Source organism: Trachurus trachurus, assembly GCF_905171665.1.
Source record: "Trachurus trachurus genome assembly, chromosome: 9".
Taxonomy (NCBI): Eukaryota; Metazoa; Chordata; class Actinopteri; order Carangiformes; family Carangidae; genus Trachurus; species Trachurus trachurus.
In genome coordinates, this window is record NC_139895.1 from 26,517,986 (window position 1) to 26,801,134 (window position 283,149).

Sequence of the window (283,149 nt, forward strand, 5' to 3'; positions counted from 1 at the left end):
TCTGCACCGTCAGTTTATCTGAACAATATTCTCAGCTCTCACATCGCTCACATGACACATCGAGGACAAGGGCACAGTTCAAATTGCTTTTCTCTCTCCCTCTATTTTAGGCTAAGTTAGGCTATCAGTCTAACAATAATCAACGTAGTATTAAGAGACTCAATGCACTTATCAATATATTTCCAGGTGTGATTCAGGGTCAACCCAGAGTTTAGATTTTAACTCAGAGTTTGTTAACCCTGCTTTCTGAAACGGGGCCCAGTAACCCTTGGGTGTTGTGTGTGAATTACTGAGTAGAGTCTTTTAAATGGCTGTTTTGCTGTACATGCTTGATATCTGTTCCTGAAAGGCTTTGCGGATGTCGGCACGTCTACTCTTCAGAGTTGGTGTGAGGAGGCCGTTGGCAACACTGAACATCTCTGGGTGCAGGCGAATGTCCTTCACCTGAGAGGAGACAAGTATGACACAAAACCACAATAAGAGTCAGTATCAGTGTGTTTGTCCCCTCTGAATTGTAACTGTCTGCATAGACTGCTCACTTGTTCAAAAGACTTCAGCCCTGCTTCCTTTCCCACAGCTGTCAGGTCTTCTAATACCGCTTTCTTTACGTCCTGTTGGGAAACAGATAATACATGTAGTAGAATCCATAGAGTACTATAAAGTAGTGAGATGTTTCAAAATTTGGAGATATGACTTACTGGATTCTGGCAGAGCTCCTCATAGGAACCAACAATTCCCTGCTCTTTAGCCCAGTCAACAAACACCTCAGGGTCAGGCACAACTATGCCTATGAGATAAGACTGATACCAAGAGAAAATCTAATATTAAACTTGTATTCTGCAAATGGTTTTTATAGAGAGCAGGAATTACATCATATTAGCACTATACCTGTAAACTATCTCCATGTACGAACACCTGGAGCACAGGTACACAACGCATGTAGACGTTTTCTATCTTCTCGGGAGCGATGTACTCTCCCTGGGACAACTTGAAGATGTGCTTCTTCCTGTCAATGATGCGTAGAGTCCCATTCTAGCAGAGAAGAAACAAAAATGCACATTCGCTCGTTTACAAGAGAACTGGAAGTGCAGAGTATTGTGCTTCACGCACAGGCTGATTATCCTGTCTCATCTTACAGGAAGCCACTGGCCCACATCCCCACTGTGCAGCCAGCCGTCACCGTCCAAGGCCTCAGCTGTCTTCTCTGGGTCCTTCAAGTAGCCCCTGAACACACTGGGGCCACGGATGCAGATCTAATGCAGGGCAAAGGCGTGACGAGTGTCAGCAGGCAGCACATTGTCTGTGAATATGTTGAGCATGATCACACGTTTGAACTCACCTCTCCCTCTCCGTTCTTGGCAAAGTAGTTCATGTCAGGAATGTCAACCACCTTCACCATGGCGCAGGGTAAAGGAGCACCAACGTGACCTAATATACACACACAGGGGGAACCAGCATGGGCACAAAAGCACAAACAGCTGAGAGGGAAAACAATTTTTACCTGCCTTTTCCTGATGTTTTGTTACCTGCGCTCCAGTCTCCTGGCATAGAGAAAGTGCAGCCTGCAGTGCACTCTGTCTGACCATAACCCTCAAATATCAGACAGCCCAGAGTGGCTCTGAGGAAGGACAGCACTGTGGGGGAGATGGGTGCTGAAGCGGTCAGAGCAAACCGCAGATTACCTCCTAAACTGGCCTGAAACAGAGATAGTACAGACAGTATTTTGTGGAAAATAGCTCAAACACTATCATATTGTGCTAATTTCCATTTTAACCATTCTCAACCTTGGTCATATTTCCCATCTGCATTGACAATACTGAGCCAGAATCTCTCAGCTCTTGTTTGCCTGTGAGCACACTTCTCCAATACACTCCCACAGGGCCAATATGCTCCGCGTGATTTTGGCACCCATTGCTGGAATAGTTGTGCTTCTCTTGTAAAGTTTGGATACAAATTTGTTCTCTGTTTGAAGGGTTGCCGGTACCACTGTGTTATCAACTACAAAACATAAATAGTAAAGACCTGGATTAACAGGAAAAACTGGTCAATTCAGATTGAAAACCAGTGTGCAGTAGTCTTTGGGCAGCTAAGTACTGTAGGAATGTTCAAGATTCAAGATTCAAAGATTTTTATTGTCAATGTCTACATAGGACAACACAGTTTAACAGAAATAGAAGAACTGACAGAAAATGTAGCTTGTAGTGACTGACCTGAATCCTGTTGAACACCAGTTTGTCCCACAGGCTATTGTTACGTACAACTCCACTGCTGAGCTCCGCCTGCTTTCTCCTCACGGCATAGTGAAGCAAAGCCCGCCGCAACGGAGATGTCACAGACCCAAGGATCTTTACAGGGACGTAAAGATGAAGCCAAGTTTAAACCATCACCCGCCAAGAGTTATGTCTCCAAAAATGCCTTGTGAAGGGCAACAAGTGGGTTTATTCACTGACCTTGTCATAGATGCGATTAAGTAATCGAGGCACAACAGGAAAGAAGGTGGGTTTCAGGGTTTTAATGTCATCCATAAGAAGAGAAATGTCCCCTTGGTAGAACCCTACTCTGGCCCCGTGGCAGAACATAGAGACCTGTGACAGAAATAGACTTAATTTAGGGTTTACACACAAAAACACAAACATCTGTGAAGATCAACTACCTGAATCATCCTCTCAAACATGTGGGCAAGCGGCAGGTACGAGATCGACACATCCTCTTGTTGGATCACAAACGAACCCTGAGAGAAAACGAGACATAAAAATGAGCAAAGCACCAGGGAGAGATAAAGTTCAGGCAGCAGCATACGGTGAAGCATTGCAGGCAATCAAACATGCTGTATGGCTTTTTCAACAGCAGTTAAGATAGCTGAATCTTTATACCGGGGCAATTAGTTAAAGTACCTTGCAGCGACAGGGGCAATCAAACACCCAATTAATCATACCATTAGACACAGCAGGGAGAGGGACAGCTTTGAGATACAGAGACACAAGCAGATGGGAAGTGATGCAAGCTATGAGGCTGTTCTCAATTAGACAAGGAGGTGGAAGTGTAGACAGACCTCCAGGATCTTAATGACAGAGGAAGTGTTGGAGGCGATGTTGCCGTGGGTGATCATGGCTCCCTTGGGCTTCCCTGGATAAATAAACAAGACATTATTGCAGTGCTCTGCATAGCATAGGAAACTATAGCGGTGCCACAATGAGAGGTTGTTAGTGGGCACTGAAGGACACTCCTCTAATGATGTGAGTGAAGGATAATTACGGAGAGACTTATGAGATCAGACGATACCTGTGGTTCCACTGGTGAAGCAAACCACGGCCAGATCCTGGGGCTGGGGCGGCTACAGCAGGCAGCAATAAAATATGAGAATATGACAACGGGCTTCCTCCACTCTTAATTTAAGCCCTGTTTACAAGTGAGTGTTAATGATATCTTATGGGACAGGAGCAACAATAAAACTGTCAACCTAGTATTTAGAGGGGGATCAGGTATATACTGGAACCAGTTTGATGCGGTGACACAGCAGCTGAGAGACGATAAACTCACCACAGGATCTTTGAGGTTCTGCCTTCCCAGGTCCTACGATGTGAACAAAGATGACTCATTCATATCAATTTACACATCAGCATTGATTAAAGGGGAGACGTTTCAATGAGTCTGCATTATAGGGATTCATTGTTTCCACCCTGCTTACCATGAGCTGCTCCAGTTTCAAAACCTCCACCTCGCTGGCCTTCGCCCTCTCCACGAAGGCTTCACTGAAGTCGGTAAAGAGAACCAGGCAGGAGAGCTTCGGAGTCACGCCTTTCTCCTTGTTCTCCAGCAGTGATGCTGCCTTCTCCTCGCGGTCACAGATCACCAGAGAGATCTCCGCTAAGAATCCACCACCACACACAGACACCATGAACTTTACTCACCTCATGCAGGAAAACTCCAGTGTCACTCCATCACAAGTACAAGATCTAATACATACATAGCACTAAACAATTCCAATGACATATACATTATTAAATGCCTAAATGCTATGTGCAGTATTTAGTTAAGATTTATACTCATACTAAGTATCAATTTCTGCTCATAAATTTCTACTCCAATCTGATACGGTGTCTCTGACAGCCATGCAAATATTTGTAGCTTTGTAGACTTGAAACGGAAAAAAGAGATAAATTACCATACAATGTTCAAGATTAAAAAAAAAGGGGTTCTGGCTGAAAGAGCTTTTGGTATTTATTCCCTTAGAAAGGGGTCAAACAGGAGTTGAACTTTGAGACCAATGTAATATACTTAATAAAACTAATAAAAAAGAAAGAAACAGATTAGAGAGAAATTGAAAAGATTTTTTTTTTTTTTACTCAACCAGCACATTTACAATACCTCTGTACCTTTATTTAAGAAGAGTTGAGATCAGGACTTTCATTTGAAAGCAAATAAATTGAAAGCACCTTACTACTATTCCCACGGCTGTTTCAAACACAACTATTTCTATAATTTCTTAGATGATTTATTTTCTATATTAATCACAGATACAGTACAAGTCAAATGTTTGGACTCATTTTCACTTAAGCATGTCCAAACCTTTTGACTGGTGCTGTATGTTAATGGTCTCCAAAACAACATTGTAGGAGAATGGGCAGTTGGGCACTATGCATTACTCATCACACTGGTCAATCTGATTGGATATGGGACACTCGCAGACACATTATTCATAACCATGTTCATGTTTGGGAGTTTGCTTACCCAGGTTGAGGATGTGCACCATGGCCTCAAGCCCCAGAGTGTCATACAGAGGCACCACAGCCATGGAGTAAGTGTAGCAGGCCAGTTCAGAGATGATCCACTGTCACCAGCAGAGGGAGACAGAGCAGCACTGTTAGACTCACTCACTAGTTGTGTACTTGTTGAGTCAGATATCTAAACATTACATGCATTTCATATTTGCACTACAAGAGAAAAAACACCACCTAGTGTGCAGACCGGTCTGATAAAGATCAAACTGTTTCACACTCGGTCAACACAGGAGGGACAAAATGGCTGTGCCTGATGGAAATGGTATGAGTTTTGGGAGCAGACATGTTTCCAATATTAGCTGCCCTAGAGACCCACTTTCACCAGCAGTGCTTTGCTCACAATATGAATGGAGGAAAAACACACATTTAGGATGCACACAAATACAAATCACATTTTAAATCTGAGAAACTCATAAAAAGGGCTCCAAAGAACCCTCTATGGAGGTGTGTGAATGAGAATTTGTAAAATTTGATTTAGGTGAAATATTATTTTGAATTGCAGAGCTGTGGGGAATTTTGAGGATCAACAATCTTGTGCAGAGCCAAGATGAGTTTTCATCTTAGAAGTTATCTGACCTAAAGCTCAGAGATGATCGACCAGTGTGGGAGAACTTTTCCCGCTACGAGACAGTGAAGAGTTCGTACCTCTGGTCTGTTTTGTGCAAATATCCCAACAAACTGCTGGGGGTTGGGCTGGCAGCCTTTGGCCAACAGCCCAGAGCCCAGCACCTGCGCCTGCTCGGCCACCTGAAGGACAGGACAGACACACAGAGTCATGTAACAGAAAACTGTGACGACCGGAGGATCAAAATAATAAAACATGTCCGACCTCGGTGTAGGAGATCCACTGGTAGGGCTGGCCCGGCTTCCTGAAGCCAAGGCAGGCGCCGTCTCCTGAGGACACAGGACAGGAGCGTCACAACAGTGTATGATTTACAGCTTGCTGTCTGTGAATGCTTTGTCTTACTACAACAGTAAATCACCTTTAACCCTAGAACACTAACGTTGGGTGATTTTCACCCACACAATTCGTGTGTTGCTGCTGTCTGAGTTGCATGGGTCCTTGGGTAGCTTCAGGCTGCTCATTGATGTCATTAATGGTATGTTTGTTTCCCTCCTCCCATCTATGGATTTTTCAAGAAGCATGCGTTTGGGTGATTTTCACCCGACGTTAGTGATAGAGAGTAACATCTCTCCCACAGTTGTCAGTGATGCAGGAAGACTGTGCCTTCACCAGACAAGGCTCACATGTCCCAGGAACGGGTAGACCGAAGAACAAGTTCCCAGCTCCATTATTTTTTTTTGTTTGGAAATTTCTCGTTAAGGATTACCTGATTTTTCAATAATTTTGCTGCCTTTTTATAGGGTAACTTCTTAATTTTATGTGGTATTATATATTGGGAAATTAAAGAAGAGTACTACAATTTGGCATACAGTGTTGTACTTTTACATAAATTGATGAAAACTATATTTTATCCGGAATATTATATCGGGTAAAATATACCTGAAGTTAGTGATGGTGTTACTAATTTTAACTTTAGTGTTCTATTAATTATAGAGATAAAATTTCCTTGGAACCTTACTTAAATGTGAGCTCTGATTACACAATACAATTTAGGTTAAAGTTCAATGAAATGTGTTGTGGAACACCTGAGATCTTCAGGCCTCTCTGGAACATGTCATAAGCCGTCCTGGTATCATCATAGTAAAACTCCAGCAGTGAGTCATCTTTCAGAAGAGCCGATCGCCTGCAGCTGGGATCTCCCTGTGAGGGACACCATCATTAAAATAGTGAGTCGTTCACACACTTAAACCCTAAACGTGATGATGCAAACAGTGGCCGTGATCAACTCACGTTGATGGCTACAGACTGGGCTTGTAGATCACAGGGGGGACGCATGGGTCGAGGTCGGGTCACCAGCCAGTACGCAGTGAGAGAGGCCAGGGCTCCCAAACCCAGCAGAGAGGAGGGCGACAGAGACAGGGAGGACAGGGAGAAGGAGGACAGAGGCAGAGATGGCAACAGGCTCCACAAATCCTCTGATTCAGACCCTTTGAGACCCGTGCTGGAGCGGAGTGACCTTAACCACTCCTGGAAATGCATATCTGAGAGAGAAGGACAGGGAGAAAAAAAACCCTGTGAAACAGAAGGAAATTACATGGTGCATTCACATCACAAGCATTTCTTTGTGTAGCACCTCCTGCAGGAAGCAGCACAACAATAAACACGTAACAAGCAGCAGAGTCAGTGTCCAAGTCACTTTTTAAAATACCTCTCAACTGCTGAAGAATGTTTTTATCTTTTCTAATGCAAGCACTTTTTGTACTATTTATCTGATAAATGTATTATTTTGTGCTCTTTGCATTATTCGTATAATTTTCTACTTCCTTTACTTGGATGCAACTTTCTTGAACAGCAGTAGCTCTGAGAGTGATAGATATTAATCGTGTATCTATCTTTTCATTTCAATTCATTTATTTATTTTATTTATTTATTAAATCTTTATTTCAGACCCAAGGGGATCCATATCACCATAAAAGCAGAATAAGATAATAAAAACAAAGACAGAATAAAAAAACAAAACACAAAATACAAAGTACAGAGCCTTCCCCACTATTCAGTGTAGGCTTGCATACAAACATGTTCTAAAATGGTTCCACAGTCTGGACGAAAATCTTACAGAACTGCGTACAGGATTAACCAACACATTAATAAATTCATTCTCTGATTCTGACGCCCTACACATAAATCTGTGCATCAGATTGCGCAGAACAGCAGAGCAGGTGGGTACCCCGACACTAACAAACATATGGCTTGCACTGGAGCTTCTTGGGGCTCTCAACAGTAACCTCATGCTGTCATTATAAGCTACTCTGTGAGCTTTCTTATACTACCTTGTTTGTAGCGGCACCACAGGTGGGCTGTGTACAAAGGTGTGCAATATGCTTTAAACAATGCAATTTTTACAGATACAGAGCACATGCTAAACTTTCGACACAGCATGTTTGCTTGTGCATAGAGCTTACGACGCTGCCTGTACATATCTTTATCATCAGACAAGTCATTAACAATAATATGCCCCAAATACTTAATATCTTCTCTGCTTCTAATAATCATAACTTTACTCTTACCAGCATTGTACTTTATGTCAAAGTCAGCGCCATACTGTGTGCATGTTCTCAATAGCTGTTGGAGACCAGCACTGTAAGGGCTGAAGATGACCAGGTCGTCTGCATACATAAAGTGATTAATTAGTAGATCACCAACTCTACAACTTGATTATTTAGCCTGAGAAAAGAAACAAAGCCTGATTGAACATCTTTGAATGACTTGTTTTTCTCCATCCAACAGTCCAAATTGCAAATTGTCACATTTTATAAGCTGGAACCAGCAAATTCACTTTCACTTGATAAATGACTAACTGATCAAAATGGAAGCCTATTTATTTCTGTGAATTAGAATCAAAATTCATGACTTGACTTTTCATTTGAGAATTTTAAAAAGTATTTAGATAATATATATCCAAGAAGCAGCTTTCATTTAATGCATTTGAGGACAATGAAGGAATGAAAGATTTAATTTAATTACTTAAGTTAGGCTACTTCATTGTAAATGTAGGATTTTCTCCTTTTCTACTCAATTAAATATCCTCACTAAAACTGTTTAAAAACTCTATAAAGGTTTCCATTGCTTGACTTTAAAGTTTAAACCACTTTCCCCCACAGTCAACTCTGTTAATACACCACAAACTACCTTAAACACACAGCAGGAACATTTCAAACAAAAACATCATTCCACTTGTGGAAGTCCAAAGAGTCTGAATCACTCTGGATCACCAGCTTGGTACCACACACAGAGGGAGAGGGAGAGGGAGAGAGAGAGGGAGAGGGAGAGGGAGAGGGAGAGAGAGAGAGAGAGAATAAAAGGCTGTGCAGGGGAGGATGGGGGGTGGAGAGACACCAGGAAGTAATAATGATTGGCTTAACAGAAACAGGCAGCGAGGTTACTCTGAGGCATGTTGTGCCACTCTTTCATCCAACAGGGAGCAAGAGAGTCGGGGTGCGTACAGTAGCGGGGGGCTGGTGGGGAGATAGGGTGAGGGGGAGGACCAGCTAAGTCCACCCCCACCATCCAGTGCCAGAGACTTGATTGTTCATATCAAAACTGAATGGAACCGGGACAAACAGGGAGGAGAAAGGCAACTCGAGAGCGACGTCTCGCCCCCAAACACACTCTGTCAGTGTTTGCTCACGTGCAAACTGTAAAAGCTACACTTCTCCCTAAAACTGCTCATTTCACATCGTTAAACAAAACCACTTCATCCTCCACCAAAGGAGGAATTCACCTCACTCCTTTCCAACATCCATTCCCCTCCCCAAACACCCCTCAACCTCTCACCCACTTTCTCCCCCCGGTGCCCAATAGGAGTGGGATAAAGAGTGATATCATACCCCTCCCTCCTCTTTAACGGGGCTGATCCTGAGCTGCCTCCCCTTCCTGCATGGGCAAAGCGATGCCACACTTGCCTTCAGACGATTTATAATCTACTTTAAGCTTCAATTTATGTGAATTAAAGCTGCTCAGTTGCCACTTTTCACCTTGGGGAGTAGCAAAGCAGCTGGTGATCCCCTTGAGTCGTTTCAATAAGTAAATAAATGGAAAGCAAAGGGCTTTATGAAATGTGACACATCAAAAAAAAAAAAAAAAATGATGACAGCGGGCTGTGAAGAGGCTTCCTGTAGCCCCTTTCTGTCTCTCTCTCCCTGCTCCCTCCTCTCTCACTGCCATTCATAATGGCTATTGTCAAAGCCCAGACAGAGACCATTGTGCTCCCAGCTTTTACTCCCTGGAAGACATGAGACAAAAGAAAATGGCACACACACGTGAAAATAGACTGAGTAGAATCAAATGCACCTTCACAGCCTGCGCCTATCCAGCTGGGAGAAAGAAATCTGCCTGTTCCTGCAGTTCACACCTGAATTTCTATTAACTGGGATGACGACTGCAGAGCAGGATGCACATGACACATGATCAAATGAAGTGGATTAAATTCATGTTTGGCGCTAATGATGTAAATATGGAAATAAACTGACATCCTGCCACGGAGTGAGCAGAAAAAAGCCATAAAACAACAGAGTTCAGGTTCACAGGGAGGCAGGAGACATGTAAGCGTTAGCCTGAGGCAGTCTGCACGTCTGTACACATTTACTGCTGTTGACAAGCAGAGACAGAGCTGAGAGCACTGACACTATTCAGTCGGTGTGTGATAAAAACAAGACAGAAACAGTAACTCACAAATACAGAGACCAGAAACTGGTTTAGTCATTGGTGAGAAATCCAAGTGTCAAAACATTAATTGTGCTCTGAACATGCAGTACGACAGGTGAGGAGTGAGAAGATGAGAGTCAATGAAATTAACAACATGTTTACAATCATATTTTTTAAATTGCTGACGATAATAAAAGAAGAAGGTTGTCTAAGGTGAATCTGGGCTTAAATATAGGCTTGCTATAGATGATGTTGTTGCATTATAATTGTTTGGTATAGTTCAAGTGTGTCACTTGTCACTGGAGTATATTTTGGCAACATCAGCAGCACTGTCAGATAAAGTCTACTTTTAACAACCCTGACAAATCAAAAGGAGCCAGTGCAGGGACTTTCAAAGTGGAGGAAAGTGAACTCAATTTCTTGCTCTATTTAAAGCTCTGGCTGCCAGACTGTTCATGTTTTACATTACTTTAAATGGTTTTTGCTCAAACCTGGCAGCATCAAAGAGCAGACAATGCTGCTTTTAAATAGAAACAGAAAGTTTTTCTCTTCACTGCCAGACAGAACACAGGGTTAACATTGATGTTATTTGAATGAAAGAGTGGGGCCATTTTTGACATCATCCTCTTATAATAAATGCGGAATAGGCTATATTAATTGTCTTGTAGCAAAGCAAAGATTCTGCACAGAACAAATGCCCGAATGACAAGTAGCTGTGTACAGTAGACTATAGGGCTTCTGTTGATGGGAGTGATGCTGGGGAATGCTTCCCCCTGACCCAGAAAACTACAGGAGGTGACACAGAAGAGGAGGAGGGGTGACAGGGTTTTGTACCCACACCAGCAGCAGCAGCAGCAGCAACAGCAGCAGCAATGAACTCTGCACACTTTCCATGTGCCCAGAGTAGTGAATGGTCTGATCAAGGGGAGATGAGGAGAGAGTTACAGGGAGGACACGTGAGGCTGGCCGGGCAGCGGGGGGAAACCAGCAGAAGAGAAAGAATGAGACTCAGGGGTGTTTTCCGGCTGTGATTCCCAAATGAAGCGTGAAGAACACAGACACACACTTGGTCACAATGACGTTTTTCTTGTTGAGGAGGAAGGACGTGAATGAATGAATGAAAGAATAAATGAATGAATGAATGAGAAGGACCACGCAATCTGTGCGTAAAAACCAACACTCACCATCTACATCTGCCCTTGTCTAAAATTCACTTGAAATCAGTAACTGACAATGTAATAATAGTGTGTTTGTTTTTTCACTCACCCCTTAGGTTTTTAGTTTCATGTAACCACAACAAGCTCCAAACTTCACTCTGCTGAGGTAATCCTCCAATGTTTAGCAGAGCACCACACCTCACAGGTCACTTTTGAATCAGTGAGTGTTTTTGTGCACTAGGGCGGATCTTCTAACCCTGCACAGTGCACAGCTGGGTGCAAGAGCCTCAGCTGCCATACCATACTCTGAAACTGTCACACACACACACACACACACACTTATAGAAGATACCACAGAACTGGCATGTGGCCATGTGGACAACTTCAAGCATGCATGGCCCAAAATATCCAGACGTTGAAAAAAAAGAAAAGAAAAAAAAAGCTTGGACCTGGATCAACATACCACAGCACTGTAGGATTAACTGACAGTTACACATAAGTTTGAAAAAATACTGCAAACAAACTGACAAACAAAACATTTAGTAGCTATACTTTGAGCAGCCTTAGTATACTTTGAGTAGCCTATGTGCATCATGGAGTGATTCTGCAAACAATGCAGGAGTAGCCTATAGAAAAGCACCATGAGGCCAGTGTCACTTACAGCTGCAGTTCAGTTTTGGTAATACATCAGTTGTTATTGAGAATAATTGATTGTCTGCGTCTCATCGGTGGATCAATGAAAACTCCGTGCAACAGTTTGTGAACAGGTTGATTGTCCTTCACTTTGCTCCTCAGACTTTCACCGTCTCACTCACAGCTCGGCAGCCTGAGAGCCTGAGCCTCAGCGAGCTGCTGCTGCTGCTGCTGGGAAACTTTTCTTCTTCTCAGATCTGAGCCTGGAGTCTCCGCAGATGAGCGGATCAAACTCAATTCGAGCAAACAAATAAAGAGAGAAACTCCAACATAAACTTACCTCAGAAAAACGCCGGTCTGTAGTTTTTTTTTTTCTTACACTGCGCTGGAGTCACTACTTCATCAGCAGATCCATCGAAATCCGTTCACACGTCAAGCCAGAGACAATACATGACCATATCCTGTAAAAACCTTCACAGTAAAGGCGCGACTGATGGCAGCACCGCGCACCTTCGATTGAAACTTGACGTTGAGTTATCAGCAGAAATGTTTATCTAATAGTTTGAGGAGGGGAATAATTATGTATTATAAAGCCTATATAAAACTAGGCCTATAGGCTATAGAATAAAATTACTACTCAACATGCAACGTCATGCAGTAACCTAAAGTAAAAAGTGGAGAAGAGGGAAACAGAACTGACAGATTGAAATAAAAACTTTCTGCATGTCTCTTCTGGCTTATACACTCTCATCATTATTTACTGTAGTTGTAATTTGTCTATCTGAGGTAAAACTGATCTATGATAGAGCTTTACAGCAGCACACATTTTCATCATTATTTTTTAATGCCAGTATATTAGGACGAGTCATTCTGCTCTGTTCTTCTCAACAGGTTAACATTTCAACATTTTAAAAATAATTACACTCTTTTTTTTTATTACTTTATTTTGAAGGTAGTGTCACCAAACATCCTGTATTTGTTTTTCTCCCTCTCTGTGGCTTGATGCTGTTCTGCATGACTCTGACGTCACTTCTTAATTACATGCATGCATTTGGAAGAGAGTATAAAGTAATGCCAGATTAACGGCACAGTCCCAGAGGAGTGAAAGTCACAGCTGTAGGCTGCGGTTCGAGGGGGACAACAGTCTGATGCAGCTTTTAAAGTGTTTATTGACTTACATTCACCTGCAGTGACATTACTGAACTCCTATGATTATAAATCTATAGAGGTTCTACATAAAAAACAGTCAGTCAGCTCAACACAGTAGGCAGCGTGGTTCATTTATCAAACAATATGTGCAGTTACTGATACAGTGGAAAATAGTTCTTGTGTGAAAATATAATTGATTCTTGATGGCAGTGAGACTGAGAGCAGTGAATTATTTATGAGGGCTAAACCTGAAAGTGATAAAGTATTGTCTGACAGGCTTTTCCCCCACGAGCTCGCAGCTGATTGCATCAGAAATCATCCCAGTTTGTGCACAGCTCCACTGAGTCCTCAGTATAATGACCACATGTGCCGCCGTCCAATGAATGCTTCACCTGAAAGACAGTGTAATGTAAAAGTAAGTAAGTAAAATATCTTCTCATTGAGTCCTCACAAAACAAAACAAAAATGAGCCTTGTATTAATATGAATGCTATGCAGAACTCAAAGTGTCTTACTTTGGGAATAACAGGTGGGTTTAATGTTCGCTTACAGAGCCCATCCCAGTTGAATCCTTCAAACCATCTGATGAAAACAGAGCATCACAACCTGTAAAACTGTGTTTTGCAGCACACAGGGCTGAGTGTTTTTTTCCACTGTGATAAATCTGTCCCCTTACTTATGCTTCTGAATGTCCTTGGCCCCATTTCTCAGAGTGCCCAGTCTCTCCGAGGGATTGCTCCTTGGTGAGGGAGAGCGAAAGAACACACAAATAAACTATGAATCAATAATAGGATTCTGTAATTCAAAAGGCGGCATCAGAGCACAGGTCAGAGTCCAAAACACCTGCAGTATCAATCGTGTGTTGGAGGAAAAGAGGTAATGTATCACACAAAGGTGCGTGGATGGAGAATGGTTTTTATCTCCCAAGAAGTGCTCCAAAAGAACTAGAAAATGCCATTAACTTGCACATAATAATTCACGAAGTCTAGTGAGTCATATTTACAATACCTGCACAGTTTCTTTATGAGACTGGAGGCACTTTTGCTGATGTTTTTCGGGAACTCAATCTGATCGATGCCACGAATGGTTGCAGTTAGAATCTTCAGCGGGTCAGAGCCAGTAAATGGGAGTCTGCAGAGGAAAAGCATTACCTATCATCATCACTTGAATCTAAAAGTCAATATTTGAGCCTCCAAAGATCTTCTGGGCTGAACGGGACTGTAACAGTTACCCTCCACTGAGTAGTTCATACACGAAGATGCCCAACGACCAGAAGTCTGTAGATATGCTGTGGCCTTTGTTCAAGATGATCTCAGGTGCCATGTAGCCAGGTGTACCACAGAAAGTCCAGGTTTTCTTACCCACCTCAACTTTCTTAAGACATCTGGAGCCAATCTACAAAAATCAGGAAACATTACATTTACAGTTACTTTTAGTAAAAAAAAAAAAAAAGAATAAATCAAGCTCATACTGAAAATGACCAATTTGTGACCAATGTCCAATACCAGTTTGGTATAACCATTCTCATCCAGAACGACATTCTCGGGTTTGATGTCTCTATAGATGACTCCTCTGCAGTGAAGAAAGGTCAGTGCCTCAACAACACAAGCTATGTAGAACCTGCTGCTGCATTCATCCAAATAACCTCTGAAACAGTATGAGAAGTGCTGAATTAAACATCCCTGCAAACAAAACTAATGTATAATGAAAAACATCAGATGTGAAACATCAGACAACGGTCAGTCTTAAAACTGAACTGTGATGAAAGCTCGGCTCAAACCACAGTGGTATGATTATAAATATTTAATCAGTATAATGACAAATCATGAATCTTAATATCCTTTCGTCAAAAAACCCTTACTTATCTTTAAGCAGACTGCATAAATCACCACCAAGACAAGCCTCTGTCAAAATGTACAGGCACTCAGGGTCTCTGAAGGTTTTATGTAGCCTGTGATGAAGGGAAAAAAAAGTCAGAAACATGGAAAAGATCAATCACATATAATGAAATCAAACAAATCCTAATCAGATAACTGTTGAGGAACGGACACCTGACTATGAATGGACAGCAAGCCTCCATTAGGATGCGCCCTTCTCTTACGACATGCTCTCGTTGACCGTTATTGAGGATCAGCTTCTTCTCGAGGACCCTCATGGCATAAAGACATTTGATGTTGCTCTTCAGTTGTACCTGACAGAGGTGAAAATCAATACATTGCATTACAGAAACATGGAATCTCAAGTAGGCCACAGCACAGGAATCACAGGGTAATATCAACCCTTACCAGATCTACGTGACCAAACTCCCCAACTGCCAGAGAGCAAATAATGTGGAAATCACTTAAGGTGGAAGATGAGAGGACGGCACAATCCTTGTCTGACCTACTCACAAGAAAAACAAGTGAGATTATATCTTGTGTTTTCTACAAGTGCAAATACAAACGATTCTTGTAAAACTTTGTATCTTGATGGGCCTCACTCGACTTTGGATTCATGGCTTTGCTGCACCTCATGACTGCAGTCAAACACAAACCCATCAATGATGTCTTTGAAGGTCCTGAAACACAGAGGCATGAGATTCTCCATATCTCTGAATAAGCACAACATCTTAGCAGCAAATTATTACAGCAACTGAAACAGCCACATTCTCTATGCCACTGATCTTATCAACACAGAATATCCACTTACTGTCTGTCTATTACCAAGCATGCAACTGCACCGGCAGCAACCACATTTACTGTCCGAACATCCTCTCTACAGAAAGAGTCAAGAAAAAGTCATGAGGGAAGACTGTCATCTTTCATAAAGACCACTACAAACTCTGCATTGTCTTCTTTGTAACATCTTGTGAATGTGCATTAGTGTCTTCCTCTTACCCCCACAGAGCTTTTTCTCCAAACCAGTGTCTCTCGGTGAGCTTAGAGAGGACTATCTCCTCATGCCCTGGCTTCTTTTCTGTCACTTTCACCTGGAAAAATCCATAAGAGGAGTAATGAAAAAGAGGCAGCTTTACAGTGGAGAGCAATGTAGGAAACCGCCAATGTCAATTATCGTCATCATAAAGCAATTTCTAAGGCTGTGCTGACATTTTGTCCTCCACACTCGTAATCTTTTACTTTGAAAGCCTCGTTTCATCTATGCAGCAAACAAGGAGCACAAGACTTCACCTGGCCTTTGCTAATGATATAAAAGGTGTCTCCTGTGGCCCCTTGTCGAATGATGTAATCTCCTTCCCTGTAGCGTGTCTACAGAAAACAAAGGGACACAAAGAGGAGCAAACAAAGGAAGAGGATGAAAAGAGAGCAAGAAAAAAAGAAACCAGCTCTCTTACAGACATAAAGATGAAAATAGAAAATGCAGAGGGACCGCCAGTAAACAACCATGTTTACACGCATTCCATCTGTGTGCAAACATAATCTACTCTGGCTGGTTTCTGTTTGAAGGATGAGTGATGTTTACACAAAACTGCGCCTCAGATTTTAAGAACTTAATCTGTACCTCCTCCATGAGATCAGACATTTTCATGATGGCATCCTCTGGCAATGACTGCAGAAAGGGAACACTACAGACACACAGGTGCAAAGGAGAGAAAGGTTATGATATCATCTACAAAGACAGGTTTTCTAAGGGGCTGACTTAATTTTTTACATTAGATCAAAATATGACAGTGCATGTTGACATTACACAAGATCTTAAAGGCTAATGCTGCCTACAAGCAGCATCACGGTGACTTGCAAACAGCATGACCCTGTTGACGACATTAGAATACAGAGCAGCTTTCTGGGCCTGTTCCATGTCAAATCGAGTGTACCGGTCTGCTGTTCACCTGCTAAGAAGCTCCATTGAATGAGAAAGGCTGTTGAGACCACTCTGCATAAGTACGGTCTGGTAGCTCCTGCTGTCAATAACCCACAGCTTGCTGTCTGTTTGTGCTGCAGATCAAACAGACAGAGAGAGAGAGAGTGTCAAAGGTTGTGTCGGTGACACTGGAGCTCAGGTGGAGGCATAATCAAGAGGCAGGTATCCAAAACAGCTCTAAGTGATGTGTGTAGTGTGATGGATGTGGATGAACAATGCAGTTTCATCAGCTGCAGTCAGAACTGAAATGCTTACCAGGTAACATGAAAGCAAGTGTGAACACTTATGCTCTCTACAAGAGAATTTTAATGTAATCTGGTTTCCTTAGCTGTAATTAGCCTTTTTCTCAATAATAGAGCTTAAAAAAAGTTATTATAAATTAATAATGACCCATATTGATTGGTTCACTGAAGCTTCCTGCAAACGGAAGTAAATGTCCTCTAGACAGTCTAATTAGATCCACCATCTGATAATGTGGTGCAGCCTTTATACATCAGTTCCCCATTTGGATATACCCCATCAGTTTCCACTTGAACACCACATGACACTCCATTCATCATCATGCCTTTTTTATGTGCTTCTGAATCCTGTACAGACTATTTTAAAAAATTAGATTCTAGTCTCAGAGGAGGACTCTCTGACATCTTCAGTACGGCATATCCTTTGCCACCATGAACTTCCATGAACTGATGATGACACCTTGTTTTCACCTGCACCTTTATCACTGTCACAGTGAGAGAGACCACACGATGAGGAAAAGCCTTATTGATGGTCTCAGATGGCAACAATGGAAAAAAAGTAATTTCAGGTCAGGAGGGAGATAAACACAGTGGGTCCTGAGCAGAGCCAAAGGAAAGGGCTGACAGAAGCTGACAGAAATGGAGATGAAACAAAAGACAACAGACTGCCGACATGAGTTGTGTGAGACATATAGTGTAAAACAGCGCATTGGAAAGGCTGTCTGTTTGCAAGATAAAAAAAAGCAGCATAAACACAATGAGATGCTTCGAGAACAAACACAGCAAATAGACAGATTTTTCAATTTAAACTGATTCTGGCTGTTTCCACAGAGTATTCATTTGTGAAACCAGGTCAGATTCATGTGGCGATGGCTGTGAAAGTTTTCCCACAGGACTCTGTGATCAGATGCTGGAAGGAAATGATGGCAGGCATTCTATTTTCTGAGGAATATCACAATCTCTAGCACCATAAATGAAAATTTGACAGGTTATGAACCAACCAAATGAGAAGAGTGAGGTGAATGCAAATAATTTCTGAAAACATTATTTGTAAATATTTGTGGAAAATCTAGTTCATGCATGCTGGATTTCAGGGATGAGGATGTGGCAGTGAGAAAGAAAAATGTTTTAAATTCCCCACATCTCCGAGAAAACCGTTTGAAGCTTTGGTGTGTGTTGTCTAAGATTTCAAAAGGTCTTTGATTTTAAATTCAACAGATGTCTTCTGTCTAAGACCACTGCCAGAAATCCGCCCGCTTGTGACAGTCTCTAAAACAAGATATTTTTTTATATGCCCACCAAAATCAAAAGGAATCAAAGTAAAACTCCATCAGTGTTTTGGTGTGACAGTTATATGCAAACATAAAAGTGAGAACTGGGCACAGTGCTTTGATACCTGAGACAGAGTAGGTGTGCCTGCAGTTATAGAGGAGAGCCAGCTCTCCAAACATGTCCTCTGGCTCCAGTGTAAGCAGCTTTCGTCCATCTTTTGTCACCTCCAGCCTCCCCTCTGTTAATCAGCACACAGTCAATGAGGAAATTTAGCATGTGCAATACACAGAAGTGTTTGGTGCATGTGTCCTTGTGTCAGAAAACAAAGAAGGATTGTCAAGAATCAGCCACATTCATCCAAACAGGAGGCAGGTGCCCTCTGTTAGCTGTCACATTAAAAATGCAACCAAAATTCCTGAGGACAATCGAGGATGAACTGATGAACTCTGCAACCAAAGAAAAGCAGAGGCCTTTTTTTCTGTGTTTCCTCAGGCTTAAGTTGACATTTAAACACAAAACATCAATGTAGGTCACTTGTTATTCCCCAAAGTGCCTCCTCTTTTCTTTCTCTACCATGCAATTGTCTCATCAATGTGCTGGAAAGCAGCATCAGATTATCTAATCAAATTGTGAGGCAAGAGTAGGAAAACTGATAGGCCAAGATGTGATAAAATCTATCATTTCATCTGACCGTCCTTAAGCACCTGCCATCTCAAGGAAGTGCTAATAAATATCCTCTCAAGTATGATTAATGTTAGCAGATGTAAGAAGAAAATGATTTACCCTCTAGAACATAAGCCTGAGTCCCGCTGGTCCCCTCCTGAATAACATAGCAGCCTTGGTTGATGGTGGAGGGATACATGCAGGCTATGATGGCTCTGATTTCTCCTTCATCGTGGTTCTTCAACAATTCGTTTGTCAAAAACGCTGCCTGGATCAACGTCTGAGACCTAAGGGCATTAGACAGGAAAGTTGATGTAACATTTAAAGGTAGGTTGTCAAAGGCCATGAATGAAATGTCATGGACTGAAGTGCTTGTAAATGGTGCTTGTAATTGGAAATATTAATTGATTCTGCATCATTCAGAAAGCTGTTTGAGGAAGCTTGAACATTTGAGAGACTCATTTTGTCAGTTAGAGCAGGTGGGAGCTGAGGGTACACTGTGTGCTCTTACTCGCAGCTTTTGTCACAGCTTTTTTGTGAAACCATGGCGAGAGTCACTGGGTCCAGACAGAAGGGCTCAGAAATGACTGTCCTCCTTTTGCCTCTCTGTTTGTCTTCAAACTGAGCTGAGCAAGCTACAGGACATAAAAAAATAAACACACATAAACAGCTGAAATTTTAGATTTTTTTTTTTTTTTTTTTAGGTTTAAGGTTTGTGTTCTGAACTCTAAACCATAACGGTTCTCTACCTGCACTGACTGCAGAGGTTCCTGGGAGAGAGACCGTGGCTCTGTAGCGATCCAGTTCTTCCTGCAGTCTCCGAATTAGTTCATCTTTTGTATCCAACTCCAGCTCTAACTCATCTATTAGTGTGTCCCTCTGGCGAAGCTCTTCAATCTTTAGTTGCAGGGCAAATTGGAGGTCCCTAAGTGTACCCATTGCCTGCAAATGCCATTTGTCAAAACAGCAAAACTCATCATTGTAAACACATAAACACATGGGTGTTTACTAGTGGCCCATCAGCATTTCTATATTCAAAACATAAACATGCACATGACAAACAACACTGTATATAGTGAGAGAGGGTCAAACTACAACTAGATTTGCCTGAGTCTCCTTTTGCAGCTCAGCTGACTCAAGGATTGACAGTTCCACCGTAATGAATGTGTATGTTTTCCTGTCATGAATTGCTATATTGATACTGAAAATATTAATAATGAAACTGAGAAATAAAAAATATAAGGTCTACTGAATTCTATTTGGATTCATATTCAATCAGACACAAAAGAGATATGCTTCTGCATACACCCCCCCCAAAACAGCTTTAGATAGATAGATAGATAGATAGATAGATAGATAGATAGATAGATAGATAGATAGATAGATAGATAGATAGATAGATAGATAGATAGATAGATAGATAGATAGATAGATAGATAGCAGTCCTTGCAGGTGTTGGTTTGATTTACAAGGTAAGCAGAGGTTACATGTATTTTGTGATTGCATTATAGTAAGAGTATTTATGGGGTCTTTGTATTTGTCCCTTCGTCTTCATCTCTCACATCTTAATAAAAAGAAAAAAATAGAATTCAAGGGCACTTGGCAAATTTACAAGAAAATAAAGGACAAGAAAGTAGAGGTACTATTATGGTCACACAAGAGATAAAAATCAGATCAAAAAAGGTCACTACCAACTCTGCATTGAATCACACACAGTTCCAACAGAAATGAAATAGGCTACAGATGTTTTTATTTCAGGGTCACAGACGCGCCCGCAGCCACGCGCACTGGTAAATAGCCTTTGTGGTGCATGAATGAATTGGTAAAAACTGGCAACAGCGTGTAATATCATGCATCTGTATTTACAAACAGTGAATAAGTCCTGCAAAATACAAAGCTGCACTGTACTTTACATCACATCACACACAGAGATCACTCACCACATGCAGGCTGTGGAGCGCTGTGGAGGTCCTCCTCACTTGTCCTGATTAGGTTTGCTCCTGCTTGACAGCAAACAGCCCATTCGACAGGTGCAGCTCTCACCTCCCTCCCCAGTGAAAGATGCGCCTCTAACGCTCGGGGCTGACCAGGGCTGGGCGTAGACAGCAGGCAATCACATGACCGAGGCAGTGGAGACCATCAGGGAGGGTGTAATGAGGAAATGCATGGACTGGATCCCAACTGGGTCACAGGGTATGTAGAGTATTCCCGAGCCCTGGGGAAATAGGTGGGTCTCTGGCAAACTGAGCGGTGGTGAACATTAATCATTTTGCCCCCGAGTGTCTGGAACGTGAAAGAGATGAAAGTCTGACTGTGTGGGGTCTGTGCTGGTTAACAGCTGTGTAGCCTACATAGAATGATCAATAGACGACTGCCACGATTATATGTAGCCTATCAAATGAAGCAACTAGTGCAAAATAATATATTCCGCCTGGACAACAATTATTGTGTTTTAACATTAAATCATTTTGAAAATAGATGTTAGTCTAGTTATGTATATAGCTGATTCTAGTTGTATTTGCAAACTACAGTCACAGTGGCTGATGTGGAAGAAAATTGTTATATAAAATTAGTGTCTGTCTTTGTTCATCATGAAATAAACACTCAGTTACAAAGACAGACATTAAGACTAGCTATGTAGCACCAAATGAAAAACAAAATAGGCTATAAAAGCAATGACCTGATGACATTACAAATCTAGGCTATTAGGCTAGTTATATCTTTTCAACTTTTCAGCATTAAAGGAGAATTTCGGTCATTTTTGACCCCTAAATCGTTTCATCCAGTGTTGGGGGGAGCAAATTCACCTGCCCAGGGACTACGGATGGAATGGCTAGTAAGCTAAATCCGGTACAAGGCATCTCTTCTCATTTCGAGACTAATGTTATTTTGTACATTGTCCCTGATACAAATAAACCTATTAAACTAAACTCAACTAAATTGATGCAGGCAAACCAGTTACACCATGGCTAGACAGCGCCAGGGATAGCGACAACGCTAACGTATGGGGGCGATTTTTTCAACCACAACAAACACTCAAAAACAATCAAATATCTATGGTACATGGCTTGAATACTTACCTCATATAGTGTAGGCTACAGTATAAACAGTATAAACTTTGTGTTTTTGCATGTAATCACTCACCTCAGATAGCCGAACTCTGAAACATCCTGGAAAGACATTAATATCCGATCGCAGAGCGCCTGCTCTCCCCGCCACAGAAACAAACACTTTTTCCTTGTTGTGATGATTTCTTTACAAAAATAAACGGTCGGAGATATTTTGGACATTACCACTGCACTTCTCGAATGTTTATTTTTGTAAAGAAATCATCACAACAAGGAAAAAAGTGTTTCTGTGGCGGGGAGAGCAGGCGCTCTGCGATCGTATAGTAATGTCTTTCCAAGATGTTTAGGCGGTCTGAGGTGAGTGACTACCATGGTGACTACATGCAAAAACACAAAGTTTATACTGTTTATACTGTACACTATGTGAGTTCAGTGGTGTGGCATAAGGATAAGAGCCATGTACCATAGATCCCAGATAGCAAAAGATGTTAGATCAACATTGAATTTCGGTCAGAAAGGTTGCAGAAAGGTTGATTGTTGGTTAAAGGTGTACAGAAAAGAAAATTGAATTTGAACCCACTTTGGGTCATAAAATTAATGTGATAACTCATCTTTCAGACGTTGTAGGCCAAACTTTGTGCAAAATTCTATTTTTGAGTAAATCCGGGATGAAAGTGTGTATTTTTTTTTCCGCATTGGATAATGCAGGCGCACGGATTATACGTCAGCCTGTACACGATTCACCAGCCACTGATATTGGATCCGTCATCCGTCATTCAAACGTCTGAGACACGCACACACACACCGAGCTCGGTCTCGCCCCAAGCTTTGAATGTCCCGCACGCTCGATAACGACCAATCAAATTCGTTTTCCTCACTCGGGTAAACTCGTGTTGCAGCTCGTGACAACACGGCGCGACAAACAGGACAAACGGCCATTTCTGTACACCTTTAAGGTTGACAAATCAATGGTTGATCAACGTTCTAAAAATGTAATGTTGAAAATATGTCATTAATCAACATTGAAGGGTGGTTGAAACTGTAAATTGAAATGCCAATGTAGCCGATGATCGTATCTGGCCCTCTGTGTTGTGTTTCTCACGGCCTGCCCTAGGTGGGGTTCGAACCATAGACTGTAAACCATAGAACCATAGACTGGTTCGAACTCTGGTCTCTTGCACGGCAGGCGACGATGCTAACCGCTTCGCCAAGAGGTTCACAACCGCTTGGCAAGTTGGTTAGCACATCCTTTATGGGTGAGTGAGTGCACCTCCGTTACACTCACCCCCGCCACCCAGGTCACCCGGTTCACGGCACCACCAAAGATAAACCGTCTTTGGCACCACTGTAGCCGACGATCGTATCTGGCTCTCTGTGTTGGGTTTCTCACAGCTTGCCCTAGGTGGGGTTCGAACCCTAGACTCCTGCACGGCAGGTGACGATGCTAACCGCTTCGCCAAGAGGTTGACAACCGCTTGGGTTCACATATCGGTGAACATATATGTGATTATATAGTTGCACATATAGGTGACCATATAGGTGAACATATATGTGATTATATAGGTGAACATATAGGTGATTATATAGGTGACCATATAGGTGATTATATAGTTGTACATATAGGTGATCATATAGGTGAACATATAGGTGATTATATAGGTGAACATATAGGTGATTATATAGGTGAACATATAGGTGAACATATATGTGCATATATAGGTGATTATATAGGTGAACATATAGGTGATTATGTAGGTGCACAATATAGGTGACCATATATGTGCACATATAGGTGCTTATATAGGTGATTATATAGGTGCATATAGGTGACCATATACTGTAGGTGAACATATATGTGCACATATATGTGCACATATAGGTGAACATATATGTGATTATATAGGTGCACATATAAGTGAACATATAGGTGATTATATAGGTGCACATAATCGTTGGTACTCACGGCTTTGTGCCGTCAGTACGGAATGGATTTACATCACCACATCAGCGGCCCCACCCCTCAGTTGCGTCGTCCGTTTTTACAGGGAGACAATTTGTCGTCACGCAGTGAGGATGATTTTGTGGTCCTCTCACTTGTCGAGAAATAAAAAGAGAAAAATAAAATGTTTGGTCCATCCAACCCTGAAAGGATGTCAAGAGCAAAGAGACCTGCTTGTAGGCCTAAATGCGCTGCAGAATAATTATCATCACTTAAAGGTGTACAGAAAAGAAAATTGAATTTCAGCCCACTCTGGATCATAACATTAATGTAATAACTCATATTTCAGACGATGTAGGCCAAACTTTGTGCAAAATTCTATTTTTGAGTAAATCCGGGATGAAAGTGTGTTTTCTTTCCCCGCATTGGATAATAGTCCAGTGACAATGCCCCCCAAAAATTGAGATACCCCTACCGGAGGTAGAACAAAACCTAACAATGTTTTTCCTCATCTCCAAGGTCTCCCATATATGAAATGGATTCTTAGGTTAAAATATTTTACTGCAAACATTGTTAAATTGATACATATTGTCATACACCCCAAACTTAAAAAAGAACAAAAATACAGCCTGGCCGTCTGGGAGTTAAGACACATAAACTCATGTAGATTAATAACACAAGCTCTGACAGCTTTGAAACTTGACATAATTGTGGCCAGGAAGTTCCTTTACCTATTAGAAAAAACTGGATGTGAATATCTTGATGTGTGTAACATATAGAGACCTATAAACACTTGCCTTAAATAAGCGGACATGCAAAAAAAGAATATCTATGCAGAATATTCTCATTTACTTTGTAGTTGCTCAGCCAGGGATTGTCATAGAAACACATATGATGGCTTGTTTGAAAGATGGAGTTGTGCAGAATCCAGTGATACCAAATATGTGAATATAGCATGCATAGTCAGCATAATACATCACCAAATGTATGAGGTGTCCCAAATGAAAGAAAGTGAAACATTAACATAATCAAGTCTCCACAGCCCATTATCAATGGTGACAAGAATGTTGACCAGTTCAATCTTACTGCAACCTAAGCAAGTAACTTTGGGTAAGTGCTACTCTTTTTTATAATACATTAAATAATAGCATATATCATGATGACACTTTATATAGTTCATATGGAAACAAATATCCAGTAGAATCAGTTTAAATTGAAATAGAACACCTCAAAAATAGGCCCACTTGAATTTATTTTTGGTCAAGTCATTACTGCATAATGGAAAATAATTCTGATGTTGACCCTAAATTTTGTAAGAGCCGCCCATTGCCATTTGCCATGAAGTCAAGAGTGGATGCTGAATTAGATCGACTCGAGAAGGCTGGTATGGTGAGTGGGCTGCGCCAGTGGTGCCTGTAGTGAAAAGAGACAACATAATTCGGCTGTGTGCCGATTATAAATTAACAGTAAATCAGGCTGCCACCACAGAGACCTATCCCTTGCCCCGAATTGAGGAGCTGATGGCGGGACTGTGTTTTCAAAGATCGATCTTGCCTCACCATATCAGCAGGTCCTTCTAGAGGATGAGACAAAGAAACTACTGACCATCAATACACATCAAGGGTTATTTGTGTACAACAGACTGGCTTTGGTGTTGGTTCAGCACCTTCCATTTTCCAAAGGATTATGGAAAATCTAATGAAAGATCTGGATGTTGTTGTCTATTGGGATGATTTGTTAGTTACAGGAAAAACTGAACAAGATCATCTGAAAAAGCTGCAAAAGGTGCTACAGAGACTCCAAGAGAGAGGCTTGAGAGTCAAGAAAACCAAATGTGAGTTTGGTAAATGCAGATTGAATACTTGGGACATGTTTTGAACAGCCAGGGCATTCATCCATCTTCAGACAAGATAAAAGCAATCAAGGACAAGATATGAACATTCATGCATGTTCTATGAACTGAACATTTGATGCAAGTGCCAGTGTATGCTGATCAAGTTGCACGTGCCACAAGCACAGACTGTGTGCTAGCCAAGGTTCTGAAATACATTACGAATGGTTGGCCTGATGATGTGGACAATAGTCTGAAACCCTTCCACACACGCAGATATGAACTGTCAGCTGAACGTGGATGTGTACTCTGGTGCACCAGGGTGGTTTTGTCTGAGAAGCTCAGAAAAGTTGTGTTGAAAGAGTTGCATTCTGGTCATCAAGGAGTTGTGAAAAGCTCTGGCATGCAAATATGTATGGTGGCCATAGACTGTAAAAAGAATGGACGTAGCGTCCGTGACGTCACCCATTGGTTTGGGGGAGTCTGTTTTGTGCCTCTACTACGGGGGTTTGAGCCGCGCCATGTTGGATTCTACTTGCCATATTTGGAGCGGTGCGGCCGTTGGCCGGCCGAGAGCCCGCCCACTGGCCTCGTAGCAGCGGTCGCCGGACCTGTCACTCAACGGTTCTGCGCCCTGATTGGCCAGAACTTTAACCCTAATAATAGTAAAACGGTAGAGTTTAAAAAAAATTCACCCCCCTCAGAGTGTGTGCGGGGGTAGAAACTATCGATTGAGACCAAAAAAATAAAATGTACCAGGCTGTAAATATGTTTTTTTAAGCTGTAAAATCGGCTATTTTAACATGGGGCTCGATTGGAGTTGCTCCCTTCTGGAGCCAGCCCCCAGCGACAGCCGAGGGGATTGCAGCTTTTTGAACGCAGAAGTGAGCTTCACTTCTCAGACCAACAACTGCCCCCTTGATGGTGGCCTAAGATTGACACGGATGTAGAGCAGGTCTGCAAAGCCTGTGAATCTTGCCAGATGGAACAACGGATGCCTCGGCAGGTGCCTTTACATCCTTGGGAGTTTCCAGGCCAGAGCTGGAAAAGATTACACGTGGACTTTGCAGGCCCCTTCTTACTGTAGGTCACACCTTCATGATTGTCGTAGATGCCTACTCCAAGTGGCTAGAAGTATTCGGAATGCCCAGCACCTCATCACAAGACTAAGGAGACTGTTTGCAGCATACGGTCATCCGGAGCATGTTGTAACTGACAACGGAACGCAGTTCACGTCTGCAGAGTTCAAGAACTTCATGCATCAGAATGGAATTCTGCACTCTACAAGCACCCCTGGCCATCCTGCTTCTAATGGTCTCGCAGAGCGATATGTGCAGACATTTAAGAGTGGAATTAAGAAGCTTTCTCAGACTACACTCGACATTGAGGACAAGATCTCTGTGTTTCTGATGCAGTATTGCTGTACCCCAAACTGCACCACTGGTCAGTCGCCTGCGGACTTGGTTCTAAACAGACATATGCATACTCGCCTGGACCTGATGCATTCTGACACTGCAGTCACAGTTTGCAAAAAGCAGTACATGCAGAAGTTCTATCATGACCAGCGGGCAGTGAGCAGATCTTTCTCTTTGCAAAATACGGCAGGGGGGGGAGAGAAGTGGATTCCTGGAGTGATAGAGCACCAAACAGGACCTGTAAATGACCTTTAATATGAGCATAGTATTTTTATAAATGTGTTTTTATGTTTACTTAGTAACATTCTTTAAAGCCAGGCTTTTATTTTGTATACATTAAGCAGACGGATATTCAGTGCTTTTATTTTGAAAGCGTCTCGCCGAGACCTCGTACACATCCGGTGCTTCGGAGTTTACCGGCAGAAGGAAAAGTATGTCTGCAAGGCTAATGTGTCTTCAATGCTAAAAGCAAGCAAAGTGTGCCTAACCCACATGAAACGCCCTAGCACCTGGCTAATAAGGGGCACAAGGTTTGTTTTGTTACCATTTCATGCTATATTTATGTCCGGCTCGAGTTTGGTTGCCGTGGATATTTTCATGCATAAAACGTATTGTGGTTAGCGGTAGCTACTATTAGCATCGGCGAGCTGCCGTGTCGATCTGTATTGAAGTGAGATGAAGCTATAAGCTAACTCGTAGGTTGTTTTGGTAATGCAACAGGATGTATTTTGTCTGTTTTATATAAGGTCTGCTAAGGTTAAAAACTGTTTATTGGGTTAAAAACGAACGGTTAAAAATGCTAATGTCATGTTAAATACTGTTTTATATTGCACTCTATGTGAGGTTGTCTTTCAGTTAAAATGTGAATTTTCCCTCATGACTGTAACATCAATCGTAGCAGTTAAAATATATATTTAAATTCATGGAGTAAAACCTGTGAGTCTACAATAAGTTTATTAGATAAAGGGTCAACTTACATGATTGTGATAAAGGTAGTTAAAGGTAATTTCAAGTAAGAGTAAAGGTAACTGTATTTTGTTTTCTTCTTTTCATAGCTCTTACGGTGTGTTTGCATTGAATACGGTCCAAGGAATAAAACATTGTGAACCATCAGTTTGAGAGTCCGACCATCATTTAGCCGGGGATGCTACAGTAAGAGCTTCACCTCATCCGTCACATCACGCCGCTGACCAAGGACAACTGTAGAGGGACCTGATGTGATGGTCAAGGATTGTGGTACCTGCTCACAACATGGAAGCATCAGTAAAGACGCCTCCAGACGACAGAGACTCCGAACAGATGAAGGATAAGGATACTGAAGAGGAGGATCTCCGTCGCTCTGGTCGCCTACGGAATCCCACGGAAAAGATGCTTGCATTTCATGAGGAGGAGGCCCACAAAAAGGAGAAAAGGTTGACTCACATTTATGAACAATGGAAGATCCAGGCACGTAAGGCTAGAAAACAGTTAAAGTTTGACATTCCTGAAAGTGACATTGCAACTCTTATAGACACACTAGAAGAAGGAAAAAACTGTGTTATAAACCTGTACATAGACATCAGAGCTCACCTCACTCCATCTAATGAGACAAGACGTCGTATTGATGCCTGTGAGGCAGTTACAAGGGACATTGTTAAAATTGCTCTTGAAAGGATATCAGGCATAGATGAAGAATTTGATAGTGAAGCAGTAAAGCAGCGTCTTCATGAGCTTCTTAACAGAGACTATGCTCACTCCATCTACGGATCCACAGCTTCACCTCCAAGTCAACACTCAAGTAAAGGTTCAAGTCAACACTCTGTTATAGCAGCAAAAAGAGCAGACGCTGCAGCAGAATTAGCAGCAAAGGAAGCAGAGTATGAAGTGTTATTGAAGGAGGAGAAACAAAAAGAAAAGATTCAAGTCTTAGAGGAGAAACAAAAAGAAAAGATTCAAGTCTTAGAGGAGAAACAAAAAGAAAAGATTCGACTCCTAGAGGGACAACAAAGGAAAGAACTTGAAGCTCAAAAACGTGAGTTGGAAAGATTAAAGGCAGAGAAGGACATTAAAGCTGCACGAGCTAGGTTCACAACTTATGATCAGGAAGTAATGCAGGAAGCAAGTGTTCATTCTGTAGATCAGATGAGAACGAGAGAACATCAGTTTGTGTGTCCTCCTTCAGCTCTCATCCAGCAGCCCACTGATATCACAGTGACAGCATCACCTGCAAGGACAGATGTAAGTTATCTGGCTCAGGCAGTCCAAGATAGCATAGCTCTGAACAGGCTCCCAATGCCAGAACCGTCTGTATTTACTGGTGACCCTATCCAGTTCATTGAGTGGAAGGCTTCCTTCACATCCCTCATAGACAAAAAGAACATTGCTTCAGCTGACAAATTACATTATTTGAAAAAATATGTAGGAGGTCCAGCTCGAAAGACACTTGATGGCATATTTTATAGAAATGATGATGAAGCCTACAAAGATGGATGGAACCGTCTCAACCACAGGTATGGTCAGCCGTTTGTTATACAAAAAGCATTCAGGGAAAAACTAACAAACTGGCCAAAGGTCCATCCAAGAGATGCTGAGGGACTTAGAGCATTCGCTGATTTCTTACACTCATGTCTGGAAGCCATGCCTTATGTCAAAGGTCTGGACATTTTGAACGATTGTGAAGAAAACCAGAAATTGGTCCAAAAGCTACCTGATTGGGCAGCATCACAGTGGAACCGCAAGGTCACTCAAGTCATGAGAGTTGACCAGGAGTTTCCCAGCTTCCAGGAGTTTGTCTTCTTCATTGTAACGGAGGCAGAAATTGCATGTAATCCTATTACTTCATTCCACGCTCTCCACTCATCAGAGGCTAACTCATCACGTCATCTGAAAGAAAAGAAATGTAAATCCAGTGTTTATCACACACAGACAGTTACAGAGAATGAAACACAAGGACAGTTAAGAACAGGTTTAAAGCCACCATGTGTGTTTTGCCAAGACAGTAAACATCAACTTCATCGCTGTCCTGAGTTTAAAGGGAAAGCTCTGGAGGAACGACGGAAATATGTGAAAGAAAAGAAGCTTTGCTATGGCTGCTTGAGGACGGGCCATAACGCCAAGGACTGCCGCAATAGACATTCATGCGACAAATGTAAAGCAAGACATCCTACGCTTCTCCATGATGACACCTACACCAAGGCCAAGCCTACGTCAGTCTCAAATCAAAGTAACACAGAGGAAACAGCAACCACATTGGCTCTCAGTGTGGCAACTAAGGAGCCATCTACCAACACTTCAATGATAGTGCCAGTGTGGGTTTCTTCTGTCAGCAATCCAGGTACGGAAAGACTTGTTTATGCGCTGCTTGATACCCAAAGCGATACAGTCTTCATTGACCAAGAAGTCAGCAATAGTTTACAGACTGAAACTCATCCTGTAAGACTGAAACTAACAACCATGACAGGAAAGGATGCATTAATGCATAGTCAAAGAGTGTCAGGTTTGAGAGTGAGAGGTTACTGCTCTGCTATCCACATTGATCTCCCCCCTGCTTACACCAAGGACTGTATACCAGTGAATCGAACACACATTCCTACCTGTGACACGGCACGGAACTGGAATCATCTCATCAAAATAGCAGATGAAATCCCACCACAGCTGGAATGTGAAGTCGGTCTGCTGATCGGCTACAATTGCTCAAGGGCACTGGCACCACGGCAGGTAATCCTTGGAGGAGATAGCGAACCATATGCAGTTCAGACGGATTTGGGGTGGAGTATCGTAGGCTGTTCACCTCACCACAACTCACCAAGCATCACCAACATGTGTCACAGAGTTTCAGTCAGAGAGCTTCCTCCAGTGACCCCAGCTGAGGCACTCAGGGTTCTCGAGTCTGACTTTAAAGATGCCAATAAGGACGGAAAGACTGTGTCTCAGGATGACATCCGCTTCCTGGATGTGTTAAAGGAAGGGATCAAGAGGAACATTCATGGACATTACGAGATGCCACTCCCCTTTAAAGAGAGACCCTATCTCCCTGACAACAAACAACTGGCGATGGTACGGCTCAGTCACCTTAAAAGAAAGCTGGCGAAGGATGACAAGTACAAAGAACATTATGTGAAGTTTATGAATGAAATCATTGAAAAGGGTGAGGCAGAGGAAGTTCAGGATCAAGGGAAGGAAGGAGAGAAGTGGTACATTCCTCACCACGGAGTGTATCACTCGAAAAAACCTGATAACCCCGCAGACATAGCATCTAGGGGATCAAGCGCAAGTGAGATTCTCACATCAAGCTGGTTCAAAGGACCTCAGTTTCTATGGGAGAAAGAGATACCTCTAGCTACAGATGTTAGCACAGAAATACAGATTGGAGATCCTGAAGTCAAGAGGATTCAGACTCTAAACACACAGACACGGGAACAGCTGAGTCTCTCAGACCGCCTGTCAAAGTTTTCTTCGTGGTCAAAAGCAACTCAGGCTGTCGCTCGTCTCATTCGTCGTGTCAGACATGATAAGTCAACAGACCACAGCACCGTCCAAGAACGAGAAGACGCACGCTGCATCATCATAAGAGACTTACAGAGACACGCATATCCAGAAGAGTTAAAGTTGCTCAGTAAGGTAACTCAACTTCCCTCTCAGAGTAAACTGTTTCAGATGGATGCTTTTCTTGATCAGGATGGACTCCTCAAGGTGGGAGGAAGACTGAAAAATGCATCACTCCCTACCTCACTGAAGCATCCAGTGATCATACCAAAGAGTCATCCCATCACCAAGGCAATAATTGCTCACTGTCACGAGAAAGTCCAACATCAAGGAAAAGGCTTGACTATTAATGAGATCAGATCAAATGGATTCTGGATTCCAGGAATCAACAGAGCTGTGGCAACGCATCTGCATCAATGTGTTACATGTCGAAAACTCAGAAGATTCACAGAGGAGCAGCGAATGGCAGATTTGCCATCTGAGCGTGTGGATCCATCACCACCTTTCACCTATTGTGGAATGGACTGTTTCGGTCCGTTTTTCACCAAACAAGGACGCAAGGTACAAAAGAGATACGGACTGCTTTTCACCTGCCTTTGCTGTCGAGCTATCCACATTGAAATGTTAGACGACATGTCGACAGATGCTTTCATAAATGGACTTCGTTGTTTCATTGCAATAAGAGGAGCAGTACGTGACATAAAATGTGACCAAGGAACGAACTTCGTTGGAGCTAAAAATGAACTGAATGAAGCTCTCAAGCAATTGGATGCTGATCGTCTGACTACGTTTTTGGCTGAGAAGCAGTGTGACTTCAGCATGAACGCTCCGCATGCAAGCCATGCTGGAGGCGTATGGGAGAGACAGATCCGAACGGTGAGGAATGTTCTTCGTTTAACTCTTTCACCCTCATCAGGCAGGCTGGACGATGCCTCTCTACGGACATTCTTTTATGAGACAGCAGCTATTGTGAACAGTCGTCCACTCACTGTTGACAACTTAAATGATCCAGATAGTCCAGAGCCGCTAACGCCCAATCACCTACTCACCATGAAACCCACTGCAGTCTTACCACCTCCTGGCAGATTCATCAGAGAGGATATGTATGCTCGTAAGAGGTGGCGCCGTGTTCAGTACCTTGCAGAGCAGTTCTGGGGCCGGTGGAGAAGAGAGTATGTGTACAACATCGCCACCAGACAACGCTGGCATACTCCAAGGAGAAACCTCAAAGTCGGTGACATTGTGATGGAAAAGACAGAAGATCAACCTCGCAACGAGTGGAAATTGGCTAAAGTTGTAGAGACAGTGACTGATAAAGATGGACTAGTGAGGAGAGTGAAGATTCGTGTTGGAGACCAGAAGATGGGAAAGGAGGGACAGCGTTCTGGCAAGCCATCCATCGTTGAACGTCCAGTGCAGAAGCTGATCCTGCTCCTAGAGACTGTTTAATCACCCCCTTCACTCCACAACCTATCCTTTACAGTATGAAGAGTTTATGGACATTTTTGACTCAAGCACTAAAGGTTAAAGGTCACATGGTTTAGAAATCATTCATGCTTTACATCTAATAAGGGGATGAAAAACCAGTAATGATTTGGTGGGAGTGTAAATGACCTTTAATATGAGCATAGTATTTTTATAAATGTGTTTTTATGTTTACTTAGTAACATTCTTTAAAGCCAGGCTTTTATTTTGTATACATTAAGCAGACGGATATTCAGTGCTTTTATTTTGAAAGCGTCTCGCCGAGACCTCGTACACATCCGGTGCTTCGGAGTTTACCGGCAGAAGGAAAAGTATGTCTGCAAGGCTAATGTGTCTTCAATGCTAAAAGCAAGCAAAGTGTGCCTAACCCACATGAAACGCCCTAGCACCTGGCTAATAAGGGGCACAAGGTTTGTTTTGTTACCATTTCATGCTATATTTATGTCCGGCTCGAGTTTGGTTGCCGTGGATATTTTCATGCATAAAACGTATTGTGGTTAGCGGTAGCTACTATTAGCATCGGCGAGCTGCCGTGTCGATCTGTATTGAAGTGAGATGAAGCTATAAGCTAACTCGTAGGTTGTTTTGGTAATGCAACAGGATGTATTTTGTCTGTTTTATATAAGGTCTGCTAAGGTTAAAAACTGTTTATTGGGTTAAAAACGAACGGTTAAAAATGCTAATGTCATGTTAAATACTGTTTTATATTGCACTCTATGTGAGGTTGTCTTTCAGTTAAAATGTGAATTTTCCCTCATGACTGTAACATCAATCGTAGCAGTTAAAATATATATTTAAATTCATGGAGTAAAACCTGTGAGTCTACAATAAGTTTATTAGATAAAGGGTCAACTTACATGATTGTGATAAAGGTAGTTAAAGGTAATTTCAAGTAAGAGTAAAGGTAACTGTATTTTGTTTTCTTCTTTTCATAGCTCTTACGGTGTGTTTGCATTGAATACGGTCCAAGGAATAAAACATTGTGAACCATCAGTTTGAGAGTCCGACCATCATTTAGCCGGGGATGCTACAGGACCAGTGTCCTACAAAGTGCAAGAGACAAACACAGACATAACATACAGGAGACATGGGGATCAGTTGAGATCCCGTGTCACAACTGATGGACTCATTTTGGATACTGACTGTACAACCTCTAATACTGACACGTCCACACAGCCAAGTGTGCTCCAAGACAACGTGTCAGCCGGTGCTGATCTTCTGCATATGGACAGTGCAGAGGTGCCAGCAGCATCTCCAATGCTGCGCCACTCAGCCAGAGAAAGGAAGCTGCCTGAGCGCTATGACCGTTAATGTGCAGATTGATTGTTCTTTACAAGCAGGTTGACACTTGGACTAAGTTGGTCAATATAATAATAATGTAACTACTGTTTTCAGTTCAGTATAGCTTTGTTACATTATGCCTGTCTTAAAGCAAGACTAGGGAGTTTGTTAAATTAACTTAGAGACATTTGTATGAGTTTGTATGGTAATACAAGGCACTGATATTTCAAGTCATGGTGTAACAAAAGTGTACTTTCATTTAAAAGGGGGGGGGGGGGGGGGGGGGGTTACTTATCACAACTCACTACTGTGATGTATCAGATTTTGAGTTTTGTATTCTGTGTGACCGTTGTGCCGTTGTTATCAGTGTACCAAGGAATGCTGGGATATGTATGTGAAGTTCCGGTTTTGCACGAGCTGAGTAAAGGTGCCATGTGCAGTAGGAGTCACTGCGTCCTGTGCGTTATTAGGGAAATACACAACACTAACACTATTATTTTCCATTATGCAGTAATGACTTGACCAAAAATAAATTCAAGTGGGTGTATACAGTATATATTTAAGGTGTTCTATTTCAATTTAAACTGATTCTACTGGATATTTGTTTCCATATGAACTATATAAAGTGGCATCATGATATATGCTATTATTTAATGTATTATAAAAAAGAGTAGCACTTACCCAAAGTTACTTGCTTAGGTTGCAGTAAGATTGAACTGGTCAACATTCTTGTCACCATTGATAATGGGCTGTGGAGACTTGATTATGTTAATGTTTCACTTTCTTTCATTTGGGACACCTCATACATTTGGTGATGTATTATGCTGACTATGCATGCTATATTCACATATTTGGTATCACTGGATTCTGCACAACTCCATCTTTCAAACAAGCCATCATATGTGTTTCTATGACAATCCCTGGCTGAGCAACTACAAAGTAAATGAGAATATTCTGCATAGATATTCTTTTTTTGTATGTCCGCTTATTTAAGGCAAGTGTTTATAGGTCTCTATATGTTACACACATCAAGATATTCACATCCAGTTTTTTCTAATAGGTAAAGGAACTTCCTGGCCACAATTATGTCAAGTTTCAAAGCTGTCAGAGCTTGTGTTATTAATCTACATGAGTTTATGTGTCTTAACTCCCAGACGGCCAGGCTGTATTTTTGTTCTTTTTTAAGTTTGGGGTGTATGACAATATGTATCAATTTAACAATGTTTGCAGTAAAATATTTTAACCTAAGAATCCATTTCATATGTGGGAGACCTTGGAGATGAGGAAAAACATTGTTAGGTTTTGTTCTACCTCCGGTAGGGGTATCTCAAAAACTAAAGCCCTTTTTGACAGTTTGTCACTAGCCTATAATGCAGGCGCACGGATTACACGTCAGCCTGTACACGATTCACCAGCCACTGATATTGGATCCGTCATCCGTCATTCAAATGTCTGAGACACGCACACACACGGAGCTCAGTCTCGCCCCAAGCTTTGAATATCCCGCCCGCTCGATAATGACCAATCAAATTCGTTTTGCTTACTCGGGTAAACTCGTGTTGCATTCCTGTAGAAACAGATCCATGGTTAATTTGATGTATTAGATCCATGAGCCAATCATGCTCATTTTTCTGAGACAAAACGCATGAACGTCACTCCTGACTTAGAATAGAGCGCTGGAATAAGAGTGCGTTCACACCGGGTGCGAGTAAAATACAGTATTCGCCTCGCTCTACTCGCTGGAGTTTGCCCATTGTAATAGCCTATTTGTTTTTACTTGCAGCATCCGCGTGAATATTTCGCTTGAGTTCAATATTTTGAACTTGCGCGAAAACAGGCGAATTTGATTGGTCGTTATCGAGAGGGCGGGGTATTCAAAGCTTGGGTCCAGACCTCTTTTTACAGTCTATGGGTGAGACCAAGCTCGGTGTGTGTGTGTGTGTGTGTGTGTGTGTGTGTGTGTGTGTGTGTGTGTGTGTGTGTGTGTGTCTCAGACGTTTGATTGACTAATGACAGATCCAATATCAGTGGCTGATGAATCGTGAGCAGGCTGACGTATAATCCGTGCGCCTGCATTATCCAATGCGGGGAAAAAAACACTTTCATCCCGGATTTAATCAAAAATAGATTTTTGCACAAAGTTTGGGCTCCATCGTCTGATAGATGAGTTATCACACTAATGTTAAGACCCACAGTGGGCTCAAATTCAATTTTCTTTTCTGTACAGCTTTAAGGAAATTCTAGATCACCCTTGGCATCATTGTGGACCCCTTACAGATAAATATTATATTTAAAAAATCACACAAAAAAAACAGTTGTCTACATTATGTTACAATCTACATTTTGAAATATAACCTAATATGACAAGACACCTAAAAACAAAAACACGGCCGTTTTCATCAATTTACAAGCAAGTGGGCAACACACATAATTGTATTGAATCTGGGCACTTTTGCAATACCCATATGGGGCGCATACGGCTTACAACGGGACCCAATGGAAGTTATTGTTTAGAAAGGCATGGATTGGCTGGAAACGTGTCACATGGGAACAGACGCCTTCAGGGTTCACAAAAAAACTCAGATAGTTGTGGCAGGCTGATGACAACCACGCATTCACAAAATGGTCAAATTATCGTAGCCTACATTTGGCCCTTTTTGGAATTATTGATTGTATATCGTACAGAGGTCCAAATTATCGTACAAACTTAATTATTATACACCGTATGGCAACACATGACTCCACATTCCATCTCTAGTTTCTTCTCGCTTTAAAAAACGACTCCCTCAATCTTAGGGCTTCATATTTTGATATTCATCCTGATCAATCATGCATAAAGTAGTCCCATACACTGGGAGAAAAGGGAGGCGCGACCAAGACCCTTAAAATTATGATTAAAGTCTACTAATATAACAATTAAGTGTGATACGGGCTGTTGGTCTAGGTCTAGGACAAATAAACAAGAAATTGGTAATAGTGATTCCCTGTGCAGTAGGATTTTTTTTTTTTTTAATGATATGGGCCTCTACAAAGTTGTGATTTATGGTGGCAATCCTGACATCGGATCTGCATCTCTGGGAGACTTTCTTACATAACAGTGAATGAAAGTCGTTAGCCTTTTATTTCCCGTTGGTAGATTTCTTCTCCACAGCGACGGCGGTCCTCAGTAGCTGTACCAGCCGCCGAGCACCAGGTGGCGGTAGCTCCCTCTGAGCGCCGCGGCAGGCCGCCCCGGCCCCGGAGCTGCAGGTGAAGAAGATGGGCCGTTGACAAGAGAAGAACCCCTGTGGCTATCTGGAGCTAGCAAAGTTACGTCGCCTGGCTGGAGTTTGAGGTTAAATCCTAAACGTATCGGTGTGTTTTTTTTTCCTGTTTTGTTCGAGGCCCTCGTCGAAAATGATCCTCACCGTGAAACCTCTTCAGGGTAAAGAGTGCAGCGTACAGGTGAGTGAAGCACCACGGAGCCAGCTAACTGCTAACTGTTAGCCCCCTTACGCTAGCTGCAACGCTAGCCTTTGGGAACTGGTCCTGTCACATGCTGAGTTACCTGTACGGTCAATATTTAATATATTCTGTTGAATGTATGTGTGCTTGGGTATCTTGTTAACTCCTCTCAGTGTACGTGAAATTGAGCACATCATCGTCTTGGTATGAATTGATGTGACTGTCTCGCTGATACCTCTAACAATGCAGTCTTTTTGTGGTGGCTCCCTCTTTTCATCTGTGATCACTTTCACACACAGGCTGACTGGGGCTCTGTAGGTCCTTATTTGGTAGTACTTGTAGGGGGAGTGGAAGTAGATGAGTCTGGAAAGCACCGGGTTTAGACAAAGGTGTTTGACTAGACCGGCACATCAGTATAATTTATTATCTTACATATTACCACCATGAATTGTCCTGCTTTCAACAGTCTGTAGCATCGTTTCCTCACAGTAACGTTTGACTAGTAGCCGTAGCCCCTGTTTGTGCCTCGCGTTTGGATGTGATAACGTTACTGTGAGGGGCACCAGTTGGGGCCATAACAGGTCGGCTATACGTAGAAACGCTCCTACTGCCCGTGCTCTTAACAAAGACCGGTGCTGATGTCGAGCACATGCAGTGACAGTGACAGGCAGTTACCTTTATATTTCAGTAGATGACAAGTTCCTCTAAAAGCTTATTTTAGGATGTGTCAATGACTGAGATCCTGCCCACATGTGTTGGGGTATTTCTGTAGAGTTTATCGCACTAATACTACCACTGCAACTGCAGGGTGCCAAGTAGTTGTATGTGTGTTGAATGTATAGATCATTTGTCATGGTAGAGGTTGATTTGGTGTGTGTGTGTGTTTGAGTGTGAGAGAGTACTAGTAAGAAAGAGAGAGAGTTTCCCATTCATCGTTGGATTTATGCAAATGTAATACAAATTAAAAACTTCAGACTGGCTACATGCTGCGAGCTAAACTCAGTGAGAGACCGCCAGTTGTATTCTGATCATGTCCTGTTGCTACATCATCATGTTGATGGTCTTCCAGGTGACTGAAGATGAAAAGGTCTCCACAGTGAAGGAACTTGTGTCTGAACGTCTCAACATACCAGCAAACCAGCAGCGGTTGCTCTATAAAGGGAAAGCCCTCGCAGGTAGATTTGCCTATCATCAAATGTTTCATAACATCTGTGTATAACTGTTGCTCAACCCGTCTATTTTCCACATTAATCTACTGTTACAATGTTTGATGATGGTATTTTATTTTGCATATCTTAGATGAACACAGACTGAGTGATTACTCCATCGGGCCAGAGGCTAAATTGAATCTGGTAATCCGTCCACTGGGGGAGAGGACTGGAGCTTCAGGAACAGCTGGCAGCAGCAGCAGCACACAAGGAGGAGTGTGGCAGACTGTTTCCACTATACTTGCCAGACACTTTAGTCCAGCAGATGCAGCAAAAGTCCATGAACAGCTTATTAAGGTATTTTGATGCACCATGTTTGCTCCATCACTTTATATGATCAAAGTTAAACTTATGCCTGTCCAATTTGAGATGCGGATATATACACTCACTGAACAGCAACAACTAGTGGAAGCTGGAATCTAAAATTATTAATGACAAATACATCAAATGTAGCTTTAAAGAGCTCAGATCTCTCTACGCATGTTTAATGAATGTGGGGGCAAGATGGTAATTTGATATTTATTGGAAATTTGAAAATATTAATATTTGTAGTGTTTTCCAATGTAGATCTGATCTATTTTCCCTCTTGTTTTGCTTTTATAATGTACCGCCTTAATTTCAAGACTGCATCCTCATTTTCAGACGTTATACATCACGCATCAGCTTGCTTCATTTCATTTCTCATCTAAACATGAACAAGATGTGCAGTCCTATATGTTCAAATTTAGTGGAAACCCAAAATTTTAAAACTGTCAGACAGTCCAATGTGTAGTGGTCATTTGTTCAAGAGAGTGTTCAGGTGAGCCTCATCAGATCATAACAATTGGAACCAGCATGTGACAGTCTCTTTTTTTTTTAACCACATATTTCAGTTGCAGATGCATCACTGACTGGATTAGACTAGACCAGAGCAAGAACATCATGATATTGTAGAAACCACTGAAGGTTAGAAATGAACGAAGCTGCTAGCCAACATGAAATTTTCTCTTGTGCTAGTACTTTCTACAGACGCTGAGAAGTTACAAGGATATAATCTTACATTGACAGTTGTACATGATGTATTGAAATGTAACGCAACAGCTCTTACTTTTCCCTACAAAGTTGCTTAGATCTTCAAATTATTGAAATACTTATCTTGTGTCGGCCTTTGTAGCTGCCATTGTGTAAAATTGCCTGATTGAGCTTCAGGTCTGCATTTACTTTCGACTAGCCGGTGGAATGTGTTTCTAACCCAATTCTTAATATTTTTTTACTTTGTTTTTCTTCAAGGACTATGAGCGTTCACTTCGACAGCTTAGCCTAGATGACATTGAGCGCTTAGCGGGAAGACTCCTTCACCCAGACGGCGAGGGCATGGACACCTCATACATGGACTAAGAAAAAGCCAAGCAGGAGGCGTGGAGTTGCTTTTTGTGATTGTCTCTCAAGAGGTGCTCAGTGTTCTAGATGCATACAGTGTTTAGAGGGTGAGGGTCGGAGAATACAGTGTGTGCCTATCGGTAATCAGTGGCTGAGTGAACACGGATAACACCGACTGTCTCATCAACAGGGCTTTCTTATCCATGACCAAAGGACTTGGATAAGAAAACTGACACTTTGAGTTTGTCCTTGTGATCGATGTTGCAGTCATAACACAAGACCTGATCACATATTTGTATACAAAGGAATCCATTTATGCTGTTTGTTTCACATGATCTCTGGCTGCTACAACTCCCAGGAGACACTAACTTCTACTGGAGGGTATTTATTAGTAATGTCTATGTTGGATGATGATGATGATGATGATGATGATGATGATGATGATGATGATGATGACTGGGTGCTTTCTGTTAATCATCTGTGTGAAGGTAATACATGTTTTATCCCATAAATAACTGATGGTCATTGTATGATTTGTAAATATGTTTATATATTCAAACATTAAAAACACAGACAAAAAGGCTTTGTTTCTTCTTGTGCTGGTAGATATATGATACTTTTAATCAGTTTGAAATAAGTGATTGATTGTTGACAGGGAGTTTCTTTTTCTTTTTTTCATTTAGTTAACCATGATGAGTAAGTATATGTGGTTACTAGATGGGGAACTGAAGAGGGGTGTTGGTTTCCAGAAGAGCGACTCAACGGGGTGGGACCAAACAATGCCTCGTTTACGCGTCGACCAATCAGGTGACGAGGGCGCTGACGAGTCGTATTTTACAACCAATCAGATGGACGGAGAATAGTGCGGGCACCGCCTATGTGGCAAACTGACGGCTATCTCTTGCTGCTAATTTTGGATCGCTATTCGGGTTAAAAATGCGATATTTTTGACGCTTGCCCGCTCGTCTGCAGAGTATGAGAGACGGATACTTCGGATAAGGAGGAATATTTTGTGGTGAACGTCGGTAAGGTCACAGAGGAGTCACGGTCGCTCAAGCCGCTTAGCTAGTGTTAGCACAAAGCTAGCACACCACTCACTTCCTGCCTCTACCAACTAGCTACAGCTGGATAACATCTGATAATACTGAGCATTTCGGCCTGTGCCGCTACATCATTTGTTGCCATGTAACTTAACGGTGGGTCAGTGTAGCTGATGGACAATCTCCAACCCGAGACCCATACATTAGCATCACTGGTCGCCTCACCGATGCTTGGGCGTTACACCCCCTCTCATCAGGACCACTTTCCCATTTGACAAAGCAATAACTTACTGTCTTCTCCCGGGGAATTACTTTACCTCATTTATTTTTTATACTCGTCAACTGGAGCCACAGTTACTCAACTCAGAGTCATATTTTCATCAGCGTAGCTCGCAGCCAACTTCACCCCCATTGGGTTTTTAGAAAATATCATTGTGTTTAGACAGCCTTACTTCTCTATAGTGTTGTTCTTGTTTCATAGTGGTTCAGTATCATGTGATTTACTTCTCTTTACCTTCTCCTCATTCTCTCCATTCCTGTTTGTTTTGTTCTGTCAATTCAGTGAGTGTGCCTGCTTTACTGGAAGGATGGAAACTCTGATCCCCACCATCAACCGGCTGCAGGAGGTTTTTCTCACAGTGGGTGCAGAGATCATACAGCTGCCTCAGATAGTCGTGGTTGGATCTCAGGTCAGCCAAGGAAACAACAACACACACAAGAAAAGCTTCATTGTGAAATTGGGCATGTGTAACTCTGTGTTGAACTTAACTAAAACTATAAAGTCTTTGAGTTTTTGATTGGATCGGAAATTGAGGATGTAATGTTCATGTGTTTGCAATGCACGCAACCTAGGATGTGACAGCATGAGAGCTGAGTTGTAAACATCACTGACTTGGTCTAATTTTTTCTCAACAGAGCAGTGGAAAGAGCTCTGTGTTGGAGAGCCTGGTTGGACGGGATTTCTTGCCTCGGGGATCGGGAATAGTCACAAGACGACCCCTGGTGTTGCAGCTTGTTAATGTTTCCCCCCTGCAGGAGAGACTCAAGATTGAGAATGGTACCAAACACAAACATGTCTTCTTATTTCTGTTCAATTAAGTTGCTTTAAACTTAATATTAAACAAGTTTTAGAATCTGCAGAATATCAGCAGATTACAGTCTGGCAGCAGGTTTGTTATTTCTGTCGAGACACAATGTCTGCTTGCAGTAGCTGATGTGTGATTAGCACCCAGGCATGGCACTTCGCTCACAGTTTGAACTGCTCGCTGCTCTTGGTCTGTCTGTGCTAACATTCAATCTTTCTTCCTCCTCTTCTTCGCTACTTTTTCAGGAAATGGGGTAAAACAAAATGCCCAAATCAGCTACCCAGGTCTCTGTATATTTGATCTGCATGGACTCATCTTTGTTTGGCCTAATCATTTCTTTTGTGAACTCTTTGTTTGCTCTTATCTTCATTTGTCCAGCTTGATATAACTCATGTTGTAATCTTTTCAGTCTTCATTTCCCCCCCACACCCTCATTTTATTGGTGTTCTACATTGTGGACACAGCCACTGTAAAATTACTTACACTGCCTCTTGTTTGTTCAGGTGTCAAAGCTGAAGAATGGGGTACATTCCTGCACTGCAAGAACCAGGTAACTGTTTCTAAGATATCCAAATGGCATGTTTTCTCACTTTGTCCTGTGTTATGTGCAGTGTTTAGTTAATGCACCATTTTCTTTTTTTGACAGACCTTCACAGATTTTCAGGAGATCCGTCGGGAAATTGAAGCAGAGACTGATCGCAGTTCAGGCGACAACAAAGTGAGAAGAAGGCGTTGGTGTAAAATTAGTGATGCCTCGAATTTAGCTTTACACTGCATTCATGAATTCTTTCCTCTTTTTGCACCCCTTCCTAGGGAATCAGTCCTGAGCCAATATATTTGAAGATCTTCTCCCCCAAAGTCCTCAATCTCACTCTGGTTGATTTACCAGGAATTACCAAGGTAAACTCAGCCACTTGACAGGGTTGTTTATTTTGTATTTGTTTCATGTTTGCAAACACAGAGACACTAGATGATAATTAATGCTGTTTACATTCCTTATCTCTAATCATCACAGATTCATAGAAGCATTACATCTGTGCTGCACTGACTATAACATTGGCTACTTACCGTTGTTGTCTCAGGTTCCTGTTGGGGACCAGCCAGAGGACATTGAGGCTCAAGTGCAAGAGATGATCTTGTCCTTCATCTCCAATCCAAACTCCCTCATCCTCTCAGTGTCCCCTGCCAATTCTGACTTGGCCACCTCAGATGCACTGAAATTGGCACGTGAGGTTGATCCAGATGGTAGGACATTTTGTACACAAACTCTTCTACTCCTTTAGATTTCATTTTAATTTTCTCGCCTCTCCAGTGGTGTGTATTGCGTAACATGCTTCAAGTAAAGTGCATTTTGAATTATTAAATGTGCAGAAAGAAAACATTATACTGAAGTCATTTCAGGCAATTGGACTTGTCAGTCTTTATTATTAACAGCACCCGGGCAGTTAACAGTTGCTTAGAAAATTAATGTTGCTACCATCCAACTCTGCTCTGATGCACTCTGAGGAGTGGATTGATCAATAATGAGAATCTGCCTGTGGTAATTATCAGGGATGTTGGCAGTATGGCCTAGTTATGCCTGTTGTGCACAGTTGATGAATAGCAGGATATCTGTATCTGAGCCCATATTTTCCCCAGCTTGCCTCAAATTCTGTCTTATCTTTAGTCTTGTTTCCTGTTTCTCTTCTCTTCTGTTCCAGTGTAAGATTCTCTGTTGGCTCTGTCACAGTAAATGATGACTAAACTAGGGGGTTTGTTTACTGTCCCCCAGAAAAGCAAGGGAATGATCTCATGCTGTGTCTGTTTGTCCGTCAGGCCGTCGAACACTGCTGGTCGTCAGTAAGCTGGACCTGATGGATGCTGGGACAGATGCTCTGGAGGTCCTTCTGGGTCGAGTCATCCCAGTCAGGCTCGGGATCATCGGGGTGGTTAACAGGTGTGAATCGATAGTGAATCTCCTTTTTTATGCCTGGTGGTCAAATCCTAGTTCTCTTTGATCATAAAGTAAGGTTTTATCTTTTTAATTCCCTTGTAATCCTAAAGATCTTACTACACTCTCTAATTGGTGTTCCTCATAGGAGCCAGCATGACATCAATACCCAGAAGAGCCTGGAGGACTCAATGAGGGATGAGCAGACCTTCCTGCAGCGCCACTACCCCTCGCTAGCCTCCCGCGCTGGCTCCCAGTACCTGGCCAAAACTCTCAGCAGACTTCTCATGCACCACATCCGGGACTGCCTGCCTGATCTCAAAACCCGAGTGACTGTGCTGAGTGCCCAGTACCAGGCGAGGCTCAACAGCTATGGGCAGCCAGTGGAGGACCACAGCGCCACTCTCCTGCAGATTGTCACCAAATTTGCCAGTGATTACTGCAACACCATTGAGGGAACAGGCAGGCACATCCAAACCTCAGAGCTGTGAGTTTGACCCCTCTGCAGCAGCAGGAACTTTAAATAGTAAATGCCTTTGTTGCACGGCATAATGAGTTGTCTCTAATTTTCTCAGGCTGTCGTCTAATTTAGTACTTGTGCTGCGCTTCTGCAACTCAGCATTTACTTACAGCGGTTCACGATGTATGTCATGAGGCTAATGTCCTTGGGATAATGTAATCGTAAATTAAAGTGGTATCAGCATCTTCTTTTGGCACCTTCATCTCCACAGCTCTCTCTCCACAAGGCGATTAATTCATGGAAATATGTAGGGAGCAAATATTGACCTTTTTTTGGTTGACTGCGTTCAATTTTGGCACAATTAACATTGCTGACACACAGCACTGAGAAACAACGTTGATATGACAGCTGTACCCATCTCTGCTGCAGCTGTGGGGGCGCTCGGATCTGTTACATATTCCATGAGACCTTTGGACGCACTTTGCAATCCATCGACCCACTTGGGGGACTGACTGAGCTCGACATCCTCACTGCCATCCGCAATGCTACGGTAAACTTCTCCTGACTTCTATTATTGTAATTTGTTTCATCCAAATTCTGGTCAAGCTCTCTTGTTTAGAGGACTAGTAGGTGAATAGTAAAGCTGGTGTGATTTGCCCCGCAGGGTCCACGGCCAGCACTTTTTGTGCCTGAGGTGTCCTTTGAGTTGCTGGTGAAGCGGCAAATTAAGCGGCTGGAGGATCCCAGCCTTCGCTGTGTGGAGCTTGTTCACGAGGAGCTGCAGAGGATCATCCAACACTGCTCCTCCTACAGCACACAGGTTAGCCGAGAGGCGGTGATGTGCTTCACACATGAATACATTCCTAAAACGGCACTGCAATAATTATGACAGCACCATGTTAAAACGTATTTCTTTTTCTTTGCAAGGAGCTTCTGCGATTTCCTAAACTGCATGACTCCATTGTGGAAGTAGTGACTGGATTACTAAGGAAGCGCCTACCAGTTACTAATGAAATGGTAATTCACAGCTTGGCTAAGATGATCTTTCAAGCTCTTTAATAATAACCAACATTCAAGTCATATTAACTCTGGGAATTTGGGCATTTTTTTGCCTGCTTTTTTCCCTTTAGGTACACAGTTTAATAGCAATAGAGCTCGCCTACATCAACACAAAGCATCCTGACTTCACAGACGCTGCGCAGGTCTCGGCATCTGTCAACAGTCAGCAGGTAGTTATTTGTCCCTTACAGCAGCTTCTTGCATTGATCATTTATTGTTCTAGAGTAAACAGCTGAAGAGGTGTTCTGTAAAGCCCTAACCACTAGGTTTCACATCCAAACATTATAATCCATCTCGTAGTTTGTAGTGGAATTCCAGGCACAGACAAAATTGCTTTGACCCTCTGACTCATACCGATTTCTCGCTGTCAGGCAGAAGCCCTTGATGGAGGAAAGCGCTGGAAGAACGAGAAGGTTACGGAAGAAAGAGCCCCGCCTGCAGGCTTTGGCAGCCCCAGCAAAGGCCAGGCCATTAACCTCCTCGACACAGTGAGTGGTGGGATTAGCAGTGGGACAAAACACTTAGTAGTGAATACATTGTGGACTGTCAACATTTTGCTTTGCCTCTTTTTGCCAGGCAGTGCCTGCATCCCGCAAGCTGAGTACGAGGGAGCAGAGGGACTGTGAGGTCATCCAGCGCCTCATCAAGTGCTACTTCCTCATCGTCCGCAAAACGATCCAAGACAGGTTTGACTGGAACAAATCCAGAGCTCCTTGGGGCTCGCCCCCCCCCTATTTCCCCTACTATTTCCACTCATGAGCTCAGTTGTTGTTATTGATGCTGATTTTCTAACTCGGGGCTGTCTGTCCGCAGTGTGCCCAAGACAGTGATGCACTTCCTGGTGAACTTTGTGAAAGAGCATCTGCAGAGTGAGCTGGTGGGTCAGCTTTATAAACAGCCACTGCTGCGGGAGCTGCTCATTGAGTCACAGGACACGGCACAGCAGCGGACCGAGGTTGCTCAAATGCTCGAGGTAAAATTGGCTGACACTTTTGTTCTCTGAGTAGGTTCTGAGCATCGAGAACAGCAAGTACTTTCTCGTTTTCTTTTATCTGCTAATTTAGGGCAAAGGATATAACTACCATCTTCACTTATTTCTCTCTCAGGCACTCAAAAAAGCCAGCAACATCATCTCCGAGATCCGAGAGACTCATCTGTGGTAGCCAGAGGACACGAACAAATTCCCTTGTCAAAGGACAGCTTTGAGAGTATGAGAGTGTATGTGAGTTTACAGTACAGTGTGTGTGTGTGTGTGTGTGTGTGCGTGCGTTAGTGCGTATGTGTGTCTAAATGCGTGGCAGTACTTCTCTTTTGAAAAAACAAACGATGTCCGCACAACTGCTATAATCGAGCTCCCAAGAATTTATTATAAGGACAACGTTTCGACCACTTGGGTCTTCATCAGGTCATCTGATGTGTAGGGGGGTGGGGCACATAAATAGGGGGAGGATGCCAGTAATTAGTATCACCTGTTGCCCTCCCAGCATAATCAAAGTAATTACATCAACTCATGTTTACATAACAATCCATATACAGGTCACTGTTCAAAATATCAGGCCTGAAACAATCAAAAGACAAATCATGGATTGTGTACATCGAAAATCCGTGCAATTACAAAACACATAATGAAATGAGACCCACATATAGTCTACACAACCACAATATTATCAGATACTAAACACGAGGCAATCAGTAACAAGAGATACAGAAAATATATGTACGCTAATATAGAGAAGATCAATAGAAAAAATATATATGTAGAAAGATATAGAAAAATATATATTTTATAAAAAAATATATATTTTATAAAAAACTATTTCGACATTATAGAAGAACAGTTACAGTAATCAAAATGTTACCAGAGAATAGCTATCAAAACCCATTCAAAGGAATGGTTTAATGTCAAACTCTTCGTTTAAGCCATTAGGCGACAGAGTATTTAAAGCATAGATGTGATAAGCCTCTCGTTGCAGAAGCAAGCGCTCGTGGTTGCCACCTCTGGGTGGTTTCTCCACTCGTTCGATGCCCACATAACGAAGAGAACTAATGTTGTGGCCAGCTTTTTTGAAATGAGCTGCCACTGGGTTGCGCTCATCCCCACATCTGATATTACTTCTATGCTCACTAATGCGGGTACGTAGGGGTCTGTTGGATTTCCCCACATATGATAACCCGCAGGGACATTTGATTATATAAACAATAAATGGCGTGTTACATGTTATAACCCCACGGATTTTTATTTGTTTACCCGTGTGGGGATGTGTATAAGTTTTACATTTATTAGTGTACCCACATTGAGCACACTTGCCACACTTATAATTGCCTTCAGGGATATCATTTAAGAATGTATGTTTACTTAATGGTGTATAAGACCTCACAAGTTGATCCCTGAGGATAGGTGGGCGCTTGAAAACCACAGTAGGGGGGTCCTTGAAGACCGTCTTAAGTTTTGGGTCTGTCTCAATTACATGCCAATGCTTTCGAATAATTTTTTTCAATTCAAACCCCATGGGCGAATATCTGGTAACACAAAAAATAGAATCACCTTTGTTCATTTTCGTTTTAGAAACAAGACATTCTTCTTGTGTGGTTGAGCTAAAACGTTCGACAGCAGTGTCCACCCACTCTTTCTTGTAACCTCTCTCAAGAAATCTATTAGACAAAACAGAGACTTGATTTTTGTAAGCATCTTCAGTGCTGCAGATTCTCCTTGCACGATGAAATTGGCTGATGGGTAGGCTTTTAACAAGGTGCGTAGGGTGGAAGCTATCACCTCTGAGCAAAGTATTCCTATCAGTGGGCTTACGATATAGATCTGTGTTTAACAAATTGCCATCTTTTGTAATTTGGACATCCAAAAAATGAATTTGTGTAGGATCAAAGTCAATACTAAATTTCAGATGCTGGCTAATGGAATTTATATACTGATGAAACAGTTGTAAAGATTCAGAAGTGCCTGTCCAAATTATGAACAGGTCATCAATATATCGTTGGTACATGAAAATATGGTGATAATATGGGTTATTGTGCGAGTTCAAAATGAACTCGTTTTCAAAATAACCCATATATAGATTTGCGTAGTTAGGGGCCATGTTACTGCCCATCGCTGTACCATTAATCTGTAAATAATATTCATTTTTAAACAAAAAATAATTAGTGGTTAATACCAACTCAGTCAGATCACTGATACACGCAGCACTGGGTTTAATGGTAGGTGCCCGCTGATTTAGAAAAAAATTGACAGCCTCAATACCTCCTTTATGAGGGATGTTGGTGTAGAGACTTGTAACATCAAGCGTGACAAGGAGAGATTCTGTAGCAGGTAAATCAATAGATTTCAATTTACCGATGAAATCATTAGTATCTCTGATATACGACGTGAGGGAGGAAACAAATGGTTTTAAATGGTGATCAACAAAACAAGACACATTGTTAGTTAATGATCCTCTACTGCTGACTATAGGTCTACCAGGGAGAGGCGTGATCTGTGACTTGTGCACCTTAGGCAGAGTATATATGACTGGAGTCACAGGATGGTCATTCGTCATAAATTCAAAGTCGTTTTTACTCAATTCACCATTATCAAACCAAAAACACAATTTTTCATGTACAAGAGTTTTAAATTGACCAGTGGGATCAGAATGTAGTTTTTTATAAAAAGTATCATCACTTAATTGTTTCCTAATCTCCATGTCAACATCTGTCAGGTTCTGAATAATAATCGCACCGCCTTTATCTGCCGGGCGGACTACTAACGAGGCATCATCGCGAAGTGACACTAGAGCCTCTCTTTCAGAGCGTGACATGTTATTAAACACCTTGTACTCTTTCTTATCTCTACCGGCATCTCCGGAGAAAATTGTTGTGAATGAGGCTGAAATTATGAATGAACCGGGGTCTCCTCCCACCACTGCTTCGAACATGGGAAGACCTATCACTCCGTTCAGAAAAAAGTCGACATATATTCCTCCAAGATACAGAAACGCATCCCTGGATACTTATTGTCGATTGGTTGAGCATGATGTACAATCTGCCCTTAAGAATAAGAAAGAGTACAAGGTGTTTAATAACATGTCACGCTCTGAAAGAGAGGCTCTAGTGTCACTTCGCGATGATGCCTCGTTAGTAGTCCGCCCGGCAGATAAAGGCGGTGCGATTATTATTCAGAACCTGACAGATGTTGACATGGAGATTAGGAAACAATTAAGTGATGATACTTTTTATAAAAAACTACATTCTGATCCCACTGGTCAATTTAAAACTCTTGTACATGAAAAATTGTGTTTTTGGTTTGATAATGGTGAATTGAGTAAAAACGACTTTGAATTTATGACGAATGACCATCCTGTGACTCCAGTCATATATACTCTGCCTAAGGTGCACAAGTCACAGATCACGCCTCTCCCTGGTAGACCTATAGTCAGCAGTAGAGGATCATTAACTAACAATGTGTCTTGTTTTGTTGATCACCATTTAAAACCATTTGTTTCCTCCCTCACGTCGTATATCAGAGATACTAATGATTTCATCGGTAAATTGAAATCTATTGATTTACCTGCTACAGAATCTCTCCTTGTCACGCTTGATGTTACAAGTCTCTACACCAACATCCCTCATAAAGGAGGTATTGAGGCTGTCAATTTTTTTCTAAATCAGCGGGCACCTACCATTAAACCCAGTGCTGCGTGTATCAGTGATCTGACTGAGTTGGTATTAACCACTAATTATTTTTTGTTTAAAAATGAATATTATTTACAGATTAATGGTACAGCGATGGGCAGTAACATGGCCCCTAACTACGCAAATCTATATATGGGTTATTTTGAAAACGAGTTCATTTTGAACTCGCACAATAACCCATATTATCACCATATTTTCATGTACCAACGATATATTGATGACCTGTTCATAATTTGGACAGGCACTTCTGAATCTTTACAACTGTTTCATCAGTATATAAATTCCATTAGCCAGCATCTGAAATTTAGTATTGACTTTGATCCTACACAAATTCATTTTTTGGATGTCCAAATTACAAAAGATGGCAATTTGTTAAACACAGATCTATATCGTAAGCCCACTGATAGGAATACTTTGCTCAGAGGTGATAGCTTCCACCCTACGCACCTTGTTAAAAGCCTACCCATCAGCCAATTTCATCGTGCAAGGAGAATCTGCAGCACTGAAGATTCTTACAAAAATCAAGTCTCTGTTTTGTCTAATAGATTTCTTGAGAGAGGTTACAAGAAAGAGTGGGTGGACACTGCTGTCGAACGTTTTAGCTCAACCACACAAGAAGAATGTCTTGTTTCTAAAACGAAAATGAACAAAGGTGATTCTATTTTTTGTGTTACCAGATATTCGCCCATGGGGTTTGAATTGAAAAAAATTATTCGAAAGCATTGGCATGTAATTGAGACAGACCCAAAACTTAAGACGGTCTTCAAGGACCCCCCTACTGTGGTTTTCAAGCGCCCACCTATCCTCAGGGATCAACTTGTGAGGTCTTATACACCATTAAGTAAACATACATTCTTAAATGATATCCCTGAAGGCAATTATAAGTGTGGCAAGTGTGCTCAATGTGGGTACACTAATAAATGTAAAACTTATACACATCCCCACACGGGTAAACAAATAAAAATCCGTGGGGTTATAACATGTAACACGCCATTTATTGTTTATATAATCAAATGTCCCTGCGGGTTATCATATGTGGGGAAATCCAACAGACCCCTACGTACCCGCATTAGTGAGCATAGAAGTAATATCAGATGTGGGGATGAGCGCAACCCAGTGGCAGCTCATTTCAAAAAAGCTGGCCACAACATTAGTTCTCTTCGTTATGTGGGCATCGAACGAGTGGAGAAACCACCCAGAGGTGGCAACCACGAGCGCTTGCTTCTGCAACGAGAGGCTTATCACATCTATGCTTTAAATACTCTGTCGCCTAATGGCTTAAACGAAGAGTTTGACATTAAACCATTCCTTTGAATGGGTTTTGATAGCTATTCTCTGGTAACATTTTGATTACTGTAACTGTTCTTCTATAATGTCGAAATAGTTTTTTATAAAATATATATTTTTTTATAAAATATATATTTTTCTATATCTTTCTACATATATATTTTTTCTATTGATCTTCTCTATATTAGCGTACATATATTTTCTGTATCTCTTGTTACTGATTGCCTCGTGTTTAGTATCTGATAATATTGTGGTTGTGTAGACTATATGTGGGTCTCATTTCATTATGTGTTTTGTAATTGCACGGATTTTCGATGTACACAATCCATGATTTGTCTTTTGATTGTTTCAGGCCTGATATTTTGAACAGTGACCTGTATATGGATTGTTATGTAAACATGAGTTGATGTAATTACTTTGATTATGCTGGGAGGGCAACAGGTGATACTAATTACTGGCATCCTCCCCCTATTTATGTGCCCCACCCCCCTACACATCAGATGACCTGATGAAGACCCAAGTGGTCGAAACGTTGTCCTTATAATAAATTCTTGGGAGCTCGATTATAGCAGTTGTGCGGACATCGTTTGTTTTTTCTACTTGTCAGTTTTTGTCCTGCACCTGCCTGCACTGTCTTGGATGTGCGTGCACTGTCCTTCCTTAGTACTTCTCTTTTCTCATGGACCAATGACCATAGCACATTTAGATCTGAAGCAGTACATTGGGGCTGTTGCTTTTCACTGTGAACGTGGCGTAGTGATGGAAATTCATTTAACACTCAGGCCGAAAGTGTAGTTTCAAGGTTGAAATGTGAAGGATACAGCTGCAAACAAACTTTTTATGCATCATTTTTTTGTGACAAAATGTTTGTCGGGTCGTATGATTGTTGCTGTAAATGTGAAATGTAAATTATAAATGGAGTACTTAAGTTGTTCTCTGACCTATATGTGTTCACACACTGTATAGTTCCACACTGTCCAAAAGCTGGGCTTCCTCTGAGCCCCTTCAACAGGTGCTAAAAACTTTGTGAGATAAGACATGTTCCAACTTTAATCCCCTTCCCTGGATCCTTCGCCAGAGATAGAAATTAAACAGAAATCAAACTCATCCCATGCTGACTGCTGTGCAATACTGCAGTCACACATGGTTGTTTGCAGAAATTACAGAATGAATGGAAATTTGTTTTTGTAGCTCTGCAGTGAAAATCAACATAAGCTTAATTTTCAGGATTACATTTACATATCTGTGCATTTAATGTTAGCTGTTTACGTGAGGTTTTTAGAAGACACCTACATAAATGCAGGCAGCTATAGTATATAGTGCATACAGTAGATAAGTGAATTCTTAAATTCATTTTTTTTTTACATGTCAGGAGATAATGTGGTGAGATAATGAGGTTAGATGGTTTAAATGTTCTGTAGCTTCCCCATAAGAATGGCCCACCGGTTTTCCATAAGCTTGTTCTACATTAGTAAACCCTCCAAACATACAGACTTACTGCCTGCAGGAGACTCAGCACGCTTATACCCGCATCATCATTTTAGTTGCAAACTGTGAACTTTCTTCTCAAGTTAGACAGAGCTATTCAATTGTGTAATAATGTTTGTTGCGTAAAATTATCCATCTTTTTTTCCATCTGCTGATTCTAACATAGATTGACGCTCAAATAGATTCTTTCCCAAGTATATAAATCTTTTCCATTAGCCTAAAGAAATAGATCTAACAATTAGGTTTTTCAGTAAGACCTGCCTTAACGGCCCTATCAAACAGTAACTCTGTGTGATTGTGAGCGAATGCAACATCCAGTCAGCCTGTCTGTTCCTGAAAACCCTTTGCATGTGTGTGTTCAGTATGCATGTGTGGCTATATGAATGACTGGTTTGTGTATATCTTGTATTATTTAAATGTATATTGTTATCATGTGTCAACTGCCTCTGAGTTCTTGCCTGCCAATATGTGTGATATATGTTTACCGAATGAAGTCTGTTCAGATTGGAGGGACTCATTAAATCTTAACAGAGGACACTGTACAGATTTTGCCTTGGTGTTATTGATGACATGCAGTGCTAACAATTGATCATTTTTCATTAGATCTGTTTGTTTGTCTCCCACTGTGCTGCAAGAATAGATGTGATTATACCCACACTGCTTCTCTCTTCACTTTATTGATCTCAAGTGACTAAAAGAAGTCTGTTTGTTCAGATGGGTCTATCGCAGCAGCACCGATGGGATAAAGACAAAGTGTGCTGATGGGTGCCAGCGCCACACACATGCTTGCGGTGTTTCCAAAACCTTGTTTCCTAGATGTTTGACTCTTCTCTGCACCAGCTACATGAAGTGAAATTTCACTTCAGAGCGATCCTCTCCCATTTAGATGATGGATTATTGCCTTTTGATGTCAGGGCAATCCAAGTTAAACCTGAACAGAGGCTGAGAAGTGAGGTGATGGATGAGTTGAATGTGCTAGTACGAATAGAGTGTCTGTCATAAATGTTAGATGAGAGTGAGTGAAGGCCCTACAGCTCAGGAGAAAGGACTATTGGCACCAGGAGGCAAACATGACAAGTCAAATCAACCCCACTATTAGCGGTGCGGTACACACAGGACTCAAACCGCATGTACAGCAGAGAGCAGATGGAGGCACCGAGCTCCAAAATGAAAATGAACCACAAGATAATAAACTCTTACTTCAAGTGATTATTTTAAATTGCCTGCACTTGGTCTCACAGTGTAGCCAGTTATTCTGATCACCCTCTTATAACACACCCCACCTCCCCACCAACTGAGACTAGACTAGACCATACCAACTCTGACAGGGTGGGAGGGGGCTCGACGGCAGCATCGTGACAAACTGCATCGTTCTGCTTTCATAGAAGTAGCTGAATTAAAGTGGAGCCACCCTAGGACACGCTTTGACTCATTTATAAAATCCCTTTATGCTTTCTCGCTTTCCATCAGAGGTGCGCGTGAGGTTTGGGGCTGCACTCCCCTCCTCATCTCTCCTCCGCCGGTGAGCCAGTCAGCAGAGCAGGCTGAACAAAGCCATGGGAGAGAGAGAGGGAGAGAGGAGCTTCTGGGAAGAAATGTCTCTCACTGACTCTGTCGCCTGGACAACCGGGTAAGAGAGGAGGGGAGGGAGCACGGGAGAGAAAGGACCAGGCAGCATAAAAGGAGAGGAAAACAACACATTATTAACTGCTGAGATTAGAGGATTCCAGTAGAGAGGGAGAGAGTGTGTCTGGGGGGTTGATTTTTTGTGTGTCCTCTTGTGAGGAGTCCCTTGGTGTCTCTTTCTCCTGATGAGTTATTAAGTATGACAATAAAGCAGTAAATGATTTTTTTCCCCACACCAGAGCTTGGAGGAGATGAAATTGCAGAGCACAAGTTCAGCACATTACAAGTGGACCCAGTAGGCCTGAAATCTCCACCTGTAATTGTCTAATCAGCCGCAGGTAAGTCTCCCCTCAATTTTGCAGCCTTTTTGCTTTGATATTTTGTTTTTTGCCTAATTACATGTATTGTAACAAAGATTAATGATTGTTGTCTGTATTATATAGAAAAGACAGGAAAGTCGAGAAATTGTTTTTGAATCAATAAGAGCTCATCCAGTGTGCTTGCAGGGAGCCTCGGGAGCAAGCATTGTTCCAGAGTAACTCTGAAGCAGATAAGTTTTGGAAAACAGGCTTCATTATCTGTTTGATTGACTGTTTTCACACTCTGTATTACACGGCCAGAGAGAAACTACCTTCAGCATAGTGTGAGGCTTGTTTATTCCATTCTTGTTCGGCAGAGTGAGAGAAATTGCACGGAATATCCCCAGGATGCTTCAGGCAGCGTGCACAGAGAGGAGAGAGGTTTGCGCGTCCCTTCGGTCTGAGTAGAAATTCATCTACAATAAGAAAATTAAAAATGTTGCTGGGCGCAAATGGATCTCGAGAGTTTGACTCAAACCGAGGACTCCAGCTTCACAGTGCGTGAAGAATAGAAGGCACGTCTGCTATAAACACACTGCCGGGCGCTCATGCATAAGGAATATATTCATAGAGCAGTAGTGGTGAAATCAATGCCCCTTCAAATGAGCTAGTATGCTGCCGGAGTTTACACCAGGCTGAATATGTGTGGGGCAAGAGGCAGCATGTGATATCCATATTGGATGAGATGGAGACTAGATAAACTGAGGAGAATGGAGGGGTGGGGGGGTTGGGGGTTATTTTTAGCTGCTGTCAGTAATGAAGGTTACAAATTTCTCACCTTTGCGAACAAGACGGAGATGCCGAGGAAAAGCGGCAAGATTGATGTGAGAGAAAGGGCAGGAGATGGAGGGATAGAGAGAGAAAGGAGGGTCGAGAGAGATGATGAAAGGTGAGGGGTTCAGGCTCACAGCATGCTGGGATTGCTCAGAGCTCCCACTTCACCTACCTGGCACAATCCTGAAATGTAGTGGAGGGTAAAAACGCTGACACTCGTCTTACCTGCGTATTTATTGGAGAAAAAAACACAAAGAGGGAAATTCTGTCCAGCTGAGTTTACAATACACCCTCCTATTTGCCCACAAATCGCTGAACAGGGCACATGAGACGGCTCAGAACACAGCTCTGTGCTGCACAACACAGTCCAACAAATAACGAGCAGGCAGGTGTGGCATGACCACCTGGGCTGCACTTGTTTTGAAGAAAAATAATAAATTGAAAGCGACTACAAATTCCAAGGTTATTCAATACGCAGTCACACAGAATCCATAAAACAAGAGCAGGTTCATCTTTTCAAGCGATTAATGCAAGATTTCATACCTCACAACCTGCAAAATAGATTTTTCTTTGATGGTTTGTATCAGGCTCTCAGTGCATTTTTCTTTTTCAACTTTGAGTCCAAAAAACTACGTTACAGACAAAAGACACACACAGCCTCGCTGTTAAGAAAGGCATACCTTTAATACAGACTGAGCCATATGGGAGACAGATTTTATTCCAATTTATACAGAAAGCACGATGCCAAATTACACTCTATTTTTAATCCACACCTGCGCAGGGTTTAAATGCACTGTGTTCTCCTAATCTTTGCAGAAAAATAGCAGTGTTGAACAATTCTGGCAGCTTGTAAACACATTAGTTATACCAGGCGCTGCACCGCTCGCAGTGCTTTGCAGATGTAGACCGCTCATAATTACTGTACATGGGGTGCAATGTTCTTGGAGGCGAAGAAGCGTCAGACTCATCAAGACGAGAGAAGAGGATGTGTCCCTGAGGCCGTGCATCACTGTGGTTATCTCTCCTCCGCTGTACCTGTGTGCTGTCTGTTGCAAAGTACACAGTAGGTGAATAGAGGTGTAGCATGAAGAACAGAGCTCTGCCTCAGTGTCTTTAAAGCACTGTGCCTGTCAGTTGTCAGTCTCTAATGAGTTCTGCACCAGTAATCAGCCTGTTTTGATGTTGAAATAGACACAGAAATTAAGCTGTGGAGATGTGCTGATAGCCCTCTCATTTAGATTTTCTTCTATGAATATTAAACAGCACAATTTTTCTTTTCACAGATGTTTAAGGTGCTGGTCGTTTGTTTGAAGGCTGACGGCTCTGGCGTGTGTCTTCAGTCGTTCAGGCTTTTTCTTGAATTCTTTCCCTCCACTTCTCTCCTCTCGTCATATTTCCATGCCTGTCTGCATGCCTCCTCTCATCTTCTGTTGATGAGAGTGCCATCATCAAAACAAGCTGGAGAAGCCTGGATGAAATGTAACAGGATTACAATGATCTAATTACCAAAATTAGCAGCTGAGTTTCCATTTCCGTTAAATGCATGATTATATCGCACACATTTCTTAAAGATTGGTCACATAATTGGTCATGCTGCTTCGACACAAATATTTGTCAAGAAGAAAGGCGACTTGCATTACAGCATTATGGAGAGCAACATAATAGTGCTCATTTTAAATAACAGGCCTGTGATGGGTAAAGATAACCTGCAATACTCTTCAAACGATGCCTGCAAATTGGAACAAATGATTCCCCTTGTTATTTCAGAGAGGGACAGCACTGTAATTCAAAGGCAGACCAAAAATAATTAGATGATTTTGTTGAGATTGTATATTGTGCTCTCTCTCTTCACATTTTCGCAACAGCATTAATGAATTTGTCCTCCAAAAGAGCAGAAAGTTCACATTCACACTGCGTGGGCAGATGCTGGTCAAGCCGATCTCCCTTTAAAAGGTGCACTGGTGTCCTTGTCTGTGCAGTCAGATGACATGGTAATTAATAAACCCAAGTGTAGTGCAGATTAAAAATCGGCCTCCCTTTCACAGAATATTAGACACAGTGTGGAGTTCCCGGTTTTCAGCTCAACCAGCTTCATCTCTTTTATTAAAGGAAAGAAAATCCAGCATAAAACTGGATTAGCATATATAAGTCCTGTGGACATTAAAAACGGTCTCTGAGAAAGTGAGACACTGTAGAGTTTAGGCTGTTAATGATGTGACCATGAAACACATCCATGAGCCGCTCCATTATCAGTGAAATGGAGAATGACTTTGTGGGCGCAGTGACCGCACATGAGGTGATTCTCTGCAGCTGAGATGAGCAAATTTTCTGCTTTAACACGTTTCATGAAATAAAGTTTATTCAGGTGCAAAAGCACAAACAAAAATCTCATAAATCAACAAGGCCCCCAGTTCATTTGTAGCTTCAGGGTCCCTCTCTCTAGAGTCCTTCTCCTCTGCTTTCCTACTCCTGCAACCTTAATCATTTTTACAAATATTGATTAAACGGTATAATTTATGAATTCTCTTTCATGATGGATTTTCGCTTCAGCTACAGAGCTGAGCGCAGCTATCTTTTGTCTTACCTGGCTGACCTTGTTCTAAAGAGAACAGATAAATTGCTGCAGTTAGCAGGCTCGCTGCCACTTGAATGCAAACTGTCTGCAGTATACTGTGTGTAGAGGAATGTGACACCCATTGACACTATTAGTCAAAGGGTGCCCATCACAGGAGATAAACCCTCTCTTATTCCACAACTCTGTCTAATATCTCACTCACTCCTCTTGTCAGTAATTAGAGAAGTGGGGTGATTTACTTTGCTGCTGAGCAGACACGGCTACGTCGAGTGCTGATATGTAGAAAGCCACGAGGAGACTCACTCTGAGTGATAACGGCTCGTGCTTGCTGATGGAGAGGAGAATTTTGAATCAGCTTCTAGTCTGTCTCACCCTCAAGCTCTTGTGATCGGCATCTTAAAGCAGGACCCGGCAAACCGTTTTTCTCTTGTAAGCCCTTGGGCGAAAAAAGGCCCCCACCCCCCTTCTAATTTCCTCCATGTGAGCTGAGCTGCCACTGGAAGCCCCTCGTCGACAGCTGCTTCAGGATTGACTTAATTCTCGAGTCCTTGCTCGCTGAGCAAAAACTTTGGAAGTTACCTTGTCCTTCATTTTGCCAGATGCTTATGTCAGCTGCTGGCCGTTCAAACATCCATCGCGTGCTTCTGTTCACCTGCTCAAGGAGAGAGAGAGAGAGAGAGAGAGAGAGGGGTGATACTTTTAAGTGAGTGATGATGAAGTGGTGTGATGTGTCCCTGACAGGTGCCAGCATGGAGGTGGAGGATGAGCCGCTGCTGTTTCAAACCAGCTGGGGAGGTGAGGAGGAGGTGGGGGCGGAGGCGGAGGAGGAGGAGCAGGAGGAGGAGGAAGAGGATGGGGAAGCCCACGCTGCAGGGCAGAGCTGTTTGGTTGGGGATGCTGGGATGTGTGGGGTTTGGGGGGTGGTGGGGTGGGTTTACACACAGCCCTTGGCTAGTGGAGTCCTCTTAGGGGTAGTTGTCCTGCTACCCTGTGCCCTGTTTGCCTACATGCTTCTCTACTGCCCTCCTCTGGACATAGACCTCTCCTACAGTGCCTTCGAAGTTCACAGTCACTTCTCTGCCGAGCGCTTTGACGCCCTCACCATTGCTATAAAGACTCAGCTGGGGTCCTGGGACAGACGTAGGCGAGACTTAGATGACGGCGAGTCTGAGGCCCTGCGGGAGCTTCTTCTGGAGAAGCTTGGCAGACAGGGAGTATTCAACAGGACAGATAATGAGGGCGTAAGGTCCTCCACTCCTCAGAATGACCGTTTCCAGGCAGGAGATGATCAGAAGGGAGATTCTGCAGTGCACAGAGATAAAAGGACAGTGCCTGATTTGGGCCAGGGAGAAAAGAACTCAAATTACACAGCGACGGAGGAAGAGGGGAGATCATGGGGAGGAAATTCCACTTTGTCGCTCATTAGAAAGCGCAGGTTTGCTCCTAATTACTACTTGCAGAGCCAGGCTCTGTGGAGGATTGAGCTGGTGTTTGTAGCCCAGGGGGAGGGGGATCGCAACATCTTCACACCAGAACGTCTGCAGACGATTCACCATGTGGAGCGCCGGCTGATGCAGCACCCACAGTTTCACCAGTTCTGCTGGAAGCCACTGGAGGTGCTGAGGGATCTGCCTCTGGGACCGTCCTACTGCTCCCCTCCCAGCTCGCTCCTGTCTTACCTCTACCCCAGCGAGAAAGGGGGGAAGATATACTACGATGGCATGGGCCCGGACCTGGCTGATATTCAAGGTGAGTCCACAGTCCACAATATTCAAGGATCAAGAACTACCTTCAAGAGTTCACCTAAATGTGCTGATTTTCATTGTGTGTATTGTTTTCTAGGTTCTCTGAGTCTGGCCATCACCCACCCACAGTTCTACTGGTACGTGGATGAGAGTCTGTCCCCTGAGCATCTCTCCTCCTCTCTCTTACGCAGTGAGATCCACTTCGGTGCTCCTCTGCCATCCTACTACTCCCTACAGGACCGAGCAGACGAGCAGAGAACACGCTTCAAAAACTTTGTGGTTCAGTATGCAGACATCTTGTCGAAGCAATCCACCAGGTCAGGAAAATAATGCTGCAATGTTGGCCATTTGTCACAGCACGAAAAAGAGCTCCAATGCAAAAATAGATTTATTTACATGACGTTTCGAGCGCACAGGCTCTTCCTCAGATGTCACATACATCTGAGATGTTGCATACATCTGAGGAAAAGCCTGTGCGCTCGAAACGTCATGTAAATAAATCTATTTTTGCATTGGAGCTCTTTTCGGTGTTGCAGACTTTTTTTTCACCTTCATTTTATGTTTTTTGGTCCGGCACCCTCCCAACATTGGGCTACGAGGATGTGTGTGCTTTTTTTCCCACTTCTATTCATTTGTCACAGCACGCCATCATTCATTCCCTGTGTTTGGTTTGCTGCATCATTTGCGAGACATTGCAGATGTGACTCTGTATCTGCTCTCCTTGTTCCAGCCAGGTGAAGGTGCTGTATGGGGGGACTGAGCTGTTTGATGATGAGGTGAGGCACACCTTCCACAATGACATGATGCTGGCTGTCATCAGTGGTGCCTGCATCACTGTGCTCGTCTATGTCCTTACCTCCTTTTCAGGTACAGCATGACTATACAGTATAATCCAAGTGTATTCATCTGTGCTTATCTCATAGAGTTGTTGCTTTGTTACAGTTTACATGCTTTCTGATGGGCTCCTTGTTGTTTCCTTGTCTCCCTGTAGTCTTTCTGACTTTCTTTGGACTGGCCAGCATTGGACTGAGCTGCTTGATGGCTCTTTTCTTATACCATGTCGTCTTTGGTGTGAGGTACCTGGGTATTCTCAATGGAGTGGCAGCGTTTGTTATTATCGGAATTGGTAAGGGGAAAAAATATTTTGTAATTAAAGGCATAGAAACAAAATTGTACTCTATTTTCAGGTTTTTTTTTATTATTAGGTTGATATCACTGTCATGTTTGCATGTCAAATGTGAAGCTAAAGCCAGCAGTTAGTTATCTTATTGTAGCTGTAAGACAGGAAACAAGTAGAAACAGCCAGCGTGGCAACAAAATCCGCCTAAATCTACCAACATCTCTTAAACTCCCAGATCAACAGATTTTATCCTGTGTGATTAATCTGTAGGAAAAACCAAAATATAGAAACAACATGTTGTGGGGTTTTATGATAAAATACTTATACTTACCTTCCTCAAGTTATGTCATCAATATGAAGCAACCAGTGGGAACTCTAAGGAGGCCAAGAAATAGTCCATCACATAAAGCTAAGCTAATTTATGTAAATCTCCCAGCTGCTGGCTGCAGCTTCGTTTTTCCTATACAGACATGAGAAAACCCTTTTTACACTGCAATTATCGTACTATATAATTATACAGTTCTTTTGTTTCTCTCAGGGGTGGATGATGTATTTGTGTTCATCAGCACCTTCAGACAGGCGTCTCATCTGCGCCAGCCGCAGCAGCGAATGATCTACACAATTAAAACAGCTGGCCGTGCTACTTTCCTCACCTCCTTCACAACTGCAGCTGCCTATGCTGCGAACACTTTCTCTCAGGTAATCATAGAAGAAAAATTCAGCGTTTAATAGGATCTGTACGGGAAGTATAGATGACTCCCCTGCTATGGATGAATAGAAGTGCCTCTGTCAGCAGACAGCTATTTTCATGTGATAAGCGCAAATTGAATGTTTCAAGGTCCTTTACACCGTGCTTTATTTAAATGACACTCAGATCCCGGCTGTACATGACTTCGGCCTATTCATGGCCCTCATTGTCAGCTGCTGCTGGCTGTTGGTCTCCATCCTGATGCCAGCCGCCCTGTGTATCTGGAGTCAGTGGGTGGAGCCGCGGGAACATGCTTGGATGAATTGGTGAGGCGCTATTTTCTGTGAGATATTATTTGTGAATGCTTTGCGACACCTCTGCTGAGTTGTAATCCCTTCAGTTGTCTCTCTCCCTAAACTTCCCCCTCCCTCTGAAGCTGGAAGTTGTTTTCGGGCCTGTCAGCGAGCCACAGTCCTTTGTCAGATGAGGACGATGATGTGGCGCTACTGTTGGTGGACACGGAGCCAGGTGAGATTATTATCGCCCTCCAACCAGCATAGGGTGAATGACGGAGGGAGAATGGGATAGAGAATGAGTCCAGGTTGTATAACGCTGCTGTCCAGCTCCAGTAAAGTCTCTTTGTTTGTCTTGGTCAGACTCATGCGACACAGACGGTGATGCAGCCATTTTGTCCCTGTCAGTGGGGACACCTCTGTCCCCTCCAGGACAACAGCATGTGGGTGTGGTGAGCACGAACCTCCAGTGGGTCCTCAACCATTTAGTGGCAAAACCAGCCGTGGAGCAACGAAAGGCCGTTCTAGGTGAGAGTTTCTATAACTGTGATGAAAACTCACAAGGATTCTGACGACGGCTCGACTCAATTTTCACCTTAAGAAGATCAATGTGGAATTCTATAATTTGGTTTTCTCAGATATCGTCTGCTGCGCCTTTGATGTATGATGTAGAGTACAGATGATTGAGTAACCTCAATCTTAAATAAAACCTATTGAAGGGATGCAGCTCTCTCTGTCTGTCTCGGGGGGATTGAGGCTGTCAGAGGAAGAGCAGGCTCTCATGAAGTATTCATCCGCCCTCTTCAGAAGTGACTGTAATTGATCCTTGATCCCACTCCATCAGACCATCCTCTCTGCTATTGTTTACCACTGTCTCTCTGCCTGCCCAGGTGTCTTCCTCCTGATTCTGCTATTGTCTGCTGGCTGCTGCTGCCTCCTCAGACCGGCCACTCACGCCCCCTTGCTGTTTCGCCCGGACACAAACATCCAGACTCTGCTGGCTCTGAGGAGCAACCTCAGTGGTCAAGGCATCTCCTGCCCAATGTGCTCAGGTGAGAATGTGGCTGTGATGAAAAAACACTTGTCACTTACCCTCAAAGGGTCCATAAAAAAAAAATCTAAAATGTTTGATGTGTCCTGCAGGTGTGTTCATGGAGAAGCCACACTCTCTGTACACCCACACCTCACTATCATCCTTTAAGTTTTCTACACGTCAGCAGCAGACCCCGAGCTCAGCCGCTGCTTCTCCTCGGAACTTAGTAAAACCAAATTCAGGCACCAACCAAACAGGTGAAAGGTCCATCTCATAAAAAAAATCCTCCTCATCTTTATCTAAAGCTTTTTTCCACAACTTTGAAATATTGCACTGTGACGCTGTTTCCAGGCTCGATGCTGACAGTCTACATATCAAAGCTGGACCCTGGAACCTCGACAGCGCTTTACCGTTTCTCCCTTAACACCAGCACTCCCTCCCCATGGAAACTATGCAGCAAGCAGCATGAAGAGGTGTCATCATTTCAGGTTTGAGAACAGAAAAAAAGTTGGTATACTTGATGATTTTTTTTGTAATTAGCTGTCGAGTTTTGTCTCTGATCAGTGCCAACTAAAGCGCCTCATAACTAATCTTGTTTTATCTGAATAGGCCTATAATCAGCCCCACAACAATTACACCACCAGAATGACAGTGTGTGTTTCCCATGTGTACCACCCGTACCCCAGCTGGATGATCACATCTGGCTCATGTGAGGCCCGTCACGGCTGGACGCCTGAGTTTTCCTTTTATGTGACATCATCTCCACAGCAGCAGAACAGCAGGTCAAAGCACAAAAAAGGAAGAGAAATCAAAGCGCAGTTTAGATGGACTGTCACCTCGTTTGTTATCTGTCGCTGAAGCTCCGCTCTCTCCTCTCAGGAGGCTGTACTTTGCACAGCACCGCCTGAAACCTCATCCCAGCCGAGTGTGCGTCCATCCCCCCGGCTGTGGCATCGGTTCTGGCCGTGATGGACCCACACAGGGAGCCTTTTATGCTCCTTTTCCCAGTGGTGAGTGAGGAAGCATCGCAGTGTCAGAAAGCGTCATTAACATGGAGATGGTTTGTTAGACCACCAGGAAAATTAATTTCCATTTAATTGCATGCCGTCTCCTCAAATGTCTTCTCCATTTAATTAATACGCATGTTGAGTCTTAAAACGATGCAGGTGTATAATGCTTTTCTTTTCTTAAATATCACTTTTTTAAAGTTTCAGTCTCTGAACCCACATGAGGGTTTTCCCACAGTATACCAGTTGTGCAGATATTTTTACACTGTATAAATAAATGCCTTAGAGAGATTTCTCTGTGTTCTATTTTCAAAGATCCCTCATCTGCTGCCAAAACGAAACCATCCAAAACGTTTGGATTCAACCCGTGCAGTGGCGGTGTGTGTGGCCACCCAGCGGTGCGTCCACTGGTCGACACCGGGGCCATGGTATTTCTTGTGTTTGGGATCCTGGGAGTCAACCGAACTGAACACAAAGACAACCATGTTATTGGCGATATGGTGAGGGTCACACTTATGTCATCGTCATCAGGTCTTTACAATCAACAGAAAAGTTTACATGTTGTTTAATTCTCTCCAAAGGGCAACATTATATTGGATCCAGACTTTGATATTTTCCAGGAGATGGGACATCTTTGCACAATCTGTAAAGCTGTTAGTGCAAACAAACAACTTGTGAAGCCAGGGGGAGCACAGTGCCTGCCCTCAGGTAACACCCACACACAAATCGGCATGAAATCCTATCACAAGTAATAATATGAACCAATATGGCAGTTCACTGACTCTGGAAGGAACATCTCCAGATTTTATTATTCTTTTAAACAGTACATTTTTTGTGTATGTTTTTCTCATGACACCCAATGGTGCCATTTTGCGTTTTGGGAAATTGTGTTTTCCTCTATTTTCTGATGTATACTGTATACCAATATGAAGATAGTTGTGGCAGATTAATTCACAATGACCATAATCAGTAGTTACAGACACAAAATTGCACTGTAATAACTGTGTAAAATTAAATTTTTAACAACAACAACAACAAAAACTAGTAAAGGAGATAAATGCATAAAAGTCTAACCAAAAAAGAAATCATACAAAGAGGATGAAAGTGCTTTAACAGTTGTGTTCTTTCTCCTGTTTCTCATTCAGGCAACAAGCTGTCTTCTATTTTGCCACTGCTCCATCCTGAGTGTCACTCTCTCCCTGAACCCAACCTCCTCCCGGGGCAGTTATCCCATGGAGCAGTGGGAATGCATGGAGGCAAGGTCCGCTGGCTGTCCATGGCCTTTGAGTCTGTAAGCCTCTTCATCTTTCTGCTTTTCATCTTCACACATCAAAGAGCTGCACGTCTCAGTGTTGGTACCATCTCTAATGCTCTACCTCTGCTCTCTCCAGACCACATACAAGGGGAAATCCTCCTTTCAGACCTATTCTGACTTCCTTCAGTGGGAGAACTTCATCCAAGAGCAACTCTCCAGCCTCCCGCAGACCTCTGCTCTGCAGCGAGGTTTCCAGACCTGCGAGCACTGGAAACAAATCTTCATGGAAATCATAGGCGAGTGTCATTTTCTATAAAAGAGATGTGTGTTTTTCCAGCAAATTGAAGGGGGTGAAAGGTCTGATAAACCAGTGCTCTCTGTACTGTTTGTAGGTGTGGAGAGTGCCCTCTGGAGTCTGCTGCTGTCTCTGGCCATCTGTGTGGCAGCTGTGTCTGTGTTTACTGCTCATCTTCTGCTGCTGCTGCCAGTGCTCATAACCATTCTAGGTAAGAGATGGAGCTGTGTATTCAGGTGGGGAAGGGACATGACTTTAAAATACATATTTTTTAAATGGAATATTGAGGTCTGTGTTGGGATGATGTGTATAATAACTATGTGTTTTTGGCCTTTGACAGGAGTGATCTGTCTGGTGGTGGCAGTCATGTACTGGCTGGGCTGGGAGATGGGAGCAGTGGAGGCGATCTCGCTGTCTATACTCGTGGGCTCTTCAGTGGATTACTGTCTGCACCTGGTGGAGGGATACCTGCTGGCAGGGGAGACCTTGCCCTCTATGCCTGATCATAACTTGGTATGGGAGTGTACATTTGTTTTACAGCTCTAATCTTTTTAATGTTTTCTGTTTACACACATGCTAAAACAAGTTAATGACTAACACTCTGGGCTTAATAAGGCGAGAAGCGCTCTGCAGGCTGATGAATAAAGAGAAGTGGCTCATCCCATTAATCTGCGTTTGGTTTTCAGCAGCCTCCGGCTGAGAGGCGGAGGCGGACCCTGGAGGCAGTGAACCATGTGGGCGTTGCCATAGTGTCCAGTGCAGTCACCACGGTGATCTCCACAGTCCCTCTCTTCTTCTGTGTCATTGTGCCTTTCGCTAAGTTCGGCCAGATAGTGGCCATTAACACAGCAGTCTCCATTTTGTTCACCCTGACCGTGACTGTGGCCATGTTGGCGTGCATGGGTCCCGCCTGCTTCAGCAGACCCCCCGTCGCCGTGCTGAAGGCCAGCCTGGCCGTGATGGCGGCCGCAGCCTTGGGAGCAGCTGTGTGCTGGGTGGGAGGGCAGCTGGGGGCGTCGGCATGGCAATCAGTCAGCACATAATCAACACAACAGTCCCTCAATCACACTGATGTCAGGTAGAGGAGTTCCTCTGAATGCAAAATAATGAGAACTATAAGCCGTGTATTTTTCCTCCGTGTTCAGGAGGAATATCAGATCAGTGAGTGATCTTTAAACTTTACAGCACAAAGATGTCAGAATCAACTCCAGCAGTTTGTCATCACACAAGACCTTTATTTTTTCACATGTATTGATCAGTATTAGAAAGAAAAAAAAAATCCTTACCCACTGGGTATGTCTTCTGAAATATAGTGTAACTGACTGTGACTCAAAGTAGTGGGGCGACCTTTTTTGGGTCGATTCTATGATTCAGTTTGAAGTTGTTTTTTTTTTTTTTAATCTGCTATCGCCCTCAGCATAGAGGTGGAGATGAGTGACTAACAGTTGGGAAACACTGGCTGAGTCACAGTTTTCATCAGAGTAACTTGTGCAGTTGTGAGGAGCCACTGACTGTTCTGTGACCTGTCCATGTGAGCAGCAACGGGACGCTGCGTTATGACGTCTGTGAAGATTAGTGTTCACATGATTCATGGCTATCTTGTGAAACATCACATTTGTGATTTCATTTAATTTCTTAAGTTTTTTTAATTGCGCATTGAATGTGATTTTCTCAGCCACATTTGAAACAGAAGTTATGATGTCCTGCTGTGGCTGGATTTAAAGTTGTCTAAGCCAAATTTATACTGTGCACAGATTTGTTAAATGTAAAATGTGATGTAAATGTCTCAGTATGCTGCTCTCTTACACTCTGAAATGAACTCTCGATGCTGCCAGCACACACTTGTTCTGAGGAGCTGTGTATGCCAATACTTAACACATGCTCTCGTCCTCTTTTCTGACTCTTATGTTTATATCTCAGATCTCAATCTGCTTCTATGTCTTTTTGTCATCAGCACCAATTGAAAGAGACCTCTTGTCAGCTCCTCAGGTGTACCCTCTGCATGCCCTCCATCACACTTGTAGGCACTCAGTGTAACCCATTCTGCTCTCGCAGTTTAAGAGCACCACTCAAACACCCATCAGCCCTGGCTCCGCTCTGCCCCACTGTGAAGGTGAGGGCCATTTGTCAAACCACGTAACACAATAATGGTTAGGGAGAGGGGATCGACTCAATCGCGGTAAGAGCAGTAAATTTCTGTTTTATGTGTGCGTGTTACTTTGGAATGTCAAATAAAGCAGGTGCAGAAAGCCTCGGGTCTTTTCTTTTGTGAAAGCACAGCACTGTTTCCTTCTGCATTGTTATGTAACAGAGCAGCGGAGTGGGATGAAGTCCTGTCACTGTTTGCTTACAATCACATAATTACTGGGAGAGCTGCAGTAGACAGTGTCACATGTCTGCGTGACTGCCATTAATTATTCATATGGAACGGCTCAGATTTAACATTGAATTGCAGCGCATCAATGTTTCATGCTGGTTAATAAACACTGTCATTATGGAAACAGAGGTATGAAGACACTGACAAATATTTTGAGTTAGAGCAGAAAAACCTCGGTAGACTTATTATGGGTTCTGTTCATTATTTTACTGAAGCAGCAGAACCACATTTATCATGTTGCAATAAAAAAAAAAAAAAAAATAGCATTTTGCCCTTTGCTGGAGCATTTTCCCTGTCAGTGGAGGGACTTCTATAAAGTATGAATGTCAGTGTTTCTTTTACATTGTTTATATGTGAAGATGTTTTTACAGAGCCTATTCAGAGCAATACTCATTTTATAGGGTAAAATGTTATGTCTCCTAGTGAAATACAGTCTGACCTCAGTGGAACCGAGACACTCCCTTTACTTTCATCATAACTCTGATGGATGGTTTGTGCATTAACATTGTTATTTCTGTTCATGTCTAAACAGCAGTGAGAGTTTCCGATCAGATTACACAAATCTCAAATACACTGAATAACCTAAACTCTACTTAGTACCTGCACCATGTCTTGGTCCTTTTGAAGTGTGTTTACCCAAACTGTTTGTCACCCAGACTGCAGTGTTGTTACATCTCCATGTATATGGTAGTTCTCTTTGTCAGGTTAAGTAGGGTGAGGGCCCCGCTTTTAGTTCTGCCACGTTGGCGGTTTTCGGCGCAGTGGTATTACAACACTCCTAGTGTTTTTTATGAAGAAACACAACAGGGTAGTGATGGAATAATTATTAAGGGAGAGCAAGGTCACATGCAAGGGAGTGAGTATGTACTGTAGCAAGGTGGAAAAAGAAACACTTTCCTACTGTAAATTTGAAACCACAAGCTGCATCTATAAATAGTAAATCACAGATAAGACGAATGGTGGATATTTATATTTAGCTCATGTAGTTGTTCTTAGTGTTTGATGGGTGCCAGCAAACATCTCAAACACAGACCAGTGTGCAATTGAAGTCCACGGCTCTATTACTCCTAGTCAATGCAGCACATGGTTCAACTTAAATGGCACAAAACAGGTTTACTGTAATCCGTTAATATTGTGAACAAAGGTCAGACATCAAACAGATGTGTCAGACTGCTGCAGTGTCACACAACATTATTCCCATTGTATTGGATTAGAAATAAATGGAGAAAAGGAATGAGTGAGCAACATAGTATATTCAACATAGACCAATGGCTATACATTAGAAGGCAATTATAGGGCTAATTTCAACAGTACCTTTCCACCTTTACATCATATAGTATGTAATTACTTAAACAATAAATACCCAGGCTCATTTGGTTCTTGAGAAATACTTCATTGTACCAAGAAAAGGCATTTTCTCTGGAGAGAAATTATTTTACATCAGATCTGTAAATCAACACTGAAACATAAGTCATATCTTTATTACCCCATGTTACAGGGCACACACAATGTTCAAGTATGCCTGAGGAACTAAATGGAGCAATTAAAAAAACAGAAAACAAAAAAACAATGAAGAATAAGAGAGATAAAATGCATTTAAAAATAAGTGAACTGGCATTGCATTTCACAAAAATTCATAAGCTCATGATTTTGGAACAATTCACTGTAAAGTGCTAACTGGTTCGAGCTGAGAAAAGCACATGTTCCCTTTGAAAGATCATACACATTACTTTATACATGGAGGTACAGTAATAGCCAGTCATCAGGCAAGCAATTACCAACCAGAAGACATGGACCACATTTCATGTATTAGTCCTTTAATAAGATAACTGCTTCCTTAATTTCCTTGTTAATGGTAACAACGAGAATCTTGCCACTGATTGCCAGGACAATGCCAATTACAAATGCTGGTGTTGTCACTGTACAATTTTCCTTCTTTCCTTGTAATTACATGCAATTGACTGACATACAGTATCAAAATCTCAAGTCAAGTCTTTCTAATCCTCTTACGGATTGGAATCCTTGAACCAAAGGGATGAGAGCATAAGGAGAGAAGAGCAATTATTGAGGAGTGCAGGAGACCTTCCCATACTCCTCCTCCTCTTCCTCTCCTCTCCCCTGGATGTGGTGGGCTGGCCCGACAAAAGCAGGGATCTGTCCAGCTGATGCCTGCCTTCCTGCAGGTCCTGAGAATCCACTGTTTTCCTTTGTGCCTCTCATTAGGAGGCATGTTTTTAAAAAAAAAGAAACAAATGAAAAAAATATCTGGAGGGGACTGGGTCAATAATTTTTCCCCTACTGTCCACCTAAAGCGGACATTCACCCTCCCACCCCAATCCTAACCATAAAAAGGTAAAAACAAGGTGTACTGCAGAATGGCTTTACTCCTCACAGTCTGTGGGGGGAGCTAGAGCCCCTAGGAGCTGAGGTGCGGTTGGTGGTCTTGCGGTTGTTCTGTCGTGTCTGATTCATCTTGGTGGCCGAAGGTTTCCGAGCGTCAGGCTGGCGCCTCCCCTGGGGGCCCCTTCGTTTGCCCCTTTGCCCTGCACGGCCCCTTCCGGCCCCCGCTGGTCACTTGCGTGAGTGCAGTGTGTCCTGGAACTTGGTGCTGGTGTAGCGGACGTGAAATCCTTTTTTGTTGATGGTATCGTCAGAGCGGAACTTGATCACAATGGAGTCGCCAGCTGAGTAGATCTCCTCTGGAGGCTGTCAGGACGGACAAAACCAACAGATTCATTTGTGGCTGTCACTTTCTGGTTCTTTGACTGCACTTCAATTAAAACTAAAGACTTCTCACATGCTGAAACCGGAGTCAAATCAGTGACCATGAGGAATGGTTTCTAACTACAAAGGACAGCTAGCTCTTGTAACAGCCAGGGGCCACGTAAGGGTCCGTGACCAGGACCGGCCCTCTCCAGCTTCATTCTGATTCAGGCTTTGGCTGCTATTGAAGAGGGGATAAAATATACTCTGATGATTAGTGCCAGGTGCACCACTGCAGAGAGAGCGCTGAACGAAACCATCTACTGCACGGCGCTTCACATATTTCTACTGTCTTGAGTATCAAGTCAGCCAAACTGTCTCCAGTGAAACGAATGAGGAGTTAACTGTAGTGTGTGAGCGCAGAAAATATGCAATGCTTGACCTGGCTGTTAGTCAGAATAGTAGTGTCACATGAATATTAATTCAGAACATCATACTGAAAAATAATTAGTTGGTTGAGGTACTCTGGCGGGTGCCCTGTGGCTACGACAAAGACAAGCACTGCACCGTCAAAGCAGCCAACGCTTGTGCAACCAAGTGTAAAAACACCAGACTGTTGATTAAAGCTGCCATTCATTACGTGAATAATATATCTACAATAGCCCATACGTCGTCTCGGTTTATTGGCAAAGGGATTCGAAACACAAGGAGAAAGTGGCCTGCAAATTTTATTGTAGAGCCAGCAAAACGTAGTCTACTATTTAACTGAGAAAAGCCCTTGGGCTAAAAGTAAGTCTCCCCGCACTATAATGAGTTTTCACCCTACTTCAGACTGAATTGTGTCAGTTTATTTCGACCTGTTTTATAAAAGGAAACTTGATTGAGGAGCCGGTCCCCAGGGTTCTGAGGGTGTTATGTCCCCTCCAGCGAATGATTCATTGGAACAGGCGTGAGTAAAAGGCCAGAGCTTATTACTGAAGTGTGCAAATGAAATCAAGCTGTTCTCTGACCTGAGGAAACTTGTGTTTCTATTCCCTGCTGCTCTCATTGTTCCAGACTTCAGCTGCAGCCTCAGCATTGGCTGATTAACTTGGAGTTACAACCCAATGCCAGAGATTCTGACAGTCTAGGGAGTGACGGCTTGTGTCGACCTACAGCTGCCTCCACAGCAACACTCCCAAACACGTCAACTTTAACAAAGCGATTAGAGTGTGAGTATGGACCGGAATCAAACGCCCCAGGACAGTTCACAAAGTCACCCCATTACAAACTGCTGGCAAAGGTTGCTCAACAGCAGCACTAATTCCCAAACTATTGTCTCGACACTCCTGCTGTTATACTGTAGAATTGAAAAAAAAGTGCTGTGACAAGCCAGTTGCAGCTGTCAAAAAGAATACTGGTTTCTCTAGAAAGATTCTCACCCCTGAGCCACAGTAACGTCCCAGCCGTGGAGACTTGGTGTCGTCTCCGTCAAAGAGCTCCATGTAGTCGTAGCCGCAGTCGGCCTCTTCCTCGATCTCAAAGGTCTGGAAGATGAGCTCCACGCCGTAGCCCTTCTCTGCTGAGATCACCCATTCACAGTCGGAGGCTCCGGGGTAGTTATTGTCCCCAAACTGGGCATGGGAGAACAGGTCCTTGGTTTTGACTTCAGCCTTAAGATGACCTCCACATTCTGTAGATAGAAAAGTTGCGAGCTGAGTTGCGTTTTTTGCAAACAGGAGGCAGAGTTCAGAGGGAACAGGACCAGATGTTGTACTTGCTGGTCTGTGGCTCATTTGTGGTTTTACAGTCATCCATATACAAAGGATTCTTTAACGCACTGTGTAGTTATATATGAGTCATAATCATTCTCAGACAGGGTGGTGAATTGTGCGCAAAACTAAATCAACTAAGTACAATATTCCAAGCAAAGGTTTATGAGGTTTAACGTGATTAACTGACTTAAAATTAACTTGTTTCCCCCCAAAACAGGAGGGTTTAGAAATTTTACTCAAATCTCTTCAAGCTGTTATTCTGGTTTTATTTAACAGGAGCAGAAACGAAGCACTGTTACAATAGTATCTATCCTTACCTGCAGTGTGGGAGGCCTCGAAGCCTTTCTTCTGCACAGAATTGTCGGAGAAAAAGCGAATGAACATCTTGTTGCCACTAGACATGATGGGCTGAGGCTTCTTGGTGCCACAGAAACGACCTAGAGTTGGCGCTTTTCCATCACGCCCGTCGTAAATCTCAATGTGGTCATAGGTACACTCCAAGTGGGCCTCCACGTCAAGCTCATTGAAGGCCTGTGAAAAAACAAAACGGTGAGTGAATAATCTTTTTTTTTTTTTTTATTAGAGATCATAGGTTTCTTGTAGTAGGCTTTTTCTTTCTTTCTTAATGAAATGACATCAGCTTGACTCTCTTGGTGCACAGAGACATTAGAATTTAACAGGAGATATCTGACTAAATTACATCCTCCAATTTTTACATTGCACTTTAAAAACAGAGGAATGCATGACATGTTTTGATATCATAAATTGGCACTAATTTTCTTTAAAATAATCTACTGTTTATTACAGAAATGTGGATAATAACAGAAGGGGGAGCCACACATCGTTGTTAGGAAGGAGGCCCTTAACAGTTCCTGACATCAGCACTGTAAACACAGATGTCCTTGATAGCAATTAAATTACTCAAATGAGCAACATGAGCACAAATAATTTAAACAAGAAGACTGACACATGAAATTACACAGAGGGCAGGAGGACGTGGCACGTACGATTTTTATGCGGTGGCCTGGAGTGGTGGTGAGTGCCCAGGTGCACGCCTTCTTGCTGGGGTATTTATCCGGCCAATTGGGGCTGGTGATGATGCCACTCACACTATTCACAGTGTGATCGCAGCCAGCTGCAAAAAAGACATCACTGATTCAACACAGACCTATGTACCATCCTAAAACTGAAGAGTCGAGCGAACACATCAAGTTAAAGGCTGGACGGATCACACAACATTAAAGCCCCTGTACAGACTTTTCATTTAGTGTTGATTTTGGCGGCCCCTGTGGACGAAAGCAGCGGAATGAAGACTGCATTTCCTAGTCTGTCATGAAGACGTTTTTCTGGCCGGCGCGTGTAAATTTGTTTTGGAAATGTTGGAAAGAAGACGGGACTTGATTTTTTTTTTTTTTTTTGCAGCGTAATGTATCTATTCGTATTGTTTCGTCAGTGGTCCCGACCACGCCTTCCAGAGGTATAGAATTAGACTACTTAGAAATAGCGTATCTTCACACTGATGGGCTCATTTGCTGTTGTAGGTAACAGAGACACATCAGCAGAAACCAGAGACTTTTGCGTATCCAGTTAAAAGCTCCGTACAGGGGCTTTAAGTCAAGAACAGACATAATTACGCCATCATCATCAAGGAGACAAACATTTGAGGTGAAATACCTTCTTTACAGTCGTGTTTGTTCTCATGCAGCACAAAGCCACTCCTGCACTGACAGCTGTAGCTCCCAAAGGTGTTGACACACTCATGTTGACAGCCACCATTCTCCTTAGAGCACTCGTCTTTGTCTGCAGAGAAAAAGGACACAACTTTGGTGACTTTGGTTCCCTTTGAGAGGCTTATAGTTCAGTGACCGAGTGGAAACAAATTGAGATATTGGGATTTTATTCTACCAGAGGACTCACCTGAGAAGAACTGTGCTTTAAAGCCCTTTTTGGACACTGTGTTGTCCGATTTGAATTCAATCCGCATGTTGTTGTACTGAGAGGTAATAGCTTCTGGTTTCTCCGCCCCACAGAACTTCCCATGCAGTCTTGAATCTGCTGAAAGCCCGCTGCGCACCTCCACAAAGTCATACTTGCAAACCTGGGCAGAGGAGCAAAACATGCAAAGAAATTGAGTGAAACTTATTTGGTTTAAATTATGAAACACAAAAGAGAGGAGGTTTGGTGTGGAAGTAGAAAGATGTGGTGCAGTGACAGAGAAGAGAGAGAGAGAGAGAGAGCACAGAACAAACCCACCCCGTGCCGATTCATAATAACCCCAATGCTCACGTCATTGCCCTCAGTCTCAAAGACGTCAAAGAGCAGAGTGATGCGGTACTGCGTGGGGGCGACCAGCTGCCAGATGCAGTTCTTGTTTGGCGGGTACTCTCTGGGCCAACCCGGGCTGGTGATTGACCCATTCAGCTTGGTGATGAAGCCTCCGCAGGCAGCTGCACAGGGAAACACAATATGGCAAGAGATAAGGACAAATAGTTAGCTTGATACAGATGCAAATGTGCAGAGAGGATATAAATTATATCACCACATGTTTCAACAAGATCCAAATGTTATGTGGCAAACCATACAGCTGAAATGAGAGCTCTCTGAAATACCCTTTCTGTGTCCTGAATAAGCCTGATTACTGCCGACCTGCCTAAGAGGGCTATGGCATGCTTTCTATCAGTTACGCAACTCACAACATGTTTGAACAACTGGTGGTACCCATTCCCTCACCTGACTATGCTAAAATGAATGTGCAGTGTTGATCCCTGCAGCTACTAAAAACTGTTCAATCATCAGATGTGCACATTGCAGTGGTAAATGTTACAATATTTAACAATACAGATGTGAGGCACTGGGTGGTTAGCCATCTCACAAAAAAAGAGGAAAGTAAATACAGCTCTAATGAACAAAAAACAATACAACAATCTTTGTTGTTTTGATGTGCTATATCTTTACTTTCTTTACAGTTACACTGTTGTGTGGGAGTAGAGCTGATTATGTCGGTGGTGAGAATCTTACACAGATGCATCCTGTTTAAGTACCTACAGGATTATTTATGTGAGAGCCTTTACCGTCAAATTTGTCGAAAGCCTATCTTATCTGAGCTTGCATTATTTCAATGTGACCTGCTTGTCTTTCACTTTTACAGTTCTTTGGTTTCTACAGCACATTCGTATTGACAGGGCTGTAGTGATAGCTGACTTCCTCTAGGGCGGACAGTGGTGACACGGTCAACCTGATATTGTACAGCTTGTAGTTGGATCTTAAACAACAACAACATATAATTTGAGATAAAAATACTTACATTGTTGTGACTCAAATCTTTCAAAGACAGTGCCCTGCCAGCATAAGCATTACAGTATCCTTTTCTGGCTTTTAGGAATGACTGTACTTATTGTATTTGGGTGGCTAACCGTGTTAAGGGCTTTAGCATGTAAATTACATGGTGAGGAGGGCCGGTAACTTTTCTCCCTGTACTTACCCTCACAGCTGCGCTTGTCAGCAGCCAGCTCATAGCCTGGGTCACAGGCACACTTGTAGCTGCCTAGTGTGTTGACACAGCGTTGCTCACAGCGACCGTTGTCCGGCTTGGAGCACTCATCCATCTCTGAAAACACAAAGATATGTTGGGACCCTGTTAGCTGGCCCCCCTGGCCCAGTGGCTTACAAGAGAAACCCTCCCGAACAACAGCAGAGAAAAGCAAAGAGGGTCGCAGGGAATCCAAAGGTGCAATCGGAGGAAAAATATCTGGGATGAACTGCTGGACCACTTTAACCATCATGACAGGTGGAGCGATTACTGGAGCCTTCTCTCCAAAGAGTTTACAACCCCTAACCCCTAACCTTTGAAGAAGTTGGCAGCAAAGCCGGCCTTGTTGACAGAGCCATCTGAAACAAATTTCATCCACAGGTGGTTGGAGCTGGTTTTGATGTCATCTGGCTTGTCGTAGCCACAGAAGCGGCCCAGCAGAGGGCTGTTTTCAGAGTTCCCATCTCGCACCTCCAAGTAGTCATAGGCACAACTATCGTGTCTCTCAATCTGAGGCAAGGTAGAGAGTTTGAGGTTAATTTTACAAAAAATACAAAAAAATAAATTTTTATTTGATTTATTAGAAAATTGAGTACTGGGCCTTACCTCAAAAGACTGGAAGGTAAGGCCTACGTGATAGCCCTGAGCCACAGAAATCTTCCAGACGCACACTTTGTTGGGCCTGTAATCATCAGGATAGTTGGGAGACTGGATCTGGCCGTTGTCCTTCTTCACCTCCCCACCACAGATGGCTGCATGTGACAGTAAAAACAATAAAAACAACACTGAGCTCCCTTGATAGCAATATAATCGGTGCATGCCTCTGAAAAAAAAAGAAAACTCACTGTTCTGATTTACGCAATGTGGATTAACTGAAATGCCTCCACCACCCGCTCCCACACACACAAACACACATCATCTTTTTGCATGGTCTGGAAACAATGGAGCTGAATGTGAAGACCGGCCAAAATCTGATTAATGCAGTGTAAAGTGCCTGACACATCAGCAGTAGGGGAGCCAAAAAACTGTGGATATTAATGCAGCTCCTAGGCACATTGTTGGATGTGTGACTGGCCATGCGTTCAGTGCTGGGATGGAGAGCAGCAAGGTCATGGAATGGGTGCTTACCCTCATAAACAGCGGAGAAACCTTTTCCCACCCAGTTACTGCTGCTGCGGAACTCAATCCACAGACGGCTGTCGGTAGAGATGATTGGCTCAGGCAGCTTGTCACCACAGAAACGACCTGGGTCATAGGTGGAGGCGCACACACACACAGACCAAGATTTGATCAATTACAGTGAAGATAAGAGAGAGAAAAATGAGAGAAAGTATTAAAAGGAGCTTAACTTACAGTTAGCTTCTTTATTTTATCATTTAACCTTTGGCAAATCCATATACTGAATGTCCTGGGTCTGACTAGCTGAAACTAAAGTACTGCTCTAAATTTGTCCAGAAACAAATTCACCAATAAACTATTATTTTATAAATCATTCATTTTCTTTTGTGAGTATAAATATACAATGAAATGAATCATTCCCGCTGTCCTGTTCAGTTATAATTTACCTTTGAGTGGTGCCTTCCTCCAGTATCCATCTCGGATCTCCACATGGTCATACCAACACAGGTGACTCCTGTACAGATCCATGGAGGTGAAGTTCAGAATGATCTTAAAAACAAAGAGGATGATTATTGACAAAGTATGGGTCAAAAGTCGCACACTGTTCATGCTCAGACAAATAGGAAGTGACAGAGGCCGTGCCCTGTCCTGGCACTGACATCTGTCTTAGGCGATCTAATCACAAGTGGACAGCTCTATGTTCAGGGCTGAACGCATCCAAGACGCATTGAGAGCACATTTCAGATCAGATCACTCAGCCTATATTTGGAGAGGGTCTGGGCCACATGTGTCCACATACTTTTAGCAGTGTGAATGCAAATGTGTCCTCGGCCATAATGAGGGACCAACTACTCTATTGACATCTTCTGCCACTTATTAGTCCCTACACAGTTTTATAATGACCCTAAAACTGTCATTATGAGCTGCATATACTGTATATTCTGGTTAAAACCTTATTTCCTTTTGGAGCTGTGAGCGATACATTGTTTTGCTCAACTCCTCTTTGCCCTGCTCTCTCTGACACATCTGTAGTCGTCATATAATAACAACAATGTTTGTATGCATTTTATTTGTGTGCAGGAGAGTGAGGTCTGATGACAGACAAGCACTCTGAGGCTCATGTAAAGACACATTCAAATGCCCAGCAAGAACAATAGAGACAATAGTTAGAGCTGACCACTTGTGCAGACCTGAAGATGCATATTAACGCCAGATATGAACAGGGCCAGAGTCACCAGAGATACATCGGTATGCAGTCACGAGTGTTTGTTTTGGGTCGTCTCAAAATCGATCTGGCACTTTCCATAAGCTCATACCTTTTCTCCTGGTGTGACTGATATTCTCCAGATGCAGTGCATGTAGGCTGAGTATCCATTGGGGAAGCCAGGAGAGGAAAAGTTCCCACTGCTGTCCTGCAGACTGTCCCCACATCCTGTGAACAGAAACAAACAAACACAAACCTGCATGTGAGGGGTGAACCATGAGGCTACACTAATTAGTCTCTATACAGATATATAAACATCAGCTCTGAAATCAAATACCAGAGATCCACTGCTGAGACAAAAACTTGATTCTGGACTTATAACATCGAATGTGAAGTAAAGGGCAGCTCTTTCATGTTCCAGGGCACATCTGCTGATGATATTCACCCACAGCCCTGCGACTCACCCCTCCCCTCCCCCACCTACTCCAGATGATGATCACACAAAGGAATAGAGAGTGTGAGACACTTTCTCCGAGCATCCTCTGAAAATAAACCTGGCCCACTATAAATAAAACAGCCCTCTGGAGGATGTGATGCATTATGTACGTGTTGCCAGCACAGAGCCACCCTCAGTTTGACTGGCAAAAGTGTGCAAGTGTGCAACGACTTGAGTCCAAACACAATATACAGCCACACGGAACATCTGAGGGAGGCTCCTGCCAAGTGGGGGAGAGATAAGTTTAATTAAGACTGAGAGGAAATGATAGAGATTCATCGTGGGAACTGTGCACGCATTCATTATTACCTCTGTGTTATCTTTACCTTGGGCTGCATTTAGCAAGAGTAAGGAAAACATCTCCCCCAACTGTTTGCGTTCATTGCTCCCCTCGAGGATGGTGTGTAAGCAATAAAAAACGAGAAGCCCTGAGCTACGAGTTGTGTGTAATAATGCTTGGCAAAGGCTCTGCCAATACTAACCCATTAACAAGCACTCAGGCACACACAAGTGTGACAAACACTCCCAGGAATGCTGCATGAATGGAAGATCCGTGGCTCTTTAAGGATTTCTTTTTCCAAGAACACGTGGAGACTCACTACCTCATCCCCCACAATGTGCGCCACATCATCCAGTCTTCGGCACGAGACGGAGACTGCCGCGAAGATTGAGACAGATCGTTTTCACAGACACATATAGATAGATCCATTTAAGGTTAAAACTTCCAGCTCTACTCTAAAACCACACTGGCTGGTCCATCCCTGGTGATCCATCTCCATGTTTATTCATTGCGCTTTAATGTGAGGCTGACAGCTCAGCTATCCTGGCCTGACCTACAATTAACTGTCTGACATCAAATCTATTCAGCAGAAGGCTGCACTCAATGTACATCTGTTAATGTTATAAATTCTGTTTACTTGGACAGCATGAAATCCTCCCTCCCCTCTCTGGAAGCATAAACAAAGTGAGGGCTCCTGAAATGTGCCAGGCTTATATAACTCTCCTTAGCTGTGCATTTACCATTGCGCATGATAAGAGGTGTATGTTGGTTCACAACAATCATTTTAGTCATTGTCCTCTCCCAACCAGCTGTTCTTTTGCTTCTATCTGGGAAAGAGTGATGACAAACTTCCTGTCCCTGGGTAGTGTTTACACTCCACCCAGCTTGGGACTCTTGGACGCTGTAGTCAAGGAACCACACCACATCAATAGTAGATGCTTGGCTGTTTCTGCACAGTGTGAGCTGCATCTGGGGAAGGCAGGAGGAGCTGCAGACCTCTCTCTCAGGGCTATGTTGCACACACATGCAAAAATAGACAGGAAAAACCCATAGCAGACAGGATCTGTCATTTGGACTTACTGGAGCATTTGTAGAGTTTGCGTGCCTGTGCGATATCCCCTTTGCTCAGTCTGGTTCTCTGGCCAATGGGTGGTCGCACTCCGTTCACATCGTAGCGTGGCAGGATGGTGTCCAGGAAGATGCCTCTGCAATTCAGTCAGAGAGACTGATGTTAATGTTGCATGAAGCACAGATGAACAGAGTCCGGCAACTAGTCCAACATGCATGCACATCACAAAACGTTTGCTCGGGGATTAAGTGACTTACCGTCCATCAGTGCAATTCAATCACTGTCAACATTATTATTAATTGTTTCTGATGGATTGAGACCTCTAAATATCATGATGAAAATGAGTACTGCCAGCCTTGACTAAGCCAAACAAAATGTGGTTCAATAAAAAAAAGAAAATACAGTAAATTTGACTGCCAGGCAAGAGGAGCATGGGAGGCTCACATTCAATTTGGATTAGCATTTAAAAAGATGTAGACGTGGTGATTCAGAACACTAACATAAAACACTAATGTACATCTGTATAACACACACAGGAGACTTCTTTTAAACACACACATCTTATAAATATTTCCACCGACCAAACAAGGTAATGCTTTTAACAAGACTGCTTGTAATGCGCCAGTTAAAATCAGACAGCGTGAAGCCTTCTACCTGCTGTCAACCCCAGCATGAGTCTGCACACCCATGTAGACACAAGAGTATTATCATTTAAGATAAACACCCACAGGCTTGTACTCTTACACATAATAGATCATGAAAACCACTTCTCTAACAAACCTCTTATCTCTGAATAAACCCTCTCATAATAAGTAACCATTTGAGATGTAGTTGACACGTTGTTACATCCGACCTATCCATCTTTTTCTAATGAGCTACATATAAATTGTGACGTTATTTAAAAAATGGACAGTCATTACTAAATAATTTACTTTCTCTGTCAAAGGTAAGTCATTTGCCATTTCCACAACACAACATCTAGTGATAGAGCAGCATGAGTATGTGAAGGTTGCGAAGGTATTCATGGTTTCCGTTGTTAAAAAGTCATTCATTTTTATACTTTGATCCCTCTACGTTGACTTTTCTCTGACTGAAATTCAACACATGGTCAGCTGCGGTCATTTTCAGGTCGGGGTCACACGGTCCGTTTCTGAGGTTAACACTGAAATCATTCTTTGCATGCGTCTGCCTTACAGATGGACCAAAACTTAAGACTTTCTGCAGAGTCACAGAGCGTTCAAAATAAATTGCACAAGCTGTGAAAGTAGGATCACGAACAGCCACATGTCTTGTTTGACTTCAAAGTCCAAAGACAAAAAAACAATCAGGTAAGCATCGACACAGTTTAAAAAAAAAAAAAAAAAAGGCACAACACAACAGTTTGCCCAGTAATACTCTCTCCACACTGCTGCTTCACTTAACACTTTGCTAGTTTATCATCTCCATTTTTCTCTAAGTACTGGCGAGCAACGGCCTGGCTCCCTTTCTGTTCCCATGGTGACATGCCTATCAACGCCAGGCATGTGCAAACAGAGCAAACTGAGCTAACAGTTTAGACTCTGCCTGCCTGTCTGTCTCTGAGCTTCCAGGAGCCCGTATGCTGGCTGCCGTGAAAAACGCCACTCCAGTCGGTGTCAGACCAGACAAAGGGCACACTGGCAGGTCTCTATTTGAGTTGGCACAGCTCCATGCACCGGTCTTGAAAAATATCTCTGGTGTAAAGGAGGGGGGCAAGCTGAGTTGTGGGTTGGATAACACACCCCAGACAAAAAGCATGGGGGATCAGCCCTGTTTGTCCCCAGGAGACACAGCAAAACATCAAGACAAGCCATGAAATCTTCCAAACAACACCCGCAGCAAAGGCCCTGGCTTCCCACGGTGATTTACTGTAAAACACCGAGCAAACACACTAATAATGGGGTAACACAGAGGGACACAGCCAATCAGATCTCAAGAAAAAGTGCTTGGAATGACTTGTGAAAAGCTAACAGGAGCCCCCGTCCACTAATACAAATCTGTGAAACATTCCCCAGCAGTGGCAGCAATTTCTCTCTCATGTCTAAACAGTCCTATTGATCAACACAGCTCCACGAATTAAGACAGCAGCAGAGTAAGAGCAAAAACAGAGCCGGGCAGATTACCCGACATAAACATACTTTGGCTGCTCCATTGTGCTGCAACCGTGCACTACATACCACAAATTTACGAGATCATGAGCTTGTGTCTAAATCAAGACGTCAGAATGATAGCTAAATGCAGCATTCATCCGACAACTTAAAAAAAAGCAAACAAAATCAGTTGCGATCTTAAGATCCTGTAACCTGAAAGGAAAGGTTGTTGTTTCTGTGACGGTAAAATAAGTTTCTTGTTCTATTTCATACCAGATGTTATCTGTGCCTCTCTGTTCCCTCAGGTTGCTGTTTTCCTTTGTACAGTATTCAACACTAGAACCAAACAAAATCAAATTCTACAAATAAACACCCTGTTTTCAGCTTTATTCTGTCAGTGCATTCTTGACCTAAAGTTTGGATGCAGCCAGACAGGCATTTCTGTACGTTGGCCTACACCCAGTCACAGCCTCCGTTTAGACAAAGATTCCCTCTCTGCTTCCCAGAATCTGTTTGCCGCATGGCAGTTGATTTGTGAAGAGGCCCATACACTGAGAGAGTAACAGCATATGGGAGAGCTGGTGAAGGTGGGGGGAAAAAAATCCATATACAGCTGACATCGGAGGCTAAGTAAGAACAAAAGGACAGCCAACAGCTGGTTCTCATATAAAGAAGTAGTGATGATCATAGTCTGGGATCACTTGTTTTTTTGCTTTGAATTACGTGTGCAGTTAGATCACATTACATCCACTCTGAATTGCTGAGGGCTGACAAAACTATTCCTGCTGTAGGTATAACGCAGCATATTTCAAGACGCTGTTCCTGCAGCTGTCCCAAAGGTTCCTCCTTATTGTTTATCTATGCAATAGAGACAAGGGTCAAACTTGCAGTATTCAAACCCAAAACTGAAGTCCTGTCCTGTACACAGCAGGGGGATGTAACCATAACATTTACACAACTTAATGTAAAGCCTGGTTGTGGCAGCTTATAAATAATATAACATATATGGACAGATTGTCAAGAAGCCACTTTGCAATGAGTGTAGTGATGCTTTTGTGATTACAAAGATGACTCAGAAGCTGAATCTGAGTCAACTCCTCCCAAGAGACCTATTTTGGCTTTGCCAGTTTTACACAGCTGATAAACAGCACTTCATATTAACCACAGCCTAAGAGGACTAGAGTAAGGGACTGATCAGTGTTTATTTGGCCTTTTTCTAGTTAGGTTGTCACACTGTTGCTGTAATATCCCTGGATGATGTTGCGCTGAATGTCAGCACATCTGGGAGGGTTTCCTCTGGCAAACAACAGGAAGAAACAAATGAGGTCAACCCGCGACAAATCTCTATTACAAACAGAAGTTTATCTCTACAACATGTTTCCAGTTTCTCCTACAATTTCAACACCAAAGTTGTTTTCAGTCAGGCCTCCAAAGTTTGGCTATTAATGCTCATAAACATATTAATAGTACTGTGGTACTTTTTTTTTTTTACTGAGGCTGGGACGCATTAGCAGGTAAGCAAAACTTTCCTTTAAGGGGAACATTTCTAAGCATATGTAGGGGATTATTAAGGCTTGACCTAAATTATGCCCCGAGTACAGAAAACATTTAGTGGAAAGACTTCTATAGTAACACCTATGGAAACACCTTGGAAATTATTCTACAAGTCCCTGCTGTGGCCCGGGGTAAATATCACGCGACTAATCATGAAAGCCTCTTCAAAGAGCCTTTAGGAGCATAATGAGGTGGTTCACAACTTTTACAAGAAGCTTCACGCTGCCTTGAAAGTGGCACACAGAATTGTTGTTGTGATGAAGAAGGACGGCTGTTGCTGGTCGAGCTCAGTACCAGGACCGGGGCTGCTTCACTGGGGTCTCTACTACAAAAGCAGCAAGGAATCAAGGAGAGGAGCCTTAACTTGAACAGGCAGTGGGAAGGAGCTGGAATATCTTAGAAAACACTCTCACTATGGCGACAAAGACTTGGCCTTCATGTTAAAGACCAAACCTATAGAATATTAATCTATTTTTACGTTTTTTAACAATTTTTTAAAAACACTGCATAAAGTGCATAAGTGTAAAATGTAGATGATACTGTTCTGGATGTCAGAACAGGCAAAACCTATAGTATTAAGCAACAACTCAGCAGAACATGAAATAGACGTACTCTGATCCACTCTGGGTCCTAAAGGGAGAGGCTAACTGGAACTAAACACGTCAGATTTCTTCCTTCAAGTTACTTCATTCAGCAAGGGTATTATGATTTGATCCTCAGTGGTCCCAATACAGCAATAAGCAACTCAAGCTTAAAAATTACATAACTTACATTGATACTCTTCCAGTCTCCCAGACGCCCCACGCCCAATAGTTATTGATTGTTCAAAAAAAAAAAAAAATTAAGTCGAGCCAAAACAAACGTAGACAGGCCCTCATTTCAAAATACAAGCTTTTGAAGGAGCTACTTTATAAAAGATCCACTGAGGACACACTTTTTTCTCAAGAAACCAATGTCTATAGAAAGAAAACTTTTCAGATCCAAGATAGACATTCAAGCGACAGTCAGGCTCTTTGAAACTTGATGTCCTCAGGCTACATGTTAGTTTTCTAGTGATTTGTTACAAGGGAGAACAAGTGTTTCATTCTTTCTTCTTCTTCCAAAGCTTCGGGAATTAAGAAAAATTCCTCAGCGGCAGCAGCTGGTGTATCATAGATCTATACAGTCATAAAACACTCTGAGCAGAAATGGAAAATAAGACGATGGGTTAAAAGGTCACAGCAGGGTGGAAAACACTCTGTCCTGACGTGATCTATAGCTAGTCTTCATGCCTAGGACATGTGTAACTGAACTTGGTTTGGCTCTTACCTGGAGAATGTATTCCTGGCATAGTGCATGATACTGTCAAAGTCATAGACTTCTCCTAAAGAGTCCACCTCCCCTGGCTCCATCTTCAAGAAGTTATACTCCTGTCCTGTGAACGGAAAAGGGGGAAAGCTGAATTATGAATCATGAAGCTGAGTCAGATTGTGAACCAAGTTGTATATATGTCAAGGGTGAATACAGAGATACTCTGTCTGAAAACTGCATCAAACAGCAGCACAACTGATACAGATGAACCACTTGTGTTAGTGCCAGACAGAAATGGCCTGGCATGCATTTAACTCCTAATATTTTACGCCTGTTACAATCTATTACACCAAAAGAAATAAACTAAGCTGTCCTGCTGACTGATTGTCACGAGTAGCCACGTTTTTATGTGGTTTAGCAGATCTAAAAATACCATTTCACCGAAATCTGTAGGGCCTACTAGTGTGTTTTTGAGTTTTTACAATCTTAGCCCAGTCCACTCTGTGTGTGCAGAAATATGTGGCTTTTATTATTTTCTCTCCCGCTGTGTCTCTCTAACATTATTGTTGAGGGATTGTAGTGAGTCCTGTGCTCCTACCTGGTTGGATGTTGTCCCTGATAATGCTGACATGTTCGTCGCGATCAGGTCGTGTGTGTTCGTGCCAGAAGCCAATCACATGACCCAACTCATGCACCACGATGCCAAACTTGTCACAGTTTTTCCCAATGGATATGGCCTGAGGGCCTCCTCCACGGCGACCCACATAGGAACAGCACCTATGAATCAGCAGCCAGACATGGAAACATAGAGAAACAGTGTCACCAAAGCCAAAATATAGTGACTACTAGGCTTATGTTTTTATAAGTGAAAAAAAAGACTAACAAGTGAGTGGAAACTAGAGAGGGAGGCCAACAGAAGTCATGTTTCCGAGGGGAGAAGTAGAAGGAATGTGTCTGTGGCTCTATAAAATCGACCAGCTCCCATTGGGCAACGTGCTCTGGATGTATAGAACGGAGCTTGTGACATTATCTCCACAAGGTCTGGTCTGTTTCACCGGACATTTGCACAGGGCGACCGGCCATCCACACCTACAGCAGTGACATTCATTCATCCATCTGCCAATGCAAATGCTGAGAGTGACGGTGGAAGCTGGCTGACTGCAGCGCTCCGTCTCAGCGTGACATGAAAGGTTCAGTGTGGGAGTCTGAGGACGGGCACACACATCACAGCCCTGTGGACCAGACAGCCACTCTCTAATTACTGCCGGCCCGGCCAGGCTCTCCTGAGACACGCCTTGAACTTTGCACAGGACAGATGGGGGCCTGCTGAATATGCAGCAGAGTCAAGCGTTCCCACTGCTAACCGCTGCCGCCTGTGTGGATAATGTCATCCCTGTTGCTCCAGAGGCCAGTTACCCGGGCTAAAAATGGCTATCAACAGTTGGCTGGAAAAAGTTGTGTTTCATGAGTCGCTTCCTCTTTCTGTTAAGTTGTTTGTGTTGAACGATCATATCAGTGGGAGAGGTACATTGTGTGTAATGACATAATGTTTCCAGCTTGTGGTCTGAGTCTGTGTGAGGTTAAAACATGGAAACGGGGAACATTTTAGGTTTGTGCGCCTCCTGGGATTCACTCTAATACCTCCCCAAACATCTCTGACCTCCTTTTCTCAAAATCCTAAATTAATAGGTTGGAGTGGTTTGCGTTCCCAAAAGCAGCGAGTGATTTAATTTAAAAATATTTAATCATCAAATAAAAAAGCCATGCACGTTCAAACAGGTTGTCAATAGTCGCTTAGCAACAACAAGAGCCACAACCAGCACTTCCCCTGTGTTTAAGGAGAAGTGCTGAGTGGACACAGAGCATAACTTCAGTGGAGTGCAGTAAACAGAGTTATGGAGAGGCTGAGAAAGTCTCTCCCTTGGGTGCAGTTCTGTACACCATGTACGACACAAGAGCTCAAATAAAGTGATGCAGTGTGGTGATGAGGCACAGGAAGCATTCCTGGCCACTGAATGGCCGTCTCTTACAGGACTGGTAGGGGGCTGAAATAACAACTCACACAGAGGCTGTGAGAACAGAGAGGATGAACAATGGTGGAAGGGTGCTGAGACGGAGGCAAGGAAAACTACTAAGGCGCAAAATAATTAGCTGTAGATAACGAGGGCTCATCAGAGAGTGGCCATTGTTTAGTTCCTTCACGTGGGAGCTAAAAACCCCACTGACTCACCCACATGGACGGTAGGTGAAGACAATGTAGCTCTCCTCCTGTGTCCTCTCAATAAAGGTCACACAGGTGTGCTTCTCCCAGTGCCGCATGGCTTGGCGGAATATAGCCCGCTGGCTGCCTGAATGGGATGACAGAGAGGGTAAGATCAGTGGAGCTGACAAAAACACACTCAAACACACAGCACTTTGAAGAAAAAAAGGGAGATGAATAGAAAAGCAGACAGCTGGCGACAGCTCGAAGATGTTTCAGTTGGATAGAGCGCTACCGCAAATAAAGACGAGCAGAAGATGAAAAAATCTATTTCACCTGGTTAACCATCTTCACATACACATTTTTAAATAATGATATTCATGACACCTTCATCTTATCAGATGAAAACTGCAGTGGAACAAGTCCCATGATACATTTTTAGATTATGTGACTTAGAAACTTATGTGAAATTAGAAATTAGTCAAAGATGATGCCTCAGCATTTTATTTCCTTACTAAATATCTCACTTAAACAGTAGTCAGACACAATCATGTTGTATTCTTACAAGTTTAACCACATCCAGGAATAATGTTTGATACTAAGCTAGAGCTGAAAGGATATAAATTGAAACTTTTCACGACATATGCTACATTAAATCACATATATATCAAATATATCAAATCATTGATACTTACCACTAAAGTTTCCACTGATGACATAAGGGATAACACCTTCAGGCCAAACGCGCTCGGGTCTGGAGGTGGCAGCCCTTTTCCTGCGATGTGAGCCTTGCCTATTTTGGCTACTCTGATTGGTTGATCCTGGGCATTTCAAATCAAGACAACAAAAACAACAGCATGAATAATGTATTACATTTCTGGGTCTGACAGAACAGATGTCTCTCCATATTTAACATAAAGCGCAAATATGCCGTACCCCTGGATACTCACTCAAATGACAAATGAGGACATTATTCAAGGTTCGGTGCCATTCAGAAACTCTAATAATCATTTTCTCATTTAGGAAATTACATTTACTTCCTCAAAGACTGATTTGTTCAAACGGCATTGTTCTTCCTTTTTCATACAAATGGGTTTTATTGAAGCGGTATTCTTTCTTCCTTCAAATTAATTTCATTAATGTCAATCAAACAGACACAGATGCAGAGTAACCATGGAGACTAAGCTTCCGCCTAACTCTGGTGATTATAATGAGACTCCTTCATATGTGAACCACATATAGCACAGTCACTCTGCTGTGCTTCATTATGTTGCAGATCAAGTGTGACTTAAAACTTATGCAAACTGCATCTGGTATCAGCAACTCTTACACACGAACCCATTTTAATGGAAACATTTGAAAAAGTGAACAATAGGAGTCCAGTGAAAGTATTACTCTGCATTGTCATCATTAGGAGAACAATTACATAAAAGAATCATCTATCAAAGCTAAAATATTTAATAAACATTTAGATTTTAAATCTAGACAATGCAATTATGGATTGTGTTGCATCTGGAAATAAAGTGATTCCATTTGTTTTCTGCAGCAAAATCCCCTTTCACAAAGGGAATATGGCGACCTAGTGAAGTGCTGTATTTGATTACATATGCTATGTTACAACATAATACAAAAATATGTCCTTTGTTAAAAAGCTGAAGTGAATCTTTTCCTTATGAGGAAGGATCAGTCAAGCAGCAGGGGAGAAAGCTTTGGCAGTCATGAGTCAGACTGAGTAATGCTGAGAAAGACCTTTACATTTCTGCAGTGTATGAACGTGATGGTGAGGTAGATCACATCATGATTTTGACAAACTCATACGATTACATTTTTTATATTAAAAGACAACACACTGTTAATCCTTTATATTGCTTCTCCCTCTATTTTTTTTCATTTGGCCAAATTGAGAGAGAGAAAACTTTGATATACTGTTAGAGGGCTGGAAAACTTAAGGTTTTCTTTACAGACATGGCTGCCAACAGCTGATTTCACTCATTTCTCATTTTTGGATGAAAGATTTTGACTTAAATGAAATTTTGAAGAATCCCCATGGTACGCTGCTGCGTATTTTTGATTTAGGATTTATTTAAAAAAGACTGTTTCATCGAGTCTGAATAGTTCAAAGCTCCGGTGTCTACACTTATAGTGTACAGCTAGTGTCACAATAAAATTGATCTTTACACTACAAGTATCATTGTATAAGCAAAAGTACATCTGGTTTCACAACATCCTGCGCATTGTTTGTTGCTCCACAATAACAGCTGTACGACTACAAACCCTCATCTCTACTCAGTAAATTCAATTTACAGTTTGTAGCAAGTTTTTTTAGTTAGTTTACTGGAACAATGTGTTCTGTTGAATTTCAGGCTGCAGGAGTAAATCTTCGCAGCCTGGTGAGATCAATTAGCACGTACACTTGTGCATGTGTAGAGGAAAAGTCTGATAACAGCCAAATCTGCTCAGTTAACTGATAAGGAGTGCTGGGGAGACAAAACTTGTGGAAGATGTGTTAATTACAATATGATTAAATCTACCATCTTCATTTGTAGTTGAATAGGGAAGGTTTTTTAGGCTTAAAGGTTTAATAATCATTTGTTATTTGGATCGTGTTATATATTTAACCAAATGTCCCTCCACTTACACTGTATGTAAGCATACGAGTTTACAGTCAGAGAGATGAGGAAACCGATTGTTGAGAAACATTGAGAAATCTTTTGGATCCACAAATTGAATTCTTTAGCAACTTAATGAAAATTGTGATTTGAAATGTGGACAACCCATTTAATAATCAACACAATATTGATAACTAATGAAAAAGCGGAGGGCAAACACCAAAAAATGATTATTTTACTGCACTTGGTTGATTTATAGTAAAATAATTTAGACATTTAACTGGTCTGTGTGCTTCAGACATTAATTATAGTACAGCAAAAACAAAAATGTGTTAAGGTTTATCTCAAATAATAAGGAGCCACAGTTGTAGGAGGAAACATGAGAGAAAATCCCTACTGAAAATAAATGCTGCTCCCATGGTTGATGAGTTTTTAAAGATGAGATCTTATGTAGTACCACTATATCGATAGTGTTTTTTTCCATTTGAAAAAGAGCCTTTAGCTGTGCAACAATGACACGTGTTGTGACTAATCTGCTCAAGTGGAGAAATGGATATTCAGAGATGAGTGTTCAAATTCCAGTCTCAGCTTCACTCTCTGCCTCAGAGGTCACTATTTAGTCTGACAATCAATCCTGCCTGGTGGATATTTTAAGAGCATTTGAAACGTTTTTTAATCCTGCAGTAGAACATTTCTTTTCCACAACATGCTCATTAACTCAAGTGGAAAACAGCTACTGATTCCACTCAAGCGCAGACAGCAACATGCGGGTACTTGTTGGGTCATGCTCACCTATAGTTTATGGGATTGCAAAGCCTATCGGTCCCTGCTGACTCACAGCTGCCGCTTAAATACTGCTCTTCATTTTAAGAACAACGTTCATCCTGACAAAGCCCAGCAATTACTGGGGAACATGGTGATACAGGTGTAGCGATGTGCTGTGATAACATGATTGTGGTTGTATACATAAACATTTAAAGAGGGGTCATGAACAACACAGCGCTGATGTACGACAGGTGCTGCTGCTGCAGCTACTCAGATTGAGGAGCACAGAGAGTAAAATGTTCTTGAATGTAATTTTTCCCAAATGAGAAGCAAAACATGGGAATTGTTGATTTCAGATACTCTGTAATGTGACTATGACTATGTGATCCAAATTTTTTTTTTCTAATTTCTCTAAATGATTAATTTTTTCCTGAAATTATAACATTTGTAGTGTTGGTTTCTGTTGTCATTACCTGCATCTGTGTGATTGACAATGTGGACAGTTCTCTGAGCCAGATCTATTATTCTGTCTACTTTAAACGACCGCAGATCCTCCTCATCCAGAGCGATGTCTCCCAGAAAGGCAACTGAAAGAGACAAAGAGAGATGGCACATGTCAGACGAGATGTAAGGCAATTCCACTATATGGAGCATCAGTCTGCACCTCCCCGTAGCCTCGAGCTTTTCCTGCAGCTCAGACTGAGTCGGATGCATGGAGGCCCAGTCAAAGAACTTCAGGAAGAGTGTGTGTCTCAAAAACACACATACACACACACACACACACACACACACAAAACACAAATGAATACTTCATTCCTTTCTGGACTCTCTTCTGTTTACCTTTTCCTTGCAGTGAAATAGAAATACAGTTGTGAAACAGCAGTATATCTGTTTGGATAACAGGAAGGTCACTTTGTCTCTACTCTAAACTACAGGATGTTAATGTAAGCAACATATTGCGTATGGTTCATTCAGTGAGGAGGGATTATGAACTCAGAAACCTGACTGTTGGATTTGATTCATTGAGCCACATTTGGTCCAGATGTTGCAAAACAGCAAAACTCACACTGTGCTGCGGCGCCCTTGGATGGTTAATGAGAGCTATCAGATATGATACAGTGAGACACTGACACTGGCTCAATGGAGTAATATGGGGCACCTTGAACGCGTAATAGTTCTTTAATGAGGCCAAGGAGAAGGAAAAATAACCAAACAGTCCCACTTTATGAGGAATGTGCTTTATGGGATTCCTTACTAAATGCCCCATTTTTGCGGAGGATAAGATGGGAGTCCTCTCCGCAGAGACAGAGCTCTCAGTTTTACAGGCTTTTAACACCAGCACGTTTCCAGAATTTATTGCCCGGCTTGTGTGCAGGAGTTTGGGGGGTGGGGGTGGGGGGGGGGGGGGGTGCTGGGGGTGATGAGGGGGTTTGGAAGAAGCAGAGGTGGGAGAGAGAGCAACGCGGTGGTGCAGGGACCCGTGTCTCAACAGAAGATGACAAAAAGACAGGAAGGGAAGAGAGGAAGAAGGCATATCCCCTCTGCCCACACCGCAACTCTGAATAGGGAAGACAGCTGTGGAGCAGGGAGAAAATGACAGCCCTCTGGATGTGTGTTCAGAGGTTAGTGCGGTGAAGGGGAGACCAACTCTGAAGCATAAAAAGCTGGGAGAACCCCTAAAGTATAGAATTAATGGGAGTGACTTACAGTGGTTGTGTTTGTCGGCAGTTTGAATCTGTAAATCTTCAACGTGTCACCCTGATACTATGCTACCCTCCCTTACTGTAAACTAACCAAGAAAAATAATTCTCCGTAGTTGGTTTTGGGACAGCGCATACATAGCTTTGTTCCTTTTAGCTCACAACAAAAACATACATAAGTCTTTTATCTCCTGCACTTGTATTAAAAGTTCAGCAGAGGACTGAGACAAGAGAAACACAGATAAAAAACACTTGGCTCATGTCCTCATTCACCAGAGGAGTATTATTGAAACAATCTGGAGTTGGATTTAGTGGATGCAGGCCAGTCTTCCACCCTGCAGGTCGTTGAGGATACACAGCAGAATGACTGTGTGTTTGGGTTTAGAGGCTAATGACAGCAATAAGGAAAGATGTAGATCACTGCTGGCAAGACCAGGCATGCACAGAGGACAGGTTTGAATTCCAGAGGTCAAAGGGATCCTCTAATTTGTGCCCACAAAAAAACACTAATTCACTCCCACGAAATCCACGGGACACAAAACAGACTATTCACAATCAGCAGTCAAACTTACAGTCACTGCCAAAAACACCATTGATATGGGGAAGCTACCAGATGTCGTATAGAACGAATGGGCTGACTAGAAAAACATTTTTCTCTTTTATCGTCTCTTTTTCTTCTTCTTTTTATTCCCAGAACTGGTGGGAGCACTGGAAAAACAAACAAAGAGTGCTTAAACAATCAATTACAAGTTTCTGTCACATCAAAACATATTCAAACAATTCTCAAAACTGTCTTCGCAAACAATAATTGGAGGACGATTCTTTACACATGTAGTGTCAATTTGCAGCATATTAGCAGTGTTATGTGCAGGCCGTGACTGAATAACGAGGTGCAGATCCCCCCCCCTCTACCACCCCCCTTCCCCCTGTTGTTCACAGTGGGCTGCTCTCTCTACCCATGGCTGAGTCCCAATCATCCACCACTGTGCTGGAGACAGGCCGGTTAATCCGCAGTGTCATTGTTCTCAGACAGCAGTGGAGATTGAAGTGAGCAAATGCACAGCCCGGCAGCATTAGGACTCATTTCCCCCGGGCGCAGTAGTTGTCCTGGAGACGCTGTTGCAGGTTTATGGAAAGACTCGCAGGGATTGTGAATTAATCCCCTTGTCTCCTGGCTTTAATTATCCACAGACACATGGTTTTAGGAATCTTTTGTACACAACTCTGGCCTGGGATTGAGGAAAGGTTATGGAGAAAGGTGATAAACTCATCTAGATACCAAGTGCTGTAATGATATTAGCCCAAACACAGAGACACGGGTGTGTTGTGCTGTAGATTAAAGCCCACTGAATGTGGCAGATGGCAAGTGATCACCATAGAGTACAGTGCTGCATCTCTTTCCAAACATTATTCATTACCTAAATGAAAACAACTGCAGTGATAATATTAATATCTAGAATAGTTAGGTAATCGTAGCAGGGTTAGGGTTTAGTTGTTCTCACTCACGTGTCCCGTTTTATCCCAAAAAACAACAACAAAGCAAAAGGATAGAACTGAGTTTAAATGAAATTTGATGTGAGAATATTCCACACACCAATATGAGTAATCTGAAATATACAGGAGAGAGGCTGAATAAAATGCTGGATAGAAAAAATCTCACTAATAACGTCCAATCTCTCCCCACCATTGAATTTTTTTTTTTAGTTAATCTAAACCAACATAATCCTTCTCATCTCAGACTGTCCCCCCATCAATCAGTGTATCCAGTCAGATTACACATGAGATCTCAATCAAATTAATCCCATTGATTTGTGTAATGCCCTAGTCTCGACCTCTGCAGTGTCAAATACTCCACGACTATTCCCATAAATCTCCTTCCGCGGATACCAGACCACGACATCTGCCACTGAAACATGCACAAACATCAATACTAAGCCTATACGGACTCTTAACAGCAGCCTATATTTAGCAGGACAACTCTACTGTTAGGCCGGTGTACTCCTCACTCTGCTTACAGACATTTTAACAGTCTTTACCCATACAAGACCTAATGATGTGGGATGAGAAAGCCTGGCCAATATGTAAGCCTGGATTGCATCACAATAAACTGGCACCGCCTTTCACAGCCTGTGTTTGGTAACAAACGCTGCATTTGAATTCCAATGGAGGCCAATAGTGTATTGCGTTAAGGTGATTACTATCTGATGACAGTGTAAGCATCACTTTTCAAGTTTCGCTCTGTACCAGCCCTCTCTGCCAAATGCTGGCTGCAGCCATTGTCTGTCCAGACACTGTGTGCTTGAAACAGCATTGAAAAAAGTAGAGAAGGAGCAAAGCCAGTGCAACACGAATATTGAAACAAACAGTTTCTTAGAAGACAAAAATGCATAATCCTACCAAAGGAATGAGGAATTGTATTATTCGGGCCTCTTGTCATGTAAATATTGTACCTTTCTCCTCTGTAAAAACAACACCAGCTGTTTCTTCAGCAAATGCTTACCTTGACATTTCCTAAGACTGCAATTTGAGCCCAAGGCAAGAGAGAGGGGGGAAAAAAACAGCTTATCTGCTCATTTGCAAAAAGGTAACTAAGGTATAATTAGAAACAAGGTCTGGCAAAGTCTCCAGCTACAACCTGAAATTTGAGTAATTATTTTCCAATAAGAGCCTGATGTCTCAGCAGCCATGACTGATCAAGGCCAAGTTACTGTCACCACATTACAGTTTCAATCTTATTGACAAGATGAGAGCAGTTTCATCTGCAAAGGGCACACAGCAAGAGACTGACGCCCCTTTAGCATTTCACACTCCATCAAGCCCATTAGCAGATTGGATTTCCCAGCTCATCCCTGCCACCGATTACTGATATACCCTACTGCCAGTCTAACCACCTCTAATGACTCATCAGCTCACTCGCAATTTGTCTTTTTTAATGTCAACAGCACGCACACGCAATGTTTGAGCTCCTCACATAGCTGAATAATTTTTTTGCCACATTGCAGGGATTTTCACCTTTGACAAAACTTATTTTGGGCATCCAGACTTTATATTTTTGGGTCAGACAGCAGAGTAACACATACTCACAGAGTCTGGCGTGAGGAAACAGCAGGTTTTCTCAGAACAGATGTCCAAAGCAAAGTTTAAATGGGTTTGTGGATGAACTAAATCTGGAAGAGATTCAACCCTCCACACTTTCCATAAATAATAGCTATCTGCCGCTGAAGAACACACCGTACGTATTCACTACAGGTGGAGGGAGCAGAGAAATGGCTCCTCCAGATGAGCACTGCACTGATTCATTATTTAGAAAAACCATCAGTTAATCACCAACAAGTGACTGTTAAGACGCTCGGTATTGCAGGCTAATTGGCCATCCTTTGAGTCATTCAAATGAGCTCTCTCCCAATGCATTTGCTGTCATTTAGGCTGCGAACTCAGACTTGGTATTAATGTAATGCAAGATTAGTTATTACTTAGCTCTGACAACAAACTTATTGTTCAAACTAATGCACATAGATCAGGCCAATAGATCAGCTCTCTAATCACCCGAACCCCGCAGAGAGAGAAATGGCAGGGGTCCTGTAATTAAAAAAACAACAATGTGGGTTCAGCTATGCAGCCTGGATTCCATGATAAAAGAAAAGCATCTGTTTAAGTGTTGCTTGAAGGCCCAATCATGAAATTCAACAGGCCCGTCCATCACGTTGCCAGAGCGGGGACTGAGGGATGAAGCTGTGTAACAATCATTTGTTTTGAGCTGCTGTGAACAAACCACAAAGACACAAATAAACCCAAAATTTAAAATTTGGTAAGAGGGGGGAATTTACAAAGAACCTGGTTTGGGTCAACTTGACTGGACATGACTGTTTAATGAGTAATTATAATGTAGTAGGTAACGGAAGCTTTTCTAAATTACTGTTATCAAAAATAATCCAGCTGTTGAATTTTACATGACCAAATCAAAGTCAAGGTCCGACAGAGATGCAAGAGGATTCACAGAAGTCTCTTTCGACAGCAACAAATTCTTCAGAGGCAGCGAGCAGACTCAGGATAACCCACCAAGCCCCCTCATGAATGGCCTGCACTCACCTCACCTGGGCTGGTGTGGCACAGAGTGACTGGCCTGTGCTCCACCTTGCAGCCGTGCTTTCCCCTTGGCACGAGGTGAATGACCTACAGTCTGCGAGAAGTGCTTGAGCCAGTCAGAGGAGAGAGCTGGGGGGCCCAGGGAGATGAGAAAACCACTTGCAGAAGAGGGGACAAGACATGAAGGGTGTGTTCGGGTTGCCCTGTCTGCAGCAGAGGTCATGGCAGCACAGGGGCTCCAATGCAGATTCATGTATTTTAAACCTGAACGTGCTCATCCGCCTGACAGACAATGCTGTCACAGGAGTCTGTAGCAGATAAAGATGCCCACTTCATGAATTAATGTATACGAACACATCAAACCGGTGACTTCCCCCGTGATTATAATTCAAGCAGAGAAGACAATGAGCGTGACTGGTTCTCATCCATTTTTCATTTTGAAAACGAGTGGATCTAATCTCAGTGGGTTGTTACAGTCTTAAATGACTTCCTGGGATGCTGCCAAGTTTAGAGTTCTGCAAACTAAGGAATTTTCCACTGGTTAACTTCCTAAATAGATGGCATTGCTTCAGTGTTATTGCACTGCTCAGTCCAATCAATGCACATTTCTTTCATGTCTGGTATAGCGATGAGTTATTTAATCCCCTGTAAATGTGAATATTTTTTGAAGGATGTGTCTTCTTGTGGTTAAACTAGGGAGGAGTAGCAGACATGAGTTGTGGTAGGAAATGAAGAACTCCCTGAGTGCATTTTAAAAGCAGAGTACTGAGGAAATGAAATGAAACGGTCACCACTTGGACAATTAGCCAACTGATTACCCATCACAAATTAGCTGAGTATGAAAACAATATTCTCCAGTTATCTTGTTATCCTCAAGCACCTCAATGGGAGTCATTACATTCACTTTCAAGAGACCATCAGAAAAACAATTTCACACATGCATCCCCTTATCAATGAAAAAAAAAACCCTGCTAAACAGTGTTAAGCAAGGACAGCTCTACAGAGGACAAACCTGAAATGCACTCCTCACAGAGCTCCTCTATTGCATTAGAAACTCCACACGGCCGTAAGCATTTTCCTGAGCGGAAGCGACGTGACACTAAAATGCTGATCTCAAGGCCACAGAAAGCGATCAAATGGAGAAAATCAATGCCCCACGAAACATCAACTCTTTACCTGGGTCTACTGACGCTAGCATGGAGTTGACTATAGTGGAAAATGTAGTCTCTGGTGTATCAACTGAGTGAGGAGGAGTGAGGAGTTAAAGGGAGAATGGAGAGATCTTGGACATTTTGCTGCTTAGTAGGAAGGAGAAAAGCAGGTGGGTGTTGGAAGAGCTGGAGACTGGGAGGGTTAAGAGAGTGGGAGTTTGTACTTGTGACCGTCTCCCAACCACCTGTCTGCAGACGTGCCCAGAGGAAACCATAAACAGAACTATTCTCTACTCAAAAGACGCTCAGAACTGGATTCTGCATCCTCACAAGACAAACGACGCACTAATTATGACGTGGGATTAGAGTGGGAATGTCCCTGCTGAGACATTTCCGCTAATATCAACAATTTCTTGAAAACAGCACAAGACTTATATAAACACAACATCATCGACCCTTCATCAGTTTACCTCTCAGTCTAAGGAGTCATCCCAACACCACGTCAGTGTCCCGTAAATTCACGCAAGTGATGTTGAACAATCTAGTATGACCACTTGAATGACTCAATGTAAACAGTGAAGCAAAAACAGGAAGCAACATCTTCTCTGACTTGTACTGGGACGTGGTTCATCTGCCGCCTGACCTCTGTCATGTTTATGTAAAACCCACTACACTCCTAAAGAACCATATTTACATCTCCCTTGACACTTCTCTACTCACTTCTCAGGTGAATGGTGAAGAAAACAGATAGTCGGGCAGCTGAGAGCTAAAGAGCTGAGCTGTGCTTTATAATCGGCTGCCACATCAGAATTTGTCAAATGCCAAATCAGACCGTACTTCCAGGACTGTGGAGGTCATTTTGACTCAAGCCAACTCTCTGTATCTGTAACCTGAATACTTTCACCAGATGGAAAACACAATCTGTTCAAACTCCCCCAAAGGGATTTGGCAAGACAGTGAGTTCACAGTACAGAAAAAAAAAAAAGATTACAATGACAAGTCTGATATGCTTTGGCCAAAAACTGGGAAAATATGCAGGTCCCTCCACAGCAGAAAGAAGCAGACACATTTTTACTTTGAGCCATAAAACAACAGGCAATTGAATAATGTGTGCATAATTTCTCCACTCTCCAAGCTTCACTGTACTCTTCTTCCCTCTCCCCTCCTCCACTTTGTTTTAGTGGCCTGTGAACAGCCGGTGGAAAAAAAAAAGACTATTTGTGCAGTGACATAAAGCAACCAGAAAGGGAGCAGAAGTCTTAAAAATCAAGGTGTAGAAATCCTTTGTTTTCCCTGCAGCTCAGACCTTTTCTTTAATAACAGTTACAGTGGAGACAGCCGGCAGGAACTATGATCACGTTTTAGAGAATTAAAAGTGAATTTACCGCAAACAGAAGGCTGTAACTTTTCAACAAGCTCACAAGCCCAAACTTTTTTATGTGTCTGTAAATGGATTCAGAATCATCTCTTTTCATTTTCATGCCCACAGTTCTTGCAGCCACTCTCTGATCTGGCTTATACTGGGCGAGTGTGTGCTTTAAATACTTTAAACTGCAGAAACTATGTCACTCAGTACGAAACAAATGCACATTATGTTCCCTCAAGCCTTTTAAAAACTACATCTACTACTGTCATCTCTCTAAAAAGCGTTCCTGTGGCTGATCGGAGCAAGCTCCACAAACAGAGTCGTGGCATGTTTTTACCTCCACATAAATAAGGCACAGTGTAGGCTACTACAAAAAGAGGGGGGAAATCTCACCAGCTTTACAGGGATCCTTATAGTCGATCACCTCTGATGTGGCAGTGGGCTCCACATAGTAGCCTGGATCAATCGCCTCCAAATCGATCGCCAATATCACGCCGAGACAGGACAGAAGGAGCAAACATCTCGCCGTGAGATCCATGATTGTGGTGGGGGAAACGGCGAAAAGCGAGGGATAAAGGTGAAGGAAGAGAGAGGGACGAGAGAGGGACAGAGGGAAAGAGAGAGAGAGAAGAGTGAGTGAGTGAGTGAGAAAGAAAGAGAGAGAGAGAGAGAAAAAATGGGAGGGTTTTTTTTGGGGGGGGGGGAAACGAGATCCCTCCGGAGGGCGGGTTTTAAATCCAGCCTCTCTCCGGTGTCTTCTTGGCTCTGGGGGCAGTGATTTCTCTCTCCCAGCCGGAGCTCCGGGCTGCTGCAAGTACTGGCCGAGAAACTTTGATGATATGGCAGCAGCTCCACACAGGCGGTGAAAATGTCCCTTTACTCCTCGGCGGTGATGCCCGTGTGCATGTTTACTGCGCTCTCGTCGGTCCGTCACGGGTCCACGAAGAGCCTCGGTGGACCAGTTTGGTTGAATGTCTGTGTGGGGAGTGAAAACTGAAGTGATGTGTCCCCTGGTCTGTCCCCACTGTCCCCCTCTGTACACCAACAGTCCATATTTAATATGACGGGAGTAGAGATATGATAAATATTTATTTGACTTTTTTTTTTTTGGTAGGCACACTGTAACCTTGTTTTGAAAGGTGTTCTACAAATAAAATGATTATTATTATAGTATTTATTTTCCCAGGGAAGAAAAATGACCCGTCCGTGACTCTCACTGTTTAAAAAAGTAGGCCTCGCCAAAAAATCAAAATAAGCTTAATAAACTGCAGTTCCATGACAATCTACTGTGAAATTATTTCCGTATCTTTTTACACTCAACATCTAAACACCATCCTGCACTGTAGTCCCCTACTTTCTTTCTTTCTTTCTTTCTGCCATCTCTCTTTCGCTACGTTAAACACACTCGAGCGTACGAGATCGCGCACTTGCGCTCCATCCATTCTCTCGCGCTATCACCAGCACGCGCGAGCAAAAAAACAAAACAAACAAACACACCGACTGCTTGACCTTTGTGAAAGCTTTATCCACATCCAAGGAGTCTCGGGCCAGTTGAAGTCATTACAGCGCCACCTGTTGGCAATTTACCAAATTTACGCAGAGACTGGAAATCCAAAAGTAGGCTACATTAACTTAAAAGATTTGTTTGATTTAATTTTCTGGCAGTGATAGGCTACTTAAGGTTCTCATACACTGCCCACCTGCGGTGTCTACATGTATTCATGATATTAATTATATATAATAGCTGACGCATTTATTTTACATTTACTTTATTTTTTGCTTTTATTTAACACATATAAATGAAAATAACCAGTGTCAATAAACACAAGAATATTTTTTTATCAACTGTATAAACATTCAAAGTAGTTAGCTCTAGTTTAAAGTACATAGGCAAACCTGCACATCTGACTCATCTCATATCAATGTAAATTATATTACTGGTATAAATGTCCACTATATCGATAGGTGTGGTCCTACTTTAAGGCTCTCCATTATAGACTAGTCGTGGTCTGTATTCAGATTTAGACATCATAGTGGTGTTGTCAGATGCAGAGACCATTCTGTGCTTCAGGGTTTATTGATGTGACACAATATCTCACCTCACAAAGCTGATATACCCTTCTCAGTATCACCAGACTCCATGCACATGAAACCTATTTCTGAGTGACAAAAAATGAGCAGCAAAGGAGACTGGATGGTGAGCTCAAATGTAATGCCTAAATATCCACTGGTGCTGGTTATGCCAGCAGCTCTGTTGTTCTCTGTGTGACAGGCATCAGTTATCCTTTCCCTGCCTTTTACAAATAGGTTCTCACTTACAAGAGGAAAGTGACACACTCCCTCCTCTATCTTATCAGACTTCTGCGTATGTGAGGAATTCAGGACATTTAGACAGGATGTCTGTTGAGATGAGTGGGCTGTATTTATGCTGCTGCTGTAAACACAGCAGTACAACTATCATCTCCTTCATTATATTTTAAATAAGAGGAGTCTTTCTGCTCGCTCTCCGCAACAAGGTTTGAACACACAGAACCAAATATTTAGATAAGCAACAAGGGACAAAGTTGACTGACTTCTGGCAAATAAGTTTTTCTTACTGTGGCAGTGTCAGACAAAAAATCCTTATACAGTCAAGTATGGGACAGCTTTTAGACTATGAAATATGATGTTATCGAGGAAATGTAACAAAAACTATTTATCACAAATACTACAGACATGTTTTTCTGCTTTGTGCGTGCATACAACATGTTCAAAGTGATCATTGCACAGGTGCACAGTTAACAGGAGGTATCCATGACAATATACTGTGGCTGTGTATTCACATGCTTATGACCAATGTTGACTTTTAAGTAACTCTGAAATGCAGTTGTTGCTCCGCCTTGTTTCAGACATATGATTAAAGAGAGCTAAAAGAGAAATGACATACAAAACAACTATGATGATTAACTATTATAATATAATATTAAAGCAATGACTAACACTTAAACTCAATTTCCCCACAAATATGGGATATTCAGAAATATCAGGCAGTGGCAAAATGCTGGACACATATTCATGTTAATAATACAGTTATCATATCACAGATGATTAGAAGGGGATTGCACACAGAAAAGCTCAAAGCTGTTGTGATACTGTAGGTGTATTATCAGCAACAAGAGTTGCACATCAGTCCTTTTACAGTTGGACTATCACAGCCAAGCCAAGCTGCATTTTATCCTCACATGTTATAATTTCTTCCCTAAGGGGTGATGTGATCATTCTGCTGTCAACATCCGTTTATTTATTTGAGTAAAAAAAGGAGTGCACAGCTCATAGCATGAAGTCCACAGTAGCTGCATCAACAGTGCTACACAGAGGTTAGGCATGGTAGCGGCTAAGTCACAACTGACAGTGTCTCCGAGGCTTTTTCCAACCATTTCAAACAGGAGAGTCCTCTGGAGGATGTGGGGCAGGTGTTCTGCTCATTTTGGTGGCGTGGTGGACACAACATTACAGGGAGAGTAGTTTCATCAGCAGGCTGTGGCTCCCAGATGCCTCTGGCACAGCACCAGTTCATATCAGGTGTATCACCACACGGCGACTGTGAGCTGAGATTTTCACTGCAGCAAAAGGGCAAAGTAAAATAAATTAACTCAAACCTATTTATAATAAAGTTATAAAGACAAAGAATGCTTGACATTTACTGTATGATACATCTGTGCTTGTAGAACAGTGTATGGTGTGTTCAAGAAAAGTGTAGGTATATTTTTAACCAGATTGGATGAACATTTTCAGAGTAGTAGCCTCCTTTTGTATTAAGCTTCTTATTTAGGTGGATTAAGATAATACTTCACAGAGAAAATCACTTTTACTCTGCAGTCATGTCAGTTTTTATTTAAACTCCTCTTATTTGATTTCAAAATATGAAAAAAGACTACTTAACCATGTCTGTTCTGCCCAAATACCTGTCACTTTAAAATAAGTGGGCATTTGAGAGGACAGCTGCAACAAAACCCCCTCTTGGACCAAACTTAAATCAGTGTCATTTTAAATAACAATTAAATCAGAATTTGTTTACACACTCATAATCCAGTGTTTGCATTAATAGCGTATTTGAGGGTTTAACTTAGAATGCACATTACAAGTGTTTGGAGAATCTTCTTTGTTATTCTTTATCCAATAAAATGACAGGTATCGTCATGTTCACAGACAGTAGCAAGTAAGAAAATTAGAAGATCCAGTAAATTCATTAAGACACACCTTGGGCTCATGGGTACGAGCTGGCGTCACAACCTCACCAACTTGGCTGAGAGATCCCACTCTACCCGGCTGTGCCCCTCGAAGTGTCACCGTTATAGAAGTGGGGGCTTTCTGCCCAACTGACAACACACAGACAGAACTGCTCATCAGCTAGACATGCTAATCTGCAAAATACACAGAGATGGACTTTGCCACAAAAGCTGTGATGGACAAGTCATCTATTTTGCTTTGTGGTAAGACAAGCAACATAAAAAAAAATAGCAGGGTGTTGGACAATCGACACAATGAGAAATAAAATAAATTTTGGAGGTTTAGTTGAGTGAGGGTGGGGTGAGAAATACAACTGATTGACACCAAAAGAACGAAAATACAGGAGCAATGAAAACATGTGTTTGATTCCAGTCTTTATTTTAACAACAATAACAGAGCTCCGGTAAGGCCATACTACCTAATACTGTTATTGCTTTCCATCACTCCTCTGTAAGACGTGAGCATTCATATTTATGGATATTATAAGCAGGTGATTGAATGGAAGGATTTGCAAAATGTTACCACTTGAAGAGGCAAACAAAAATCAACACAAACATGAAATGACAGATTGGTATTGACTTGATTCCCAATGCTTCTGTAATGCTTCTGTATCCAACATATATATTTTACATTTGCATCCATTCCTACATAAACATTATGTATCAAATAAAAGCAGTGAACTAACCCATAAAGTTGACCTTATGTCTCCCATAAGGTTATATTTACACATGAACACAATACACGTTGTATGCTGCTGGTCTGCCCAAGGATGTTGTATAGCTGCACTTCTGACTCTGCGAGTGTTACAACAGTCAGGCTCTCCCAGGGAAACTATCTACATACAAGTCGACAGAGCTGTCCTCTACGATCCTCTACGATCCTCTACTGCGACAATCCTCCCTGGCCTACACACATCCTAATCTACTGTTTCCAAAACGAAGGATGAATGAACTCTGGGCATTCAACGTGGCCGTCGTGTTTTGGCAGTTCGAGACATACCAGCAGTCTGATTGGTGATGTGCGCCAAGCCAGGCAAGCTGCTGGCAAGTTTGGCCAGCCCGCCATTGGTGAGCAGCTGGTGGATAGCAGTGGTTTTAGCCACTCCTCCTGTGGTGACCACAGGCACCGCCCGGAGCAGAGTACTGCTACTGGTACCGACGGAGCTCAGGACCTGACCCTGGGGCTTCCCACAAACCGCCTAGGGATGGAGGAGAAGACAAACAAATAGTTCAAGGTTTCCTCATGGGGATGGATTTTTCCTCCCATCAGTGAGTTTTTATAACCAAGTCTGCACATTTTCTGTTGAGCGTACAATTGAGTTGGTCTTTTTTTTTTTTTTTTTTTTTTTTTTAGGGACACCAAGATGAAACTCTTGGTTACATCTAATCAACCCTTATTGATCTAAATAGTGGACAAACTATCTGAAACCACTTTGAGTCTAATATTTAAAAGCACAAGCTTCACAAAGTACAGCTGGATCACAGTTTTTCTCTTTCATGGAGGTAGGGTTTATTGTAGGACAGCGGGATTACTTTAAGCTAGGTGAACAGACTGAATGGGCAAGCACGTCTACAACATCTGCACCTGTGTCCAAACAGAGACATCAGAGGTAATAGATGTATCTGCTGCCTTTGCTGTTGCAATGTTCATTTTCTGAAACACACTATTTACAGTCTCAAACTAATGTTTCTCTGTGTTTTAATATGAATGTAAAAGGTAAAACCTTTACTATGGTCCCGAGACGTACCTGGGTGCTGCCTGTGTTGGCGGCTGTGCAGGGCAGGCTAGGAGGTTTGGTGATAATCTCCTGAAGACTGAAACTTAGGCCTTGTAGCAGACTGCTGGCGGAAGGCGCTGTACACAAACACAGAGGCAATCAATCGAGCTGAAATTCAGGTGAACTCAGTACCAAAGAAGTACAAACACAACAAATACTGCTTGTGTGAAATTGTCCCACCCAATCCCCCCACAGGCCTAATCTAGATGGACACACACACACGCACAAACACACCATGAGTCATGTCCAAAGGGTAAGGTTTGGGACAGCAAAAGACAGCAATGGCGCAAGAGGTGATCAATGATAATGTTTGCTTAATTATGTTGTCCTCACACAGTGTTCTCATCCAGTGCTCAAATCTTTGATCTCACTACAAAGCGGTTAGAACTGCACTGTGTTTGAGAGCGACTGCGCTGAGATTAGCTGCACAGTGGAGAGCGCAAACAGGCGTGCAGGGCAGGACAGGACAGAGATACCTTGGGCAGTAGCCGGAGCTTGCACCTGGACTGGTGTGGAGGACCCTGACACCATGCAAGGCTGCACGCTGGTGAAGGAGCTGGAGCCTGGGGACAGGGCACCAGACACCTCTGAGAGACTACCAGACCTGCAGTGACACACATAACCACCAATCTACTCAGGAGCTGCCCCAGCAAGTGCTGTTTGGCCATCACTCAGCTCCCAAACTCTTGAGTACACCACTCATCAATCCAGGGCGTAAAATTAACTTTTTACCTCATCGGCCATTGGCTAGTGAGCTCCAAGAATTTACTAGCCAAACATATTTTTCAACAGCCAAATGAAAAAATCATGCCTTGTTTGACTAAAAGTAATTGCCTTATGTTTTTAGTATAAAAATCCAACTTAAGCAACATTTAAAAAGCTACACATCCTGGCAGCTGAGAAAATTACTGTCAGGTATAGTCCCTCCTCTGTTAAATATAAAAGGAGGCTGAAAATCACAGGACACGTCTGTTCTGTCCTGAAATGTGTGTTTCTCTTCTATAATAGACATTCTATATCTCGGAGGCGACGTCTTTCCACATACGAGCTTCCTTCACCTTTCAAACGGGGTAGAGCTCTGTGGGAAACAGTAGGAGACACACAACCTGAGGGAGCAGGTCTTTGGAGCTGTGCACTGTGGACATGCACGGAAAAAAAGAACAAGCACGCCGCATCAAATGCGCACCGCTACACATGTAAGTGCATACAGGTTTTCATCGCCGGTGATCAGCTGTTGCTATGTGCGCAGATTTAGGCTTGTTCAACCGCTGCCGGCAATTTATAATTAGCGGGATGACGAGCAATACACCCAGACAAGATGGACAGAACAGAACCCTAACGGTTCGCATCTGGGTTTTGTTCATCCTGTTGCATCCCTATAGGGGCTAGCTATAGAAATAAACTCTGTGGCAAAGGAACTGCAGTTCAAAATGTTCCATCGGCCACTGGTGGGTGTGTGTTTTTGTTTTACGCGACAAACTCATTTTTTACCCGCCATTAGCGCTTGGCGGGTGTTAATTTTACACCCTGCATCAATCCCTCTGCACCAGACACACGTTTGTCCAATAGGGTGGGAGTGGGTGTGGGTTAGGGGTTTAAGCACACTCTACACTGAATATGCCTGTGTGTTATCAAGGCTGCCTTTCTTACCGCTGGCCTGTGAGAAGTCCAGAGAGTTCCTTGGCTCCAGGCACGGTCTGTCCCATTGTCACTGTCAAGGGCTTTCCAGAGACACCCACTGCTTGGGAAGAGGAGAATACCAGTTGTCAGTTATTTCTCATGGGAAGAAGATAGTTCAAGTGATTGTCTTAGGCAGATAGTCATGTGTTACAGGTATCATACTTTTCCCAGGAGTTTGAGGTTTTGAAAGGTCTTTCATTTTACATCGAAAACCACACAAAAACACATCGCTCTCATTATCATTCCACAGATAGAGATCTGCATGTAGGTGAGCTGCTCAGAAAATCAGACTTTTCTTGTCTGGCCTCTACTGATTTTATCAAACCACAAGTCAAAAAAAGTAGGACAGACTGGGACAGTACTGACTGTTTACTCAAACCACCCAAAAAAATATAACAGGGACGTTTTCTCAATGTTTAATCCACCTAGTCCACAAATCAGAATTATTCCCCCAGAGTATGTATCAAACTACAACTTATATAGTTTCATATAGAAGTAATAAATGAGAATACCAGGTTTTGTACCTTCCTGTGCAGCAGGGCTGATGGCGCCCCCTGCTGATTCGCTTTGGGAAACAATGGTCACCTTTATCTTGGCTCTCTTGGAGGCTTTGCTTGGCGTGGGACTGGGTGTCTGCCTCCTCTTGCCATGGGACCTCAGTTCATCTCTGTCAAGACCCTCCATCTGATCACTGGTCACTGGCACTGCAGACAAACACACAAACACAGTTGTTGAACAGACCGCTGAGGTGACATAAACAATGCAGGGCTTGTCCTTGTGTAATGCCAACATTCATTTTAAGTTACATATTCCACAACTGTCTGTAATGGACATCTGTTTTGAAATGAGCTCCGCAATATAAACTTTACTATTCTGAGTTTATAAAATGTAAAATTGCGAGCATGACACTGGGTGTTTTAGTGCAGTGCAGTATTTTAGTAAGTGACATTCATATAAAATTAGAGAAATGGAATCAAGGAAAGGAGTGAAAAGAGACAGAGGAAAGAGAAAGGAAGAGGGATAGACACTTACCAAAAATACAAGGAGGGGTGCCAGGAGGAAGATTTTTCCTCACAAGCATGTTTTGTTTCATAAAAGCAGCAAACTGAGCTGGAACGAATTGGAAAAAAGCCGGAAAGGAAAGTTGAAGGAAGAGAAGAGACAAGAGGATGAGAGGAGAGTATTTCAGTCACGTTCCATCTTGCCCCATCAGATGTCGTGACGTGATAATCTCTTTTTTTAAAATGTCTTTACAATCATTTTTCACATCTCACACACACACCACCCCTGTCGGCTCAGCTTGCAAAGCTTTTGCTAAATTCAGCAGAAGTTGAGGTCAATGACTCACTTTCCACAGTTTACATAAACAAGCGGGGCAAATGTGATTGCTGTGTACACACAGGTACGAAGGCCACTGCGCACATGTCTGCTCTCAATGAATACACAGTTGTGGTAGTGAACTAACCTTGAGCCTGTTTATGAGTGAGAACTGTGCCAGAGCGCTGCATGTGCGTCTTGAGGAGCTGTGTAGCTGTGATCAGACTGGACTTCTGTGCAGGGGACAGACCAGACGTCTTGGGTTTGGGACTAGATGTGGGACTGCTGCAGACACTAGACAGATCCTGTGGACACAGTTAAGAGGAAGAACAACACTTGAGTGATGATTTAGTAGTGTCACACACGCAACATGTACACAACAGAAACTTAAAGCTAAATTGAATGTATATATTACAATTATATATGAAAACTGAAGGATGTGACAATTTTGCATAACTGTGCAGTGAATCAAAGATATAAAAGGAAAGACATAATTAAAAAGAAAAATCGATTCCAATTTTATAACATAATTTTTAATAACGCTTTTGAGAACTTCCTAGTGTTACAAAGTTGGCGTGGCAGAGATATATTAAGGGGCACTCAGTCAAAAAGCCCTGCAGACTTTAATCCACAAATGACACTGCTGTCATGCAGATGACAGTTTTATATTATCTAGCAGATGAGGCTTTGTACGTGTTCGGGAAAAATTCTAATTTTGCAAAGCAAGTTGAAAAGCTACAATGTTGCTCTTTTTCCTAGTGTTCCTATATCAATAATCAGATGTAACCCTGGTGGTTCATCTAAATGCTATAAATAAGTGACATTTCCAACCCCTATGAAACTGCTTAGTTATTACTGACCTCTGACCCTGACGGTGAGATAGGAACTCTAAGTGCTGGTGAGGATGGTCGCCCCCTCTCCATGTCGAAGGGAAGCTCTCGTCGAGGCCTTTTCTTCTTCTCTGTGTCCAGATCCCTCATCTCCCCCGAGCCATGGCTGTGGCCCTCTGCCCTTGTGAGGACACCTGACAAGAAGTCAGATATTTCATCCTGCAAATCAAAGAGGAAAGAAGAGAAAAGCGTTTGTTATCAACATCATAGTTTTTGTATTTTCTAAAAAAAAAAGGTGCCACAAAAGGATGAGAAACACTCCATAGAAAATGATGTAAATGTGCTCAAGGATTAACCTGAATGCAGCGGTCCACCATGGTCTGTGTCAGTCCCTCTGACTTCATCTTTGCTGAATTGATTCTGTGAAAGGATACCATTTAGTGTTATCACTGAATGACCATGAAATCTTTATACTCTACAAGAAAGAATACAATATTACTGACCTGAGGTTGTCGTCAGCTCCTCCAACTACCACCATGCTGTTATCTGCCCGCAGTTTCTCTCTGAACTCCTCCATGCCTTCAATACTGCACTGCAGGGCATTCTGGCCAACCACAAACAACACTGGGGTCTTCATGTCCAGCAGTGGATCATCCACATCCTGCAAGCCAGTAGCACATCAACAAGTCCAGCATTTGTTGAAGAAACAAATTCAAAGTTTTGACGGAAATGAAAGTTGTAAATCAGCATAGGATGAGGCTTTCAGTCTTACCCCTCTTGGCCCATTGACTGTTAGCAGGGGAAAGCCAAGACATACTACAGCAGTCAGATACTCCATTAGGGACACCTGTAATCAAACAATATTAAATAAACAAATGAAAACATTTTGGGAACAACAGCAGCATATTTAGTAAGTTATAAGAAGTCTTACGTGACAAGCAATAAGAGCACCAGCGCTCCAGCCAACCAGGATAATGGGTTTATGGGGGAAGTGACTGTGAACCTGGTGGTTAAAATGATAAGAAATCACATGTAAAATCATAATCACGTAATACACACAATATGAACATGATAAAACAGCGTATCTGTGTCTGAGAATCTCCACTTGGCTCTATTCTGCTTTCCAGACAAGATGGGGGAATTCTTCAAAAAATCTTCTGACACAAGATCAAGATCATTTTGTAATGAATGTAATTAGCATGAATGCAGAAAGAACGGCGCCTTTCAACTGTTTGACCAGTTGTCACGGTTATCTTAAAGTTTACTCAAAGCGATGTTAGTTAACGATTACGTCACGGCATACGTATGTCAATATCGCTAAGTGACTGTTGTTTACATGTGGTTGCAGAGAACGAACGAACCCGAAAACATAGAGCGTTATGCGGATGCGTGACCAAGTGTACCGTGCTCAAGCACACCTCTTCCAACCGTACCGGGCCAGGGAAGTGTACCAGCCTCAAGCACGATACACTTGCACTCACACTAGCCAAATAATCCAGATTTTAGGGGGCAAACGGCACAGTATAATTGCCTAGTGTGAGTGCGCCCTAAGAAAATTCAAACGAGTGAAGAAAGAGAATGTAGTATTACACATCAGTGGCTTTATTCTTAGCCCAACCTGATCAAAGCAAATGTTGCTGTCTAGTGAGGCAACAGCATTCAGTTGTCATCTTTGTAAAATTATTAATCTGAGTTTTCACATCTAAGCAAGAGTCTCTTACTAGTTTAACCAGTTTTTGGCTGTCAACAAATAAAAGCCAATAAAAGCCACTTTCGATGTGCACATTAAAAACAAATCAATTGCATTCACTCACATGAATTTCAGACAAACCATCACAACCACACTGCAGCTACAGACACATGTTTACCAAATAAAAACATTACAGCCTACCTCCATGACCTTGGCCCTGACGGTGCCCAACATGTGCTCGAGACACTGGGTGATCCCGATGTTGGCGCTGCTGTTTACATGCGTGTGCACTGGTATGACCTGACAGAAACAGCTGTTAAAGGGACTTATCTGAGAAAAAAAAACACACCATATTCCTGGTAACCCAGAGAAATTCAAATGAGTGACTCCTCAAACCTTTCCCAAACAGGAGAGCTGCGACTGCCAGAATCTCATTCGTCGAGAGGTAGAGAGGGCTGGATTGGTTGGGCTTGATGGTGCAATAAGGATGAGTGGCGATCCAGGAAGCTTGCTCTGAAACATGTTAGAAAACAGACAGCAATCTGGTCCGTAAGTCTCACAGGTCATGCTGCTAGAGTGCAAACGGTGTAGCCAAAGAGTGCTTGGTTTACCGGTTTGTTCTGAGACAGAACTCCAACAGCTGGGTCCCACGGCCGTTTCAGCAGCAGCGACAGAGCCTCTGCACTTGGAGCTCCAGTCTTTGCTGATGGCAGCAGCATCCTGTCAATCAGCGAGGGCAACTTGCCATGCACAGAGGGAAACAAGTGAATCAAGAATCCCAGAGCTTGTATACATGCTGCAGTAAATATCTGATGCAGAACACCAAGCCTTACTCTTCATTTAATGAGGGGTGCAATACCTTGCTTTTGAGAGTCTGCAGCACATCCAGGTAAGCAGCAAGCATGGCGAGGCTTAAGGATTCAATCATGGTAGTGTGCAGCCACTGCGTCAGTTTGGTGTCCCAGTTCACACTGGCTAACGCATGCCGCACCTTCCTGGCACACTTGTCCACGGCTATCCTCCGCAAAATTGGCTCATTGGAAGCCTAAGGGAAACAAGATCACACAAGACACTCAGGAATATTTCAATAATTATGAATTAAATAATTAAAAGATTATTCACAGGCATGCTGTAATTTAATCTATAAAACCCTAAATTGAGTACTGTCATGCCAACAACGCCAATTTACGAATGGTTTTAGAGACATATCGTTTCACAGGATGAAGCTACAATATAAAAATAACCCAGGAGGATTTAATTAGATTTAATGCTGCTGCAAATTCACATTGCAGAACAGCCCGTACTGTCATCCAGCTTGAAAGTCTCTTTAGGCAACAGAACCATCTGATTGGACTGGCAGGTTTCTGCTTTGTGTCTGTGCACTGATGTTCACAAAAGCATTTGACAGAAAGACACTGTCCTTTTTTCTACACATGCACAAATTTCACTCTCTTTGGCAGATTTATCGTATAGGTTTGCAGAATATTCAAATAGTAAAAATACTTCATTTATATATAATGCCACATTTTAAAATCATGCACGTTTCCACACGCAGACATGAGAGGGTGAGAACAAGACCTAACAGTTGACTTGTGATAAATAAACAAATATTCAAGTGTCTCCACCACTGCCTGTCTCTGTGTGTGTGTGTGTGTGTGTGTGTGTGTGTGTGTGTGTGTGTGTGTGTGTGTGTGTGTGTGCATCATAAAGGCATTATGAGCTACATCTTGTATGCAAAGTTCTCCATAAATGAAGTTTATTATCAATGGTTACAAAAGCTGCAGAAGATCTCGGACAATTTCTAAAAATTTAAGCTCTTGGTCATATTTAGATAAAACGAGTACAACTTACATTTTCATTAGCCATACGGGCAAGTCTTTCAGCTTGTAGAGCTTTCAGGACTTTATTGAATAGCTTGTTCTGGGCCACTGACCATCCAGTCCTGAAAAAGATTGATGATCATGTTAAGACACAGCAGAGGTACTTTCAATTATATCATCTTAAGCAACTTTGAGTATGAAAAACGCTATAAAAATAAAATGTATTATTATTTTTATCATTGTTATCTATACTTGATTATGAGTCTGAATCGTCACAGTCGAGAGCAAATTAAGTAGAGCAAATGAGATGATTGGTCCAGATGTTTGATTACTTGTTTAGATGTTCCTCCCAGTCATCAGGGGGTGGAGGGCTCTCTGCAACAGTGCGAGCAAACAGGACATGTCGTTCACACTCCTTCATTACACTAAGAGCTTTCTGGTTATCATATAGAGGAACAGGAGTTGGTGTGACCGTCTCCACGTCAATTACAGAATCAGAGTCTCTGCAGACAAAAAGAAAAAAGGTCAGGTTATAACAAAGCAAAACAACACTGCCACTATCAAACTGACTTACTACTAGATCTTATTAGGAAACCGAGTGAAAAGCTGATGAAAATCCCAACTTGTATCCAAATATCTCAGTCACAGCTTATGACGAAGAGCTTTCTGACTCACGACAAGCTTTCAGGCTGACGACGAGGTGTAACAAAGAGTGTCCTTGTGGGCCGAGCACTGCTGGCATCTGGGTGGGCATTCCACGGCTTGGCATAGCTGTGGTCCAAAAACACCAAATCCAACTCCCTCTCATGAGCCGACAGCTGGAAAAGCAAGGATGTGCCCATCTTTCGTGCTGATATTTGGAAGTCCTTATCCCCGCCGCGATGCATCCTCTTCCTGGGCCCTCCAGGGCCCTGGGAAGGGTTCAATAACCTGTGTGGATTCAGACCAATCTGGTGGGGAAGAGGATGTGAAATTAGTTCATTTTGAGTTGTGGAAAAAACAAACACTTTTCTTTCCCACCCTATGAAGATCAGTTTATTCATCAAAACATTAAGGATGCAAATAAGAAATCACCAATTCAATCACCAAACCGTTTTACAAATCATTCATTAGATATTTAAACTCTGTGTTTGTGTTCACCACAAACCTCAGAAATATCGTATATAATAATAGATATATGATCAGGAGATTGGAGAAGCTGAAGCCATCACAGACGTGACCCTTTGCTTTAAAATGGCTAAGACATCAAATGTAAACAAAGGTGCGATTTAATCTTGTTTTGACTAATCGATCAACTGTTCCACCTTCAAACACATGGATAATGTTGAGTATTAGTGTCCATAATAGCGAGGTGACTTTTTTTTAACGTCGTTACTGATTTGTGTATTATTCGTACTGATCAGACACAACAGACACTCCCTTAACGTTACTGTTGTGGCTAGTCGATGTATAGTACTGTAAAGCCACAAACTCCGAGGTTAACTTACACACCTTCTGTTGGTCAAAATATGGCGCTTGGAGTCAGGAAAACCACGTACACCAATTATCATTTTCAGAACTTTCTAGACTAACGACTTAATCTATTTATCGAGCAAGAAAGCAGCAATTTAATCGATAAGGAAAGTAATCGTTAGACTGACGCTCAACCCTGCAGGTGCTTTGTCCAGAGAGCACCACCCACTGCTGTCGTGCATTGACTATTATCGTATAGCAAACTACAATACTTTCCCTGTTAGGGGTCGATTGTACGTTTTAACCATATATTAACACAAAGGCTACGTAGAAAGACCCTCAAGGATAACGTATCTCTTTAATTTTGTGTGAAGCGACTGACCAGTGGCCTACAATGCTAACATTAGCATAGCAAGCTAACCGACTAGCGCTATTGCGGAGTTCCTGCTACTTACCTTTTTGTTCTGTTATTCCATCTTCGTTGCGATAGTTTAAAGTCTTCTCTTAAGGAAAACACACCGAAAATATACGTATCGCTCCGTAAATATGATCAATTTAAAACGCAAACATTTAATGCGTGTGTGCCTCACTTCCTTTTGTTATGTGTTTCGTTGCCATATAGTGCTCCACATCCCCCATTTCTGGCCAGTTGAAGACAAGTACGACAGTCAGCGACGCAATTCAACCAAACTGGCAACCTCGTTTGTGGCGCGTCAATGAGTGAGTGGCGTAAAACCTGGAGTGACTTTCACCAGAGTGGATCTGGATCTGGATTTACTCAATTGACCTGATAGTACAGTTGAATTTATTTTCGTCCTCACATACGATTCCCATTTACAATGTTTACTATTGCTAAAACTAAAACTCATTTCTTTACCCTCCAGCTGTAAACTCAAACTTCTGGCTCTTCTTACAAAACACAACACACCTCTATTGACCAGTAGATTACCAGACACTATTTTATTTGTGTCAAAAAATTATGTTTTCAGATCATACATAAGCTGTAAATAAGTCTTACATTTTAAATGTAAGACTTATTTACACATTAGAGTAGGCCTAGTTACTGAGGAACTACTGATTAATTAACTAGCCTATTAGTTAATGGTCAGTTCTTCAGGAACCCCTGATCAAATTTCAGAGTAGTTAATGAGGAACTATGATCAGTTCTTCATTAACTCATGATCAAATTTCATAGAAAGTTAACCACAACTTGATGATTAGTGAACTAGTTACTTTATCAGTACAGAATCATTACTCAATAACATGTCCAGTAGTTAACCTTTATGACCTAAAGTGACACATAATGAGTGGTTTTTCATTTCCTTTAAAAAAAAATCACAGACAGCAGGATTCTTGAGAAGATTTTATTCATTAAAGCAGAAGTAAGCGATCCGGTCGTTTTGGCTAACTTCCTGTCAGCTGATGGAGTTAGCAGTCCCCGCCCTCGTCCCTACATCACCACATTCACGCGCATCCCTTGGCTGCACACACAGAGAGGACCGCCCCTTTATGCCGTTCTCTCTCCTCATTGGATAAAGGTTGTAGGATACAAGGAAAGTTTTCTCCTCGGCTCAGAGCAGAGCAGAGTGACTGACAGACCCGTGTTACAGACCAAACACTCTATGTAAGTGATTGCTGTCGGAAGATATAACTATTTAAGACTTATATTAACACAAATAGTCTGCTTACTTCTGCTTTAATTTCAGACCACATACACATCAATATGACCATTCATGTTGCCTTCGAAATAAATATGATAGTTTGTCACATGTTTGGTAGGCTAAATGAATGTATCATGGGGCTGTGTGTAAAGTAGCCTACATTGTTGCAATTACGTTTTGGTCCGGTCTGTGTTCACACTGTCCCTTGTCAAAACGCACCTTTTTTGTAAACAAATGACACAGGTCGTTCAGCTATTGGTCAGAAAATTTGTGAGGGAAAATCACTTTCTGTCATTTTTTTCCTATTCATCAACAATGGGGAGCAGCAGCTTTGACAGTTCTCCTTTGCAAGGAGACTGTGGCAGGCTTTCTCTCTCTCTCTCTCTCTCTCTCTCTCTCTCTCTCTCTCTCTCTCTCTCTCTCTCTCTCTCTCTCTCTCTGTGTGTGTGTGTGTGTGTGTGTGTGTGTGTGTGTGTGTGTGTGTGTGTGTGTGTGTGTATGAACGGCAATAACGGAGAAAGAGCGCTATGAATGAAACGATATTGCGTTGGTCGAGCCAAAAGCCGAAAAATCTATTTGTGGTTGACGTACCTAATTATTATGGGAAACCAGGGCTAAGGGCGCCGTCCATCCAGGGGGCGCCAGCGCCACAAATGGAAAAGAAAAAAAAGTGTAACTTTCACTATTTTTACAATTAGTTGGTAGCCTACTATTATTTCCTAATACAAAAAATAATCCCACGTTAATTTAAATGCAAAGCAATACCTATTAAAAGGTAATAATATAATATGTTACAACATTAGGCTACTTACTAAGTCGCCCCCCCCCCTCTCACCCACATGCCCATTGGTACTGCCCTCCGCTCTCCCCGCAGTCACAGAGTCACACACACAACAGAGGTAGCTACCTGTCTGCAGCAGGAATGCTTTCAAGCCGTTTTCTTGTTAGAAATGCCACATTTTTAATTAGATGTGTGGATACTTGGTTGCATTAATCCTCAAAGTCGTCGCAAATGCCAGCTCGTTTGCGCGACCGTCTCGATGTTTTTGTTTAGTATATTTCGGTCATTTTACGCCGCCCGACGACCTGTCAATCAAAACAACAGCTGTGAAGCGCTTCCAACCCGCAGAATCGTTAGGAGAGAGAGAAGCAGTGAGGAGGGGTTGGGTTGGAGGAGGATGACGGCGCTTCAGAGGCTGAAAGTTTTGACTCATTAATGAGGAAGATAGAAAAAAGAAGAGAGAGTTGAGCCTGGGAGTAATCTCGCCTATAGGCACCAAAATGGCTAGAGCCTGTGGGAAACACTGCTGTTTTGGTTTGCGTCCTGTATTTGGTCCTATTAAAAGTCCGATTACTTCTCACCTGAAGCGAACCGGACCGAGTCCTGACTTTTTTGGGGGACCATGGTCCGCTTGTTTGGTCCGACAAAAGTCCTTACCGTGGTCCGGGGGAGTGTTCACACCTGAAATTTTGGTTCGGACCAATCCTAAAGTCCGGACCAAACGAGGCTACGAAAATATTTATTTCATGGCCTAATAGCCTACATCACTCCATTTGGATATTGTCTTTGATTAAAATATAAAAAGGGAGTCAACTTACATGATTGTTTATGTGATAAAAGCAGTTAAAAATAATTTAATTTAGCCTAAGTAAAAGGAAAGGTAACTGTATTTTATTTTGTTCTTCTCATAGCTCTTACGGTGTGTCTGAAACTGAATACGGTCCACGGAATAAAGGAATGTGAACCATCAGTTTCATCATTTGTGACCATCATTTAGCTGGGGACGCTACACACTTGTTATTTTTTATTAGGCTATTATTAAAACAAGAAAGCTACAAAGGTTTTTCTTTTTCTCTCTCTCTCTCTCTCTCTCTTTTTTTTTTTACATTCTATGTCATTTTCTTGTGTGTGGACATAAAACATTTTTTTATTTTGCTGTACCTGTGCAGGTAAAATCGTATGTTGGTGCCTGTGAAGACAAAAGTTATTTTGGTGCACATGGAGGCAAATTATTATTTTGGTTCCTCATTAGTTCATCAGTAGCCTAACTACTGTAGGCTAATGTTTGTGTACCTTACACAAAAATAGTAACTAATGAGTAGGTAATGATTCAGTACCTAGGCTACTCATTACCTACTCATATTGATGTCTCACTTTACGATAAGGTAGCCTACACAAAAAGGGTAACTAATGATTAAGTAATGATTCAGTACTCATTACCTACTCATTTTGATGTCTCACTTTACCTTAAGGTACACAAAAAGGGTAACTAATGATTAAGTAATAGTTAGTTCCTCAGTAATTTGATTAGGAGTTACTGAAGAACTCGCCATTAACTAATATTGAGTTCCTCATTCATTCCAAATTTGTTTCATAGTAAATAAGAGACACACCTTTCTTGGTTAAAAACTGGGTTACAGACTGACATCCTTTCCTTTGTCTTTCATCTCTCTCTTTTCTCTCTTTCCGTTTTTGAAAACCAGATTTTGTGACTTTGTGAACACTAGCTCCGGCGCGTCTACTGACTGCAACTAAACACGTCACTGATAAGTGCGCTCAGGCAGGACCAAACCAATTCATGCAGATACAGGGGGGTGGTCGTCAATATGGATGGTTACTTTTTGATCAATGGGGATATTTAACTTTCACTGCCAAAAACAAGTAAAAACAAAGAGATCATTAATTTTATTATTATATTTCAACTATATATACTCAATGATAATGGTTTAATAATGTTATATTAGTGTTTACCTATTTTTGGGGGGCCCTGTCAGTCATGGGCCCTTGGAATTGTCCTAACTTTTCCCCCATACGGCCCCGCGCCCCCTATATAATACCAAAGCTTTCTGCACAAGCTTTGAACGAAAACGTAGTCTATCCTGAGCTCAACTATCACTACAATCTGACGAGTCTGTTATCACCATGGTGAGTTTTATTTTTTATTATTATTTTTTTTAATTGTTGTCAAGAAATATGAGGCCTTAGCCTATTGTTGGTAGCTGCTGTGTCTGAATTCACATGGCCATTTCAAATTAATGTGTAAATGCATTTTGCTCCAAAAAGCAGATGTTTATTCATTTATTTGAGTTGAGTTGAGTTAAGATTACTTTATTTATCCCATATGGCAATTCTATTTCTACAACTGACTGCCACACCACAATCACATAGCTACACAAGCATACATAGGCTACATACAATTTCATTGAGACTTCATCATCAATTAACATTATTGATAGATGATCCTGTAAGAGATGTTTCTTCATGAATGTTCCTTCTTCCCCTCCTCTTCTACTAAATCACCTCAGAAGAAATCCACAGATACTTGTCTGTTCATTTTAACCTCTCACAACAACAGTTTGGTTAAAATGCTGATTCCTGTTTCAAATGTGTTTGATATTTGTCTCATTGTGTCAGTATCATGTGTGATTGATCATACAATCTGGCTCATTGTTTCATTGTGGGAAGCAATGCTAAGACTCCCTAAACAGTCCAGTATAGATCAATAACTCATATCTTACACTTGTATCACATTAGATTTCTTTCTGACATGAGGAGGTCTCTATAGAGGAATTATTTGCAGTAATAAATAACTATCTCATGCAGGGATTTGAGTATTTCTAAAGTTTAAAATGTGATGTTCTTTGTTCCTCTGAAGAAATCCTTGGTTCTGGTGTTGCTGCTCTTCACTCTGCCCTCACTGTCAGATGCTTTTTGTACGGTCATGCCTCAGACCTTTGGTAAGAGAAAACAAAAAAAGGAAAATAACACACACAACCTTAAATACAATGTGTTCATTATGTTAATATCAAAAAGGATGTGATTCCACATTATGACAACATGGAAAAATATTCACCCACTCCGTACCACCCATAGGCATGACACATTGTCAGGATTATGCAGATAAAACATGGCATGCCGTGGGATCTTCATGGAGAAACAGTCAATGTATGGACTGCACTTGTGAAAGTTGTTGTTCTGCGTAAGTATATCACAACATTTCAGTGTTTAAATGCAAAGAAAAATCATCTGTGTATTTAGACATTTACTGTGGACTGTTTTCCACACAGATATTCCATCCCAAGGCAGTTCCCTGACGACTGTGTGTCAGTGTTTGACTCCAAGGAGTGTGTTTACAGAGTGCACAAGAGGGACGACCCAACAGTAGAGTGCCCCATTTATGGTGCAGTGGGGAAGTGATGCACTAATTGTCCATGGTCTGAAGATTAAATGAGGGAGGTCTGCAAAACCAAATGCTGTCTGTTTTGATGGTTTTGTTGTTTTGTAACTGTTGTGTACTTACATTAGATACTCATCAATAAAAGTTCCAATAAATAAATCATTCATTTCTTACTGACTGTATGAGAAAGAAGAGGATTTATAAACCAGAAAAACACAAAGCACATGGGCAGGAACACAGGAACAGACAGGTCAGTTCCTCATCACAGGTTGTAGGCTACTACTCTTACAAACCAATTGATAATGCCTTATAAGACAAGGTAAATAAGTAGAGCTTCAAAGATTGACATTTCAAAACATTTTAAGTGCACTACGTTCACACAGAGGCATGATGAGTTCACAATGATCACAACAGAATCCTTTGGTTTAGACAGAACTGAATTTGTCATGTGTTACACTTTTAATTGTTTGTTTTGTTTGTTCTTTTAACTTATATCTTTGTACCTCTGACTGTGTTTTCTTCCCTACATGGGGTTTGGAGTGTGGCACATGGACAGGGCCGTTGTATAGGGGAGAAAGGTGATGATAATTCTAGGGGCCCAACACCGAGTAGGGTCCACAAAAAACCCCAGTAGTCTAATCTTTGTATGAATTATTCTGCATAAGGCCCTGATTAGTAATGCTGCATTAGTATCAAAACAAAGTAGGCTAAATAAAAAATGATAATACATATGTAGTCGAAGAAAAAAAGTGGATAAGTCAGGGGCCCACTTTAGTATTCTTTCAGGGGCCCAGAATTCCTAGCAACGGCCCTGCACATGGATATCCAGTTTGTCGATCACAATTTTGCATCTCGTCTATAAACAGTTTGCCTCATGTCTTACTCCACTTTGATTCTGATTAAGTGGCAGCACTTCTGACATTCTTCACTAAAAACTACAAACATCCACCAGATGGTGGTGCCATATAAAAGTCAGGAGCCATGAATATTCTAACCATAACTTCATGACAATCCATTCATAAGATGTTGGTGTATTTCACTGGATAAATGCATGTTTTGATCTGCTGCTGGCAGTTAAATATCTTTCAGATTCATCTATTAGGGGCTCTGGATGTCTGCACAAAATTTCCTGGTTGCCACAAAAATTGTTGACCTGTTTCATTTCAGAGAAATGAATTGCACCAGCTTTGTGTTTCATTTAACATGCCAAATCAAACATGTAAACTGACAGTCAGTCCTCAGATAACCTAAAGTGACCTTTGCCATCCTAACTTACTGGAAGTTACAAATAGGGCTGACCCCCCCTCACTCCTATATAATACCAACGCTTTCTGCACAAGCTTTGAACAAAAACGTAGTCTATTCTGAGCTCAAGTATCACTACAATCAGACGAGTCTGTTATCACCATGGTGAGTTTTTTTTTTATTGTTGTCAAGAAATATGAGGCTAAATTGTTGGTAGCTGCTTTGTTTGAATTCATATAGGGCCGTTTCAAATTAATGTGTAATTGCATTTTGCTCCAAAAAGCAGATGTTTAATTCATTTATTTCATTGAGACTTCATCATCAATGAACATATTGATAGATGATCCTATAAGAGATGTTTCTTCATGAATGCTCCTTCTCCTTCTCCTCTAAATCACCTCAGAAGAAATCCGCAGATACTTATCTGTTCATTTTAACCTCTCACAACAACAGTTAAACAGTTAACATGCTGATTCCTGGTTCAAATGTGTTTGATATTTGTCTCATTGTGTCAGTATCATGTGTGATTGATCATACAATCTGGCTCATTTGTTTCATTGTGGGAAGCAATGCTAAGACTCCCTGTGATCAAGAAACAGTCCAGTATACTGTATGATCAATAACTCATATCTTACATTTGTATCACATTAGATTTCTTTCTGACATGAGGAGGTCTCTATAGAGGAATTATTTGCAATAATAAATAACTATCTCATGCAGGGATTTGAGTATTTCTAAAGTTTAAAATGTGATGTTCTTTGTTCCTCTGAAGAAATCCTTGGTTCTGGTGTTGCTGCTCTTCACTCTTCCCTCACTGTCAGATGCTTTTTGTTCGTACATGCCTGGTGCGTAGAGAAAACAAAAAAGGAAAATAACACACACAACCTTAAATACAATGTGTTCATTATGTTAATATCAAAAATGATGTGATTCCACATTATGACAACATGGAAAAATATTCACCCACTCCGTACCACCCATAGGCATGACACGTTGTCAGGATTATGCAGATAAAACATGGCATGCCGTGGGATCTTCATGGAGAAACAGTCGATGTCTGGACTGCACTTGTGAAAGTTCAAGCATATGTTGTACTGGGTAAGTATATCACAACATACACACAAAATCATAGTCTATGTGTATTTAGACATTTACTGTGGACTGTTTTCCACACAGAGTCTTCAAGCCAACGCAGTTCCCTGACGACTGTGTGTCAGTGTTTGACTCCAAGGAGTGTGTTTACAGAGTGCACAAGAGGGACGACCCAACAGTAGAGTGCCCAGTTTATGGTGGAAATGGTTGAAAAGTGGTTGAAAAGTAAAAAACTGGAAATTAAAAAATCAAGTTACTGAACAAATTAAGCTTTCATTTAGTTGCCCTTTGCTGCATATCATCTCTCTCTCTCTCTCTCTCTCTCTCTGCTATTGTCAATAATGATACACACGAGCAGCCACTTTGTTTGATTGTTAACAAATGAAACAGCATGACTATTGTAATTTTTTGCCATAAGAGGATGCTTTTTTGTTTAAACACTTCTGGACTCTTTTGTGTTGGACCTCTTAGACTTCTTCTGTAGACACTATGTTTGTTAGGATTTGATTTGTTTCCTAGATTAATTTAAGATCACTTCCTTTATGTGCTTCATGCAACTTTACTTGTCTCTTTATCGCCCTCCTGGTTAATTGTTGCCCTGCCATGATGTGTCTACCTCTGTTCAGTTTGTTACCCTTGCCTCCCTTGTGTGTATTACTTAAGTGTCTCTCCTTCGTCCCTCTCTTTTTTCTGTCCTGCACTGTTTCATAATAATTAGATTATCTGTTTTTACTTACTTGAGTTTATCAATGATGTCTCGCTGGTTAATAAATTACCAAATTGCCAGCTCAGTTTTTTGTGTTTGGTTTGTACTTGGGTCCAAACTCTAACATAAAAGCTGATAAGACTACAACTGTCTGCCCAAACACTCTTTGAAACATTTGATACATGTACTTGTCATAAGTCATGCCCAGTTTTATCATTCATTTCCCAATTTCACTAGTATGTCCAGTGATACCAGAAGTTTTATTTTTCAATTGAAAAGGTTCAGAACAGTGTACATAATATGAACATTTCAAATAGTTCAACAGAGTAATCGTTTACATGAACAGAAAAACAATTATGTAGCTTATAAAATATTACATATTACATGGGAATCTTTTTCCTCGTAATTGTACGCTGTTTGTTTGTGTTTGTATGGAAAGCACTTTGTGCTTTGCTTGAAAAGTGATTTATAAATAAAATTATTATTAAATCATTATATTAGCTGCAAAACATGCTCTGTTTGTCTTCCATCCACATCTATACAAAATGTGATCCTGTCATCCAAGTCAATAGGTGGCAGTGTAATACTGTAAAAACAGCACTGAACTGCAGCCTCTGGGTCTGCTGAAAAACCTACTCCCGATTTGGACCAGTGCTGTATTGACACGGAGCCACCTGCAGGGGAAGCTAGCAGAAAGAAGTCTCACTGTTCTGGGTGAGATGAGGAGCTGGGAGGGAGGAGAAGAAGTGAAATGTGGAGGACAGGAGAGCAGAAACAGCTAAGGGAGGGGGGGAGGGGGACTCAAGAAAATGAATGAAAGAGAAAAGTAACTATGTGGAAAAAAAAAATATTTTACAATGCCCACCTTTGTGATAATTTCACATTTTGAGCACAGCCATGTTGTTGTCAATAGTGATACACACATAAAGGAGCAGCTAGCCTACTTTGTTTGCTTGTTAACAAATGTGCCATTTCTCAAAACTGCAAGTGGGCCTACTCTGTGTCCATTTACTAATAGTTAACATCTTCCTGTATTGGCAGGGCTGTGATGCTGTGTCTCTCAGCAGTGATGTTATTTCAGGGCACTTCAGGGAATGACACACATAAATCACATCAGACCAAACGGCTAAAAAGACAGTAATCAGATTTCAGTTTCCAATTCAGTTCCTCATGTCTGCACATCGGCTTGGTGGGATCTGTCAGCATTATGCCAACACAACACCACAACAAGCCAACAGCCTGAATACTAGTCAACACCTCTTTAAAATATCAACGTTAACAATACCAACAATTCCACAAGTGTGCTGGGTCATGGAGTTCATACTTTTCATGATGCACTGGTTTATAATCAACTAGTGGTCCTGTAAAGCCACTAGGTGGCAGGACGACCCAGTGTATGCTGGTGTTTCCACCGTATTGTTCTCATCACCTCTCCCTCTCTGGAGAGAGAGAGAGAGAGAGGAGAGGGAGAGAGAGAGAGAGAGAGAGAGAGACTTGAAAATACAAGAAGAGTTTTGCAAAGACTCTCGGAGTTAGACATCTATGGTCTGGGGGATTTCTGTGTTGCATGGCCTTATCATTCACAAAAAGCAGCATCTCTTTCTGCAAGCTGTGTTGTACCCAGTGATGAGAGGGTCCCAGTAACAACAGTGAGACCCACAACACTCATGCTTTCTATTTCCTCTCCATTTCAACGGTTGAGTTACTCTCACTGTTTTGCTATGGATTATTATATTTTTTAATGCTGACAACGCGTGTGAAGGATTGAAAGAAGAATCTGCAAGGATTACCTTCTTTTACAAACATTTTGTTTTTGAAATAAAGGTGGTTTGTTCACCATCTCATCTGAGATTTTCTTCAGCTGGAATAATGCCTTCATTCTGGAGTAGAAACTCCTGGTTTGCAGCGGTGCTTGGTTCTGTGCTGGTTGTTCTTATTGCGGGAAATGCTGGACCAAACCAGGACAGAAGGCAGGCTGGATCATCCTCGTGCTTTGGAGGCTTTGATCTCTACTTTGTTTTGGACAAGTGAGTTGCCTGACACACATTTTTTTGTTGACAAGTGAAAGCCATTTATACTTCATGTCTTTGAGTGGCATTAGTTAATACATTGGGTAGGATGAATAAGAATTGTGTTATGTTTTCATTTGGAACTCGGTAATTCTGCGTTATATTCATGTCCAGTGAATGAACCTGACTTGAATAGTCCACCCACCTGCTGACAACCCTAACAAGGAACCACAATGTAATATGCATTGTCATGAATGCATGTTAATGCATGGAGAAAATAAGCAGTGCTATGTCATAGTTGTGCTTCTCCCAGTTAAAAAAGTTTGTCTGCCAAATATTTTCATGATGTCATTACCATTTCAGTTACCATGACGCCCCCTGGTGTCATGTCATGCAGGGACATGATGGATTGACTGGTACTCTGATAAGCCTGGATCTACATTTTTAGTCTGGCATAGGTCCAAAGCTGTTGATGGTTATTGGTGTTTTATGTAGTCCCCCATTCATTAGTCTGTTGCACGCTGCACAGATTTTAAGCACTATTGTTGTCTGGTGTTTGGTGTTCATTCACTTTAAATAACAGAGATCATGTGGGCAGGTCTTACACAGAACTGCTGGTCAGTAAGTGCAGAGATCATCTGCATCACTATGTTTCCTCATCTTTGTGAGTTTTAATATGGTAGTCTGTGTGTCTCAAGTAGGACACAGGATGTTTGGCTGTCATTTGGATACACTGTTTCCATGTTTATCTAACCCTGATTTGGTGATCTTGCCTTTTCCCTTTAGTCATGCAACATGAACCAACTTAAGGATATCAGTGATCTGTGAATTAAATTAATTATATTTTTGATAGGCATGATATTGCCTGATATTGTGTTTTCATCACAGGAAGTGGGCAATCTCATCAGCAAAGTCAGTCAAATAAAAACAGCTCTCTAAAATATCAAGTGTGACACGTGACTGTTTACCTGTGTTTTCCTGTCTGGGAAAGTGCGTTATACTTGACATATGCACACAGCTGCTCTGGCACCGACAATTAACTTACCCAGACTGTTGCCTTTGGCCTGTGACAGAGTATTTACCTTATGAAATCGTTTTTTTGTAGACCTGGTTTAAAACAGCTTGTTTTTATTCCCTTTTTTTTGCCATAAGCCAAAAATGTTTTCCAACTAGGTCAACAACAATTTCAACATCCAAGTCAGACTTTTTGTTATCTGGAAGATGGAGCTGGTGGATTGTAATCTGCCATGCCCCTCTCTTAGCTCCATGGTTTAGAGAGTCACTACCTCCAGTAATGATGATGGATTTTCCAGTTGTCCTACAGTTACATATCAATGCCAACTGCACGCCACTGCTCTTTCTCTGTCGGGGAAATTACAGAGAGTAATTGTTAGCATGAGCCATGTTTTTATGACACACTTTCACATTACATTTGTGAACTTACAGCAGCAGTTTACTGTCTTTTTATCCAGGTGGGAACATGTCCTCCACCTTCCCTCACTGTCCTTGTGCAGTGTCTGCCTGATCCCTCCTCTCTTCTTCTCTCTCTTCTCCATGTCTGCTCTGCCCTTTCTCCATTAGCTCCAGATGTTCCAGTGTTTCAGCCTGTTGACCGGGCTGTTTGTGCTGGGACTTGTGTCATAGTTAACACACTGGGAAAATAGGTGTTGTTTTGAGAAATGTCTCAGTGGGGTGTGGGGTTACAAAAACACAGATTAAATGAAAGGCATCAACACTGATACAAACTCAAACCGGTCTTTATTAACCAGAATTGTATATTTCCATCCACTGATAACTTTATAAGTAGATGAAATGACAGACCATAAAGCTTCAATCCTAGCTCCTCACCATAACAGAACAGTACAGTGGACTTTGTGGTCATTGCTAGAAAGTCCAAATGTGAAAAGCAATAGCTTAGTGCAAGTGCAAGTGCAAGATAATTAACATGCACATCCTTGTGCTCACAGAGCTGTTGCGTGAAAGTTTAATGAAGGTTCAATCATCTGAAACGTCAAACTGATATAATTGCAGGTGCTTTATAAATACTGTAGCCTATAGGATTCTGCAAAGTACAACATCACTGCTCCTTCTCTGAGTAAACCAGCTGTGTTACTTTGATTATTCCTCAATGCAGAACTATTCTGAAGGCTATTTCTGTTCCCTTAAGAAACAGTCTGTACAAACCCAGGGTCCAAAAGAGTCAGGGGGCAAAGAGATACATCATTTCTATTCATTTTCTGTTTCTTCCAGTCAGAGAGTGTTTTTTTTTTTTTTTTTTTTTAATGTTGGTGCCCATTATATCATGATCTGTTCATGGTCTATTTTTAATTTGACAGCAGATAAACAGAAGCACAGAGAAGAGGTCACACAGTTTTCATACACAGCAGGAGTGGAAATCGATCCTCACAATAATTGTGTCTTTTCTCCTCTCGCTCTCAGATCTGGGAGTGTGCAGAATCACTGGGCTGAAATCTACCACTTTGTTGAACATCTAGCTCATAAATTCATAAGGTAAAAAAAATGATTGTGTCATCACTCGTCTGTGGGAAAACATGTAAGAAGAAATGATTACAAATCTAACAGAGTATATTTTTCTCTTCTCCTCACCCCAGTCCACAGTTGCGGATGTCCTTCATTGTGTTTTCCACTGAGGGAAGGATCTTAATGAGCTTGACAGAAGACAGGTGGGTGCAGATCCCCTCAAAATTACTTTTAATCCTTAACTTTTCTATCATCCAGCTGAAAGGACTGAGCGTAATACCAGATTTGGACAGTCACACACAGTTATGATCCCTCTGCATTTTTATGATCAAGAGATTCCAGACAGATACTTTCCCTCGCTGTGATCTGTCTATAGTGTCGTCCGTCTGGTCAACTACTTCATCATGTGATTTTCGACACATTGTGGGCAGTTTATGTGTCTAATCTTTCCTCAGCAGAGAGTCTCGGCAGCCACAGATTTTGTTTTCACTGTTTCCCTCATATATTATTCTACAAAGAGCTCATTTCCTGTCTATCTGCATGACAGTTTCTCAAGCCATCACACACCAATTCTGTCTTTAGTTTATTTATTGTGTTACACATTTCTGGTATTTTCTGCAAATGCCGTCTTTATGGAAACTGTTTTCTATTACCTCCTGTCTGGTTTCAGTCAAAATGATGTTCACAAATGAATATGACAAAACAAATATTTTCATTATCAGCATTGTAGATTAACTTGTCTTCTGTATATTTGCACAGGGAGCGCATTCGCAAAGGTCTGGAGGAGCTCCAGAGGGTTCTCCCAGGGGGAGACACCTTCATGCATGAAGGCATCCTGAGGGTGAGTGGCTTCCTCATGTCCGACAGCAAATTGGCATCTGTTTTAGATTCAGAATCTAAAACACTGTTCAGTCCACAGCTCTGTTGTTTTGGAGCAGAGGGGAGGGTTTTTTCATTTGCTGCATGTAACCACATCGTCAGATCATCAACTGTTTCAACCCTGGTTTTCTTTTTTTCACAGGCCAGTGAGCAGATATTCTATGGGAACACTGAAGGTAACACATTTACACCACAAGAAGTTGTGTGTTTATCCCTTCAGGCCTCTCTCTCTCTCTCTCTCTCTCTCTCTCTCTCTCTCTCTCTCTCTCTCTCTCTCTCTCTCTCTCTCTCTCTCTCTCTCTCTCTCATATATATATATATATATATATATATATATATATATATATATATATATATATATATATATATATATATATATATATATATATATATATATGTGTATATATGTGTGTATATATACGTGTATATATATACACATATATATATATATATGTGTGTATATATATATATATATATATGTGTGTGTGTATATATATATATATTTATATATATATATATACAGTATATATATATATATACAGTATATATATATATATATACATATATGTGTGTGTGTAATCACATCAAATCACCTAACAAACGTTTCAGTTCCTGCAGCTCATTGAAAAACACTCAACCACCACTTTCTTAGGGACGCCTGTGCAATCTATTCCAAATGCATAAGTCCTGCCAAAAAATTACTGAGTATTTCAGATATACTGGTATACTATGCAAGTTTTTTTTTTATTGAAATCTAACAAACATCTCTTGATGCAATACACAGTTTCATCAATCTCAGTCTCAACAACAGACATCATCAAAGCTAATTTTGTAAGAGTTGCATTGGAGTGCTTCTGATTGCACCAAGTGTACGTTACCTTGAATGACTTGGCTTTGCATTGTCAAACATGATTCAGTTAACCTCAGTAATGCCACAGGGTGATCTGCAAATGATAAGAGATACAATAAAGTGATCAGGAGAGATCAAATTGTTTCTGTTTTTAGGTTACCGCACCGCCAGTGTTATCATAGCTCTGACAGATGGAGAGCTGCATGATGATCTTTTCTTCTACGCTGAGACAGAGGTGAGAAACTTAAACAAAGGTTAAATGGGTCACACAAATCATAACCATGTGACTGCACATGTGATGGATCAGATCAAACACTGCCGTCCTATACATCACCACTTTGATCCTCTTTAGTTGGGGGAAAAAATGGGGTCATAGCGTCTGTCAGATTTATACATCTGAGCTCAGCCGTCTTCCTCACATCTGCACGGTTCAGGCAGTGCAGGTGAAGGGATACGAAATAACATACAGTAGCTGTGGGAGGTCCTTGGTGTCATTCAGTGTCAACACCACAAATATCTTTACTGAGAGAATGAAATTGTTCCATCAGTGCTCTGTTTGGTACTCAGGCATTTGTGTGACATTTCTATTGTCAGATGATGTTTCAATAACATTATTGAACAGGGACATGGTGTTGTGTAACTTCTTAGAGGTCAGACAAACACATGACTATTTTCCCCCATGTTTTGGATGTTGTTGTGAAATGCTGGGGTGTAATTGAACCCAGGTGTTGAAGCTTCTTCCTGTTTATGCTGTGAATCTGTGTGCATACCTGACAGGCCAACCGTTCCCGAAGTCTGGGTGCCTCAGTTTACTGCGTGGGGGTGAAGGACTTCAATGAGACACAGGTGTGTTATTTCACTGACTTTCATCTTTAACTTCATGTCTTATAACATCTGGGCCTCGGGGCGTGAAACGGATAGGCTGTAAGGTTGTAAATTTAAAGCTTTTGTAAATCAAAACTGTATTTTGAAAACACAGGAACTAATGCTTTAAGTAGCTCAAGTAGTAAGGTACCGTCCATCCCAATTTAAATATTATGTCATTTCCTGATTTAAGTTTAAACTGTTTATACAAACATCACACACACAGGTCAACTGTCAGACACCCAACTCTGAGAGATTGAGTGTTTCAACAAGGATAGGATATATACTGTATCTCAAATGTCTATAATCAATAGGCTACATACACAGATACAAGTAGTTGTCAACCAAAGTGTTGCAAAATGGGTCAAGAAAGTTATTATTTGTCCCTAAAACAAGAAAGTTAGGTCATTTTTATCAAGTGACCCAGTTTAATTAAATCCTGATCAGACATTTTGACATCTGGGCAAACAGACAGTGACTGAGAAAAGTCTTGGATGATTAAGTGTAACTGTGACTTGTGAATTTAACGACTTGTTTCTTTTGTAGCTGGCAAAGATTGCTGATAGCAAAGATCATGTCTTCCCTGTCAATGATGGATTTGAGGCTTTGCAAGGAGTCATTGATTCGGTAAGAACCATTTCAGTTCTGCCCACAAATGTTCAAATAGTTTCTTTCAAGTATAACTCATATAGAACTGAGGAAATGTATTATCTTGTTGTTTTTTCTTGTCTCCCGTTGCCTCTCTTTTAATCTGGTGAACACACAGAAAACAAGACAAAATAGGTTTAAAGCCCAATAAGTTATTCCTTCCATGGAGTCCGGCCAGGGACAGAATTCCAGGAAAACACGCTGTGACTCTGACTTTCCTGCTTTTAGTCAACATGTTTAGCTACACCTGATGAAAATGTGTGCTGTATCTCTTAAGACCCATATCCATGGTGTGGACATAAATTTTTGTGTCTGCTAGCTTGAGAATTGTAAAAACAGTTTGTCGTGGAGGGAGCTGTCGTCACTGGGATACAAAGTTTGTAGAGAGGAGTTAAAGCTTGAGCAGCTGACTGTCATCTGGAGCAAATTAACAGCAAACAGAGAGCTGTGGCTGAGTTTTTTTCATGTGAGTGGGGCAGTGGGTCATGAATCAGTCCTCCTCATCACCAGGTTTATAATGGACATGTTCCTGAGAAGTAGAGATTTATCAACAGCTGAGAATAAATGGAAACTCCCAGTGGCATATAAAAGTCATGGCTTTGGCTGAAAGCAGTTGTTCAGTTTAGAGGAGATTAGGAGACTACAATCTGAGATAAACAATCCACCAAATAACTACAAAATATTATCCTTAAATGGTAAGGAAGCCTCAGACAGAGTTTTGCTTTTAAAAGTCTCATTGTGTTCTTAAGGACACTACAAAATCTGAGATATGCAAGCTGGCTGATAGAAAGTGCTCCCACAATAACGACCTTCTGCTCTTCTGCTCAGATCCTGAAGAAGTCATGTATCGAGATTCTGGCAGCAGAGCCCTCCAGTATCTGTGCAGGAGGTATGAAAAGAAACTTTTTCATCCCCTCATGCTTCATAGAAACCACTAACAAGCTGTCTTGTTAGGGCCCATGCAACACACGCCACACACAGCATCATCACCGGTCCAAAATGTTTTAAACCACTCTGTATGCCACTGTCACTCAGTTACACTGCACTTTGACACAAGCTATATCCTCGTTTTCCAGTGCTACTCAGTCAAAATACATTGGTTTCTGCCTTGAAATGCCTTCAGAGACAGGAGAGAATTTGGTGCTGGAAAGACTTGAACAGTTGACATACAGTATAATGATGTTCCTGTGAAACCAATACCACAAACCCAGCACACATATTGAAACGTCTTTACCATGAGGAAAATGGTGTCCTCTGTAAAACACAGTGACATGGAAATTGTGGTTGTTAGGGGTTCCACATTTGAGTAATAAGGAGTTTGTGTATCACCTTATCCTAATTTTAAGTTTATTTTGCTGACGTGACATGTCCGCTTCTCCTCTCCTCAACCAGAGTCCTTCCAGGTGGTGGTGAGAGGAAATGGATTCCTCCATGCCCGAAATGTTGATAAAGTCCTGTGCAGCTTCCGAATCAACGACACCCTGACGAGAAGTGAGTGACTGAACATGACTGAAGTGTTGACAACTTTACATTCTCTGTTTCTCAATACAGGAATGTTTTAACCGAGAACACACTGACTCGAAGACAATCACTCTGTTTACAATAAAAACAGCTGGCACAGTTCAGTGAGCAGGCCATTATAAAATTCATCAGAATGCCAAACAGCTGGAATACTCTTTGATTAAACACGGTGTTACTGCTATCATGGCTTTTAAACAACACATTGTGCAATTTAACAACAAGGGGGGGAGAAAGCAGAAACAGTACCACACACAAGGCAGGGCAAAGGAAAAGACCTCAAGGATACAAACAGCTTCCCCTCTGCTCTTTACCAGTAGCTCACTGTAATAGTTGTTAAAACCACTTCCGAGCATGCCTACCACAGGAGGTGCTGCTTTAATTACAACGTCAGGCACGCATTCAGTGCCGAGGCATGAAACAAAGTATCTGGTCTTCTTGATGTCGAAGTAATGAACAGACATCAGGCGTCTCATTAAATCAAATTTGAATAAATACATCAATGAACTTTTTATCCACACTCAGTGACGGAAACATTTGGTGGCCTCAGGTGGCTACGGTCTGGTCATCCCATCATATTTTGGGGCATTCCTTTTTTTCTTCTGTGGTATCATTTCTTGTCAGCTGTGTTAAGGTGGGATTTAATAATGTGAATGTTGTCGAGGAAGATGAGTAAAAGTCGTATGATTGTGCAGAGGCAGTTCATTCTGACTCCTGTGCTCCTGTTTATGGCTGGTTAGTTGTTATATGGACTAATACTTGAGGTTGTATGGTTCGATGATGACGTCACTTTGATGCTGTTACTCATAATTAATTTGATACAGGGTAGAGAAATATTTTTATATTCTAGAATTAATAGAAAAGAACTTAAATTGCACCATAGCATGCAGAAAAAACCTTTTACATATGTCAGTTTTTTTTTTATGTCAACTCCCTTTGATGGTCTCTTTTGATGGAGCACCATGGTCTACCATCTCCTCTACTTTCATGTGTTTTTTAAACCTCATCCGTGCATACTGTATATTGCATGTATGTACTGTATACATTTTACAATGCCACACATGCAGTATTCATTACTTACCCACAGCGAATGTTTTCTTCACTTGGGTGAGGCTGTCAACATGCAACACAGGCATCTTGCTCTTTAAATCTAATTCTGCTATAAAGTAAAAATGTCTTCTCAGCATTAATCACATGTCAACAATCCCTCTGAATTATTTCTTTTTGTAATGACACAAGACATGACTTCCTGCAGACAAACAGTGGACATGGAACCAATTTGAGTAAAATTATCTCCTCATGTGAATCCCGTGCATGTGCACTCCTCCTCCAGATTCATTCACTTCTCTAAAATGTTTACGCACATCTATCTGGAACTTGTTTACTTCACATCAAGGGTAAACTTTAAATTAAAATAATTCGGCCATAGTTAGCTCGCCTGGAGATAAAGTCTATTGCCTATAAAAAAACACATTTCTCTTACAATGCATCTTTGCTTGCACTGGTTGATTCCCCTGCTCCAGCTCTGGGTCGTCTCTGAAACAGCAATGTGTCCTTTACACGTGTAGAGCAGATGAACCAGTGTTTGAGTTTGTGTCGCCAGGAAAAAGTACATTCAGGCATGCTGGGATCTGGCAGGTCCAGTCCTGAGCTGACCATTGTTTGGGTGTCAGACCCTGCAGTGGACAAGTCACAAGACCTAAAGGAAGAGGTGCTCTACTAAACTTTTCAGAAGTAAGATGAGAAGATGCATAAACCATATACCTCTCACCATGTCTGTGTGATAGGTATGAAGCTTCAGGCTATCTAATCCTAATTTAGCACTAGTAAATTTAGATTAGACAGGGGGAACAGGGGGAATTGGCTTGACTCTGCTACAAGAGGTTACAAAATCCATCTTCATTGGTTACAAATTAACATGTCGTATTATGTTGGCCTGAAACTGACATTTGTGTCTTTGCTGGGAAGTGTCAACTCTTACTCTAACACATAACACAAATTGTAACACATAAAATCAAAATTGGCCTTTTAGTGCGATTAAATAATGTAAGCCTTGATGATTTCTCATGCTGTCAGGCAGATTTTTTGCTTTGGCAAGAATGTGCCCCTTGTTACATGTGTTCATGCTAAGCTAAGCTAACTCCCCTCTGACTCAGGCTTAATGATTTACTGTACAGACTTCTATTCTTAAGCAACACAGTTAGTTTCCTAAATAATTGAATTAGTGTTTAAAATGTCAGTCATGTCTGATGAGTTTAAGACAATTGAGAATCCGTCCAAATGAATTTGACTGAATGCCATAGTAAACAATACAAATAATTGACTGGTTAAAGTTGAACTCTGGATAACTGTCTGCCCATTAAAACATGACCTCTCCCCACTTTTGTTTAATTGTCCAATGAAACATTGTGATATGGACCAGGGCTATCTGCTGGAATCTTTCTCCTCATGGGATTTAAACTGGGAGAATCTACAGACTTCAGAGACTGACTTCCCATCTGCTCTTTCTTCAGGAGGTTAGGGTTGGGAGATGGTTAGTTTAGTCATTTTTGTCCTACTTTCATAGTGTGACGCCACTGACTCTGAGGTGGATGCAGAGATGAACTGAGTGTGACCATATCTGGCCCAATTTGCATTGACGTTGAGCTGTTCCTCCTGCATGGTGTTTCACCGGGAGAGCAGTGACGACCTATGCGACTGATTGTGTTGATTTGCTCAGCTCTGGGGTATGCAGCTTGCCCCTTGCCAGGATAAACAGACAGACTTGGGCGACGACGATTGTTGGAGGCACTTTTCTAAAAAACAGCTGGATGAGAGGAAGGCCTAGATTTTGCCTGAAAAACAAAAGCTATGTTGAAACAGTTTGTAGTGTTGTATCTTGGGAGGATACAGATGTCTTCAGACAGCAGACAACAAAGCAGTTTTCTTTTCTTTTTTTCCAGAGACTCTCATTTCAGATGGTTTGTTAATCGAGTGAAAGATGTGACATCAACAGCTGTGAACGTAGATGGCCTCCCTTCTCTTCTTGCCCAGCAGTTATTGAATTTAAAATGAAGTCATGGGGCGTTAATCTGTCAATAAAGTTATCTTTCTACAATCAGGATAAACAATGACATAATGTGAAAAGGTGATTCAGGTCGTGATTTGTGGGTCAAACTCCTGCTGCGGGAGCTTTGTATGTCACTGACTACTACTGACTGTTATGAGACAACACTGCAGTCTTTGGCTCATTCTTACACTTTTTCTTAAAATGATCTCTTTGCTGCAGTGGTGAAGCCACTGATTGTGGAGGATACATATCTACTCTGCCCTGCACCAGTGCTTCAAGATGAGGGGATGTAAGTCCTTGTATTTATCAAAATAAATGTGAGATTTAATCTGTTTTTCTAAGACACCACATTAAATAAATGTCAGCTGAGACATATTTCCTTTTCTTTTCCAGGGCAGCAAACCTTTATGTCAGTATGAATGAAGGTCTCAGTTTCATTTCCAGTTCGGTCACCATTACCACCGTGGGCTGTGTAAGTGCAACACCAGCATTAAGCTTTACACTTGGATTGTTCTGAGGTCATCTTGCAATGCAGTAGGGGAAAGAAAGACTAACAACACATAACAAAAGCAATCCAGACACTAAAACGAATCCAAACAATGCAATACAAACTTGGTAAGATGATGTCTGAATGATGGTTGCAAATCAACTAGGGATTGCACTCATTGCAGGATTAAGTATTGATTCCATGGAAGATAACAACAAAAGAGTTTCTTTTGCACAAACCACTGAGCCTAGAGAAGTGGTTTACACGGATTTATTGCGCTACATATTCAGACCGTCTGTGTTGACGTGTCTGTCTCTGTTACAGTCTGATGGGACCATCCTGGCCATAGCTCTGCTCATCCTCATGCTGCTCCTGGTCTTGGCTCTCCTCTGGTGGTTCTGGCCTCTCTGCTGCACTGTGGTGAGTTTTCTAAAACACTAATGCAATAATAACATGCACACGTATAGCCACCTCTCTACTCTTCTTCAAATTTTAGATGGTTTCAAAGATTTTTGGAAAGTATCGATGTTTCTTTCGGACAATTATAACATAGAGAAACATCTTTTCCAGCTCTATCTTTTCTGGCTAACACCCCCTGAGGCAACTTATTAACCAAAGTAACACTCACATGGGGAGAGGGTTGAAATATGTGAGTCAATAAGGATGTATGGCTCCTTTGAATCCCTGCAGCTGAATTTAGCCCACAACCAGAGGAGGTCAAGGCTACTGGGTGAGCGAGCGTGTGTTAAAGTAATTATGCTGCTGTTGAAATAATCTGTGCGCCAAAAGGTCAGAGCAGGTGACCTTTGAGTCTCACCTCTCAATGCTCCCTCAGTGTTTTTTAGAGGACTTGACAAATTCCTCCACCAATTATGGCTCTGAATAATTTACATTTCCAGCTAGTGATGAGGCTGCAAAAAAACCCACAATGTTTTGGTTCGATGTCTTTGTTACTATGAGATCTTTAGAGGCAAGATAACTAACCAGAAATAGAAAATGTTACTTAAAAGTGTTTTAAAATGTGTTTTTTTTATGACCGTCATTTGCTCTGGATACAGTAAAAAGGGGAAATATGTCTGGAAAAAAACATATCTATGCCACTGACAGTGGTCAAATTGCCAGCATCACAATACTTCAAAAAACTCTCTTGTTACCAGCTGCTCTCTCTCATAATCTGTATTTCTCCTTTCAAATGAAAAATGGAGAGTCTCTTCAAAATCCACTCCAATGTTTCCAGAGCTGGAAACAGGAAAGCTGAGAATTTGCCAGAGAGAGATGTCAGCTTTTACAACATGGCTGTACCTCCCTTTACTTTTTCTGTTCTTGTCCATTAAGTTGCATATTCAAGTCAGTGCAGCGAGTCTGTTTAGGAAAGCTGTCCTCGGTTACCATGGGGAATCATTTCATGTTCCAGGGTTTGGAGAAGCATCGAGGAAAAATCTCAAATAAGATTCAGGAATTCTTAATTTGCCAAGTGCATTTAATGTAGAAGAACACTGCTGAAAAACACACTGACAGATCACTGGGTGACATGCAATTGGGCAAAAGGGTACCAGGGTATGGCACAGACTAAACTGTACAGGGCTATTAACACACATATCCTGTCCATGTGCAGTGATGCAAAGTTTCAGCTGTATGACATACTGTAAAATTGGGACTAATCGCATTAGGACTAAAACACAGATAAACAGAAGAAGAAAAACTATACAATTTCATTATATTTCTCAGTACAGAAAATAAGAGCAGTATTCATGAGCCAGTTACTTCTCTCTTTTCTTAATCAACAACCTCTGGCCAAAAAAATCTGGATAGCAGATTTCTAGGTCAGTGCATTGCTCTGGTAGAAGGAAAAAAACAATTCCTCAGCTCTGTGTTGTTGTGTAACCATGTTGTTGCACACAGTTGACACAGTTACACACATCGCTCTGACATATCGATTTAAAATAAAAACACTTTTGATACATGTGTTTATGTCTTCTGTCATCTTCTCATCTCATCGTCATTATTTCTGCTCTCTCACATGTCTATGTTTTCTCTCTCCCCGTAGATCATCCATGAACCCCCACCACCAGTTGTGGAGGAGAGCTCGGTAAGAGCTGCACTGCCGTCGCCTGATCTGACTCAAAAAACAAACAAAAAGAGCTCTTTATTTAAGATCGACGCAGCTGCCAGTGTTTAGGTTGTGTAATTACTAAGTTCACTCTGACAATTTAAACCTCAGTCAGCATCGCTCACTCACTCCCTGGCATAAAACTCTGATTTCACCCGTCTAGCGATTCATCAAAAGTGATGTGAGTTAACGCCCTCTTAGAATAACAACAGAATCCTGACTTTTATTGCTCCGACTTTTTTCCCCCTCTGTCTTGTTTTAATAAAGGACTGTCTTGTAATCAGGACTTTAATTCATGTTTTTCAAACTTATCCTGCAGCGGTTTGGATCTTTATGGACTAATTTAAATGTAACCGATTAACATTATTTTACATGAACTTCATTTTATTAAAATACTGCCCAAACACTCAATAGTGCAGTCACAGTGAGCTTGCATGCAACTGTGGAGCATATCAGGCTGCATTTATTTGCATCAATTAAACTGAAAATTAGGTTTAACTAGAGAATTTATTTCAGAAACAGACTCCTGCCATGGCCGCAAAGACAATTTTTAGACTTCATTATGGTTTCCTCTATGACATCCTGGTAGATTATGAGTCAGACAGGGTGTATTAAAGAGCATGATGAAACATCACAAGTTTGGCCAGTGGGCTTTGTAATTTCCTCTGATCTGACAGGAGGGGACAGAGATGAGTGCTCAGGTCAGAGTGGGGAGGGCAGACAGAGACAACTACCTGGTGACCTAGTTGCTTATTCTGCAAAATCATATGAAATAAAAACGTGAAAAAGGGTACAAAAACACAAATGGAGGTTAATTTACCTATTTGTTGTGCTTTAGTTGAAGCTCAGTGGTGGAATGTGACCAACTACATTTACTCAAATACTTGGGTACAAATTTGAGGTACTTGATCTTTACCTCAGTGGCTCCATGTTATGTCACATCCAGAAGCAAATATTTTAGTTTTTACTGCACTACATTTGTTTGGCATATGTAGTTTTCCCACTGACAACCATGCATCTCCAAAATGTGTTAATTTTAAATTAGATGTTCCTTTTTGGGTCAAGAAAATCTTCCTATTTATTAAAACCTGAAAATGCATCTTCACAAAGCTGACATGAAAAAGAAAACTGGGCTTTTCTAAGCTTGTGAAAAGCTGACCTTTAAGAAATACATGATTCTCACAGGACATCAACATTACAAAAAAGCTAGTAGCAATTAGCTCGCCCAGTGCTCAACACTGACAGCTGCAAAACAAACACACAAGTGACAAATAATAGTAAAGCAGGGGCTGTTTTACTGTTACTGTACGACATACGTAAAAGGACATTCTGGTAATGATACTCACATTCCATAAGTCAACAATATCATAACTAACACCTACTTCTCTGTCAATTGCACATAGGATGATGAGGACTTTGAAACCCCTAAGAAGAAATGGCCAACCGTAGACGCCTCCTACTATGGAGGAAGAGGAGTAGGGGGAATCAAAAGGATGGAGGTGAGATCTAGTAAATCTCATGTGATCTAACCCGCGATGATTCACATCTGCCTGCCGAGGACCACAACAATCAATCTGATCATATTTTTCCATGTAAAATGTTAAAAGTCATGTGTGGCATTGCCATAAATCTTTGACTCTCCATCACCAGGTACGCTGGGGTGAGAAAGGCTCCACGGAAGAAGGGGCAAAGTTGGAAAAGGCCAAAAATGCCAAAGTGAAGATGCCAGAGCAGGAGTACGTGCTGCCCCCCACACGGGTCCTCAACAATGGCATGCACAAACCCCCAGGGCCACGCAAGTGGTACTCACCGATCAAGGTACCAGAGCCAGGAGCAGGAGAAAACTGTCTAAGGAGCACGTTTGGTTTGCAGATGCTCGTTCAAATCTCATTTTTGATGACAACTAAAATGGCAGCTATATAGGAATTATGACTTTCATCTGTTTGACATAAAACATGACAAATGCTTGAGGACTTTTGAGACATTTGTTCCAGAAATCAGTGACTATAGATCAGCTTATATTTATTATTATTAAAAAAGTCATGATTGTTTAACAGACAATTTATTTTTCAGCCATACTATATAAAGTAGGACATCTGTTACACATTATCTGGCTAAGGATACATAAGTAATAGCATTATTAAACTGATAGTGAAAGTAGCCTGAGATGTGTTAAGGTAATAATAACGCTTAGGTGACTATTGGCACACAGTCCCTTTTCTCTAGTGCCAGCATGGGGTTAAAAGAGTCATTCTGAAGCCTTCTCAGTCAGCGGGGGATTGCTAATAGAAACCAGACTCCTGTTGGACTGACCTCCGGGGAGTATGGCTGCACAGCCAGCACTTTTGTGAGGAAAAACAGCTGCATTTTCTGCTCTTATCCTCAAAGTATTTGCTGTTTAAAACTATGAAGAGAGAGTTCACAATGAACTGAAACTATTTCAGCTTGACACTTTGAAATGGATGCAGAAATCGGATAATAATGGTCAATTACCAGAGCTGGAGTTTGAGGGGTTGATACCAGGAACCTGATCATGTTTTTTTGTCAATAGAAAGAAGCAGATCTCTGTAACTGTAATGTTTTTATTTCCTCTCTGTGTCCATAGAGCAAACTGGATGCACTGTGGGTACTTTTGAGGAAAGGCTATGACCGTGTGTCTGTAATGAGACCTCATCCAGGTGACAAGGTAAGAACGAATGCATTGAAACATGCATCATTAATCGGTGCATATTTTATCACATGACGTAAACTCTTGGCTGTGAGTTTGCATTTGGCAACTCAGCAGATTCTTTTCTATCTGACAATGTTGAGAAAATGGACCAGCTGTGAGCGATGAAGTGTGCTCAGACAGACTCATGGGAAAACTTGTGGTGAGTTGGGGTTTAGTCCTTGGTGCGCTGCAATGTAAAGACGTCTGGCAAAGTCATTATCAAAGGCAAATATAATTCCTTAAAGACCAGCTGTAGTCTGGGAGGTGTGTGTGTGCGCATGTGTGTGCGTCTGTGTGGAGGGAGGTAACGGTGTGTTGACCTCTGCTGTTGGCAGCTCACATCTAGTCTGACTGTGGGATATTCAAGTGTTGAAAAAGGCAATCAGAGGGAATTCTGTATATAACAATCCCTCCCCCACAAGAGTTTATGTAATATTTGATTTTTCCATGAGTAAGAAAGAAAACTGTGTCACCTAAAAGCAGCCACTCCCCTCTTTCTTTATCTTTAGAGATTTGTAAATTTATTTTAAACATGCAACATAATTATATAGTCAACATTACTTCACTGTTTATGTGTAATCTAAACTATATTTAATATAAATTTAAGTTGTGAATGTACAAACGACTGTGAGAATTAGGTCTTTTATGTTAGGGCTTTTATACAGAGTCTGGGGAACAGCTGTTTCTATTATTTTCACAAAGCTGTATAGGGTGGCCCACAGCTGTGTTGACACTTAAGTCCTGGCTGTTTCGAACCACAGTAACATGAGTAGAAAAGGAAGGCCTAGGTAAAATGTAATTTATTTACTGTATATTAAACTACTGGTGTTGAAATGTAGGGACTCATGCAAAAAATGATATTTTCACCTGATGTAATGGTGCAGCCATTAAATTGCGATTACCGGTATTTCATATCAAAAGGCATCAAATAGCTGCCCGTGGTGTGTGACACTGGATGGTGCAGCAAACTCAGAATGAATTTGGTCATGGAAGATTTTGAGGTTTTACAATTCAAGTACGTCACCACCAGAGCCTTCATATGTCTATTAATCTTCCGATTCTGTCAGACTGTCAAGTAAACAAATGTGTTCAGTGATTTTTTCTATTACTTTCACAGTTATGCAACTTTGATGAAAGAAGAACAAGCAGATATTACTGCATGGAAATGTCAAACAGTCTTAGCTGAAGGTAGATGTGGGGGCTGGAGGAGCTTAGTTTTTATTAATTTCTCATACATACAATTTTTTAGACTGTAAAAGCCGTCACCCTCAGTTGATAAAATACTACCTACAAAGACTGAAGTTTCTTTTTCCCTGCACATGAAGACAATATAAGCTTTCAGGACATTTAGATGCACATATTGACATTGATTTGTTTATAAGAAGATAGAACCTGTAATCCTTCTGAGAAGAGTAAAGAAAAAAAAGACATTTTTATACGCCCCTTTTGGTCACAAATCACTTAGTTTGCTAAATAGTGTGAAAATGATTGTTCATAGTAATAACATGATCACCTCTCATCTGCAGCCTTTTCCTCTGAGGTCTACGAATGCCTCCAGGAAGCCTGTTAGAGCTTGCAATAACAAAATGAAGTCTTCTGCAGAAACAACCAGGCCCTGTGTCGAAATAATGAGACCTTAATACAACACAGTGAGTCTCTACCAGAGCACTGCAGAACCAGAGAGAAGAGAGAAAACAAAGCACTCCGTAGAGACTGAGAGATCCCTCAGGCACAGTTCAGTGACTGTAAAAATAATACCAACCTTTTCCACAATGAGCAGAGCTGGAGGCCTGGGAGCAAGCATGAGAATAGGGGATGTAAACGTCATACCCACGGCAAGGATGCCTCTTAAAAAGAAATACCCAAGTCTAATTTCAAGTGTGTGAAAGAGACAAAAGATGCTGATGAGCAGAGATGGAAATAAGGTTGATCTTATTTCAACACAGCAGGTGTGTGGGATGTAATACAAAGTGAGGAGGACAAAATGAAAGGAAAGGCTTGGATGGTCATTTGGTGCAGAATGGAGATGGAGTTGAGACTTGAGACATCAAAGAACATTACTAGCAATGACTTACTGTAAGCTTTGGTATATTTCACCAGACTAATCTAATGAACTGTTCCTCATTTGTCAGTCAGTCAGTCAGTAAGGCCAGTTGAAGCTGCCATAAGGTAACATGCAGTGCAGCTTGATACTGAGGAGATTATGCAGTAACAGATCAGCACTGTGTTGCATGGGGAGCTCTACAAGGGCACACTGACCAGTATTTAAGGTAGACTAACTCCCTTTACTGCAATCACAGTCACTGAATTATATTCAGTGGGTTACCTTGCTTGTTTTCCAGTACAGTAACTAACACACCGCTCTGTAATTAGGAGTGTGTGAGGGAGTCGTCCTCACTATAAAGCTGTTCATTAGTGTACTGGGAAAAAAAAGTTTGTGTCTCGTATCCTTGATGATTTACAGTAAACAAGCTTGCTCTGCTTGCAATTATGACTCTCTTGTCAAAGCCTTGCTTTTATAACTTCCCCTAAATGAATGCAGCAGCGGGCGGGAGGCAGCCAGTTGATCCTTCTGCCTGAGAGACATTCAAGTGAGGTTCCTCTAATGTCTCATATTTCTGAGCCTCTAGAGACTGATGAGTGCCTAGTAATTAGTAAAGAAACCAAACACAGAGCACAACAGTGGGTAAAAAAACTCTTAAAATCTCTTAAAAGACTTTTCTATCACACATATTTTCTCCATTGCTGACTTTTCTGTAGCTGTAATCTTGAGACAGTGCAGGAGTCCAAGACACATAAAGATCAATGGCATTCAGTGTCCCACAGGCACTCACGAAATAAAAAATATTGGGCGGGTTACTTTTTCCATCCTTGTTGAATGTTTAGCCTGCAACATTTTGCCTGGTTTTATTTCAGGGGTCATTTCGCCCCGGTGGTATGAGAGCAGAGCTGTCATTGCTTATCAGTCCAGTGCAACTCCTTGATCCCTTTCTGCAGCTGCTCCAGGGGTGTAGCTCTTTTCTGGAATTTGATAGTCCCACTTGCATGACCTCACTTTGGTTTGGATCAGGGAGAGTGATGGCAGGTTAACTTGTTCAGCCGAATACGGCAAACATGTAATTGCCTATAAGTAAAACAGATGTAATTGAATTACATTGTATGCAGGTTGAGGCTCAAATGCAGTCATGTCGCTGTGTGTTGACAACAGGCAAGACTACAGTAAGTGAGAGACCCGGCTGTCTGCTCTTATCATCAGTCTGTTTGATTGGTAACAGAAAGCAGCAAGGGACATTTTTATATCTCAGAATAATGTATCTGTCAGAACAGGAAAAGTATGTGTATTTGTCAAAGACATGAGATTTAGAAAAGCAAAGGCCCACAAGGAAGCATGGTATTTTCCAAACTCCAAAGTTTCATTACATGTACGACCAACCCATTAGATATCTTATCTGTGAAGAGGTGGGGGCTTATAGCTGATACAGAACAAGAGCGGGTCACACCCCGGACAGGTCGCCAGTCTGTCACAGGGCCGACATGTAAAGACAAACAACTTGACACACTCACACTCACACCTACAGGCAATTTAGAGTAGAGAGAACATGCAAACTCGACACAGGAAGTTCCCAGGCCTTACTGCTGTGAGGCTACAGCACTAGATTTCATCACAGGCATAATGAAAAATAGAACAAACAAATATCTATAAACATTTATTCTACAACATCAGTGAAACTGACCAAATCTAGTTCATGAAACAAGTCAAAAATATGAGTAACTGGAGAAATAAATAATATTTTGAAAGTGAGCACAAATAGAAATGCACACCTTGAAGCTGTTGCCAAAAAACAAAGCTTTTTTCCTTTTTCTTTTTTGACAGTTTAAATTAGAATTGCATTATCTATTCTGAATTTTTCAATTCAGCACTTCACACATTTGCTGCTTATTTGTACGTGTCTGAAGCTCCAACAGTATTAGCTTGTTAGTGTCAGCATGTCAGATAAAATGCAGCTACTTTTACAAGAGTTTATTAATGCTACAGCAGTATGCTTTACAGTACTCTTACTGTAATATTGTGTGCACGGGACCTTAATTCATAAAGTCAGTTAGTTACAGCTACATGGGGGTATAACCCATAAAAGGTTGTGCTCAGTGCACTAAGCGACTGAGCTCTGTCTGACTGCTGTTTTAAACTCCACAGAGTGGGTCAAAAAAGTAGTTCCTGCCCATAATCCTGCAACACAGACAAAAAATGACAAACGACGTGAGTTACAGTTTTCCATGTCCAATATCTGGATTTCCTGCCCTCTATGGAGGAAACCACTGAGTGTCCATTAGGGACTCAGTGAATGAAAGAGGGAGTGCTTTTCAGACTCAGCAACAGCAACAGTATGGACATGTCCATCTCATTGTATATGCATTATTAGGATTTATAGTGGCAAGGGAAATGAGAAATGCTGGGTGGGGAAAACCTAGGTGAGATCATGTTAAGTGAAACAGCAGGACGTTTGAACTGTTGAGCATATAATGTTGTTTATGGTTTATGTCCTTTTTTTTTTTTATTTCAGGGCAGATGCATGAACTTCACCCGCATGAAGTCTCCCCCTCCTCGCTACCCACACTACAACCACCAGCTGTCTCCTATCTACAATCCCCCCAGCAAGAGTCCACCACCACCGCAAGGGACCCTCCCACCGACCCCCAACAGCCCTCCATCTTCTCCGTCTTTCTCCACTTCCACTCTCCCTCCGCTGCCCCCAACACCTCCTCCCACCTCTGACACTCCCTCTCCTCCCGTCACTCCTCCACCTTACACGCCCCCCCCAAACCGGGCTCTTCCCCCAACCACCCTGCACATACCTGCCTCGCCAGCGCTCCCACCCACCCCTCCGCCCTCCGCCTCCCCGACTGGATCTCTGCCTCCTCCCCCACAGGGACCGCCTCCGGGGCGCGCCCCTCCACCTGCGCGCCCACCGCCTCGCCCTGGCCTGTGAAAGCTCTGAGAGGAGGCAAGAGAAGAGTCCCACAAGTTTGAAAGAGCCCCACCAGCGATCAGCACATGACCATCCTTGATTGTACCTGCGAGCCAGGACACATGAGCGCCTCGTGCCACGCTCGGCAGGCTGCGGCCTTTCTGCCTTGTGAAGTGGAGGAGCGAGGAATCGTTTTCAGCTATTTGTCTACAGTGACTTTTGTACACATCTAGCCCAACAGTGCAATTGCTCTGATGCTTGAATTACACAGACATTCCCTAAAAACATGGTCGTGGTACAGGTCAGCTGAAAAACATTCGCCTCCATGGTTCTCCGAGCTGCTTCAGACCCTGCTGAGCCCTCCATGAGGAAGATTGGATGGAACCTAACCAGCTCTGTACAAAGGCCCTCAACAAGGAGCACAGTCATGTTCAGAATGATCATAACTCCAAAACATGTGCCTTCATAACATTACTATCTTTCCCGATAAGAGATAAATGATGTTTTACAGGAATTTGAACATCCCTGATTTTGTATCCTTGAATGTTGAGCAATTGCATGCAATAGTATTTGAGTCACTTTTGTTCTTTTGATAACACTTCTACCTTGTTTTATACAACATCAACACAGTTTTTATTTGTACTTTTTTTGTTGAATACATCACATTTCCTGATTTTGAAAAACAATCATTGCTGATAAACACATGTACAGTTATCATATTGAACCAGCAATGCCAGTCTAATGTGAGTCACAGCTAGCCTATTTTTTGACCCTGAACTAGCTCTATTACTATAAGCAAGATGACTGTAATCACTGCTATAGCTATAGCATATGCTCTGTCTATCAAAATGTGGACAAAATACAACGGAATCAGGGAAAAGCTTTGCACATCGTCTTGCTCATCCAGCCATTTGCAACAGCTGGGTTTTATGTAAATAATCATTTTGATACCGTCATAATCGTGTGTTCAGATATCTGTGCATGTGTGTGTGTGTGTGTGTGTGTCTGTGTGAGAGAGAAACTAGTGTACTTTACATTTGTGATAGTCAGTCCCATAGTTGCCAGTTTCATCACCTTTAACAAGAGTTTCTTTTGCACAAGGTGCTTTCAGTTCTTCAAAGCTCGGATCATGATAAAAGCATGCTGTTTCATGGGTCATATTAAGTTCAGTGTAGATCAAATTAGAGGTCGATGTGAGGCTGTTCTTTGATGGTGATCAGAGGGGTCTAAGCAGAATTCAAAGTGGATTGCAAGGGTATCTTTCGCAATCCAAAGGACAGAAACTCTATCAACACAGTATGTAGACACCTACTGTATGTCTATTCCTTTGAAAATGAAAGTAAACAATCTTCAGTGTATGAATTGGTCTCTGTTTTTCTGTATTTTTCTTCGAATACAGTTGCTTGTAGTTACTAACTTGTAAGTCTTTGTGAAAACAGCCACCTAACATTAGTTTCTTCTCCAAGCTTTCATACAAGACTTTATGGGTTTACTCCCATATTTCCTTCAGTCACTCCTTCTCCCCAACTCTGCAGAATGTCTCCTTCATCCCAGTTATTCTAGGACATGTTAAGATATCGACATATTCTGTTACTAAGATTGAATATACAGCTATTATTCAATCCTCTTTGATTTCACAGTAGGTTGGACAACAGATACTGCCATGGGATCATTGAGGTCACCCAGTGCAGAGCGGCTGAATGCAAAAAGCACAGAGCACCTCAGTCGCTCCCTGTGATAGGGGGGAAAAAAGAAGAAAAAGAAAGAATATGCAGAGCATGGCTAACCGATTCCAGATGTTCATATGTTGCATTATGTCACATGCACGAATGGAGTGAGCTATCTTGGAAAATATTAGACACCATCTAATCCTCAGGAAATGTGGACAGGCCGCAGGAAAGGCGTGCTGGTGCTAATCGTTCACGACATTATTTGGGGACAGGGCAGAGTGAAATAATAAGCTATACAGTAGCTTTTGAATGAAATGACTTTGATTAAAATTTGAAGTTTTCTCTTGTCGTTTATAGCTGACCAGATGTGAGGACATTTAATATTCTGGCTGTTTACAGTGAATTTTCCCCCCGTCAGATTTCTCGAGCAGGTTGCCAGCTTTTGGTTCCACTTTGCCTAAACCACAGCACAGATGTCTAAGATATGCATATATAAACATTACATCACAGACTCTATGTAACTGTTACACCTACATCTCCCATATTATATTAAAAAAAAGTCAACAATGGGCACAATGAAACTTGGAGATCAGAGATAATTTGTGAGTGACAGATTATATATTCTTGAGTGTCTGTGTCAGCAATATAAGTGAATACAGCTTTATCATGAACCAACATTCACCTTTGTGTCCTCATACATTAAATCATCTAACTGGGCGCAGAATAGATGAGTATTCAACTAGAAATTATACAAGGTCTTAAAAATGATTTCAGCTGCTGGTGGGATTTTGATTTAACTACTAAACGGTGTTTCTCATAAGTCTTTAGCCTATCATTCTGCAATTAGGATGTCACAATATTTACTTCAGCCAATTACCTGTTTTGTACATTGTCCATAGACAAATGTTTTTCTCATTAGTTGTCTCAAGCTGGCAACCTCAAGGGCTGAAAGATGATACTAACAAGGGAAATCTCCTCTTTCAATGGCCACAGAAACTAGATGCCACATGGGGGACAGCAGATGAAAAATAGCAACAATGTTAACTCCAGTGCATTTGTAGCCACATTTTTTTTTTAACGCTGATGTTATTAATGTGCGATGTCTTGTTTTAAATAAATAAATGCCCATTGCCAAACAGAAAATAAGTACATATCTGCAGCTTGACACAAAAAAGGTTTTGGTTGCTTTAGCTAATTTTCCCTCACCATAATCAACTGTCATAGCAGGTTTGTTTCAACTCTGTGCTGAGGGCTCAGTGTTACAGTATGCATTATTGTAAGGTGAGCACTGTCCTAGGTGTCACCTCTCTCTGCCAAGTTTGTGATGTTGGTAGGCTACTCCCGTTGTTGAAGGTGAATGGACTTCTCACAAAAAGATCACGGTAAAATTTATTTAAAATTCTTTTAATTGAATAATTTGTGAATGGACACAACGTTGGTGCACAAAAAGAATCAGGGACCAGCACGCCTTTGTTTGTTTCAAGTCACTGTTAACATTTGTTGTTAGAAAGTCAACTACAAAAGAGTGACACAAATTGATTGGAAAAAGACACAAAGTGACCAGAAATATGCAAAGGGTCTGTATTGTGGTAAAAAAAGTGGATTTATTTATCATTTACTTGTAAATGACAAACAGCTGTTTGTCAGAAATTCTAGAGGCCAAGCTCATAAGAGCATGGCTTTGCAAGAGCAGTCACATTTAAACCCATAATTAATATCCACTGAATATCTCAAAGTTTATGTAGGTTACCACTCACTGACTGCAGGTTATCAACATGTTCATTCTTGACAAAATTGGATTATTAGTCGGGGAGCCACAGGCTCAAAAGCTCAAGGAAATGGGTTGAACCTGACATCGTCCGTTATACTTTTTATTTGTGTTTTTTCTGTTAACTTTGACACTAAGGAACAATAATTGAGGGGTCTGCTCTGCTGGAAATATCGCGAAAAAAAATTGTGGCCATTTCACTGTATGCACCCTTTATTTTTCGACAGGAAATTGTAAAAAAATGTTTTTTTTCTTCAAATCCTCAGTAGCCTGGGTAGGCTGTCAATGAATGCATTTCAGATACACAGAACACATGTGGCGACAACATCCACTGAAAAAATAACTCTTAAAACACATTTCTACATGATTTTGTATCAATTTTATGGAAAAAAATTAGGCGTTTTCTCACTTTTTCCCAATATTTTCATCTTTACTTCATTGGCAATCAACTATGGGTCCAGGTTATGACATCAGTCAATGTGTCATCATTTTCAGCAAACAGTATACTCATTCCAGTGAAAAAATTATAAAAATCCAACCAAAATCATTGGTTCTATGATAATTTCACTACAAGTTGGCGATCAACAGGCTCAGAGCCTCAATAGAATTTTAGGCTAGGCCTACTCTCGAAATTCCAAAAGACAAACTGGATGTTTAGCATCATGGTACACTCACAAACACCAGCTTAGTATTTGAATGAGTTTGAAACAACAAACAGTTACCAGTGTTTCTAGTTTAGCTGTTAGTTGAAATTCAACTCCCGTGGGAAACCCCCTAAAAAAAGTAGTTGGGGTACCTGTAACCAGACTTTCAAAAATTCCGAAATTTTTAATTTGGCCTTAAGTAAGTTGTGAGGGGTCAAACTAGGGGTTTTTCATGATTCTGAGTTGATTGCAAGCATTAGCTTTTCATCCAAAACACTCCTTGGTGTAAAAAAAAACAGCCACACCCACTTTTCCTGTTCATCGGAAAGGAACAACCCCCTCCCCCCACCAATAGAATGTATTAGAAGTTATTCCTCAGCATGACACAGGTTGTCTGTCACATATACTCAATACAATATAACTTACATTCTACCCCTTTTTCTTGGTAGGACCCTCCAGGATTTTACAATGTTTTAATTGCAACTATTAACGCAAATTCAACCAGTCCTCATGTATTCTCATCCGCCACGCAATTTGTCACCACAACCTCTCTGCAAATTTGCTATCATAGACCGCTGTGGCTAGTTATGGTCACAGGAATTAATGATGTCAATAGCTGTGATTTTTTTTTTTTTAATTAATAATAATTTTTAATTATTGTTTTCATATATTAAACTATTATGCGGATTGGGAGTGTGAGAGAGAAAAAAAACACTGGGTGCACACCAGATTTCACAAACCAGTAAAAGCTGAAATGCACACACACACACACACACCCTTCTCACTGCTGGGTATAGCCTACATGTAAATTAAAAAGTTGCTTTATTGGTTTCTTTTTTTATTATTTGCCATGGTAAATAGGCCTAAATGTTGCTTAGTGGTAGTTAGTTGGTTGACAATATACAACTTTTTACATCTGATACATTAATATTATCTACATCTTTTTTGAAGAACTTGACGTTTTTCATGCCACTACATTGATAACATGCATTGTCAACTTAGCTTAATTGTTAGTTGGCTAACAGTAAATATCATGGCTCATTAGCCAACCCTATGTATGTGTTACACACCCCAAACTGCATCTGATGATCATTTCATTTTCTTAAATGCTCGCTGACTGCCCCAATAGCTATCTAGCTATGACTAAGGCCTATGCATGGTCTTAGAGAGGATGTGTGCAGTTGATTGATTGATTCTTTTTAATGACCACACAGCCAGGCTGGTGGATTTTGCTTCCAGTACAGCTCATTGGTACAGGTTCCTTCCAAACATTTAACTCATTGAGTGCCAACCACGTAATTTTACGTTTTTCGTTCCCATGTGTTGTGTGCCAAAAACCTAATTTTACGTGCCCTCTAGGAGCCAAAACGCGTTCTCAAGTGCCCTCATGGGAGCCAAAACGTGTGCTAAAGTGCCCTCATGGCAGCCAGAACATGTGCTAAAGTGCTCTCTAGGAGCCAAAACGTGTGCTAAAGTGCCCTCTTGGGAGCCAAAAACGCACACTTAAGTGCCCTCTAGGAGCCAAAACGTGTGCTAAAGTGCCCTCTAGGAGCCAAAACGTGTGCTTAAGTGCCCTCATGGGAGCCAAAACGCGTGCTTAAGTGCCCTCTAGGAGCCAAAACATGTGCTAAAGTGCCCACTAGGAGCCAAAACGTGTGCTAAAGTGCCCTCATGGGGGGCAAAACGTGTGCTAAAGTGCCCTCTAGGAGCCAAAATGTGTGCTAAAGTGCCCTCATGGGGGGCAAAACGTGTGCTAAAGTGCCCTCTAGGAGCCAAAACGTGTGCTAAAGTGCCCTCATGGGGGGCAAAACGTGTGCTAAAGTGCCCTCTAGGAGCCAAAACGTGTGCTAAAGTGCCCTCATGGGGGGCAAAACGTGTGCTAAAGTGCCCACTAGGAGCCAAAACGTGTGCTAAAGTGCCCACTAGGAGCCAAAACGTGTGCTAAAGTGCCATCTAGGAGCCAAAACATGTGCTAAAGTGCCCACTAGGAGCCAAAACGTGTGCTAAAGTGTCCTCATGGGGGCCAAAACGTGTGCTAAAGTGCCCTCTAGGAGCCAAAACGTGTGCTAAAGTGCCCTCAAGGGGGGCAAAACGTGTGCTAAAGTGCCCTCTAGGAGCCAAAACGTGTGCTAAAGTGCCCTCATGGGGGCCAAAACGTGTGCTAAAGTGCCCTCTAGGAGCCAAAACGTGTGCTAAAGTGCCCTCATGGGGGGCAAAACGTGTGCTAAAGTGCCCACTAGGAGCCAAAACGTGTGCTAAAGTGCCCTCTAGGAGCCAAAACATGTGCTAAAGTGCCCACTAGGAGCCAAAACGTGTGCTAAAGTGCCCTCATGGGGGCCAAAACGTGTGCTAAAGTGCCCTCTAGGAGCCAAAACGTGTGCTAAAGTGCCCTCATGGGGGGCAAAACGTGTGCTAAAGTGCCCTCTAGGAGCCAAAATGTGTGCTAAAGTGCCTTCTTCAGTGGTGAGGATGCGCTATTATGTGCCCTTTTTTTTCCTTTTCACCCCTGCTCTTCAAAAAGTCTGTGCACGCCACTGCTCCAGCAGCTCGGAGCCGAAACAGGAAGCTCTCAGCCGAGAGTCCTGCCCGGTCTTCATCTGGACCAACACCGTGTCCTCCCGCGGTAAAATGTGATGGTCTCTGGGCCAAAGCAGGCCGGCACCGACCCGTACCACAGAAGGACCGTGACCACCGGTGGGGCCGGTGTTCCCGACCTGCTGTGGCCGAGAGACCATCACATTCCACGGCGAGAGGCTGTGACACGGCACGGTGCGTCTGTGTTATTGTTGTTTATTTTTAACACCATTTTAACATCACCTTATTTTAATAATAATATCTTTTTCTGGAACCACAATAAGGTTTCATCAGCTTTATCATATCTGATATATTCTCATTTTGCTTGAAGGCATCATTAATGAAAGAACGTAGTTAATATTATTTTCATTCATTATATTCATATTTTATTTTTATTGAGAAGATTGTATGCTAGCTGTTCAAAATCATATTCCTGTTCTGGACATGTGTGCTGCTCATATGTCAGGAGTCAATGTTGCTCTTTACTGGATTGCCAGCCCCAGGTGTTTTACAGTTGTTCTACCTGGCATGTCACTGTTTACATTACAAAATAAAGTTTGTGTAGTGCCTGCATGGAGCTGACCTGCTGACAGATGTGTAGCTGACAGTGACTTTCCTCATCACTAAATCTATTCCACTTTCTGATCCTCCCTTACTCACACCAATGGGACTGGACAAATTTTGGATGAATTCCAATTCCTCTCTTTTTTTAACCCTCAATCTTAACCCTCAATCTCAAAAATGTGCGCCCCTGCTAGTGCCAGTGCTGTCCTGATTCTCAGAAAAATTAAGTGCAAGTTTAAGGGCTGTATAGCCCTCAATATTGAGATTTTCCGACACCACCCTTGGGAGCAAGGGCTATCCAGAATGCAGTATTTTCTTTGTTAATAGAGATATGAATATTACGAAAACCATTGTATTATCTAAGTCTAGGGCCATTTTATGGAGTATTTACCTCATTGTTACATAACATTTATTTTCTTATTTTAGGGGTATCGGCATTTAAGGGGTGTCCCATTTCTAAGTCACAAAATAGCCCTTAAAGCTGTACAGAAAAGAAAAATGAATTTGAGCCCACTGTGGGTCTTAACATTAGTGTAATAACTCATCTATCAGACGATGTAGCCCAAACTTTGTGCAAAATTCTATTTACGAGTAAATCTGGGATGAAAGTGTGGTAGTTTTTTTCCGCATTGGATAATGCAGACGCACGGGTTATGCGTCACGCTGCTCACGATTCATCAGCCAATGCTATTGGATCCATTATCCGTCAATCAAACGTCTGAGACAACACACACACACCGAGCTCGGTCTCGCCCCAAACATTGAATATCCCGCCCGCTCAATAACGACCAATCAAATTTGTTTTCCTGGCTCGGGTAAACTCGTGTGGCAACTTGTGGAAAATCGTAGAAGGAGGCGACAAACAGGACAAACACAAGCTTGAGGGTTGAGGTTGAGGGTCCTGGAGATATCTGTACAGTGCTCAACATACATCAGCACACATGTTATGAGTTTTTAACTCATAACATTAAAGTAAGGTTAATAATATTACTTAGATTACAAAATCTTTAGCACTCTATTAGTTGATGCAAAGATGTATACAGCCCACAACAAAAGCTGGTACCTGACAGCACTATGTGTTTTTTGTGTCCTCTCTTCATTTCTAGCAAACTTGTGTCAGTTTTTGCTGGTATGTGAAATCCGGTGCATGTCCAGTGTCTTTTCTCTTTCGTTCACTTTTGCTCCCGATCCATGTAATAAATTACATTTAGCCTATTGTAATTTTTTAAGAAATTTTGCGACATTGCAAAATCTTGGAGGGTCTGTATAATGTCCTACAAAGAAAAAAGGGTAGAATATAAGTTATATTGTATTGAGTATTTAGTAGTGATATGTGACAGACAACCTGTGTCATGCTAAGGAATAACTTCTAATACATTCTATTGGTGGGGGGAGGGGGTTGTTCCTTTCCGATGAACAGGAAAAGTGGGTGTGGCTGTTTTTTTTTACACCAAGGAGTGTTTTGAATGAAAAGCTAATGCTTGCAATCAACTCAGAATCATGAAAAACCCCTAGTTTGACCCCTCACAACTTACTTAAGGCCAAATTAAAAATTTCGGAATTTTTGAAAGTCTGGTTACAGGTACCCCAACTACTTTTTTTAGTGGGTTTCCCACGGGAGTTGAATTTCAACTAACAGCTAAACTAGAAACACTGGTAACTGTTTGTTGTTTCAAACTCATTCAAATACTAAGCTCGTGTTTGTGAGTGTACCATGATGCTAAACATCCAGTTTGTCTTTTGGAATTTCGAGAGTAGGCCTAGCCTAAAATTCTATTGAGGCTCTGAGCCTGTTGATCGCCAGCTAGTAGTGAAATTATCATAGAACCAATGATTTTGGTTGGATTTTTATAATTTTTTCACTGGAATGAGTATACTGTTTGCTGAAAATGATGACACATTGACTGATGTCATAACCTGGACCCATAGTTGATTGCCAATGAAGTAAAGATGAAAATATTGGGAAAAAGTGAGAAAACGCCTAATTTTTTTCCATAAAATTGATACAAAATCATGTAGAAATGTGTTTTAAGAGTTATTTTTTCAGTGGATGTTGTCGCCACATGTGTTCTGTGTATCTGAAATGCATTCATTGACAGCCTACCCAGGCTACTGAGGATTTGAAGAAAAAAAACATTTTTTTACAATTTCCTGTCGAAAAATAAAGGGTGCATACAGTGAAATGGCCACAATTTTTTTTCGCGATATTTCCGGCAGAGCAGACCCCTCAATTATTGTTCCTTAGTGTCAAAGTTAACAGAAAAAACACAAATAAAAAGTATAACGGACGATGTCAGGTTCAACCCATTTTTGAGCCTGTGGCTCCCTGACTATATATAGAAATGTAATTGAAATCACAATACTCAAGGGAGCTGGAGTTAAATTTGATGAAGGTAAAAATGTGTCACACTGTTGAACATTGTTACAACAAGCATTGCATTGGCGCATAGACACCCAGGCCTACAAGCCATATTCTCCAGGTGTGAGAGGAAACATCTGGTGCATGGCCTGACATTTGGCAAAAAAAAAAAAAAGTATTTACCTGGCTCTGTGGTGGATCTCTGACAGAGTTTTCCTTGAGGACAGTGCACCTGAAGCCTGTAGTATGTGAAGAGATACAGAATTTACAGACAATGAATCCAGTCTCTTCTGAACAGGTCATGGATTGGTTAACAGAGCTATGTTCACATCATAATAGCACAACCAATTAAAGGGATAGTTCACCCAAAATTCAAATTTCACTCATTATCTACTCACCCTCATGTCGACTAAGGGCTGTGAGAAGTTTCAGAGTCCTCCATTCCTTCTCTGAGTTACGGGGGGGTCCGTGCAGCAGTATTTGTCCATATAATGGTTGTCAATGGATACCAACTTTCTTCGTCCAAAAAGACACACCAAAAAACATCCAAATACCTCCATAGTGCTCGTCTGTAATGTCCGTCTTGTAGCCTATTGAAGCCCCGACATGAGAAATTGTTCAGAAAAAAATTAAATACGTCTATATTTTAAGCTTGTTTGTAGCGGAAGCTCCCAGGGTCTCAGTTCACTGCTCGTCCTGTGTCAGTGCAAGTCTTGCGTGATTTGCACTGACCGGCGGAACAATTTCTCATGTCGGGGCTTCAACACAAGAGAGACATTACAGACGAGCAGTATGGAGGTATTTGGATGTTTTTTGGTGTGTCTTTTTGGATGAAGAAAGTTGGTATCCATTGACAACCATTATATGGACAAATACTGCTGCGCGGACCCCCCGTAACTCAGAGAAGGCACGGAGGACTCTGAAACTTCTCACAGCTCTTAGTTGACATGAGGTTGAGTAGATAATGAGTGAAATTTGAATTTTGGGTGAACTATCCCTTTAAGCACCACGTGTTAACAATTATGCAATCAGAGCCCAGCCCAGACACCTTGATTAAAACCACTGTGGTTCAGGTTAAGGACTGAGGTCCTGCTACTGCAACACAGAGGATTTTACTCGAAATGCTTCACGTGACGCTCTTTTAACCCTCTTTTAGGTGAATTATTTACTCCCCACAATGTTTCCCATGATTGGAGAATGGCGACTTTCTTTGTCAAAAGCCATCACTGCGTTGCGTAATTACCCCAGAGCTGCGTGTGAAGTCCTACTCGTGGTGACTGAATGGAGTGAAATCCTTCTGAAAACTGCGCTCGTGTGCACCAGCGGCTTGACTTTGTACCTGTCGACTATGCTGAAGCTGAACGTGCTCCTCAGGCTGATGGTGGCAGGTGTGCTCTCCACGCGAGAGGAGCTGGACCAACATGACAACTTTGGCTGCCCCACCTGGTCCTCAAGAGACGGAGGAGGGAGATCTGCGAGGTGGTGGAGGACCGTGCTGTCGGTGCTGCGTGTCGTGTCTGCGCTCTGCCACCGTTCAACGTCTGTTTGCGTGACCACGTTAGACCTGCTTCACGTGGCGTCATCGGCTCTGAGCAGGAGCTTCAGCCTCACTGTCTGCACCATTATGACTTTATGTGGATGCATCAGGCCAGTACTGCTCACCTTACAGACTGTGACTGGGTACTCCACACAAGCAATTAACATTGTTTGGGATCTGTGAAACCAACCAAAAGTGATTCTTAGGGTCATCATTTTAAATGCAAGTCAAGGACATGTAAATCTGTATTGCCTGTTTTTATATCAATAAAATGTTAATCATTTGAATCAAGCACAATATTTAGCATCATTATCAATTTTGAAATATATGGAGCCTTCTCATTCAATGACCTCAGACACATAAAATGACAAGTACTTGACACTTTATTGCATCAGTTTCACTAATAAATAGTGTCCCACTCCCTCAGTAACCCAAGAGCTTCCAACAGACGTCGCAAGGATTCAGTGCAGCACTGCTGTCATCAGTGCCTCCAGTCAAGAAATCAAATCCTGCTTATGAATGTGAGTTACAAAAAAAAAATCCTGTCACAACATTGTCCAGTTTTCAAACCCTTCTACCTGGCTCAGGAAAGGCTCAATGTTGAAGAATGAAAATGCAAAAAAAGAACAAAACAAAAATCCAAGTTAAGGCTTGATTGCAAAAGCAAGATAAACATGTTTAAACCTAAAATATTTGATGACCAAAATAGAAAAAGAAAAAGGAGCTCCTATTTCTTCACTATACGACTGTGTGAGTACAACATCACTCTTTCCTTGGCTTTTGAAACTGACATTTGGGATAAGACGTGCGTACAGTACACACACACAGCCAGCATCTGACTTTCTACTAAATAAACACCTAAAGGACTGCCATGTAACCGTGTATATGCCCCCTTTAGGCCTCTAAGTGTCTTCTCACCACACAATCTACCAACATTAGTACATGTTTGGCTAGGAAAACAACATAAGATGAACATACAAAATATATGTTTTGGTTTACAATTGCCAAAGCCATTGTACAGATTTTTGGTTTGACAGGACATTTCAATGACTGTAACATTCATATTTAAAATAAAAGATTAACAATAATACAAAACTATTTTTGGAGAAAATGAAAAAAATAAAAGAATCAAGCAATAACTACAAATGGTCCCATATTGCAGCATGGTGGTAGGGTGTGGGCTGGCAACTGGGTGTTACTTCTACTACTTCTCAGATTAACTTCATCTCACTGGAATCACATTAGTTTTAAAATTGTGTGCAAACCGTAGACCAGAAATTGGCAACAAGGTACCTTTTGAGCAGTTGAGCAACATAAGAATCAAACACTAAATTGTGCACAGAGAGCTTTACGGTATGAGTATCATGTATAGAAAATAGTGAGAGCAGAAATAGTGAATGGTAACAAAACAAAAACCTCACTCTGGTGAAGGTGGCTCAGTAATTAAAGTTTTTTTTTCACTAAATGAGCAGACCAAAACCAGAGAGTAAAAATCAGAAACACAAGGTCTATGCAAAGGACAAGCGTTTGTAACCTACACAAGAAGATTTTTTACACAGTAGTGTATTCACAAACTTTTCTGTGATCAGACTTATGATGCCGTTCCTACAGACAGTTGTGCGACCTCAGAAGACGGTCCAAGAGAGAGTCGAAACTGGCAAACTGCACTGTAATTACGAAGAGGCGATGACCTGTGGCTTGGAATGACTCGAGACTGTCGTTTACTTCAACTGTGGAGTATAGACACTTCAAATGATTAGCTGCCAAAGAAAAATATCCCAACTAAACTACAAATCATTGCACTAAAGAAAAAATAAGCCAGTGAAGGTCTTTGAAACCTAACTTCTGTCAGTCAGCAGCTTTAACATCAGCTCCCAGAGGGACCAATCAGGGGAAATAAACTTGGAGGGCTTGCTCACATGTTTTCAGCATTAATGTGAACAAACCCAAATTGTCACTGTCAGTTGCTACAGGTTCACAGAAAAACCAAAAAGAGTGATGACAATATGCCAGTGCCAGCCCAGGCCCTGCCACCATGGATGAAAGATAACTTCTCTACCAATAATATGACAACGACGACAAAAGTTTCAGAGAAAACAGACAGTGAGATACAGATAATATGCAACAGTGAGATACACAACTGTTGAGAAGAATTTGCATTAAAAAGAGCTGAGACATGTAAACGGGACATTGTCTTCTTGTAGTTTCTGCATACAGCTCCCTCGTCGTCTCTGCTCGAATGTGTGTCCGCCATGCTCTTGTTGTTGGGTGATGGATGGTGCAGTTTACTCTACTGTCACAGACTTGGCCAGGTTTCTTGGACAATCCACCTGTTGCCAAGCAGAAGAGGTCAATTACAATATGATAAACAACTGCCATGTATATGGACAATGGGTGATCAAGGGCTTCTGCTACTGTCAGGCTTTAAACAGAAACACACTTTAATGTGTGAGTCAGTGATATGACAGCTTGATAACACTGCTAAAAAAAAAGCGCAGTGGGAGTGGGAGCTGTGTGCACATAAATGTTTACTTCTCTGTCAGAACAGCTCAGTTTCTATGTCAGTGCTCGTTGACATAAAAACTAAACTAACTGGGCTGCACTGTCAGGACATCCCTCTGATGTGAAGTGCTTTAAAAGCTGCGTCAACAATGGCTATATTTACACGCTGCACTTCACTTAAGTTGTTTACTTTGACCATTTGACCTCCTGCGATACAGCAAAGTCAGTGAAATATACAAAGAAGCAGCAGCCAGACCAAACCTGTGTAAACAGTAAGCTGCCTTTCAGACTGGAGAAAGAGAGAGTAAAACCAATAACACTAATAACAGTAATACCTGCTGGTCTTTGCCAACATGGTTGTTTGTAACCGTTTCAAATAAACCCATGAATTTGTGCACAGACAGATATTTACATGTGCTTGTAATCCTCTCAGTGTGTCAGCCAAAACTCGCTGTCAGTATCACCCTCACCGCAGCGTGCTGGTGTAGGGAGTTTACAAGCTTCAGCTCTGAATTAGGTTACTTGTTAAAGTAAGTTAGGAATACGATGACCTGCTCGTGTAAACCCTGCATGTTGTTGGTTTCCGGTGATGGGTTTCAGTGCACTTGTTCACACTGAAATCCAGGTATGCCGCCAGATAATCAGGTCTTTTTTTAATGTATTTATTTATTTATTTATTTTACAAAAAATCTCCTTGAAAATGGAAGTGCAGCATCTTTATTCTCATTTGTGTGCCCTTATTTCAACCTTATTTTGCTTAACATGGGCATTTTGGTAATATTGAAGGTTTTACTGCAGGTGAAAACGGTGGAGGAGTGGGACTGATAACAAACGTTTTAGTGCTGCAGTACTCATTTACCGTTGAGCCTGCAGGGACGGTACTTACGTCGTAACCTCGGAGGACAGCCAGGTGGAAGGACAGCAGCTGCAGCGGGATGACGCTCAGGATGCCCTGTAGGCAGTCCACACAGTGAGGCACTTTGATGGTGCGGCTGGAGTTCTTGATGGTCTCGTAATCATCTTTGTCACAGATAACAATAGGACGGCCCTGTAAAAAAAAAAAAGGGAAAACATTGTTACTAAAATGTCAAGTACATTGTCTATTAGTGTGATGATCCTTAAATAAGAAAAAAAGCCAGCTATGAAAACACTTACTTTCACCCTCATCACACTTTAGTTTCACACCTCTTAAACCAACATCTGCTGCAGATTACTGACAGCAATGATGTCACACTCAACCCCTCCCTTGTTTTTACTGAGGTGAAGGATCAGAGGTGTGGCACAGACAGGCCTGTGAAAATTAACCTAACATGTAAAATATGCTGTGGCTGCCCAGTGTTCATGTGTTGTGCTTGAATGAACCTTACATGTTCTGGTTCACAGCACTAAAAAACCTAAGCATTTGAACGAGTAAATATACAGTCTACATGGTTGATCGCTTTTTTTTTTTTTTCTAAAACAGGACATTTAAAACTATGATTGGATTGTAGTGTGTGAGTTTATAGAGCTCACCTGGCGGGCGACCACTTGTTGCAGGGCGTTCTGACATTTGATGTAGGTGTGGTCTCTCATGATGATCATAATGACCGGCATGAGTTTATCCACCAGAGCCAGCGGACCGTGTTTCAGCTCTCCGGCCAGGATGCCCTCCGAATGCATGTACGTGATCTCCTTGATTTTCTACACAGGTTTACAAAACACCCACTTGTTAAGAAAATCCAAGCTTATGATGGAGTCATCTGTTTTGCATCTCAAATTATAAATCCTCAGTAAACCACGTAGGTTGTACTTGCTCACCAGTGCTCCTTCCAGGCAGGTGGCGTAATGGTAACCTCTACCCATGATCAGTACGCTCTTCTGCTGGTACAGCTCTGTTGCCAGCTTCTGGATCTCATCATCCAAACTGAGGACCTCCTTGATCAGATCTGACACAGACAGAACAGAGACGCAGATATGACTGAGCCTTAAAACAACTGTGTGTAATCTTGAATCAAGCACTGTGTAAACATGCAGCTGATGTCAAATGCTAGAATCTGGGCCGAACTGGGTCATAACGTTGTGCAGGGAGTGGCCAGACATTCTTCATTAGTTCCCCATTAGTGACATGCCATCATATGTTTTAGATCCAGAGTAGCGTGTGAGGGCTCACAGCCAATAGATAGTCTCCCTCCACGTCTTGCTCTTTCTTCTCTTGATCCCACTCTCATCACTGAGCTTCCTCTTCCGAGAGGATCGTTTGAACAAAAAAAAATCAAACATCAAAAATGAACCGGGCTTTGGATGCACTTGATCTTTTCTAAGAGGGCTGTTTTTTGGATCCCCATACATTTCAATCTCTCATGTGATCAGGATATCCCTGGCTGAGGCGCAATACTCCTGGCTTGATTTACCTGGAAGCACTCTCAGGCCCTGGATTATCTCACGCCGTCTGGGCTGCATGGAAATCCTGTCATCGCACATCAAGAGGGCAAACATGATCAGGGCCACAAACTGGCTGGTGTAGGCCTGCAGAGCAAAATGGCAGAAGCAGAAGCAGAATGCATGAGTTAAATCAGCACAAAAAATATGTAGAGAGCTGTGCAGTTTATGAGTGAACTTTTGAAATTTTATTGTTTTTCTTTCTGTCTGATTTATAAAGAAAACAGCTGTACGATGATGCGTGCACACATGTAGAAATGGTCACAAACTCCCCCTTGGACATGGCAGCATTGCTTGTAGTGACCCATTAATGAAAGGTAAAGTAGTTTTCCAGTTTTAGAGAGCTGAAACCAAATCACAGCAACCCGATCCGAACTTTAGTCTTCCTTTTAGCAAAGATTGTGGAGCCTTGTGCTTCTTGTCTCCCAGTTTTGATAGTGAACTTTGTCTCCAGTTAATAATCTGCACCAGATGAGAAATGGAAGGAGAGGCAGATTCTAGTACACGCCAAAGCATTAAAATGCATGCAGTTGAGCTCAGTCAAGCTTCATCCTGGAAAACTTGATGAACACACAGACATCCACCACATCACACCAGAGAGCCTCCTCTCGGATCGTCCTGGAAATGTCACCGTTCAAAACCATCGCACATCTAACACTGGATGCCTGTCATCATTATCAACTCCCGCTCTGCGTGTTCCTTCATCTCAGAGCACGTTTGGAGGCCTTCCATGCCTATTTGGGAGATTTAATCAGTGTTAAAGTGAAGCCAAGTCATTTCACGGGACCCTCTAGACTCAGAAATGCCAGTGTCGGAGGCCAAGAAAATAGCTGTAAAACCTTTACAGTGTGTTTTTTTTTTCTCCCGACAGCACGCTAACCACAGTCCCACAGAACTCTGACAGTCTGCGCCGGTAAACTAGATGTGGCAACATATTTAATCAACATTGTAAACTGCGTGTTTCTATCGTCGTTTTGTGTCGTCAACTGTTACCCTACAATGATGACCAACACACAGCCGAAACAGCTGGAATATGAACAAGCTTCCTTTGAACTGAAACAGTTGTGGATCAGAAAAAAGCTCTGTATCCCTTTAAAGTCCCAGAGGATTCTCTTCTTGTCAAATTCAAGCAGGCGTCTTCCATCTACCATCATTTGATGTGCCTGCAGGATTTGCCTTTTGATTGCATCAAAGTATTTCGGCTCAAGTCTCATATTATTCCATAAATCTTGAATTTGACCAAACAAACTGGAGATTGTTGTTTTTTTTCTTTCTTTTTCTCTTTTCCTTTCAATAAAAAAAACACATCAGTATGAAACAAAAAAAATGGGTCAAGTGGATGAATTTGCAGTCATGTAGCAGTTGGGTGCCATGCATGTGCTCTATTGATTTGATGAGCTAGGTTGTGCAGCATTTGGTTGAGCTGGGTGTGGGTGTGTGGCCCAGCTAGCCAAGCAGTAAATAATGGCGTCGCTGAGACGAGCTCTGGGGCTTTGGAGCAGCGCAAGAGTCGCTGAGCCAAGCCCACGGGCTGGGCCAGGGAGGGACCTGCTCCTCTCTCTCTCTCTCCATACTCACTAGCTGCAGCCTGGGCTTCACTAATTCTCTGCTCTGAGTCCAAACTGGCAAATCCTTTTGGTTTTTGAGGAAGGGTTAGAGGTGGGGGGAGGGAAGGGAAGGGATGAAAACTAAGGATCCTGACTTAACATGAGCTGAGATGAGAATATCAGGCTTCTTCAACTCCCTGCGGTATCAGAGTGGAGGAAAATATCAGCTTCTAAGAGGCGGGACCAAACTCACAATGAAGTTTTCATCTGGGTTTCATTCGGTGTCAGTGGGCGTTGAGTTCGCTTTTTGAGATGATGCAACAAACTGGTGTATTGTTGCTTCAAGCTCAGTGTCAGCAGGTCAGTTCCACCGGAAACAAACAACATTCAGGTTTCTCAGGTGGACAAATATGATGAGGGAAAAATGGACACGTCTTTTGTTTGAGCTGAGCAATGTGCTATGCATTGGCTTGGTGTGCTGTAACATCCAGATTTCTACCAGCTGCTCACCCTCACTTGAATTGTTACCAAATGGTCCGTCTGGTCCAATTGGCAACTGGCAGTAATACATAAATTAATACTAGAGTTGAAACGGAAAATGTATATCCTAGTCAGAAAATGCACATTAAAATGTGTGCAAACAAACACTCCTGTTAACAAGCCGTTGTACAGACCAATACAGTGTCTGTCCTGGTGGCTCAAGTCTGTCACAACGAAAAATAAAAAAAAGCTCATGGGACCTGAACAGCCCTGTAGTTTGGCTACTGACACAGTGATGCTATAAAGTAAATACGCCAGATGAGAAGAAAGTTATGAGCAGGTGCACCGCTGCCGTCACTCCAGCTGTATGAGACGTTGTGGGATGGCTGCACTTTGTGGTAAAAACAACTTCCACTGGACTCGAGAGCTGGGAGAGCTGCCACAGTTTACCTTGGTGCTGGCCACTCCGATCTCAGGCCCAGCGTTGATGTGCACTCCACAGTCAGTCTCCCTGGAGATGGAGCTGCCCACTGTGTTGGTGACGCCCACAGTCAGAGCCCCTCTCTCCTTACAGTAGCGCAGGGCCATGAGGCTGTCAGCAGTCTCCCCTGGAGAATTGGCAGAAATGGAAAACATCACGGTTTGTGCAACGTAATAGTTCTGATAATAAAATTAAGTTGATTTATTTATTTGCAGGGTAATTGATTTTGCCTCATACAGGGCTCAGATTTGAAACAGCTCCACAGAAAAACCACAAGGTCCACCACTAACATCACACTGAGCAAAGCATGCTGCAAAATCACACACTCCCAAAGCTGAAGCAGAGAGTTCAAGTACAGAAAACCCAAACGTAAAACTTAGCTAAAACTCAAGAAGTGCACAAAGGAGAGAGATGAATCAAAGTGGCTCCGCTAGATGGAAACTAGAAGACAAATGGGGAATGTGCACTAGATCAAGTCCAGATGGCACTGGTCTCCCCACCTGACTGGCTGATAAAGAAGCAGACATCGTCCCGGAAGACGGGTGTGTTCCTGTCCAGGAAGTCGCTGGCCAGCTCCACCATGACAGGTAGCTCGGTCAGCTCCTCCAGGACCTGCCGGGTCTGGGAAAGTAAGAGAGGAGTGCTCAGCACCATGTCCAAAGACAAACTAGTTGAGCAAATGTGCAAGCTTACACATCTGTGTCAGTGATACAGAAATCACATTTGCTATGTATAGGATGGACTTAAGGGAGCTCAACTCAACAATGTGAAGTTACACGACGGAAGAAAAGAAAAAGGTAAATGGCTACTCACTGCTACTCCGGCATGGTAGCTGGTCCCACAGGCGATGAGAATAAGTCGCCGACACCTCTGGATCTCTTTGATGTGGTCCTTCAGTCCACCCAGTGTCACTGGAGAGGTAACCAAACAACTAGTCCATCATTTCAACCCACTGCTGCCCACCTTATTTAACAAGAGCCATAAAGTCCATGCCAGTGTGGAGATACACAACAGATTTTTATATTTTACATTTACAGTATGTGGCTGCTTAAATTTATTCATGAAGTAAACTTTTTTAATTTTAAAAAACATGTAGAAGCATGGAGGGAACAGAAGTAAATCTGTGTGTTCTTGTGTGCTTTCCTGAACTACAGACATCTGTGCATGTGTTGAAGCAAAAGATTCATGAAGGAAAAGTGACCGTTTGTACTTTTAGTGACTATTCAATTTTTTTGTTGTCCAAGAGTTATAAACTGTGAAGAAAGAAAAATGGGGACAAAGTGGAAAAATAGTGCATGTGTGTTATTACATCAATGCTCCACCGAGACAATTAATAAGACACCAAGTAACCTGTGTTGTTATCGAAGTTGACCCTCCCTCTCATAGTGTTGACCACAGACTCTGGCTGCTCAAAGATCTCCTTCTGCATGAAAGAGCTGTAGTTGCCTGTGGAAGGAGGAGAAGAAATCACTAGTTTAAAAAACAGAAAAGGCTGCCTGGAAGATGTCTTGTTGACACATGTAAAACTCCTGAACCACAGTCTTGTGAGGGAACAAGAAATATCTTGTTTGATGATGTTGGTGTTGTTTTCTCAATATTAAAAAACCCATCCTCAATGTTAGGTCACACCTTTAATGAGGCAAAACAAGGATGAGACGTCAGGAAGATAGTGTTTTTCCACCCATTACAAACTGTGACAGTGAGATATTCAAGAGTTATTTCTCCTGCCCCTGACAGTGATTTGGGTAATGAAAATTAGGTTATTCAGCAGAAAGGCTCCAGAAACTGAGACAGAGGACAGAGGCTGAGTAATGACAGGACCACAAAGGAATGTTGGATGCAGCCAGCATCAGTTTACCACTGCCCTCTGCTGGAGTACTGAGGAAGAGTCCCAAAAACATTTAGAGACTTGTAATCAATAAATTGTTGTGACTGATAAATGTTTTCATTGCATTGGCTTCTGGTCCATCATGTTGCATTTGAAATAAAATGGAAGTAGTGATGTTGAAGTGTTGACTTTTAGCTTTAAGGGTTTCTCACATCAACATTAAGCTCGCAGCACGCCATCGTTTTTGGAATTAGTTTTCCAATTCATGGAGGTATTTATCATAATAATGCAAACTGCAAGATGCAAGAATCAGTCAGTCAATCCACCAGTTGATCAAAACATAATTAACAATTATTCTGATCATCAATTGTTAGTTTCAGTCATTTTTGTCAAGTTGATTCCAGTTTCTTGAAAATGAGGTTGTTTTTATCCCATGTGACGGCAAATGAAATATTTTTGGGATCACTGGTTGCTTATGTTTCATAGACTATCAGGAATACAACTATAGTCTGGCTTTATGGCATATGCTTTTATTCACTCTCTTGACCAGAGTTACATGAGAAGACTGATACCACTTTCATGTCTGTTTGAAAAATATGAATTGTATAGCCAGTATAGTATTTGTTGGGCTTAGTGAAGACATTGGAAACGGGGAAATAGTTAGTCAGGCTTGGTTCAAAAGTAACAAAATCCACATACTACCCTATACTACAGGGGGAATAATTAAAGTGTTATGTCTCCTTTCATTAATCTGGACAAGAACTAAAATTCTGCGCTTTATTGGGAAACAACCCCCTGTCAATTCACTCAATAGATCAGGGGATCTGCATGTAAATATACTCTAATTGAAGACTGAATTAAAGAAGACAACAAATAAAAGCAGTCCAGTAACATACTGAGTATAGTGTATGTCAACTCATGCACTGAGAGAGAAGGTGAAGGGGATGAAGTTTGGGGTCTCATATTATAGACAGTTATTTGCCTTGGGGTGCAACTGATCTGACAGGGGCTATAACTATGATAACAAGGGTAGCCTGAGGCCTGGGTGTTAAAAGCCTGTTCAGCAAGTCTTAACTTAGACAATAATAATAGGGTAGAGGACAAAATTACAAGGTAGGGTACAAATGATGTATTTCCTCATATGACCTGGAGCAATTTATGTGGATGAAGTGAACACAACAAAGGCTGACCCTGCGCTCACCCTTCATGATTTGCTGAAGCTCCATCTGCAAGGTCTGGATGGCACGGGCTGAGTAGTCTCCCACCTTGCGCTTTATCCTGTGGATGGACAGCCGGCCCTCCATCACGGCGGCCACATCGTCATCCTCCAGGAAGATCACTCGGTTTGTGTGTTCGATCACTGCACTGTAGTGACAAGACAGACACAGACAAAAAAAAACAAAACACATCAGACAAACGTTGATTTACACTCAACAGACATAGTTGAGACAAACTGGGTTGCGTGTTTCAAGGAGAATTTGGTGTTGTTAAAAGTTGGATACAAAGACACAGCCATCTGCTTACCTTGCATCTGAAGCAAAGTAGTACTCCACAGCTTTCTCATCCACAGGGAACAGGCAGGTGTCCTGGTCAGTCCTGGGTAGGGCACCGCAGCTCTTCTTGTCTTTTGTAGCTGAGAAAAAAAGAAAGAAAGTGGGCCCCAGTCACACTAACGCAGTCACATGAGGAAAAATTAGAAACAGACATTCCACACATTCATGGATAGAAAAATAAACTCACAGGAGCGGTAGAGGACAGGAATGTGATCTGTGGATAGCTTGTGATCACTCCGGACTCCAATCAGCAAAGGGCTTCCCCTCCTGCACAGCGACATTTTAATGAGCCAACAATGCTTAAAACTGTAATAACAAATAGTTTCACAGCATCAGTAGTGGCAGGGTTTCCGCTATTGTGGCGGCTCGCCACTCCTTAATTATCGCCGCCACTGGGTCGGAGCAGATACACAATAATAATCTACTGGTTACCGTTACTTTGTAAACTTCCTCAAGTGTCTCGAACTGCTGGATGGCGCTCGGTTTATCAATAAACAACGTCAACGAGGTTATTATATTATATATTATTATTATTATAGCCCATAAGTATTTCATTTTATCTTATTAGGGATTATACAATACATGGGCAAACTAAGGACTGAACAACACAAAACACTAGCCCATAAGTTAAACGCCACATGTCCGTTTCTGTTTTTAATCTCCTCTCTTCAGTACTGACGTTCTCACTACACGCTGGTCTGTTGACAATATCACGTGACGGTGGCAACCGACGCTGCACGTTAAATTATCTGACGTTTCATCAAGGTGTTTTCTTATTACTCGGAAGTTGGTGTGTGTGTGTGTGTGTTGGGGGGGTACTGGTAGTGGTGTACCTTGTGCCAACTGCCTCTCCAGGGTAGTGGACACTCTTGAAGACCAGGGCGAAGGCTCCCTCCTGGCAGGTGGAAGAGCAAACAGATCAGACAGGCTCTTTCATCTCACAAGGAGCGGTGGGACGCGTAAGCAAGTCCTTACCAGCTGTTGGGTCACCCGTTCCACCAGCGTGGTAAAACTGATGTCGTCGCTCTCCCGGTTGTCAAACATATACTTCACCAGCTTGGCGATGGTCTCAGTGTCGGTCTCCGACTCAAACTCGTAGCCTTTGCTCTCCTGTGGAAAGGTGGGGTGGGGGGGGGTTAAGTGCCATCTATAAGTAACAGGTGTTAAGAGCAGCTCATGAAAGACATCTGCTCACCAGGAATTTCCTCAGGTCTTTGTAGTTGGTGATGATCCCATTGTGAATGACAATGAACTCTGTAAACCAGAGAGATGAACATAAACCAGGATATCAAAATATCTTCATCCAGAATATAAAAGAAGTAGCTGTTATGGAAAGCAAGGCAAAACCTCCAACTGTGTAGAGTGAGTTAGTTTTCTGTCTGTAACACAACTGACCGTTGGTCTTGTCTGATCTATGTGGATGGCTGTTGACTGGGCTGGGCGCACCATGGGTGGCCCAGCGGGTGTGAGCAATGCCGAGGTGAACATCAAACTCCACATCCAGGTCAATATCCTCCTGTTCTAAAGGCCAAACAAACACAAGCTGACAGTTAATATTTAGTGTCCCAACTTTACTGCACAATGACAAATAAAGTTTAATGACTCATTCTAGGGGAGTGAGGAACTTAATTTCAGCTTACTGTGGATCTCTTCGTCCAGAGCCTTCACTTTTCCGCGTTGCTTGATCAGTTGGATAGACTTGGCGTTGGACTCCCAATCTTTGCCATTCCCTCCATCAATTCCCACACCTACCAAAACCAGCAAATGAGAAATAGTTTAAGATTACAATGCTCTTAATTATCAACAGGTTACTAAACTATTACGGTGCTATTACCGCTTCCATCAGTCATGTCCTGTTTCTGATCTCAGAACTGAACTTCAATATACAGTGGTGCTACACTCATTGAACGCAAATGCAAAAAAGCTCAAGGTCTGACTGGAAAGCAAATGCACTATAATAAATTAGCTCCATTAGTGGTAGATCAGCTCATTGGAGCAAATTATGCAATACATTTATCACTGATGCTTTGTTCAACACTATCCTCTGTGGCAACATCAGCCAGACACTGTGGGGACTAAGAAGGAAACGGGCCTGATAAACAGGCAAGAGCATGTTGGTGATATGAGCTTTTTCCATCACTCACCAGCTGAGTCATAACCTCTGTACTCCAGACGTCGCAGACCTTTCAGGAGAATTTCAAGGATCTCACGGCGAGTCCTCGGCACATGGTAGTTGAGATAGGCAAATATTCCTGGGGACAGGGGGGAAGAAAAGGGTTCAAGCTGTGATTTCTATATAAAGAGTTTTGGTCTGCCGATTCTCTCTAATTCTAATTCTAAAAAGTGCTCTAAATCCCGACCTAAGATGTAAGATTGATAACTCAGTCTGACAATTGTGGCATTGCAACTTATAAGTGCTGCTTATGGCTCTGGTTAATGTCTGTCAGACTGATTCAACTGCACACATATCAACCAAATCTGTTATAATGCAACCAAATATGATACCACAGTATGTCAGGCTTGAAATCAATATCATAGTATTAATAAGAATATTTTGTTCAGAATATATGATTCTTAAATATGTGTGAACAATCTGTGTTGCTTTCATTGCTAATTATATCAGAAAAAATAAGGGTGAAGAAGAATGTAATTCAATTCCTGAGAAACATGGGACACATATCACTCAGTAGTGCATACCTCTATTACTGGCGGACAATGAATGAGAAACCCGTTTCACAGGTATAGAGTTACCAAGAAAACAAAAACAAATATTGTTCTCAGTTACAGCAGCCTGACCTGCTTGGATGCAGTGGGGTGTATCTATAAACCTGGTGTTTCACAAGCTGGTATCTGCTATTCTGGAGAAGGGTGGGGTGGGAGTTACTGTCATGAGAGAAATCTCAGCCAAGATGTTGATTTCAAGTAATAATCATGAATCATGCATAACCATTTGAGATGTTTGTTAAGACCAACATTTTAACAACATACATTGTGGTACAATGATTGGCCCACAAATTATGATGAAAATTTGGTTTATTAAACTGACACATTTCTGCTATAACCAGCAGTCCTCCAGGGCCAGGCAAACGAGTGGCTTCTACAGCCAGTCTACTATCCTACATAGACTGAAAGGAGTGTAACCTTTAACTGGCTGAAGGAAGTCATGAAATACAGCCCAGCTTACACAGCTGAGCACTGAGAAGTAAATGCAAATGTGGAGCCCAAGGAACGACTGGTTCAACAGAGCATTCATTGATAACAGCAAAGGGATGGAGTGAGGGGCAATTCGCCAGGGAAAAGTGGTGCAGCAAGGGGGTGAAAATCCCATCACCCAGCGGGAAATGCACAGCTTAACAGGAGTGCGTATTAACCCGAGCATGGTGGTATCTTATCGTCAGGGTAGATGTGACAAACAGGTCTATTTGGTCCGATTGGTGCACTTAAAGAGATAGTAGTGACAGCTGATGGGAGACAGAGGCATCACTTATCAGTCACAAGTGCGACACGAGAGGAGACAGGAGACAGTGACCGATAGTAGCAGAACATCTCCAGTAGATTTCCCAAACTGATCGTGACCAATAAACATCCCTTTTCCGGGTCTCTATCAGTGTGAGTTAAACATTAGTGCAGTAGGACCGCGACACATCAGTGTTACACACACACAACACGCCTTCAAGGACAAGAAGTACCAATTAGATTCCTACTAAAACACAACAGCAATATTAACTCACATCCTGTCCAAACATTTGGACCAACAAACCACAGACAAGGTTTAGTGGAAAGTTGCGCGATTTGCATAAAATCACCGAGAACCACGTTATGTTTTATCTGGAGTTGGCAGGAAGAAAGCAGCTCATCGTTTTCACGTTACGTCCAGGTGTCGACTTCCTGTTTGACACTAATAATCACCATTCACCTGGATAACATGTAGGTAACATGTAAACATTTACTGGTTTATATTTAGCCAACCGACAGCATCAGCAACATCAGCTCATGTTCGCTAACACAGGTTAGCCACCCATGGCTAATTTCAAATGAACTGTGTCGTCAGCCTTGACTGCCGACACCAGCAGTGACTCACTTCTCTTGTACGTGCCGTTTTGCTAAACATGTAATAATATAAACCTCCTACTGAATAAAATAAATGTCGGATATACAGGGGACTCACCACACATGTCTTCAGTTGGGCTGCCAGTTACAGCTACTCCGGTAGCTGGGAACGCCTGTCAAATAGGTTCTCGCCCCCCTCCGCTCTCATCCAATCACAACCAACCGCTTCTTTCCTTGGCGCCCTCTGATTGGTAGACTGGCCTGTCAGTCCAGCTGCATCAACCTACGTAGGCACTCCTGACGTGGCATCAGGATGCAGATCCGTGGGCTGGACCGACAACAGATCCTGCTGCTGCTAACCAGCAGTTTAAACCAACATCACCGCACAATGGCAGGTCTCTCTACCACCACAGCACAGGACTAGTCTGTCACCAATGAATCATTAATGCTCAGATTATTCCATGATTCATTTTAGTCAACAGAGGACAAATAGGGTGCACATGGCTAGGATTACATTTTATCTTCTACATTTCTGTATAAATTGCATATGAATATAATTGATATAATTCTAGTTACATTTAATAGTTAAAATGTGATATGAATAAAACATCAACAACATAATTTTCATCATATCTGGGACCCCTTCATTTACTATGTATTGTATTGTAACAGATTTGTCACATGTGATCATGAAAGAGCCTGGGGACGGGTGAACAGTGGCACTTTGCGGAGCATAATATGTTTCTTCTTTTTTCCCCTTATACAATAAAATGGACTAACTCACTAACCCGATCCCGAACCAAGAATTGAAATAATTTGGGGGGTGGGGCATTTTTGTTCAGTGCATGTAATTGTATGTGTTGTGAAAACAATAAAAACAATGGACAAACTCATCTTCACGTCACTGACCTTAGTGCTCTCATTCCCAACCTCAGTTACTGTATAACTTCAAAACCTTTATCTCAGTCTGTCAAATGTGGCATTTAGATTGTAGAGATAATCCACAGCTAAACATGATCAAACAAAATGTTGAAAATCAAATTTAATAAAGCAAAAACTAGTATACTTTTACTCTAATGTATTGTGCACTGATGGACGCTTGTAATAAAGAATATTTCTACAGTATAAATGAACATACAAAAATGAATGAAAAAGGGGGAAAGAGAAAAGAAAACAGAAGCCAGGGTACAATTATAAAATATTTCAATAATCTTTATTTACAAACATACAGCTCTGTATATATTTGAAACCTACAGGCTGATTTGGCTAGTGACTGATTGAGGAAATGTGTAACAGTGTGAAATAATAAGCTGAATTCATTTCGGCTCTACAGTCAGGCTGTGCTCTTCTGTTCTATATATATTTTTTAAATACTTCAAACTGCTACCAAAATCAGCTGTCACATCTGTGAGCTACATGATGATGATGACAATGATGATGATGTCTTTCACACAGCTATGTCATACAACAGCTCATTTTCTTGCAAGTAAAGCAGGTCAACGGGAGAGAGGGGAATGTGTAAATGTGGTTCTGGTGTCAGTGCAGTTCAAGCTTGAGCATTCATCTCCTCTTCCTCATCCTTCACCTGTGGACAAACACATAATGCTTAGTTTTAGTTAAGAGATTGAAATATTAGTACTGCACTTAAATTAGGAAACCTATTAAAACACAAAATATGTTTTACAGTTTATTTGAACACTCCCTTAGTTATCAGGTAATGGCAACAGATTGTTCATGCAATAACGCTGTTCAGAGTGATAAACTAAACCTGTTGCAATGCCTATCACTTTTAATGTTTTTATGTCATATACAGTAGCTACTATAGATACTGTTCACCTCTATAAAGGACTAGATCAGTTCACTGAGCAGGTATGTACACAATATCAGTGATGAAATAAGGTGAATATGTGTTACTAAATTAAGCAGAAAGTAAACAGAGTATCATCCTGCAGGAGAACAAACCTGTTCCACTGATTCAACTTCAGGGACGTAAAACTGCAGCATGTTTTGGATTCCACTCTTCAAAGTAACAATGGAACTGGGACAACTCGTACAAGAGCCCTGCAGCTTCAGTTTAACAATGCCGTCCTCAAACCCCCGATACACAACATCACCTCCATCCTCCTGCACCGTTGGTCTGACAAACAAAACACCAGGATTTGTGAGAAGGAGCTGCAGTGACATGGAACCAATATTAACGTCAAAGCACATCATAATAAGCAGCTACCTTATTCGAGTATCCAGCAGCTCTTTGATCATGGCAACTACTTCATCATCGTCATCTGATATTGCTGAAAAGAGAGGTGGAGCTTTGTTCACAAAAGAAAACCTTTCCTATTGGTTCAATTTCAGGGTTTTCCCAACACTGATGGATGAAATTTTTACCTGTGTCGACATTGGGTTTGCTGTCCTCACTGACAACTGGTAGTCCAGAGGTGAAAAAGTCCATAATGGCAGCAAATACATCAGGTTTTATCACTTTCCATTCCATGTTTCCATCAGCCTAAGTGGACAGAACAAAGAAAATGTTTTACTACAGGTATTAACATTACATAATGCAACACTATGAGGTGCACATTAACTGCCGCTGGTTTCACCCTTGTTATGGTGATGAAGTCACTCCCGAAGAAGACACTCTTGACTCCATCAATCCTAAACAGCTGTCTGTAAACAATACAGAGCATTACTGAGGTTTTTTTTTTTTTTTTTTTTACATTTGAATAGTTTATTTTACAGTTAGTGTAGTAAAGAAATTAAACTGCTCATGGGTTTTATGCTTAAACACTAACAACCGTGCCTTATACATATAGCAGTTCATATTATACATTCACATAAACATTTGTACAAAAAGTCATGTACCTGGCCAAAGGAGAGCAGAATGCATCACGAGGTCCAGCAAAATTCATAGTTCCTTCTTCAAGAACTGTACGACCTGGCAGAAACTTAAGACTGTTCGGGTTTGGTGTGTCCTGTGTCTGCACAAACATGGTCCTTCCTTTAAACAGATAAAACACCAAGAGTGTAACATCTGTCATAGAGTTGTCTACATATTAAGAAAACCACAGGAATGCTGCATGAATACAAACCCGGAACAATCCATTGGGGGTTTTGTGGCTTTATGTTTGTGACCCTATGGTTGTGTGAAGGCCAGTGTAATCCGGCGCTTTGATATCCACAGGCTGCAACACTGAGACAGCACATGAAAAAAAAGATACAAAAAGTTACTACAGTGACAATTACATTTACAGATTCCACATGATGAGAAGTTTAACAACCCTCTGTGCACAGTCACAAATACACGCAAATCATTAGTGAATGAAATAATACAGCTTTTTACGTTGGCAAAGAGGCCCTACAATAGCCAGTGAAGCACAAACTCTATATTAGAGTCAGTGTTTGTCTAATCCTGGCCATGGCGAACAATACATTTCACATCTGTATTTGAATTTGTAATGTAGCTCAACTTTTGCGTTTTGGTAATTCTACCCTGTAAAATGCAGAATTTTGCTATTATTGGGGTTAAATCACATACCAAAACACACAATATAAATGAACATTATGTTACACAAGCATGATGCAAGACAGAGAAACACAACAGTGCCCCTTCATTTTGTAATGTCAATCACAGTGCTTTGCTTTCTTCATAAGCCACACCTTCAGAAATTAAGATACACAATCTTTACCAAAATCACAAACAATATGATGTCAGTTTCATGTCAAAGTAAATCAATGTCTGGTGCAGCCTTTGCATACTGTCATTTGGAGAAGAGCAATTATTATAGTTCATTTAATATAGGCTATCTGAGACAGGATTTATGGTAAAAGCCACATAGCAAATAAATCCACAAGAGATTTAGAGAAAAGCACAGATTTGGTAAGTAAAATTTCTAAGTAATTTAATGTCCCTCAGAATTAAATTAAGTTCAGGTATAAAAACTGCAAGAAATTAACTGCTGTAAATGTATTATTTTGAGATGTGTACACGGTTAAATCTATGTATTTAAAAAAAAAAAAGCTAAAATCAAACAGTAAGTTGCAAGACGATTACATTTCCAACAAGACAGAAACCTTAGCCGTGTAATGTGTGTCAGGCCACATTTGCAGTTTTGAAAAGAAAAGAAAAGAACCTGAATTATTTATTTCAGTGTCTAAATATCCATGTGGAGTCTGAGGAGACTCAGACTGTACCTTGAATGGGATGCAAAATTCATGAACTAAAGTTAGATAGATTTGTGAAGACATTAACACATAACATCAGCAGGTAATTTTTGAAAGGGGTCAATAAGCTTTTTAATAGTATAAGTGACTGTGACTAGAAGAGTCAAAGCTCTTCAACACGATACTGAGAAGTAATCTGCCTGCGTCACACACTGATTCAGCTAGCTAGTTAGCCGCTAGTACTTAACGTCAGTCACATGTTGGTTGTTAAGAGGCCAGTGCATTCAAACAAGCATCTAAAATATAAACGACGGGGTATCTCATCACGACAACTGACAAACAAGTAAACTTACGGACGCGTAAGTCTTGCTGAAATAGCCAACAACCTGCCGACCTGCATGTAAGTCGCCATGTTTGTTATGGTTACCTAAAGGGACCGGAAGTGCAGTTCCTCCTTCCGGAAGTGACGCAATATTATTGTGCGCCCGTTGAAGTCTTCTCCACTTAGCTATCTGCTACCGAGTTTTTTCGTGGGCAAAGAAATAACGTTGAATATCATCAAAATGCCGTGTGGCAAAAACTTTAGGAGGCGAAGAGGCTCATCAGACGCAGAGGAGGAAGAGACAACTGAAGCAGTCAGGTAAAGTGCTTCATTTAAACCAAGTGAACAAAAACACCGCCTAACTTACTGTAACGTTTGAGTTAACGTGGTCGACGGCTTCATGTATCAAAAAAACATTGTATTCGACTTCACTTTGTATTTCTAAGACAATATATTGCAATGGGATTCAATTTATATGTATTTCCTGTTGGTTTAGATCCAAAGTAGAAGAGGCTAAAGAGCTTCAGAGTTTGCGGAAACGACAGACCGGAGTCAGGTAACGTGAATGTAATGCTCTGTTGTTCGTCTCTGAAGTGTATTAAAACACATATGAGATGAAATTGTTATTCCTGGTTTCCTTTCGTTTAGTGTAACTGCCCTGTTGGTTGGAGAGAAACTGCCACCAGAGGCTGAAATTGATGTAAGTGGATTACTATTTATGTCTTATTAATTATTAGTGTTTAAGTGGCTTATGATTCAATGTGATTATAATAATGAAAAAATCTTACAGAATGACCCATTCAAACTCAAGACTGGAGGTGTTGTTGACATGAAGAAAGTCAAAGACAGGAACAGGGACATGTAAGTAAATCCACGACTGTTTTTAATTATCCTGATGCAGTGTTAAATGTACTATTACTGTATGCCACAACAACATGACCTGAGCATACTTGATTTGACCCAAGAGGACATTTGTTTCTCATACAGGACAGAGGAGGAGACAGACCTCAACCTGGGCACCTCATTCTCGGCTGAAACTAACAGAAGGGACGAGGACGCAGACATGTATGTATACTTGCTCCAAAAGTGTTAATTCAAAAATTAATCATGCGTAGAGTCTGGAAACGTTGTTGTCAGACTTCAGTTAGTTGATCACATTAATCTATATTCAAAACCTGAACCAAGTGATTTGTCCGTGTACATGTTGAACAATAATATTCAACACCAGCTTTATCTCAATGTGAAGGGCCAGCATGTTTGAGTTAGAAAATTCAATTTAGTTAAAAAAGATCAGATTTATGTTTTAGGTGCAGACAGAAGATCTAACACAACATGCATGTTGTAATCACCACTAGGAAGCAATTATGGATATTTACTCAGATGACTCATAGAAATGCATGTCACCCCACAGGATGAAATATATTGAGACAGAGCTGAAAAAGAGGAAGGGCTTGGTGGAGGCAGAGGAACAGAAAATTAAGGTGAAGAATGCAGAGGACCACCTGTATGAGCTGCCTGAGAACATCCGCGTCAACTCTGCCAAGAAGACCGAGGAGATGTTATCCAATCAGATGCTGAGTGGGATCCCTGAAGTCGACCTTGGCATTGAGTGCGTATTGAAAAGTTTTTAAATGATCCTTTAGATCTAACCTCGAAAAGAGAGACATATGCTGCATTGAGGCAAGGCAGTGATGAGCAGACAGGCGGGATGTAACTTTGCTTCTGTAACTTCTTTCCTAGTGCAAAGATAAAGAATATTATCTATACAGAAGAAGCCAAAGCCAAGCTTCTGGCGGAACAAAGGAACAAGAAAAAAGACCATGGCACGTCATTTGTACCAACCAACATCGCTGTCAACTACGTCCAGCACAACCGCTGTGAGTTTTGCCAGTCTCTTAAACAGTGAGGGTCATTGTGAGAGGTAACAAGAGATGAGAGATTGTCTGACTGTGTTTATTTATTTTTCTCAGTCTATCATGAGGACGTGAATGCGCCACAGAGGCATCACAGACACAGAGAAGAGCCCAAGGCGAGACCGCTGCGTGTCGGTGACACAGAGAAACCGGGTCCAGAAGGTAAAAAACTGCACACAGCTCAGTCACACACTGTTCTCCTACGAGCATTAGCCTATTCATATTGTGTTGTTCTAGACTGTTTAGAATTAGGTAAGACCATTTTCACACATTTGTACAAATAATAAAATACTTGCATGAGGTATTTTGAGCCTTTATGAAATCTGACTTATTTCTTTTTAATGTACAGCATCATCGCCACCCAACTACCGCAAACGTCCTAACAACGAGAAAGCCACAGATGACTACCATTATGAAAAGTTCAAGAAGATGAATCGACGATATTGAGGAACTGCTGCTTTTAAGAACTTGAAAGATAATTTGTTGGCTAGTTTCCCAAAGCAGCTGTTAAGGACAGAATTCCCAAGACTGTGTTGTAAATATTGTATATAGCCTTGTGTCTTTATCTGTAGACAGTGTATCCTCTGGAATATGTTTCACTAAAGGATAATTCATCCTGAAGAAATCTTGTGTGCTCATATCAGTAACCTTTGTCTAATTCTCAAGAATTTAGATGAATAAGACCAGAGTGTTTTAGGAAATGCAGGAAGGACATGAGAATTGTCAAATTAACTGGTAGTCCTGCTCTGAATTGTTGATTTTTTTTTTTTTAGTCCTTTGTAAAGCTTCATCTTCAAGTTGTGAGTTGTCTTATTGTTTCAAAGCAGTTTTAATTAAAAAGATAAAACCACAAACATTCGACTTGTTTAATTTGTTCAGTGCTTGGTGGAGTACAAAAGCAGAAATGAATGTTCCAAAAAGCAAAATTTTACAAACTAAATGTATGAACAACATACACTCATTCAATAGTTAAGTCCAACATATCAATATAAAAAAGTATATCTGTATTTCAGTGCTACAAAGGTACACTATTTGTCAGTGTATACAGAATATAGTGTATCAAAAGTCAATTAAACTGAGGAATGTTACTTTTGATCTTGTTCCGTAGTTTCCTAATTCAACTGTTGTAATGCAATACTTATTAATGCAAAGGAAAACTAGCTCAGTGCCGAAGTTTTAGTCCAGTTTGAGGCCTTAAAACAAAACAGTGGTGAACATAATCAGACGCTATTTCACAATGTGAAATTAGCCAAACGCTGTTGTCCAAACTGAGCACAAGTGTACTGCAGTCAGTATCCAATTTTCCTCCTCATTGTTTCTCAATAGAGGCAGTCCCGTGTCCGTTGAGATGGTGTTGGGGGTTTGTCTCCTGTGATGGAGGTCCGTCCATGTCTTCTTTGTCACCCTGGGTAGAACTGCAGCTACTGCCTGGGGAGGCCCAACTGTCTCGCTGCCGGTAGGCCTCGCACAGTGGCAGATCAGAGCTGTCCCACTGACTGTAGCTTTGCAGAGCAGAAACCAGTAGGAGGCAGAGAGTCAGCGCAGCACAGAAAGAGAGGAGCAGACGAGAGCAGGAGGTCAGAATAAGCACATTCATACACAGAGGAGCACATGAAGGCAAACGTACGATAGAAGCATGGAGGTTATGCAGAAGCAATGGAAACCATTAACCCATGAAATGGCTGTCTGTTTAGAGGAGTGACTCAAGATCAACTGTTGAGTTTAAGTTTGGCAAAAAAGGTGGGATTAGTTGCTCATGGAGGACAAAGCAGAGTGAGTGCAGTGAGGAAGGAAGGCCCACACCCAACATGCTCCAAACAGGACTGAGAGACATGTCTTCATACTTTCTCACAGAAAACAAGACAAACTACTAGAGGGTTTTGTCTCTACTTTATTTCTTAATTATTCTAGGTCTATTGAAACAACTGACACAAACCAATACACATAAAAAACCACACCGCGTGTGATTCACAACCACTTGTATGGTTACATCTTATGGTCTTAGGACGGAATCAATTAAATAGATTATCCTCTATTTGCTTTTAGGAAACATCTGCTTCAGAAAGTCTTCAATGTAGCTTCAACTTTGACCTACTACACACTGTATAACAAACATCCATCCACAGCCCACCCTTAAAATGTAGCATATAGGGCACCACCATTTTATTTATAGTTTAAATATTACATATAAATAATCTTAAAATGAAGAATGATTTTCTTGATCAAATCTATGCTCTATATAGTTTTAGTTCCTTTAATGAGTAATTCTCTTTATACCCTTATCCTGCAAAGCTTTGTGTTAATTCAGCTTAAAATATTTAAGTATTAATGAACTACGAGACCTCATTATTATTAAAGCAAGTGTCTCTCCCATGTACCAGACGGTATTTGTTACAAGCCTATTGATAGCCACAGTCCAGGAAAATGACGAGTGTAATTACTCTATAGAAATACACCCAGTTCAGAAAAACTGCATCAGTGAACTGCAATGAATGCCCAAAAGTACACGCTGAATTTGTCAAGAGATTGATAAGTTTACTCTCCTGATTTTCAGTGGTATACCCATTTAATGCTAAAGTCTACTCCACTTTGACCACTTCTGACAGGCATTATAGAGCAGTAGAAAAGTCAAGGCACTTGTGTGAATCAGTAACAATGTAAAGTCAATTAATGAGATGAACTCCATCACAGTGACCCTCAGCAATGATTTGTGTTGATGAATGGTACCGTTTGAATATGACGATGGAATTAACTCAGCACAAAGTGGTGTCAGGTTTAGATGTTTGGCAGTACTTAACCATTCCTTGGGCTCAGCAGTGAATGGCAACAGGTGAGACAGTACAGTACATGGTGCTGGGCATGGGACAGCAGAGAGGTGGTGGTATGGGGACAGGTATGAGCCTATTTGTACCTGGAGGAGTAATATTCTTCCTCTAGCTCATACAGGTCGATGGCGATCTCGTCACGGAGTGAGGTGAGCTTCTTGTCACACTCCTCCTGCAGCGTGCGGAGCTGCTGGTTCTGCAGACTGATGGCGTCGTTCACGGAGGGAAAGTCGTTCAGAATCAGGAACTGCTTCAGGTCAGACACCAGCTTCATCAGAGACTCACCAGCACGCACCTGATGTAAAGACACAGACGAGGGACATGCATTTAGAAATGACTGATTGTGACGTATGACGGAAACAGACCCAACTTCATGCTGTTCATTCAAAATGTGCTCTCATCTAACCAATTGTATCTTACATCCTCCCAGTGGAAGTGAAACAGTCCAGCCACAACAAACATGAGCTCAGTATAAAAGCCACATAGCTTGAATAGAGTTGTTACAACCTAACACAGCACACACACTGACAAACACCATGGAATAAGATTGTATTTCCAACCTGAAAGTTATTTAGAGACACATTATAAAGGCAACAGTTGGCCACACACACATGGTACTAGGTATAGGTACTGTTGCTCACATTTGTTTAAAAAAATAGCAAACATCACTGGAAAAAGGTGAAATGCTGCCATCATGTGCTTACATTATAACAAATTTACTTGATGACTATAGTTTGACACTATTTGAAATGTCAATGTGTCCAGATATCTATAAACAGATGTGATAGACAATCCCCCTTCTCACATTGGTACTTACAATGTTGGCCGCTCTCACGTGCATCTCATAATGGTCCTGCTCTGCTTGAGTTGCTCGAGCCACCTGCGTCTCCTCCTCTATCTGGAGACAGACCATAGTGAGAGGCATGAAGGCGGCGATGAGACATGAAACAAGTGGTACTCTGTTAATACTGACAGTGTGTGTCTGCGTACCTTTGCTGTTTTGACAATTTCAGTGAAGTTGTCCAGGATGGACCTGATGTCGTCCTTCAGCCTCTTGTTGTAGTTCTGCAGCAGCGTCTCTTTGCTCTGAGGCAGCACTCTCTGGGTGGCCATCGTGCTCACGGACAGCTAACACGACACCACGTTACCTGTCCACGTCCGAGTAACACAGAGGATCACGATCAGCTGGTGAGGTCTATGACAATTATACAAACAACAACAACAACAAAAAGTCCACGCGAAGCTAACTAGCTAGCACGAAGCGGCGGCTGCTACCAGAGGAGTAAAGGACGTGATAAACATGAGTCTAACGTGGTTTTTACGTCTGCGCTCCTGCATATATATATAGTTTACTACAAGCTGCTATCACGGCTATCACTTACTTCTTACTGCATACTGTGAAAACAATATCGTCAGTGTGTGTAAATCATAGAAATTGAAGAGAAACACAACGCCTGCTGCGCCTCTTCTTCTTCTTTATGTTAATTGGCGGCTACTTTCCGGTGTGTTGATATGTCAGCGCCCTCTGGCGGTACTTGGTATGTGTCTACTCTATCTCATAAAACAGGTCTATCTCCTTCACATTCCGGTTTGTTCCTTAGTTCATTTCCCACTCACAACTATCACATGTTCCACTCTTTCCTGTTCCTGACACATATCACACAAGCTGGTTGGGTGTTTTCCCATTTACAAAGTGAACTCAGATTAGTATGACCTATTCTCAGTCTGGTAATGACACTGTAGGCCTTCACCTCTATTTTGGATGTTTTATAAGCGTCTGCCCTCTTTCTCCTTATCCCAGTGCTGTTGTCACCTTCTCTCCACCCAATATGTTTCTGTTCTGCACTCGATAACTTCATTGTGTCTACATTTCCTCCCCTGTCAATCCTCTCATTCCCCAGAATGCCACATAAATATGATATTGCTGTCTTACCTTCTTATTGCTGCATGTAGTCTACTGTTGTGATTTAATTACAACAAACCCAGTTGACTACTGGATTTGAGACTATACAGAGCAGCTATGGCACCACTGATGACTGGACCCTTGTTCAGGGCCATCACAGTATATAACTCCACTGTAGATACACTCAACTAATTTGATGTTCTTCTGCACATCTCCCCTCTACAACTAGGGAGGATTACAATACCAGACCCCGGCTTTCCTGCTTCTGGATCCTTTGACTGTAGTGTTCAATGTAGTGCAACTGTCTCTGAAGTGTATTAAGGTGTTGTACTGGAGTAATGAATAGTTTAATTTACAATGTTTCAGTCATGATGAATAACTGCAAAATTTGATTTACATTCATTTAATATTTTGTTTATGACATACAACATGGTTTTCAAAGGCAGGCTGTGCAGCATAACAAGTGTTTCGAGTGCTTTTTGTCCTTTTGCATCCAACAGTATCGTCAGCTGTTGAATCCTCCAGAGATGTCCTATGCAACACAAAATAAACTTTACAGCTGTGTCACAATCAAACCCCATTTCTTAGAGAACCCTGACTCTGTGTCAGTGACTATGTGCAACCTTCATGTACACACGTTGGTTGAGAAAAAGTGAGCATTTATAAAAAAGATTGTACACTTCAAAAAGAAAAGAATACAGGATTTTACATAGCAACAGAGGAATACATGATTTAAACTTTGGGTTGAAACAGGCTGGATCCCCTTTCTTAAAAAAGTGCCTTGGTGGGAACCAAAAAGTGTTCCATGATTTGACAAAGCACAAAGACAAAAAAAAAAAAAAAAAAAAAAATCCCCAAATGGTGATGGAAATAAATTCAAAAGGAATGTCATCATTCAGTCACCATTCAAGATTTCACTTACAATCTACTATTATTACAATCCCTGACTGGAACTGCGAAGCATAAGTGCTGTAGATAGTTGTGTGACTGCAGGAAAGCATTGTTTTCACTTCAGTTGTATCTAAGTGTGAGTCACAGTTATCACACATTTGAAGGTTATAGAGACGTCTATGATAGAGATGCATTTAATTTAAAAGCTGAATGAAAATCTTGGTGCATATGCATGCTGCAGAGCAGACAGCAAAAGGAAGTTGTACATGATTGTACACAAGTATTTGGTGCTGAATGCAAGTGCAATAAAAATGATGTGAATGCAGCAGTTTTTTTTAGGAGGGCACAAAAGGCAAAAGTGATTTATGCATGTTTGTAATGGGAGGGAAGTACTGTAAGAGTGTAAGGCTTCAGCAAGATCATCTCATGAAGTAAGGAGAACCTAATTAAAGTGAAGCTGATACATTTATATAACATAAGAACTACTATTAGGAATTTTCTATGCCTAACATTTATATAAGGTTCGTACATTACATGGAGCAAACATTGATATTCCATTTTCATTGGACAGGACAGTGACCACAAAATTAATACACATGACAAAAAATACACACATTTTGGACTGAGTGAGGAAAAAAACATTTCTTATCATCTTTGAAATATCTATGCATCATTATCCAGCATCTGACTTTGAGGGCACAGTTGTAAGACCATTTACAAATTTCATGTTTGATGCAACTGCAAATGAGTTCTTCTGAATTATCTTGTCCCAAAACTCACCACCGTTTTCAGAAGCTGCGGATATTTTACCCGCTCTATTGTGTCTTTTCCTCTTTCATGCTTCTGTGAAGTTATGAACTAATACAATGGAGGGATGAGGCGATATCAGATCATAGTCTCAAATATACAGGAAATAAAACTGCCAAAGCCTCAGACAAACTCCCCGACCGTTATGGTATGTTACCGCTGACAGAAAAAGTAACTGAGGTAGGCAAGAAAACAATCAATTGCTTGACCACCATATTGTCTATGTGTAGATGTACGTACCAAAAGGATTAAGGATAATTCAAAAAAGGTCGATGAGTGTGGCTGGAAAAATAAAAAGTGACAAGGAGTCTGAGAAGGATGTCAGTTTTCTTGCTCTGATGGAGCATTCAAGTGTTAAGATGACCTTGCACTATCAGATCTAATCGGAGCCAGCTGAGAATGGGATCCATGCAGGCCTGCAGTCCAGCTGCAGCGCTGGTGACAGCATGCAGTATGCCTGTTGTAATTTGCATAATTCAGCAGCGCTGATGCCCACCGCCCTGACCTCTGCGTGTGCGTTCAGGGCTTTTCTTGTGGAGTCTTGAGGTGAAACGGCGCAGAGACGAAGGGATCTACAGAGCTCACCTCTGACGTCCATGAGTGGAGAGGTCCGACAGGGACTGATGCCACAGCGGCTTGCCTGCTCACGTTGGACACTACTCTGTGAGCTGCTACTTGCTGCTGGGGCACAGGTCCCTCAAAGTGTCGGGAGTATTTGGCCAGGGCTTGAGGGCGGAACGGTTGAGGCGGAACTTGTCCCAACGCACCTTGATCGGGGGTCACAGCTTGAACTCCAGCTCCATGAGGGTACGAGGTCTTGGGCTGAGCTCCCGCAGCCTCCTTTCTTCTTCCGAAGGGAGCCTGAGAGAATACATCAAACTGCTGCGGAGGTGCAGGGGTGGCACGAGGAAACGGCGCATTCGCAAACACGTCGGCCACGTCCTCTTGCACGATCCGGAAGGGGGCTTTGGCGAAGACATCTGCGGCAACTTCTGTCCCCTTCGCCGGCTCGGGTACATGCTGGGAATGGTTCTGGGCAAAGGTGCTTGGAGTGGGTTGCTGGAAGGTAGTCGACGGTTGTGTTGGGACTGTGCTGGAGTGCTGAGATGAGTGGAGAGCTAACTGAGGTCCTTGTTCCTCTTCATCCTCAGACTCCATCAGTAGAGGTCTGGAGCCGCTGCAGTCATGGGCTGCTACGTGACTCTCAATGGCTCCCTCGTCCTGCTGCTCCTCCTTATGGACTTCTTTCTCCTCCTCCTCTTCCTCCTCCTCCTCCTCCTCCTCCTCCTCCTCTTCTTCTTCTTCGTCGCTGGAGTGCACACAGCCCTCATTTATTTGGGTATCTCCTTCTGGAGGTTCAGCTTCTTGCCCTTCCCCGAGCACAGAGTAGCCATTGCTCTCCCCTTGCAGATCTGCGTGAGAAAGCAAAGATAAGAGAAAGAGGTATCAAAAGGTGAATAAAGATGTTAAGATGGTACAAACATTTCAAAGTTATAACAACTTTTCACACCTGAGGTACAACTGCCTGTTTACCCAACAGGCCATCACATCTCATCCACACACAAGAACATACTGTGAGACCAATGGATCGTCTCCAGAATCTGTGAACCACTGATCAGTGACAACTACCCGAGAGTGAGGAACCAGCACGAGACTCCGACGATACAGACACATTCTAGTATGAACAAGTCACAACACAAACAAGACTACCAGCTCTACGATTACAACATCAAATAACCTTGTTTCCACAAATTGGTTTCAGCACAGCTGTTCAGTATCCTCAACATTCAGAAACAGTGCCTGGTGTTAGGGTGGTAGTTTGCTTTAGATGGGATTGATGGTGGGTGGGTGGGTGGGGGCTCAGAGGGGGTCAGTAGGTCTGTGGAAACAAGGACTAAAGAGCCTTCATAGCAAAGGGAGAGGTGGTTAGGGACAGACAGGTTTGCACAGATGAGCAGAGACATATCAGTCTTACCTCAGCAGCGTTGACAGCAGCTGTTACGTGCAGCTCTTGAGAAGATGTTAGTTGCAGCCATTAAAGGAAAACATCAGTTTTCATTTACAGTTTCGGGTCATTTCCCCTCATCGCTCGTTTGTTTTTAAATCGTCCACAGCACCATTGCCAATATTAATTAGTTAATCAAACTGAGAAATCACCTAGAAATCCTCTCACTGGTCAGAACTAAACCACCAAGCACAGCAACTATTAGTGAGACTTTCCCACGTGATCATGTGAAATAACAGCTACAGCTCTTTACAATATAACTCAGTCTGTCTCGAAGTGGTACAACCTAACAAGCAGGAACACTATTGAAGCAAAGTTTCTGGGATTTAATCACAACAGAACAATGATGTATATAAAAAAAATACTACGAGTCTCCCGACATCCCTGAAATATAGAACTATGATATGAGGGGTGATGAGAAAACCTAGAAAAAACTGACTGCTCCCTTTCTAAGATGCAAAGCACACACTGCATCATTATTTAATATTCAGCAGGAAAGTGTTAGAAGACACTATAAAGTGTCTGCAATCTAATTTGGTTTCCAGAGAGAAAAAACATCCGTTCAGTGGCAATAGTCTGTTGGCTCCTTTGATCTTATAAGTGAAAATCAAATAATGTGACCCAAAAAGATTTAATTTATTTTCACATTAACGCTTTTTATTCAGTGTCTCTCTCTTTTTGGACCTTAATTCATAAAAATAGAAGTACACACTCCACAATGATCCCACTCTGCCATACAGATGTCTGCTGCCAATTCAAGTCAAACATTTTGATATAAACAAAGTCATTATGCCTGTCACCATTTCAACCCAACCAGCACAGTAATTACATCAGTTTCACACAGCAACACAAGTAAAACTCTACGGCCAAGGCAAGAACTCTACAGGATACAGCACTGTAGTGTGTGTAAAGACCATGAAGCATCATTGTAGGATTGCATAGATTATCCACACAAATGCAAATGACTTAAATGAGTAAGAGAGATGGAGGGAAATAATAAAAGTACAGTTGTGTCTGCCTATGGTAGCTCAACTGTGGCTATCCTTCACAATGTCCCACAGGCCAGAGATCATGCATATATATACTAGATGGCATATTAGAGGAAATATACCACTGTCTGTTAGCATAATACGTAGGTGTGTGGTGTATATAAGGTGATATGGACCTTTAGAAGAATATTGAACCTATGCAATGGACTGTCCTTGGCTTGAGACAATCTAGAATAAAAGTTAACACTTGCTGGGATTTGAGATTGGCCATGTTGTTATTGTGATCACACAAAGTGTTTAACCAAACCAAACAAGTTTGTCTTTGTCTCACCTGAAAGAGGTGAAAGGCGCTACAGAGATATCAGGAAGGAAACTCCGTCATCAGCTCTGTTCTATTGTGTGTTGGAACTTGGATGAAGTATATCCCAGTTTTGTATGATGTGAGGACGTTGTGAGTTTAAAAAAAAAACAAAAAAACTACCCAGTCAGGTAAGTCATAAGCACTTTGTTTCATGTATCAGTGAAAACGACTAAACCAAAAGCACTGGCTGAATGCTTGACTGTGAATGGAGAGATAAGACAGAGGGACTTTGGAGACAGGGTCAATATCTGTGCACTCTTAAATACAGCTTCATACACACATTTTTAATCTATACTGTATATCCTTATAAATTCTACATATTTTATAATGGTACATAGTTCATACATTCATTCTAAAGCACTATCAATAATAATCACATTTTTTCATACCATGATAGATGAAATGCTTTTAAATATTACACACTAAAAAAAAAATCTACTTTTACCAGTTTTGACATGAGCAAAAATGACAAAAAAACAAACAAACTGAAAAGTGATTTTATGTACATACAATGGATCTTTCTGAATATCTCCCCTTGCTAAAATGAATGTCACAGAGTAACCTCACAGACTGGTCCAACAAGACAGAGAGGACATCAATGGGAGAGGGAGAGTTCCATGTAAAGCTCACATCTTAGCCCAAAAACACAAAACAAAACAACTCACTGGAATCTACACTTTACCTCCCTCCCTGTATCGCTGCTTCGCTGCTCAACATCTGCTCGTCTCTACTGATCCTGAGAGCACACCAACACATGGCAAATATAGCATAATAATAAAATCTTTCCATTAGCTTTGGCATGGAATCATTTCATTCCCTTTTATTTCTGCTGCACATATTTTAACCATGGGTCAAATATATGATGGCGAAGTCATGACTCAGCACATAAAAAGAAGTAATTATAAAATGCACACACACCGTTGGTGTTCGTCCTATGTTATATATACATCTGACGGTGAAAGCATCCTGCTGTGGCAACAGAGCCAAATTAATCAGCAATCTTAACACTGACTTTCAGGATTTCAAGACATCATCAGGAATGACAGATTCATAGGTGTTAATTGGGAGAAATAATACCCTGTTCAACACCTAGAGAAGTGACAATATACAGTTATGCTGGCGCCTATGAAGCTCAATACATGTACTAAGTTAGCAGTTCAAAACCTGGTTACTGTGTATAGTATATGAGAAAAGTAGCACTGAATCAAACCGATTTCCTAACATGGTGCAGACTGTATATGTGCACTGCGATCATATCCACACAAGATGTTGGAAAGATGCAGCCTAATTCTCATCACCAACAGTAAACCACAGCAGTTGCAGAAATCTGGAAAGACTGCTAAAAGCTGACAATGTTCTTCCCAAACTGTTTCAGTCAGTACAAACAGCTCTCAGTGGTTCACCCAGGGTGCTTCTTTGTTTGGTCAAGAGTTTAGTTCAAAGCTTTTACAGGAAAGTGCATTGATTTCTCCAGAATGTCTACAGCATGTTCACTCCTCACTCTGCACTCAGACCCCTGACACAAATGAGCATGCCCGAAGGTGGCTTCTTCAAATAAAGCTTCAGCCCTGAACAAGCACACAAAGTGAGCGCGATGCAGCTGTGATCAAGCGTTTTAACATATGCATACGATGACAGTTGATCACCATGGCAGTGCACTCAAATGAGGGATATTAATGCGAGTATGAGGAAAGCATGAGGAAAACCATGGTGTAGGTGGGACAGAAGCAGACGATATGCTCAGGCATTAATGAGAAGATTTTTTTAAATTATATATATACACCGTATATATACATATACAGTATATATATATGTATATATATATCAGCGTGGCAATGTCAACAGCCAGCAGAGATATATGAAACCAGCTAATCAGGCAACTAGAGATGGAGTTGAGGCCACTGAGGCACATAAAGAGAGAGGTTCCACTGAACCAATCTATGCTGGCTCCTCTGTTTCACTTCATAAGGTGCTACATTAGGTGCCTCTGCCTCCCCATCTCTATCCCCCCACCTCCCTCTCCCCTTTGTTAGGATTGCACACTGCCCCTTCGACCTCTCCCACCCCCTCTAGAGGTCGATGAGCTGATCCACCAGCAGAAGGGAGCGGGCCAAGTTGGGGATGCTGGACTCTGAACTGCCACTGTTGCTGCGCGAGTGACCACCTGAAACGTGCCAGAAACAGAGAGAGAGAGGGGGAGGGAGAGAGAGATAGAGATGGACATGGAAGAGTCGAGGGAGATTGTGAAAGACAAGCAAAAGAATGAGTAATGTTAACAGAGGTTGTTATGAAGAAATTAAAAAACGAGGAGTTGAGGAGGATGAAGGGGAAATGATGGCAGAGCAGGGAGATGCATAAACAGGGGCAGAAAGAGAAAGAGAAACAGGCAGAGAGTGAGCTGGGATTATTTTATACAGCTGCATCATTACAGGGGGAGAGTAAGGGAATGCAATTCTAACATTTCAGGATTAACTACAAGGAGCCACACACCTGCAAGGCGGAGCAGCACTGGGAGTATAATATTAGACACAAAGGAGCGAAATGTGACTAATGTGAGTGCTTGATGGGATAAGAAGCCTTAATGTGGCAAGCACACCCATACAAGGCTTCTCGCATCAGCAGCCACAGGACTGAGCTACTACAACTGAACTGGACTAGGGGCTAAGTCATTCATCTTTGTGGCTCGGTCTGGGGTCCGGTGGGGGGGGGGGGTTGTGAGTGCTCATCTCGGGATTCTGTTAACCTTACCTTGATTTGAGTTTTTGGAGATGAGCACAGGAATAGGGTCAAACTCGTCGTCATTGCCCTTCTCCCCACACGACATGAGGAAAGCAGAGTCTGCGGTGGAGGAAGAGGAAGTGGAGGAATGATGGAGGGGGGAAAGAAGTTAACTCAGCCAAAGAAAAGAGCCAAAAGAAAGGAGGATGCAAGTAGATTAAAAATAGATGGAGCCAGGGCAGTCACAGTATTTAAAAGCCATGCGTTGTAGGTGGATTTTGGCTCTTCTACAAATGAGTCAAGGGTCTGCTGAAGCTGGCACTTAATGTGTCTAACTCAATGTCTTTATCACATGTGTAAGTTTTTATTTGTCTGTTTGAACAGGCCCTCCCTTTATGGAAATGCTCTGTGGTCTGCGATGGTTTCGTGGGCCAAGACCCCTGGCAGACATGAGTCTATAACTGAGGGGTGCTGCAAGGGGGGGAGTTCTTACCAGAGGCAGACTGACCGGGCGGCAGCTCCTCCAGACAGGATCCAGAGCCGGAGCCAGGAGGAGCAGAGGAGTAGGAGGAGGGCAGAGCAGAAACAGACTGATTTCCATGAGGAGAAGTACGAGATAACAGATCGCAACCCAGCAGAGAGTCCTCCCCAGTGAGAGAGTCTGCGACAGCATGACAGGATGAAGCAAAGCCAGAGGGACAAGGGGTCACAGTAAAAATAAGATTATTAGCTGAAGGAGCGGAGGCTAATGCATTTTGTTAGTAAGACAGTTTGTTGTTATAGCGCTGAAAGCATTTAATGATCAGCATCAAAGAAAGTTGTGGTGCAAGTCCTGTAGAAAATATGTCATATATACTGTATAAGTCCAAAACCTGCATGTTATTTATCTAATATTGATCATTACAAAAGAATAAGAAATCTGGTCAATGTTCTCACTGAGACAGAGAGCCTCACATCACTAAAGCAACTGCCACAGTCACTGAACTTGGCAGCTATTGTTGTATTTTCTTACAAAAAAAGTAGTTTATGTTTTCCACAGCAAAATATAAAACGACTGCAGTTGTAAAGAATTCTCAATATGAACATTGGGTCAAGATGACATCAACGACTAACAAGGGGAACAGGACCACAACCGGAGATAATTTTTCTTTGGTGGAAATGCTTCAAAGAAGGGCTCTAAGATTTCCTAGGATGTGGTCCAAGCTGCTAACCTGGCATGCTGGTGGGGATGAGCTCAGGCTGGGCTGAGTGTCGCTGGGCCTGGGGGGCTTCCAAACCAGGAATAAGTGAATCCACGCACACCTGTGCCATTGCTACATGGACAAATCAAGTGGAAAGAAAACAGCAAGATAGAGAAAGTATTAGTAATGTAAAGGGAAAATAGATTGTCCTACTCGGGGTAAAGGTGGTGGGGGGGCTTTTTGACTTAATTTGACCATGTGACTGAAAGAGAAGAAGAAGAGGATGCATGCAGAGCAGACGCCAAATTTTAGAGCAAGGCAGGGGACAAGAACAGAGCTGGTACCATTGGTGGAGCGCTCTGCAGAGTTACTGAAGGGGTCAGCCAGGGTTAAGAGGTCGGGGAGCAGCAGAGAAGTTTCAGGGGACTTCAGTCCCTCAATCAGCTTCTCTGTGAGCAGGCCAGAGAGAGAAGACGGACAGAGGTAATGGACAGATGGCAAGAGATAGAGAAAGTCACCAAGGGAGGATTTAGCATCCAAATGAAAAACTAGAAATATGAAACGACAGCAATGTGGGAAAATATCATATTGAGAAGGGTAGCTTGACATGACGACCAAAATGCCAACATTTTTAGACAATTTCACATTCCCATGACTCAAAAATCTCCGTGCTTGCAGGTTGATAAAACTGTACTTTCATGATGAAATTACTAAACGCTGTGTTAGTTTACTTAGCACTGCACACCACACCCGTACACTTCAAGATGAGTTAGTGGAGTGAAATCCCCTGATTCAACAGCCGAAGCAATGCTGGAGGAACAAAGGTTTCCCCCCCCCCCCCACGCTCTTAAATGACCAACTTCAACAGCAAACATTTAATTGCATAAACAAGCCACAGCAATTACCGAGCATAGACTGTCCAGCTGCACTAGACTCTGACCACATGCCAACCCTCTCAACTCATTTTTGCACCAGTGCAGACGAATGAGCAGAGGCCAACTCTGTAGACTTTTCCTTGTGTGAGATAATATTTGTCACAGGCAAAGACTGAGGCTGTAAATTAGTCCATTAATTATTAATTTGATTAAAGATGAAATACAATCCATGCATGGAACAAAAATGACTGACTTTTCATGGCAACTCTTACTTACTCTTACAAAGGGTCAGAATGGGGTGGGGGGACAAGGAATGTGTTGGCTCAGAACATGGCACAGCAGATGTGACCTTTTGCCCCCTTCACTATAGGAAAGAGGCCAACACTGATGAAAGCTTTTTACAAATCCTAAATGTCACCAAGCTAATTCTCCCATTGAAGTCAATAGGGAACATATGATATACAAAAAATGCTTTGAAATCAGCATGCTAGAGTCTTTAAATAAACTCATATTCAAATATTCTCTCTCTAAATGCTGCTCTATGGGACTGTCTGCTTCTGTGTTTACTTGTGTACATCCTATTTGAATGAGTGATACACAGAGAATCAAAGAGACAGCTTAGGCTGGGTTGAGAAGATTAACCACACCCTGATTACACAACAGCCTCAACATTTTTATCCAGTCAGTTTAGGCCTAAAACAACTGCACAAACAGAGGTTACACAGCTAAGAAACATGCACTTCCAAAAAGGAGCTTGTAAAGGCTCAGCTGAGGAGAACATAAAATACTGGTTCCTCATTTTAACAAGACAGCGTGCTGAACTTTCTCCTGTTCTTAGCGGCACTGGTAAGCAGGCTCCTCCAGCAGTAAGGCAATCCAATTAACAAAGGAGAATTTGTCCTTCACGTTACCAGGCAACAGCAAAAGCACAGATCTGCAAATGAGATTCGATCTAGCTGTAGCTACGGCCGCTATTCATGGAAGCTGACAAGGAGCCACTGTGAGGCTGCTTGCTATGTCAACAAGATAGGACCGTGTACAAATCCCAGCCACAAAACTAGCACACATGAACTCCCTCTCTGGGAAGTGTGATGTCCAGGAAACTACCTCAGTAAATAAAAACACTAAGCTCTAGGAATATATTTGTTCAAGAGCCCAAGGCCTGAGAGAATCAAAGGCACAACTCGCACTCTGTCATGTTGTGACAAGAAAATTACCTGTGGTGTCAGAGAGCGAAAGGCTATTAAAAGGGTCCGGGACTGTCAATAACGCTGAACCTGCATTCGTGATGGCTGCAGATCTTTCAGCTTAACATTGCACAGTGAGTAAAGTTGGGAAGAGAACAAATGAAGGAATGTGAGAGTATGAACATCAGAAGAAGAGAGCAGATTGGACTAGGGTAAAAAAAGATGATTGATGCACCAATCAAAAAGAAAACTCCTGGACTATATGGTATGTAAAACAATGGGAAAGCATTCAGAGAGGAATTCAACAAATCCTTACCTGGAAAAGCACTGAGCCCTGGAATGAGGTTTTCACTGGAGCCTGTGATCTTCTCCCCTGGTGCAGCTGTACAAAGACACACAAAATAAAATAACAATTATCTTTAGATTATACATTTTCCAGTGCACAGTCTACAAACAAGTCAAACTTACCATCAGCTAACTTTGCAAAGTCTTTGTTGAGCAGCTCCTCTGCCGTTAGCTTGGAGAAATTATCATCCCCAAAGGGGTTCCAGCTGGACTGAGCGCTGGGCGCAGTGAAGGCGGTCTGCGCGTCGCCATCACCTGCATGATACACACTTTGCTGGGATGAACACGGGGAGCCAGAAGGAGTAGTGCTGGCTGATCTAAAACGCACAGAGGTGTAAACATGAACAGGGGTGAGAGTGCAAAGTGAAATTCGATCATGGGTGTTCAGCTTGTTGGCTCTGGCCTACTGATGCGAAAAAAAGAGTTATTTAAAGGCTGAATTAAGTGATTCTTCTCGAGCTGGATTCTCTAAGATGTAAAAGGGTCGATTATACTCCTTTGGGGTTCTGTCATATGAATGGACTGTCTATTGGCCTTCTGAGCTCTCACTCAGTGCCATGAAAGGACAGTTCATCCTCAGATCACTGAAGGGAGTTAATTCTACTCACTTGGACTTGTTGAGGCTGGCCTCAGCTGCGGCCGCCTGAAGGAGCTGGGTGGACTTGCTGACTGGAACCCCGAACACGGCGCTGTGAGTGACATCGCTCAGGATGCGTCTGTGGCCACTCTTAGGGGCCATCTTTGGTGATGAGGGTGGTGTCAGGGAGCCGACTTTGTGAATCCCCCGACCAGCAGTCTGCAATGAGAGGATTAAGGTTCAGAATCGGAAGAAAAGTGATCTTAATGGAGAGAAAATCTGTTTAGTGCATAAAAAGAAAAAGGCCCCAAGAACAAGCAAAATCACTTGGATAAGAAAATGTGAAAAAGGCAATACATCATAAATACCTAAAAAAAAAAAAATCTGGTATCGGGAAGAAAGTATTCCCATTACAAAGATTGGACAGAAACAGATACGCCTTGTGATCAACGTTACCTGAAAATACATAGGAGTATGACAAAAGCAGTTTAGAGAAGAAGAGTGAATCATTTGGTTAAAACTTGATGTATGCAGTGTCTTTTTAAAAATGCAGTGGCATTTTGAAATCAGTGTAAGAAAGCAGCTGTGGCAACACAACATCAACACATGTATATTCTGAGACTATTCCGGCTAGGAAAAGTAGAAAGCTGGGTGTGATTCGTTAGAGACAGACTAATAATCAGCCCCAACCCAAAGAGCAGCGGACGGCAGCAGGCGAGGATGTTACCACGACCTCAGGGTCAGCTGCAGGACCAATGACTGCAGACTCAGGAATAGATGTGAGATGGGGAGCTGATGTTTCATGGACTACATGCTGCTGCTGCTGCTGCTGCTGCTGCTGCTGCTGATATTGTAGTTGCAGAGTAACAACTGGTCGAACAGGTTTAGCTTTGGACTGCAGCAGGGTAGATGCCTGAGACGCTGTTTGTTGTTGCTGTTGTTGATGATGGGGACTCTTTACCAGCTGATGCTATACAGGGATACCACAGAGCCAATCATGAGAACGGCTCCATTTCAAACTTCGGTCCAGATACATTTTTTATCATGTTTTATTGCTCTTTGACAGATATAACAGACTTCAATAGACACTATTCAGTGTTAAGTTTTCATCAGCCAGCAAACAATGGAAATGTACTGAAAAAACAGGAAAGAGAGACAGACAAATACAAAGAGTGGGAGAAATGGATGGAGGGTGAGATGAGATAACGTGACATTTGATGGGAGCTGCACACAAACACACAATAAACTGGTTTTCAAGATCCAAAACACTACATCTGTGTGTTCGGCTAGCAGAATATACCAATATCACAATTCATAAACCAGGAACATTCATGGTTAATGTAAGACTTTTATGGAAAACATTAAACAAAAAAGCTACACAGATAGCCTTGTCAAACAAATTCATAGAACGTGTTTGAATGGTTTTGGATTATGACTCATTGCCAGCTCAATACATCAGTGCACTGTCACTGTGTGTGTTATTGCATGGACAACAATAGTGAATTGAAGCAAGAGTAGCTGAACAAAGTAATGATCCAAATCGTGTCTGTACTGCTAATTAAAGTAAATACATTCAACACCTGCAATCACGATGTCCCTGTGCACCACACGTGCCTTTCTTTAAAGTATATTTTTTGGGGGGCTTTTGCCTTTAATCGATAGTGTAGTAGTAGGGAGAGCCAGGAAATGGGGAGGCAGAGAGAGGGGGAATGACATGGGGTCGGGTTTCGATACTAGGCCGGCTGCAGCGAGGACTATATAGCCTCTGCACATGGGGCGCCTGCTCTACCAAGCGAGCTAAACGACGCCCCACCACACATGCCTTCCTGTTTATAAATAGTCAGTTACACCGACATCAAAATACAGGGCATTTCAGCTACAATAACTTTACTAAAAAGTGGATGGACATATTTAATTACAATATAATATATTATTAAATATTTTGCTAAAAATCATACCTCAAACCAAGTTGTCACTTTGTCGTGAGTTATATGTGCTATGAATGTATGAACATGTATTCCACAAGTTAGAACCACACATTGTTCCTAGAAGCATTTGCCTCAAAACTCTGATAGAGATTTTATTATGAAAATTAGCCTGTCTGAAAATGTCTCATCATGTGTACATAGCACATCCTGAGTGAGAGTTAAACACACAACACAGCTAAACAGTCATTCTGTTTGTCTGGGATGGTTGCTTACCTGCTGGTTACTCTGTGGACTTAAGAAGGCTGGCTGATGTTTCATGAGGAGCTGGTGATGCTGTGGCGTAGCCTGTGGCTGCATGCTGGCTGTCTGAGCTGCCTGCGGTGCAGCCTGTGCAGTGGTGGCCTGTTGAGAAGGTTGGGCAGCAGCTGTGGCTGGAGGAGGACCACTGATACCAACCCCTGGAAAAGAGACAATAGTTTTGAATTCTAAACCACATTTGTGATGACCCAAGGAATCTGCAAAAAAACAATCTTGTTTTCAAACTATTAACATATTGTAAAAGCAGGTGTATGTGCACGCAAGTATCTATATAATTTTTTATTTTTATTTCAATACATTAACATTAATAGAGTTATATACATATTTATAGACACAGCAAGTGCACGAGTTAGGACTGCCCAGCAATGGAGTATGCTGCTGTAATTAAAGTGACATCAGGCCACCACCTACAGTATTCTGTCTGTGTGTGTTGTCCACAGAGGGATGGTCCTGTCAAACTGTCAGGAGGCTCATAAAGAGATAATTAAAATGCTTTGAGGGAAAGGACTAATTGAACCACTGGGAAAACTATTCTTGAGCAGCTCGTTAAATCCAATACAGCATGTTCTTTTGCATATATCAATGTATTATTACCAGGATAACTATTATCAAAACTGCACACATCCACCACCAATGGTCTTCAGACTGACATAGAGATGTTACAGAGCTTCATGTACCTATGGCCTGGGATGCTCCAGCTGCCACATTGGGTCTCTTCCGTGGGGTGAGAGCTGGCTGGATGGGAAGGATGCCTGATATCGGCTGGGGCTGAGCCTGGCCAGCCTTGGGGCGTTGTCGTGGTGCAATTGAGGTTTCCATGGTAGGAATAGGGTCTGTAAGCCTGATGGAAGGAGAGGAGATGGGTAAGGGTAAAGGTGGAGTAGTAAGGAATGATAACCCTCAAATGCTTTTCTTGCTGCTTACCTGGCTTTGGTTTGACTCTTTTTGGCCACTGCTTCACTGGCTCTGATGGGCTCGGGGAGTTTTGCAGGAATGGGCGAATTCTACAACAGTACGACAATTTCCAATTCATCAAAGACAATCACACAAAACATGTAACATTTTTATATCAGTGAGAAGAAAATATCCATTGCTACACTCTAGCATGATTTTTGCAGCTGAATGTGAAGTGATTCTCCACGTTGGCGGAATCAGATTTTCAAGCGGCGAGCTACTTTGTAGATGCATTAGAAACGGCCATGAAGAATAGAAGGCAGCCTGCTGGCAACAGCTTGAAAGCATAGCTTCTCTTAAGCCCTAGGTGGGCTTATGTCCTTGGCACGTGTCTTAAGTCAATCACTACCAGTCATATATAGAACGATTTTACTGTTACAATGTCTTATTTGTATGGGGCGTGGGAACGGCAATTTATTCGTTTTCATTCATTTATGATCAGCATTAAAGACTGGGTCTATATTGACATTAGATTGAATTGCTGTGAACAAGATTGTCAGCGCAGCAACATTGTAGGAAACGCCCGGAGGACGTCGCAGGGTTGTTTATTCGTTCTTTGAGGGGGGGCTCACTCTCTCACACTTTGTAAACCCCTGCCCTAGATAACACTATTTCTTTGGAAAGCAAGGGGACAACTGACACCATCATACAGATACATAACATAACAAGGCCTAAATTATTCAACATTGATTAACCCTATAAGTACGTTCTCATCTCAAATTCCCACCCTTCCTATGGCCATGCTCACTTACATGTACATTTTGGACTGGACACTCTCGTCGAGTCAGTTTAAAGGCAAAGTAGGATACTTGGTAGATGTCCGGTCTCTTATCTGGGTCAGGTTCCAGCATGTATCCTAAGAGGTTACATTTATTTTGAGTAAGAAACATGAAAATACATAGACAAAGTTGAGTTGCAAATTTTGGTAGGAAAGTGGGTATAATTTGATGAATACTAGGGTTACTTACTAATGAGACAGTGCATGTCGTGGGAGTAGCGGGAGTTGTCTGGGATTGTGAAGCTGCCATCACAGATAGCCACTTGGCTCTCCCCAAAAGGAAGTGTGAAGTAACACAGCTTATAAAGTAGACAGCCCATGGCCTATGCAGACAAGAAAACCAACATATTCCATGTAAATTCTAACCAATATCCAGCATGTCAGTGCTTGCTAATGGACGTTATTATCATAGTGAATTTATCATAATGTGGTACAGTAATGAACACAGTCCCTCTCACCCAGATGTCTGCCTTTGTTGTGATGACCTTTCCACCATAGAGGTTGACCATCTCTGGAGCACGGTATGACAGAGTAGTATACCTGTGTTAAGAGAGGACCAGTGAGCCTCTGGATTTACGTTAGAGAAAGGATATAAAATAAAAAAAATTAACCAAAACATACTTTTTGATTTCCTCCTCTATGACTGCTACCCCCTCTGTTTGAGGGTTTTGGAAGTGGTTGGTGGCACTTCCAAAGTCACAGAGCACGTAGTGCCCCCGGTCGTGTAGAAGAATATTTTCCACCTATATAAAGAAGACAAGATGAGACCTATCAGAACTGAAAGGTAATGTGTACAGCAATACAACAATTGATGTCTTACTGTATCTTACAAATCATTTGTGTGGCTGTCAGTTATGTACAGTAGCTTCATGCAGTAGCAGGGAATTCATTTAACTTGCCTTGAGATCTCGATGGATAATTGGAGTCTTGCACTGGTGAAGACGAGCAAGAGCCTCACATGTGTCACAAAAGATCTGTAACACCTCAGCTTCAGTAAAGCCTGTTTGTAACCGCTGGTTCATTAGGTTAACCACCTGTCCACCTACGCAAAACAAATAGGTCAACGTCAACAAGGGCACAAGCAAAAGTGGTGAACAACCACCTAAATACTACCCAATCCTGATCACTAACAGCTATGCCACTTCCTGTTTGGAGGCTGTTGCAGTGGTTAAAATTATTTGCCAACTTTGTCAACAACATTCAGCGTAAAAACAAAACCTTACATTTATTCATCTGCTTTGAAAGAGGCCAGCCAAAATCTGCACATAAGTTAGTCTCTATGTTAAATTTACTCTCTAAATGCTTAAGAACTATACAGGAATGTTAACATTTCAGCTTTCTATTAATAACACCACTCAGTTATGTATCGACTGACAAAGAAGTTCTATCGACCACACCAACTGTCCATTAAACATTTGCTTTTTAACAGTATGCTACGAGAAGCAGAGGGTGATAATGGTGCTTTGAATTCAAGAGACAGGAAGGCACATTTACCTCGACAGAAGTCCATTAAGATTAGGACTTCCCAGACATCACCAGCTCCAACTGCAGTTATGCTAGAGTCCAGGAAACCAACTATGTTTTTGTTGCCCACTAGGTCCCTCTGTGTAAACAAACACAGAAAAAGCAACAATGACAAAACAGTCAACAAACAACTGAGAGATAGTTTTCACAGTCCTAAAACATTTGGTTTGCTTAATCACAAAATACGTGTTTTTAACTATTCAGTCTATTTTTATCCAAAGGCCTGGAAGTAATGATGATAACAATCCAGTAACAGTCGTGCCACCCAGGGTGTGGTTGCTGGAACTGGTTAGTTTAATTTACAATAAAGACTCTAGTTGGGAAATAGACAAGCAATGGTGATTAGATGGCAAAGTGCCAATACAACATTTTCAGTGTAATTCCTTGTGTTACACGGGCATTAACTACAATCCAACCCTTGAGCTCCTGTCTGCTGCCATCACTATTCCTGGGTCAAAGAGCATTATTCAGATAAGTCTCACAGTACATGAGAGTTCAAAGTTTAAAGTTTTAGTTCAGACCACAAAGTTCAGAAAATCAAAGGTCAAACCTGCATTTCTGTGTTTTCCTTTCCTTATGCCTTTAAGCCCACACATATTAACACATCACACTCATAAGACACCCATTCCTATTAGTCTTAAAGAGAAGTGTGTTTTTGCTGCACTCAGCAGTCAGTTACTGGACTATCTTACTCACCATAATCTGTATCTCAAGTTTGCAGATCTGCAGATCATGTTCATTGTTGACATACATCCTTTTTAGTGCGCAACGCAGGCCTTGGTGAGTCCGCACCAAAAAAACTATGGCAAAGCCTCCTGCAAATGAGTAAAGAGACACAGAAAGAGAGAATGAACCCATACATTTCCAAAACCTAGACTACACAACTAGGCAATAATAATAATTCTGTGACCCACATTTTATATACACACACATATAACATTTAAGATGTACAGTGATATTAAGAATACGTTTTCTTCATAAGATCTCTTTACAATGAAAAGACTACTGAACAAATATTGCAGGTCAATTAGGGTGTTTCCTACAGCAACATGAGATACCATAGTTTAACTTTTTAAATGATATCCCTTAGTTGTGCTGTGGTCATTCACTTCTTAAAGGCAGCTGTGGCTTACTTAAGCTTTAATGTTATTGGCTGCTGCTTAAGAATACTATATTCATATGTATGCATTTCATGTTACCAGCCAGCCATGAGGTAAGGAAAGAAATGCATATATGCAGAGCAAGGCTGACAGGAAATCTGGTAAGAGAAGCTTGAAACATCACCATGTGAGTCAGCAGCTGTGCCAGGGGAAGGATGGAAAAAGTCGACAAAACTGACACAGGAAGTGAGAGAATTCATCATCCCACCTCTGTTCAAAATGATGCTGACACGTAAGAAAAACCATAAGATACTTGTGTCTATTTAGCAACTGAAACTGCCAACATCCACATACCGTAGATAAATGACAACAATGCATCTGTCAAACAGATATGCATGGATGTTTCTATTATTAGTGCAAAAATATGCATTGGGAAATATTGGTATGACAAATTGGTGAAAGGTGATGTATTACACTGTGTCTTCATTGACTTCTAGATATGAACCAGCCTCGGCTTAGATTTGGCTCTCTACATTTTATATCAACTGCATCTATCTGTCTAAGGTCTGATTCCTGTCATTACTGTAGCTCTTCTGTTCACGGTTTGTTTTTTTTCTTCACACAGCTTGTGTTAATGCCATGCACTGGGCTGACTCATCCAGCTGGCATCGCTAAGCCAAGGACAGCTCCATGTGATCGGTCTGGTTGACGTTTGATTATGGCTGCACTGGGCTACATCACTATGCTCTAAATGAACGAAGAACAAAGAGACAATGGGAGTCAGCAACATTAAATTGTTTTTGACAGGCTTTCCTTAATGGGCCAATAAATACAATACTCTCACTTTGACATCATGTGTGTGTTTCAGTGCTCCACCGCAACTGTGACAGGGTGGAGCTGGGTCACAGTGGATGATAACACACCACAGTTATGCTGATGTCATAAACTATAAATCCACAGTGAAGTTCAATGACTGGCAGGTTGGCTATGTAATTAGTGTTATTAAGGCACATGGAAGCAATGTCCTTGAGAAAATGACACCAACTCTCAATAAACACACAAGACCTGGGTTTTGTATGTGTGTGTGTGTGTGATCTGTCAGAGTTCAGACAGCTGAACCCCTGTTGTCTCACACAGTCTAACCGGAGATGCCTGAAAGAAACGCAAAGGATTAGCACTTGGTCTACAATCTTGGTGGACCAGTGCAACCAAACAACCGTAAGTCCAGCTACAAATAGCCGCTGCCGCTTGACGTAACTGTCAGGATTATACCACTCTAGCTTATGCATACATGCTCAGCCAAATGCACACAAAAATACACCTTTAGGGCCTGCTATGAAAAGCTCAGTGAATGGGTGCAGTGTCCACTCATAATCTGGCATCAGTGTAATGAAATTTAAGCCACCTTGGCTTCGGACTATACACAGCACATGTCCCTTCAACTACTATGCTGTTTACAAACATGCTCTGTGAGGTTACATGACACTGCAATGACAGCAAGAAATACTAGCACCACAGACCTACCGGAGACAAAGTTAGCATGGACAAATCATTTTTTTAAAGAGGTTTTCGCTTAGAAACCTCAATAATTTTATTTCACAAATGAGGGAATCGCTGAAGGTCAAGGGTATGCCGTCTGAGAAAGACTTGGGGACACGTTTTCTGTCACAATGCAACATGTTATGTGTCATATGTGGTGGTCTATACGGACAAAAGTAAACACATGACAGCTGACAGTACAGACCTTTGTCCAAGAAAGCCCTAAGACAATTGCTTGACAAGAAATGCCAGACATTGAACTTTAATCAAATCTCTAATATGAACTTCAAATAAAACATGATTACAAGCAGGCATCTCTAGGCTTCAAGCTATTAATGCCATTATAGTTCTGTTGTCTGTATATAATGAAAAGTGTGTTTATAACAGCTTAAGGGCCGGAGTTCAACAAAGGGAGGAGACAGAGGAAAAATACCATTTCAAAATGGAGCAGCAAGCTAACAGAAACTAACAGCCAAGGCTACAACCAAAACCATCTGAATAAATAGGTCTAGTGACACTGGAGAGTCAGATTGCAAGCAGTAAGTTCACTGCTGGAGCAAGAAAATACGATATCCAGACAAATATTTCACCTACCAGTGTTTTGAGAAAGAAACTTGGGGAAATTATTGTTTTCTTATTGTGCACAAAATCCTGTGTACGAGGCCAAACTATATCTAACTGAAATAGTGCCTCTCTCAAGTAAATAGCTGCATCAAGGCCAAAGTTTTTCGAGAGCTGACAATGAAGCTACAACACTACTTACTCACAGAAACACATGCCACTGATATATCGATGTCTAATCCATTCATAAAGCCGTGGTGTGGCCACAGATGGTGGCCATCAATAGTGCTGATGAATTAATCAGTCTCCTTTCATGTATTTTTTAGTAAGAGGCGCTCTTAGCTAACAGAGTATGGAAGTCTGTCATTGCAAAGACTAATGGCCAGAGGTAACCTGTTACCTCCATCACAAAGACTGATAAACTGTGTTCTGCTCTACTACCTATATCCTACTTTACAATAAAATATCCCTCATCCTTGAACTCAATGACTTGGATTTCCCTGCAGCTGATCAGTTTTCAAGATCAGCATGTCAAAGTCCAGGCCAGGTCCAGTATGATACAAAATTTGGTATGTAACCCGACCTTGTTGGGAGTTTATGTGTTTTATATGGCTGTACATTCTGGAAACAATTCCCACAATCTCACAAACAACAAAATGTTCACCCAAACTTCTTGTATCTATATTTGAGATTAGTCACTCCCTCTATCAGCACAGATGACTCAGCTTGTCATTGGTCCTTTACACAACACAGTAGAAAATCCAGTCATACCATGTTCCTCCCAGCCTTGAGGTAAAGACTAAAGTCATGCACAGAGTAGACATTCCGAGGAAATGACAAATCTTTTCTTTCCAACTCTTGTGTTTACCACACAGAAGCAACACAACTCAGGCCACAAAAGCAATGTGTGACTGAGTGACCTCGTCTTAGCAAGTGAATGAACGTCAGAAGAGCAGCTTGGGCTGGTCTATGATCACAACTGATAGTGTAAATGTTACAGTCTTGTGTCAACCGCAGCCTATCCCATCATCAACATGTAACACACAGGTAGACAGTGTTGCTGCTCCTGCAGGGCCACAGTCCAACAGAACAGGCCCACTCGTTTTATGTTACTGGACTCTGCATCCTCAGAAAAGAAATGTGGTGAAATTCACACTGTTTAACTAAGTGAAAGTGGTTGGTTAACTTAATGAACACAACATAGACACATAGTTCACCTTCTGCGACAATTTCCTCCACGGTCACTTGATAGCGTCCGATGGTGAAGACCCGTCCGATGAAGCTGCCTCCGCCGCCGGAACCAGCGCCTCCTCCGCCGGCTCCGGAGCCAGGCCCGGAGCTCACCAACTCCCGGCGAGAGTCGAAAAATTTCTTCATTTCCCCCCCTTAATGTTGTCCACGGCAAGGTCAAGTCCGACGACGCCCCAGTATCCTAACAAAGACTATGGCTGAACCGAGGTGTTGTTGTTGTTAACGCGTTAGCAGCTTTTCAATAATTGAATGAATGCAGCTAAACGCTAGCTTCAAGCTAAGCGCTAGCTAAGTAGCTGGATTTCCAAATATCCCAAACACCGCTGCCCGACGCCGCTGGGCTAACTCATGGTGTGAACAGCAGGCGGAGTCAGATACTCGAGAGGAATTACTAAAATCTTAGGTTTTTGCGGAAGTCGCTGCTTTCCTCTGTGGAGCCCCGGAGCAGCGCTGGCAGGCTAAACTAAGTTAGCCCGGCTGTGAGCCCGGAAAAAACCCAGCAGCAGCAGCAGCGGCGGTGGTGGTGGTGGTGGTTAGCTCACCTAGCCAGCTAGCCGAGCAGCTCGGTGCTGTGACAGCTGTCAGCTGACAGACGGGCAGCCAGGTAGGTGCTTAGTGTCCAATGCAGCTTATTACACATCTCCACTGCTATCACCCACCCCGTTTACTTCTTCTTCGCCGGCTGCTCTACTCGTCTGTGTCGTAGTGAAGATGACAGCCCAGCAGGCTGTGAAAACAAGGCTGGTCCACTAACTTAATGACAGAGCTAACGGAGCTACAAACAGAGTAGGTGCTGTTGGAAAGAGTCCTCCTCTCCAGCTCCTGTCTGCGGGCTCCATCCTGCTGCTGCTCTCCTCATGAGCTGATTGGTCAGACGAGACACCACTTCCCGTCAATCTTCCTTAAACCCAGGCTCAAGCTCCTCTGTGTGGAAACCAAACGGGTCCGCAGAGCAGCTTGTGTCCTGCACGGATCAAAGATGCAGGAGTGCCAAGCTGATTTTATTTCATTTACTAGATTTTGCTAAGATTTCTGCAATATGCAGGTGGTTCGAAGATCACCCCCATTTGAAGTAAATCTGCATTTTAATTATATGGAGGAACATGTGAAGTCTTAGTCTGGCTAATTTAAAGTGCAAGCACTTACAGTAGTTGGACCGGCTGTAATAGGCTATATATACAATCCTATTTTGTATTGTGTTGTGACATGATATTATTTCAGGGATCCATCTGAGATTAATTAAATGGATGGATGAATGGACAGAAGGGTGATGTGGCTTAGGGCATGTTTTTTAATTACTGAAAAATTGAACACTGATGTCAGAGGAATGTATGGCCCGTTGTTGTTTTTAGAATATATTCAATGATCATTAGCAGTAATATTCATGTTTGCAGTGCAGTAGCTTTTTTCGTTTTTTTTCTTTTAGGTTAAAAATAAGTGAAGTGAGTAAAAAATGCCAGATTGCAGTGCAAAACTAAACATGCCACCATAGACTGTGCATGCCACATGTATCAGGAATCATAATCACGGTATGCAAATGAAAAAAGACCCCCCCCCCCCCCCCCCCCCCACACACACACACACACACACACACACACACACACACACACACACATTTTGTTGTCTGTCCTGAGTTTTGTGACAATATTAGTTTCTGCCATTTAATCTCCGATACACCTTTTAAAGGTATCCGGTTTATTTTGTGTAATTTTATTCCCCTTTCTTTTTCTCTTTTTCCTTTCTTAGACAAAGGGGAGACAGAGCTGTAAAATAGATCCTTCTTTTTCTTGCCTATATTAAGTCAAGCTCCCTGATATCATTATTTTCAATCTTGCATCAGTCCGCCTGCTGGGAATGTTCAACTTTATTTGTAACCTCACTGGAATGTGCTGCATCTGTGCTTGTAGTCAAAAGTCACTCCAGTTTACACTATCACACAATAGGTATGTGAAAACCGCTCTCAGTGCATAATTTACATACACTTAGTGATCTAGTGTATAATTGTCTACTCATACTGTAGCATATTCTCCAGTCATTTGCATGCCTGCTCAACCGCTGACTCTGTTCTCGCTTATAGGCCTATTTAAAAAATGGAGCAAATAAAATCAGATTATCACATTCACAGATCTGATAGAGGCCCATATGTGGCCAGGCAAGAAGCCAGCAGAGGGTTCCACCCTCAGGGTTAAGCAACTTTGGGTTACAATTAAAAGTCAGTCCTTGGTTTAAATTAGTTTTTGCCCTGGATGTTAAACTGACCAAAAATAGATTTAATTTTTCATCTGAGACATTACACTATTTCTTTGTGAGTTTTAAAATGAAGAGGAGAACTTGACGACAGTGTGAGGATTTGTCCTGCAGGGGTCACTATTTCATCACTAAATACATGTGGCTGCCCAGATCTTTTTTTTTTTTTATTAATTTATTTTTTATTGTTGGCTCTTCACTTTTACAACAACTTTAAAAAGCTTAATTCAATGACAATACTGCCAACATTCATCCCTTACTTCAACAGGACAGTTGTTTGTGTGTGTGTGTGTGTGTGTGTGTGCGCGCGCGTGTGCGTGTGTTAGACTGTCCATATTACTCCCCATATTCCTTACTGCCAGTGCCACCTTTAGTGATGGAGAACAGATGATTAATCAAGTGTGTTTACATGTGTTTTACATTTTAACTGTAAGTGGTTTTACATACTTGCATTATACATCGAGGAATGGTTAAAGACACATGGCTGTTATCTCTTTTAGTCATTCTACTGTATGTGTGCATGGTTATTTGTTTACAGAGCACAGAACATTCATTCTAGTACAGCTAATGCCTTGGAATCAGAGTCGCCACACTTTCAAAACATGTGGTGACCATTTTTCTAAAATAATTGAGCCATTAAGCTATTTTAGCTGCAGAGTTGTTAGTGCTCTGGTGATAAATGACAAAGCTCTGATGCATTCTTTCCTCTGTGTTCATCTACAATATGCTAGACCTCTGCTTACCCAAAAACTAAAGGTAAACATACTGTACTTAACTCTCGTTTCTTGTGGTCCCTTGAGAACTAAAATACACTCAGGCCAACAATTTGGTGTCCGGATTTAGATAAGGTGAAAAGGCCGGGTCAGAAAAGCATTGTAAGCATTATAGCCTATGCATACCAGCAAGTTCTGGGATGGAGTCTAACAGTGCGTCTAGAGTAGTGTTTTTCAACCTTGGGGTCGGGACCCCACGTGGGGTCGCCTGGAATTCAAATGGGGTCGCCTGAAAAAAAAATTACTGATATTTTAAACTAATTATTATTATTTTTAAAATTTTGATTAAAAACACCACACATAATCTTAAACAACTGTATTCTGTACTTTCACTTTCTCAAATATAAATCGAGTTCAAATAAAATGCAGCATCTTGACAGCTGCGATAACGTGACTGTAAGTGATCGGGGGTCGCCTGAAATTTGTGATGTCAAAATGGGGTCACAAGTCAAAAAAGGTTGGGAACCACTGGTCTAGAGTGAACAGAGCATAACCCTAACACCATTAGAAAAGTTGAAATAGCTTTGAAAAAGATCTCATTACATACAGTACAATTTCACATTTCATTTCACATAATTAACTATGACACCTCCAACACATGAAAATTGCATTACAGTTATACTTCTTCTGCAAGGTTCAAAGAAAGCTGTTAGACATAATAATAATAATAATAATAATAACAACAACAACAACAACAACAACAACAACAACAACAACAACAACAACAACAACAACAACAACAACAACAACAACAACAACAACAACATAATAAGAGCATATGTCAAAACATAGTCATAACATTCTTTACAGGGTTAAACCAGGATTAAAACATTTCACCCCAAAGGCAAATAAAATCAGAAATTTGAAAATGTAATTAAAAAAAGAAAATAAAGACAATAACAATAATAATGTTTAAAAGACCAATACTTCCCAACTCAATTTCCATGCCTCATGCATGAAATAATGCTTTAAACGAAATACGACAAATAAACAAAAACTTAAAGGGATAGTTCACCCTAGAATGATATTTCGCTCATTATTTACTCACCCTCATGTTGACTAAGGGCTGGAAGAATTATCAGAGTCCACCGTCCCTTCTCTGAGTTACAGGGGGTCTCGGCGTAGCAGTGCATTTCAATGCAACGGTTGCAAAGGGACACCAGAGCTCTTCGTAAAAAAACACAAACAAAAAAACATCCAAATACCTCCATGATGCTCGTATGTAATGTCCGTCTTGTGCTGAAGCCCCAAATTGCGTAATTGTCCCGAAAAAAATTTAATAAGTCTATATTTTAAGCTTGTTTGTAGCGGAAGCTTCTCGAAGCTCCTCTTCCTGGTCCGTCCAAATCTCGCGTGATTCGCAGTAACCGCACTGACGCCGGCGCAAATCACGCGAGATTTGGAAGGAGAAGGGACGGTGGACTCTGAAAATTCTTCCAGCCCTTAGTCAACATGAGGGTGAGTAGATAATGAGCGAAATATCATTCTAGGGTGAACTATCCCTTTAATCTTCTGGGATTAATGGGACAAAAAGCTGGCAATATTTTTTCACTAGCTTTGCCTCACTTTTTGCTATGGTAATTTTTTAAATTACTGAAATGAAAACCAAGATTCATTGAGTGCTTTTATGTCAATTTCACCACAATGCTTGCCTAAAGCCGAGGTTAATTAAAACATTGATTTGTTCCCTAAACACAAACCTTTGTTGAAACAGTGTGAGCTCCTGAGCCCACTAAAGAAAATGAAACCATTTACCTTTAATGACAAGGCCTGACCTTTGCTTTCGTCAAGTCCAGATAGCCCTACTCGTTAAGATGGCCTTTTTCAGCTTGGAATGACCTTTCATATTTCCATTGTTTTTAGGGTAATGTCACACAGTATATTGTCCATTGTCTATTGTCTAACTGTCACTGGGTGTCAGTTAACTGTTCAGATGTATTAACTCCAGAATGGTGACTTCAGTGAATTCTGGGGCAATTCATACAAATATTACTCTCCCCTGACGTTAATTTAAACTTTAATGTTATTCATGAATGCATAATTTCAGAAAAATGTGGCATGGCCATACTTACTACAGACAATCAAAGGCAACCGCCGTCCAAGTTTTGATTAGATATTCGATCAGGGTTGATGAAAACAGAACAAAGTAGTCATGTAGAGATGTCTGTGTATATTAAATCCCAATCAAAGCACCTGGATCCCAGCTCCTGATAGATGGTGGTTTATTTTTGAAAAACAAATCCCACACGATTGTTAGAAGAGGGACTATCAGATTCCTTTCTATCTGCCGAGCTTGTTTTGGCATTCATTACTATTTTAGAATAGCTGATTATTAGACTCTTGGAGTGTGTGAGACATAACTTACCCACATGTGAGAACCGGAGTGCCCTCTTTCACTCCAGTAGCAGACACACTACACATCTGGATCTCATCCCCTGTAAGCAAAAGCCAATCATCACATACCTGAGCAAACACTCTTGACTTTCTTGGGATTCAGCAGTGGAGAAGTTCAAGCCTTAATTACTGCGCCCATTTGTCAGAAGCATAAAGATTTCCTTAGGTATGGTCCAACGTCTGACAAAATATTGAAATTCTGGATTGTAGAAGTCAAGCAGGCACATTCTGAAAGAAATCTGGCTTGGTAAGGAACACTGACACTGTGCAGTAAAGTGCATCTTGAGTATCAAAGGGAAAAATTATAGAGGAATAAGACGATCACTTCCTTTCTACTGCAGCTTGGTGCAGGTCATGGTTCATATCAAATAATATTGTTTTTTTAACCTGAACACCATCTGTCTCCACATGCTTTGCTTCAGTCTTCAAATCCCTGCTGGTAGTGGAGAACTTCTTATTCACTATTGGGTCCATAGATAATGATCAGGACCCGGTATATCTGAATGTGTTTAACAGAATTCTCCAAACTTTTCTCTCACTTGATATGCCAGCCTCTTTCACCCTTGTTGCACTGAATCCATTTTAGAGGAGAGAAACATGGAAAGTAACAGTGCAGAAAATTGAGAGCAGATTTCCTTTTTGCATTTTAAATTTGGTTGTTATACATATACGCTTTCTGAAATGCCTCATCTCCAGCCAGGACAAGCTATTTTTCCCCCTTTCCTTGAAGTGCTAATTCAGTAGAAATTATATTTAAATACCCTGGCGATTAGAAACATCTTTTAGGTTGTAAATTGTAGAGGTCAACAACAATGGGGCCACCTTCAGCTGCAGGAGCTCTGAATACTCATTGCTTCTATAGTTTGGAATTACATCTTCCTCATAGTGTGTGTGTGTGTGTGTGATCAGAGTCACAAGTTTCATATAATCTTGCCATAACCTGCATGACTTGCAAATGTGATACCATGTAGGAAACCTGGTTTTGCATGTAGCACATCTGGCAAATATTTACAGTACCCATCCATGGTGTGGACATACTTTCAGTTGCAGCAGCCAATATTTTTGATGTCCATAGGCAGGAGGAATCAGGCGTAGTATCCACATGCTAACAGGCACGAGTCTCCTGTCTGACTCTAGTACATGAATCAATCTTGTGGAACTCCCAAGTGGAGTTGTGTTTATTTTTCAATGTATAGCTGCAGTTCTGCAGGTACAGGAAGTGTTGAAGGCGGCGAGTCTGTTTGAGAGCTGGGCTGTGGCTGAAAAGTCAAAAAATGTAATTTCCCGACCACTTTTCTTCAACCTTGATGGAAAATGTCGTGATGAAAGATGTGAGGAACAATTCACACAGGCTCAGGGAAAAAACAAAACAATCTGAATGAACCAGACTGCACCAAAACTAGGATTATGCGTCAATGGATATTAGTGACGTGTATACGTCACTTTAAATGTTACAAGGAATTGTGGATGCCATTATCTCCTTTCCTTTCATAAACGATGGTGCAGTGCAACCTATACCAAAGGAGATAAGAAAGCAAGTACTGAATCATTTAGATTTGACCATCTCTTATCATAGCTGCCACTCAGATACTTCCCAGTCATTTCACTCAGTTAGGAAAAACCTCTCAATAGCAGCAGCAGATGAGTGGAGTTGACTCAGTTGAGTGTTTATAATGATGTGAGCACACATGGTAAGTCCCGGCATAAAAATGTATAAGACAGTCACCACCTGCACTGCTACAGCAAGAATGCTTTACACTGAGACATGGTAAAAATAACCGGGAGAAGGCGAGATCTGTTGTCATGTCAGACTTTAGAGTGTTGGGTTATTCTTGTATTCAGAGAAGTATCAGTATAAAAGTTTTTAGTTTGTTTTACTTTTTTGTTTTGTTTGATTTTGAAGCGAGGAAGAGAGAGAGAAGCATCTGCTAAAATGCAGCTACAACAACAACAACATTAGCTCCACAGGTAGAAATAAATTACCCGTGTGTGTCCAAAAACATTAACTATCGGCACAGCAAAAGCAAAACAAAAACAAAAAACACTGTACTGTTTGCCAAATGTTCAAATTAACAACACGGGAGCAATCATTTTCAGCTCGTGTTATACATCCGTCATGTATTGAATAGTTTTACAATTAGAGGAAATTGAAGCAGAAGAATCTTATGTAAACATGGACAAATACAAACTTTCTATTCGTTATACCTGTGTACAAAGTTAAAGCAGAAGTAAGTGGTCCGGTCGTTTTCGCTAATGCTGCGTTCCAGGCAGGCTTTTGAAATCGTAAATTACAGCTTCAAGTCACAACTTACGACTTTGTAGCGTTCCAGGCAACCCACTCGTGTTTTTCCGACCTGTTTTACCGGTGAAAGTCACTATAACGGCCACTCGTAACTTCCGACCGGTGAACTCGTACCAGATCGAACTGGTACGACTTCACGGTCGGAAAAATACGAGTTTCCTTGAACGCACCATAACAGTCCTCGTCCCTACGTCGCCACATTCACGTGCATCCCTTGGCTGCACACACAGCCCTGCATGCCGTTCTCTCTCCTCATTGGATAAAAACTGTAGGATACAATAAATGTTTTCTCCTCGGCTCAGAGCAGAGCAGAGTGACTGACAGACCCGTGTTTCAGACCAAACACAGTATGTAAGTGATTGCTGTCGGAAGATATAACTATTTAAGACTTATATTAACACAAATATATCACTTACTTCTGCTTTAAACGTGTAGATATGATCCATCTCTGTTAAATCTCTGTAGCCTACAAAAAAGTGGAAAGATTGTGTAATATGATGTAATGGTAAATGTTGGAAAAGATACTACTGATGTTTATGTCCACTTTTACAATACCATGATTGAGCATCATGGAAAGTAGTGTCATATTAATCTGAAAAAAGGTCCAAATGCAACACATGGAAGTTTATACATAAAACAGTAGAATTCATATAGCTACTGTACAATAAGCTAGCCTGTTAGTTTGGTTTAAGATACTTTTAAAGTCTTATTAAAAACTAACTCATTATTAACATTATTATTGTCTTATCATATTATTGTTTTACAATACATTTTAAAAATTGTCATTATATAGACAGTGGTTACATGTGTGTATACAGTATTATATATACACACATACACTTCTGTCACGCCAGAGACACTTCCTTCATGCCAAGAGTTTGACACATGCAGAGCAACAGGAACTTATTCTGAATCAGAGATGCTGATAACCATGACCAAGAGTCAACAATGTGTCACAGCAGTTTCACAACTTGTTCAAATAAGAAAAGCAAATATTGGATAGTAGTAGCATAGCATCTCTGCCTTGACGCTAATGAAGGTATAGGCTACTCATAAGAGCATCCAAATCACTGCCATGAACATAAGAGCTTCCAATTGATCTTACATTTGTATCTGTCAAAAAAGTTACTATATTTATTTATGTTAGGCTACTATACTGTATTACTATAGTTACTTTATTTTTTTTTACAAATACATTTTTGAGTGCTGTCATGCAAACAGGCAGTGCTACAGCGTCCTGAACATCCCTACTTCCCACAGCCTTGGACGTGTCATTTGCGGTCATTTTCGTAACAGCCAATATTAAGGCCAGAGCACTTCCGACATGCCAGGTGCACTTCTGTCCTGCCAGGGGCTTCCTTCTCAGAGGCTATTTGTGGATACTATTCCATTAACAGGAGAGTCTCTCCAATCTCTCCTGGGAATGTGGCATATCTAAAGTCCCACCAACAGGCCTGACACACAGGGGTCAGCAGGCATAAAACCACAGACACAGATAGATAAACACTCATTCGTCAATTCACCTAACATGAAAGGGATTCAGAGGAAAGCCATCCAGGTACCACGTTGTTAGGAAAACAGCACTTACCCTCTGAGCCACAATGATAATGTCTGCGCTCTCCTGTGTCAAATTTTGAGTATATGTGTGTGTCAGCAACAGTATCAAAGACAAATTCACCTGCTGTGCAGCAAAGTATTGAATGCACGTACGGTGTTTGTGGTACCGGGACGTGCTTCATCTCACAGGTCTATGGTGACAGGCAGCTATTCTGTCAGCCACGGACAATGCAGCAGCAGATTTTGGATTAGTCTTCTGATTGCAGTGGCAGCAGGTGTGCTGACAAGGAGAGGATGGTGTTGACAGCAGAGGTGAAAAATACCTGACCTGCCTGGAACAGTCACGCTATCTGATAGAACTTGTCGCAGCTAATATAACAATATATTTTGTGAAAACAAACAAACTGTTGTATGGAGTTTGAATTGAATGTGTGTTTTTGTTATCCTCGAGATGGGCTGGCGACCTATTTGTGCTTTCAACACAGTGTGTTCAACATTTCTACTTGTAAGTTTTACCCCGTTAGTATAAAATGTAGTGTTTTTAGTATTTTTATCGTATCTTTGCGTGAAAAAGTTTCACACCACTAAATGTCAAAAGGTCTCCTCTCCTCATTAGCATCTCTTATCAGCCCACCCAGCCAACTGTAATCACTCGAGATTGGTCGAGTCAGGAAGAGTAAAGGATAAAAGGAAGAGGCGACGGGTAAACTTCCTATGGAATGTGCCTTTTTCTCTCCAGCAATGGGTGGAGTGCTTTTTACAGACAGAAGAGGGGAGCATTTTACCCTATTCCTTTAAAAAAAAAAGAAGAAATATTTGTGGTCACAGTACACTAAGCGAGAACACTTCCCAGTGTTAGTAAACAGAGACAGTCATTCCGGAAGATAAGACTTTTTTTTGCAGGGGCGAGGAAATGACCTTGTGATGTCAAAGCCCTCCGTGAACCTGAGTAGATTTAACTCGTTAGTAACAGTGGGAAAGAGACTCCAGTTGGACGTTATGTTGTCAGACGGTTATTTTCATCAGGGTATTTAAAACTTTATATGTGTGAGTCTGCTGCCATCTGGAGCAATAGATCTGTGTCAATCACTGCTCAGATTGCAAAGACTTTACACACAAAACTTCAAATAAAATAAATATATCCAATTTTTAATTAGATTTTCTAATTGTTTTAATTAGATTCCATGAGATCATAGGTTGGTGTGTATAATTGATTTCGCATTTCCTTGAAGTCAAAGGAGGATCCTCTGCTCTCTTACGTCCTCTTGGTGGAAGAATTTTGTCTTCCTCATAGCGTGACATCCATGCCTTCTTGTTTTTAATAAATGTCCACTTATTACATAACTGACATGTGACATGACCAACTGCTGATAACAATGAGTTACACATTCAGAGCTGTTACTGTACTGTAGGCACATTCAGGAGAAAAATCTTTGTACCTTTAAAAAACAAACATCTTCTTGGTGAATTGTCACATGATGAAATTTCCAGCGTGGATTTACCAAACGGTTCATAAGAACTAAAACAACCTCACAGAGGAGGCAGAGTTCCTCAAGTGTGCGTCTGACATGACTTATTTTTAACCACTGCAATGTCTAAAATACAAGTACGCTACTGTTGGTGACTTTTTCCATGTTGGATTAGAGGGGAATCCTCAGATGACCCTGAGCTCAACCTCCCAATGGTAAAACTGTCAAAGTAAAGGCCATTTCAGTTTTTTCTCATATGCAGATATCTCATCGCTTCACAAACCTGTGAGATATCTGCATCCTTAAAGCATTTACTATACAGCTGACTGGATATGATCTCATACCACATGTCTTTAATAACAGATGACTGTCTGTGCTGAAAAAGGAAGGTGCAGCATGTTACATTCAGTGTTGTAATGATACCACAAGGTTACAAATGCTTTAGCACCACTTATGTTTTCATTGGTTTAGAAGGTATAATGAGCACTTTGACAATTTCTTTATGCATCGTTTTAATTTTCATGATTTAATTTCCTTCATTTTATCATTAAATTACATAAGTGCAGACCATCAGCTCAAATTAACTCCACTTATTGCTAACAGCTGATGCCAGTACTATAATTAGTTTTCTATGATGACATATAATATAATATAATATAATATAATGAATTTCCCTTTGGGGATTAAAAAAGTCATTGGTATTTGTATAAACAAAACAAAACAAAAAACAGGAAAGTCAGCCGTGCTAATTAGAACAGATACCTCTACAGCATAAAGTTGAGGTTCATTTTCTGTGGAAAGTTCACACTGCCTTTTAGACACCACTTACTGTGGATGAAAATATAGCTGCTGGTTCTCAAGAGTGACCAGACCGGCTATCTATTCCACTTTCATCATACCGCCTGGCACAACAGACTGCATTCATCACATGTACAAAACCCCCTGGTGGCTTGTACTACCACACTAATGAGTAGTCAGTGGAGTCCTTGGGCCTGACCTTAGATTCCCTTAAGGACAGTGAGCTGCAGCACCAATAGCAAAATGGATATGATGGCACTGCTACAGCTCACAGATGGCTTCATTATTTTCCATGTGTGACATGGCTGTTTAGGAGAACAGGCAGTAACATAAGTCACCCCTCTCCATAATGATGGCTCAGGCAGTGAATTACACATTTCTGCCAACATAAATACCAGCCCTGTTTTAGAAAAACTACATTTTTTGGTTGAAAAAATACTGTCATGAGACTTATCAATTAATAACAATCATATGATGTCATAAAATCTGAGTGGATCAAAATCACATTTCCAGTTTCCTCACGGAAGTAAAAATTATAAAAAGCACAAAAATGCCCCTCTTTTCAATGACCACAATCCTACATAAATTGTACACACTCAAATAGTGAGATTTCAATCTTTATTTATTATTTTTTTTTTTTTAACATTTCATATGTCTTTATTCGTTTTTGATGACATATTCATATCGAAGATGTCCTGCCATTTATCAGATTATCTTTTTTTTTTTTATCTGCTCTTTGTTGGAGGGCTGTTGTTGCTCAGTTTCTGCTTTAAAATACTCCAAATGTGCTCTGTTGGATTCAAATGAGGGGACGTTCTTGGCCAGGTCATCATTTTCACTTATTTCTTTTTTTTAAAACGTTTGTGTGATTTTTGCCGTGTGTTTTGGATAACTGTCATGTTGGAAAATCCATCTCCTGCCAAGCTTCTTGAGACTGGGATTCATCTTTTCATTCAGTACAAACTACCTCTCCACTGCAACCTTTTCACTCATGCCACTTGCTCCTCTGTGTGGGACTGTTGGCCCTGGCCACTCGTGGAAGTCTCCTATCCAAATCAGATCCAGTTTGAGTCCAGATCTATGCCAAACATGATCTAAACAAATATGTTTTGGTTTCATCTGACCAAAGAACATGCTGCCAATATTCATCAGGCTTCTTGTATGTACTTTGGCAAACCTGAATCGTGTTTTTTGATGTAGTTTTGGGAACATCGGTTTTCTTCTTGGACACAGTCTGTATAGATGAATTCATGTTTGTACTGTCTGATTAGTCATTGAAACTCAAATTTTCTATTGATAAAATATCGTACATGCGCAAAGTCAGAAGCTCTTACCTCCGTTTTTCAATGGAGGATTGCATAAATAAACTGTGTGCGACATTATCACCTTCTAACCACTGCTGCAGCTGTGTTTTGTTTCTAATCTTGCTGGACCTATTACCAGGCTTTTAAAACTGAACTCAAACCTATCTTGATGAATCAGTCTGTCCATCATGACATCAATATCAAAAACACCTCTCCATCTCTTATGGAAACAAAGGTGGTGAGAAGCCTGGGTGTATTGGCGATGAGCAACAATCTGTCTTATTGTGACCATGCTGCATCTGCCTCCCGCCATACCTGGCTCAATGCACCACCCAGCTCTTGGCCCAGGTCATGGGTTGTGTACCTCTGACTGGCTGTCCTTCACCCACAGCGAGACCTTTGCAGATGGTCCAGAATGCAACAGTGCATCTGGTCTTTGATCAGCCTACAAGCTGCACGTGTCTCTGCTGCCAATGGCCACCCATGGCCCCCTGAATCAACTTTAAGTCCCTAATGTTGCCTTGGGACTACGAGGAGTTTAGGAAAGCAAAGTGTTTTCACACTACAATTCCCATGAGCCTCCATGTGCACGGTGAAATTCTTGGACCGGCGCAAGACGGACGAAAGCGAAAACATTTGCCAAGAATGTTTTCATTAATCAAGAATGAAAGTCGGAGGTTCGAAGATGATCAGATACCGTCGTAGTTCCGACCATAAACGGCGATTTGGCAGCGTTATTATTCCCATGACCCGCCGGGCAGCGTCCAGGAAACCGAAACTAGGAAATGCTGGGCGAGTCGACCACTAAATAATAATATCAAAATAACCATAAAGACAAACATTAATATGAGACTCTTTTATAACCAAAGGCAAACTCCTCGGGGTCTCTTTAATGTTTCATCTTAAAATAGTCTTTTTCATTTACTTATTAATTAACTATTCATTTACTCCGACATGAAGTTAATCACAGTTTGTAACCTCTCCTGTGATTGGGCTGCATTGTTTATGTGCTTATACGTTTTTACGTGTGTATATTTTCCTTTGCCACTAATTAAATGTTTGGTTTCTTGTGGTTTCTTCAAAACAACTGCCAGAAAGAAGAAAGTCTTCTGCCACTGGGTGAGTGATGGATTTTGTTTTGGTGTGTACAGACTGACAGGGGCGCACACACTTCACAGAATTAATAGTCTTGACAAACAATGTGGCACACCTAACTTTCATCAACGGAAAATTCTATGAAAAGTTTTTAAGTGACCCACAGAGAGGCAGGTACGAGCGCTATAAAAGGAAAAGAACCATCTCTGAGCCAAAATTGGAGTGATCATTGGCTTCGCTTTTTAGGATGAAAAAATTAGATGAAAAACGACTGGCAGGTATGTTGTTTCTAGGCAACAGGCCACAGTGAGTCATTTGTTTTTAACTTGCATCAGTGGTGACATGGACTTTTAGGCTGGTATAATTACTATTTATTTATACAGTACATCCTGACTGCCAGAATCATTGAATTCACTTTTTTTTTTTTTGCACATTATTGTTTGGTATGTCAAGTCATCAGTACAGTAAGTGCAAGTAAGGTTTTTGAGAATGTGTTAAATGACTGATCACAAGGCAAAACAAAACAGTAAGATTAAGCAAGAGGCCAGATTTTTTTTTATTTTAGTGTTTGTTATAGATCCACTATCAACAGCAAGCTTAATGTTATCTTCATATGATCAAAATAGACATTTGGAGGCATTCATGCTCATCTGAATGACGCCTGTGCATTTCACCTGGACTAGGGTCTTAAAAATAAAGAGTGCTAACAGTAGTAAGGGTCTAAGATAGATATACCACTGAACCTTCATTGCGTACGTGCAGATCGGTGTTCCCCCAAGAGGAGGCTCAGTCAAAGCCTGCTTCATGCTTGGCTGAGGGAAAAGGTTGACAAACATAAGACAAATGACCAGTCACTGTAAAATGAGATGGATGGTGTGAATTGACGCAGGCATTAAGGGGGTTGTCATACGCATCAGCAATGTTTCCTGAGACTTCTCATCTCTGGTCTCCAAAATAACACGCAGGTTTCTGGCAGGCAAAACCCACCAGATTGAAATAACAAACTGAGTGGTGGTAGGAGGATAATGCTTTCTCCTGCTTGGAGCCCCATTTCGGAGACCCTTTCAGCACCACTGCACTGTTTCATGGCAGATTGCTGTAAAGTGGAAAAATAACATGCACAATTTAGCCTTCAATTTTCCAATTTCAAAAGACTATTACACTTGCGCAACTTTGAAATTGGCAACTTTCAGATGTAACTTATTATCTACCTTTGCATATCCACTGTGTTGGCCTTTTGCCCTTCTAGCTCTGCATCCCCCGATATCAGCAAGAAATGAAAGTTGAAATGGAAAGTATTTTCATCGCCAACAGCACTGATGGCCATATTTATTAAAACAGTTATGCTGAAGTTATGCTAAATAAATAAATTACTTTTCATGCAATGGAAAAGTGTTCTCAACGATATATTACATTAGTCATATATGACAACAATTTTATTCAACAGATGTTGCATATTAGACCTACAGTATGACAAAGTTTTTTGGTTTATTCTCAAAATGTCTCACTTCACAGACCCCTAAACTGACACAAATTAGACCGTGAGCCACCATTTGATAAGACTTCAGATTTTAGATGTTTATTACAGATCGAGTTAGAAACCCATAGTCGTACATTCTGTCTTTGTGTTACTTCTGGGTGGCATCGTAGTGAGAATGAACCCCAAGAAGTCAAGCACATAGACTGGTCAAGCACCCCACTTTGAGAGCCACTGTATAACGTACTGTAGGCCTCAGCTCTGACCATGACTCTACTTTGATAATAACACTGTACTTACCAAGTTTGCTGACCTGTGGGAACATGATCCTATTGCTAAACAGAGGCCAGTCAGGGTAAAGAACAGGAGCTGTCAGATGATCCGTCAGTTTTTAAACAAATGTCCTGACATTTTGGGGTTTTATCTTCAACTAAAGAGGTTTATCTGGCAAAACTGCTGCTGCCTGATTAGGTTTCTTGTCCCATCTGAGTTTGTTGTAGTGATATTGCTGTGTTTCCAGATCACAACAATCTCTTTAGTGACTACAGGGGTTAGCAATATATAAGTCCTGGGACACCCAAAAAACAATCTTGTCCTTTAAGCTCCATCAGTCAAACTACTGTTGAGGTGCCATTAACGAAGATGTTTTTCCCCCTCAATCATTTCAAATTGTTCTTGAACTGCTAAGCATAAAATCTTATCATAGTGTCAAAGCTGGCTGTAGAATCAGTCTACACGCTGATGTTTTCATTAGAGGCGGCACAGAGAGGTGAGTTTACAAAGCCACTGAGTAATTGCTCACCAAATAGAAGCAATTGACTGTGTTCATATAACAATAACTTAGCGTATGTTATTATGGGCATTGTGGGAAAGCGATTACCTCAGCGCTTGGCTCTGCAGTGTGAAAATGAGTCTCTGGATATGCGTGTTTGTCTCCATGTTTTTAAGTCATTTTCATCAGCAGGACAGATAAGATTGATCCAGAGGAAATATGGAAGAGTACTCACTGGCTTTTACAAAAAGGGGATGGAAATAACCGAAGGATTTTGTTTCTGACTCTGTCGACCCTGTTCAATAAATCATTGTCTCCGACTATTAACTACCATTTGATAGAGGGATGTGTTTGTTTCCTCTAGAAGTCAACAGACGTCGTCAAACTAAACCAAGCAGATGCAATTTCCTCGTGTTTTCCCTCGGCTGTGGTTGGTTATAAATCACAGTACCAGATGGGTGGGTAAAGTGGTGACAATTTGAAATTACCCCTCTTTCAATAGATCGCTGCTTGTAAGCTGCACTGGGCTGGGAAAGGATTAATGAAGTATGAGACTGGGCTGGTTGCCCTGCAGTTACCACAGACACCGGAGAGTTTACTTCACCTCAAAAGACACAACTCAATTCACCCCAGTGTATGTGCTGGCTACTGACATAACAAACTGACCCAATGTATCAACACATCATTAATGTTACTTACCAATCTAAAACCCCAAATTGGCTCCCTGTCTGCACTGACAACAGCACCTATACAAGGCAATTCAGTGTCCTTAGAAGACCATTTCCCAATCTAATCAGGAATGCCTAATGTGTCCTGTAATCATGCCAATTATCATGAGGGAAGAAACGGGGATTGCACAGTGGCAGTGTGCCAACATGTCACAGCTGTGAACTCACATCCATTAATGTGGTGTAAACCCAAGACGATCTCAGCTCCTCTCAGCTCCTCTCTCCTGAGATTTGATCATACTTGAATAAACCATTATTAGCAATTGGTCCACAGTGCAGTACACTGTGTCCGCTGCATCACACTATCACATATACAATATGCACCTCAAATGGCTCTTTGCTGTGTTTCTTGTGAAAAATAATATCTACCCTGGAGCTGAGAAGGAGATATTAATTGTGGTGTGAAATAATGACCGCCAGAGATTGATAGTTAGTCTGCATGTGTGTGTGTAAAAAGAAAGTGGAGTAAAGAGTGTCTGTGACAGCAAAGGGGCTTGCACAGCTACAGCTGTGCATGACTGTTATTAATTCTCATATTATGGCACCACCTGAAAATACAGAAATCACTCTTTTCTGCAATTTTAATTCATTTCAAATTAGGTATGGGTATCGTGTAGTAATGCATTCCTGTAAGAACTCAGTATACATTAAGTGCAACAAAATGAATTGGGGAAATGTGCATAATAAGGAAGATCCTGATCCTGGTCATGAGTTAATTAGGATGGCCTCATTCAGAAAGTGGCCTGTATGCAGATTCACAGATAGGAAATAATGACGTGACACTGGTTCATTAACATTGTATCCAACTGTCTAATTAACAACATTATTGATTATTTAGCCCCCAAATCAGAGTTATTTAGGAAGCAATTATTGCCAGTGATTATATTTACTAGTGTAGTGTATTTTCTACCTCCTCTTCTGTAAGTAATTTACCCTGAGGGTTACTTTTGTGTTTAGTATATGACCCACTTTAAATTCTTTACTTTTATCTTCAGAATCGTCCTTTACCTGCCTGAAGGCAAATGACTGATATAATGTGAACTAAAAGCTCTGTCCGAACTGAACGCCGTAATATTAGGTTAAAGGTTAAGTCACTTTTTCTGGACATCAGTATTTGGTCCGTTTCATCTATGCTTTAGTTAGCCTAAAAGTTAACTGACTGGTCAAGATGTCAAATACCAGAGGGTAATTTGGACATGTTAGGTTTTGTCTTAGTTTGTGACCATCCTTGTCACCTACATCCTTCTGTTTAGAGAGGTGGAGTTTTAGAGTATATAAGGTCTGGACTTTTGGCCAAGACCCAGAGGTCTCGTATCTGGCTCCGGAGACTTCTCGAAGATTCGAAGACACTGTATCTTTTTTGTAATAAACTCTTTTTTGCCATCTACAAAGAAGACGTGTCAGAGTGGTCATCATTTCATCAGCATCAACATCGAAATAGACCACACTAGATAACTATAGTATTTACACTGCACAAATGAGCAAACCAGAAGTTTGTTTTAAATTGAAAATGGTCCAATTTGTAGCTTTGTATGGGGCTTTTAAACTTATAATAATATTAATTTCATGAAGTTTAATTGGAGGTTGTTATAATTTCATCCGCATCAGATCTATAAATGTATTGTCTGTATTGGCTTCAAGAGAGACAGATGAGTTCAAAGATCAATACCATTACCAATACTAATACTGCTTATCCTACACACTTCAAGAAGAAAAACAGTTTTGGCTTTGGTCAAAGGTAACAAAGTCCACCTAACACTAGGGTAGATATGTCAAATTGATGTTTTATGTAATGTCTGTTTAGCATGTCTGTCAGTCCTTGGTGCTGATGTGGTGTGTGTAATAGGATTTGAACTGTATTCAACAGTGACTGCATTATGGTGGGGGCTGACTCAGGGGATGGCTATGTGGAGACCAGCATGAGGGCCTGAGAACAAGACTGGAATGTCAGTGTACCAATTCACAAGAAACTAAGCTGCACTGCTGGGCCTAAAATAAACCCCAGAGACATCCTAAATAAATATATAGGTTTACACAACTATCTCTTGTTTCCCTGTTTAACATCTATACATCATGTCTCGAGGGAATGAGTCTTTGAAGTGGGTAATTATACTGACGATGCACATTAGTCTGAGTAAAATTCCCACAATGAAAAGTCGCATTGGGCAGGGCTCCCAAGAAGTGTGTGAGCGATTAATCATGCTGGCATAAGGAAATCAAGACTTTTCCAAGTTCACAATGGTCTCATGTACCCCCACCCTTCACTCCCACCATGCCCACCCCAAGTCCTCATTTCCCATTGTCTCCTCCAGTAAAAACAGCCCGTGTTATCTCCTGGATTGCTGATAAAGTTAGTCGCGCAGATGCAACAGTGTTTGTTCAGCCATTATAGACCAAATTCACCAGAAAAGCCTCTGTGCTTTGCTGCCACTATCAGAGTGAAACTTATCACTCAAGTCTAAAAACAGATCTGCTCCCCTTGTAATCCATCTGAGCCAGCTGTGGAGAGGCTGCTCCCCGCGCTGCAACTAGAGCTTCTTAATCACAAACATCAGATTTTCATCATATTTTTTAAAGTTGCATAATTTATGTACTGATAAGCATTCAGCGCTGTGGTATGTCATGATGTCCAATCAGCGCAGAGTTTCTCTAATGCTGATTCATTTCTCCACTTTGTACTGGAAAGCAAAGAGGCTGCAGGTGGATGTGAGGTTTGATTTAGGCCAGAAGGGGAAAGGTTTATCTGATCTGGAATGAAAGCCTCTAAGAATCTGATCATCTGATGTAATGTGTCTGGATTTACAAATGGCGCCTGACTGAAGCAGCATACCATCCCACAGACCTAGGTCACTCCCTAAAGCCCCGGAGACACGGCACAGAGAGAGCAAACACAATACAGTGTTTGGGGGAGTATGCACATGCATACATAATGTCTCCTTTTTCCGCAGCTAAAGTTAACACCGATGTTATTAGATAAGCTGACATCATCGTTTTCATCAAGCCGGTGCAATTTATACAAAGCTTTGAGTCACTGGTGGAATCAATCCTTGTAATGTATATGTTATGATGTCCTGTGGAAGTGCTCAGTGCTGGACGGCTTTTAATGAACAGTTAGCCAGGCTAATCACTCATCTACCAGAATGGCCAAGAAAACTGATACACAATCAGCCCAAACGTGTCCAACTCTCACCTTTAATATGGTTTTCGTGCACTGTGAAATATTTAGCTTCGGATGCTGTTGGTTGGAAGGTTTCGGGGTCAAAGCGTGGTCAATTGCAATCCTGCCATCTGGGCTCTACCTGCTTTAGGAACCACAGATGGAGGTCGAGTTTACACAGCACACACGGCAACACCATTCATTCAACACGCCGGCATGCAGCACTGGAAATTTCCTTTGTGCCGTGATCGCATCGAGGGTTAAAAAAAGCTCAGTGGGGGAAACTTGATTCATTGTGGTTCTGGATATCGTCAATGACAAGTCTGAGTATATGCACCTGTTATGAATTAACACATAGTTTGATACACTATTCATACAGCACTGTGGTGTTAACAATTATGTAGCAGTAGCAGCAGCATTTCTAATATTCGGTGATATTTATTAGGCACCTATGATAACAGATCCTGCTTAAGTCTGTGTAAAGATACTGTATCGTGGAGTATATTGCTATTTTAATGTAATGTTTCTATTCTTATTTTTCAGACAGCGTGTGGAACAGCTCCTACCGTGGAGATAAATGATAGAAGATGGAGACAGTGCACAATCTAAAGTGAGATCAAATGTGTCCCACACCTGTTGAAGAATGTGAAAAATGCAGGTGTCATAAGGTAGTGAGGTGTCACCTCAGCCTGACATTGACCTGATACTTCAGATTCATATGTATGTTTCTACAGTCCTAATCTAACACCAGACTGTACTTATACACTGCGTTCCAGATCTGCCAAAAAGAAAAAGAAAAACTTCAGGAAAGAAAGCAGAATACCCTTGGTCCCTGTTGCACACTGTTGTTACATTCAGCGTACCTCCCAAGCATCAAATTGTCTTTGGCCTAAGCCTGGACCTGCCCTCCTGGCATCAGGGATCCATCATGGTGGGGGGAGGATAGGGGAATGCTGGAGACTGAACCAAACAGGCAGCAACCCAGGAAACTCTAACTTGAGAAGGAAGCATGATTTCGCTGTCAGATAAATGAGGAATTCAATTAGAAGACACTCTGTGAGACAACTCAGACAAGTGAGAATGCAAACAGCGGAGAATGAGACAAGCGTGGCAAGAAACAAAACAGTGTATACGTTTCCTATTTGAAAATCCTTCTTAAAAATACTATACAAGGCTTACATCAACAACAATTCTGACTTTAAAGCTATGAAATTACCAGTAAACATGCAGACTCAACACAGAGAGAGACCAAAATAGATGGGAGCAAAACTAAACCAATCAATTCAGAAACAACCTCATGAAAACTCAGTTGGTTTCCCATGGGTCCCTGCAGATGTCTTCATGCAAGAGGAGTGGGTGTTCCAAAAATGCATGAGAAGTCACTGAGGCACATTTAATGAACTTTTTATTTGTGGTATTAGCTCCAGCTGAACTCATCTCTTACAGTGCACTCTCACAAAAGCATTAGTACACACAAGCTTTATCATCCACTATATTCAGGCTAAGTGGCTTATATAACAATAGACAGGATAATCAGATAATTTGATTTGATTTAAACTATAGACTCTTGGCAGCATTTAGCACCCTGACTCTTGGTGGGAAGGACCTCTGAGCAAAATCACACAGTTTAATGATGAGTTACTGAGCTCAGCGCTGCTCCGTGTGTGTCCACATCTTTAGTTCCCCATTTGGAAAACCGGCTATCATTTTAACACAGCATGGAAAAAATGGTCTATGAACAAATATTTGTTTTCACTTTAGCTGCTTGCATCCTTCATTTCGCAGCACCCACAGACATGTCTCACTTGGCACAGAGGGGACAAACCACTATTACAAAATGGTTTGTGCGGTTGACTCTTTGGACATCAGACACATACACAAACGTGCAATTTGCACAAACAAATACACATGCAGAGCGCATAAAAGAATGGACAAAACGTATGTGCATGGCTGCACATGACACCATGGTCTGTCGCTCAGCTTAATCTTTGACCAGAAGGTACTGTAACGTGTTAGATGAATCTGCGTTTAAGAAGTGAAAGGCAGTAAAAACTTATACAAGGAAACTATATGGTAGAAATGTGTTAATCTGTTAAAATTGTTAATTTGTTAAAAAAAAACAGTGAAAGTTAGAGTTACATTATTACCTACATGTACAGTATCACTGAACTACTTCCACATGACATTAAAAGAAACTTATATGCAGATAACTGTTCACCGAAAGTCTAATCTGCCAGCATCGGGCTGTAGCAGCAAGCGGAACGGGAGATTTCTGATGCCGACGCGTTGAAGGACAGAGAAGTACATTCATATAAGATGAATGTAGAAAGTAGAAAGTAAGAGCTGTTTGTCAGAAACTCCAACAGCACTATTGTAAAAACAAGCATCAACAAGCACCAACATGGTTGATGGAGAGCTGCTGAAGTCAATTGACCAAATAAAGTCTTAAGATACTGAGACAGCAAACATGTTGCACATGCCAGGTTGTTAGACCTGCAATATTCTTTTCATATTAACAATGCATTAAATAATATGTGAATGTGAAATGACTAGTCAACAAACACAGAGCCACCCTTGGCTTGGCAGGGTGTTTGAACATCTTTAAGTTTGTTGTTTAACCTAATTATGTTGAATCTATATAATCTCAGCATTGTTGCAACAGTTCAATTGAACAGCCTGAGAGCAGCTGCAAGTGTAGATATTTTAAAAAGCAAACTTAAGACATAACTTTTTAGCCTGGCTTTTGATTATATTTTTATTTATAGGTGTTATCATCTATCCTTTTATTTATCTATTTTACTGTAATAATTTAGTCTTTAGTTTTCTTGCTCGTTTATTGCATAATTTTAGTTGTGATTTTTTTTAAATAAACTTTGTATTTTATTTATTTATTTAAATGATTTATTTTTAGTTCCTTTTATTCATTTGGTTTATCCAGTCTCTGGTGTTTCCTCACTGGAAATTGTTGAATGAGTGCTTCAGTTGCCTGTATTTCAGTATTTATGCATGTGTTATGTGTGAGAGAAAGTGTGAGTGTGTGTGTGTGTGTGTGTGCTACGTGTGTGTGTGTGTGTGTGTGTGTGTGTGTGTGTGTGTGTGTGTGTGCTACGTGTGCGTGTGTGTGTGTTTGTGCTTGCTTTTCTGGTGTAAAGCACTTTGGGCTACATATTATTTGTATGAAAAGTGCTACATAAATAAAGTCTGATTGCTTGATTAATTTTTGCCTAGTTTCGCTGCTCCCAGTTCTGTGTTGGTTGTTTCTTTATTTTTTCTGTTGCACATACATTGTATGATTTACATAATGTGAATGGTGAAGATGTTTTGGGTTCACGATCCAACTTATCTGAATCCAAGGTGCTTTAGTGACTGAGGGTCGTCACGGGAACCTGAAGAGAAACAGGAAGGAGAAACAGGTGCAGGAAGAGGCCCACCACAACTCTGTGCACAGTACTGAATCTCCAGAGAAGAAAGGTAATAATTCTTAAGGAGAAGAAAATGAGCGGGTTGAAATCTACCTCCCACAAGCAGTGTTTGGGATCGGTCAGCTCTCCACAGTCTTCTCCAGGGGAAAGAAAGCCACCAACATTATACTGGAGGAAATGAGGACAGACCACACTGTCTATGAGGAGCTATTATGATTCTGTATATAGCTGTAATTTGGCAACCGATATCACATCACTTGTCAATAAACCCGGCCATCATGTTTTCCTTTTCATTTCACTTTCGCTCTTTTGCCTTTTATAATGACATAAATATTTTTAATGCAACATTTTATCTGTTTACAAGGCAAGCAGCATGTGTATGTGAAAAATATAACACATATGACTTTTATATTAAAGTATACAATTTATTCCCAAACTTGTCTTGTTGTGTGTTCATGTGTTTGCTTTCACATGTATGTGCATTTGTTTGCCACATTCCTTTCAAGTTTACCATTAACACTGCTTCAGCGTTTGATCTCCGCACAACATATTGCTTATGGGAAAGACAAAATAATTCACTGGTGGTTAAAGCAATAAAAAGAGCCACAGGTTAAAAAATCTTACGACCCTGATAGGGTGACAGACGAACGTTACAAGACCCGAAGGGAGCTTTGTTCTGCACCTTCTTTCCCTCCTTGCTTGCCTCTAGTTTATCAAATTGCTCCGATCATTTGTAAAAGGACCACAGCCTGCTGCAGATTTTGAGTGATCAGATTTCTATCTGTGCTTCCCAGAGCGTGACACATTCATATTTTCGGTTGAGCCACATGGAAACACACAGCGAGGGCACTGAGGTAGTCCTGCCCACCTGATCACATTGTCATCCGCCTGTAGCTGATAAGCTACTAATAACAGGAGCAATCAAAGTCTCAGTGACATGTAATTCCATTAGAAGTCAGCCCCACTGTCTGTAAACTGTAATCAACACTGTTAAATCTTGGTTTTTATTTCCCACTTCTCTGCCTCTTGGCTAACCTTGTTAACACTGCTCGCATCAAACCAGCTTGAATGACTGGACGGAATGAGCTGCACAAACACTCTTGAATCTATGCAGGAGATTTTGAATAAGAGTGAAGGAGAATATTCACATGGAGAATATAGAAAATCCACGTGGCACTCGATGGTTTTATTAAGGTATCAAATGATGCTAGAGCTGGTCCAAGCAAAGGTTGAGAATTGTATGCCAGTCTCTCTAAAAAAAGGCAGCATTTATTGCCAATTATTCTGGCTCAGTGGCGAGGCAGTATCTGTAATGACTCTGGTATAACAAGGCATGTTTCTACATCCGTGTTGTTTTTTTCCCCCTACATAATGAGGAATGGTTTCCCCTGAGCAATGAGATGTCCTGTTTGCATTTTTGGGCTGGTACTTGACGGGCCCTACCGCAAAGGAAGAGCCAAACACAGGCACCGGCTGTTCTATTTTAAAAGTCAGAAGAACAGGTCTAAGCTCGTCGACTGCCTACATATACCATTAGCAATGCCAGCAATGTTCCAAAGCAAAGGGAAACCAGCTGAAGAGATGGTATCGCAGGGCGCACTCTCATGTTTTCATGCCATTCATGTCCCTTAGCTGTCTCAATCTGAAGCCTAAAACCTGTCCTACCTATCTTCTCCTTCAAGCTTATCCTGCATACACCCACACATTCTGGCATTAATATCTATCCTCTTGCCCTCTCTGTCACTCTGTCTCCCCAGTGCAATTCAAGCATAAAGTGGATGGTCAAGATTCCTCCAAACATACAGGTAAACAGGCCATGTGGCTTTAAAAAGTGGCACTAAGGTGTGTCTTTCTAATCTTAGTCTGACTGGCATTGAGGAGGTGAGCATGTCATGGGACTTGCGTGCAGCACAGGAATTTCAGAACAAAGGAAGGCAGATGCCGCCTACCCCCAACTGGCCTCTTGTCCCTTTATCTCTACAGCCCCTTGGGATAACCAAGGGGCAATTAGAGATGCTGTCATGAATGTTTCCCAAAGTAATAACATAGGCAATAATTTGATTCTACAAAGCATAATCCAAAACCAAAATAAAAAAAATAAAGTCATAATACTACAGCATGTTATTCTTCTGAATGAGGGATCATTCAGTAGTAGATTACACAACCCAGTTCCCTTTCCTCTACATTTCCTTTTCTCAGCTTTATCTTCAATCAGCATGTTAAGCCTTATTACAATATGCTTTACATGGCGCCAGGGGCCGAGCCCTCTAACAACGTCTTAAAGGTGCAGTCACACTTAGCACCAATGAATATCTGCATCACCTCTTGTTCACTTTAATAGTGAATGATTAAAAGATGAGTTAACATTTTTGTTTTGTTTTGCACATACAGACAAATGTGTATGTGTCCAAAACTGCACAGCTCCAATTGTGGTATACTTAAATGGGCAGGAGTGCACAGAAATGATCATATGAGCAACAGGCTTAAATTCAGACTGAAAGGCCATGAAACTAAACTCAACACAAATTTGATCATTTTTTCCCCACAGAGCTGATGAGAACTGCAGTCAGGTGATAATACTCTGTGAGGCCGTCGCCACAGTCAAGTCCTTTTACATACAAGCAGTCATGTGAGCCATTATCTTGAGCTTTACACAGTTCTATCTTGTCTCAAGAGTTCAGGTGTTAATGGGTTCATCTCCACCCAGTTCAGAGGAAACTGAAGGCTAACGTGACTCACAATGGAAAAGTGTCGAGACGGGCCCAGGATAGCGTAGAGTAGACGTTAGTGTTGCTTTTTCACCTTTCCACTTTCCAGTTATTGGTGAGCAAATTAATGATGTTCAATGCTGAAAGTTTCCTAACTGTTTATGCAAATGTTGGCTATGTAAAAACAGTAAAAGTTTGTTTGTGTTTAACCTCAGACCTGCTACACCATTCTTGCTGACAAGAGACAGGTTATTCCAGAACTGTAAACAAATTGTTTAACAGGAAAACTGTGTGTTTTTTGTTATGCACTAATGGGGTGAGCTCATAGTTCACCTGGTTAAGTGCTGTCCATTAAGTTCTTACCGCCAATGTGGTCTGGGCTGACTGCTGCATGTCATCTCCTCTCTTTCCCCTGCCTTTCCTGTCTTTATGCCGCCCTATCAATAAAAGGCTGAAATATAAGAATATTATTTGAAAAGTGTAATGCCGTAATGGAGAAAACAGGGTGGCTAGAGAAACTTGAGAATTTACTTGAAAAATTAGGTTTCTCTTGAGAGGAAAAAAAAAAACAGTTTCACAATGGAAAGGAACAAAGTCAGATGTGATGTTGGCTCTAAAAAACTCTGACTACAGCATAAATATCCTTGGACCTGACCCTGGGACCATTCAATAGGTTCTCAGCATTTTTGATGATAACATGCTTTTGCAGTAAGCTTGTGTTGTTTGATGGGGCAGTGATAGGCAGAGGGTAAGAGCAATTAGAGTTGAAAAGAAAATGCCTTATAAGGATATGCTGGGGGCCTGCAATTAAAAAAGTGAACACAAACAAAACTGAGACTCTAGGTAAAAAGCAAAACAAAATGGCAGTGATCATTAGGACGGAATTCCTCCACAAATTTCCTGGACCTACAGTATCCTGTACGCTAGAGTCTGCGGATGTTATAGGCATAATAATGTCACGCTTCCTGGCAGCACCGCTTTCTACCTTTTGAGTAATGATTCTGTCGCCTGTGCATTCGCTGACTGGACCATGATGATTGAATGTCGACATCTGATGACCATGTTGTTGGTGCTGCCAACAATGCATGATGTGAAATAAAATCACTGCAGCCACTGCCATTCCTCTGGGGACTTACAATCCAGCCCAAGAATATGCTCAACATCGTGGGGACAGTATAAAATTTAAACTGGGGCTGAGAAATCAGTGACATTTTGAATACACAAAAGCATTTGACAACAGAGGGAGAAAGAATGGCTCCAAATCCAAACTAAATATGGAAGTATGCCTTTAAAAATCGGAGATCTTTCATCAGAGTCATGGTTCCAAAATCACAACTTGTTACCAAAAGTGACTGGACCTTTGATGATCCGGCTCCTTGGCTCTGGAGCTTGCTGTCTGCAGATCAGGCAGGCTGACTCTATTTTCTTTAAATGTTATTTCAAGACTCACGTTTATTACATAGACTTGTATTGACTTGAATTGTATGCTGCTGTATTTTGCATTTCAGGGTTTTGTTTTTTGTAAAAAAAAAAAAAAAAAAAAAAAAAGTTATTACTTTGTTTTGAAAACTGCTACATAAATAAGTTTATTATCCTTATTATTCAAAGTTTTTATACGATGTGCTGATTTGTATATGTGACAATCACTGTGCTGTGATTCATATTTATACTATATACATTTAAAACAAAAACACTGTCTATACAAATAACTTTCATTCCTCATTCCTAGATATCACCTATATAGTATAGATGACATGCTCAAGAGACTTCACCAAATCTATTGGTGTGTTTCTAAACATCAGGCAGAAGCAGATCCGTTCCACAAAGATATGACATTAGAGAAGGCTGACAAAGGCAGGCAAACAAATGGCAGCTGAGCATTTTATGAATGTAAATGTCATCCTCTGTCTCCCAAATCCCTGTCCAAATCCTGCCCTTCTGCAGTTTCTGGGAATCAAAGCTACAATCAATCACACCCCAAACCGTAACAGTCAGGGACTGTCAGGGTTGGGAATCTTATATTTCACTTTTATTTCTTCAGGCCCACCCCTAGATTAAACAATGTTCAATGCTGCCATAAATACATTACCTCTGCAGCCATCAAATGATTATTATGGATAAAACAAATCAGCAGAGACAGGACTCTTGCCAAATATGGCCATTTCTGTATTACATAGGACCAAAGTGTTTTATTCCTTAATATGTCATCATACTGGAAAGTAAACCCAGATTTTTATCAATCGAGGGGAAATTGTCTCCACAAAACAGTCTGATGCCATCTAAGAAAATATTAGTCATTTTCTGTTTTTTCCACTTGAGTGGAAAGTAGCTTTGGGCAACTCTTTTCATTGCAGAAGCTGCATTTTCATAACAACCTGTATGGTACAGAGCTGTACTGATGCCAAGGTTACTTCTCCTGGTTTGTTATTCCTAATTGTTATCTTGATATGTTCTTCTTATGTGAACATAACAGATCATAGTGTGTGCGTGTGTGTGTGCGTGCGTGTAGAGATACAAGGCCAGCAGTGTACTCCAGATGAGATTGAATTTGACACTTTCACATTGGTATAATGGAGAGTTGGCAGAAGTATGCACAAGCTGCTTAGCTTAACTTGTCACATAATGAAGTGAAAAATGTGTTGTGGTCAAGGACTAAATTGTCACTTTTTTTATCAAGAGGTGTGCTTGTGTGTATTACACACACACACACACACACACACACACACACACACACACACACACACACACACACGCTCAGAGTATCTTCTTCAATGGGAGGGGGTCTGTTCCCTATGGCACACTCATGAATGTAATGTGTTGTTCACTACATGGTGGTTCACTTCCACCGATCCTTTGAATTAACACATCTGGAGCTATATTTACCAAACGCCCTAAAGCTAAAAGGAGCTCCTTCCTGTACAGTTAGTCCTCACTAAAACAGAGAAGTCAATTCACTGTTCTAGTATAATACTGAGGAACCTTATTACAGTTTCCAAGACCTACTCACAACCAATCATGTGCTGCAGGTTAAGTAGACATTATGTCAGTGCTTTGGAAAAATAAATCTGGAAACTTGTTTACAGTATACTGATATTTTCTAAACTCTATTAATTACTTGTTCTATTTTATGGTAACCTTATCTTATTTAACATTAACTAATCAAAACCATCTTGTCAAAGAGGCATTATTTGGATAGACAGTGGTATCAATTTAAAATGTAGCTAAGATTGTAATATATATAGATTAATTTCTGTGCGTACGCTAACACTGTAAACTGACCAACATACCTGAGATTATCTGATACTATTTTTTGTGGTTTCTTTCTACTTCCCAATTTCCCTACGATAACCCCACCCCATCAACACTACTATTTAAGCAACCAATACACACTGAATATATACTTAGCTTTTGTGTATACATACTTGTGTGTGTGTCCGTATGTGTGTGTGTGTAGGATGAATATAATGGGAGGAATGTAGTACATAGGGGACTGGGTTATCATAAGTATGAAGGTTAAGTGATGAGGGTTCAGGTTAAGGTTAATGATGAAGGTATGAATAGAAGTCAGAGTAATATCCCAACAGGTTTTAAAAGAACAAGGATGTGTGTGTTCTAGTGGGTCTGTGGGCGTGTTTGCTCTATCTGTTCTATCAGACTCCACATGTTAATTGTAAAGGAGAAAGTCCTGGTTACAGGTCAAATGACCTGTGGTCTCAGCAGATCCACCGCAGCAGCATGGAAAACAGCATTTTGCAAAGGGTTATTCGGAGAAATCTCCCACTGACCCTTAAAATACAATAACAGACTTGGGTCTATAATGAGGCCACTTAATGTGGGTGGTGTGGTGCAAAGCAAAATACAATGACCAGCCTTGAAACACTGTGGCTAAGAGCACTGTTCACCCAAACGTACATGACAAGTCGGTGGAAACATTTGGTTACTGCAGCATGACCACTGAGGATGCAGACCAGTCAAAAGGGGTTCTGTGAGCCCAAATAAGGACTGTTTATGTCTCTAGTACTGAAAAAAAATGTTCAGGCTGATTGACGGGCTTCTCATGTCTTAGTTATTATACAGTAGGCTTCATGCAGCCAAAGAAAATGGGTGGTACACCTTGTTTATTAAGCAGGGCCCAAACTACTCACTCGCTCTGCAGTGGGCTTTGACATTAGCCTGGAAAATGAGCGTATATCTCTCCCTCTTTCAGTCTGACTGTACAAACTGTGTATTGAAGCGGCACCTCATTGCAGGTAATGTCTGAAGAGTCTCTCATTTTTCACTGATGTTTAGATAATTGGAGCAGGGCAGTGAGAGTTTGCTGAGCAAAGTGGCTGCAGTGGATACAAAAGCTTCTGCCTGTAACACTTACAATGCCGTTGAATCTACAAATGCCATATAAACGGACAGAAAAAAAAGGAGTATCTGAACTGGTTTCAATTTTGCAGGGTGCCGTAACATGAAAAAGATCATTTGGTGGATAACTGCTCATATCTCACCATCTTGAACATGATGTTCATTATGTCAAATCTGTTCAAACCTGTCTCAGTTTCACAAACAATCATTCAGCAACTAATGATACCAAGCGACAAAAAAGAGGGGCGGTGTCCTCAAGTCTGAGGGTTCTCAGGGACCTTTGGTCTGTTAAATCATCATAATTGTCAATATGGTAGAAATTAGGGGGTTATTGAAGCCACCAGAGCTCACAGCAAGATGAGTCAAATCCACAGCTGAGCCTGGCCTACCAGCAGAAACTCATATTAACTCATGTCAGATGAACTGTAAACTCCAACTCGTTAGACAAGGACAGCAACTGGGGAAAACAATCCCAATGAGGAGTTCCACATAGCATTAAAAACATTTAAATGTACTGATTATTAGAAGAAATGACCATGAACAGAACTGGACTTCCACTATTGCTGCATTTACAGTGACAACTGGTCAGTTTCTGCTTCTATCTCTACTGTTGTAAAGCAAAACAGATAAATGCACCACATGCTACATTCAGATTACTGACTTTTCCCTTCCACAGGTTTGTCTCAGTATTAATAAAATAACAGGAATGTACCTGATGTGTAAATGTGTAACAATATTTTACTACACCACAAATACAAATTTGAAACAGCATTGGACAGAGTGTGTTCACTGTGTAACCACCAGATAACCACACACACAGCCCAGTAGTTAAATAAAGAAAACAAGATAACTTTCTGTCTTATAACATTGTGCAGCTTTTAGGGCATCTGTTAAACAGTTTGCTGTCCCATACTTGTCCTCTGCTATTTACGCCCCTATTTAACGTTTTCACGCTCAATTAACAGTGTTGTTTTGTCTTACATTCTTTTTCTTTTTTTTGTTTCCGACAAGACTGCCATCAAGATCTCAGGATCATCCAGTTAACTTTTATCTGGCATCTTTATCTGACAGAGAATTTCACCTACTGCTGGATCTCACCTGGACTGCCATCAATAACTCAGCAGGGTCACAGGTGGTAATGAGTAATCGCAGTTATAAACGTCGACTAAACTTGCACCGGCTGCAGAGGGCCAACGCGCTGCTGACATTGGCTGTAGTCGCTGATCCCCACAGGACCAGATGAGAGTTGGACCAGAGCCCTTCTCTCTCTCTCTGTCTGTGTGTCTCTGCCTCTGGCGCCAGCACCCCGTGCTTCTGCCTTCCTCACTCTGACACTGATTCAGAGGTTGATCAGAAGCAAACCACTTCTTTTATTAAGATATAAAGCCAGTGTCAGCCTCTGACTCCAATTTACCGTTCGCCTTGACGCAATAATGGCAGACCTTGTGGCTGTATGGATTTTTAATAGCATGCTGTAATGGCTATCGTCAACAGCCTTTGAGATTTACTATCTTGTAACAACCTGCTCCTTTTGACCACAAAGAAGATTGATGTGAATATCACAGGCAGCAGGACAGGGCAGGTCACATTTATTTTCGTTTCAATATTTACCAAATACGAACACCAGCATGGTTATGATCCACAATATGTCATGGCCGTGTTTTCAAAACTAGCCAAACGAGAGTTTCCAATTAAGTGCCCGCCACCTGCAGCATTTCTCCTGTTTTGTACCAAAGGCACATTACGACGGTCATTAGATGCTGTGTCTTGGGTATACAGTAGTCTAGAAAAAAACACAGGCAGAGCTCCCTGCTCCTTTAAATCTTCTTTAAATTGACTTTATTATTGAAACCATCAAAAGACTATAACCTGTGAGTGAAAAATCCATGCACATAAATAATAATCAATCCTCTGCAGACCAATAGCAAACATCTCTGTATCACCACCATAGGTTGTAAAACAAACTGCACAAATTTCACTGCTGTTTCACACAAGCAAACTGTTTTTTTTCTGACCAAACAACCACTGTAACCAAATTAAGAAAATAAACTTCAACATGACCACATCTGTGGGACTCTCCCAGAACAGGATAGTTCAGAAAAACAAACAGAGGGCTCTATGCCATGAGCTCTGGACTGTGCCACTAGATCTATATATTATTCAAACAAGGAGCATTAGATTTAAAGCAGAAGTAAGCGGAATGTTTGTGTTAATATAAGTCGTTTGTGTTAATATAAGTCAAGGGATGCACGTGAATGTGGTGACGTAGGGACGAGGGTGGGGACTGCTAACTCCATAGGCTGACAAGTAGTTAGCCAAAACGACCGGATCGCTTACTTCTGCTTTAATATAGAGCACTGAATTTTCACAAAAAAATTTACTTCAGTTTATCATCACAAAAAGCAAAAAAGTTTGCGATGGGAAGTATCTGTAATCATTCGGGTTGGTTCTCACAATAAATTATTCAAAAATAGGTTCCTGGAGGGACAGGAGCCATCCGGGTGTTACAACCAAATATTCCCTATACGCCGCTCCAGACAACCTCCACATGTGGTTCCACTCGGAGCATAATGAGTGCGATTTACCAACGACATGATAGTTGCGGAAGGCTGAACAGCTCAGTCTCTAAACCACCCTCCTCTCACCTCAACACATGGCCTCACACTATACATCTACTGGCAGAGGAACTACTTTTGGGGCTTTATCGCCCACAGGATGCATGCATGTGGAGGAAATGTTCTTAGGTCAAATTTCATTTCTGTGATTGTTCTCACATTCTTGATGTATATTGTGCATATTATTATAATTATCATTAAATAATAATACATGTTAGATGAAGTACAGCCATCATAAGCACTCTAGGATCTGAAGTTTTGATTTGCACTTGCAGCCACTCCTTCCCCCTCCTTCCAGTCTTGATTAGCCTCCCCAGCTAATGGAGAGTTTCCTGCACAAAATGAAAAAAGCACCAAACAAATTCACATGAGGCATTCGTAAACATCTGATGTACAAGAAGAAGAAAAAAAGTCACAACAATCCAGACTGCAGTCAGTGAAGGTGTGGTGTGGTCTGGAAAGAATGATTTAATCTGGATTTTGATCACCGTCCTTAAACCTGTAGGATCATGAACATGTGACAGATTGTGCCGCCAGATTAAAAGTGCAGCCTTTTTTAAATGGAACAGCTTGACCTGTTTTGTATTGCCTGTTTACACTCTCGCCACTGGCTCCTGTTATACCTTTGTTTGACAGGGTGAAGACACTCAACGTCTCTCTTCTCTCCTTCTGGTAGAGCTATCCTGAGCACTTCAGCAGATCCAAACAACATCTTAAGCCACTCTATTAAAAAAGAACCTCATGTAGTATCTGACTAATGGCCTGTGATCAGTACTGCTGAACATGAGCAAACTCGGATGTCTGCAAGATTTACACCCTCAGCCTTTTCGTCATTGGCAGTGAGTGGGGGAGTGTGTGGACTTTTTTAAGGATGGGAGTGTTGGCAAAGACCAGATGAATAGCACTGTGAATTGAAATGCAAGCTTGTAAAGTCCAGATGGCTTTCACGGATCAGGCCTTCACTATATGCACACTACATAAGTCTTAAGAGAGACATACCAGGAGATTTAGCTGATTGGAACATATTGTCTATGAGATTTCCATGACAAGACGAGAAGCATTCCCAGGGGTACAGTATATTTGGGCAGTGAGTACGTAATAAACAGGGTCTCTGAAGCTTTATGACTGCTGTGATGATTTACAGGCGGCCATCAAGAATTGAGCAAATCCTGGACTGCAGATCTTCTTTTCTTTTGAGGAAGTAGCTAATTTCAGCAAGCACAACTACTTTCCCCCCACACAGAGCAATCATATGGAATAATGAAGACATTACTGCTGGAAAAAACATCTGTATTTAAGCACATTTGGGCTGATGGAGTCATTATAATCTCTGCTGAGGTAATGGTTGTGTTTTCACCCAGTTCTGTTTGTGTGTCAGCATGATTACGCAGAAATACACAAAACCGATTTGCACTGAACTCCATTGGGGGATGGGACATGGCCAAGGGAGGAGCCCATTAAATTTAGTTGTTTGACATTAGCTTTCTAGTTTGTGTGAGTTATCTCTTTGATTCCAACGACTCACTGTCATAGCATTGCATATTTTATGACAGATGAAAAAAATATTCCCAAATGAAAAGTGAAAATAGAGCATGACTACTGCCAATTAAATCCTGCATTCATAACATTAAAGAAGTACATTTTAATATGCAGTCTATCCAACAAATCCAACAAATCTATAGCTATGTTTTGTATAGTGTGTAGTGTAAAATGTGTCATTGCCCATTTTGAATTACAAGCACAACACTGTATCTATGGTGAATTTGTCGATTTGTTCTCATACATGAATGCAGAACAAGTCAACAGTTTTGAAACAGTGAAACTGTATGTTAAAGCAGATATCAGCTTCACGGCCGTTTCGGCTAATGCTGCGTTCAAGGCAGGCTTTTGAAACCGTAAGTTACAGCTTCAAGTCACAACTACGACTTGGTAGCGTTCCAGGTAACCCGTAGCTCGTGTTTTTACCATCCTGTTGTCTGTGAAAGTTCCCTATAACGGCCACTCGTTACTTCCGACCCGTGAACTCGTACCAGATCGAACTGGTATGACTTCACAGGAAGGAAAAACACAAAGTACGAGTTTCTTTGAACGCACCATGAGTTAGCAGCCCCCGCCCTTGTCAGGCATCAATTGGTCCTCGTGCTACGTCACCACATTCACGCGCATCCCTTGGCTGCACACACAGCCCTTCATGCCGTTCTCTCTCCTCATTGGATAACACTTGTATCCCACAAGGAAAATTTTCTCCTCGGGTTACAGCAGAGCAGAGTGACGGAGAGACTCGTGTTTAGGCTGAAATACTTCATGTAAGTGATTGCTGACGGAAAATAGGACTATTTAGGACTTATATTAACAAAAACATTCCACTGATATCTGCTTTAAACTTAAAATAACTTAAAATTCACAATGTATTGTTCATCTTGTCAGTTGCATAAAGTGAATCTAGAGACAATTTTTGCAAATGATTTCTTATGCAACTTGAATCATAGCATGCACAGTATACTAATGTTACCATTGCAGGAGTCTCTCAGTGGTGGTGAGAAAGATGTCACGGCTGATTTCACTATCAACAATTCAGCTTGTGCCAGCTTCTGTGCTTGACTAGACTAGGACCAGGTCCAGATCCACCAACGGCATCTTCTCACGCAAAGACAAATGAGCAGCTGTCAAGCTGTCAACTCCACAGCAGTGACCTTCATCTACAGAAATGCCGTCAGATGGGGCCTCTTGGTCATCAAGTTTAAAAAGGCGCCAGTGTTTTGCTTTTGCCTGCTTTTCCTCTTTTGTGAATGCACTCCAAACTGCACAACTTCCTGTTAGATGAGTGACAAAGCACTCCTGACTAAAGGGGGGAAAAAAATCTATTTAAGACTAGGAGGAGCAAAAAGTAAGGGAGACATTGTACATATGAAAACCATGCTATTATATAACACAATTTGATTTTAAAAAATCTATTAGATTCTCTCTTCAAGACCATTTATTTTAGGAGTGACTTTTATTAACAAATAAATACAGATGCAGGCAGCTTCTACCTACTGTGGACATAAAATCCCAATTCAATTAAATGAAGAAAGAGCCTCTGTGCAGCCTGTGGAGTGTCTGTCATGATACATTTAGCAAACCAAATATGATGCTATGTTTTAAGCAAGAGCTACGCTGAAAACCCAGAAAAGACTGACACCCACTCTTATGTCACTATTTTCAACAGGAAGCAGGAGCCAGCAGCTGTTAGCTTAGCTTGGCACAAAGGCCAGTGGGAACAGCTCACCTGGCCCTGTCCTCAGCAAACTAAGTCCAAGTTCCAGCACATCCAATATTCACAAATTAACGTGTTACACATTGCTTGTTTAATTGGTGCAAAACAAAAAGTTTTAAAAACTAAATTTAATGATCTTTAGTGGTGCTGTAGGAGTTTTTCTTATCTTCAGATAGAGCCGGGCTAGCTGTCCCACTTGTTTATTCCAGGCTAGCTAATTGGCTGGAGCTTAATATTGAACAGAGTGGTATTGATCACCTAACTCGACAACAACAAAGTGAATGTGTGTATTTACCTGAATGTAAATAATCCTTTAATTACAAGCTCCTTTGGAAGACCCATAAAAACCTACAAGCAGATGCTAATGTTTACACAAGTATTAACTCGGCGATTCTTGTCAACTTATCTCATGATTCAAGTTCTCCTAAAAACCACTGTTCTAATGAGATAACAATTCTGAGTGGGCCCATCTCTGTAGGACCTTTTTCACATTTTCACTCTGTCAATATGTTCACATAAAAATGTTGATAGTCGCTTTAAAGAATTCATTGTTGTGGCAAAAATCATTGAAATATTCAGGACAAAAATAATTCTAAAGTTCTATAATTAATAACCAATAAATATATGAGTTCCTCTGTGAGTATTGGCCTTTGTGTCCTTATTAAGTAGGCTATAAGTGAAATGCAAGGTGGGAATAAAAACTCAGATGAGCCATCACAGCTGCAGATGTAGAGCTGATCGGACCAAAGAAGGAACTGCTCAGTGACAAGACAGCTACAGTAAGTAGGCTACAGCAAGCAGAGCGCTGGATATCTGAAGCGAATCGCATGGAAGGCATTTGCCTGATTGTTCTTCTTCAGTGCACTGGCTTGAGTAACAGCGAGATAGTGATCTACTATTTTCTTTTACAGCTTCAAGTCAAAGGGAGGGCACTTATTTCCTGTTCCCTGCAGTTGGGGGGTGCCTCGTGCCTTGTGGTCTGGGAAGTTGACCACAAACTGTATTACAAATAAATCTTTAGAGTTGTAGCATTGAAGTGGAACTGAGGCGCTGGTCGCAGTTAAACTTGCCAAAAATGGACCAATATTATGTCCGGGGCAAAGCTGCTGTTGAGTTGTTTAATGACAAAACCTGTTGCTGAGCTAGAAGTGTGTGTTTGACATAATGCAGCATCATGGAGGCCAGTAGAAAAGTCTGTCACTTTGTTGACAGTCAGGTGACCGATACAGTCAATGGGGTAACAAGTTGAGTGCAGCTGCTACTTGTAACACATCAGTGACATTAAAGAATAAAGAGCTGATGGTCATCACATACTTTTTAAACAATGTGTCTGTCACAGAGATGATTTTGCAGTTGTGCTGTGACCTGCTGACACACACTAAACACATTTCACATGCTCTGATGAAGGAATACGTCTTTGCTTATAGTTCTATATGTGTCTGAGTATGTTGCTCTATTGGCTACTGGCTTCCACACACAGGCACACTTTGCAACTCCTCCCCCCCGGCTTCAGCCAGGGCGTGATTAGAGCCAATACAATCTTGGGCAACCTGCACACACACACACACACACACACACACAGACAGAGAGAGAGAGAGAGAGAGAGAGAGACAGGCCGAGAGAGAGAGAGAGAGAGAGAGAGAGAGAGAGAGAGAGAGAGAGAGAGAGAGAGCAAAAGAAAGAGTGGGCAGCCACTCTGGTGCACTCTGGTGGTTCTTGCAACAGCGTCACTGCTGATCTCCAAACAGTCCAACTGTGGCTGAGGCAAGATTCAGCGAAAACACTGCAAACTAATCCCAGTGGATGCATTTAAATGGACCGGACTGGGCTTTCTTCTCTGCAACTTTTTTTTCCCCACTTGAAATTTGGACATTTTTCTCGGATTCATGAAAGTGCTCCATCTACATGAACTAATATTGTTTCAGCTTTGTGGACAGTTTGGATACATCTTTTTGAGATCATGTTGTTGTTGTCTAGGCCAGAGGAACTTGCACAAACAATCACATCTCTGGAGACATGGAGAGACTACTGCTTTTTGAACAGTGAGCTGTAAATGTTGAGTTTTTAGTGAGAAAAACTACTCTTTTATAGATTCATAATGCTTGTATGAAGTGCAGATTTTTCAGTTTTGAATAATGGATGGAAACCTGAGCACTTCAGCATCCATGCTGATGAACGAAACAAGAACGTACCATGATCCAGCGGGACCCTGGAGCCTCATCATACTGGTCATCATCATACTGATCATTGTGGTGGGAAACCTGCTGGTCATCATCGCTATAGCGCGCACTTCGCAGCTACAGACAACAACAAACGTCTTCATCATGTCTCTGGCGTGTGCAGACCTCATCATGGGGGTCTTCGTGGTGCCGTTGGGGGCCACAATAGTGGTGACAGGTAACTGGATGCTCAGTGACACATTTTGTAACTTCTGGACTTCTGTGGATGTCCTGTGTGTGACGGCGAGCATCGAGACACTGTGTGTAATAGCGGTGGATAGGTATATAGCGATCACAAGGCCGCTACGATACAAGGTTCTCCTCAACAAGTTGCGTGCCAGAATAATAGTTTGTTTAGTGTGGGTTGTGTCTGCCTTAATTTCCTTTGTGCCAATTATGAAAGGGGACTGGCGTTCAGTAGACGACGAGGCAAAAACATGCTATGAAGATGCTTCATGCTGTGACTTTGTGACCACCCCGACCTTTGCTATTGCATCTTCGACAGTGTCTTTTTACATTCCACTGCTCATAATGATATTTGTGTATGCCAAAGTCTTTCTGATAGCGACACGGCAGGTCCAGCTCATTGATAAGAATCGCATGCGTTTCCAGAACGAGTGTACAACAGCACAGTTGCAAGTTGTTCCCCACATCAACAATATCCTGCCATCCGCATGTGTGGGCTCCAGCGGCTCCAGCAGTGCAGCGAGGACCAAGAGTGTGAAGCGAAGGCCGTCACGGCTAATACTTGTCAAAGAGCACAAAGCCCTTAAGACTTTGGGTATCATCATGGGGACCTTCACTGTGTGCTGGCTGCCGTTCTTTGTTGCCAACATCATCAACGCTTTTAACAGAGAGGTTCCCTCTGAGAAGATCTTCAGACTGTTAAACTGGCTGGGTTACATCAACTCCGGCCTCAATCCTATCATCTATTCCAGGAGTCCAGAGTTTCGTGCTGCTTTCAAGAGCCTGCTGGGCTGCCCGTGGCTGTCCACCCCGCAGCTCAATACCTTCTATAAGGAGATGCGGACTCGCTGCTCATGCTTTCTATGGCGAGCTGAGTCAGGCACAGCTGGCTCTTTCCAAAAGACTTCGACCAGTAGGAGTGAGGATAATGACAGTTTGCCCAAAAGTGAAGAGGCTTCCCCTGGTCCTCGGCCTTCCAACGGCAGCACGCAGTTCAGTGACTTGTCAGAACCTGAAACCAAATTGTAAGTTCCTTCCTCTTCTATGATTTTTTACCATACAGTCCACTTTATAACTGTGATGAATGTTTTAGAAAGTTCAACTCAATACAAACACATTGACATATCTGCCTACTTCAGTACAAAAAAGGAAGTCAGATAATGAAGTGTACAGTTTTGACAGCTCATCTTCACCCACTGACTGTCAAGCCTAAAAACAGCAGTTAACAGTAACACCTCCCAGTCTCAAGGGCCACGTCTTCATTATATAACATTATTGTGCATTACTGCAAAATGGTTCTCACTGTTTAAAATTTTTAGGTGACAAAATGATGAAAATAACTTTTAGAATAGTACACATGGTATTACGTTATGAAATCTCAGTGCATTATTTGAGAGTAGCTCAAAGCCTCCTGATCAGCTGAAAGGACAGAGCGGTGTATTAGGCAGCCTGTGACTGTGACTGCTGCTTTGAACTCTCAGGTTTCCTATGTGCCTTTGTCCGTTTTTTCCATTAATTCCATTGTGCTTAGTGTTTGTTAAATCAGTGATCTGTCATGTGACGTGTGAGCAGACCGTTTGCACAGTAAAGCAAACGTGTTGAGACTTCCACTGAATGTCACAGAGAATCAAAACAATTCCCCTTGCTTATGGCTTTTGGACATCCCGGTGTGGATTAACAGGGTACTGCATAATAATAGTGATACAAACACGTGTGCTAGTTTCAGTTTGAACAATGGAATGAAATTAAATGACAACAGAAAGTGTAAAGAGTTGTGAGTTTCTAGAAACTTCTAGTCTAGTCCCCTTATTTTTAGAGAAAGTGTTTAAACATTTTAAACAGGTTTGGAGCAGGACAAATGTTGTCTTTAAAGGTTGGTTTGATGATGTTGGGAAACTAAACATTTAAATACATTAAAAAATATTTAACAGAAGAAAAAAAAACATGTATTGGTTTTCCTCTCGTCACATAAAATACATATATATATACATACATACATATGAACATCTTGTAATATGCCTGTGTATATATGTATTATATGTAGTGCATATTATGAAAGCAAATATATTCAAAAATATCCTCATAGCTACAGACCAAATTTGATCTATTTTCATTATATAAAATGGCTATTTTATTGCCCACTGCATTTAATGAAAGCAGAAATCCATATTTGGATATGTTCTAATACATTAATGTGCTGCTTTCCTGGAGTGAAATAGATTGAGTGGAACAGTGCAGAAAAATAAATCATTTCTGAAGAGTTGGCTGCTGTTGGGCTGTCACAATTTTCCAAAGCTAAAAGTGAAACATAATATATGGGATTTCATTCTTGATTCAATAAACCTGTGAGGCCTGCACCTGTAAGGCTTGTTGTGCATCTTTTTATCTATCTGATGTGAAAAATAACCAACAAAAGCCCATAATACAGTTTCTAGTGCCATTTTTGGCCTGGGCAGTTTTGTTTTTAGCACACTTGTTAGATAGATAACAACACCATTAACCAATGTTGTACTTTTTAGAAACCTCAAACTGTAAATGTTGTTTTGTTTGTTTTTTTCATGATTTTGTAACTGAAAAAAAAAAAAACTGCATCCCATAAGGATGAAGGTAACTGTAGAGGGGCTCTGTAAAACCACTGGGCAATGTGCGCAAAGTTAATTCGGAGAACGGCATAGCACATTGGAGGACATTTTTAAATGTTGGTGTGCCTCCCCGCCCGTCAGTGGGCCTCAGTGTGCCCTGCCCAACACCCCCTGCAACAGATAAATCTTTATCACTTACACACAAGACTTCCCCCATAACTGGAGAGGCTGTTTACGAGACTGACATCCAATGAGCCAATGAGGACACCCTCATTAACACAGGTTAACTGGGGTTGGACGGCTGAACATGCAATCTATTATTATTTCATACACCACAAGCCCACAGAAGGCAGTAGATACACCCATATAATTGAAAAATCTAGTACATTTTTAGCTGATTCATTAAGTCAGAATGTGTATGGTGTAATTGTTTTGAAATTGAATTTATTTGAACCTTTTTTTTTCTTAACAAAATTTGACTTTCAACCTCTAGAAATAACTTAAGATTTCAGATTCAGATCCCAGTGGACTCTCTATTAATTATTATTATTTCAGTGTTATTACAAATAGAACAAAGAACTTTACATTCAACAGTATCTTAAAATGCAATAATGTAATTTCTTTTCACATGTCAGTGTGAAGTTCTGCTATGTTGTCAGCTTTTGTTTGAGCTGTATTTTAAATTGTATACATGAATGTATATGCCTATAAAATTAGTGGAGGATACATTTTAAATTCACAACTCCCAAATCAATTTTATTTTACAAGTGGCACGACTCTTACACCACAGCATGCCTTCACTCTGCATATTAATTCCCATGAGTTGTCTAGTTTTATGACAGGGGCCATGTTTAATTCAAATATTTACTTTGCAAAACTATACATCACCTCTCACTTCTTTGTACATGACATCTCCTCTGATCGATGAGGGCTATAAAACAGGAGACATTTAGCATATAAAAGTTTTCCTTAAAAGGAGCCTGGTGTGTTCTGTAGTAAATCAGCCCAAGGGGAAGGCTCAGTGGACTCACCCTGCGCTTTGAGCAGGATTACAAATGTAAGTGAGACCAGCCGTTGGAGAATGACTCTAACGGCTCCAAGACAGGTTTCATTTGAGTTTGTGGGAAGAGTCTGGATGGCTGAAGCTGTTGCTTTAGAGTGCCAGTAATGCCATGCTAGGCATCCCTGTCAACTTTCTATATGTCTTAAATTTGCAACACAAAAGAGCAGCTGAGCAGCATATTTCCTCTAAACCCCAGGACAACATGTCAGGTTGGTCAGAGGCTGATAAAAAAAAAAAGTACAACCACTGACATGAATGGTTATTAGAGACAGGTGGCTGCACCACACAGCACAGAACGGCCATTATCAATGGTTAGTTTGTTTTCACAGAAATACATGCAGGCATATCACCGCTGCCCTTATCAACATCCACAGCAGCCTCCAGCCTCTGTCACGTATGCACCATGTTAGTATATGACAAGTGCAATATTTCAGAGACTCCATGCACAGCAACATTTCGAATACACCTTCCATCATCACAGATGTAGACATTTTGATGATTAAAAAAATGGAAGTGGAGAGAAACATAATTTGTTTTTGACAGTCATGTTGCTGCACAGTTACTGTAGACTTCTGGTTTCTACATTAGTCTAACTATGTCTTTTGGACAAAATCTTCATGTATTTGAAAAGCATCTCTGTGTGTTATGAGCAGAGGGAGTTTGTTAGCACAGTTTATCCACGATTGAGCACACTAAAGTTAAGCTAACAGAGAGCGGAACATTTTATTTCATGCGGCAGCAGCCAACTAGGTTGTGGACTAAATTGCAGTGTGAAAGTGGAGCAGAAACGATGAGTTCCTGTAAGTTATCTGATGGAGTGGTGTAGAAACATGACTAGAATGCTCCTCTTGAGTGTATCAAAGACACAGGACTAATATGCTTGCAGAATTACACTTACAGCAGCTTCAGAAGCATGCGAGAACATGGAACAATATTATTATTGCAGAGCCTACACTCGACAGGAAACACGTTGTGTGCTACAGCTGTGCCGGTGCATCACAATTAAAGTATCAAGAGACACGCGCGAGGAAATAACTTGTCAACATGTTGCCGAGTAACTGAGAAAACAGCTAAAAAAGCTGGACGACAGAAACACTGCGCCGTGGTTAAATGCACACTATCATTAAAACACGTTAATATGTGAAAAGCAGACGCTCATGGCACATTGACAAGAAATTACTTTTTATTTTTCTCTTAATTCGATGAGCAGTGCAGGTGTTTACTGTACACTGAACTGTTGCTGACTCTTTTCTCATTTGTAGCCCACAGAAAGAAAGAAAAATTGCTTATAAGATAAAAATACATAAGCATGGCATACACTTGTATATATGTAGTTATTCTTAGCTTGTGAACTTTTAACTGTAGAGAGAGAAATAAGCACAAATAACTAGACATCACACAAAGCAGAGAGAGATGGTGGTGAAGTATAAATACTGACTCACTAACATCACCACAAGTGGCTCATTACTCTAAATGAATGTGTAAATACTTCAGGCATATTAGTTGACAACTCATAGGCAATAATCTAAAAAGACATTGTGTTTATAAACCTGGCATCTCAGATTTATCCTATAAGTAACTGTGTGTTACAGGAGCAACACTGAACTATTATGCTAAATATGAGGATATAATTGTGTTTCCCACACATGCATGCTGTTTCCTCCCAAAAGCAACTCATGCCATATTAAAGGACACTTTGTTAGTGTGAAAAAATATTGCAGGAAGTAAATATGGAAGAAAATTAAATAAAAGTGCAAACAGTTATTTCTAATGTGCCATGCACAGTGCAGCATAAGCCAAGTGTTAAAACTGGAATCTGAAGTGGCGGCAGACGCTTTCTGCAAAGCCCGTGATTGACAAGCTTTTTACTACGCTGAGCAGTTAATGTGTAGCAGGTTATAGCTCCATGTGATTTCTAGTAATAAGTTAAGGCACTGCAGTGAGCATATCATTAGGCACACATTAGGACAACATGACGTTCTGATGGTGTTTTCAGAGGGGCCCGTGTGCACCAATACTTTTTTTTTTGGCCTGTGCCGTGAGCCCTGTAAGTCTGAGCTTTTCACCGCAGCATGCTAACGCTACCTCTGCCCCGACTTCACACACCGGCTTCCATAATGCGCATTTAATAAGCTTAGAGTGAGATCAGGCCTGAGAGAGCATGAAACAAGGAGGAGGATAAAGCAAAACATGACGGCAGTGACCTGTGGGAAACCTCCAAGACTCCCTTTCAAGCCTGGCTGATACCAGAGCCAATCACTGCGTTGTTAAAAAGGAGGCATCCGGGAGTTGAGCAAACATTTGAGAATGGTTAGGCTCTAAATTGTTAAGGTTTGGACAGATAAAAACTCAAGACATTATCGAAACTCTGCATTACATCAACAGCAGCAGCAGCAGAATTCAAGAACTCTTTGCTCTTCTAATGCTTCATATTTGATGAACGACGACAGGATGATTTTACCTTTTCACATTAAATGTTACATCAGTATTTCAAAGCTACATGTATTAGTAGTATGAGTTTACTGTATTTTACAGGTAGTTTGTATATAAAATGTAACCTGCAGTTTCTAAATTCATTATTTTATGACAGTATTGCCGGTTTTTTTTAATATGTTCGTCAGGATTAACTGCCGTATGACTTTATGGCCTTCTGTTCTGGATTTTATGTCCATGTATATTTGACTGGTTGCATTTGTATTGGTGGTGGTGGTGGTAGCATGGCTGTTCTAAAATTAATTACATGGGAATTAGACTTTTTATTCAGTAACAATTTTAATCTAGGTTGGTAAGAGATTCACATTCTTGTAAATTATTCTAAATGTCAGTCTAGGCTACTTTTCAAGGGGAAACTGGTCTGTGGCTGAATTTTGTTTTACAATCAGATTGTGGTATGTTCTAAACACGTCTTTTTTCAAATGTACATTTTTAACATTGATCAGCAAGTAACTATCAAACAACAAAATACTGAGAAATGAATTTCTGTTTGCACCGACTATGTCAGTGAACGCTATCCTGCTTTGACAGGCAGATTTAAAGACAGAAAATACACATGCCACAGATGATGGATGGCTTTCCCTTCATTTTGATGAGCTTAGCTCCTTTAACTTGAACGGAAACGGCGCAAGTTATGCCTGTGGTTTGTAATATAAAATAATCCAACGACTCAACAGTGAATGCGAGACTCATCAGAATGTGTAATAGGTTATTATTCCTGGATTTTTTTTTTTCCAAATGCATCAGCTTAAAATCACTCTTAACTGTACCACAAGTGCAACAGACGCAGGACTGTTTCAACTGAACGTAACACAAAAAGCCCTTAACTATATGGGAATTCGGATGAAGCCGCACTGTAAATTGCTTCCTGCATATTTCTTCCTGTATGTTTTCACATCGTTGTGTATCTTAGAGTTCTGGGTAGTTTATGTCTTCCTGTGGAGACATGTACAGTGGAGGTGATAGCATCAGAATTCCTGTCTTGTTGGGGGGAAAAGGTAGAGTTTCACAAAGGATCAAAGGATGAGGGCAACTTTGTAATTAGAAGGAGAAAATAAATAAAAGTGGAATAAGGTGCAGTGATTATATCTAGGCTGTTTTCTCCAAGAAAACATCAACATACTTATAAACCTGGAAGAAAACAAATCGTTGTTGTCCTGGAGTTTCCTTATCTGATATGACCTGAAATACTTTGCAGGGTGTGGCCAGCGCAGGCCAACAGGTCACACAGTAACGCACGGTAAAAAAGCTCAGTGTTCGTGGGGTTGCATCTCGATGGGCTGCACAACAAATCACAGATATATCAGAGATTCATAATGACATTGGAAGCTGGCCGTGAAACCAAATGAGGCTTAAAAATAGGCAAGGTATTCAGAATTTAATGGACAAACAAGATGAAGGAGGCAAATAAGAGTGACATAATCACAGATGAATTTTGGGTCCTGTCATCATGGGCAAGTTCTGCCTCTTATCTCAGCTTTTAGAACAAGATTAAATAGCACAATCACAAAGCAGAAAGTCGGACTGATTGTAATGTCAATTCTTCCCAGTGTTATGTTACCTCATCTATTCTCATTTTAAAATAGCCTACTCTTTGGGCATGATGGGGTGTTCATTTCAATATGCATATTATAATAAAGACCACATGCTAATATACCCATCTATTTTCAGCTTCACATTGCAGGAAAACGACTGATCAACTGTTAAACGTAGAGCTGCTGAAGCAAACTACATTCTCCGGCAACTACTGTGACTCCTGCCAAGGCTGAGACCAAACAGTGCCGAAGACAGGCAAAAGAAAAGAGCACTGGCCCTGATGAACATAGCTGACCACCAAAGAGATGACTGGATTGACTGTTTGGAAACAGACGGGAGCCCTGCCACTGCCTCTGTGGACAGGAGACGGCCTGCTGCTGCAACTCAGCACTTCACAGACATTAGCTGGCACCAAAGTTGAAGCGCCCAGTGTCATCTAACTACTGTCTGCAAAAGACTCTGTTCCTGAGTAGGACTCAGCTGCAAGGTTGAATTCATTCCAGTAAACCTTTGGACACGGTGCATGTGGCCTGTGGTTCCAAAAATGTTAGGCAGAAACTCATTTGTACAGTAGATTATCTGGTAAGTTATCTATTTATGACGCACCGACTCTGTAGCAACATACAAACGTTGGCTAACTTGATACAAGGTCATTGTTTAGTCAAAGCTGTCTTTGCTGTCCAGTTAAGAGACATTCGTTTTCATCACTCAAACTGTTCAGTGTAATATCAGCTAAACCAATACTCGGGTAATTCTGGTGTCTGTTTTCAGTCTTAATTTTTCTGGTTTGAGCCTGGACTCTGTATCCACACAAGTTATCTTGTGTTCCCTATTTTATATTAAGTTATACCATGGCTATGAAAAAAAAGTTGTTAAAATGTTAAAATCAGGACAAGATTCATTACAGTGTAACCATTGATATAAGTCAGTGTGCAAGGTACAGTATTAAAAACTTCAGGTAAATGTAGCAAAATATGTTCGCTACATGTTTTTTCAGAAAACTCTTTTTGCACCCCTTCATTAAGTGGCCATGGTATAAGCTCGATAACACTCTCTGAAAAGTTCAAATACAGAAAAATAATGGGCAGCATCCATTATTTTGTTGTATTGAGACATCTTGTTGTGCATTATTAATTAAAATAACATCATCTGTTGCATTGAGAAATAAAATATAAATTGTGCAACTCTGGTCATGTCTGCTTTGTGTGCAAACAACTTAAAATACCATCTATTGAACATGAATGCTGTCAATCAAACCTCTGCCCCATTTTGTTACATTCAGTCACATACCTGAAGCCATTAGCATCTCAATTGTTTATCATAATTAAAATCTTGGAGAGATGTTGAAATGACCAAAAAGATATTTCAACAAGAGTAATTCCAACTACATCAATCTAAATGGTAGATGATTTTCAAAATAAATAATCTTGGTGTTTAGATACACTCATGCATGCTAAATTTGTACGATTATGGGTTTTACTGGCTTCACATATACAGTCATTTATCAGCACCTTGCACACTTCACTACAGTGAGTCTTAAGTGCTTTAGCTTGAGAGCCCATAAAATTAATGAGTGTTTACTGTCATCACAGTACAGGACGGATGAGAGTTTTAAATCACTAAGGAATGGTTAGGTTTCACGTTAAGGACTTTTGCAGGCGAAAGTGCAAATGGTGAAAGTATCCAGTTCTTTCGCAAAATAAGAAATCTGGAATAATTTTCCCTTTCCCATCCATTTAATTAACTCATGAAGCCACAGATTTATCTTGGGAGTTCCCTGGGGTGCGCAGGGTCTCTGCAGAACTGCTGTTAATAATAGTCAGAGCGAGTACTCTAAAATGTCTTAATTCTTCCTGTTTTAAAGTCGTCACCCACCCATCTAAACCGCCATCATCTCCGCTACTGCTACTGTTTGAGCACAAATCATGTTGTGTTATGAGAGGAATTTACAAGATTTGGGACTTTAAGAAATAAACCAAGAGCAGAATGCAAGACATTTGAAAACAAACTGTGACCAGCGTTAGCTCTGCCAGGCTGACTGTGTGACTACTGAAATATCATCCAGCAAAAAGCCACAACAGCTCAGAGTGGAAACAATTATCCTGTCTGAAGTCAAGCCATATTCTTATCAGCTGATTCCCTCCACAGTGATTTCCATGAACAGGATTAAATCAATTTTAAACATTCTAGACATTTTTGCGGAAAAGAAAAGAGAAGTCACCACTTAAGATACAACCCGGTCTACTTGACAAGAAACACAATGTACCACAAAATGAAAACTTATTTGTGTATATGTCACATACACATTCCAAGTCAAACCATGAAGTCAAATGGTTTCAACACTATAAATCCAAGAGGAAGACTTCCCCCTCCTAATAATGTACTGTAGTAATATATTTCTCACTGCATTACATAATATGTTTCTAATGTTTTGTCCCTCCAATCAAACCCTGCTGATTTATTTTGAGTTATTAATCTCGGATCTACTCTGATGTGTGTATTCTTTCTCTCCTCTTGATTGCACATGCAATTCACCAGACCATAAATGTGCAGTATTTGTCTAAGTTTTTTTCCCCCCATTGAGCCTTTCCTGTGCCAACATCTTGTCCTGAGCAGGGTGGTGCGGCAGTTTTCTTCAGGACAGGCGGGTATTTTCAGAACACAGAGCACTTCAGACAAAGAAAAAGTCCTTTGACACCAGACTTCAGAGCTCACCAGCTAGCAGCCATTTAATCTAATTGAGTCACCAGCACCTTAATTAGATAAAGTATCGTGGATTTGTCCTGATAACATGGTGGCGTGACTAAAGCTCATACCAATGAGTCTAACTTGCAACCTCTGCTGTGGCATGGTCTTCCTCAGTACTCATTTTAATAATAGTATTAGGAATAATAGTAGTAGACATAGCATGAATTAAGAAAAGTCTTTTCCTAAGGACAACAACCCTTGAGTCACAGAATCAACAGTGGCTATTTTAGCTCTGGACTTGTGTTTTGGGGACCATTTTGTTGTTTGCCTGTAATCTGTCTTCCTCCAGTGGACGACTGGGCAAACACAGATAACATGACACTACACAAATAATTCCAACTGTAGCCGCAATGCAGTTTGATGCGGGGAAACACGTCCAGCAATTGACAAATTCATGGTAAAAGGTAAATGTTTCCATCACAGTGAAAGCCAATCTTTTTCTAAGCTCAGCATTTTGTGCCGACATTCAACAAATAGGAAACACACCAGGAAAAATCCATTCACAGAAAAGGGCAAAGAGACAGACGTCCCTACAGACAGCTGTCTTGAATACAATGCTGCCTCTGAGGCAAGTAGTAGGAAAAGATGTAACTCTCTCTGTCCTTTGGCTGGGAAACTGTTTCATACTATAATAGGCAGCTACTACCAAACAGCTCATTCTGTGATCAGAGATCTCGGGGGGAAAATAGTGCATAATACCGGGGATGAAACAAGCTGCAGAAAAGTGTGTCTCTTAAATGGCCCTTTTTTGTTGTTCAAATTACGCTTAGCCAGCTAATTGAGGGGACTAACTGCCTGGTTTGGCCATCTACTGCCATCTAGTGCAGTGATTTGTGATTATCAGCTTCATAAAGCGAACTACAAAGCATTACCTCACTGGTTGCATACTGTAATAGCTGCAAGATGTTTACTTTGATTTCACTTACGGTGAGATTCTCTGCCTCCTCTTCAATCCCCACAAAATAGCTGTCCTTCACTTATCTGCCCAGAAGAACAGCTCCATTTCCCAGAGGATGGATGCAGAGGCACTATAACCTGGAGAGCAAGAGGTGAAGATGAATGTGATTTGGGCACACAGGAACACACAGACACATTTTGTATCATCAGTGGATGTAATTCTAGAGGCACATTTGATCTCTGAAAATGCTAGGGCGTTTAAGAAAAACAAACTATTTTCTGTAGCCTATAGAGATTGAGTAGTGAAAGCCCATAGGAAAAGGTAAAAATACAAAATTTGTTCTGCTAATGTCGATCCCAGTGAACTATAGAAACACTGCTGTAAAATGAAATGCTGCCTCCTGACTCACTTCCTCAATGTGCTTTCATTGATTTAGGGAGGCAACAGGTTTGTTGTGCAACCACACTTTTCTTTCCTTATTCTTTTTTTGATATGTTGTCAGTGTTAAGACAGTGGAGCATCTGAGCCTCATGGCCTCGTCTTGGCCAAAAGACTGATAGCTACTGATCCTTTCATTTCCAGATGGGCCAGTCTATTTGATGATAGCTCGCTGTGATGGTAAAAGTAAACTCACCAGATCCACAAATTAAGGAGTCACAAACTCATCCATCAGCGTTGCCAGGGTGACAGTATCCAAATACGTGCCGTAGCTTAGCAACTAGTGGTCTAAACAAAAGGGCTGACAGCTAGCGGTGTGATTTGGCTGGCTGGGTTCAAGATGAGCCGACCCAGCAGTGGCCATGGTGAAAGAGGGGTCAACCAAAATGAAGACCCGGGTGGGCATCGCTCTGTGTTTACCAATACCCACTCCGCAGCAGCAGCAGCAGCAGCAGAAGCGACTCCTGAAACAAAAGTGTTGTCCGCCTTCAAGAAAGACACTCAGGCCAGGAAAGTCCACCTGGGAGGGAGAGGTGAGTCCGTCTGTCCACCCGCCTCCAGTTATGGCGGCGTTTAATTGTTTGTTTTCTTAAAAGGTCCCACCCGGAAACAGGTCGGAAGGGAGGGGTTTTATACGCGACTCTTAATATGCATATTTTCAGCTTAATAATGTTAATGTTAGACGGTTAAGCTTCAATACACAAATGATTGTCAGAATAAATTACAGCTAGGCCTTCAATCTGTAAAGTGGAATGAAAAATAGCTACAAACTGGTGTTGGTGGTGTTGCTTTCACGGACCATGGACCATGACGACGTTTGGTTAATTAGCTTTAAATCACAAATCAGAGCATGAGACCTAGGTGATGCAGTCACCATTGTGTTGTCCACACTGAAAACGGAATCAAACTGAGGGCCATGGACATTTTATTTTTACATGTAGAGTGAACTACAAATCAATAGATAACGTCAAAGTACTTCTGTTTATGTAGGCTACTATGCTGCAGGATGTGTTCATGGTCAGTGAAAAAATCTAGCAATATACACTTTTTAGATATTAAGATTAAGTTTTAACATTATTATTATTATTATTATTATTATTATTATTATTATTATTATTATTATTATTATTATTATTATTATTATTACCTGTTTTCCCCCACTCTGGATTTCCCTTTCCCTTGATATGTTCATTATTTTTCACCCAGTGCTGTGTTGGATGAGAAAAACATTTTCCATAACTGTCTTTCACAGAGTATTACAGCGAGGAAGGGAAGACCTTTGAATTGCGTCTTGTTGGGAGAATAAAGCAACAGCTGAGCACTGACCCCACTTTTTGCCCAGAGTATCCATCTTCTCAGGGGTTGACAGACTTCACCAGACGAGCTACAGAGGTGGCTTTGGGGAAGAGCTCTCCAGCTATAGTGGAGAACAGGGTAATTTATATATGACCTTTATTTGTAAATAGATTCGAGTTTGTGCAGTAACAGACACAGAGAGATCAGTCATCGAACCAATCAGCCCTGTCATTACCTGGACTGTGCAGATCAGTCTCTAATTATCCTGTCATGTAGGCCTATTTATATCCAGCAGCAACATCAGGATAAATCAATGTAAAATGAGCACCACAGGCGTTCAGCATCGTACATGTGCAACTAACACTTTCATTGGTTTCTCCTGACTGTTGATGCAGGTGTTAGGTGTCCAGACTCCTGGATTTACTGCTGCTGTACGTCTTGGGGCTGAACTCTTGAGACAGTGGTACAATGACAGTAGTGCTTGGAGCGGCCCAGTCTACCTGTCTTTTCCTTGCGATGGTAGGTAAAACCTCACTTCCTTTAAAGAAGGTCTGATGACGCAATCACCAGTTTCTTGGCCTTAAAATGTTGCCGCACGTTGAATTTGACTTGAAGCACCAATAAGGACTTGAGCTGGTAATCTCAGTGCGATGATTACTACAACTACAGTGTCTGACTCTCAATCATACAATATAAACTAGAGGATAACTCCTATATAAGTAACACACACATAAATTACTGATAAAACGGGGAGATTGATTGTATCCAGAGCAATATGATTTTTCAGATTTCAGAGGAATAATGTTGAAAATGAAAAAAAGTGTACAAAAGGCATGTAAAAGACCACATTTCAGACAAGGCACAGATAGAGGTAATATAACTAATTAAAAAACAGAATACCCCCAAACATATACTGTATATAAAAAAGCATGTATTTTCTTACAGGGGTGGCAGTAGCCTATGCTGTAATTACATGTCAGGATATCTTGAGGAGTTTGTTCTGCTTTAGGTGTCTAGTAATAATGTTTGCTCTTGATCCTCCGTGCAGACTCACTGGCCAGTATCTTTCAGGCAGCTGGGATAGAAGATATCCGTGAGTATTATTACTGGGATGACAAGCAGCGCAGCGTTTGTTTGGAGAAGCTTCTGGAGGATCTGGAGAGGGCTCCTGAGCGAAGTGTTGTTGTTCTGTCAGCATCTGCCCACTACCCAACTGGAGCTGATCTCGCTCAAAAACAATGGACTGTGATTACACAACTCATCATGGTAACTAATGCGTGTGTTGATGTTGTTAAACATAGGCTAAAATATTTTTTTATGAGACAAATAGCTCTTTACTCCTGATTAAATCATCATCATTTACTGTTTCAACAGAGGCGTAGGCTTTTCCCTTTCCTCTTGCTGCCTGCTCAAGCACTCTGCTATGGAGATTTAAATCGAGATGCCTGGCCTGTACAGCATTTGGCATCAGAGGGGATGGAGCTCCTTTGTGCTCAGTCGTTCTCCCACTGTTTTGGCCTATACGGTGAGGGCACGGCATTAAAAAAAAAAGAAGAAGACTAATTTCATGTATTTATGATTGTTCACTTCTCACCATGGCCAAAGGTCAAATGAGCCCACATGGCAAACTTATACTATAAATTGTGATGTTGAATCAACACAATGTATAACTGCTCTGCTATTCAAAAAAAAAAATATTGAGTCAATTTGAACTCAATTTTCTTCTCTTTTGTGCAGATATATAGAGTTAGGCAAGAGCAACAATGTGTTTCTGTCAGTCCTAATGACTGTGACCGAAAGTACATACTCATAGCATCAGTGTGGATTCACAGTCACATTTTAGGCTGCCTTTTTTACAGCACATTATGAAAGTAGTCAGACCAATTTTCACATTTTGTTATGTTGCAGACTCTTGCTAAAATCACTAAAAGCACATCATTTTGAGACTAACTTGGAAAATCTGAACGACCGTATTGACATGAGTATCAGAGGCTTTGCCATAAAACATTCTCTTGACTATCTCTGATGTGTCTGCACCTTGATTAGATCCACCTGTGGTAAATTGAATTGATATTCTGCTATTAGACATAACAAAATGTGCCTGAAAGAATACTTTCTGACTGCACTTTTCTCTTTTGAGAGCTTTGTCTAATCATCACATACTGTAACTCATTGTGTGTCAGCTGTCATCACTTTACTTGTTTCTCTATGATCTGGTTTATATTCACTCACGCCCAGAGGCAAGTAGCACATTTTTATTTTCTCATTCAAATCTGCTTCTTGCCAACTTATTTTCATTAGTGATGTTGATTTAGTCAGTACGTATAAATTGCATAGCTATCACAGGAACACAGTTTGTCTTTATCAGGCTCACCTTCTCCTTCCCTTCACTAGGTGAGGCTGTAGGACTCCTCCTGTGTGTCTTAAAGCAGAACTCCCTCCTGTTGTCGGTGCAGTCTGAAGCTGACAGAATAGTCAAATCACTGTGGGCGAGGCCGTCCGTTGGGGGAGCCTGTGTCGTTGCCACAGTGCTCAGTAACCCTGGCCATCTTGTTGAGTGGTACGTCATGTTCTAAATGAATAAGTTGGTATTTAAAGAATGTGGCTTGTACAGTAGCATTGCTACTGTATCTGTAGATGTCTCTAATGATTGCTGGACTGTCCGGGCAACTCTGAATAGACAGTGTCATCATAGGCATTTGTTTGTACAAGAGACATTTTCACCCTTTGCACCCAGGAATAAAATGATGTATTATTTCCCAATATTTCCCAGTAATTGTGTTCTCTGTTTCCCAGGCAAAGTGAAGTTATGCGAATGGTTGAGAGGTGTAAGGTGATCAGGTGTGTTTTGAAAGAAAAGCTCAGACTCCTGGGCACCCCAGGCTGCTGGGATCATCTCACCCAACAAGGTGGACTCTTCTGTTGTACTGGTTTGAATGGTGAGGAGCAAACAGCACAGTTTCACTTTGATATTTTATAATAATCTACAGCAAATGATTCACTGTAAAATCCACTTAGTGTATATAAGAGCATGAACGGACACTCACAGATGTTCATAATTAGTTTTCTTGTCTCTTGCTTCTTCGTTCTCCTGTATAATCGTCTACACTGATAATTGGATTTTTTGTGTGCATTTTTATAGATTCATCAATTTGAATGCATTGCCTGTCCTACTAACTGTGTTTAAGAATGCAATTATTGCACTTGGTAATTGCACTTCATACATAGTTCCAAGTTTTGGGGGGCTAACTTTCTGGCTGTGCAATCAGTGGACTTAACCTCAATCAATGTTCATTAAAATAATATTAAGGATTTTTTCCTTCAAAGGGATTTGCAGGCAATGTATTTTTAACAATAAGTTTTAAAGTATGATGATTTAACATGATTCTTCTTCTTTTCTTTTTTTTTTTTTTTTCCTATTTTCCCATTCTGTTAAATTTCTACCATTATTCTAGGACAAAGTAACAAAGCGATATTATCCTAAATGCTCATGTGCCTTCTCTGCACTTTACTCCCTCTCTCTTTTTTTGATCTGCTAAAGCTCAACAGGTGGAATTTCTTTCAAGGAGCAGACACGTGTACCTCCTTCCCAGTGGCTGTCTAAATGTGAGTGCAATCAACGGCCGTAACCTGGAATATGTAGCCCACTCCATCCATCTGGCCCTGACCACTCCACTCTGACCATGTGGCTTTTGATCACGATCTGAAATCAGTGTCACAGGAGCTTTTCAGCCTCACTGAAAAACATTCATAGATCACATTGAAATATTCTGTGTCCCGTGAAATACTAGTGCAGGTGCAGCTACAAATACAATACAATACAAATGTATTTATTAAGCACATTTAAAACAACAGTGTCGACCAAAGTGCTGTACAACAATAAGCATTAAAAAATACAAAATACAGACAGTTAACACAGATTAAGAACACAAAAAGACCACAAAGCAACCCGTTATCAGACAGAGACTTTGAAGGCCAGGGAGAACAGATGGGTTTTTAAATGAAACTTAAAAACAGACAGTGTGGGGCCAGTCTAATCTGGTGGGGAAGGTCATTCCAGAGTTTGGGGGCAACAACAGCAAAGGCTCTGTCACCCCTCTACTTTAGGAAACACAGGGGTGCAGAAGACCAGACAGGTAAGAGGGGGCCAAACCATTAAGAGCCTTAAAAGTAAACAATCAAATCTTAAAATGAATCCTAAAAGATACAGGGAGCCAGTGTAATATAAGATATAAGTCCAGGCATGAGTAACAGAGACAATAACCATGTCATTTCAGGTCTCACACACGAGTAAGGATGTGTTTTTCTCTCCTAGGTGCAGTGCAGTGATCCTTTTGTTAAAATTCTGCTGGTTGTTAAAATTTATATAATCTCATTAAGCACTGCTTTGGTGATTATGTTCTGGAGACAAGACGCAAAACAAAACAAAATCAGTAAACCGACACCTCTAAAGATCATGAGCAGCATGTTTAATCTGTTTAGTTTAATCCATACAAAACCTTGTGAAAAAATAGTAAGAATATCACTTTGCAACTGCCATTCCTGCTAGTAGCTAGTTTACCCACCCGTGTCAGGTTTTGGTTGAGAACAGGGTCGAACCCATTGACCTGTACAGATGTGCATCACTTGCATCAAATTTTCAGCTGAATTAAAGCAGAAGTAAGCGATATTTTTGTGTTAATATAAGTCTTAAATAGTTATATCTTCCGACAGCAATCACTTACATAGAGTGTTTGGTCTGAAACACGGGTCTGTCAGTCACTCTGCTCTGCTGCAAGCCGAGGAGAAGACTTTTCTTGTATCCTACAAATTTTATCCAATGAGGAGAGAGAACGGCATGAAGGGCTGTGTGTGCAGCCAAGGGATGCGCGTGAATGTGGTGACGTAAGGACGAGGACCAATAGATCCATGACGAGGGCGGGGGCTGCTAACTCCATCGGCTGACAAGAAGTTATGGTGCGTTCAAGGCAACCCGTAACTCGTGTTTTTCCGACCTGTGAAGTCGTACCAGTTCGATCTGGTACGAGTTCACGGGTCGGAAGTTACGAGTGGCCGTTATAGTGCACTTTCACAGGTAAAACAGGTGCAACAGGTCGGAAAAACACGAGTTACGGCCTTACGGGTTGCCTGGAACGCTACAAAGTCGTAAGTCGTGACGTGAAGCTGTAACTTACAGTTTCACAAGCCTGCCTGGAACGCAGCATTAGCCCAAACGACCGGATCGCTTACTTCTGCTTTAAATTTATGCTATGTTAAGATCACATGCTGCTGCTGTAGCATATTAAACAGACAAATAGAGTGGTAACAATCTTCTCATCAAACCCCCTGCAGGAAAGTCATTATACCAGTACTGTACCTATATAACCATGTGTCAAATGTACTGTAGTGGAGATACTGTATATGTGTAATTAATGGGTGTGAGTCTTCCTGTACTTTAATGAAGTCTTCAGTGAGGGTCTCTAGTTTGATGTTTGTAAAAGGGCACAGTATATGTGGCTACATATACTGGACAGTAGAGACATGATCTGTAGATGATATTAGATGAACCAAGAGCTTGTTTGTGGCCCAGAGGAAGCCTGGAGGGAAAAGCCTCAGGTAAGCAGTCATATACAGTACTGCATTCAAAACAGAAAACATGCTTCGCAATTTCCTTTGAGTTACTGTGTGCAACAGTAGTCAGAAAAATAGATCACAAATGTACTGAAAATACACGGTCTGTACACAGTAGTTAATAATTCAACTGTGCCCGCTAAGTAAACAACCTTGACCAAAACATCATCACAAATGTCTATGCTTCTTTCAAGTGATTTTGATGCATTCTTGTGAAAACATGAACCATTTTCCAGCCAGAGACTTGATGCATTTCTTTGCTTTTTCTTGTTTCCTTTCAAACATCACTGTCAATATACTGTACATGTATGACCACTGTGTCTTAGATATTACACATCAGCCAGATTCATTCTGCACTTTTAGTAACCGTGATTCAGATCTGACTAACACCAAACTATTCTTAATTGGAGCACTAAAATAAATAAAGATTGGGTCTTTATTGAGTGAGTTACCTTTCATCTAAATATATATTTTTTTATTTCTATTGAATTATTTGAGATCTTTCCAAATAATATTTTTGGGAGGATTTCCTTTTCACTCAGCTAAGAAACATTTTCAAACACTGTGAATACTTCATAGAGTGAATGATTGTGCATCTGGAAACATCATTAAGAAATCCTCTAATCTTTTGTGCACCTGTGTGTGGCAGTAATGCAGCATTACAAAACTAGCATTATTTCTTATTTAGTTTTAGAAAAACACTATGTTTTAAAAGAAACAAAACATGATCATCTGACTAACTTTATATTGTCCGGAGCCCTCTTTTCATTTGTAGATCAGCCAGTAATGTCACTGCATGATGTTTAGTTCTGGGAAACAGGTGGCGACAAGGTATTTAATGGAGGCAGTGTGCTCGCTCTTTTCATTTCAGTGACCTAAGGTGAACAAAGAGGATAATCAACATCCACCATCATACAGGCTCGGAGCCATTAGACGCTGTCTGGAGCGCTTTGATTTGCATCTGAGCATACTTACATGTACACAGTGTTAGTCACATCACAGGTTTCAAGTTTGGATAAGTTGTTGACACACATCCCATTATTTCACCTTTAGTTATCCCTGCATGCATGAATAAAGACAGCAATCTAAATACAAATATTACCATGGAAACTGAACTAACTAGGACTGTAAACAGGGGAGAGATACTGCTTGCCTTTTGGTTATAACATAAATATTTCCAGGAAATCTTACAATATGTTATATGAATCCAGAGAGCATTGTGGCGTACTATTGATTTAAATCAGTTAATGATTTTTCAAAACCACCTACTAACCAAGTTTCTACATCATACTTACTTCAGAGGATAAATGAAGCAAAAAGAAAAAGAAAAACGCAATTTCCCCCCAAAAAACTCCTCTAGAAAGTAAGAGAAATATCACAATGAACAGCAGGCTGAGCAATAGGCTACAAAGCCCTTGAGTGGCATGGACAATGGAAACATTTTCCACAGGCAAGATCGTTTTTGTCACAATTACATAAATGAATGAATAGAATCACATGTGTGTCTGTAAAATGACAGAAGTAATTGATTTCCAGTGTCAGGAAAATTAACTCTGTCCCTGGGCTTTTTGCAAAATGTTCGACTGAGAGCTTGTTCAGCAGCATCTTATGAAGTGTCTGCTATTGACCTTTAGTAAAGGACCATTCGGCTTCATTGAAGCTCACCTGAAGAATCTAAGGAGAGCTGAAATAGTCTTTTCAACAATGACAGAGTAGGTGCTGTCTTGCTGTAAATTTCCTCTGTCATGTTATCTTGTGTTAGCCTACTTGCTTCATAAAAGAAATTCTTTCTCTATCATTAATATTTCCACAAAGTTTTTGAAGAAGACTTTGGTTCAGACAAGAGATAAATTTACACCTTCCTGGACTGATTTCTGGACTTAAATGACATATGAAACAATTCAGGGAGAAAGTTAAAGTGTAAACTGTCATTTGAATTTCAGAATGTATTTCTACATATTTTCTGATCAGTTTTGACATCTTACAATAGCTCTAAGTATAAATTCTGCCTTAACAGATCCTGCTGACAGGGGACTGAGCTGTGAGTGGCTGCATGACACGGGAAGAGTGGAGAGAGTTAACCTCTGTTGAATACAACCAACTTTAAATGAATGCACCGACGCATCAGACACACTGGGAATACAACTTCCACTGCATACGCCATGTCCAAATCTCCTGCTCATCTGGCTTCACACCAGGCTATTGATTCAGAATCAGTCCACTGATTCCTGCATGTTGCATTGATTGTTTGGTCTGTGGCTGCTGCTGGCTTGTTTTAGACAAACAGAGCCAGTTTAAGGTGAAACACCACCTACAGAGTCTCCTCACAAAAGGCCACTCAACATTCACACATCACAGCGTGTCATCTCCTTATCAGTCTGCCCCTCAGCCCCTTTTACAAATATTTGTGACCGGTGGAGGGTGACAGTTCAAACAACCACTGTGGCCATGACCTCTGCTGCAATAATCAGAGACAGACAGCATAAAAACCTATCACTGACACTGTATCTACAACACACAAGACCTCATTGTTGTTCTGTATTTCTCTGTCTGAAAAACTAAGCTTCATCAGTGAGGGATACGTTGTTCTGATGAGCACACATGGAGAGGAAATAAATGCAGAAAGAAAAAAGTAGCAAACTCAACTCTCTTTACTCTGTCACGATGATAACTCGTGCAAGAGAATTGAACCTGAATTGAGGCTGTCAGGATAAATTATCATCCTCGTCTCAGAAGCGTCTTCATACATCACAACATCAGTCAAGTTTAAGGCACACATATATATTTATATATAAAATATAGATCGAGCCGGTCTCGTCAGCCTGGCTCCACCTGTTGATCGCCTGGCAACAAGCGAGTTATATCTCTTAACGAGTCGACGACTGTCACATCAGTAATTACAAAACAAATCAATACTGGTACATGGAGTGAATATAAGTTCAGCGTGTTGATGCGTGGCTTCAATGCTGCTCCGCGTCCCTTTTGTGTGAGAGAGGCGCGCATCTCTCCAGAGGCGCACAGAGACTCGGCGCCAGATCTCTCCTGCATTGATATCCTGTCGCTGAAAACTGAGGACAACAAATACGGTAGGTGTGCGATTTTATTTTTTCTTTAATTCCTGATGCGAGATTGGCGTGCGAGGTAAATAGCCTATAGTTAAGCCCAACTAAAAGTCAGCACAGTCAGCAACCATTTGAAGAGAAAAGACAAAAATGTAAATGATGCAAACATGCATCAATTCTGTGCCACTGCAAACTATTTAAAATTATTTTTTCCTCTGAGAATTCTTAAAAGTTTGTCCAGGTTGTAATTATGAAGGATTATTGATGTGTCGATATATGACCTTGGTACGTTCAGAACAGACTTTTTTCTGTAGTTTCTCTTTTGGCATCGCAGGTTGATATTTTTAATGCCTTATAATATAATGTCCCTCATGCTTACTGTCTCAGTATATATTCATTCTTCTGGGCAGAAGGGATACAGCAGTGTAACAAAACAAAAAAAAATCCTCTAGATGCTGTTATGTCTGCGTGATACCAGAGGACGTCTCAGGCTTTAATTATGGGTTTTGATTATGATTTGATTATTCTGAAATCACAATATTCTATCAATACTATTCTTTGTTTTTATTTGGTGAACACTTACCCCTAAGATTAATGTTTTATTATTATTATTATTATTATTATTATTATTATTATTATTATTATTATTATTATTATTATTATTATTATTATATTTTAAATCACTTTCCATTTGAACACTACTTTTGAACTTGACTAGAATTATTAACAAAATCAAGTTTTTGCCCCATATGTTACTGCTGAGTGACTACATTATACCCACAGTGTTCATTATGTTGTTGTCATGCTGTTATATTGCCATATTGTATCTTTTGAAATGAAGTTATGTGGTTGGAAGCAAAGCCTCCTTTGCGGCACATTTGTCCATGTATATATTCCAAAGCAGGTCTGAGTCACACACTTAGCATTGGCTTTAATATTCACTGTTTGTATTGAAATAACTAAAGGCACCAGGCTCATGAGGAGAGCTGTACTTCTCGGTAGAAGTGCAGCAATAAACCTCCCTCCTTATGGACTTCAAAGAGAATGATAGAAACACTTCCAATTAGTCAAGGAAACTCTACTGTATTCTAATAAAAGGAAACCTCTGTCAGCACAGTGATTGCTCTCTCTGGAGCGACGTAGAGAAATGCATTATCACAAAGGATTAGTAAAAAACAATTATAATTGGATAGATGAAATGACTCGTTGAAATGCAGTTTTTCTGCAGTTACACAGAATAAAAATATCAACTGCAACGGCACAGGATGAACGTCTCTACAGGGATTGAGGTTCACATCGTTGAGCATATGCTGGGCTTGTCAGTACTTTCACTGTGCATGCTGCTGAATGCATGCACTGTAGTTTATTGTAATCAAAATGTCATCCCTCCAGATTCAGATTCAGCCTTCTGGGATGGAGGGCACAGGCAGTGGCTGGGCGGCTGAGCTCACCCCCCCATGTGTGATGCATGACGTGAATGGAAATGACACTGGTCAGGTCTTTGAGGTGGCGCTGCAGAACAGTTCCTCCAAGCGCAGCCCTCAGTTTGTGGGTGTGGAGCTGCTGCAGTCCTTCAAGCTGCTCATCATTCCCTGCTACACTCTGGTGGCTCTGGTGGGCGTGTTCGGCAACTACCTGCTCCTCTATGTCATCTGCCGCACTCGCAAGATGCACAACGTCACCAACTTTTTCATTGGGAACCTGGCCTTCTCTGACATGCTGATGTGTGCTACATGTGTGCCCTTCACACTGGCCTATGCCTTCAACCCCCATGGCTGGGTCTTTGGGCGTTTCATGTGCTACCTGGTGTACCTCATCCAGCCTGTGACGGTGTACGTGTCAGTTTTCACTCTCACTGCCATTGGTGTGGACAGGTGAGTCATAAAAGGAAAGGAAGCATAAGCATAGTGCTTCACTTGAATGTATCACTAATGTGGTGCATTATGCCTCACAATGAAAGTCACCATCTCCACGAAAATTGCACCAAATTGCAGTGGCTGATGTGAATGCTTTGAGTCACAAGCTGAATTTCCAGGAATGTATTGAGCCTACAGGCAAATAACATTGTTCTGAGACACTTTCCCTTAAATTGTCATCAATAATACAAATCCAGGAGTATTTCTTTTAGAGGGCTAAACACAAGAAGTTTCAAGGTTAACAGCTTCTAATGAAAGTAAGCAGAGACCTGAGATGCCACTGGAATTCATTATTTATCTCTTTAAAAGGGTTATATCATTTCTTTCACGGCAGCCCATACTACACATCAGGTCCCCTACAGCTGCTACCAGATACTGTGCACTAATCTCATCCTTCTGGTTTCTTCAAATGTAAATCTAACTGTATGAAGGATGACAGGAATTATCAGATAATATGATTGATACATTTTCCCCCGGTCCTGAAGGTTTTGTGCTCTCGATAACAAGCTGTGCAATGCAAGGACACCAAAGGCTGCTTTGTTTGTTGACCCTGAATACACATTTGAATAATCATGATTTTATAATACAGCACTGACCCCCCCGTAGCTAGATGGATAATAAATTAAATCTAATCCATCCTGTCCTCTCCTCTCCCTCCGCTCAGGTACTACGCCACAGTTCACCCTCTGAAAAAGCGCATCTCAGTCTTGGCCTGCACCTACCTTCTGTCTGGGATGTGGCTGCTGTCCTGTGGCTTGGTGGCTCCAGCTGTGGCTCACACCTACCATGTGGACTTTAAGAATGAGGGCTTCACCATCTGCGAGGAGTTCTGGATGGGCCAGGAGAGGGAGCGTCTGGCTTACGCCTACAGCACTCTCTTCATCACCTACGTTCTGCCCCTGTCCGCTCTCTGCATCTCTTACCTGTGCATCTCTGTCAAACTGCGGAACTGTGTGGTACCTGGCCACCACACCCAGAGCCAGGCGGAGGCTCAGCGCATGCGCAAACGCAAGACCTTCCGCTTGGTGAGCCTGGTGGTGGCAGCGTTTGGCATCTGCTGGTTGCCCATCAGTGTCTTCAATGTTCTGCGTGATATTGACATTGACATGATTGATAAGCGGTACTTCCTGCTCATCCAGCTGCTCTGTCACCTGTGTGCAATGAGCTCATCCTGCTGCAACCCCTTCCTGTACGCCTGGCTGCACGACCGTTTCCGTGCGGAGCTCCGCAAAATGTTCACATGCCGTCGTCGTATTGGCATCTCGGCCAATAACTGCGCTACAGCCAGCGTGGTCCTGTGAAGCTCCTGTGTTTTAGTTCTGTGTTGTTTAGTTTTTAATTCTCTGGACAGTAGAGTAGGTGACACAGATTTAGTTAGATTTAGATAAGTAGGATTCTCTAGTCTGTACAAGTGTCCTCGCCTTCACTCAAGGTAGCCACATTGAAGTTTAATGTGATGTTTTCATATTCTACTGATTTAGCATTGTGGCTTTCACAGTAGAGCTGGAAAAAGAATGATGCAACAAAATCAGAGATACCATCTTGTTTCTGGTCATATCCTGGAGCCTACCCACAGTGCCATTTGAATTGGGTTTCTAAATGTAGCCTGAAGCTGCTGGAGGGAGCAAGCTGATAAGCTCACTGCTCTCACACCCAAAGATTTTTTTTTTTTTTTTTTAAACTTTGTCTTGTTTAACTTTGTCTTTAAACACAGTCAAGCCACAGGCAGATTGTGAGCAGCTTCCTCTGGAGCCAAAAAAGGCAAGTGCCCCCCATGCCACCCCCCTGTGCACACCACTGAAAGGCGCTACTTTTTTCAGTAACGATTAATCAAAAAATGTTGCTGTTTACAATGCCGTTACCGTTACTGACAATAAAATGTGCTGTTACTTGACTCAAGAAGTCCCATTATTAAATTAATAATAAATTCAGGCGTTAAAGTGTACGTTAGACGTATATCTGGAACTAACCAACTCACTCAGTATCCCTCCACACAGGCAGGCTCCACAACATGCCCAACACTGGTTAAGACAAGTGCAGATGAGTTCCCCTTTAGTCCCAAACATAATAGATTGACCATGTGTCTTCCACATCAGTTCATTTCAAAAGTGTGATCTATTTGTTGAAATAGGAAAAGAAAAAAAAAAAAAAAAAAAAAAAATATATATATATATATATGTATATATATATATTTGGCCTGATGAAGATACTGACTGAGTGATAATGTTGATCAATTTCTGCATTATCAGTAGAAAATGCAAAGCAACACTGCATTAATCGGTCTGGCCTTTGGCTCGCATCACTGAGCCCACTCTGAGGCAGAGCTCTAACTGGATTGCAAATATCGTACACTTTAATTAAAATTGAAATAATATAAAAAGATGAGAAAATGTTTGAATTATTTTACTAGAATCAGGTCACTGCCGTTTTCAGCACACATCACACAAGTAGGAGTGAAATATGAATTTGGTGGAGACTATTTTCTGCTACAGATCTGGTGGCAGCAGGATAATGTATGTGGGATTGATTGGGGATAAAAATGTTCATGTTCATAATGTGTCATTATGTCTCCCTTACTGATGTGTTTTTAATAGTTTTTGGGCAATAATTGAGGTCGATGGGAGAGAGCAGTGAGCTACAAACTTAGAAGCTTTAGACATTACTGTACCTGTAGGTGTGTGTGTGTACATATCCTACTGTTTTGTTATTACAATACACAATGATTAATAAACATAACACAAACCTGCAGGAAATGGAGTAAAAGACACAACAAAAAGAGCACAAGGCCACAAGTGAAGTTATGCATAGTTTGATTGAAAGTTTAAATAATTATGCCAATAATATATTTTACTTACACATGTAGATTTTATTTTTTTCCCTAATGTACATTAAATTATTGTAAGTAGTCGCAGAAACAGAAATCTGGTGAAATAATTAGTGTCTTTATTTCAAATAAAACCACATTTTGCTCAGCATCACTTCTTTCAGCAGTTTTACATTGATTGTAGTTTTATTATCATGTCAGACAGACACTACACATCAGGCTGAACATTCTGCAGAAAAAGAGAGGTAGCCGACAGCTCTCCATCCAGCAAACACAGAAGTCATGAAAAAGGTTTTGAAGGCACATGTCTGTACATTCTCACGATTAATATTGCTATAATTTCTGCCAAGACATCAAACGGTATAATCATGTAAAGGCATAGATGTAGCTTTCATTCATTAGTGTAGTTTAAATACAAAGACAAGGCTGGTTATTACCGATAGTGAATCATTTACTATTCCTCTGATGATTTGTTTTTGATCATCCCTTAGTTTTTATTTTATAAATACAACACAAACATCACAGTGATTGAAATCTTACATTATTATTAGAATAGTTCGATTCTATCCATATTGCTTGCATAATATTTTATTTTCATCTATGTGCACAGGCTACATTGCAACCACATAAAGGAAAAATGTATTTATCTGATGTGTGATTGATTCAAAGAATGTACAGTACATATTTGCTATTATTAATTGCTGGTTTTCTAAATAACACCTCTTTGAAGCAAAAGTAGGCACAGCATCTGTTTTAAGGACTGGATGACCAGCTGACATTCAACTGTGGTGAGTAAAACAGGTGAGGAATGTTAACTGTGTGAAAATAAATGCTAGTCTAAAGGATCAGTGTAAAAATAGTAATAATGATAAAAATAAGACTTAAGTGGTGGAGGAAAAAGTCAATGTGCACTTGTTATATATAAACATTCGTAATCTTCACTTAGCTGGTAAGGTCAGAGTTCATAGTTGCTATCGACAGTAATGCACTGCAAGGTTATGTATGTATAAGTATGTATGTGGTCATGCATCACAAAGTAGTAAGTTACAGAAAAAAGCCCAGTGTAAAGAGTAAAAAAAGGCCAGAAAATTGTTTGTTTAAGAAAACTATACTTTTCTATGCATTTTATGTATGTTAAATAAAGTTCAACACAGAGTGTCATAAGATGTAGTACACAAATCAAGATGTTGAATATATTTTTCATGTATTAAGTTTTTTCTAAAGCAAATTCCAGTACCTTAGTGTCAAAACAAATACATTAATCTGCTTATATAAAGATTTTTACTTGCTTGTTATTAAGTCATCACCACATGTTATTAGTTCAGAGGCAATTTTCCAGCATTCACAAATGAATTTGGCTCTGAAACTCAAAAAGTGCATATGCTCAAAGACCTTCATAGAGATTGTGTCTCTCAGTATACAGTGACAACAGGACAAACTCACACAGGAAACAAAACTGAATTCTTAAGTGTGTCACTCCCCTTTCTGCAGTTGTAACCCTACACTTGCTTGATAGGTTGGATGGTTTGCAGGATACTGGGTTTTTCCTCTATGACGCGGAGCACCAGGTGATCAATGTACTCCTCGAGCTCAACAATCTTGGCGTCCTTCTTGGACAGGTCTGTCTGCTGCTTCACCACCAGCGTGATCAACTCTTCCTGGGTCAACTGAGTGTACGGTCCACTTTGACCTGAGTCTGCCACCTGAGGGACATGACCAAAGTTAATACAGTGCTTGCCTTCTGAACACTGCTTCATTTATTAAAGTTCACATAGTTTTTCCCCAGAAAGTAAAAAAATATGAAATGGCTTTTTCAGATGTGCGAAAAAAGATTTAAAAAAAGTCATATAAGTTGGTCTGAATTACACTTTTCTTCAGCTTTCCGTCAAATCTTTTTCTGAGCAGATGGAGTTATTCTCACTTGTTAACCAGTGAGAAAAACTCCATCTGCTGAGTTGAAAGACATGGCAAGTCTGCTTTTCCTTGAAATCAGTTTTTGTAAACCTGCCATGTCTGTGGTCAAAAATAAAACTTTTGACTACATTTTTGAGTCGACTGCCCAAAGCTTCTAAATGAGGAAGACCAATCACATTGCAAGTGCTGCTAACTGCAACTGATTACATCATTTAGTCATGTTATTATCTAAATTTAACTCAAAAAACACTACTTGCAAACATTTTCTTATATTATGTAATGCCCACAACAGAAAAATCTAATTAACTTGCTATAAGGCTACATGTCAAATCTGTTTACTTTACACCCTCAGTGTCATTTATGTCAAGACAGTACCTTAATCTTCCCTGGTGTGTTGTCCCAGACCTTAATCTCTTTCACAGCTTGGCCACTGGTTGCATGCTGGCTCTCAACTGAGGTCAGAGGCTTCACAGGATGAGGCCTGTAAGGAAAGTGAATATGTTATTATAAAGCCCTCAAAAGATCACTGCAAGCAAGTCACAATAATTTGTACAAACTCAACAGGAAATAAAGAAAAACATAACAGCAGGGGTTAATCATTGAACATTTTCATCTGTTGCATTACAAATCTTCCAAATCATTCCACTGTGATTAATGTGTAGACATGGTGTTAAAATCATTGTGAGGAATTTAACCCAAGAAATCACACGCCGTCAGTCACACCCAAGATCAATCCCGACACCTCAAATGCCTCCCAGTACAACAGCAGCAGCTTTATGCAAATCCAAATAAACACTATTTGTGAGTGGCCTCTTCAATCTCACCTGCGTGGAGCAAAGGCTAGCCCACCTCCATTGCTATTCTGAGCACTGACAGGCTGAGTCTCAGACGGTGAGACCCATGCTTGCAAAGGTGTCTTTCCCCCCGACATACTTCCTGCTGGTTCCTCCATAACTCCCTGCAGGGGCTCTGAGGAAGCCAAAGCAGTGGGCACAGCAAACGGTTCAGCTGCAAATGGATCCTTTTCGACAAAGAAATTGCTTTGTGTTTTCACATCAGCTTGAGGCTGAAGTGCAACCGACTGGTTCGTGATATTTCTTGCGGAGAGGCTTTGATTAGCCGGGGCTGTGGTTGTTTCGTCTTTAGATGCTGGTTCTTGTTGAGACTTGAAACTTTTATTATCCGGGTGAGTTCTTGACTGAAGGGAACGTCTTTGTCTCTGTGAATTCCTTCTCTGGAAAGCATGAAAATCTGCTTCCTTCGAATCATCACTTTTTTTCTTGTACTCACTGTGTCCGTTTGAACCACTGCTATTAAAACTTGCAAATGGATCAGCTGGCTTCTCTTGATTGAATATTTTATCAAGATCATCCGTTGTCATTCCTGGATCTTGAGGTTTCGGCTCTTTCTTCACGTTGCCGGCAAAGGAGTTGCTGACGTCTTGGTTCTGCTTCTGATATGCCCATCGGTCTTTGGAAAGACGCTCAGTACTGGACAATGAGTCAAACTCCACAAAGTTGTCATTTGCCTGTCCACCCTTTCTGTCCATGCTACTCACACTTTGACTAAATAGCGCAGACTCATTCTGCTGTGTCGACTCATTCGCATTAACCCTCTGTCTAGGTTTGGCTGTGGGTTGTGGAGTTGTATCCATTTGACTGGTTGGTCGGGATGCATGTGTTACTGAAGGTGGCAGCAATGCCTTCTTCACTCCATCCCTGGACATCTCTGAGAGATTTTCTCTGCCTGAGATGTCAGTATTAACAGGTCCTGGGGCTCCAAATGGACCAGGTCTCAAATGGTGGGCAATTTCCAGGCTTTGACTTGTATCGGCTGCTGGCTGAGTTTGTGAAGATGTGACCGGTTTAGGGGGAGCTGGGGCAGCTATTTTTTTTGTTGATACAGGTTTGGTCTCCAGAGGTTGTGTTTGATAACGCCTGGTAGTAGAACTCTCTAATGATACGGTCCTTGGACTTGGGTGATATTCCTCTGGGCCATCTACACTCATCTCTGGACCTAGAAGATCAGGTCCAGGTGAAGTGTCGCGATGTTTCTGATTGACCTCAGCAATTATATGGTCCCATCGAGTGTGCCCTAGCACCCCGTGCCTTTTCTGGGGAAAGAGGGTTTCGTAATCAGGAAGTGGGACGGACATTCTTTTGCCTTTCTGTGATCCATCTGCTTCTACGTATGCAGGGTTATTGATCTCTCTGACAGAACCGTGACTTCCTCCAGCTTCAGTCCCAGACACGAGATATGAGGGTGGCAAGGGGGCTCTCCTTTTCTTCTCTTCCATGGTGGGCAAAGATCCCTCAGACTCCACAGATGACAAATTCTCGGCGCTGCCACGGGAGGAACCAGACAGGCTTCGACTTAAATTTGGCGGAGCCAAAGATGAGTGGAGGTTGGAGAAACGATCAGGGGATTCAGATGGGACACTAGAGAAGGTGGAGTCAGAGGTGGCTGGGGAAGGACACAGCTGACTGGGGGTTTGGCAGTCAGCGGGCTCAGACAATCTGCCAAGGAGTGAGAACAAAGGCCTACAGGTCAGTGTGACCATCACATTACTGGAGTCACTTACACCAATGTACAACCCATCACCAGTTTAACTAGCATCTCACAGGTCAACACGTCTCTCAACACAGACCTATACAATTCCCATCAACCTCACGTAAACTACATTTTTCAATATGATATTATAAGTCTATAAACTGACAATACGTCCGTGATAACATACTTTAAAGGCTGACACTGAATATGACAAATTCATTTGTTCATAAAATGGTCTACTGTTGTTGATCGGCAACCTACAAACAAAACCTCTGACGTTCAAATGTCTTGTGATGAATGTTTCTATTTTTAGCTGTGACTATTTCACATTAAGAAATTCTAATAAGTAGAGACGACAATAGAAACATTCTTAGGTTCAAGGTTTTTCCGCATGACATCAATACATAAGATTATATAAACACCTATAAATACTATGGAAACTATCTGCCACATAGAATACTTCATGTAAACTAGGCCACTGTAATACTGACAATAGCAAACACATGGCCCTTACCATTATGATTCAGAAATTAAAAAAAAAAGAATCCAGTCCAATCCAGTCCACAAGTAACTTTTTACACCAAGAAGCACGGTCCAAACACTTGAGACCTGCACAAAGTCATCCTACAGCTCAAAGACTCCGTATGAACTGAGTCACACACAACCTGCTCCACAACATCTTCCCCAACACAAGCCACACCCAGACTCTCATCTGTGTAGACGCCAAACTGGTCAATCAGGTTCAGTCAAATACTTTAGAGAGGTCAAAGTTTTTTGTAATTCAAGACAGTTGGAGGGTTCCTGAGGATCAACATGAACAGAAACAGGAAAGCAAGCTCTGAAATTCAGTGACGGCAAGTTTCGGTGGAAACAGACAGGATGAAACTGAACGATCAGTAACAAACGTTTAGGTTTAGGTGAATATCATTTTTAAGTGATCATGTGCCTCTTCTCTACATAATAAGCATAAATGCAGGATCTGTTGCTGTTGTACAGGAGCAGCACTATTTATTTGTTTTACTTTAATCATTCATTAAACAACATTAAACCGCCAAAAAGTGAAAGTGGGTACTCCAGTCATGCAAGTCCAAAAACAGTGTGACCACATGCAAATAATAAGATCCACATCATCACAGCAGTGACATAACAGAAGCATCATTACGTAACAATATATTAACAGTGTGCATGTGATGCAAATTGAGAAGGCAGCCTACCTGGGTTTGACTGCAGCAGTGCGGTTGGGGAGGACCACGCCAGAGGGGGGTTGTGGGTTGTGGGTGGTTTTGTGATCATTTGGGTTTTCATTGCTGGCAACTTTAAGATCTGAACTGAGGGAAATGTCCTCAAAGTCACTGCGAGGGGCAGGTGCAGGAGCAGACGACTCCTCTTTTTTCTCCTCCTTCTTTCTGATCATTCCAAACAGGGACGACAGCCTGTCGCTCATGGAGGCCTCTTCCTGTCGTTTCTGTTCCTCTGCTTTGCTCCGCTCCTCCTCGAGCCTCTGATTCTCTATCCTGCGCTCTTCCTCTTGCTTTCTTATCTCTTCTTCCTCCTCTTTCTGTTTCTTCCTCCTTGCCTCATCCTCGATTAAGCGTCTCTTCCTTTCCTGTTCCTCTTGGTATCTGCGCTCCTGCTCTTCCTGGACTCTTCTGGCCTCTGCCCTGTGTTTCTCCTCTTCCTCCAGCCTCTTTGTTTCTGCTGCGCGCCTCTCTTCTGCCTGCCTTCTCTCCTCCTCCTCTTGATGGCGCTGTTGCTCCAGTATAGCTCTATCTGTCGACTCACGCCTGTAGACAGGAACAGGTGCGCTTTTAAGGGAATCTGCAGAGGCATCGGAGGTGTGTTTGCGGACATCCTCCAAAGACCCTTGGCCTGAGCTGTTCAGGCTGAGTGTAGATCCACTCTTCTCTGTCTCCTCCGTGTACACATGGCTGCCGTTGATGCACAGGTTGTTCAGGTCACTGTTGCTTTGCTTGGAGCGACCCAGTAGGGAGAAAGGACCCTGAGACACCTTGCTGTCAGAGCTGCCAGTTCGCTTGTGGCCCAGAAATTTGAATTTCTTTTTTACTGTGGGAGGAGAGACAGGGAAGAGTGATGTCATTGTTGACATGCAAAACCCCATTATTCAACAAGAAGTGCAACAGAGGCCAAGCAAAGCTGTCAACATACAGTTCAAACAGAGCAAAGAAACGTAATTTACCTTCAGGAGAGTCTATATTGAGTCCAGATGAACGGCTGCCACTGAGAGATGAGTTCTTCTCGGGAAGAGTTCCCAGTGTAGACATGGACTGAGAGATGTTGCGCTGCAAGTTTGACTTGGGGGCAAAAAGGTTTTTGAGCTTTGATTTCTTTTTCACTCCTGGAGATTGATTGAGCGACTGTGCATCGGCCTCTCCCTCGCTGTCAGTGAGGACATTGCTGACAGAGGGAACGATAGCTGAAGCAGAGTCAGAGAAGCTGTCCTTTTTCTTCCCACGGACTTTGTCTTTTAGCTTGGAGATGCGGGAGCGCGGCTTGTCCTGCATGGAAAGGTCAAACATGCTAGCTGACATGTTGTTCCTCATGAAGTGTATGTCTAGCAGCACCTCCCCTCGCACCTTGTCTTCTTTTCCCGTCTTGTCCACCAGCTTGAACCAACTGCAAATGAAAAAAAGAGAAAAAGTATAATCAGATGTTTAAAATACCATTCAGCAAGATTCATAAATGTTATGTTACCACCAAACAGTGGTAAATTACTGATTTGTCAGATAGAGATTTTAGTAACATAAAAAAAAGAACGGCTATTTGATAGAGAATTAATCAAGAACACTTAATATCCTTTCTTTTGAGCTATGTACATAATGAGGTTAATTAACTTATCAAATAATGGACTGATTTAAAAATAGAGTTAATGATCTTAAATTACCAGCGTATTTAGGTCATTTTGCTAAAGTTAGGCACAAGAGCAGAATATTCTTAATGGATCAGTTGGTCAGCGTCAGTTTTGATCCTTTACAGTATCACTAAACCAAACTTGCAAACACTAATTTAGGTTTGCCTTTTGAGTGTGATGATTTTGTTTGCATTTGACTTTTAGTAAATATTTCTGAGTTTTGCACTGTTGGCCAGAAAAAGTACATAATCATGAGATGTTGTGGGCTTTAATAATTTCATTTTTCACTATTTTCTGGTTGAATGTAACACACAACATGCTGTAAACAAATCTAATGGCTCTGACTTCAAACACTCAAGATCTGTTGCCATCATTCTGCTGAGTCTCATTACTGTACACCTGAGACTGATAGGTGTCATTAACCAGTGAACGGCTTGTTCCAGTTCCTGTTGGGAGTACCATGCCAACCACAGATAAAGCCTGACAATTACAGCTTTGTTCAGATACCCCCCACCCCCACCCAACGTCCACTCTGTTGTACAGGATCAGCACTTATTGTCTGCAAGGGAAGGGTAGGAGTGTTCTGGAGAGCCCTGTCCAAAACCCTGCCAAAACAAGCTATTAGTGCAATTACATACCAATGCTTTCTGCTCAAATAATTGAAGCTTTGCTATTATTAGATGTACTAACACTGTAGCAGAAGTGCCCATTATAGCGAGCCTTTCCCCTTTTGAACTCTTTTGTTCCACAGCAGAGCCCTCGGACTGTTTCACTTACGCTAAAGGTCACTGTGTGAATTCTTTTTGATCGTTTTGTGGAATAACACTGTACGCTGGTCCTAATAAGGTTCAGGCTAACATTGTATGAGATATCCATCACTGAAAAAAAAGAGATGCCGTGAGTGACATTAACTAGGCAGATAACTGCAGTCTATATGGAGTTTATTGCTTCAGCATTCATTTTCATGTCATGAAGAAGACCCCCAGGCAGGCTGGGGATAACATCCAGGAAACAAGCAAGGGAGTAAACCAACATTTTTCAAACACTCTGAAACACGCAGGGAGGTGCTGTACAGTATGTGAAGTAATGAAAGTTACAGTACAAACATTCTCCTTCTCCCACCCTAAACTGAGCATGCCAAGTCAAACAACTGCTGACAAAAAGAACAAGGAGATTACACGTGACTCAAGCCAATCAAAAAAAGACAGTTGTCCTCTTCTTGCTTACGTCAATTATGGAAGGGTACTCCCTTTAAAATACAATGCAGTGTTATGGTCATTAAAAGGTTGACAAGGACAGTATGCACTGTGCTGTCTGCTGCATAGATAGTTAGATACACAGAGCCGTGCCCCTGATGCACGCTCTCACTGGTCCTGCTGGACAGGTTCGCTCTGTTAACCGTCAAGGGCACTTCTCTAACACATTTAATGATTAACAGGAGAGACTGTGTTTATCTTGGTGTAGGCACTAAAATGGACTTGGTCAATAAGATAACAACAAGGTACATTGAATAGAGTTAATGTATTAATAGACTCCTCCAAAATATGTTTTTAAAGAATTATCAGGAGAGTAAATCCAATTTAGAAATGTTCTTAGAGAAAAGTTGACATCAAGTCTGAATTCACAGGAGGTGACTCTCATGCTGTGTGAATATGAGCCATGTGTTTGGAGGATTGGGAGATATTTTTAGTGCCACTGTTCTGCTCTGTGTTTACAAAATAAATACGATGGCTCGGGTTTCTGAAAAATTAGAAACTGGCTCTGACCCAACTGGAATTAGTCCAGTATCATTACTCCAAAATATGTGATGCTAAAAGGATCTAGCTGACAGAAAACGTATCTGTAATTATAGTAATGATGAACAGCTTGAGTTATTTTAAAAGCAAAAATTCCAAACTTTCACTGTGACCTGTGTACATTTGTGATTTTTCAACATTTTTCGACCAAACAAATGATCTACTGGCAGCTTACTCAATGATAAAGTTATTTGTGGATCTAACCACATCAATCCATCTCAGAATCTATAAAAAAAAAAAAAACTGATTAAGATTACAATTTTTTTCCCTGTGCAAAATAAGCATTGAGCTACAGTCATTAGGTAAATAATAACTTAGTAAATCTCCAATTTTGATAATCCATTCATTTTAAAGTATTTTTTAAGAAGGAAGCCAACAGCTGAATGGACGAAATAAGCAATGTGAGGACGCCGCTTTGAACTCTGTGAAAAAAGTGATATCGATGGCAGTTTTCTGACATTTTATAGACCAAATTATTAATCAGCTAATGGAAGAAAATGATACGCAAATTAAACTGAATAACTCCCTACATGTAATACAACATAAATCCTCTGAATGAACATCAATTATTTATCTTCTGATGATTTGGGAATGTTTATGATTTTCACTCATTGATCACCTCACATACTTTGGCAGTACAACCTGATTTTCAATCTCTAACAACTCTGATGTATAAGAGGCAACTGTAAAGTTCCTGTCCTGCAGAACAACAAGTGCTCAGTGTCACACCCTGTACCAGCACAAGAGGGAAGCAGGATAGAAATCTAACACCACGCTTCCAGGTGACGACATGCGACATCCAATACCCAGGATGATAACTGAGACACAAGGACCAGGTCAAGCAAGAAGAGTGAGACTTTGAAAGGGAAGCACAAGGAATGAACTTCAACCATTGAAATGTAACTGAGCAAACACAAGATAACACTTCAGATACAACGGTGCAGAATATAGTGCAATAACGAAGTGAATGAAGTCATTCCAGCGTCATATCAAGGCTGCCCTTGTATGAGTGATTACTGGGACTCATAATCAGCAGCTCACTCAGTCTTTACCAAAGGTCATCTCAGAATTCGGCATCTGGCCCTGTGGGAAAAAGTTTGAGTCTATATCCAGCCCTCAGTTTATTTTGAAAACTCTCCTGCATAAGAGGGTGTGTGTCCTAATTCAACACTAATGCAATGTTTTATTTTTGAGTCCTATTACACCCACGTTGCACCTATGTCACGTCAAACCACAGATGTCATCCTGACTCATTTAACCCGTCTGGGCGTGAACAAACATATAATAAAATAGGAAAAAACCCTGACGAACGTGTCGGATGAACAACAGCAATGTGAGAAAAGAATTCCACATATAGGCACAGCTGCCAGTGAGTTGGCTTCACACCAGTTTATGAAGTAATAGCCACAACTGAACGTTGAGGAGTGGCCAAATAGAAAGAGGAAAGACAGAAGAGAAGAGATTAGAATAATCTTTGCCTGTTTTCCCACCAACTCCATGGTTTCTGTTTTCACTCCGAAACACTGATAAGAAGAGGGAGGGGAGGGAGGCTCCATCGCCATGTCCATGTTTTAATGTTGTTGTGTTGTTGTGACCCATTTTAATTGCTGGGTGTTTGATGTTTGTACACAAATGCCAATTGCCAGAACAAGACCGCTCAATTTTGTATTCATTATTTTATTTATTCATGTGCCGAGTCAAGTAATCACTGAATAAATATTTAAAAAATTCAATTACGGCAGCTGTTTGAATACAGGGAGTAAAATGTTTCATATTTTGGGCAAAATCTATATCAGCATTGGATTTCTGTGTCAGTTACAGACACGATGGGGTAGGTAGGTGTTCAAAAGCCACAACTGTATTGTTAGTGTTATGGTATCTCAGATATTCTTAAACTGAGCCAAGTGATGTAGTAAAGGACAGGTAAGAAGAATTCAATTCACTTAACACTTCAAAGAGATAACACAAGTGGGCAAACCAACCAAAGCAATTACAATGCAGTCAGTCATCAGACATAGTGAAATTAGGGCAAGGTTGAAACTAATTGTTTTAAAAGACTTGCTGCTTTATAGTCTGCTTATCAATCACTCAGGGAAAAATGTGAACAGGTTTGAGGAACTTCTGTCTGTCTTGGCTCAAGTATAATTCATGATAGACATACGTGTAAGTGTGGGGGATACAGCAACAGATTATTTGTTTGTTTACCTATTTATTCAAAGTTTGCTTAGATTGCTTAACTGTATGATGTAATGCGCACCAATACTTAACCTTTGAACTAATACTAAGGTTGTGTGGGTGGACTATAATTCCACTGTGCAGGTGTGGTGTGCTGGGACTCCCTGGGTTTGTTATGTTGTTCAGGTAGAGCTTGGAGCTGAATGTGAAAAGAAAACCATCACTCTGGTGGAAACCTTTGTAACCCTTAACCACAGCAAACAATCCCACACCAAAGTGCCAGAGTAACAAGCAGACTATAGATGACTGAGTCATGATTTCGTTAGGCCCACTTATATTAACAGTTGTCACTTACTCTGTCTTTGTGCGGGACTTGTTGTCATGGAGATCCAGCAAGTTTACCATAGCTTGACCCAAAAACTTGTCAAGCCCCACCTGGGCACGGTGCATCACTATGATGTACAGTGTGCAGCGTTCAGCGTTTCCCGGGTGGAAGAGTGGCAGGTCAAACGAAGCCTCTTCTTTCCACACCGGAACGACACATTTCTCAGCCACAGAGGTGGAGAACTTGTCTTTGGCCACCTGGATGATGGCGTAGGCATCGTTGGTGCCGCTCTTGCCCTTGACGCGGAGGTTCCGAGCCTGGTGCACCGTTACCTGGACGCTGGTCGGGAACCACTGCTGGCTCTGGTCGGCCAGAGACATGGCGCAACGCTGTCAAGACGTGCCAAAACTTAACGCGGGCTGTCTTACAAGAGTAGCCGATAACGTCTCAAGTTGTTGGTTATCCTTTTCCCGAGCTGTGTTTTTCACCTCCGACGTCCTCTGCTGCGGCGGGGGGTTTAACGTTAGGTTACCTAGCTTGACTTCGGTTCAGGAAGCTCAGGTTGATGTCGTAATACTTCTCCCTCCTCTCCGTAACGCTATATCAAAGCCTCTAATAACACCGGAGTTGAGTCAACAACAACTTAACGCTAGCAGTAGCCTGTGACGTTACAACCCCACCGGTACATTACCGCGCTGCCACTAATTCCTGTAAGAAGCTTTTATAAAAACGCTTTTCTTTGCTTTGCCTCCTCCGCCAAGTTAAACAGTTCACTTCCCTGATGTTACCAGTTTCCACCCATACGCTACAAAGCAGCGCCTGATTGGCTCATTTCTCTGTCAGTTTTCACAGCGCGTCGCTGATTGGACAATGCAGGAGGTGGGCGTTGACAGATCGCAAAACCGTTAACAACTGATCAGGAATCAGATTAGCCACGCAGAAGTCATAGAAGCTGTAAATAAGACAACAAAACTGAGGAGTCCAGTGATGGAAATAAACATGTTTAGGAACTTTTCTGTCTTTTATTTGGGTTCAAAAGTGCGAGGCACAGTTTGAAGGTAGTGTTTGTTTGGGGAAGCTAAAGGAACAGCACTTTATGACTTTATGATTGCTGAGATGATGACAGATAGTGTAGGCCTAGCCTAGATGTTGTTAAATTAAGGCATCCAGAACAAAACGGGGTGAAATTACATTAGGCCTACAGTAGGATTTGATCCCTCACTTACTTAGTATCTTATGATCTGTTTGTCAGGCCTTCATCGGGTTATTTAAGAG

The 283,149-nt window shown here is 41.5% G+C and overlaps 17 protein-coding genes and 2 long non-coding RNA genes across 28 annotated transcripts; 10 read left to right on the forward strand and 9 right to left on the reverse strand.

Moving 5' to 3' along the window:
- Positions 1-303: 303 nt before the first annotated feature.
- On the reverse strand, positions 304-6,885 carry acsl2 (acyl-CoA synthetase long chain family member 2; the record flags this gene model as incomplete). The annotated part of the gene is made up of 19 exons (XM_083978394.1): positions 304-444; positions 540-611; positions 699-800; positions 889-1,032; positions 1,137-1,253; positions 1,340-1,428; positions 1,527-1,695; positions 2,211-2,345; positions 2,451-2,585; positions 2,654-2,731; positions 3,053-3,126; positions 3,283-3,334; positions 3,541-3,573; positions 3,689-3,867; positions 4,732-4,831; positions 5,427-5,528; positions 5,611-5,675; positions 6,432-6,546; positions 6,637-6,885. The coding sequence occupies 19 exons, from the start codon at positions 6,883-6,885 to the stop codon at positions 304-306; spliced, it is 2,151 nt and encodes a 716-aa protein (XP_083834520.1).
- A 6,389-nt stretch (positions 6,886-13,274) lies between these two features.
- prkg1l (protein kinase cGMP-dependent 1, like) lies at positions 13,275-19,959 on the reverse strand (the record flags this gene model as incomplete). The annotated part of the gene is made up of 19 exons (XM_083978242.1): positions 13,275-13,381; positions 13,504-13,570; positions 13,665-13,727; positions 13,997-14,119; positions 14,220-14,383; positions 14,494-14,635; positions 14,850-14,939; positions 15,040-15,179; positions 15,274-15,370; positions 15,468-15,545; positions 15,677-15,742; positions 15,865-15,956; positions 16,156-16,233; positions 16,487-16,550; positions 16,815-16,920; positions 18,482-18,595; positions 19,141-19,307; positions 19,532-19,655; positions 19,770-19,959. The coding sequence occupies 19 exons, from the start codon at positions 19,957-19,959 to the stop codon at positions 13,298-13,300; spliced, it is 2,049 nt and encodes a 682-aa protein (XP_083834368.1). The 3' UTR covers positions 13,275-13,297.
- Positions 19,960-37,765: 17,806 nt separating this feature from the next.
- On the forward strand, positions 37,766-41,026 carry ubl4a (ubiquitin like 4A). The gene is made up of 4 exons (XM_083978204.1): positions 37,766-37,947; positions 39,017-39,122; positions 39,247-39,452; positions 40,425-41,026. Exons 1-4 carry the CDS (start codon positions 37,900-37,902, stop codon positions 40,530-40,532), a joined length of 468 nt encoding a protein of 155 aa, XP_083834330.1. The 5' UTR covers positions 37,766-37,899; the 3' UTR covers positions 40,533-41,026.
- Positions 41,027-41,385: 359 nt separating this feature from the next.
- Positions 41,386-59,645, forward strand: LOC310991115 (dynamin-1-like protein). Its single transcript, XM_083978698.1, has 19 exons — positions 41,386-41,539; positions 42,117-42,243; positions 42,470-42,611; positions 43,143-43,189; positions 43,286-43,357; positions 43,453-43,539; positions 43,722-43,884; positions 44,455-44,575; positions 44,718-45,056; positions 45,459-45,579; positions 45,694-45,849; positions 45,957-46,046; positions 46,160-46,258; positions 46,460-46,576; positions 46,665-46,774; positions 46,902-47,061; positions 47,195-47,310; positions 55,409-55,507; positions 59,619-59,645. Exons 2-17 carry the CDS (start codon positions 42,142-42,144, stop codon positions 47,249-47,251), a joined length of 1,983 nt encoding a protein of 660 aa, XP_083834824.1. The 5' UTR covers positions 41,386-41,539; positions 42,117-42,141; the 3' UTR covers positions 47,252-47,310; positions 55,409-55,507; positions 59,619-59,645.
- Positions 59,646-59,884: 239 nt separating this feature from the next.
- On the forward strand, positions 59,885-67,356 carry disp3 (dispatched RND transporter family member 3; the record flags this gene model as incomplete). The annotated part of the gene is made up of 20 exons (XM_083978612.1): positions 59,885-60,626; positions 60,720-60,939; positions 61,353-61,489; positions 61,614-61,748; positions 62,281-62,441; positions 62,581-62,756; positions 62,867-62,958; positions 63,087-63,251; positions 63,614-63,775; positions 63,867-64,013; positions 64,108-64,244; positions 64,366-64,538; positions 64,636-64,766; positions 65,079-65,263; positions 65,345-65,471; positions 65,909-66,054; positions 66,155-66,314; positions 66,411-66,524; positions 66,654-66,826; positions 67,003-67,356. The coding sequence occupies 20 exons, from the start codon at positions 59,885-59,887 to the stop codon at positions 67,354-67,356; spliced, it is 3,837 nt and encodes a 1,278-aa protein (XP_083834738.1).
- A 2,706-nt stretch (positions 67,357-70,062) lies between these two features.
- Positions 70,063-100,341, reverse strand: bmp1a (bone morphogenetic protein 1a). Its single transcript, XM_083978934.1, has 20 exons — positions 100,067-100,341; positions 91,844-91,957; positions 88,692-88,817; positions 88,027-88,144; positions 86,395-86,573; positions 85,815-85,920; positions 80,856-80,980; positions 79,112-79,227; positions 78,242-78,344; positions 77,805-77,921; positions 77,283-77,428; positions 76,991-77,186; positions 76,629-76,754; positions 75,434-75,594; positions 75,065-75,245; positions 74,822-74,947; positions 74,155-74,282; positions 73,465-73,678; positions 72,815-73,065; positions 70,063-71,396 (listed from the first exon to the last, which is right to left on the reverse strand). Exons 1-20 carry the CDS (start codon positions 100,209-100,211, stop codon positions 71,262-71,264), a joined length of 2,913 nt encoding a protein of 970 aa, XP_083835060.1. The 5' UTR covers positions 100,212-100,341; the 3' UTR covers positions 70,063-71,261.
- Positions 100,342-104,299: 3,958 nt separating this feature from the next.
- Positions 104,300-115,441, reverse strand: kansl3 (KAT8 regulatory NSL complex subunit 3). Of its 3 annotated transcripts, XM_083978694.1 has the most exons (20): positions 114,964-115,439; positions 113,732-114,006; positions 113,389-113,559; positions 113,088-113,178; positions 112,096-112,281; positions 111,848-111,976; positions 111,633-111,749; positions 111,438-111,536; positions 110,478-110,549; positions 110,319-110,393; positions 110,050-110,207; positions 109,903-109,966; positions 109,577-109,765; positions 108,865-109,021; positions 108,432-108,509; positions 107,924-108,103; positions 107,370-107,457; positions 106,196-106,323; positions 105,690-105,796; positions 104,300-105,140 (listed from the first exon to the last, which is right to left on the reverse strand). In XM_083978694.1, the coding sequence occupies exons 2-20, from the start codon at positions 113,941-113,943 to the stop codon at positions 104,904-104,906; spliced, it is 2,538 nt and encodes an 845-aa protein (XP_083834820.1). In that variant the 5' UTR covers positions 113,944-114,006; positions 114,964-115,439; the 3' UTR covers positions 104,300-104,903. The 3 variants fall into 3 exon arrangements, with proteins under 3 accessions (XP_083834820.1, XP_083834821.1, XP_083834822.1); XM_083978695.1 differs by lacking the exon at positions 108,432-108,509 and having other exon boundaries at positions 114,964-115,438; XM_083978696.1 differs by lacking the exon at positions 106,196-106,323 and having other exon boundaries at positions 104,932-105,140; positions 114,964-115,441.
- Positions 115,442-118,969: 3,528 nt separating this feature from the next.
- On the forward strand, positions 118,970-120,270 carry LOC310992038. The gene is made up of 4 exons (XR_014595658.1): positions 118,970-119,095; positions 119,826-119,907; positions 120,044-120,149; positions 120,238-120,270. It is a non-coding gene; the product is annotated as an uncharacterized lncRNA (long non-coding RNA).
- Positions 120,271-121,598: 1,328 nt separating this feature from the next.
- LOC310992040 lies at positions 121,599-122,793 on the forward strand. Its single transcript, XR_014595659.1, has 4 exons — positions 121,599-121,757; positions 122,365-122,437; positions 122,576-122,690; positions 122,769-122,793. It is a non-coding gene; the product is annotated as an uncharacterized lncRNA (long non-coding RNA).
- Positions 122,794-122,900: 107 nt separating this feature from the next.
- LOC310992039 (anthrax toxin receptor 1-like) lies at positions 122,901-147,393 on the forward strand. Of its 3 annotated transcripts, none has more exons than XM_083980004.1 (18): positions 122,901-124,104; positions 127,839-127,910; positions 128,012-128,083; positions 128,640-128,721; positions 128,902-128,935; positions 129,765-129,844; positions 130,387-130,455; positions 131,020-131,100; positions 131,950-132,010; positions 132,514-132,612; positions 135,908-135,977; positions 136,082-136,160; positions 136,500-136,595; positions 138,223-138,264; positions 139,689-139,784; positions 139,936-140,103; positions 140,891-140,971; positions 145,558-147,393. In XM_083980004.1, exons 3-18 carry the CDS (start codon positions 128,025-128,027, stop codon positions 145,981-145,983), a joined length of 1,623 nt encoding a protein of 540 aa, XP_083836130.1. In that variant the 5' UTR covers positions 122,901-124,104; positions 127,839-127,910; positions 128,012-128,024; the 3' UTR covers positions 145,984-147,393. The 3 variants fall into 3 exon arrangements, with proteins under 3 accessions (XP_083836130.1, XP_083836129.1, XP_083836128.1); XM_083980003.1 differs by lacking the exon at positions 122,901-124,104 and adding an exon at positions 124,180-125,417; XM_083980002.1 differs by lacking the exon at positions 122,901-124,104 and having other exon boundaries at positions 125,279-127,910.
- A 10,050-nt stretch (positions 147,394-157,443) lies between these two features.
- LOC310991114 (glutamine--fructose-6-phosphate aminotransferase [isomerizing] 1) lies at positions 157,444-172,107 on the reverse strand. Its single transcript, XM_083978697.1, has 19 exons — positions 172,056-172,107; positions 170,032-170,139; positions 169,528-169,635; positions 169,283-169,408; positions 169,083-169,141; positions 168,863-168,997; positions 168,721-168,782; positions 168,075-168,154; positions 167,859-167,967; positions 167,536-167,699; positions 165,857-165,952; positions 165,320-165,417; positions 165,007-165,127; positions 164,476-164,633; positions 161,971-162,085; positions 161,378-161,505; positions 161,093-161,260; positions 160,467-160,628; positions 157,444-159,408 (listed from the first exon to the last, which is right to left on the reverse strand). Exons 1-19 carry the CDS (start codon positions 172,060-172,062, stop codon positions 159,364-159,366), a joined length of 2,049 nt encoding a protein of 682 aa, XP_083834823.1. The 5' UTR covers positions 172,063-172,107; the 3' UTR covers positions 157,444-159,363.
- A 1,016-nt stretch (positions 172,108-173,123) lies between these two features.
- Positions 173,124-176,535, reverse strand: nfu1 (NFU1 iron-sulfur cluster scaffold homolog). Its single transcript, XM_083978377.1, has 8 exons — positions 176,449-176,535; positions 175,024-175,124; positions 174,797-174,932; positions 174,535-174,601; positions 174,323-174,440; positions 174,165-174,228; positions 173,900-174,074; positions 173,124-173,522 (listed from the first exon to the last, which is right to left on the reverse strand). Exons 1-8 carry the CDS (start codon positions 176,505-176,507, stop codon positions 173,484-173,486), a joined length of 759 nt encoding a protein of 252 aa, XP_083834503.1. The 5' UTR covers positions 176,508-176,535; the 3' UTR covers positions 173,124-173,483.
- A 31-nt stretch (positions 176,536-176,566) lies between these two features.
- Positions 176,567-179,172, forward strand: cUnh9orf78 (chromosome Un C9orf78 homolog). Its single transcript, XM_083978874.1, has 9 exons — positions 176,567-176,735; positions 176,914-176,973; positions 177,066-177,117; positions 177,208-177,278; positions 177,405-177,482; positions 177,829-178,026; positions 178,158-178,294; positions 178,388-178,492; positions 178,680-179,172. The coding sequence occupies exons 1-9, from the start codon at positions 176,659-176,661 to the stop codon at positions 178,775-178,777; spliced, it is 876 nt and encodes a 291-aa protein (XP_083835000.1). The 5' UTR covers positions 176,567-176,658; the 3' UTR covers positions 178,778-179,172.
- A 1,029-nt stretch (positions 179,173-180,201) lies between these two features.
- med22 (mediator complex subunit 22) lies at positions 180,202-182,632 on the reverse strand. The gene is made up of 4 exons (XM_083978376.1): positions 182,538-182,632; positions 182,146-182,303; positions 181,973-182,053; positions 180,202-181,450 (listed from the first exon to the last, which is right to left on the reverse strand). The coding sequence occupies exons 2-4, from the start codon at positions 182,266-182,268 to the stop codon at positions 181,232-181,234; spliced, it is 423 nt and encodes a 140-aa protein (XP_083834502.1). The 5' UTR covers positions 182,269-182,303; positions 182,538-182,632; the 3' UTR covers positions 180,202-181,231.
- An 863-nt stretch (positions 182,633-183,495) lies between these two features.
- aak1a (AP2 associated kinase 1a) lies at positions 183,496-205,731 on the reverse strand. Of its 5 annotated transcripts, XM_083978276.1 has the most exons (19): positions 204,914-205,731; positions 201,193-201,311; positions 200,467-200,575; positions 199,872-200,014; positions 199,594-199,715; positions 199,431-199,512; positions 199,163-199,295; positions 198,947-199,050; positions 198,165-198,244; positions 197,918-198,081; positions 197,196-197,380; positions 195,728-195,964; positions 195,026-195,213; positions 194,541-194,734; positions 194,389-194,454; positions 192,041-192,142; positions 191,323-191,490; positions 190,860-190,949; positions 183,496-186,168 (listed from the first exon to the last, which is right to left on the reverse strand). In XM_083978276.1, exons 1-19 carry the CDS (start codon positions 205,071-205,073, stop codon positions 185,276-185,278), a joined length of 3,339 nt encoding a protein of 1,112 aa, XP_083834402.1. In that variant the 5' UTR covers positions 205,074-205,731; the 3' UTR covers positions 183,496-185,275. The 5 variants fall into 5 exon arrangements, with proteins under 5 accessions (XP_083834402.1, XP_083834405.1, XP_083834404.1 ...); XM_083978279.1 differs by lacking the exon at positions 195,728-195,964; XM_083978278.1 differs by lacking the exon at positions 192,041-192,142.
- Positions 205,732-243,095: 37,364 nt separating this feature from the next.
- adrb3a (adrenoceptor beta 3a) lies at positions 243,096-251,718 on the forward strand. Its single transcript, XM_083978818.1, has 2 exons — positions 243,096-244,804; positions 251,589-251,718. Exons 1-2 carry the CDS (start codon positions 243,510-243,512, stop codon positions 251,611-251,613), a joined length of 1,320 nt encoding a protein of 439 aa, XP_083834944.1. The 5' UTR covers positions 243,096-243,509; the 3' UTR covers positions 251,614-251,718.
- Positions 251,719-255,877: 4,159 nt separating this feature from the next.
- got1l1 (glutamic-oxaloacetic transaminase 1 like 1) lies at positions 255,878-260,514 on the forward strand (the record flags this gene model as incomplete). The annotated part of the gene is made up of 8 exons (XM_083978389.1): positions 255,878-256,070; positions 256,790-256,971; positions 257,229-257,352; positions 257,882-258,099; positions 258,208-258,358; positions 259,228-259,393; positions 259,630-259,772; positions 260,375-260,514. The coding sequence occupies 8 exons, from the start codon at positions 255,878-255,880 to the stop codon at positions 260,512-260,514; spliced, it is 1,317 nt and encodes a 438-aa protein (XP_083834515.1).
- Positions 260,515-266,918: 6,404 nt separating this feature from the next.
- prlhr2a (prolactin releasing hormone receptor 2a) lies at positions 266,919-268,722 on the forward strand (the record flags this gene model as incomplete). The annotated part of the gene is made up of 2 exons (XM_083979734.1): positions 266,919-267,379; positions 268,086-268,722. 2 exons carry the CDS (start codon positions 266,919-266,921, stop codon positions 268,720-268,722), a joined length of 1,098 nt encoding a protein of 365 aa, XP_083835860.1.
- Positions 268,723-271,352: 2,630 nt separating this feature from the next.
- On the reverse strand, positions 271,353-282,659 carry rab11fip1a (RAB11 family interacting protein 1 (class I) a). 2 transcript variants are annotated; one of them, XM_083979267.1, is made up of 5 exons: positions 281,905-282,659; positions 276,907-277,343; positions 275,924-276,773; positions 272,535-272,640; positions 271,353-271,948 (listed from the first exon to the last, which is right to left on the reverse strand). In XM_083979267.1, exons 1-5 carry the CDS (start codon positions 282,252-282,254, stop codon positions 271,745-271,747), a joined length of 1,947 nt encoding a protein of 648 aa, XP_083835393.1. In that variant the 5' UTR covers positions 282,255-282,659; the 3' UTR covers positions 271,353-271,744. The 2 variants fall into 2 exon arrangements, with proteins under 2 accessions (XP_083835393.1, XP_083835392.1); XM_083979266.1 differs by lacking the exons at positions 271,353-271,948; positions 272,535-272,640 and adding an exon at positions 272,660-274,675.
- Positions 282,660-283,149: the final 490 nt, after the last annotated feature.

Coding starts and splice junctions, on each gene's coding strand:
- cUnh9orf78 (XM_083978874.1), top strand. CDS start 176,659: ATGCCGTGTGGCAAAAACTTTAGGAGGCGAAGAGGCTCATCAGACGCA. Junction 176,974..177,065: donor AAACGACAGACCGGAGTCAG/GTAACGTGAATG, acceptor CCTTTCGTTTAG/TGTAACTGCCCTGTTGGTTG. Junction 178,027..178,157: donor GAAGTCGACCTTGGCATTGA/GTGCGTATTGAA, acceptor CTTCTTTCCTAG/TGCAAAGATAAAGAATATTA.
- adrb3a (XM_083978818.1), top strand. CDS start 243,510: ATGGATGGAAACCTGAGCACTTCAGCATCCATGCTGATGAACGAAACA. Junction 244,805..251,588: donor TCAGAACCTGAAACCAAATT/GTAAGTTCCTTC, acceptor ATCTATTTTCAG/CTTCACATTGCAGGAAAACG.
- LOC310991115 (XM_083978698.1), top strand. CDS start 42,142: ATGGAAACTCTGATCCCCACCATCAACCGGCTGCAGGAGGTTTTTCTC. Junction 42,244..42,469: donor TAGTCGTGGTTGGATCTCAG/GTCAGCCAAGGA, acceptor TTTTCTCAACAG/AGCAGTGGAAAGAGCTCTGT. Junction 43,540..43,721: donor ATTTACCAGGAATTACCAAG/GTAAACTCAGCC, acceptor TTGTTGTCTCAG/GTTCCTGTTGGGGACCAGCC.
- ubl4a (XM_083978204.1), top strand. CDS start 37,900: ATGATCCTCACCGTGAAACCTCTTCAGGGTAAAGAGTGCAGCGTACAG. Junction 37,948..39,016: donor GTAAAGAGTGCAGCGTACAG/GTGAGTGAAGCA, acceptor ATGGTCTTCCAG/GTGACTGAAGATGAAAAGGT. Junction 39,123..39,246: donor TAAAGGGAAAGCCCTCGCAG/GTAGATTTGCCT, acceptor TGCATATCTTAG/ATGAACACAGACTGAGTGAT.
- med22 (XM_083978376.1), bottom strand. CDS start 182,268: ATGGCCACCCAGAGAGTGCTGCCTCAGAGCAAAGAGACGCTGCTGCAG. Junction 182,054..182,145: donor AAATTGTCAAAACAGCAAAG/GTACGCAGACAC, acceptor GTCTGTCTCCAG/ATAGAGGAGGAGACGCAGGT. Junction 181,451..181,972: donor ACGTGAGAGCGGCCAACATT/GTAAGTACCAAT, acceptor TCTTTACATCAG/GTGCGTGCTGGTGAGTCTCT.
- aak1a (XM_083978276.1), bottom strand. CDS start 205,073: ATGAAGAAATTTTTCGACTCTCGCCGGGAGTTGGTGAGCTCCGGGCCT. Junction 201,312..204,913: donor GGAGGAAATTGTCGCAGAAG/GTGAACTATGTG, acceptor ACTCATTTGCAG/GAGGCTTTGCCATAGTTTTT. Junction 199,716..199,871: donor TTATCCATCGAGATCTCAAG/GCAAGTTAAATG, acceptor TTCTTTATATAG/GTGGAAAATATTCTTCTACA.
- LOC310991114 (XM_083978697.1), bottom strand. Junction 164,634..165,006: donor CTTCTTTATCAGCCAGTCAG/GTGGGGAGACCA, acceptor CCAATTCTCCAG/GGGAGACTGCTGACAGCCTC. Junction 162,086..164,475: donor TCGGAGTGGCCAGCACCAAG/GTAAACTGTGGC, acceptor TTTGCTCTGCAG/GCCTACACCAGCCAGTTTGT.
- bmp1a (XM_083978934.1), bottom strand. CDS start 100,211: ATGGATCTCACGGCGAGATGTTTGCTCCTTCTGTCCTGTCTCGGCGTG. Junction 73,066..73,464: donor CGAGGCCTCCCACACTGCAG/GTAAGGATAGAT, acceptor TTCTATCTACAG/AATGTGGAGGTCATCTTAAG. Junction 71,397..72,814: donor GACGTTACTGTGGCTCAGGG/GTGAGAATCTTT, acceptor CCGTCCTGACAG/CCTCCAGAGGAGATCTACTC.
- LOC310992039 (XM_083980002.1), top strand. CDS start 127,528: ATGCAGAACTATTCTGAAGGCTATTTCTGTTCCCTTAAGAAACAGTCT. Junction 136,596..138,222: donor GGCCTCTCTGCTGCACTGTG/GTGAGTTTTCTA, acceptor CTCTCCCCGTAG/ATCATCCATGAACCCCCACC. Junction 139,785..139,935: donor GGGGAATCAAAAGGATGGAG/GTGAGATCTAGT, acceptor CTCCATCACCAG/GTACGCTGGGGTGAGAAAGG.
- kansl3 (XM_083978694.1), bottom strand. CDS start 113,943: ATGCATCGCGGCGGGGATAAGGACTTCCAAATATCAGCACGAAAGATG. Junction 112,282..113,087: donor CCCGTATGGCTAATGAAAAT/GTAAGTTGTACT, acceptor TGTTTCCCTTAG/GCTTCCAATGAGCCAATTTT. Junction 108,510..108,864: donor CACTCATAAACAGGCTCAAG/GTTAGTTCACTA, acceptor AATTCGTTCCAG/CTCAGTTTGCTGCTTTTATG.
- nfu1 (XM_083978377.1), bottom strand. CDS start 176,507: ATGGCGACTTACATGCAGGTCGGCAGGTTGTTGGCTATTTCAGCAAGA. Junction 175,125..176,448: donor TCAGCAAGACTTACGCGTCC/GTAAGTTTACTT, acceptor GTGCTGTCTCAG/TGTTGCAGCCTGTGGATATC. Junction 173,523..173,899: donor AAGTTGAATCAGTGGAACAG/GTTTGTTCTCCT, acceptor GTTTGTCCACAG/GTGAAGGATGAGGAAGAGGA.
- rab11fip1a (XM_083979266.1), bottom strand. CDS start 282,254: ATGTCTCTGGCCGACCAGAGCCAGCAGTGGTTCCCGACCAGCGTCCAG. Junction 276,774..276,906: donor CAATATAGACTCTCCTGAAG/GTAAATTACGTT, acceptor CTCCTCCCACAG/TAAAAAAGAAATTCAAATTT. Junction 274,676..275,923: donor ACTGCTGCAGTCAAACCCAG/GTAGGCTGCCTT, acceptor ACTCCTTGGCAG/ATTGTCTGAGCCCGCTGACT.